This window comes from Bos javanicus, chromosome 10, assembly GCF_032452875.1.
Source record: "Bos javanicus breed banteng chromosome 10, ARS-OSU_banteng_1.0, whole genome shotgun sequence".
In the NCBI taxonomy this organism is placed as follows: domain Eukaryota; kingdom Metazoa; phylum Chordata; class Mammalia; order Artiodactyla; family Bovidae; genus Bos; species Bos javanicus.
In genome coordinates, this window is record NC_083877.1 from 13,853,410 (window position 1) to 14,141,767 (window position 288,358).

General features: G+C 45.5%; 3 protein-coding genes across 8 annotated transcripts in view; 2 read left to right on the forward strand and 1 right to left on the reverse strand.

The window, feature by feature from the left end:
• Positions 1 to 36,546: 36,546 nt before the first annotated feature.
• Positions 36,547 to 163,461, forward strand: SMAD3 (SMAD family member 3). Of its 2 annotated transcripts, none has more exons than XM_061430162.1 (9): positions 36,547 to 37,306; positions 137,094 to 137,287; positions 137,475 to 137,606; positions 138,879 to 138,953; positions 142,270 to 142,320; positions 151,533 to 151,745; positions 153,957 to 154,094; positions 156,502 to 156,646; positions 159,076 to 163,461. In XM_061430162.1, exons 1-9 carry the CDS (start codon positions 37,101 to 37,103, stop codon positions 159,197 to 159,199), a joined length of 1,278 nt encoding a protein of 425 aa, XP_061286146.1. In that variant the 5' UTR covers positions 36,547 to 37,100; the 3' UTR covers positions 159,200 to 163,461. The 2 variants fall into 2 exon arrangements, with proteins under 2 accessions (XP_061286146.1, XP_061286147.1); XM_061430163.1 differs by lacking the exon at positions 36,547 to 37,306 and adding an exon at positions 37,323 to 44,186.
• A 6,557-nt stretch (positions 163,462 to 170,018) lies between these two features.
• On the reverse strand, positions 170,019 to 244,119 carry AAGAB (alpha and gamma adaptin binding protein). Of its 5 annotated transcripts, none has more exons than XM_061430166.1 (11): positions 243,991 to 244,119; positions 223,652 to 223,842; positions 223,425 to 223,521; positions 223,014 to 223,103; positions 207,562 to 207,645; positions 195,972 to 195,992; positions 178,903 to 178,985; positions 178,000 to 178,093; positions 172,861 to 172,965; positions 172,352 to 172,474; positions 170,019 to 171,754 (listed from the first exon to the last, which is right to left on the reverse strand). In XM_061430166.1, exons 1-11 carry the CDS (start codon positions 244,061 to 244,063, stop codon positions 171,711 to 171,713), a joined length of 1,005 nt encoding a protein of 334 aa, XP_061286150.1. In that variant the 5' UTR covers positions 244,064 to 244,119; the 3' UTR covers positions 170,019 to 171,710. The 5 variants fall into 5 exon arrangements, with proteins under 5 accessions (XP_061286150.1, XP_061286149.1, XP_061286152.1 ...); XM_061430165.1 differs by having other exon boundaries at positions 178,000 to 178,096; positions 243,991 to 244,118; XM_061430168.1 differs by having other exon boundaries at positions 172,352 to 172,401; positions 178,000 to 178,096; positions 243,991 to 244,117.
• A 65-nt stretch (positions 244,120 to 244,184) lies between these two features.
• IQCH (IQ motif containing H) overlaps positions 244,185 to 288,358 on the forward strand; it is a 229,497-nt gene continuing 185,323 nt past the window's right edge. The window contains 5 exon segments of the mRNA XM_061430164.1: positions 244,185 to 244,380; positions 252,236 to 252,358; positions 253,743 to 253,834; positions 266,608 to 266,725; positions 281,489 to 281,605. Of these exon segments, the coding sequence (XP_061286148.1) occupies positions 244,330 to 244,380; positions 252,236 to 252,358; positions 253,743 to 253,834; positions 266,608 to 266,725; positions 281,489 to 281,605 (501 nt within the window). The 5' untranslated portion in view covers positions 244,185 to 244,329.

A 288,358-nucleotide genomic window follows, 5' to 3' on the forward strand; every position in this document is an offset into this window, starting at 1 on the left:
CCACAAATCTGTTCTCTATAATTGTTTTTGTTTCGTAAATATGTTCATCCATGTATTTTAGATTCCACGTATAAGTGGTATCACATGGCATTGTCTTTCTCTTTCTGACTTACTTTGCTTAGTATGATAATCTCTAGGTCCATCCATGTTTCTGCAAATGGCATTATTTCATTCTTTTTTACGACTGAGTAATGTTGCATTGTATATATAGATATATATGTAGCACATCACCTTTATCTATTCGTCTGTTGATAGACATCTAGGTTGCTTCCATGTCTTAACTATTGTAAATAGTGCTTTTATGAACAGAGAGGGGCATGTATCTTTTTGAATTACAATTTTGTCTGGGTATAGGCCCAGAAGAGAGATTGCTGGATCATCAGTTCAGTTCAGCTCAGTCGTGTCCAACTCTTTGTGACCCCATAAATCACAGCACGCCAGGCCTCCCTGTCCATCACCAACTCCCGGAGTTCACTCAAACTCATGTCCATCGAGTTGGTGATGCCATCCAGCCATCTCATCCTCTGTCGTCCCCTTCTCCTCCTGCCCCCAATCCCTTCCAGCATCAGGGTCTTTTCCAATGAGTCAACTCTTCGCATGAGGTGGCCAAAGTATTGGAGTTTCAGCTTTAGCATCAGTCCTTCCAATGATCATATGGCAACTCTATTTTTAGTTTTTTTGAGGAACGGTTAATTGTTTTCCGTAGTGGCTGCACTAATATACACCCCACCATCACTATAAGAGGTCTCCCATCTGGAATGACTTTCTAACTTCTTTCTCAGCCACACATACTCTTTCTCCAGGACTAGAGCAATGTTCACCTTCTATTTAAAGCTCTCCCCATCTCCCCCGACACTGCCTGCAGAAAAGATGGCTCCCTCCTCTCCACTTCCTCATTGTAGGGACCTCTGTGTGTCCCTCATGTCATTCTGTGGCAGTGGTCAAGCGAACAGGCTCTAGAGCCTTCATATCCTATATTTGACACTGCTAGCTGTGTAATCTAGGGCAAGTCACTTAACCTATCCGTGCCTTGCTTTCCTCACCTTTAAAAATAGACATTAGTCCCATTTCACAGATGAGAAAATCAAAGCTTATAAAGGTTAACAAGTTTACCCAGGATCTCAAAGCTCATAAGTGGTAGAGTGCATTTAAAGCCCTAGAGTACATACACTGAGTCTGCTTCCCTAAATAATAACACTGCCATTTATTGATCACATATTATGTGGCAGGCTCTATGCTAGGCACTTGATATAATAACCTGCTGAATCCTTACAACTAGTCTCATGAGAAAGGTTGCTATTATCCCACTTTACAGATGCAGAAACCAAGGCCCAGAAAGGTGGTGTCATTTGCCCGAATCCCTCAGCAAGTCAGGATTTAGTGACTATAAATAATGCCTTCTTTTTTACCACATTATGCAAAGATGATCGATTTCTAAAGTATACAACTCAGGACTAAGATGAGGGGGTGCAAATTTTACTCAGGCTTCAAGAGTTCAAAAAAGGGGGTTCAGTGAGGACTTAAGAATGTGCAGAAGCCTTCACAGAAGAGGGGGATGGTGCTGAGCCATAAAGGCTGGTAGTGGAGGGCCTGTCCTACCTTGGGTCCATAGTGAGGCTGTGGTCCTTATAACTAGTCAGCTCCCAGTTAAGACTGGTGAAGTGAAAATGGGGTCTGGGCCTGGGTCTCCTACCTGGGAGAGGAGGCTGAAGGCCAGTGCCCCACTGGAGATGGCCAGTAGTAAAGATGAGCTCCATTCAGGAGACACCAAATTAGAGTGAGGGGGGCCCTAGGGTCTGGAACCAGGGGTACACCTAGCAGGCATCTGACCAGGTGGCCAGGTGTGGGGACAGGGGGACCATGGGAAGATCCCATATGAGACTCTCAAGGGGCCTCCCTCTTGACATCACAAGGCTTCTTTCCTGAAAGTCACAGCCCCCACCCCTGGCATGCCCCTCTGCCAGCCTTTATGACTGAGCTCTCCAACAGCAGGGGATAAAAAGAGGCATTCCAGAGCTGAGAGGTGAGCAAGTGTGCAATAGAGAGAGACTGAAAGATGCAGACAGAGGGGACAATTTAGGCAGAGTCCAGAACACGCATGGGGAGAGGCACTTTGGAAGCAGCTGTTTGTTTACAATGGAGGCCTCCTGGGAAGTCAGTGTTATCTCTTCTGAAAGCCAGTCCTCCAGGCCCTGCTTGTCAAAGCTTTGCTGGTTTTGTTCAGGTTGTAGGCTGGAAAGAGATGTGGCCGCCCTTCTGAGGATGCTTGGTAACTCAAATCCCTGCAGAACAAAGCCTGGCCTGTTCACATGCTGTCCCCTCTGTCTTTTCTAGGGGCCACTCATTGGGCCCCACATTCTGCTAGCTCTACAGCTGGCCCTGTGTGTTTTTTTTCCAAAAGGAAGAGGGTTGACCATGAATACCAGCAAGTACTTTTACAACTTTTTGAGCATAACTCTGTTCTAAGGCTGGCTTCAGCTCCTTCTGACAGCAATTTCATGAACGAGATATGATTATTAACACATTTTAAAGAATCTTGGGTCACACAGCTAATAACTGGCCAAGCTGGGATTTGAACCCAGGCCCACTTGACTCCAAATCTGTTGCTCCAGAGTCCTCCCTGGGGGTTGTGTGGGGTATAAGGTGAGGTATCGTCTTTACTGGCTTCATCCCCAAATACACGCAGTTGTGATTTACCCCATCATTCCCTTTGTACTTTTAAACAATATTTATTTATTCATTTATTGGCTGTGTCATGTCTTAGTCGTGGCACGGGGCCTCTCTAGTTGCGACACGCACACTCAGCAGTTGAGACGCTCAGGCTTATTTGCCCTGCTGCATGTGGGATCTTAGTTCCCTGACCAGGAATGAAACCCACATCCCCTGCATTGGAAGGCAAATTCTTAACCACTGGACCCCCGGGGAAGTTCTTGTACTTTTTAAAATTGAAGCATAGTTAATTTACAAGGCTACAGTGTTAGTTTCAGGTGTAAAGCAACTCAGTTTTATATATATTTATATGTGTGTGTGCATATGTTATATATTCTTTTTCAGATTATTTTTCATTATAGGTTATTATCATGATTATAGTTCCCTGTGCTATTCAGGAGGTCCTTATTGTTAACCTATTTTATACTTTTGTCTTTTAAGCAACAAACTTGACCAAATCTAGAGACATGGAGAAGCCAAAAAATAGATGAATTCAATAGCATGTGTTGACAGGGTGTTATGGGGACTCTGAGAAGGTACCTGATCCAGATTGAGGGGAGGATTTTAGAGCTGTCTGAAAGGATGGAACGTCTAAGATGAAACGAAGGGTGAGTAATAGTTAACCAAGCAGAGAAAGGGGAAATGGATTTAGGCAGAGATAAGAGTTTGTTCAGGACAGCGGTCTGGTCGAAGAGGAGAGTTTGGGAGCCTTGGCATAGATGAGGTTTGAGGCCAGGAAACTGGCGAGATGACCTAGGGAGTGAGTGATATCACTTTACCCATCCTCTGAAGAGGGGCGACGAGTAAATCTTTCTCATAAGGTTGTTGTGGGGGTAGAATGGATGACACAGGGTGGGAAACATCTGATCAGTGTCCAGTTCCAGTGGGAGCATGTCAGGCAGGGAAACAGTAAGCCTCCAGCAGAAGCAAGGGGGCCAACCAGACAGGAGCTGGAGTCAAATGAACACGAGGCAGGCAGGGTCTGGGTTTTGTCTCGACGGGGCTGGGATGTCTAGGCTTCCTTCTAGCTGGGTGCTGGGTGCATGGAGGAGTCATCGGTCAGACAGCCTGGATTAAAGGATCAGGGTCCAGAGGGCTCCTGGGAATCTGATCTCTGCAGAGACGGCAACCCATTCTCCCAGGGGTGGGGGTTAAGGGCCCACCATTAATAATCTGCATGTAGTTTACCTTTTCCAAGGTCTCTGCTGCTGCCCAGAGTGACCCTCCCTCCCTGAGCCTTCCTGTACCAATCTGTAATAGCTAAGTATCAAGCCCCAGGCACCTCAAGCTGTCAGGCTACGCATCTCACATTCATCATCCCTTTTCATCCCCACAATACAAGAAAGATTCTCCTGTTAGCCCACTTAAGAGAATAGGGGTAAAGTGCCACACTCACACCCTAGGTCACCCCATCCAGCCCATGGCTTTATATATCATCTATATTGCGAACTTCCAAATTTCTCTCATCAATCAGATCTGTCTTCTGAAATCCAGGCTCATACATTCAACTGTCTTCTGAGAAGTCTCGCAAAATACGTCTAAGAGTGAAACTCTTGATGTTCACTGCCCCAACCTGTGTCAGGGGTTGGGTGACAGTCTTTTGGGAAGACAGGGAAGGGGAAACTGTGAAGGGATGTTTCACTTCCCTCGGGACCTCAGAATGAAGGACCCCCAGTGAGGAAGAAAGGTAAAGTGAGGCCGGGGTCTCCCAACCTTTGAGGGAATCTGGGGCAGAGAAACATAATGGAGGGACTGTGCAAAGAGGGAGAACCAGAGAAATCAAGGAGTTAAAACAAAATAGGGCAAGAAAAGACAGCCCAGCTCTGCAGATGTTTTCCGTGGAGGAAGTGCACGCTCAATGCGCCACTGGGCACAACCATCTACTCTCCAACAGGCATGCGCAGCTGGGCCCACTGCCCAGGGGCACCTGCACCCATGTTCACTTGTGCGACCCTGGTGCTTGTGACCCTGCCTGACTGGCTGCAGAGCACCCCACCTCCCTGCAGATTCCATGACTCTGGGGTCTCTGCAGCACCAGCACTGGCATCACAGATGGCCATGCTCCACGCGACAAAAAGCTATCTGCTGGCCAGGACCCTGGGGACCTCTGACTTGTTGGGGGAAGAGGGTGCCTCTCTCCATCCTCCAGACTCCAAAGGGCAGAGGGTCTGCTTGCTTCTCCCCTGGGTGAAGTACATGTGTGCAGAGCTGGGGGAGAGCGGCAGCCTGGACGGAGGCTGGGCCACCGGTCCACTGTCTCTCACTTGCTGTGTGACCTCAGACAGGTTACCCACCATCTCAGATGTTACTGTTGTTCAGTCGCTAAGTTATGTCCAGCTCTCTGTGACCCCATGGACTACAGCATTCCAGGCTTCCGTGTCCTTCACCATTTCTCCCTGAGTTTGCTCAAACTCATGTCCACTGAGTGGATGATGCCATCCAACCATCTTATTCTCTGTCGCCCCTTCTCCTCCTGCCCTCAGTCTTTCCCAGCATCAGGGTCTTTTCCAATGAATCAGCTCTTCCCATCAGTTGGCCTAAGTACTGGAGCTTTAGTGTCAGTCCCTCCAATGAATATTCAGGGTTGATTTCCTTTAGGATTGACTGCTTTGATCTCCTTGCTGTCCAAGGGACTCAGAGTGCGCAGTGTTAGATAAAACGACCCCTGCCAGTTCCCCCAGGACAGGGCTTGTATCTTCTTTATTGGTTCCCATGGTCCCTGAACTGAGAGCAGGAGAGTACATTCAGTTTAAGAGCGCTCGTCTCTACTGTAATGTGTTCCTGTTGGGGTATGTGTGTGTGTGTTATTTGAACCAGATGTTCTCATTCCATGTGCAAAGTTATAAATGGCCCCCATTGTCCTGCAGCTGGGGGCACAGAGCAGAGATTTTACACGCAGGCCAAATGTGTCTTAAGGTTCTGTTGAACTCCAAGCTCGAGGGACCAAACCGCGACCCTCTCGGCCAAAGTCAAGCTCCCTCCAAGTTCTATTTCCCAAAAACCTCCCTGTACCTTTGAGGACCAATGATGTCCCTGAATTATGGATCTGTCCCAACAGCCTTCATGAGAACAGCTGAGCCTCAACGTCAGAGCCGGAGGGAGTGAAGAGAAGGTGCGGGAGTCAGAGTGGACCTGAGTGTGGTCCGGTTCTAAAGGCGGGGTCTGCGTGGTGACAGGGGCGGGGGGGCAGTGGGAGGGGAATAGGTTTTCAGAGCTTTGGATGGAAGCCATCTGAAAAACAGTGCACTTCACAGCTTTGCCTGCATCTGATGCTTGTCAGTGCCTCTCCAGTGCTGGGCATTGTCCAGTATAAGGGGTACTGTTAAGCTCACTGCTACGGACACAAGAGGGGCTCAGCTCAGTTGGAACCTCCCGAGAAGCCTAAGGAAAACCTCCCAGATTTGTCTGAAAGTAAAGTTCAGAGAAGTTAAACAGCTTGCCCAAGGGCACACAGCTGGTTGGAGAGTCTGCCCAACAGGGATTAAAACCCTCTGTTTTCAGTGCCTGGGCTTTTCCCATAGTACTCTGGAGGGTTCAGCTAGGGCTCTAACTTGCCAGGGCGCTTGGAGCCCACCACCTAACCTCTCTCTGGAGGTGGCTTATTTTCTCATCTGGACAGAAGCATGATGGAGCTACCTGCCTTGCATACCCCCCAGGGAGGTGCAGAGGACCGAGAAGCAAGGGGAGTGCTCACAGCATCACAAGGTGTGAACACGAATGGGGGGCAGGGAGGGGCTCCTGTCAGTGCTGAGACTGAGGAGGGTTGGGGAGCCCTGTCTGAGGGGAGATTCTGGAAGGCCTGGCTGTCCACTTAACTTCCCTTCCAACTCCCTCAGGCCACAGTCTCCCCAGACCCCCTTCCTTCAGATCTGATCACACTTGACACCTGGTTTGCATCAAGAGGGAGCCTCTTGTGGAGAACTCACCTCTCCCGGTGACATAGGGCTTTACAGCTTACCAAGGATTTCCCCGCACTTTTTATCTTGATCTCGCCATACCTCCCTGAGGTGAGTGGGAAAGGCTTTACTATCCCAACTTTCAGCTGCATGGATAGAGACCCTGCAGACCGCAACCCTTTTTAGAGGCAGATAATGAGGCCCAGAGAGGAGAAGCCACTTACCCAGGGCCACACAGCTTATGAACCGCAGAGCAGGACAAGAAATAAACTCTTTCAGCTCATGGGTGGCGTTCTTCTTCCTAATACCCAGGATGTCCAGAACCCCCCGGACCTGCCCTAGAAGTTGCCTCTAAAAACAAACTCCTGCACAGTGTTTCCCCCAACATCTGTCTTTCTCTCGTGAAGGTCGGGGCAAGATGAGGCAAGAAACAAGATTGTGCCATGATTCTGACCCTGCTTCTCCTGAGGGTGACAGGAGGGGAGGAGGCTGCTGGAGGGAACCGTGAGGGATGTGGCCGCAGCTGACCTTCAGTTCCCATGATGCCCTGCGGCCCCGTGGTCGGGGGCGTGGCTACCCCGTGTTCTTCTCCTTTTTCATCTCCTTCTCTAGCCCTGGCCTGTGGTTATTGATGACCGCACCACTCCTCCGTGGCTGCGAGAACCCTCTTCAGCAAGAATCCACTTAATTACAATCGCAGGGCAGAAAAAGTGACTCAGACATAAAAAAAAAAAAAAAAAACAAAACCTAGCAGCCAGAAAGAAGGGTAAAACAAATTGAGTTTTATCAATAGATCCCTCCATTACCCAGAAAATTTCATTACCCTGTACCTCCCACTCCTTGAGCTTTCTGCTAAAGAGCATATTGGCTGAAGCATACATTTCTGAAGTCTGGCCTGAGAGGAGTAGAAGGGGAAAACCCCAAATAATTAGAAATGCAAGAGACCTCTTTCAGAGAAATGCAAGAGGTCTTACTGAAGTTTAACTTCCCCAGGATAGATTTGGGAAGGATGCGGGGGTGGGGGGCGGAGGACGGGAAGGGGAGGAATTAAGTAACAGGCTGAGGTCCATTCTGAAGCAAAAATTCTGTGGATGAGCCATATAAATAAATGTTAAGTGTCTAAGAGTTTATCAAGAAAAACACAGCAGAATTTTAACCAGTAACTCAAATGGGTGCTGCTTTAATTCCACAGTTATGTGCCAGGTGGGTCTTGGGTCCTAGCAGGGAGAGGATGTCCTTACTGTCTAACCCAGTTGAGAAATTCCTCTTCCACTTTGTAATTTGAAATCTTAATAATTCACCTCTTCCTTCCTCTCTGCTTCCCATCCCCCAAGTTAGCCATATGTGTGAATGGCTTTCATAACCAACTCATCGTGTCAATGCTGTATGAGGGATGTGAGCTAAGAGTCCTTTGGAGTAAGTAGGCAACCATCTTCAGCCCAATCTTCCTCCTCAACATGACCACTGACATGACTCCCTGTTGCCTTTAAGAAAAAGCTAATAGGGACCCAAGTTATCTCTCCATCTTTATCTCTATTAACTTCACATCTTACCATCAGCCCCAGCCAAACTACCTTGGCATTAGCCTTGACTACTTTCCCACCTATTTGTTCAAATTCTCCCCTAAACTTATAGGGGCTGGGCAAAAAGATAAACAGTCTCAACGAAATCCTGTTTCTTCCCCTGAACATAGTGATATGTTCCTGCTGGGCCTGCAACACGATTCTCTGGGGTACTTTTTTTTTTTTTTTTTTGCTGTGCTGGGTCTTAGTTTCAGCTTGCGGAATCTTCAATCTTTGTTTTGGCATGTGGGATCCAGTTTCCTGACCAGGGATGGAACCTGGACCCCCTGCATTGGGAGCACAGAGTCTTAGCTACTGGACTACCAGGAAAGTCCCTCTGGGGTACTTTTTTGATGATATATAATTATAAGTATAGTTAATCTAATCTATTAATATCATCTGTATGTATCATTTCTTCAACCATACAGTAAAAATACTGAATTTTCTGTGTAAACGAATGAATGAATTTGCAATTAGCCCTTCACACACATTGCATGGCAAGGCGGGAACAGAATGATTTGCTCAAGGCATCTGCAGTATAATGTTCCATACACAGAAAAGGAAACTGTCATAAGAATCTATTAGTAGCCTAGAGGTTAGCTCATTTAACTGAGCAACTCCATTAGGGGTTGTTAGCACATCAAAGCAGTGTTTATTGAACCTGGAAAAGTGTCAAATTGTGCTCTGGTTCCGCAAACCTCTCTCAAGGTAGGTGATAACATCTGCTTTATTTTCAGGAGAAAAATAGTTTCCTTTCCCTGAACACACAATATCTTTGTTCCTTCTGTTGACTAAGATGTCAAGCTGCCTTGAGTTATTTAAAGAGACAGAAAACATCTTTGTTCTTCAGTGATATTCCCTGTGGATTCCTTTCACTGATGATAAACAGCTTCACTATTATAAGATGTCTCTGCTTGCTTTTAAAAGGACACCACTCTATCCACCTCCACTCCATTTTTCTGGTTGCTGTCTTTATGTGGAGTTGCTCTGGTCGCTTTAAAGTCATTTCTCTGGATATCACACTTCTTTAATGTTGATATAAACGACCCCAAGCTTCCTGTCCTCTACCTCCTCCTACTTTTTTAGGGCTAATAACTCCATTTTGCAAACATGCCATTTAAGCCCCAGCAGTTGGAACCCAGGAATACAGCTCCTTCGCTGAAACAGATAAATGGGGTGGCTGCCCTGGTTGCCATGGAGACAAAAGCCCACTTCCTAGGATAATGAGGGCCATATCTGGGAGCCTCAGACCCTTGCCCCTTCCCCCTTACTGAGGCCTCTTGCTTTCTGTTCAAATAGAAATGGAGAAAGAATAGCTTCTACTTCTGACTTTGTGGGGGTGGCTCTCAGAGGTAAGCAGAGAGGGGGAAGAGCTAACATAAGACATGTCTAGCCTAGTGGGTAGGGCCCTAGGCTGGGGGCCTGCAGGCCCAGGCTTAAATGCCGACTCAACCAGCTGTTTGGTGACCATAAACAAGTCCCCTTCTCTTTTCCGAGCCTCAGTTTCTCCAGCTATAAACTGAGGGAGGTTCATTACCTGTCTTGACTTGGTTTGCCCCAGAAGCTGAACTTGGGTCAAAGATTCAAATGTAAGTAGTTCCTGGAAACTCAGACCGAGGGGTGTGGAAATGAGACCGAGGGAAGGGAGCCAATACACGGTGTGCTGTTGAGCCGGCCATCACCATGGCAACTGGGCCTCCATCCAGTTGGGCAGTTCTGGGAGACAGAATTGGAGCAGACCACAGAGTTCTCCTGCCCCAGCTGGGGATTAACCCACCATATCTGCATCTCTCTTTATAGAGGGCTGTTTCCAGAAGCGTTTGTTCATGGCCACCTCGGACTTTGCCCCACACTGGCCCACCATGCTTGCACATACTGGAAGGAAGCAGCCTTGAGTGTCAGGGATAGTGCCTGCAAAGGCAGAGGTAAGACACTGATAACATCTCTGTAATAATTGACCTGCAACTCTTCCCTCAGCCCTGAAAAGCTGTAGGCATACACATGGGCAAAGCAGGGGAATTTAAGGCCTTGGTGTGCTGTGCAGAGTGCAAGGACTGCATCTTTTGCACTCAGTGACACCCCTCCCCCATGATTCTAGGACCTCTGGACGGTTCTCAGAAGCTGAGACCAGAGTTCATCTCTAACTGGTCAGAAAGGTGAGCTCATCCCCTGGCCAGAGGAGGAGGTGATGGTCTTGCAGTCTCCATCCCACCTTCTTCCTAACCCCTATCCCCACCCCAGTCTCCAGAGCTTTTCATGGTCTTCTAAAATACTTTATCTTCCAACACAAACCCTCAAGTGCCGTCAGGCTTTCTCCTCCTCTGCCTCTACACGGGCCATTCCTACAGATGCCCTGAGAGTACCTTTCCCTGAATTGAATTTGAGGCCCAACCCAAACTTCACCTCATCCAGGAAGTGCTTGACCATCCCAGGGCTGGAAAGCTCCCTCTTCTTTGAAAATCCGTTGTCTCTGACATCATCTAATCTGATCACACAGGACTCTGGCATTTCACAGTGACACATCTCACCATCTTCGAAAGAACATTCTTCTTTCCACCATTTAGCTGTCTATCTGCCAGTACCTGGCTCGTGTTTGAGAGACAGGAAATAATTGAAATAAAGAGTGAGTCAATCAGTTCAGTTCAGCAAGTATTGACTGGGAATTTCAGTATACAGATGCTGTCAAAGGTGCGATGTTGTTGTTCGTTTGCTCAGCGTGTCCAACTCTTTGTGGCCCCATGGACTGCAGCACTCCAGGCTTCCCTGTCCTTCACCATCTCCTGGAGTTTGCTTGAACTCATGTCCACTGAGTCAGTGATGCCATCCAACCCTCTCATCCTCTGTTGGCTCTTCTCCTCCTGCTCTCAATCTTTCCCAGCATCACGGTCTTTTCCAATGAGTTGGCTCTTCCCAGCAGATGGCCAAAGTATTGGAGTTTCAGCTTCAGCATCAGTCCTCCCAATAAATACTCAGGGTTGATTTCATTTAGGATTGACTGATTTGATCTCTTTTGAAGTCCAAGGGACCCTGAAGAATCTTCTCCAGCACCACAGTTCGAAAGCGTCAGTTCTTCAGTGCTCAGCCTTGTTTGTGGTCCAACTCGCACATCTGTACATGACTACTGGAAAAACCATAGTTTTGACTATATGGACCTTTGTTGGCAAACTGATGTCTCTGCTTTTTAATCTGCTGTCTACATTGTCATAGCTTTCCTTCCAAGGGGAAAGTATCTTTTAATTTCATGGATGCAGTCACCATCATGCAGCAGTGGGGTGACTCAAAAAAGATGTCATGTGACTGTGCAAGATAATAGTCAGAATGTGCAAGGATGGCCCTTGGAGATCACCAAGTCCAATCCTCTCCCTTCACAGATAGGGAATCATAGAAGGAAGTTGACTTGCCTCAAGTCACATAGCTGATGAGTAGTTTTACATATGTTTATTCACCACAGGGGGTCCTAGATTTTCTTTTTATCATTTGTGTGAGTTCAGACAATCTTACTTTTCTTTGCCTTTTCCCCCCTACTTTGAAGAAAAATGGAATTTAACGGCTTCTCTTTCTGAAGAGAAGGGGCAAAGAATAAAAATATCAGTTATATAATAATCATTTGCCTTAGTCATGCAGCCCTGCCAGAGTGCTGTTGGAACAGAAAGATGATTAAGTTAAACACGGCATATTTATACCCCTGCGGTCACCCTAATTGGCTTTGCCACAGTAATTGATTTGACAGGTTATTTTTACTGAGAACGAGCTGGGTTCCTCTGCTGGCTAGCAGATTTGCTGTTGTTCTCAAAGTCCAGGGTGGCAAGGGTCCAGATGCCCAGATGTGCAGATGTGGGCTGCTTTCCCCTTGAGGATGGGTAGGGGGATTCCCCAGCTAAACCTTGGGGGAATTGAACTCCCAGTGTACAAGTGTGAGAGTTTTTAGGGGGTTTCCCGGGAAAGAAATGGGTAGAGAAGCTCAGTGTGATGCTTCAAGGCATCAAATGGAGGGATCTAGGAAAAATGGAAAGTGACATGCGTCTATGTTAAAGACTCCATCGTGAGGGCAGAGGAGCAGGGGACCACTTTTTGCCTCTGGAGCTTTCTGTACTTTTTGTCTGTTTCAAACAGCCACCCCTTCCCACCTCTGCAAATGGCTGCACAGAGTACAGAGAAGCAGCATTCCCCGGTAGACTGCAGCACCAGCCACCTACACAGCCTTCTCTATTTTTGCACACAGCTCAGGGCCTCCCCCTGTGGGCTGGCAAATGCTCAGAAACCCATGGGAGGTCTCCAGGGTGAGAGGGGACCCTTGAAGGAGCTGGCACCTGCCATGAAGTAGGGCCATTTCAGTCACCAAGTGACCTTGGATATTATCTCACCTTTGAATTTCAGAGTCCTAGCCATCCATCCACACAGCGTAACCATAGTCTGCCCCATCCCCTCACTAGTCTGTGATGTGAGTAATCACAAGTGATAATTACTGAGCATATAAAAACGTCCCGAGCTCTGGACTCACACTTCCATACACCATCACATGTTGTCTGCTTAGCGCGATGCGGAAGGTGCTATTATTACTGTTCTTCCTTAGAGGCACAGAAATCGAGGTTCAGAAAAGTAACACTTTCATGGGCACACACCCATAAAGTGGTAGAACTCAGGCAGGCTGACCCCAGCCTTGTCTTTTAACACCATACTACTACATTCCATATTCTACACCAGCAAAAAATAATTTGAATTTACAGTGGCTGAGGGCCAAAGTCACGCAAGAAGGTTACCATATCCAGACTAGCATAATGCTATGGCAAGAACAAGTGAAAAATGTATCTCCGCCGCTTGCTAGTTTTCTAATTCCTGGGGCATCTGTCCTCCTCTTCTGTGAAATGGGAATGACAATATCCACACCAGGCGGCTGTTCTCAGGAGTGTAGGATGGCTCACAGAAGGGACCTGGCACCGGGCTTCATATACAGTAAGCGCTCAATACATGGCAGCTCCTTTCCTCCCTTCTCCTTAATCCGAAAGCTGAGCCAAGAGAAGCCCCCTCTACCCCAACTCTCCTGGAATGCGGGCATTTCCTCTGTGCATTTGCCTTTGAACCATGGCACGGTATGGGACACTAGAGCAGGGAGTGACGGGTGGCAGTGGCTCCCCAAGCCCACCCAGCAGCCTGCAGGGATCTGAGCCGCATCTGAGCCTGGCATCCACACAGCATCCCGGCAGGCCAGGGAGGAGGCCCGTGCTGGAGCAGGCTGAGGAAGTGAGGTCACAGCCTCTGACAGCAATTCGGAAGTTGGGAGAGGACTGCCAGGCCCTACCAGTCGAGGGGCCTTCACAGAGCAGTATATTGGTTCGGCTGGAATTTCAGGCAGGAATGTTTAGCAGACAGTGGTGGGGCAAGTGTACATTCCAGAGGCTGAGGTTAACACTTTGCTGAGGAGTTTCCCTGCTGTCAGCCTCCAGCCTCGAGCAGGGCCTTCCTGGGAGTGGGAGGGGGAGGCACCTCTTGGATTGGAACAGGGCCAAGGGGGCCTGGGAGGCAGTTTCTCCCAGGTCCAGGGGAAACCGGAGGTGCACTTCATGTGCCGGGCACTTTATACACATGTGGCTGCTTTATGGTTCCAGCTGGATTCAATATGCAAACAGAAGTCAACTTCATTTTTTTTCCCCCTGTCCTTTTTAGACTATTCTCTTTCTTTCCATCCCTAAATAAAACCTTAGGTCTTATAGCTTTTTCTGGGCCTTTTTAGTCTCCAAGAGAGTTTCGTTTCAGTAAATTGAAAATCTGGTCTGGTATAATGTCAAAACTCCAAGCTCCAGTTCCTCAAAAAACTGAAAATAAAAGTACCATATGATCCAGCAATGCAACTGCTGAGTACGTATCCAAAGAAAATGAAAGCACCAACTTGAAAAGATATATGCACCCTACCATTCATCATAGCATCATTTACAGTAGCCAAGGTATGACAGCAACCTAATTATCCATCAAAGGTCAGTGGATAAAGATGTGGTACATATATACGATGGAATACTGCTGCTGCTGCTAAATCGCTCAGTCATGCCCGACTCTGTGTGACCCCATAGACAGCAGCCCAGCAGGCTCCCCGTCCCTGGGATTCTCCAGGCAAGAACACTGGAGTGGGTTGCCATTTCCTTCTCCAAAGCATGAAAGTGAAAAGTGAAAGTGAAGTCTCTCAGTCGTGTCTGACTCTCAGCGACCCCATGGACTGCAGCCTACCAGGCTCCTCTGTCCATGGGATTTTCCAGGCAAGAGTACTGGAGTGGGGTGCCATTGCCTTCTCCCATAAAAAGAATGAAATTCTTCCATTTGCAACAATGTGGATGGATCATAAGAAAAGTATTATGCTTAGTGAATTAAGTCAGACAGTGAAAGACAAATACTCTATTATCACTTGTATGTGGAATCTAAAAAAAAATAATAAATGAATGCATATAACGAAACAGAAACAGAGTCACAGATACAGACAACAAGCTGGTCATTTTCAGTGGGGAGAGGGAAGGTGGGAGGGACAAGATGGGGTAGTGGATTAAGAGGTGGAAACTAGCATGTATAAGATAAATAACCTACAAGGATATATTGTACAACACAGGGAATGTAGCCAATATTTTAAAATAACTGTAAATGGAGTATAGCTCTTAAAAATTGTGAATGACTATGTTATACACTTGAAACATATTTATGTTAACTATGTATTAATTTTAAAAAGATGTAGTGTATATATGTAGAATGGAATATTACTCAGCCATGAGAAAGAAGGAAATCCTCCTATCACCCTGGGGGTGCTGGCAGAACGTTCTACAATCTCTTAGCTTGTCCCAGACACATGGCCCAGCCCTTGCTTTATGATGTGAGGGTTCTTGGTACCTATTGTGTTATGTCAGGCCTCTGGGATGATGACTGAGAAAGACAGCAAGTGCCCCATTGTAGCGCTTGTTAGGAGAGTTTCCTGGTATGAAGATTATGATGGAAGCGTGCCTGTTTCTTGAGTACTCTGGGCCAGCACAGTACTAAGCAGCATTATTTCATAGTGATTCCCATCTGGGGCTTCCCAGGTGGTTCCGTGGTAAATAATCCTCCTGCCAATGCAGGAGATGCAAGTTCAATCCCTGGGTTGGGAAGATCCCCTGGAGAAGGAAGTGGCAACACACTCTAGTGTTCTTGCCTGAAAAATCCCATGAAGAGAGGAGCCTGGTGGGCTATAGTCCAGAGGGTTTAATCCATGAATCACCTGCATTAAGGGCACACGTCTTTTTTAAATGTATTTTTATTGAAGTGTAGTTGAATTTTTAAATGTATTTTTATTGAAGTGTAGTTGAATTACCATGTTGTGCCAATTTCTGCTGTACAGCAAAGTGACTCAGTTATGCATTTATATACATATACATTCTTTTTTCATGTTCGTTTCCATTCTGGCTTATCACAGGATACTGAATATAGCTACCTGTGGTATACAGTAGGACCTTGTTGTTTATCCATTCTATACATACCAGTTTGCATCTGCTAATCTCAGGCTCCCAATTCAACCCTCTTCCACCCTATGCACCTTGGCAGCCACCCTTCTGTTCTTTATGTCCATGATTCTCTTTCTGTTTCATAGATAGGTTCATCTGTGTCATGTTTTAGATTCTACATATAAGTGATACCATATAGTATTTGTCTTTCTCTTTCTGACTTACTTCACTTAGCATGATAATCTCTAGTTGTATCCATGTTGCTGCAAATAATATTATTTCATTCTTTCTTATGGCTGAGTAATATTTAATTGTATATATATATACACCATATTTTCTTTATCTGTTCATTGGTTGATGGGCCTATGGGTTGTTTCCATGTCCTGGCTATTGTGAACAGTGCTATAAGTATAAGAGGGCATATATATTTTTGAACCATGGTTTTGTCTGGATGTATGCCCAGGGGTAGTGTTGCTGGATCATATGGTAACTCTAGTTTTCTGAGGAACCTACATACTGTTTTCCATAGTGACTATACCAACTTACATTCCCACCAACAGTGTAAGAGGGATCCCTTTTCTGCACACTCTCTCCAATATTTGTTACTTGTAGACTTTGTAACAATGGAGTTTCTGACCAGCATGAGTTGGTACCTCATTGTAGTTTTGATTTGCATGCCTCTAATAATTGGCAATGCTAAGCATCTTTTCATGTAAGTGCACATGTCTTAAATGTACAACTTGATGCATTTTAAAAGTGAACATGCCTGGGTCATCATCACTGGGATAGAGGAACTCGAGAAATCTCCTCAAACCATGTCATAGCCAGCCTCTGCCCAGAGTACCACTAGTTTGAACTCTATCACATAAATTCGTTTTGCTTCTTTTTGATCTTCATATGAATGACATGCAATATATCCTGTCTCATACCTGATTTGCTTCACCTGTATGATTCACCTGTAAGATTGTTGTGTATAGCAGGACTTCTTTCTTTTACTATTGTGTAGTATTTCATTGTGTGGCTCCACCATAATTTATCCATTCTACTAATGATGGACATTTGGGCTCTTGAGAATACTGTGAATATATAACATTCTTGTACATGACTTTTGATGGACTTCATCATTCATTTCTGCTTGGTATATGATCAGGGATAGGATTTCTGGAGGATGTTTATCTTCATTCAGTACTAAATAGCGTCAAACAGTTTGGTTACACCAGTTTACATTCCCACCAGCAATGCACGGGTGTTCTGGTTGATTCACATTCTTGATAATACGTGGTGTCATCAGTCTTTAAAATTATATTCATCCTGATGAGTGTGTAGAGGTATGGCATTCTATTTTAATTTGCATTTTCCTAAAAATGAATGTTGAACATCTTTTTATATGTCTAGTGGCCTTTAGATAGCCTCTTTTCTAAAGAACCTATTTTTTCAAGTTAGAATTTGTAATAATTGAATTGTCTTTTATAGATTTGTAGCAGCTTATTATGAATTTTGAATTTGGTCCTTAGATATATGTATCGCAAATATTTTTTCCTACTCTCTGTGTTGCTTTTAAATTGCTTTTTAATTGTGTTGCTTTTTCGTTTCTTGTCTCTTCACGCAGTTCTCAATTTTAACGCAGTCCAAATTGTCAATTTGTTTATAGTTAGTCCTTTTTGTGTCCTAAGAAGTCTTTGCCTACTGCCAGGTCCTGAAGATATTCTCCTAGATTTTCCAATAGAAGCCTTATTATTTCTCATGCACATCTTCACACTGCAATTTCTTGTATATATATCAAAGCAAATATGATATTCTTTTGTATATTTTTCAATTCAGTTCAGTTCAGTTCAGTCGCTCAGTTGTGTCTGACTCTTTGCGACCCCATGAATCGCAGCACGCCAGGCCTCCCTGTCCATCACCAACTCCTGGAGTTCACTCAAACTCACGTCCATTGAGTTGGTGATGCTATCCAACCATCTCATCCTCTGTCGTCCCCTTCTCCTCCTGCCCTCAATCCCTCCCAGCATCAGAGTCTAGTTAGTTTTATATAAATAATATATAATAACATATTATAACATAGTAATATAATAACCCTGGTGGCTCAGTGGTAAAGAATCCGCCTGCCAATGCAAGAGACACAGATTCGATCCCTGGATTGGAAAGATCCCTTGGAGAAGGAAATGGCAACACACTCTAGTATTCTTGCCTGGGAAATCCCATAGACAGAGGAGCCTAGCAGGCTACAGTCCACGAGGTCGCAAAAGAGTTGGACATGACTTGGTGACTAAACAATAACAGCAAATACGATAACATTCTACAATTTCCTCTTTGCACTGAATAGTACATTTAGGAGATTAATCTTCGTTGCTATGTGTAGCTTTCACTCATTGCCTTTCACTGGAGCAAACTTAATTACACTGTATACATATAACGCCATCTGTTTACCCTTTCTTCTACTTACGGATGTTCGGTTCCCTCCAGCATTCATCACCACAAGTCATGCTCCTGTGAACCCACATGCAGGTGCCTCCTTGCGTGAGAGTGTCTGTAGGGTGCTTGCCTCCCCGATGAAACTGTGGTTTTAGAGCTATGGAGACTCAGCGCTCAGGACTGCTGAGGAACAGGACTGAGGAGACAGATGGGTGAGTGGACGCAGGGGCTGCAGGGTGGGGCCAGGTAGTCCCGGCTCTGGGCCCCTACCTGTTTCAGCCAGAACAGATTTGCTTTCATGCGTTAGGATTTGCAGTTCTGTTAACACTTTTTGTTTGAAAAATGGATTCTGCTTTAAAAAACAAAAACAGCATGAAAACTGAGTGAAAGTATCGTTCACAAAGCGTTACAGGCGCCACTGGGCTGTGTGAACCGCGAGGCGGTAGTGGGTCCCCCCTCCAGCCCAAGCCAGTCTGCCCCTCTGCTGCCTTGCTCTGCACTGTCCATAGACTTCTCATGCAGCCCCCCTTTTCTTCTCTGCAGCTAGACTCTGTGTCTGTATCTTCCGTGTCCAGTGCAGTAAGCGTTTGGTGATGGATCGACTCGTGGATAAACTTTTGAATAACTTACCACCATGGTCATCTCATACTAGTACATTTTACAGTACACAAACGAAACACTTTTATTTTCTTATTTTTTAAAAAATTGTTATTTGGGGAACTTTCCTGGTGGTCTAGTGGTTAAGACTTCACCTTCCAGTACACGAGGTGTGGGTTCAATCCCTGGCTATGGAGCTAAAATCCCACATGCCTCATGGCCAAAAAACTGAAACAATATTATAACAAATTCAATAAGGACTATTAAAAAAAAAAGAAATGTGTTTAAAAAAATTAAACATTCTTATTTTATGTTGGAGTATAGTTGATTTACGATGTTGTGTGTTTCAAGTACATAGCAAAGTGATTCAGTTACATATACACGTATATCCATTCTTTTTCAGATTCTTTGTTCATATAGGACAAAAATATCTGTCTTTCCCTTCAAATCAACCTGGAGCTTTCAGGATTACCAGCTTCACAGAGATGAATACTGAGGCTCAGGGAGGTGAAGAAACTTGAGGTCACATGACTGGGAGGTGGCAGATTTGAAACTTGGACCCAGGCCTTTGAATCCTGGCATTGGGCCCGTTCCACGAGTGTGTGTGGCCTGAAAACACAGCCTTAATCCAGACATCAGTTAATAAGTAACCTGTGCGTTACCCTCCGCAGTTTCCGAGGACTCTCCACAGCCCTTCTGTAAGTGGATGCACCCCACCTTTTTTCAAAGACAGGGAGACTAGTGGTAAGAGGGTGGAAGTATCTCACCCAAGGCCGAACACTGTGGAGCAACTAAGCTGTGTTCACCGCCCAGCTCTGCTTCCCCGACCCGCTCTGCTCCTTCCCTCACCTTCACTCCTGGTGCAGGGCCCGGAGGCATCTGGGGACAGGCCGGCTTCTCGGCAGCCCTCCAAGTCCAGCCTCCTGCAGCCTAAAGGCCTCACCCTCCCTGGCAGGCCCAGGAAACGGGTTGGCTCTGAGCGGCTGAGCAGCCCCTCCCGTGAGGCCTGGAGTTGTTTTTCTTATCTAAATAAACTCTGCACAAACATGGCCGCATTACTCATGAGTAAGTTATTTGCAATAGCGTGTTCCACAGATGGGGAAATTAGTTCACACTGGAACCACGTCTTAACCTGGTAAATGAATGGGCAAGAGGAAGGAGTTTTAGACCTAGGTCGCAGCAGCAGCAGCGGAATTCAAAACCTACTCTTTTGAGCATGCCCCCTCCATCTCAAGCCTGGGGAACACTTCTGCACCTGGTCCTACACCCTGTGGGCCCCATGAAGGATGGGCAGCACTAATCTGTGCCCAGGGCAGAGGGCCAGTGACCTCCAAGGACCCAGGACCCTGTCTCCCATTGTGTCCACATTTTCCTGCCAGCTTCTTTTTTTCAAGTATTTCTTTAAAAACATATTTTATTATTCTTATTGTTATTTTATTCATTTTTTTTTTTTTGGCTGTGCCATGCAGCATGTGGGATCTTTGTTCCCCCACCAGGAATCGAACCCATGCCCCCTGTATTGGAAGCACAGAATCTTAACCACTGGACTGCCAGGGAAGTCCCACCAGCTTCTTAAGGGAAGAGGGTAGGAAAGCTTTGCTTTATCCTCAGGCCTTTTGTGAAATTGAACTGAAATCAGTTCAATTCAGTCACTCAGTCATGTCCAACTCTTCGAGACCCCATGGACTGCAGCAGGCCAGGCCTCCCTGTCCATCACCAACTCCTGGAGCCAGCTCAAACTCATGTTCATCGAGTCAGTGATGCCATCCAACCATCTCATCCTATGTTGTCCCCTTTTCCTCTTGCCTTCAATCTTTCCCAGCATCAGGGTCTTTTCCAGTGAGTCAGTTCTTCTTATCAGGTGGCCAAAGTTTTGGAGTTTCAGCTTCAGCATCAGTCCTTCCAATGAATATTCAGGACTGATTTCCTTTACCATTGACTGGTTTGATCTCCTTGCAGTCCAAGGGAGACTCTCAAGAATCTTCTCCAACACCACAGTTCAAAAGCATCAATTCTTTGGTGCTCAGCTTTCTTTATAGTCCAACTTTCACATCCATACATGACTACTGGAAAAATCATAGCTTTAACTAGATAGACCTTTGTTGGCAAAGTAATATCTCTGCTTTTTAATATGCTGTCTAGGTTGGTCATAGGTTTTCCTCCAAGAAGCAAGCAGTCACCATCTGAAGTGATTTTGGAGCCCAAGAAAATACAGTATGTCACTTTTTCCATTGTTTCCCTATCTATTTGCCATGAAGTAGTGGGACCAGATTCCATGATCTTTGTTTTTTGAATGTTGACTTTTAAGCCAACTTTTTCACTCTCCTCTTTCAACATCATCAAGAGGCTCTTTAGTTCCTCTTCACTTTCTGCCATAAGGGTGGTGTCATCTGCATATCTGAGGTTATTGATGTTTCTCCCGACAATCTTGATTCTAGCTTGTGCTTCATCCAGCTCAGCATTTCTCATGATGTACTCTGCATAAAAGTTAAATAAGCAGAGTGACAATATACAGCCTTGATGTACTCCTTTCCCAATTTGGAACCAGTCCGCTGTTCCGTGTCCAGTTCTAACTGTTACTTCTTGACCTGCACACAGATTTCTCAGGAGGCAGGTAAGGTGGCCTGGTAGTCCCATCTCTTTAAGAATTTTCCACTGTTTGTTGTGCTCCACACAGTCAAAGGTTCTGGCATAGTCAATAAAGCAGAAGTAGATGTTTTTCTGGAACTCTCTTGCTTTTTCTATGATCCAATGGATGTTGGCAATTGGATCTCCAGTTTCTCTGCCTTTTCTAAATCCAGTTTGAACATCTGGAGGTTCACGTACTGTTGAAGCCTTGCTTGGAGAATTTTGAGCATTACTTTGTTAGTATGTGAGATGTGTGTAATTGTGTGGTAGATGAACATTCTTTGGCATTGCCTTTCTTTGGGATTGAAATGAAAACTGACCTTTTCCAGTCCTGTGGCCACTGCTGAGTTTTCCAAATTTGTTGACATATTAAGTGCAGCACTTTCACAGCATCATCTTTTAGGATTTGAAATAGCTCAACTGGAACTCCATCACCTCCACTAGATTTGTTTGTAGTGATGCTTACTAAGGCCCACTTGACTTTGCACTCCAGGATGTCTGTCTCTAGGTGAGTGATCATGGTTATCTGGGTCAGGAAGATCTTTTTTGCATAGTTCTGATTATTCGTGCCACCTCTTCTTAATATCTTCTGCTTCTGTTAGGTCCATACCATTTCTGTCCTTTATTGTGTCCATCTTTGCATGAAATGTTCCCTTGGTGTCTCTAATTTTATTGGAGAGATCTCTAGTCTTTCCCATTTTATTGTTTCCTCTATTTCTTTGCATTGATCACTGAGGAAGACTTTCTTATCTCTCCTTTTTATTCTTTGGAACTCTGCATTCAAATATATATCTTTGACATAAAAGGTATATCTTTCCTTATCTCCTTTGCCTTTAGCTTATCTTCTTTTCTCAGCTATTTGTAAGGCCTCCTCAGACAACCATTTTGCATTATTGCATTTCTTTTTCTTGGGGATGGTCTTGATCAGCACCTCCTGTACAATGTTGCAATCCTCCGTCCATAGTTCTTCAGGCACATTGTCTATCAAATCTAATCCCTTGAATATTTGTTGCGTCCACTGTAAAATCGTAAGGGGTTTGATTTAGGTCATACCTGAATGGTCTAGTGGTTTTCCCTACTTTCTTCAATTTAAATCTGATTTTTGCTGTGAGAAATTCGTGATCTGAGCCACAACATCTGGTTTAACTAAACTCCTTCAGCTTCTGGAGCTGGTTCTTTCACAGGAAGACCCTGGGATCAGGGGAGGGAGGGGCTCAGGAGCTGTTATGTAAATGAGGATACAGTGCCTGGCAAATCACCTTTGTTGTTACGACTGTCCCAGGTACTCAAGTGCGGGAAAGAGAGAAGATGCTGAAAGTTGGCTTATGTTGGCCCACCACCAAGTGTGTGCTGTGTGTGTGCTAAGTCGGTTCAGTCGTGTCTGACTGTTTGCCACCCTATGGACTGTAGCCTGCCAGGCTTCCCTGCCCATGGGATTCTCCGGGCAAGAATACTGGAGTGGGTTGCCACGCCTTCCTCCAGGGGATCTTCCTGACCCAGGGATTGAACCTGCGTCTCTTATATCTCTTGCATTGGCAGGCAGGTTCTTTACTACTAGTGCCACCTGGGAAGGCCTTCACATCTACTCTGTCAGGTGAGTTCATTACCTCATTTTGTAGTGAGGGCCTGAATCTCAGAGGAGCTCTGTGATGTGCTCAAGGTAGATGGGGAGTGGATCATAAACCTTGGACAGTGGGGTTTGCATTTGCAGAGGAGCCTTGGACATAAGGTCTTAATAGAATTCCTGGAGATGCTGGGAAAGGAACCTTAGTCCTTGACTCCTAGTTCAAGAAATCCTGGTTTCAGCAGAATGTTTCTCAGGTGCTGCTTCTAGTCCCAGACTGGAGTATATTGGTCCCACGGAACATGGGAACTACATTTGACTTCTCTCCAGGACTCTGGACTGTGGTACCCGGGCTGTGTGGTCACAGGAACCCCTTTGTCCTCTTTACCAGCTTCAGAATGATGGGCCCTAGGTTGGAGAGGCTGTGGCTATTGCATGGTGCGGTCCTTGTCCTGGGGGCCTTTTCTCATCGCCTTGCATGAGGACAGGGCTGGGACGAGACCCTGAGACACCCTGAGAGATTCAGTCTCCACATACCACATTCCGGCAAAAATAGTCTAAACTTGATAATGTGCCTCCCATCCATGTGTGCTGAACTCAAGTAGCTTTTTCTAGAGATTCTGCTTTTAAAATCCTGCGTGAATGCAAGAAAGTTGAATTTTTCTCCTTGGCTGCAAGAGGGGCAGGAGGGGGAGGGTGCTTTGCAGTGGCCTTAAGCCCCTTCTTGCTCTGCCTCCTGGGTTCCCCTATCTGCCAAGAGGGTCTTACACATAGTGGGTGCTCAACCCCCATATTCTGAATTGAATGATGTATGCTCACTTCCCAAAGAGAACTAAGTCTAAGCTGTACTGTGTGAGGTGTGGGCAGAGAGTCTGTGCCAGCCTAGCTGGGGCATACACGTGCACACACACACCTACACACACATGCACGGGGAGGAGGCATAGGAGGACAATGTGTGTGGTCTCATCCACCCTCCTTAGCTCCAGCTTAAAGGGACAGCAAAATTAAAACATGTTGTTCCCTCTCCTAATTAATATCTGAGTCCAAGGGTCTTCTTTGGAGGTCCAATGGTTAAGACTTTGCCTTCCAGTGCAGTGGGTAAGGGTTCAATCCCTAGTCAGAGAACTAAGATCCCATATGCCTTGCCACCAAAAATCCAAAACATAAATCAGAAGCAATATTGTAACAAGTTCAATAAAGACTTCAAAAAAAAGTATCCAAGTCTGGGATCCCCACACTTACCCAGGTGCTAACTGAGCCCTGATGCTGACTGTCTTTTACGGACAAGTTTCTCACAGAAGGATCAACTGCTAGCCCTGAACTGAATGGCTAGAACGCTGGGCCTGGAACCCACAGCTTCACAGAAGACGCAGTTCCATAAAGGGGTTTTAGAGTTTCCTGATGCAGCCCCAGGCAGATGCATGATATGGGTATGCTTTCCTACTTAAAACCAGCTCTGCTTAAAAAATAACATTGGAGGCAAAAATACACTTAATGAAGGTGTGACACACCGCAAAACCACGGCCAGTGGGGTTTGAGTTTGAGAGGGAGTGTATAATTGTGTGTGTTTTAGACATTAAGGTAATGTGGCCTCACTTGGAAAAATCTGAGGGGAGTAGAGAGCGACCTGTAGAAATATGAGTCCATGCTGGTTGGGAGTTTACCTCCACCCTTGCTAGCTAAACTGTAGGATAGTTAGTGTTTGTGTACGCTCATTATTTTCCTTCATTCCATCAAATATTTATGGGAAGACTGCTTTGTGTCAGGCAGTATCCTAGACACTTGGTGACATACCTGTTAATTAGACAGATGAGTTCTGATCTGTGTATTCAAGTCAGTGGGAACAGCACTTGTCTTTTCTGGCTCTTGAATTAACCTACCTGCTACCCAAGGGCAGGAGGCCAGGCTCTTCTGGAGGCATTTTTTCCACCCATCATCCTAAACAAAGGTGCCTACGATGGAAGCTGAGGCATGGGGCCCAGCAGGCTGACGAATGCACGCCCTTTCCATCTTTCACCCGCTCTCCTTGGCTTCTCTCCTGGGCCTCCTGGGCGGCCTTGGCAGGAAGGGGCCCCGAGAGTTTAGTTGTTGATTGAAGCTGACAAGGAGTCGAGGTGTTTTCCTCCCACAGTCATTTGCATCGAGTTAGGGGATTCCCAGAGACCAGAGGATGCGTCTTTATCAGTGAATTAGAAGGTCAGAGCTAGAAGAGGCACAGAGGCAAACAGGCTCCAACTGGAGGAACGGCAGCTCCGTGGCAGAGTTTAAAGAAGGATCCCAAGGCAGAAAAGAACTCAGAAAGCCATTCTGCCATGACATCTGCCATGCGTGCAAACAAGGGTGTTTGAGTCTTGTATTTAAACCCAAGGCCACTCCAATCCCTTCCTTTAACAGACGAGGAAACTGAGACTGGGGATGTAAATAATAATACAATACAATACAAGCTAGAGCAGTTCCATTGATAGAACCAAACTCTCCACCATTCCCAACCCCAGCACTCCAGTCAGTCATTTCTTCTGCCACTTAACCAGGTTTCAAGCCCTTCATAGAGAATTCCTCCGCAAGTCACAACCATTCTTTTCATCTATGGGTGGGGCTGGTCCGGATCAGAAGTTGACGATGATAATGCATGCTGCTCCTATGTTCCTTTTGGCCCCTGACATTTCCTAGTAATTGTTCGGGGACAGTAAAATACAGTGCAATGGAAGATGAATCCATACCAGGAACTACAGGATTGTGGGCCAGGTTGCCTGGATTTTAGCAATTAGCACCTCAAGCCAATCTTCACGTAAATCCTCCCATGCATTCCCTACAGATTGGCTTTCTGACATCCCCTGACCCAGTGGCCAAACGAGCATGGGGCTGAGAGTCTGCAGTTTAAGTCAGGATTCTACATTTTAGTTATGAGACCATGGGCACATCATTTAATCTTTCTGGGCCTCAATTGCCTGACTATTCATTCAATTCATCACCAAACTTTTATTGAGTACTTTCAGTGGGCTCAAGCACAGGTGTTGGGGTGAGAAAAATATGACAAGGTCTTTGATCTTCAAGGCGTTTAAAATCTACTATAATGAATTAATTATTAAGATGGGTGCAAAAGTAATTGTTGAAATCTGCTGCTTGATATTGGGATACTTTCTTAAATAAGTGTGATTATGTTATACATCCTTTTAATGCACATTTCTTTCATTTTTTTTTTTGCTAATGACTTATTATTTGCTGTTTATATTTATTTTAGACTAGGTAAATGATATTAGACAAAAAGCAAATTCTAGCAATTTTCTTATTTGAGTTCAAAATGTTTTGTAAAGCAGCAGAGACAACTCACAACATCAACAACGCATTTGGCTCAGGAACTGCTAATGGATGTACAGTGCAGTGGTGGTTCGAGAAGTTTTGCAAAGGAGACAAGAGTCTTGAAGATGAGGAGCACAGTGGCTGGCCATCAGAAGGTGACAACATCGACCATTCTCTGGTTGTTCAGCATTTGAAGCAAATTCAGTTCAGTTCAGTCGCTCAGTCGTGTCCGACCCTTTGCGGCCCCATGGACTGCAGCACGCCAGGCCTCCCTGTCCAAATTAGAAAGGTGAAAAAGCTTGATGAGTGGGTGCCTCACGAGCTGACCACAAATCAAAAAAAAAAAAAAAAATCGTCATTCTTAAGTGTCATCTTCTCTTATTCTACACAACAACAACAAACCATTTCTTGATGGATCGTGATGTGAGGCAAAAAGTGGATTTTATATGACAACTGGCAATGACCAGCTTAGTAGCTGGACCAAGAAGAAGCTCCAAAGTACTTTCCAAAGCCAAACTTGCACTGAAAAAAAGGTGATGGTCACTGTATGGTGGTCTGCTGCCTGTCTGATCCACTACAGCTTTCTGAATGCCAGTGAAACCATTACTTCTGAGACGTATGCTCAGCAAATCTATGAGATGTACCAAACACTGCAGTGCCTGAAGCCAGCACTGGTCAACAAAAATGGCCCAATTCTTCTCCACAACGATGTCCAATGGCATGTCACACAACCAACGCTTCAAAGTTGAATGAAATGGACTCTGAAGCTTTGCCTCATCCACCATATTCACCTGACCTCTTGCCAACCGACTACCACTTCTTCAAGTATCTCGGTAACTTTCTGCAGGGAAAACGCTTCCGCAACCAGGAGGCAGAAAATGCTCTCCAAGAGTTCACTGAATTCCGAAGCAGGGATTTTTATACAGGAATAAATCAACTTATTTCTCATTGGCGAAAATGTGTTGCTTGTAATGGTTTCTGTTTTGATTCATAAAGATGTGTCTGACCCATAATGACTTAAAATTCACGGTCCAAAACCACAATAACTTTTCCACAATATTTTAACAATAACCTTTAATAAATAAACAGATAAATGCATGAATAAGCCCTAAGTATGAGCATAGAGGTCTGAACAGGATAGAGGAGGAAAGGCTTCATGAAGTGGGTGCTGCTCCAACCTAGACTTGGATGGAAGGAGTGTTCAGCTAGTTGAAGGGGTGGGATGTGGAGATGGGAGGGATGGAGAGGACACCAAAGTCAAGAAGGAGTGGTGTAAGCAAAGACACTGTGGTGGAAAGGCCCAGGGATGTTTGTGATGTGCCTGGAGAAAGGATGTGATGTGGGTGAAGCAAGCGAGTTGAGGCTGCAGACAGACTGGCCCCATCACTCAGCGCCTTCACTCCATATGAAACACTATGGATTCTGTTCTCTAGAAGCGTGCTGTCCAACAGGGGAGCCACACATGGCTACTGAGCACTTGAAATGTGACCAGTCTAAACTGAGATGCAAGCATAAAGCACACAACAGATTTCAAAGACTGCACACAAAAAAAGAACATAGAGATAATTTTTATAGTGTTTACATGTTAAAATGATATACTGGATATGCTGGGTTGCGTGCATGCTACGTCACTTCAGTCACGTTAAACTCTTTGCCACCCCATGGACTACAGCCCACCGGGGCTCCTCTGTCCATGGGATTTCCCAAGCAAGAATACTAGAGTGGATTGTCATTTCCTCCTCCAGGGGATCTTCCTGACCCGGAGATTGAACCCCCATCTTCTGTGTCTCCCGCATTTCAGGCAGATTCTTTACCACCGAGCCCTATGTTGGGTTACATCAAATATATTAACTTCACCTGTTTCTTTTTCCTTTTTAAAAAATAACATAGCCTCAATAACATTTAAAATTACATAGGTCACTCGCATATAATTCTACTGGACAGCACTGCTGTAGACAATTGAAAGCATTCTTTATAAATTACTGAAAGCATTTTTTTACAAAGCAGGGAAATGTAGATGCAATTTACACTTCTGCAATGCTCACTCTGGCTGCAAGTAGAGAAGGAAGACAATTAGAAAATTATTGTAATAATTGGTGGTGGGCAGTGATAGGGGCCTGAATTAGGATGGAGGCTGGGTGATGGGAAGCAGATCCTATAGGGTCTGGTGGCAGATTGGATATAGGGGTGAAAGAGGGGAGGAGTTCCTGGGTGATTGGAGACAATGGTGATGCCCCTGAGGATGGAGGGCTGAGAAGCAGGTTCACGGAGGAAGCTGACGAGCTCAGTTCTGAACATGAACTTGAGATGACTGTGGGCCTCTAATTCCAGGTGACAGTTTGAGACTTGAGCTCAGGAGAGGGGTTGGGTTGGATATTTAGATTTTGGGGCCAGTTTTTAAAGATCAGGCAAGACTCAAGCAGAATAAGATCACCCAGGATTGTTGTTTTTGTTTAGTTGCTAAGTCATGTCCCTCTCTTTGAGACCCCATGGACTGCAGGACACCACTCCTGTCCTCCACTACTTCCCAGAGTTTGCTCAAACTCATGTCCATTGAGTGAGTGATGCTATCTACCATCTCATCCCTTCCTGTCCCCTTCTTCTTTTGCCTTCAGTCTTTCCCAGAATCAGGGTCTTTTCCAACATCAGGGTTACACAGGGAGAGAAGTCAAAGGAAAGAAGCAAGTGCCTGGCCCCGGGGAACACCAGCACCTATGGGAGGGCAGGGGGAAAAGATTGAAAAGCGTTTCCTCGTATTGCCTGCCAATAACACCGCCCTGTGATTCCTCTGCCCTGTACTCGGAGATCTTTCAGTAGAGACCCTTTTTCACTTTTTGATTTCAGAAGAAAACAAAAAATGTCACAGCAAAAGCTGAAGCTCTCTTGAGTGGAGCTATTGATGACTAAGTCAGATGACAAGAAAAATTGTGCCCCAGATTCAGTCTCACTTTATAAAGCTGTTAGGATGAGGATAAGCTGGTACAGTAGCTTTTCAGGGTGCCATTTGGTAATGACTCCATAAGTAGCCATTCTCCTTCTAGGGACCTACTGTAAGAAAATAATCAGAGAGACACACAAATGCATATGTACAAAAGTGTTTACAGCATCACTTTTATAATGCTGAATAAAACTGGGAGCTACTTAAATGTCCACTTGGGGAAAACTGGCTTCATACATTATGATAGACCCATGTGACAGGCTGCTCCACATGCATTCAAAATAGTGGAGTAATAGAAAAAGATGTTCATGATATATTGAGTGACAAATCAGGGGGTTGCTGTGTGATTATCTCTAGTCTGTGGTCATTGTTTGTCCTCATCATGGTTAAGAACAAGGACTGTCCAGCAGGTATCGTGGCTTGTCCGACCAAGGCCAGTTTCTGAATGTCACCTCATCATGTCTCAGTGTCCTCTTCTGGAAAGAGGAGGGTAATGACACCAGCCACAGGCAGCTGCAGAAACTAAATGAGTTAATCTCATTCATGTGAAGCACTGAGAGCAAGGCCTAGCATTCGTGAGACGTCAGTATGTGTTAGCCTTTATTATTACTTTTAAAGACGTCTTTATTGAGCTGTAATTCACTTATACCATTCACCCACTTAGAAATGAATGAGCCAGTGGGGTTTAATATATTCAAAGAGCTGTGCAACCATCACAATAGTCAACTTTAGAATATTTTCATTCCCCCAGAAAGAAACTCTGGACCCCTTGGAAGGCACTCCCACCCCACCCTCTACCAGGCCCCCAGCAACCTGTGATCTACCTCTGCCACTGTAGATTGGCCTATTCTGGGCAGTTCAGAGAAATGGAATCCTAGAGTATGTGGGCTTTAAAACAGCAACAGCAGCCTAACTCATGTCTTGAAGCTGGTGTCCCTCCCTCTGGTCAGACTGAATTGCTTGGGAGAGGGACAGCTTTTCCCGTTTTATTCCTTCAAGGTCTGAGTCAACCACAGGAGGTTTGTTTCCAGATGCTGGGGTGTATCTAAGGGACAGAATATTCTAGATATATGTGTGTTGTTTTGAGAAATGAGGACTCTGTTTCTCTTTTAACATGGCCCATGTTTGACTACACAAAAGCACTAACAGACCACCCTACCACTGCCCCAAGCATCAGTCACACTCTTAGACCGGAGCAGACAGTCCAAACCACCCCTGCCTCATTCCCTCCAGGGTCCACATTCCCTGCCCTGGATAAACCCAACTGTGCTTTCACCCTGCACATTGCTGTCTTTCTTTAAAATCTTTGTTTAAATTGAGGTGTAACTTTGATATAGTATCTTCCATTCACTTATAGTGTAAAAATAGCTTGCCAATATATTAAAAAGTAATTTAAGGGCATACAGTCTCACTGCTCTTCTAGAACTGTATTTTTATTTCAGCACACCACTCCTTGCTGGTTGTTCATATGCACCTGTGCTTTTAAAAATAAATGCAATTATATGAGCCAACCATTGCTGCTTTAGGGCCACATTGTAAACTGAACTCTGGACTGAGGGAAATCCTGGGCCTGAGCCAAGGCCACATTTGTGACTCTTATTATCCCAGAAAATAGGAAAGAGAAAACATAGTGACCTCTGCAAATATACACTCATACACGGTACAAAGACAAAGACACAGAAACACATGAACCCAGGGGGAAAAGTCACACCACACATATCCATTTCACTTAAACATATGGGGCTGGGCCCTGTGAAATAATGTGATCTGAACAAGACAGATCTCAGAGGCATGGGTGGACAGAGACATTCAGCACACACACACCTGAATCTCAACAACACCTGTGTAAACACAGAGTGATCAACACACCAGCACGTACACAGGTGGTATAATCAGGTACACACACACACACACACACACACACAACTGTACACCTACCAGGATCCTCTCCTGGCCCCTGACTCCCAGGCCTACCATTTCTGGACACTGGGAAGGAGCTTCTTCAGGAAAAGAGCTCTGTGAACCCTGCCCTGGGCTCCAGCCGCCTGCCCACAGGCCCATCCTGTCCTCCTTCGAAGCCCTGGCCCTGTGCCTCAGTCCGTACCCAGCGGCGGGTAGCAATGCCTACCCCCGAGTCCAGTCCCCCACCCCAAATCTCCTCCTGTCAGACCTGGCCTCTCACCTTATCTTCCTTGGACCCAACACCCAAATCCTACACTCCACTTCCCTACACCCAGCTCCTTCTGTTCCAGCTCCCTTCTCCCAGGGACTGTCTGTAATCAACCCTAGGAACCTTACTCTGGGGGCTCTGGAGACAGAGGGTCCATGCTGGGCTGGCAGTCAGGGGTCAGCCATCCAGTTTGGACAATAGCAACTTAAATTCTTCAGTCTGTGGTCCGTCCTCAGCAACAACAGGAACCATTTTTGGGGACTGAGAATTTCAAACAAGATGCTATCCTAGAAGTCTCTGCCCAGAGCCTGGCCTAGAGCAGACCTGCAAAGGGTATTGGTCCCCGCACCCTCAGCTGTCAGGTGGGGGCAATGTCTGAGCTGCGGGTTCCTAGGGGTGGCCCTGGGGCAGGCATTTTAAATAATTTTGACTGGGTTCTCCAATTATGAGAAAGCACCATCATTGGTTGGAAGGTGCTGGGAAGCAAAGGCTCTGTCCTGGTTTATTTTGTGGTGGTTTAGATGTTTTGTCTTTTTACTGATTGACTGACTGGATGTGCCATGCAAGATCTTAGCTCCCTGACCAGGGAATTGGCGCCCTCTGCACTGTGGAGTCTTAACCACTGGACCATCAGGGAAGTCCCAAAGACTGACTTTTGAGCGAACTAGAGAATAATCAGGCTACTGACTACCCTGTGCTGAGTACATTGTACTATTGCAGCTTACGTGCAGAGAGTGAGGTTAACAGATTCCTCGGCACCACGCAGTACTTCATCGTTACAGACCCATGGATGTATTTATTTTCCCCCTCTAGTCTCCACTCCAATTCCTATACGCTTACCCTCAAACACCTATTCTATTGTGTTCAATGTGTATTTTTTCTATTTTTTAATTATGATAAAATATAGGTAACAAAATGTATCATTTTAACCATTTTGAAGTATACAGTTGTGACATGGTTGTACAATCATCATTACCATCCATCTCCAAAATTTTTTCATCTCCCATCTCAAATGCTGTACCCATTAATTCCCTTCCTCCCCCTAGGCCCTGGCAACCACCATTCTACTTTCTGTCTCAAAGAATTTGACAGTTCTACATACTTAGTGTAAATGGAATCATATGGTGTTTGTCCTTTTGTGACTGGCTTATTTCACCTAGCACAGGGTCTTCAAGGTCCATGCTCACTGTAGCATGTGACAGGGGTTCTTTCGTTTTTAAGGCTGAATAATATTCTATTGTACGTATAGACCATATTTTGTTAATGCATTCATCCATCAATAGACACTAAAGTTACATCCACCTCTTGACTATCACATAATGCTGCTATGGACATGGCTGTACAAATATCTGTGGAATCTCTGCTTTCACTTCTTTTGGGGTATACACTCAGAAGTGAAATCGCTGGATGAATTGGTAATTCCATGTTTACTTTTGTGAGGAACCACCATACCGTTTTCCACAACACTGCCCAAGGGTCCTAATTTCTCCATATCCTCACCTGCACTTACTATTTTCTCCTTTTTAAGAGTAGCCATCCTAAAGGGTGTGAAGTGATTCAGTATGTATCTTTTTGTTTATATGACTTCTTTCAAAATATATAGTTGTTTTGTGCCAATGTAACTTTTTACACAAGTAACACAGCATTATTTCTTTTATTTTCTGTGTTGCTATCTTCACCTTGAACTGTTTTTAAGATACAGCCATTTTTTCTCCTGTACACAGAACTCATTGCTTCTAATTTGTGCATAGTACTCTACACTGAGCACCAACTATATCCAAGTGTATTGAAAATGTTCTGAGTGCTTGTAGAAAGCTCTCTGCATGTGTTGTTTGTTTCCTTACAGCAATCTTAAGAGGTAGATTATTATTATTCCCATTCTATAAGGAAACTGATGCACAGAGTTAAGGGACTCGCCTGAAGTCACACAGCTGGAAAGAGGAGACTAGACATTTTAACTCAGGTCCATTTGGTACCACAAAGAGAACTCACATGTGTTAAGTGCTAAAGAAAGAGGGCTAGCTGCACACAGAGGCTCCCTCTCAGGTGAGGGCATTCTGCAGAAAGTTCTAGTCCTCACTAGATCCTGACTCATCTCCAGGTTGTGAATCACCTGCCTTCACCAGATGTCACTTTATGTCTGTGTAAAATGAACACAGGAACAATTTTCTTGCTCTTTCAAGATTTACCCCTTACTGATTAAATGCCCTTTAGCTAACAGAAAAATCATCAGAATTGAAGGCAGGTGTTTGCTTCTTTCCAGTGTTTCACCCGGGAGCCATGCCAAACATGTGAAAATCTTTTGGCGAATCTGCTTGTGAGGCTCCTCCCCCATAGGACTAACTATTCCCAGAAAAACAGAGGCGCTGCCTCCGGCCCCATCCCACCTCTCTTGAACTTCGTGCTTAACCCGATGAAAAATTAACTGGGCTGATGTTTCCTTTCCAAGGACAGCCTCTGCAGAAGCTGGCCTGGCCGGGCCCCAGGAGCACAGGCACTAGAGCAGAGTTCCTCTCCACCCAGAGCCGCCCACCCACTCACCTGCCAAAGTCAGGGAGTACAAGGGGTTCTCGGGCACCCAGAGGAATCTGCTCCTTAGCCCTCCTCACTGTTTTATGAAACTGGACTGATTTCTGTAACTCTTCTAGTGGAGAAACTGAGGCCAGAGGAGAAACGCCCAGACAAGGCACTTGCTGGCCTCACACGTGGAGCCAGCCCTGTTTTCTGCATGCAGCAGCTGTCCCACCGAGACCAGCAAAGGAAATGCAGGACAGCAAGCTTCAGCCACACTGACTGCTGACTAGTCACTGCCTCCTTTCAGGACAACGAGAAGGCTGACCGGGGGGGCCCTTCACACGTCATGATTCAGAGGCTCGGGGACATGCCAGGCCCTTCCACTACCTGCAAAACTCAGATCTCTCTTAGGCTCCTCACCTTCATAGTGTACATTACACTTCACCACACATGGCTTCTGCACTGAAGGATAAGAACTGTGTGCTTCATTCTTACAGCTGAGAGAATAGATGCTTGGTGGGGTGAAGGGCTAAGTAGGGAGAGCCAAGACTAAAAGCCAGGTCAGTCATTGATGAAGCTTGAGGTCTTTTTGCCGGATGCCTCTCAACAGTGGGACCTGCCTGATGCAATGTTCAGGTTAATATGAATGGTTTACACAAGGGCCCGTTTCTCACAGGCACACACCTCCTACCCCTTGGTGCTTCTTTAGGTTGTGAGGCTAGGGCACTTAGTCTTTCATTTCAGCATTTTCAGAAATGAGTAGGACGGCACACAGAGGTGCTCTGTAGATGTGCATGTCTAACTGAACCCTGCTCCCCACTTTGCACCCTTCTCCATGGCACTAACAGCGGCCCGAAGGTGTGGCTCTATTCCTTTAGAGTATTGATGGTTGGCGAAGCTTTTCACGTCGGACTCCCACAACCACCCTAACAGACTGAGAGGAAAGCTATCTCTAGCCCATTTTCCAGGTGAGCAAACATTTCTTCTAGTATCACAATAGTGCACCTGTGTAAAGAACTTTGGTTTTGCAGAGCTCCATCTGTGATGTCACCTTCTACCTCTGCAACTCTAGAAGGCAGCTAGCTGGGTGCAGTGTGGGCTGAGGCCTCAGAAATCACTGGTTTGTATCCTAACTCTGCAGCTAGAGCTCTCCAGTATTATAATCTCTGGGCCTCAGGTACTTCAGCTGTAAATGGGAGATCAGGGACATCTAGTTCAAGAGTCACTGTGAAGATGAAATCAGAGGGCAGCACTTTCTTCATTCTACCTGGAATGAAGAAAGCCATCAATAAAAGTCTATTGCCTTCCTCCCTTCTCTTTTTCCATGAGAGCCAGAGGAAGGGAATGAAACCAGATTATAGTGGCTGCTGGTTAGTTCCGAGCACCGGCCAGGAGTGGGGAGCAGGTCATTAAGCCCCATTTGGGGTTCAGGGGACTCTCCTTTAAGGTCCAAGCAGGCAGGGAATTAGGAGGGGAGCCCTGGGCTCAGCCCCAGCAGCTGACAGGCTTGCCAGAGCTCTTTCTCTTCTCCCAGGCAGGGACCCCGGCAGCTTCTGGGCTGACTTGTGGATTAGGCCACACCTCACAGGGCTCTGTAACTCCCCACCCGCTAGAGGGTTTGCGGATCACTTCTTTCTCACCAAGGGAGTTTCCTGCTGTTAAAAACAAACAAAGGCTAAGAGGTCTGGTAGGGGAGGGGCTGCAGGAGAAAGGCCCTGGGGGCCTGGGGTAACTGCTGACTACCGCAGAGTGAGCGGTCTGTGGGTAGACGCCCCTGAATTGTGTTGGCGGAGAGAAAAGCCCCAGAGCACCCCCGATATCCTGGTGTTCCTTTGCTTCCCACCGAAGCTAATGTGGAATATATAAGGTCCCCAAAGACTGCCCTTTTGCTCCACTTCTTGCGAGTTCACAGCTTTGAAAACAAAACTCTCTCTCCTATTTACTGGCTGTTGAATTTCGGATACTTTGTTTCCCATAGGATTCCAGCATCCTGTAATGAAACTTTTCCTCTACAGATAAGTTCTAAGGCTCCCCCATTCATTTCTTCCTGAGCTTAACGAATGACTCTGAGGCCCATTTTCTGCGGGGCACTTGATTCCCAAAGGCCCAAGGGACCCCTGACTCCAGCTATTATCCGGGGAGTCACTGGGGTCCCCAAATCGGCACTTCTGGGAGCCTCTCCCTAATCCCTAATCCCTGGGGCTCTAAACTGGAACGGTCACACTGGTGCGAGAATAAAAACAGCCCCCCGAGTCCCCGGCGCCGCCACGGCCCCTGACTGGGATCCGCGCGCCAGCGTCCTGGTGCGCGCCCCGACTTCCTGGGCCTCAACCTTCCGCGAATCCTCCCTCGAGCCGGGGTCCTCCCAGGAGCGCACCGCCTGCCTGTGGCCAGCCCGCTCTCGTCCGTTCGTGCGAGTCTAACCCTCGGGCCCGCCACTCCAGCTGAGTTTCCTGAGTGTGGGTTCCGAGAGCGGACGCCACGACCCGAGCCCGGCCCTCCCGCCAGGGGCCCTTCTCGCCGCTCCGTTCCCACGACTTCCTCCCGGCGTCCGCTGGACTTCAGGTCGGGGCCGCGCCGGGTCCTGCGCGCTCCAGCCCTGGCGGCCGCTGTCCCAGGTCGCCCACGTGGGAGTGCTCCGCGTCGGGCGGGGGGAAGGCCAGGAGCCCTCCCGGAGGCGGAGTGGGGGGGCGCGGGCAAGGCGCCCGCAGGAGGAGGCGGCAGGGCGCGGGGGAGGAGGCGGGGAGCCCCAGCGGCAAGGGGGCGGTGACAGCGCTTGGAAAGGAGGCTGCACGCGGATTTGCATGAAACACAGACTGGGAGCGGGCGGGAGTAGGAGCGCGGCGCACGCCCCGGGCCGGCCCAGCTAGCGAGCGAGCTGGGAAGGAGGAGGGCAGCGGGGAGGCGAGGCTGCCGAGGCGGAGGGATCTGCGCATCAAAGCGAGCGAGGCGAGCAAAGTTTGGCTGGGGGTTGGACTTTCCTTCCTGGAGGCGGCACCCAAACAGCCACCCCGTGCGGAAACCCAAACTTTCTTCTGCCACTCCGGTCCCCGCGGCCGCCGCCTCCGCCCCGCGTCCCTGGCCTTCCCGATCCCGCTTCGCTACTGCCTGCCCGCCGCCCCGCCGTCCTTCTCCCCGCCGTGGGAGACGCCCGGGGCGCAGGGCCGCGCGCCGAGCCCCGCCGGCTGCAGCGCCGCGGCCGGGCCCGGAGAACCAGCAAGTTCGCCGAGAGTTGAAGCGAAGTTTGGGCGGCCGCGGCCGGCCCGGGCTGAGCTCCTCGCTGCGCCCCCGGCGTCCCGCCGCGCCCAGCCCCGCCGGGGGCGCTCCTCGCAGCTCGCGCGCCCTCCCCAACCATGTCGTCCATCCTGCCTTTCACTCCCCCGATCGTGAAGCGCCTGCTGGGCTGGAAAAAGGGCGAGCAGAACGGGCAGGAGGAGAAGTGGTGCGAGAAGGCAGTCAAGAGTTTGGTCAAGAAGCTCAAGAAGACGGGGCAGCTGGACGAGCTGGAGAAAGCCATCACCACGCAGAACGTCAACACCAAGTGCATCACCATCCCCAGGTGGGGGCTGGAGGGACCTTGGGGCGCGCCCGCCCAGCCCCATAGCGTGGCGGGGCCGGCCTGGTGGGATTGGAGCAGGAGGGATTGTGTGCGTGTGTGTGTATATACGAGGGGTGGGAACGCAGGCAGGAAGCGGGTGAGGGGGACCCCAAACAAAACCTTTTCTAGAATTGCAAAGATTCAGAGCCTGGGACTTCCACGCGGCACTCGCTCTCCCAGACCCCGCATTGGCTTTTCACCTCCGGGAAAGGGGGTGCTGCAGGATGGCCCCCCCCACACCCCGGGGAGCTGCGGGATAGAACTTGAGGCCCGCTTTGTTCGGCTCCGCGGGCCCGAGCCCCTCCTCCGCCGCCGCCTCCCGCCCCCGCGGCCCGCGCTCGGAGAGGTGGTGGTGTCTCTCCCTTTCTTTTCTTCATTCCTGTCCCCCCACTTCTTTCCTTCTCGACAGGAATGCAGTCCGTACAGCTGGGGCTGTGGGTGAGGAGCGGGAGCCTCGTGATTGACAGATTCCTTCTTCGTTCTCTCTTTGCCTTCGGGATTAGCATTTTTATCGAGTATTTTTAGATTCGGTTGTGCCAGTCTCCCGCCCCCTCCGCACACACGCACTTTAGTTGCAGTGCAGTGCTCTGACTTTCAAATGAGAGAGATAAGTGGCGGAGAGTGGGGTCTTCTCCCCCGCCTCCCCCGACTGTTTTTTGCCCTTCTTTCAGTCTGAGATTGCGGGTGGGTGCCGAAAGGAGGGGGGTTTGGAGCCGAGGAGATAACAAAACGCACCCCAAAGTGGGCCTCGCATCGGCCCTCGCATTCCTACGGAGCCCTCCTTCCCAAAGCGCTTTGCCATCTGTCTGGACCTCCTTTATCCTCCACTTCGCGCTAGCTAGGTCTGGCAGGAGCTCACAGATGGCTGATAGAAGGGGTCAGTGACTTCTCTCCACTCCCCACGGCCTTCTCTTAGCTTAGCTGCGCCTGGCTGGAAATTGGGATGTGTTGAGGGGGGAGGTATCCTAGCTTTCTGTGTCTCCCTCTTAGCCTCCTTTGAACGTCTTAATTGTGTACTGAGTTTGTGTGTGTGAGTAGGGGTCCCTGGCTGTGGAGGAATGAGCAGAGGGTCCCCGGGGCCAGAGCTCCACATAAATTGTCCCTCTTGATGCCGGGCCAGAAGTGGACCCCGTCCTTGGCCACCTGCTCAGGGCAGCTGTACGCCGGCCGCCAGCCGTGTCAGGCAGGCACAAAGCAACATCTGTCCACGGAAACCCAGAGCCGGCCTCCTCTGGAAATAAATGCCACATATGGTGGGAGTGCTGACTTGAAAAATAATAATTTTTTTTTTCAAAACTGGGTGGATCCAGTCAATAAAGCGGGAAGGAAGGTGGTGTGCTGTCTGGGAAGTGTGTTCTGGTGTATGATGGGGAGCCAGAATTGACTTCAGAGGAGGTGGTGTGATGTGATGGTCAGGGAGTCCTAGGTCCTGGTCTCAGCCCCGGTTCTTCCTTCTTTATTACTTTAGGTGAGGGGTAGGGAGTAGGGTAAATGAATGTCATACTTCTCCCTCCTGGGGAGAACCTACCTTCTTACCTGCCTGAGGGTGCTGAGGACAAGTGCTTTTTTATGTTTTGAGACAGAAAAAAAAAATCAGTATCCAGTATAAAACGAACAGCTGCATGAATTGTTTCACAGTTTACAAAGGACTTTGGTATGCTTTTAGGAGATCAAGAAAAAGAAACTGCTGGAAAATAGATAAGGCAATTAATTAGGCCTAAGACTGATCCTATTTTCAAAGTTGAGAAAACTCTGGAGGAGAGAGGTGAAAAGGCTTGGCATAGCAAAGCATGCCATTCTGACCAAATGTGCCCTTTCTGCTTACCATGGCTCCTCTTCACTTTGAAGGGTCTGAATACATTCTTTGCTGATGGCTACAGGGGTGGGCCCTGGGACCTTTGGTAGTAAGGTTGCCAGCATTCTTTGGGCTGGTGACAGCCTGGAGGAGAGGCCTGGCTCCCCCTTGCCTTAGTAGGAGTTTGCCCTCTGGGAAAGCATAGCTGTGGCCTGCCTTTTCCTCTTCCAGTGTTTTCCGCAGCCTGGGGCATATGGACACTTTGGATGTTCCTGAGAGTTCAAGTTAACTCAGCCTTCCCATGGCTCTGTGAGGACTGAGCCATCTTCTACCTGTCTGGCAAGGACCTAATGCTGAGGCACATTTTTTTCCATCTTTTTCAGTTAGGGAAACCCCGTTACTCGGGTGGATCCAGACAAAGTGGATTTCCATCCTTGGATTTTGTGCCCACGCCTCTGGGTCACCTTGTCTCCCTTGGCAACAGCGGCTGCTGTTTTGCTCGTGGGCAGAAAACTAAAGGCCATGTCTTGGGGAGGTGGCTAGCTGGCCTCACACGGGTGCTAGCGGTGTGTCTCTGAGTCCCATAGGTTGTGGGGTTGCTTGTCAAATTGTCTGCTCTCTCCTCACAGCTTTTTATAATGAGGTCTTTGGGAAACTGACAAAGGGAAATGTTTCACCTAGCTATCCCACTGTGGGTGTGCGGTGGGACCCTGGGTGCTTAAAAGTACCCTACAAGATCTGGACTTCACAGTGTAAGCAACCCTTTGTCTAAGGAGATTTTCTCCAGCTTGTTTTGGCTAATACAAGGTCATGAGCCGCAGCAGCACTGTTTAGCAGTTAGAGCTGTGTATTGGAGCCCACCAGACTGCATGCGTTCTTCTGTTACTCCGGCTCTAACTTATCTCAGTGATCAAGAGAGCTGGAGTGATACAGGCTTACTGGTTTCAAGAATGTCAAAGAGACTGGTGCCAAAGCAGTGGTAAGAGCCTGATTTAGATACACCAGTAGAGGGGCTATCAGGATTCTCTGAGGTCTGGCAGGATGGTCAGAACTTTGATGAGTTGTGTAATAGCATCCTCCCTGTCATCTACTATCCTTCTTGAGTACCTGAGTCCAGCTGCAGGTATCTTCCTGGCCAGTTTATAAGAATAGAGTGATAGCATTTGCCAACGAGAGGCAGAGAAGGTGTGTGTATGTTCTATCAGGGAGAAGGAGCCAGGCACACTTAAAAATGACTTTTCTGATGGACACAGATAATTTGTATTTCTACCAGTGGGACCCATGCTGTGGCCCACTTGTTGAGGGCTGGACCAAGCTTAAGACCTTATTTGTTTGGAAGGAAATTCAGGCTTTCTTGTGTTAGAGCACCAAGTCCAGAGGAAAGTGGCGGACTCGAACCAAACATAAGGTCTGACACATACCTTTCTGTGCATCTGTTCATTTGGTGTGGCCTCGTCCTGCTATCTGCCTGGACTTTGCCAGGCTGGTCTCACTGTAACATTTCTTTCTCAGGCTTCTGGGGACAGACCAGGGGTGCAAGAGTGGTAGCTTTAACACCCTCTCCATTTCAGCATCTCCTGTCCTCTTTGCTCTCAGTTGCAGCTCAGAGCACCATTCTTGTGTGGCCCATTGGAACCCAACTCACTTGCAAGCACCCATCCTCTCCTTTCTCTTGTTAAGCTCGATTAGAGGAGTTCTGCACCAAGGCAGGAAAGAGAAGGAGTCTGCAGGACACTGGGTAGTGGACGTGGGGCTGGCTTAGAGCTATGGCTGAATGTTAGGAGCCAAGGAGCCACTTGACCTTCAAACTTAGGAGCCATTTGGAACCTTCGAACTTGCTCCTTGCACCCAGGAGTTGAATGATTGGGCTCAGTATGTGTTGAAGACCGTCCCTTGCTCACAGTTCCTAATCAAATGTTACAGGATGGGATTTTGTGGATTCATAGGTATTGGCCCCTCCCATGTCTGAGTCAGTATTCGGGGAAGTGGGGGAGGATGTGGAGATAAACTTGAGATGGTCCCTGCCTATGACAAGCTTACACTTGAGTAAGGAAAACATCAACAGGACATTATTTGTGTCTATTTCTTTCTTATTCCCAGCCATCAGGAGGAATATGAGCTCTAGTATGGAGTGATATTTTTGGGGGGCGAGGGGGATTATGATATGTTTTTTAAATATTTAGAGGTCACTATGTTAGATAACAAAGTAAGCATGGCCATCTGTTTTCCCCAGAAAAAAAGCACAGAATTCAGGTCCTAAATCTTGTTGTTTTAATACCTGGATGGATTTAGCAGTTCACTTGATGTCTCAGAGCCTTCTTGTTGGCACCTGTAAAATCGGGATGAGGTAAAGCCTGTGGAAGTGTTTTGTAAACCAGAAAGTTTGACAGATGTGTTTTATATTTAGATGTCTCTGTGTATCATCCATTCATTACTAAATTATTCAGTCATTTATGAAATACCTACTATGATGAGCAGGGCAGGGCACCTGTTCTCAAGGGCCCCCCTGTCTAGAGTGGGAGACAGACTTGCCCAAAATATAGGCCATGAGCTGCAGCCAAAGGATGTACAAAATGCCCAGGGATGTGCGGGACAGACCATTACTTCTCTGGGAAGAGGTGGGGAGAGGAGGGAGGGGTCAATGCAAGGTGGAAAACCAAGAGGACAGGAGTTATAATCCAGAGGAGGAGGTTTCTGGACCGTAGTACAGTCATGGGAACTTTTGGGTTCTGGTGTTAGTTGCCTACAGGACTGAGAATGTCTTTATCTTCCTCTTGTTCCTAAATGGAGTGCTGCTATGAATATGTACCCTCCTAGTCTGCACCAGAAGACCAGTGACTTGGGTTCAGTATTTTATGCCACTGTAAAGTGTTCTCCCTTTGAAATAAAAAAGGAGTTAGTATGGCAAACCTGAAATTCAAGTTTCCTTGGTGGAAACGGTGACTTAGGATGTATTAGCTCAGAATATAACAGACCGCGGCGATAAGAAGTGGGCAACTTGGAGGTGATGGTGGATGCTCAGAATTTTTGAGTTTTGGTGTACCGTAACTTTTCATTTCTCTGGTTAACACTTGCCAAAAAATAAATCTTTTAAACCTGAATTTCTACAGAGACATAAGAGCCTTTAATAATGTATTTTTAAAAGTCTTTGCAAGGATATAAAGGTTTAAATGACAATTCTAATAATAGAAAAAGCCAATGAATACAGTAGTCGGTTCCTTCTGATGAGAAATGGAAGCAGCTGATGGTATAGAGAGACTGGCTTGAGCTTATCACATCAGGAATCCAATTAAAATGAGTTTTTGAAAAATAAATATTGGTTCAATAATGTAAATTTGTAATTGCTATGTTATTCTAATGGAAATAAAATTAACACGATTTAATGGACTGAGCGACCATTAATTTTCACTTGTTAACTTATGGGGAGATTTCTAAATGCCATTGTTTGCACAATGCAGCCGTGTCTCTGTACGAGCTCCTTTAGGAAATAAATAGGACCAAGAAGTGCCTGCTTTATTTATTGAAGTATAGTTGATCTACAGTGTTGTGTTAGTTTCAAGTGTACAGCAAAGTGATTCAGTCTTATATGTGTCTATCCTTCTTCAGACTCCTTTCCCTTACAGTTTATTACAAAATATTGCATACAGTTCCATGTGCAAGACAGTAGGTCCTGGTTGCTTATCTGTTTTATATATTGTAATGTGTATCTGTTAATCCCAGATTCCTCATGTATCCCTCCCTCCCCTTCCCCCTTTGGTAGGCACAGGTTTGTTGTCTAGGTCTGTGGGTCTATTTTTGTTTTCTGTGTAAGTTCATTTGTATCGTGCTTTTAGACCACATGCATTAGTGATATCATATGATATTTATCTTTCTCTGGCTTACTTCAGTTAGTCCGGTAACCTCTAGGTCTATCAACGTTGCAAGCGGTGCTTGCTTTAAGACTTGAAGTCTGACTTTATTCCCTCATCTATTTTCCCACCTTATTTACCCCTCCCCCAGCCTCTGGTAAGCGCAGTTAAGTTCTTGAAAGTGGAATGCCGCTTTTTCAATCAACAAAGCTCATGAATAGTTCTAATTAACTTTTGTCCTTGTCTCCTTTGATGTATTGACCTATTTAAAAAAAAAAGAATTCGCCCTGCCCCCTTCCCAGATCCACATCTGGTTTTACAGTCTGCCCAGAAAGGCTGCTGATGCAGGGCCTGGGAGGTTTAGCAGCCTTTTGCAGACACGAATGTCCCCTGCAGTGGTGGATGGGACTAGTTCTTCCCCAGGAGGGCCGGGCATCATCTATTGACCATTGACAGGTTCCTGGGCCACGGAGCCTTCAATCTTCAGGTGCCGTGGTTTCTGGAAACAGTTGGAAGTTGCCATAGTAAACCTACCTTGCAGAAGTTTGGTTTCTAATTTTACCGAATTCCAGATTTTAAAACAAAGATCCAAGAGCACTTGTCCAGTTCATGCGTGCTGCCTTAGCGCACCTAACAGGTGCCAAAACCTGTTTCCGGTAGCAGGAACACACCAATGCACGAGGCAGATGCCGTATCCTGCCCTGTTGTAGCCTCGGGTCCACTGGCTGCTGAACACTGGTCCTTTGGAATTGTAAGAATCATGCGTGTGTTCACTCTGCTTAACTTGTAAATACTGTTTTCTTAATGCCAGAGAACCAAATTCCCCAAGCCCTGCAGTTTATTGAGTCCTGATGAGAGAGAGAGAGAGAGTGTAACGTTACTCTTTGTTTTGACTTAATTAACAGTTTTAGAAATAACAAATCTAGAGCACAAGTCACACTATCCGTTGTGATTATCTGAGGCCTCTGCTGTAAACAGCAGCCTGCCACCGTGGCACACTGCTGCAGGGTGTTTTGACAGAGAGACTCGGCTTAAAATGAAAACACAGTAGAAGCCTATTAATTAAGAAGTTTGTCTAATTCTGGACTAGGCTGAAGTTTGTTTAGCAGGCCTTTTCTCCCCATAAATGCTGTCAAGAAAAATTAGTCATGAACAAACTTTTGGGAGTCATTTTGGAGGCAGGAGTCAACAGACCTGGGTAAGTTCTAGATTTTAACTCTGTTTCTAATTAGCTGTGTGACCTGGGCCAAGTCACTGACCGTCTCTGGTCCTCAGATGTTCACAACTGGGAAATGGGCTACCTGAGCTGTATCAGAGATTCTAACTCTAAAGTGGTTTCTATGCAAGCATCTTAGAAGCATCCCTTTGCATGCATCCGCTTGATCACTAAACCACACATCTTTCTTAATTATTAATGTCCTAAGTCCCTGTTAGTCTCGTGCCAATGAATTTCCCTAGTTGAAAGTAAGAAAACTATAATTCAGCTTTTAATTTTAGTTGTTTCCCCCTCTCTGTCCTCCCTGCCTCTCCTTTGCCCTGTGAGTCTAAATCAGTGAAATTTAACTACAAAGGAATATAAAAATAACTGAATACAAGGATAACACCATGAAGGCTGAATGTTTTGAGATGCAGTGAGCAGTTTTTCTTTTGTTGCTATTTTTGGCTATCCTCAGAGCAGGAAGTTTACTTAAACTAATGACCACAATTGCCTAAAAATGGTTAAATGTGAGAGGTAGGCATTATAGAGGATACCTGTGGAAAATGTTTGCTCATATGTCAGAGTTTACCCAGGAAGCTTTCTTTATTTATTTTCAAGCATCTATATAAAGAAAGGCTATACTTGATTGCGTAAGCATGCGCCTCTTGTTGCGGGGTGGGCATGGAGGTTACAAGTTGAAACCCCAGCTAAGAAATGAAAAGTGAGTTTCCCCCGAAATAATAGTACTTTTTCTGTATCACACCGGCTCTCCGTGCTTACATCTGGCAGGTTTTTCTCCTGACAGCTTTGTTGGGAGTTTAGGACTGGGGTATTGTTTAAGAAACCTTGGGTCAAGGTTTGCCTTTGAATTCTATGGCATTATCAGTCTTTTGGCTTTCCCCACTCAGGCTCGCATCACAGACCGCCAGGCCTAGTTGTAGCTCTGGGGTGTCACCTTTTTTTTCTTTTTCTTTGAGACTGGGCTTTTGAAAATAGTAATGCTTTTTGGGTGTGTGTTTTTTAAAGGTCTGTTTTTACGGCTGTCACAGCTCAAAAATGCCAAAAGGCATTTTTTCCTTAAAAAATCACCTCTGGGCTAAGCCCAAATGTGGAGTAATGGATCCAGAAAGGACTTTTTGAATAGTTACAAGTGGCTGAAAGCAGGCCCTGGTGATGGAAGCTGGGTTTTTCCTTTTGTTTCAAATGTTCCCCATTGTAAATTCTCTCACACCCTCGTTGAATTCAGGCTCAAGGTGAGTCTTGTTTCTCTGTGTGCCTGGAAGGGCAGGGTGAGTGACCTTATTTTGTCCCCCCTTAAGATGTTATGTGTACCCTTTTATCTCTACCCAAAGATTCTTAAAATGTTGCCTGGGGAGCAGGGGTTCAGGGCGTGAGTAGGCTGGAAGACCACAGTCATCAAGCATGAACAAAGGGCTCTGGAGTCTGACAAACCTGGGTTTGAGTTGGCCAGTTACTGACCATGTGGCAGCCTTGGGGACATCTGCTTCCATTGATGAAGCTCCACTTTCCTCATCTGTGTAATGGGCATGGGCCTGCCTGCCTCCTGTAAATCAACACAGGATATAAGAGAGAGCATGCACTTGGCTGGTATTTGTGGCTCACAGCACATAGTAGGTGCTTTCTAAACATTCACTTTTCCCCTTTCAAGGACGGAGGTGGGGTTGACTGATGGTGTTGGTAGATTCCAGTAAGGGATCCTGGCCCCTCCACTCGTTCTCGGGGCTCACTGTTTGGAGACCCCCTGTGGATGCAGTAAAAGAATCTGCCTCCAGCTCATATTCACCAAGAGGCCACAGTCTCACTGATTGCTGATGCAGGGCTTGGCAGGCTATTCAAAGAGAAACAATTCGTATTCTTAGGTGGTTCTCCCCTCCCCACTCCTGTCCTCCATCATCATTTTTAAAACTGTTTGGCTGACTAAAAATAATAGTATTGAAAACAAACTTTGATGAATCAGTGCTCCTGGCGTGGGGGGTGGGTGTAAGATCCTGAAGAAGAAATGCCGTGACTCACGGGCCTGTCACCGATAGCCTGCCCATCCATGTGTGGAAGTGTCTGTTGTTTACTCTTCCTGGTGTGTTTTTGAGGCCTGGCTGGAAGGCAGTTCTGGCTCCAGGCACCCCCTCACCAGTTGCTTGGTTGTCAGGTGAGAATGTTCAGTCCCGGAAGCTCATGGCTCCAAAATGACCCAGACATGGACGGTGGTACCTTTGGCTGCCCTCTAGGTGTGTCAGGGGGCTCACACTTAGTGCACCATCCTTTGCACATCCTTCTGGATGTGGTCCTTTCCACGGGGTAGAGCTGTGGGCCCAGGGATGGCCCGTGTAGAGCCTGCACTTTCTTGTTTCAGATGGTATACTGGGTCTCGACCCTTCCGTTCCCAGCCCCCGTGATCTTGAGCCTGCTTCCAGGTCCCAGGTGGGCTCTTCCCCAGGTCCATCTGCCTAAGGAAGGGAGACTGTGTTGACCCTGGGCTGATGACGTGGGTCATGCTGGGAGATGGAGAAATTGGATGAAATTCAGCCTTGGGGTGTCTGCACGAGTGTACAGGAAGCCCCTCTAAGTGGGGGGTGATGACAGGAATGGGCTGGGATTCAGGGTCAGTTCTCCTGGAATTCTCTCACCAGTTCCACTGTGAAACCCAAGGGGTCAGAGAACTCTACATTCAAACCTGGGCTCCCAGGTTGTCTTAAGGTCCTTGTCAATATGATAGAACATATTCTGTTTGTCAGTCTGTTACCTTGATTCTCTCTTTTATATATGACATATTATATGTGCAACTGCATAGTTCCTCCCGCTCTCAGACCGTTTGATGGTGGAGGCAGTCCTGTTTTTCTGGCCATCCTCTCAGTGGGCTTCCCTGGTGGCTCAAATGGTAAAGAACCTGCGTGCAGTGTGGGAGACCCGGATTCAATCTCTGGGTTGGGAAGATTCCCTGGAGAAAGGAATGGCAAGCCACTCCAGTATTCTTGCCATTCCAGAATCCCATGAACAGAGGAACCTGGTGGGCTATAGTCCATGGCTTTGCAAAGAATCAGACATGACGGAACAACTAATACTTTTTCTCTGTTATAGAGCCACAACTGAGGCCCCACTCAGGTGGCACCATTATATGGAAGATTGTGGGTGTTTCTATAGGCAGGATTGATTTCCCTCACCTTGAACTCAGATCACAGTGAATGAAGTGCAGGTCAGGGATGGGTGGTGCGTATGGCAGCTGCCTATCCGAAAGGCAGAGTGAAGAGCCCAACCCCCGCTAGAGCAGTTGGTTGGTGGCTTCATTTATTGGGCATTGACTTTGTGCTGGGCCTCAGGAGAGAGAGAGATGCGGAGATAAAGCCCTGTCTCTGAACTGTGCAGAGGCTAAAAGGGACAGTGACTGCAGCTACGGTGGGCTCGTGGGAAAGACACTTCCAGGTTGAATAAAGCAGTGTTGGGGATCCCAGAGAAAGAGCAGCTTGTTTCTGAGGGACTCAGAAGGCTTCACAGAAGAGATGATGCTCCAGCGAGACTTTGAAGGGTGGATAGGAGTGTGGGAGTGAAGGGAAGGCTGAGTGCAGCACTGGCCAGACAGAGCGTGGAAGGGCCTGGCGTCTGGGGTGGGGAGGCCAGAACGTGGAAGAGGGCGTGGCCAGAGAGGAGTCTGAGAAGGAGGTTGCCAAGGGTTTCATTCGGCCAAGCTTAGTGTTTGGACCTTGCTCCGTAAAGCACCCTACGGGAGTGGCAGGGCTGGAGCCACCGTTCTATTCGCGTTTCCTCGCCTCCCCCAGCCCGTGGCTGGTAAGAGCAAGTTTTCTGCCTGAGTTATCCAGGTCAGAGTCATAATCCCTTACACCACCATGTGGACAGCTTTAGGCTATGTCTGGACCAGGGTGAAAATAGTGTTTTGTTCGCCGGCAGGAGAGAAGACGGGTTGTACAGCCAGGAGGGCTCTGGGAGCCCAAGTGTTCAGGTAATTAGCCAGTGAGTCATGCCAGCCTCTTGACATGGATTCCTTGGGAAATTAAGCAGAGTGTCGCTGGGCTCCATGCAGAGGCCTGTTCTCCCCAAGCAACGGCCCCGACGTCAGATCCCAGCCTCTCTTTGGGTTTCCCTGTGCCTGGCATGGTGTCTTTGTGTGGAATGTCTCTGGTCAGTGTTTTAAATTTCTTCATTGACGATCGTCTAGGTCGGGCTTTCCAGTTCCAGACCACACTGCAATCAGTAAAAATGCCTAAGTTCTCTACTTCAGACTCATCAGATGCTCTCATGTATTAAAAACAGATTACATTCCTTAGTAAGAGAGTGAAATGGGGTAAGTTCATATATTTCATCACAAGGGCAAGCAGAAATCTTGGTAACCATGCATACAATTTACCTCATCTGTTCAGGGTCAGCTTTTTTGTTGTTGCTGTTAATTGAAGTTTATAGGTTTTTAGAAGTTAAAAGTTTTGTGTCCATGGACAGGTTCTTAGTTCATGGACCATTTTTGAGAACCCTGATAGAGACCTGTTGCTGAAATGGCAGCCTGCTGCGATGGAGCTCTCTGGGCTTGCATTCAGGAGACCCAGGTTCAAATCCCTGCCTTCCCCCTTCCTGCTTTGGTGACTCTAGACCAGTCACCTGATTTTTTTTGAGCCTCCCTTTCCTCATCAGTAAAATGAGAAACACGATGCCTCCTTTGATAGGATGGTGGTTGTTTATGTAGATGAGCTATGTATTAATGAATGGCGCTAGTGGTAAAGAACTCGCCTGCCAGTGCAGGAGACATAAGAGACCTGGGTTTGATCCCTGGGTCGGGAAAATCCCCTGGAGAAGGACATGGCAACCCACTCCAGTATTCTTGCCAGGAGAATCCTGTGGGTGGAGGAGCCTGGCGGGCTGTAGTCCATGGGGTCATAAAGAGTCGGATACAACCGAAGCAACTTAGCATAGCATAGCATACGTATTGAAAGATCTTTGCAGACTATAAAGTATTATGCAGTGTTACTCATTCTTTCTTTCTTTTTTAAAAAAATATTGATTGACTGATTGATTTGGCTGCACCAGGTCTTAGTTGTGGCATGCGAACTCTTACTTGTGGCGTGTCAGATCTAGCTCCCTGACCAGGGATCAAACCCAGGCCGCCTGCATCGGGAGCATGGAGTCTTAGCCACTGGACCATCAGGAAAGTCCCCACTCATTCTTTCTTTATGAAGCGCAGGTCTATAGTATTGTTAAAAACCCTTCCTCACAGAGATGGAGTTAAGGCTTCCAAGGTCACACGTACATTTTCACAGAGACCTTAGAGAAAAACCTTAATGATACACAGAATTCAACAGGAGTATGATCTTAGGGTGTGCGTACCATTAGTGGGGGATTGGGGGGGAGGAGGGGCATGGGTCTGGTTCCAGAAGCTTAGGTGAGTTGGTGCTTATGGTCTTGTCTGAGGATTTGGGTCAGTCGTGCTGAAATGTGGCGGATCACCTGAGCTGTCTCACTGGGAGTGATTCTGGTACATGCAGCGTGGACTGGGTGCTGACTATGTGCCAGACACCAAGGTGGGCCATTCATCAGTTGGTTGATCTTCTTTACCCATCTTCTGGGAAGGATGAGTTCCCAATGTTTATAGAAGAGGAGGCTCAGGCTTTGAGGAGTCAGCAGCAGCCTAGCAATCTGAGTTCAGGCCTCTCATTCCCAGCTGTCTGCCCCAGGGCTCCCCAAAAAGGGGCTACTGTTCTCCTTTTTATAAGAAAACCCATGAAATTGCTTAGCAAAGTTGCTGTAGGTCTCATGATAAGAGATGGAGCTGGATTTGCCTCTGAAGCTCTGTCCCTTTTAGAATCTAGGGTGACCAAAGAATTCGTTAAATTCTAAGGACACTTCTAAGAGTGAAAAGGGGGCAGTGCTGTTATCAGTGATGGCCAGAAACTGATGTCAACCTGGACTATCTAGGCAAACCTGGAGAGGTAGTGCCACCCTCTAAGCCACCCTGCCTCTGTGCCAGTGATCACGATACCTGGCCAGAGTAACTGGGAGGGTCCATCAATCGCTTTCTCTGCCACTGCTAAAGTGTCAGGCAGGGACTGTCTAGATCGTTTACTACTGTTCTGAGTGAGGTGACTTGTCTAAGATCATTCAGTAAGTTGGCAATGTAACATAATTTAAAACTGGATGAGACCTTAGAGATAATCTACAATAGTCAAATTAACACTAGCGCTTACTTAGCTGCAGTGGGAGCTGGGGAACCTTTGGCTTCACTGATGGCCACTCTGAAGGGAAGGACAAGAAGCAGGAGGTGGAGATGGGGGTGTGTCCGGGGGATGTTGGGGTGGCAGTGAGGGGGTGGTAGGGTGTTCACTTGGCTCTAGAACATATGCATCCTCATCAAGACATGTCCCTTTGGAAAGCAGGAGATGCCCCCAGGTCCAGTGCAGCTGAGATGGGATTTCATGTCCAGGAGTGAAGTCTTCTGTGAGCTGACTTCTCCTGCTTCCTGCTCCATTTTCATTAAGGTTTCCAAGATACTACTGGCTGGGAGCTGTGGGGGTTTAGTGGATCAGTCTTCTGCTGAAGAGTTTTGGAAGGCTTTGGGGAAGGAATTAAAAATAAGAGCAAGCATACCTTTTCTTTCTCTTTGATGGTGGTAAATGCATGGAATGTACCAGGGTGCGTGGCCCTAAGTAACCCTGTCTGCCAGTGGAATCTCATGGAGAACATGGGAAGACTTTGCATCTTTCACTCCTGCCTCGTGTTCACAGGCTTCGTTTCTGTGATCATCCAAGCCTCATTCTTCCTCTCTTGCCCCAGATAATCTGTTGGAAGCCTAGAGAGGGGGCTTGAGTTCTCTATTCCCTCCAACCAGACTGTTTTGCTGTGGGCAAGGCCCTGTCTGATGAGCTCCAAGGAGAGCAGCTGGAGTGTTGAAGAGGACCAGTTACAGGCTGAGAGAAGCCAAGTGTAAATTCAAACCGAACTTAGCACTTGCTTGGAGAACTTCAGCTGATACTGTGCCCCTCTAGTCAACACCCTTTGTGGCTGCACTGTTTCTTATAAATAGAACAACATGCATTTCCCTTTTTTTTCTTTTTTACCCCACAGACACAAGCAGGCATGTGTGTGGGTGAGGATGGGCCGGGAATATTAATTATTTATGTTCCAGTTCATTGGAGAGTCAGCGTGGGAACTAGGCCCTGGGCTTCATGGAGATGACTAGGCCATCGTGTGGGTAAGACTGGAATCCGCTTTTGTGTTTCCTGAATTCAAGCTGTCCTCACCATCACCACCCTCTCCTCAGCCGAGGCCCCCGCTTTCTCATGCCTGGATTCTGCAGTAAGCCAGCCAGCTCCTTTGCTCTCCGATCCACTCCATATTGTGATCAGGGGCCAGACTCACTGTCTGAGGATGCTTGGGCTGCAAGTAACCTGAAACTCAGCTAACAGCTTCACCACTTAGAGGAGGGGGCTTATTACCGCCTCTAAGACGTCTGGAGGCAGGGTGGTGTCAGGCACCTGCAGGACTTGGGAGCCTTCCGTCTTTCTGCTCTGCCATCTCCAGCTTTCATGATCCACTGACGATCACAGCTGTTCCAGGTGTTCCCCTCTTTACACGGTTGCATCCAACAGCAGGAAAGGCTGCTTCTCCTTGGGGGTCTCTTTATCCAGGAAGGAAACCTTTCCCAGAACCCCTCTTGGATCTCACTGGCCAGTATTGTGTTCCATGCAGCCAGTGGCAGAAATTAGACTGTAACAAGTCCCTCAAAGTCAAAGACCCAGGCTGTTTCCTTGGCTCACTGTGGTACTCAGTACCTGCTCTTGTTGTTCAGTAACTCAGTTGTGTCTGACTTTTTGACCCCACGGGCCGCAGCATGCCAGGCTTCCCTGTCCATCACCAACTCCTGGAGCTTGCTCAAACTCACGCCTATTGAGTTGGTGATGCCATCAAACCATCTCATCCTCTGTTGCCCCGTTATCCTCCTGCCCTCAATCTTTCCCAGCATCAGGGTCTTTTCCGATGAGTTGGCTCTTCGCCTCAGGTGGAAAAAGTGTTGGAGCTTCAGTATCAGTCCTTCCAATGAATATTCAGGGTTGATTTCCTTACTGAATTCTATGAACAGTAATACCTGCTGGGCATTTGGTAAAAGTCAATTAATACTTGATTGGTGTTTTCCTTCTTCTCTGAGACTCCTGAACACTTGGCTTGTTGATGTCTTGAACGATGTCTTGCTGAGTTTAGAGGTCCCATTGGTAACCCAATCAGAGGGCTAGATTTTGCCCTCATGGAGCTTACAGTCGAGATGGAGAGACCATTATCTGTGTTCAGAACATCCACCTGTGTGGGTTGTAGCAGTCTGCTGTGGGACAGCTTAGGAATGGGTGTGAAATTGGGGTTCAGGGGAGCAAATAGAAGTGAGACTCACTGAGGGGACCAGCAGAGCCTCTGAACACTGTATCTGAGGACTATATACTTTCTGACTTAAGTCAGGTCTTTCAAGCAGTTCAGATTTCTATCTCCGCCCCTTTACCAGTCGTGTTTTCCTGTTGACGAAATGAAGATTAAAAATTTGCCCTTGAGTATGGAGTGGGGGTGGGGTACAGAGTTAAGAGCCTCCTGCCCCCAGGGGAAATTTTCTAAAGGTTCTTGTGGTATTCTAGCTTCAAAACCCTGTGAAATTTAATTGCATGTTTAGCGTCTTTGTGCGTCTAACTGGCTTTGAAGTTGCTGGAAACTTTCTCTGAAAGCATGTAGACGAAGAAATAAGAATTCTATAAATGTTCAGTGGTTAAAAACAAAGTACTGGCCGATTTGTAGAATCTGAGGGTCCTCTTCTGATGGAACATTCAGCAGACACAGCATACCCAGGAGGAGTTCTGTCACAGTCAGCTAACAACTGGCTTCAGGTCTGCAAAGCCTTTTTCATTCCAATTCAGAGAAAACAGAGTCTGTCCCAAGGCCTCAAAGTTTATTTTCCTGTTGATCTAGGAGCCGGGACCCCCGCCCAGGAACATCTTAAAGCTAATTAAAGATACTTGTTTGAGGTTTTGCCTCTTTTTCTTGCTTGATTGAAAGAGTTGCAGTTTTGACTTTTCTTTTTCTTTTTAAAGGAGAATCTACCCCCACTACTCCTCCAGGAGGTGGGGGTGGGGGGATTGCATGGTTCAGCACATGCATGACATGTTGCCCTCCTGCCTGCTTTGCGAGAACCTGCCCCCCCACCCCCCACCCCAGAGTGGCATTTTTGAGCACAGGGCAGGCACCAAGGCAGCTACTCTCCTTAAAAATTCTTGAGTCTTTAGGAGTAGTGGCCAGGGAAGCCTGGCCGTGAAAGCCAACAAAGTGGTTCCAGGGTGAGGCTGGCTCTGTTTGACCAGCTGGAGCTCTGAAGTTAATGGTCCAAGGTCCCCACTCAGAAGGAGGGTCAGCATGTGGGGAGATGGAGGCCCTGACAGCCATTCCAGGGGGCCCCCTGACCCTTTGTTTAACCACGACTGTGGACCAGTGGTCTCAGATGTTTACCATCGCCTGTTTATAAGAGGGAAGTGTGGTCATATTTCTATCTCTTTTGTGGGCTACACGGTTGCCTTACTGAGGCTCATGTGGGAAGTGGTTACCGTTCAGAGGAGGGTGAAATAACAGTGCTCACAAAGGGACTTTGATCCCAGAATCTTTTTGAATGTCACCTTTTGGCCACTCTGTTTTTTTATTTTTTGCCTATCAGCCTTAACTTTGTTTATGAGAAAATCAAACCACAGGCTGGACCTCGTTCTACCCTGCTGGGTATCACAGTTCAGAATTGCAGTACTTGTCCTCTGCCTGGGTTTCACTGAGGAGCTGACTTCCAGATCTGTAGTTCTGCACAGCTAGAGACCCTCAGCTTCAGCTGTTCACTGGACGTCTGTATCTGAACATCCCAGAAATGCCTGGAATTGAACGATGACTATTGCTGTCTATACTCCTTCCACGACCTCCACAGGTCTTCACCGTCATCATTGCTGAAGCTCCAGGGTCAATGAAGGGCTGAATGAGCCTGAGAACAGACACACATGCAGTCTCGTCATCCTGTTTCTCCAGTGAGGTTGAGGGCCCTCGGCCACTCTTTGATGCAACTTGGCTTTCTGACTTCAGGAAAGTTCACTTGGCTTCTCTGAGTATTGGTCTTTGCATCTAGAAAATGACAAGTCCAAGAGAGAATCTCAAAGGTCCATATCACTTCTAATATTTCATGACACTTCTTTGCCCTCTCTCCCTTGACTTCTTGCTTTTCACTTAATTGCTGCCAGGTCTTAATTTTGGCATGTAGGATCTAGCTCCCTGACCGGGGATGGAACCTGGGCCCCCTGCATTGAGAGCGTGGAGTCTTAGTCACTGGACCACCAGGGAAGTCCCCTCACTCTTTTCTTGATGCACATATTTTCTGGGGGGATAAATCTAATTTTTTGTCCAATGCTTTACCTTCAGAGGTGGCCCGCTCCTTACATTAATTGTTACAATGGTGACTTAACACGTCAGATAGTTACTGAGTATCTTCAGCTGGTGGCGGTGCTGTCAGACACTGTGGTCCAGGGGCTGTAACTGGTCTGTAGATTTGGATAGTTGCATATACTCCTGCTGCCTGGAGCTGCCAGGCTTGTGTTGAAACAAGGCTCACCTGATGAAGATCTGTTCCCTATGCTAGGGGAAGGCAGCTTGTAGGCAGAGAGGAATTCTCATTTCACCCAAAGCACAGGCTTCCTGTGCTTCTAGCCACCGGCTGCATGCGTTGCAGGCGTGGTGCCGTAAAAATACAGGAAGGAAGGGAAACGTGTTCACAGGTTGGTTAGAGATTTTGAAACTAACAATCAACTCTCTCTTATCCACAAGAAACCAGAATCCACTGCTGCTTTTCAGGCTCTCAGACCCGCAGCTCAACAGAGCGCTCTTTCAAAACTTGGGTAGACTCTTTTTTCTAAAGGTTTTTTTCACAAACTCCAGCCAGCCAGCAAATATATTCTTTGAGGATTATGATTTGACCGGCATGCTCAGGAATCTTTAAAGAGAAGAACCATCTTTGCTCTCAGCTGTTTTAAGGCCAGCGAAGAGACAGAGCCTCCCAGAGATGCAGTGATGAGGGGCTGGCCGCTAAAAGCACACAAGAAGTAAACAGTGGCCATTCCTGTGACCTCGCTTTTGTTGGGGGTCTGTTACCCCAGGACCTCCTGGTTGGTGTCCCGGAGAGAGAACTAGAGGTGGAAGACCCGGGTTCTAGGCCTGTCCCATTGTGAACCAGCTTCATGACCTTGGGTGAGTCACTTTGCTACCTGGGCCCCTGGTTTCCTCCTTGACAAACCAAAGGCATTGGCTTAGCAGGATTTTTAAAGTTTCTGTACCTTAAACGTTCTAATTCTGAAGTTTGCATTCAAAGAAATGACCAACTCTGTTACTCATTTGGGGAGTTTCAAGATCACTGTACCATCGCTCCGCGCGCTGGAGATGGGGGCCTTGCCGTTGAAGACAGGATGAAAAGAGTTTTGAGGTGCAGGAGTAAGCTGTGGCAGCTGGGACTCCTGCTTCCTCATGATTCACATTTGGTGCTTAGGCTCAACATGGAAGATTCTCAACCTTGGTGGCTTATAAAAATTCCAATACCTAGACCACGCCTCAAACCAATTCAGAATTTCTACAGGTGGGCCCTGGGAATCAGGACTTTTAAAGTTCTCTGGTGTGTAGCCAGGATTGAGAATCAACAGTCCTAGATTTTTTTTTTAACATTTATTTTTTGGCTACACTGGATCTTCTTGTGGAGTGCGAGCTCAGTAGTCCAGGCATGCGGGCTTAGTTGCCTGTGGCATGTGGGATCTAGTTCCCTGACCAGGGATCAAACCCACATACCCTGCATTGGAAGGCAGATTCCTAACCACTGAACCACCAGGGAAACCCCAGCTCTAGATCTTAAGTAAAGCTGTGGTTCAGTGTTTCGGGCATCTCTTCTCGGGGAAAAGTGATAGTGGTTGGTTTAAAAAGAAAAAGCACATGTACACAGAAAAAAGTTCTAGAAGCATGTTGATTGGGTAATCACAGCTGCCGATGGTGGATAGTTGCCCTGAGGTTTGGAGCCTCAGTTTTCTCCTATCTCTGGGTCAGTGGTTTCTCAAACATCTCTGAAGGAGTGGAACCATCTGTAGTTGGTTATTTCTGCTTGGGAAACTCAGAGTACTAAGGTGGGGCGAGGGGCGGTGGCAAGAGCAGAGGCGGAGCAGGAATGGATTAAACAGACCATTACACGCACCCACACTTCTATGGTGAAACCAAGTGAGAGGCCTCAGCCAGTGCTGGCATACCTTAGTGTTACCTTGGCAGTGCCCTGGTGGGTGCTGGGGGCCGTGAAAGTGTGTCCCGTGGTGGTCCCTGTGCCCTGGTGGGTGTTCTTTCCCCTCAGCTGCAGCATCTAAACACTCCTGTTTATGCCCAGTCATTCATAGTTCCTTGCGGGCACTCCATCTCTACTGCCGAAGGAATCTGAGGGGCTGTCCAGGTCAGACTTTAATGGGAAAGCACAGCTCAGTTCTAATTTTCAGGCAGAGAAGAGGGCATTTTGTGATGGTGGTGGGATTGCAAAGGTGATGACTTATTGGGTGTGAAATGAGCTTCAGGAGGGAGGAGACCTGGTCAGTACTGATGAACCCCGAAGGGTCTTGCAAATAGGGGAGTGGGGTTCAAGAGCTTTTTCAGTGACAGGGTTTGAGTTGTGGGTGTAGACACAGATGCCAGATGGAGGTTACTGTTTCTCAGGCAAGAATCCATCAGTCACTTAAATTTATGGAGCAGGGTGCTCAGAGAAATGGCAAATATGGCCACTGCCCTCAGACAGCTTACCGTCTGACTTGGGATTTGATTGCACAAGTATGGGATAGTATTGGGTGGGCCAAAATGTTCATTGAGGTGTTTCCATAGTATCTTACAGGGGAACTTGAAGGAACATTTGGGCAACCCAATCAGAAGGCCTTCTGTGTTTCAGGAGCGTGGTGAGGACGCAGGGGCCCAGAGGGGGGGCAGTGGAGGTGCGGGTGGGGCAGATCAGGTCCAGTCAAGGATGTGAGCTAACGAAAAGGAAACTCCTGGGCCTGTCTCCCTGCTTCTAACATGTTGATTGTCTTTGGGGAGCAGCCCCGAGGGGCACCCCCATGCTGGTAAGAAGGACTGTGTACTCTTGCCCCCCTCAAAATTCTCTGCTTTCAGGAGTCAATTTTCCTCTAGCTTTTTCCTTCTCCTGCAAGAGAGAGGTGGTCTTTGCCAGCCCCCTGCTTTGATGATTACCATCTGCCCACCTTGATTTCCTGCCTAGTTTCAGCTGGAACTCCTTTCCTTTCTATCCCAGAAATACCATGTAAGATGAGTGTTCTTGGTTCCAGTAGCCACCTGGCACCCTCTCAGCGGTGGCTGTGGTTCAGGTATGGATGGGAATGATTATCTGTGCATCAGCAAACTCAAGTTTGTCCTGCGAGTGAGTTGTGTGATCATTGGTAAATACAGGACTGGCTTTGTTAGGCCCTGACTGGGGCCAAGGCTATTATTTCTCTGTGGGTAATTATTTCAGGCTTCACGGTTATGAACTGAGCATAATCGAGGGCAGATAAGAAAGCCATATATAGAGCAAAGTACATATTTCTTAAGGTGGGCGGCAGAGGCTTTATATATATGTGTGTGTGTTGGTGTATGTGTGTTTAAAAAAAGACCTATATTTTTTTTTCTGGGCAGTAGAACTTAAGTTTCCAGTAAACATCTCCTCCCTTTTTTACTTTACCTTTTAATTTGGTGTTTATGGTCTCTGTGCTTTGAAATTGTTTTGCTATGATGCCAGCTCTGCTGGGAGAGGGGGTTGGGGCGGAGCAAGCCAGGCCCTTGGGAAGCCATGGTTTCTATCAAAGTTCTTAGAGTTCCTCTGGCCCAGCTGATCGACAGCTCAGCAGTGATTCCTGGAGCTCATCTAGAAGAGTAAAAACAGAGACCTGGAGCTCGAGGTGGGAGCGGCTATGCGTTTATTCGTTTCTCTCCCTTTATCGCAGGAGGCTTCATGCAGTGTCATTCTGGTCCGGGGTCTGTTTTCTCTGTTGCCCCTTTGCCTGTGTGGATGTTCTGCTCGGGTAGTCAGAGGCGTCCAGTGCCCCAGTGGTGCTCAGTTGCCTCAGTCCGGTCTGACTCTTACCACCCTGTGGACTGTAACCCACCAGGCTCGTCTGTCCATGTGATTCCCCAGTCTAGAATAACGGAATGGGCTGCTATTTCCTTCTTCAGTGGATCTTCCTGACCTAGGGGTCGAACCTGGGTCTCCTGCATTGCAGGCAGATTCTTCACCACTGAGCCATCAGGGAAGCCCCAGCCTAGAACTAATTCTCTGAGACTATGGCTTGGAGGCGGGCCACACATGAGGGTTAGCTCTTGCTAAGTGGGAGCTGCCTCACCCGGTAGGCTTGGTGGATCTCATGTTCTTTGATTTACCTGTCAGCTGGGGTTAGGGCAGTGGGGTGGGCAGGGGCTGGGGAAGCCCACCAGGGAAACCCCGGGATGGAGGCCAGGTGGAATGCATCGATGAGTGTGAGTGAGCATCCGTGAAGGAGCGGAGGGGGCAGAGCTGGGGAGAAACCCACAAGAGCAGCAGAGCTATGGGGCTGCGTGGTGGGAGTAGGCTCGAAGGAAACACACGCGGTATTTTGCTGCTTTTTCACACGTTGTAGTTGGGCACAGCTTTAGGAAGGCTGTTTCAGAACCCACCCCACCTCCACAAACCAGGGAGCAGCTGTTCTGGGGGGGGGTGGTGGAGGGGACTGGCACCCACTGCGGCTCACACCTGGGGTCTATCAGCACCCAGAAGCACATGGTATGGACCAGGTTGCTCAAACCTCTGTTGGGCATCCTTGTGTAACAGAGAGCACTCAGTGAACTGAGAAGGGCAAGCCCTTCCCCAGGGACCCTCAGCACTCGGCCCCACAGAGCTCCCGGGAAACCCCAGGAAACTCTGTGACCCACAGCACGGTCCTGAGCGTGAACAAGCCAACAACTTTCTCTTGCAAGGTAGGTGTTTTTGTTTTTGTTTTCCTTGGGGAAATGGCTGCTTTTGTTTTGTTTTTGTGTTTCTAAAGACACCAGATTAGAAGCCCCTGAAAGATAAGAGAAACACCCCCAAAACCCATACCCTCTTCCTTCCTGGTCAGCTCTGCCTGCCCAGCCATGCTTGCTCCCCGGCTGTTTTTTCAATGCGCTATCCTTTTTCCCGCTTTTTCCTTTCTGTGAGCTCCTTGGTGATTCTGAAGAGCAAGAAAGGCAGCCAAGCGTCCTCTAGCCGTTACCTTCATCTCCCCGTTCCTGCGGGGAGGACGGGGAGTTTGCACTTTCTCACTGTCTTCCTTCACAGCAGCCCTGGGACGGGGGGTGGCAGAGACGTGGTCTCACCCGTCTTCTAGGTGACAGGGACCATCTGAGTGTTCATGTGGCCCTTTCTCCTCTGCTTTGACAGGGTCGTTCTCTTGCTGCACCACGTGGCCTCAAACGTCAGTGCACAGGTGTGTGTGCTCACGAGGTTTCTCAGTGCATCCTGCCAACGACAATGGACTCTTTTTCCAGCTGCTGTCACTGGGAAGGGGAGACACCACCACCAGGACATTAAAAAAAAAAAAAAACTATTTATTTATGGATGTGCTGGGTCTTCATTGCTGCACACAGGCTTTCACTAGTTGCGGCAAGCAGGAGCTACTCTCTAGTTTCAGTACGTGGGCTTCTCATTGCAGCGGCTTCTCTTGTTGCGGAGCATAAGCCCTAGGGTGTGCAGGCTTCAGCAGTTGTGGTGCATGGGCTTGGTTCCCCCACAGCCTGTGGGATTTGCCCAGATGAGGGATGGAAGTGGCACCCTCCACTTTGCAAGGCAGACTCCTCACCACTGGACCACCAGGGAAGCCCCACATGGCCTTTGATGTACTGTATTTTACAGTTTACACAGAGCTCTCATAGACCTGATCTCATTTTATCTCTGTGTCACATACCTGATTTTATTTCATCTTTGTGACAATCTGTGGAAGTTGATGCTGGTCCAGATGAACAAACGGAGGCCTGGAGATGCTGAGTGACTTGGCTTAGGGCCCCGCATCTGGTCATCAGGCCAGTGGGAAGCGGGTAGCAGCAGTGGATGGGGAAGTGAGAATCCCGCGGGGGCGGTGGGTGGTGAAACCAGCAGTTGGAGGCATTGGGTTTTGCTGTTCTTGCCTCTGAAGCCGCACAGGGTCGTGATTCCTGCCCTGCCCTGTGTGGAAGCCTGGACCCACGTGTGAGGAGGAGTCACACTCAGACCGAGGAAGGGCCACCCCGAGGGAGTGGGGACAGGCTGCTTGGGTCAGACTGAGAGAGGCTGACTCTGCAGGGTATGTGCAGGAAGGCAGCACTTGAGAGTGGGGCACCTCTCCTGGGGTGGTAGGAAGGCCCGGAGTCTGGAGCCTGGCAGGTTTGCTGACAGTCCCAACTTAGGCTCTTAGGATAGTCACTTTAGCACTTTGACCCGAACTTGGGGGGTACTCTGTCTGTCCTTCAGAAGCATGGGCCATCGACTGGGTCTACACAGGAGTGACTCCCCTGGTGAATTGACTTGATAGGTATCTAGTCCAGCCCCTTTCACAGATGGAAACTGAGGCTCTGAGAGGCACGGGGACTTGCCCCAGCTCACAGTGGATGAGGGGCAAAGCTGGAGATGGTGCCGAGTCTCTTGATCCTGTGTGGGTGTTTTGTTTGCTTGTGCTTTGCCTGAACTTGGGGTAGATTTTCTTGTTAGTTTACACCCTGGCCAAACAGCCCTGTCCCTGAGGAGTTACTTGCCTTATGACGTAGAGTCAGCCAGCTCCCAGGGATGAAGGTGAGAGGTCTCTGATGTCCGTTTCTTGGGACGAGGTTTCTTGGGACGAGGAGAATGGATAGGAGGATAGGGCAGGGCAGTAAAGACTTTCTGATGCTTGCTCCACGTGAGCTGTTGTAAGCTTAGTCCTGGTTTTCCAAGTATTCTTGATGGTAAGCATGGTTCTGACGCTGAGATGTTCCACTCAGAGTTTTCAAGAGTACATGTACATTTCTCGTAAAGCCCTTGATGCTTCTCTCTGTTGCGTTCCCCACCCCACCCCACCCCCATTTCCCTAGGGCTTTAAATCATCTTTGGCTTGGGGTTGAAAGTAACCCATTATAGCGGTGAGCCTCGTGGTCCATCCTGTGCAGTGCTGTCAGGCTAAAATATTATAAACAGACCACCAAACTGTGTTTGGTCCAAGGCCAAGAACCTCCCTCCCCACTTGAGCATTTGATTGTCTGCCGCAGTGTTCAGCCTTGAGTTCAATGCAGGAATCCAGCATAATTTCTTATATTGTTACCATCTGGTTTTGTGGAGCCTTGCTTTTGATTTTAATTGTGCTCTTTGGGAGAGAAAAGCCCTACAAATGCTGGGAAAATAAGATACCCGCCCCCCACCCCGTTCCCCAGGCGCACACACATTGCTGCCCTTGTGTTTGGTGGATGTGGCTTGAACAGAATCCTTTTGCGTTTTAGAACATCTTCTTTCATTACTCCTGCCCTCCCAGCAGTCTCTGGACCCTGGTCTCCTCTAAAGGGATTTCTCGAATGGGTCCCGGGTTTCTGACCTGAGGTGGGAGCTGCCTCCATGGTAATGAGGGTTGAAGGTGGTTTGGGCAGTTGTCCAGTGTGACCCGCTCTGCCCCGGAGACCAGCTTTGTGATGATATGTTACGTGACCTCTTTAACAAGTGAGTCACTCACCCCCAGATAACCACCGGTACTTTCAGGGGGAACTGCTAGTATCATTGTGGCTGTGGCCATGGTTTCTCTAAGAGAAGGTGTTTTTAGAAATGAAGGTAAAGGGTTTGTTCTCCTTAGATTGTTGTCATGGACTCCTGGCTCCCCAACCTTTTCCTTATGAAGGAAAGAGTTGTTTCTCTTTTTCTTTCTTTCTTTTCCTTGTTTTCTCTTAAACCATGTGCTTAGGACCAGTTTTTAAATATTAGTCATTGATAATAAATAGCTGACAGTCTTCTCACATTTTTGGAAGACAAGCTTCACCTTGTTACCTCTTTTCATTTTTCCCTACTACCTTCCAGAGTTGTCCGTCGGCATAAGCGTTTTTATGTAGCTGTAATCAGAGTATATTAGTCATCTAACCAGGAAAGCAGGAACACCATCAAGTACCTACCTCAAAGGGAATTTAATATGGGCCTTCATTATGCAGGTGATAAAGAAGCCAAGAAGCCAAACATGGGAAGGGCAGGCGACCTAGAGCTCAGTGGCAGGAAAGCTGCTTCTAGGCTGGAGGGACAAAGGGAAGAGGTGTTCTGTCCAGAGCCCAAGGTCAAGGGTCACTGGTGGGCCACCTATCTAGAACAGATGCAGCTGCTTCTAGAAATGCCCACCCAAGGCAGAAACGGGGAGAGGGGAGGAACACCCCGGCTGCTCCCTGCCTCCCACCCTCCACCCTCCCATGAGTTGTGTTGTTGTCCAAACTCCCCAGTTGCCCCCTGTTGTTAGGGATCAGCCCTGGGGATACAGAGCAGAGGACTGGAGGATGAGAAACGGATCAGAGGACACACAGCATCTGGACCAGCCTAGGGAGCCAGCCTCCTGTCCTAATTTGATGTTGTCTTAAGCATTTCCCCATGGTCTTCATAATTATACATTATCTCAAGTGGATATGCCAGAGTTAACCATTCCTCAGCTGTTCGGAGAGAGCTTAAATGCATGATAAATCAGCAGTTCTCAAAGTGTGGTCACCAGCCAGCAAGTCTCCACATCTTGTTGGGGATGAAGAGTATCAGGCTTTGCCAAGCAAGACCTCCCAACTCAGAACCCCTGGGGTGTGGCCCAGAAGTCTGTGTTTCCTCTGAAAGATGCTGACACACGTTAAAACTGGAGAGCCACTGTTACAGGTGATGCTGCACCCCATTAAAGGTGGGGACAGGATACCGAGGGTACTGTTGGTCCAGGGTCTTTATCCAGAGCTGTGTGGTGTGACAGAAAAGGCCCCAGAGTCCAGGGCTGTTCACCTCTAGGGTCAAGCCTTCTCTTGCCCTTAAGCGCCTGGGTGATTCATTTCTCATTTGTTCAACAGCTAAAAATATGAAATCTTATCATTGGCGGTGTTCTGAGGATTCAAGAACGGGCATGATGTTTCCTATATGTTGGGTCTTCTAGAGCTTTAGGGAGGGAAATGTGGCAATAGCAGCCGGCATCTGGGCCATAGGAAGTTGGCCCTGGCCCTAGTACCTGAGGGTTGTGGTCCGAAAGTCAGTGATGAGCACTGGGAGGCTGAAAGGGAGCTTTAAGGCAGGAGGAATCTTGGACTGAGAGTTCCGTATCTATAGTCAAGATCCCTTCCCTGCCCTTTTTATTAGAGGTGCTGCTCTGACCCTGTGACCACTGTTTTGTCCCTCTTTTTTTGTTCACCACTTGGTGTCATGGAAAGGACCCTCAGGACCCCGGCTTCCTGAGCTGGCTGTGTCTTCTTGGGCATGTCACTTAACCTTTCTGAGCCGCGCTTTTCTTGTCTGTAAAGCCTCTGTGCTCGCTGACCATGGTGCAGATCAGGTGGGGTGACAGATGTGGAATCTGGCTTGAACCTTAGTGGGTCCCTTGAGTATGCAGCTTTAGGGTTCACATCTCCACTGGGCCCTTCGTCCGCCTTGCTATCTCCATAAGCCTCATACTCTGTTCCCAACGCAGGAGGGGCTTCCTTCAGCGAAGGCAGGCAATCTGGGTGGATCCTCATTCTAACCATGACCTGTAGGAAGGTACCAGGCCAGGGTCTTCCACACATTTTAGTCTTTCGGTCCTCCCAGCAGCCCTACCAAGGACCAAGACTTCCAAGAAGTAGCTGAGGCCCAGATAGCTTAAGAGGAAGGATGTAAACAAAGCCGGTCCTGAGGGCACAGACGGAGGCCCACTTGGCCCCAGAGCCATCTGCAGCATTGCTGTTGCTAAGAAGGGAAAGAGGAACTGGGTAAGGGCTCCTGCTGGCTTCTGATGATGTTTCACGCCCACAAGTGTCGTGGGTGCAGTTGAGGAGCCAATCAGGGCCGGTGGGGAGGCTGGCTGCCCAACAGAAACCCGGGCAGCCAGGTTCCCACCTCACCGCTCCTGGCAGCACCTGTGAGAGGCCTCTTGGGCCAGTGGGAGGACCAGCCGCCGTCCTTCTGCACACCCAGACGCCTTCCTCACTTGACGGCTGAAGAAGCTGGGGCTCCGAGCAGTCGAATGGGTTGTCTGAGGGTGGGTATCTGAGCCCCGTTCGCATCCTTTCTGGTCCAGGGCTCTTGGCATGATTCCAGGGTGTTCCTCAGATCCAGGCATAGCCACCACTTGGCAGTCTTCCACATCCTTTTCCAGCTGTTCTGTGGGGGGTCCACAGGTGGTCAGTGGGTCTGTGTGAGATGACCAGCGTGGGGTGATCTGTATGTGACAGGTCCAGCGAATCAGCCTAAGGCTGGGGCAGGTCAGAAGACGCGTCCTCCTCCAACCAGCAAACATTATCCTCTTGTTTGGGTTGTAGCTAGAAGTGACATCAGGTTGGGATGTGAAGGCTCTAAGAGGGGAGCACCCACTGCTTCCGTTCATCCCACACTTGGGGGTCAGCCGGGGCTGTCTTCCCACCTGGTGATTCCCCCCGGGCAGGGCTGAGGGCATCTGCCTAGCCTCCTCCTAAGATAGACTCAGCACTAAACAATCTTACTCTTCCAGCTCTGCTCAGAATCGCTGCCCTGAGGACAAGGCTGTGCCAGGGCAGGGTGTGATAACACGGAACCGGGCCTGCTCGGGCAGGTCCTGAGGATGCTAAATAACTGTGCTGGAGGCAGGACCTGAACTTTTAACGCAATAGATGCACATCATTTCTAATATAGCCCAGATGGTCTGAGGATCGTAATTACCTCAGGTCTGCTTCACAGGCATTTAGGGAAGCAGGTGGGCTGCACTCATCTAGGTAAGGATGCTGCCCAATACCTTTATAACAGGTGTCTCAGCGAAGCCTTTTCAGTAACTCTTTATTTAAATCTCTTTAAAAAGAGTTTATTTAAAACTCTTTAAATAAATCCTTTATTTAAAGTTGCAGGTTGCAACTGACTTGATGTTCTAGAACCTTTGGAGTCGGTCACTCTGTTTTTCTTTCTTTTTCTGGACTTCAGTGCACTTGAGTTTTTACCCACCTCTGCTACCAGTCTCTAGGAGGACATCAGGGCTGCCTAGAGGGGTGTCTGGAAAATGCTTCCACTTGTCTACTCTTCACACCCTACTCACAGAAAACTTCATTTCTGATGCTTCTGATCACTGTATGTATGTGTGTGTGTGTGTTGGGGTGCGGTATGGTGATCTCCCCACACCCAGCTGGATAGTAACAGTTTCAGGCAATTCTGACCCTCTCTACCTGCAGGTAGCGTCAGATCCCACAGATAAGAGCTCAGTCTCACCCTCCCCCACCTCAGACAACAGTTACAAGTCCAGGTTGACACCTGTGCTTCTCACCTACCAGCTGTTAATCAGAGCTTTCCCCCACACCCTCCTAGGGTTCAGTTAATTTGCTGGAGCGGCTCACAGGAAAACATCTTTTGGTTTATTGTAAGAGGGTATAACTCGAGAACAAGCGCATGGAAGAGATGCACAGGGCAAGTATGTGGGAAGGCGCTCGGAGCATCCGTGCTCTGGATGCACAGCTCTCTGCTCATTTCCATGTGTTTACCAACCTGCAAGCTTTCTGAACCCAGTCCTTGTGGGTTTTTATGGAGGTTTCATTATGAAGACTTGATTGATTAAATTATTGACCATTGGTGATTGGGGTTGGGGGCAGAGTTGAGGGGCTGAGGCTGAAAGTTCCTACCTTCTAATCATAAGGTTGGTTTCCCTGGCAACAAGCCCCTCATTCATAGAGGCTTTCCATAAACTCAGGTGTTGTAGAAAGGAGCTTGTTATGAATAACTGGAAGATACCTGTTTCATCTTTATTGTTCTGAAGCTATTCCAAGAACTGGGAAGCCCATGATAGTCCTGAGTTTGAACCAGAGCTTGTTTGAGATACAGAAAGTGATGTCATTCTAAGAAACATCAACCACCAAAGAATCTCATCATATACTTTCTTATTCATGTGACTTCTCTGTGCTAGCCAATCACTTACCCTGAAAATGATGACATACAAGGAAAGATCAGGCAGCCCACAGTGCCTTTTCCCTCTTCATCAGTAAGCAGCCAGGGGTAATGTTGGTAGAATGTGCACGTATCAAGAAGTGAAGTGAAAACAGCTGAGTTAGTTTATGCAGTGGTGCTGTTGCTCTGGTTAGTCATACGATGTGTGGTGGGTATTATGTATGCTTAGTGGCAAAGAGTCTGCCTGCCAATGCAGGAGACGCAAGAGATGTGGATTGGATCCCTGGGTTGGGAAGATCTCCTGGAGGAGGAAATGGCGACCCACTCAGTGTTCTTGCCTGGAAAATTCCATGGACAGGAGCCTGGTGGGCTATAGTTAGGTCATAGGGGTTGCGAAGAGTCAGGCACGAATGAGCATACAGCACCAAGCTACGAAATACAAACAGTGTGATTTTGATGATTTCACATACTAGTTAAGTGTTCTTTTGTTTGTATTCAAAACTTGGCATTGCACAATGTAAACATGAATGGCAAAATTCATGCCAATAATTTAAAATTGTAATTTTTCTTGACTTAGGATGGTATTAAATAGCAAAAACAAGCCAAAACCCATTATCACAAGTCCAGAGAGAGACACTGGAAGAAAGGGGGAATATTTTACATTTAATACCATTTCTTCCTGCTTTCTGCTCTGAGGTCTCTACATTTTCATTTTGCTTAGAGTCCCACAAATTATGTGGCTGACGCTGGATGACTCCTGGGGCTGGGGGCCTCAGACTGATCTTATACACACAGGTCCTTTGCTAGATTCACTCTGTTCCAGGTTGTAGAACCAAGAAACAACTTATGGATAAGTGAACATTGGCACTTGCGCTAAAGATTCCAGGCTGTTCCAGGTGATGGTGGGTCTGTCGTCGATGGACCTCACAGCTGAGAATTCTCAGAGGCTACAAAGATACCCTTGTTGGAGGTGTTTTGGGAGCGTGCTGTGCATTCACTCTTGTGAATTATTAAGCATCCCAATGCAGGGGCTTGAGCCAGCAATGGCTAAGAGAGAGGCCCCAGTTAGGATTCCACCTCTGGCTTGGTCTCCTAGGGCAAGTTGTTTCTTCCTGTGTCAGTCTCCTCATTGGACAATCCTTAGTCTCTCAGTTACAATGTAGTTGTGAAGAGTGTGAGCTACCTGGAGGCGGAATTCTTGGGTCAAATCGCATCTTCATGTCATAACTAGCTGCAGGACCTTGGGCAGGTTGTTCAAGCCTCCTGGCTTGTTACGATTTCCCCATCTGTAAAATGGTATGAAATGAACTCAGGGAAAGGAACTAACATCAGGACTGGTACATTGTGTTGAATAAATGATAGCAGTGGTCATGATGGTGAAAAATAATCAATCCTTCGAGGTTCTAGGACCAAAGGAGTAGCATTTGGGACCCCAGTCTTCAAGGTCTACCTGGAGAGGGTCTGGGAGGAGGAGTGCCTGGGAAGCCTGACTCCTAAGTAGCTCTGCAGACTGTTTTAGAAGTTTATCAGAATGAGAGAAACATTGTCGTGCTTGGAGTTGGAAGATCTGGGTCCTTGTCCTTCCACCCTCTGTCATCCTGAGTCACTTGACTTCTGACAGTCCTTTCCCCACCAAGCCTCCCTTCATTTATCTGTGAAATGGGTCTGCCTGCCTTCCATGGCGTTTGAGATGACATGGGTAGAAATCTTCCTTTAGCTTAGACTCGGGGTGCTGTGTGAACTCCCTGGTGAGTTCTCAGTCTTGGTTGAAACGTTGCTCACTAGTATCGGGAGATGAGTATCAGCTACTTTGCGTGGGCAAAGTCCTTGATCTCTGAGATCAGAGATGGACGATGAACTGTCCCAGGAGCAGATTAAAAAAGAAGGAAGGAGGGAGGGAAAAGAAAGCAAACCAGCAGAATTTGGAATTGTCCCCTGAACCACAATGGCAGGTTTCAGGGACTCGAGAAGGGGTGCAGCCCAGCTTTGTTGGCGAGAAACGTCAGATGCTGGGACGAGAAAGGCCTCTCTTACTGGAGCAGGGTTTCTCACCAGCCCCTGCCTATTAAGCTCCGGTAGCTTTGTCACTCCCGGCTAACAGCTTGGCAGCACAGAGGCGAACCACAGAGTACATTTGAGGCCCAGATCTGCTCATTTCGAGGGTGGGGCCGCATTTTTCTCCTGCCACAGCGAGCTAATTAAAGAAAACAAGCTATGGGAGTTGGGAGAGGACTGGCCACAGAGCACTTGGGGAGAGTTGCTTGGGTTGTGGAGGCCTCTACAGCCCCTGGAAGACAGGTGAAGCAGGCATCCAGGCCCCTGCGTGTCCCTAAGGGAGCTCTGAGGACCCACTGGGAGGCTGGATGTGGACAGTAGGGGGGCTTGTGTGGGATGGGAGAGTGACCTTGGTCTGTGAGGTTACCAGCTGGGAGAAGGTCAAGCTACCCATGAAGGTGGGACAGGGTTCTGAAATGCTTCCAAGTGTGCACTTGTGCCCCAAAACTTGTGCCCAGAACAACTTAGTTCTAGGACTATTAGGCAGTCATTGTGCTTCATTCCATCCCATCTCACTTCCCTAGCAGCCATTAATCTCTTTTCTCTTAATTAATTAATTTATTTTTGGCTGCACTGGGTCTTCATTGCTTTGTACAGGCCTTCTCTAGTTGTGGCGAGCGGGGTCTACGCTACTGTTTGTCTTGGGATCTTTTTTTGCAGAGCATGGGCTCTAGGCATGCAGGCTTTGGTAGTTGCAGCCTACGAGCCCTAGAATGTGGGCTGAGTAGTTGTGGTGCATGGGCTGAGTTGCCCTGCAGCACGTGGAATCTTCCCGGACCAGGGATCAAACCCATTTCCTCAGCTGACAGGCAGATTCTTAGCCACTGCACCGCCCAGGAAGTCCCAGTCTGCTTTCTCTCTCTGTGAATTGCCCTCTTCTGGACAGTTCCTGTGAATGGAATCATGCAACACGTGGCTGGGTCTGTGAGTAACAGTAATTCACATCTCTGTGGCACTTTTGATTCTGGTACCAGCACTAGGGGAAGTGGGGGCGACTTCTATATTCCTGAAGTGAAGTGACAGTCCAGGAGGTGGCTGTTCAAAGTCGCAGGGCTGGGAAGTAGGGTGAGGGCTCAGGGCTTCTGTCTCCAGACGCAGCACACTGATTACGAGGAGGGAAAGGCAAACATCAGTCCCACTGACTTGGAACAAACCCTGTCCTCCAGGATGAGAGCCGACTCCTAATAGCCACACGCTGTTTTATGGAGAAGGTCTATTGCCGAAACAGTGATGGTGTCAATTGAATTATGTTTCAAGCATACCAGGGAAACCGTTTCAAGGAATCCTGTTGTGAGTCATTTTGAAAAATGAAGAATTACACTACGTCCCCAGCAATGTTTTATTTTGGTACATTCAAGGAGCAAGACGGCTTAGAAGAGGCCCCCACTGTTTTGCAAGGTTGTGTTGTTGGCGCCTAAGGATGGTTTACTCCTCAGTTGCTCAGAGGAGTGGTTCACATGTCCTGGAGAGCTGGGGGAAGTTGCAGCACGTGGGTGCAACGTTTTGCTTCGCTTATTCAAAGAAGCTGGGGCCTGGGTGGTGCCTCGGGAGGCATCCAGGTCAGAGATTCTCAAGCGAGCCCTGCTGTGAGAAACTTGAGCCTTCAGGAAGACTGAAGATAATGAAGCTTCTGTTAACTGAGCACTTAGTATGTGCCCGGGACCTTATCTAGATCATCTTATTTAATTATTACTGCTAATACTGCTGAAGTTCATGAATAGTTTCCTTGCCCATTAATTCAAAACATATTCCTTTATACAGTGGAATATTTTTTCAACCAAGCAATGAAGTACATACTGCACCAGGGGTGAACCTTGAAAACAGTATACTGAGGGCAAGAAGCCAGACACAAAGGCCATGTGTTGATGATTCCATAGACATGAACTGCCCAGAATAGGTCAGTTCCTAGGGACTGAAAGTAGATTTAATGGTTGCCAGGGGGTTGAGATGGGGTGGAATGGGGTATAATGACTGTCTAAAGGGTACAGGCTTTCCTTTCAGTTCAGTCCAGTCGCTCAGTCGTGTCTGACTCTTTGCGACCCCATGAATCGCAGCACGCCAGGCCTCCCTGTCCATCACCAACTCCTGGAGTTCACTCAGACTCACGTCCATCAAGTTGGTGATGCCATCCAGCCATCTCATCCTCTGTCGTCCCCTTCTCCTCCTGCCCCCAATTCCTCCCAGGACCAGAGTCTTTTCCAATGAATCAACTCTTCGCATGAGGTGGCCAAAGTACTGGAGTTTCAGCTTTAGCATCATTCCTTCCAAAGAAATCCCAGGGCTGATCTCCTTCAGAATGGACTGGTTGGATCTCCTTGCAGTCCAGGGGACTCTCAAGAGTCTTCTCCAACACCACAGTTCAAAAGCATCAATTCTTTGGCGCTCAGTCTTCTTCACAGTCCAACTCTCACATCCATACATGACCACTGGAAAAACCATAGCCTTGACTAGACGGACCTTTGTTGGCAAAGTAATGTATCTGCTTTTGAATATGCTACCTAGGTTGGTCATAACTTTCCTTCCAAGGAGTAAACGTCTTTTAATTTCATGGCTTTCCTTTAGGGGTGATCAAAATGTTCTAGAACTAAATAAAAGTGGTGGTTGCACAACATTCTGTATGAATTAAATGCCATTGGATTGTGCGCCTTAAAATGGTTAAAGTGGCAACTTTTTGGGTTATGTGCATTTTATCACAGTGTATATTTTGTGTTTCTTTTACAATCAATCCTTACTGGAGTAGAGCTGCTTTCCAGTGTTGTGCTCGTTTGCACTGTTGCTGTCGTCAGTTGCTCAGTCATGTCCACCTCTCTGTGACCCCATGGACTCAGCACGCCAGGCCTCCCTGTCCTTCACTATCCCCTGGAGCTTGCTCAAACTCATGTCCATTGAGTCAGTGATGCCATCCAGCCATCTCATCCTCTGCTGCCTTCTCCTTTTGCCCTCAATCTTTCCCAGCATAAGTCAGGGTCTTTTCCTATGAGTCAGCTCTTCACGTCAGATGGCCAAAGTATTGGACACTGTACAGCAAAGTAAATCAGCTGTATGTCTCTGTCCTCTTTTTTGGATTTCTTTCCATTTAGTTCACCACAGAGCACAGAATAAGGTTCCGTGTGCTATAGAGTAGCTTCTCATTAGTTATCCATGTTATGTATAGTGTCAACGGTGTATATATGTCAGTACTAATCTCCAAATTTATCCCACCCCACCCTTCCCCCTTTGTGTCCATACATTTGTTCTCTCTATGTCTCTGTTTTTGTTTTGCAAATAAGATCATCTATACCATTTTTCTAGATTCCACATATATATGCTAATATATGATATTTATTTTTCTCTTTCTGACTTACTTCAGTCTGCATTACAATCTCTGGTTCTATCCACATCTCTACAAATGACCCAGTTTGGTTCCTTTTTACCACTGAGTAATATTCCATTGCATATACACACCACATCTTCTTTGTCCATTCCTCTGTTGATGGGCATTTGGGTTGCTTCCATGTCCTGGCCATTGTGAATACTGCTGCAATGAACATTGGGGTGCAGGTGTCATTTTGAATTATGATTTTCTCTGGGTATATGTCCAGTAGATCACAATATGTATTTTAATAAATATATTTTCCTTACGGTGGCCCTGTCACTAACTTGGGTTCAGGTATGCTGTGTTGAGTGAGAGAGAAAGGGAGGAGTCATTGGTGTGTGCATTGCGACTGAAGCAGACTTGAGGCTTTCTGAACCAGGCTTCACCTTTAGGAGAAAAAAGAGACCCAGAGAGGGATAGTAAGTCGCCGAAGGGCTCAGAGCTGGGGTATGGATTCTGGCCTTCTCACTTTCTGTTAGGAAAATCGCAATGGAAATGTGCTTTTTTTTTTTAAAGCTTCTTTGTGTCACTGGATAAATGCCCAGCTACAGAGGTTCGCCTCTGCTCCACTTGCTGTTTTGCACGTGCCTCAGGTAATACCTGGGAAAACTGTGTCTCACGCTGGTGGAGCAGCCCCTGGACTGACTCAGCTGTCAGGAGAGCCTCAGACCTGGGTCGTCTAGAACAATTCCAGTTGTGCTGCTCAGTGCTGGCGCTGAGCAAAAGGAACCAATAAAGTGTGAACACAAGACGTTTGCTGTTTGATAGGAGACTTACCGCGTGACATTGCTTCTTCTTTTCTTTTCTTTTTGACTGTGAACATCTGACACTACAGGAAATAAGAAACTTTCCAGTACCTAATTTGTGCTCACTCTACTTTCAAACCCTCTTGGCTGCAGCACAGGGTAAATGAAACTGTAGCTTATAGTAATATTTACGTATGGGAGTCAATGAGCTGTTTAAATGCTTGGATGTCAGAACAGATTTCAAATTTAGCAAGCCCCCTAGCTCTCCCACCCTCTGGTTATGCAGTAGACAGGCCTGCCTACTCTCGTAGGTCAGGCTCTAGCCTCCTGTCCTGGTTGGTGGCAAGACAGTGATGAAGGTGATGCCATTTAAAAGAGACTGAGCTTTAATGAAATTAAATATATATTTGATCCTTGGGAGAAGGTGAATCAGGTTCCAGAATCTTGACAGTTAGACTGTTAGGAAGATCATGGACAAGGAATGACGGGACCCGAGTTTTATTAGTCACGTGACCTTAGCAAAATGGTCTAACGTTTCTAAGTTGGGGCTTCCTCCTCTTGGAACGTGAATAATATCCTAGCTTCTTCCATGTCCTGGGGTTGCTGTGAGCATCTGAGTGAGGTGATGGATGTGAAAGTGCTTCTTTAGCTGTCGAGGTGCTTACTGAAGCGCTTTATGAAGCCAGCGGGTAGAAAGACCGAAGGAATAAAGCACCAATGCAGACTGGTTTGTGTTGGGAGCTGAGGAGTAGAATTGGCTTTCACTTTCAGGGAAGCAGCACTTGGCATGCACGGTTATTTATTTCTGCCATCAGATCAGCAGGGCTCTTGAGGCCCCTGCTCTGTCAAAGGCAGTGTGAGGAAAACCCAGTTCCTGCCCTCCAGGAGTCCACAGTTTAATTGTGTTTTCATGGGTCACCTGGAAGGCGAGCACTTGAGAAGGGAGTGCAGGTGACCCAATGCAGCCCCCAGGCTCCCCCCCCCCCACCACCGCCCCAGCTGTGCTATTCAAGTCAAAGTCCTGGGGCGGGAAATGCGTGTGTGTTTGTGTGTGTGTAAGATGAGTCAGATTTGCCCACTGTTTTTTCCCTTTTGAAACTCGTTATGCTCACACACACACAGCAGTCATCCACTTGCTCAGAAATGTGCGAAAACCACATAAAATGTGCAAAATGTGGCTCTATTGAAAGTTTGCCCACCACCCACCTTCTCTGGAGCCAGGATGGATTTGTAAAGGTTCAGCTCTTTCCTCATATGCAGGAACTTTGTGTCTGCCCCAGCTGCCAGCTCCAGGCCCGCCCAGGCTGACTGCGGGTGGGATATGGACGGGGTCAAGGCCGCGGGCAGATCTATTAGACAGGTGAGTTCTGACCCTGTTGGTGGTCCTGGTTGGTCTGTAGCAGGAGGTGACCTAGGACTGGGCTGGCCAGATGCCCTGCATTTCTGTAGACAGGGTACTTGGGGCCTGTTGCTTGATATTTAAAGTCCTCCAGGGACCGCCGTTTCATGGGTTGACCTTGTGTCTGTCTCTCTGCCCCCACCAAGATGAGTCTCCTCGTAGCATGCCCCTGACCAGCCTGCTGTCTGCACACCCAGTTTACGTTCCCCTCTGTTGCATTTCCCTTGACTGTCCCAGTTTGCTGTGACCATCTCTTCTTTAAATGGTCTCCTGACTCACTCCTTGTACATAATCATTATTTTCGAATGTATGAGCTGGGCCCTTCTTTGGGGTAGGTGCCCTCTCTGTGTGTCCTTCATCCTCCCAAACGTGGTTGCCACCTTCCTTTGCGCAGGTGCCGTTGTCTTGGGCTCATGTTTTATACTTTGCCCACTTCCTGCCGCCCTGTGAAAGAGGAGTGGACATGCCTGGACACTTCTCCCTGTTCGACGGGGCTTTGGTCCAAGCACACAGCCTCCATGGGATTCATTTTATTATTTTTAAAATGTTATTTATTTTTATTTATTTGGTTGGGCCAGGTCTTAGTTTAGCACGTGGGATCTTTAGTTGTGGCACATGGGATCTAGTTCCCTGACTAGGGATCGAACCCATGCCCCGTGCATTGGGAGTGCAGAGTCTTAGCCCCTGGACTACCAGGGAAGTCCTGTGACTTCCTTTATACCACACACACACACACACACACACACACACACACACACAACCACACACACAACCACACACACACACACACACACACACTGTGGTTAGTGAGAGCCACCTGCCTACACTGAAGGTGACCATGGTCATCAGGAGAGAGCAAGGGATGGGAGAGTTTTTCAAAACTGTAGAGCACTATACAGACAGAAGCTGTTAATGGCCTGTGGATGGGCTCTTAGCTGCTGTGACCTGACAAGCAAGGGCCCCAAGAGAGAGCTGGTATATGCCACTTCCCCGGAGTCTAGGAATACAGAGTTTCACTCACCCTCCCTGGGCTCCATGTTTCTCAGCTCCATGACTCTTTCCAGCCCTGACCCTGCTGGTCATGGCACTGTGTCAGGGAGGGGCAGCAGGTGCCAACTCCCCACTCATGTTTGGTGGGAACTTGGCTGAGATAATCAGGAGGGTTCCCTCCAACCATTAGCGCTTGTGCGTTGGCGATGTCCGCTCTGATGTCACCTTGAGGGCCCACCCTGAACCTCTTTCTTTGTTCTCTTGGGCTTCCCTGGTGGCTCAGATGGTAAAGAATCTGCCCACAATGCGGGACACCTGGGTTCGATTCCTGGGTTGGGAAGATCCCCTGGAGAAGGGAACAGCTCTCCACTCCAGTATTCTTGCCTGGAGAATTCCATGGCCAGAGGAGCCTGGTGGGCTATAGTCTATGGGGTTGCAGAGTCGGACATGCCATAAGCACTCGCTTTAATTGTTAGGAGAGGCCCTTTGCAGTATTTAAGGTGGCTGAATTATTTCACCCTTTCTAGTCGTGTTGACATTTAAAGATGGTGGGGGGTGATGGTACAGAAGGAGTGACAAGAACCCTGGAGGAGAGGAAGAGGCTAGCTGCTGAGAACGTGTGTGTAACGGGTCCAGACTTGCAGAAGTGCCTGCTTCAGCTGGTTTTGTGGGGGTGGCATTGAAAAGCAGGAAGATAGATAAGATCAGATTTCAGGATTTTCACCCTCCCCCAACTTTTGATGGCTGTGAGCTTTTCCAGGGCAGGGACTGAGTATTTTTCAACTTTTCTTTCCCATGTGCCTGGCACAATACTTGGTGTTTCAGCATATTCAGTGAATAGTTTGAATGAATGACTTTCCACGTCTCATCTTCACAGCAGTGTCAGTGAATATATAAAGCCATGGTTGTTAGCAGATCTGATGGGTTCAGAAATACTAAGCGATTATTATACTACACGTCTGATTATAAAAGAAGATGGAGCTTCTAGGAAGAAAGAATTGCCCTCTGACGCTGTCCTCCTTGTCCCCGTCCTGCATTTTGTGGTCACCCTTCAGTATTCTGGAATTCAGGAACATCTAGAAAGGAGTAAAGGCTCTGTTTTCCTCAGTTCCTAGAGGGGACTGAAATGTGTCTTGCACATGCAGTGATAAAAAATCCATAGCAGTTGTGAGCAGTGCCCTTTTCGCAGTTGATTTCCCCTCTGTTCTGGCAGGTGCTGCAGGCAGATAACCTTGGCAGGGGACTTGGCAGAACGGCATAGTTTACACCGGATTGCTGTATCCGTGCTATCTTGTTAGTACCTTTCCTCGATGGTCATTGTCACATGAGAAAGTACTTCCTCTGTGGGCTTCCCTTCACGGAGACCTGTGGGCGTAGATAAATTTGTAAACTGCATTGCATGAGTGAGGCCATTTCTGTTAAGAGCTGGGGTCTTGCTGAAAGTCTTCTCGGAGAATAGCCTGCTGTTCCCAGGAACCTTTCAATGGGCTCCTAAGGCCCAGCTCTTGCCCCACTTTTGGCACAGACACCTGCTTCTTGTTTGAAGGTCTTGTTGGAGAGGACAGGGTGCGTGGGGTCCCACGTGCAGACTTTGAGAGTTAGATCCTCCGGGATGTCCCAGTGGATGCCTTTCCTGATCTGCTTCCTGTTTTCTCCCAGAGGGGTCTCTATCACTGGCCGCAGTTCGCTCCCACCCACCTGCGCCCTGCTGCCTCGATCCTATGGCTGGGACCCCAAAGAGTGAGCCCTGGGCCCAGAGTTGTCGTCTCAGTTCTGCTCTGTGACCTTGGGCAAGTGATTAGATTTCTCTGACTCTCGGTTTGGTCCTCTGAAGATGAAAAGTTTGGTCAGGATGCCCTCCAAAGTCCCTACCCTCCCTGTTCTTCCCCTGGGGAGGGAGGTGCTGCTTGTGTCTTGAGGTTGGAGGGGCAGGTTGGGCAAAGCCGTGGTTCATGTCCGTGAGCACAGCGGAGACTCTGGACCTTGACCTGCAGGCAGCAAGTCCAGGATGCCGAGACGCTGCTGAGGTGCGGGGTGAGCAGAGCCTCTCCGGGAAGCGAGTGGTATTATTCAGCCCTGTGGAATGCCGAGGCATGGCTGGGCTCGGGCAGGGCTGCCGAGAGCCTGGTGGTGGTAACTGTGGGCAGAATTTCATGGCCTTGGAGAATGGCTACTGTATATACCAGTGATAAATATTAGTCACCCTGGCAGCTGAAGGAGTTTCCTGCGCAGCGTTTTTGACACTTCCAGAAAAGGGAAGCCTTCCTCTCTGACAGGGCATGGGAGGGAGGAACGGACATGCGTCTCTGGGCTCAGGTGCCAAGAAACTCCCTGATTCTGATGCTCTGGCTGGGGATGCCATGGGATTTTCCACCCATGGTGAGCCGCCTCTGCCTGAAGCTGCATAGGGCTTGTGAACATCCCTTGAGATCTCTCCTGGGCCTCTCGGGGCCTTGCTTGAGCACACTCCAAATCCGAGCCTTGCTTTGCCCTCCTTCGCTGCACCCTCTCTGCCATCTGCTTAGCCTCCTTTCTCATGAAAGGAGTTGCCTGAACCAGACCCCAAGAGGAGTCATCCTTATGCTCCCCCCGCCACTCCCCTCCCCAGTAAATCACCAAGGCCTACCAGTCCTGCCTTTAAAATGTCAACATCTGTCTGATCTCCCATCTCGACTGTGGCTTCCTCATCCGAATCAGGGTCTCTCTGGCCTAGCCTTCCTCCCAGCTGGTCCCTCTGCCTACATCCACCTCTCCCCAGGGCCATTCTCCACGCAGCCAGAGTGAACTCTAAAAAACGTGCATCCTGTCACCTGGTACTTCTGCTGAAAATCACTCAGGGGCTTCCTGTGGCCTTGAGGGTGAGGGTGCGAATCCCTAATGAGGCTGTGGAGTCTGGCCGAAGCCTGCCTGTCCAACCACTATTTCCAGTTGGGCTTGCATCCCCACTCTGGCCTTCTTAAATTTCCTTCCTTAGGGCCTTTGTAAGGGCTGTGCCTTCTGCATGGAGTACTCTTCCCCACCATTTTCAGCTGGCAAATGTGAATCAGGTCTCAGCTTATCTATCCTCTCCTAAGAGAGCCCTCCACCTCCACCCCACCCCCCATTTCCTTATACCTCCTGCCACGCTGTTCCATGGCATGTGGTTCTTGTCACTCAGAGACCGTCCCTCGGTTTGTAGCTTTAATTCTGTGTGCTTATTTGTTTACTGTCTGTCTTCCCCTCAAGGGCAGGGGCCAACTCTTTTATTCTCCACTATGCCCAGGGCCCAGGACCAAAGAGCCCTGTAAATATTTGCAGAGCCCAGTAAATATATGCATGGTAGGTGGAGGACATGTCTGCTTGTGCTTCCATTGCCTCAGCACCCTGATTCTCTTGGCATCTGTCCCCTACTCTCTGGTCCCCACTGAGTGGCCTGTGAGCACTGGGCTTTCCCTGGCTTTGCTCCTCTGGCATCAAAACTTATCAGTCCCACGTCTCAGTCTTTTGCAAGGTGACACTTCATCTGATTACCTAATTCACACTAAGGTGTTAATGGCGCTAATGACATAGTGTTTATTACCCCAGGGGATGCAAAATGATGGTATCAAAACATATCATTCCCTGGTGGTTTAAAAAGCTCCTGGGAGTCCAAGTAGAGGCTCTGACAAGGCCCCATGTGTGCATCTGGCTTCTGTCTGCTTCTGCAGGTCCCCACACCTCAGTCATCTCACTTCCTTCCTCCCAGGTACCTGGCACAGTACCTGTCAGGGGCAGGTCCTGCAGAAATATTTACTACGTGAATTTAACAGAAGTTGATTTTCATGACTCACACTTTAACCAAGGCTTTTGGTGTCATTAGTCAGTCTTTAGGCCCTGGATGCCAGAGGAATGACAAATGGTGGGAATTTCAAGCACAATGACCATGACTGTGCCAGACCAGGAAAGAGGCAGCTTTATCTGAGTAGAAAGCAGGTGGCCTTTCAAAGCCCTTAAATCCACATCTCTCCTCCTGCCACACCAGCCACGTCACTTTAGCCGCGTGTCCTTCTCCCCAGAATGAGGTTTATCTACTCTTGGCTTCCCAAGGTGCCAGAGGAGGTGGAAGTCGTGTGATCATATCCACCTGCTCATCTGATGCCGTTTGTGATCATCTGCAGGTTGAGGCCAATGAGGCAACCAAGGGCTAGAAATCATCCCTGATGTGAGAGAATTTCTCCCGTGGCCCTTCCTGCCCCTCTGAGCCCCGCCAAGGTCATGTTGGTTTGTGTAGCCCAGTCACTGACCATCTGGCTGCCGTGGTTACTGCAAGACAGGCCTCCTTCCCTCCGCTCCAGCCCCGCCCCATGGGCGCCTTTTCCACGTGTCATGTGGATGTAGCCTGTGAAAACAGGAAGGGAGGAGCCATTGGGTTTTGTTGTAAGAAAATCCTCCTTTTTGATTTGTTTCAGGGCTGGGTGCAAAGAGAGTGGAAACTGTTGTTTAAAATGAGTGAGTGATTAGTTTTGGGAAGGGAGGAGGATCTGGCCTGAGGCTTCTTCGACACTGACTCCTGGGTGGATGAAGCTTCTCCCTTACCTGGATGATGAAGCTCTGCACAGCACTCTCCCTGTAGCCTCCTCTCCCACACCCTTGGGTCTGCTCTCCTGCTCCCCCAGGGTAGTCTTTCTATGGGACAAGTCTTGCCCTGGCACTCCCTGCTTAGAAGCCATCCTAGCACCCAGAGTCTTAGGATGCTTCAGCTTGTCCCTCGGGGTCTGCATGGCACCTCCTATGTCTCCTCACTCAGCCTTGCCTTTGGTGGCTCTGGTAAGGAGCTTTCCCACTTGGCAGCTGAAATCACTCTGAGGTTCCATATTTGCCACAAATGCCAGAGATTCACATGGACACTCAGGTGACGCATATCAAGTACAACCGCGATCCTGGGAGAGACCTGTGAAGATAATTCGAATTCCCGGTGATCACTCTTTGCCCATCAAGGCTGAGAATTCTCTGCGATCCTGGGAGAGACCTTTGAAGATCATTGGAATTCCCAGTGATCACTCTTTGCCCATCAAGGCTGAGAATTCTCACTCTGACTTGAGTACTGCATGCCTGCCCCACCCTTCCCCAGGCTATTTCTTGCCTCTTTGCCTCGCCTCATGCCCATGGAATGTCCCAAACCTATTCAGCTAGCTTCCTTCACAATGTAATTCCATCTTGGTCTCCTCCAGGAAGCAGCCTACTGGCGTCCCCTCCTCCTAGCCATTGCTAAGTGTCCTCCGCCTGCCCTCTCACCCCCTCTACCGCCACAGCTGCCGAGCACACCTAAATCTTAGTAGAAAATCATGTTTCTAGGTTTTTATTTTATTTTTAGCCTAAACAGTGAGCCCCCTGAGGGCAAAGGCTCTGTGGGGCTGGTCTCTGGGTCGCCGAGGCTGGCGGGGTGCTGGCATTCGGGTCATTCTGCACATCACTGCTCAGGACTGCAGGGCAGTCTTGCCTTGTGTGAGCTCTGTTCCCTGGACTGCACTGGTTCTAAACTGAGCTTTTGGCCCTTGCTTATGCCTTGTGGCTTATGACTTAATATATTGAAACAGATCGTTGTGCTTTTTTTCATTTGAGAAGAAGGAAAAACTGAAAATCTAGAGGTTTCAATGATCTGGAGGTTGAGATAAAAATTATGAAGATCATAGAAGGTATTACTTCTTATGACTATTACATAAAGTCGGACTTGTATGATTGTAGGGTATCCTTTTTGGTAGGTTCCAGCATCTTTTTGGTGATGGTTTTTTCAGCAGTTAGTTTTGATTTGGATGTTTTCGTCAGAGGAGGTGAGCTTGCGCTAAAGGTCCCAAACTTATTTTCCATGGATCGATCTTTGTCTCATGGACAACCTTTGGGTTCTTCTCGAAGGCAGGGGGATCAGTTCAAATTCACCCTCGAGTCCTCTCAGCCTAACACCATGCCAGGTGGAGAGTAGTCACTTAATAAAGCTTGTCAAATGAAGGCATGGGGTGAATCTGCACATTGGGTTTTTTTTGATGCTTGGTGATTAGAAAATTTTCATGGCTTGCTGGTTTGTAAGACATGATTTCCACTGTAAATTCTTTGTGTGGGGGAATGTTTTTTATGCAGAGTGCTTGCCTGGACTGAAAAATGCTTTATGGTAGCAGTTGTGAAAAATTGAGTCCTTTTGCTCTGATGGAAGCTGGGTGACCCTGTGCAAGTTGCTGGAACCCTCTGGGACTCGTGACCCTCATCTGTAAAATGGGTGGGAGGGGGCAGTGGGCCACGTGGCTTCCAAGAGCTTCCTGCTGCCCTGCTCATGTCATCCTCCCATCCTCCTCTTTGGCACGTGGACACAGACCGTGTCCCCAAGGGTTCGTGCACAGAGCTGGAATTCTCCCTGGCCTCTTTGACTGCTTTCCAGCGGATGGAATGCCTCCTTTCTCAGTAGCGGAGGGAAATGTTATGTGGGGTTAGGAAAGCAAGCCAAGAGCCCTCGAATAATTAAAACACACACGCATACAAAGAGGAGCGGGAGGGGGAGAAACACGCCTCATGGACAGGGGATGAGTAAAACCCAATGGACTGAGAAAGCCCCAGTGCTGAACTTCACATGACCCTGCTTGCTGCCTGCTGTTGGGACACCCGCGTGCCCCCTGCGCACGGCTGGCCTTTGATGTCAGTGGCCCCACAGGAAGCAGCGCTGCCATCAGCCTGGCAGAGCATGTGAAGCCTGCCCCCCTACCCCAACCCCCACAGCCCAGTTGCCACCACCCGTGTCTCTAGAAAACAAGCAGCTGTGGCTCCCAGGTTGGTCGGACTGAGATACCCACCCTGTGCTCGCAAAACCAAAACCTCAACCCACTAGTGATGTCCAAGTAAGAAAGAGAAGACCAGGAAGGATTTCTGCTTTTTAGTCCTTCTCTGCTGAGACCAGATTTCCTGTAGGAATGATGTTACCCTATGCTTCCTGAACTCTCCCAGTTTACCCATTTATGACTGAACTTGATCATTGCTTGGGTGTATATCTATCAGACCTTGGGGGAATAAGAATAAATAAAGGATTGTCTCTGCCCTTGGACTTAGATTCAGTTAGGGGAGGAGACTTGTAAACATGCAGAGGTCTGTGGGGCCCTAATCAGGTTATATGCAATGTGTATGCAATGGGACATCAAGAGAGTTACCTCCTCTGCTGGAGGAGGGAGGGTCAGCAATGCCCGGCTAGGTGTCCCAGGACCCCAGCCCACTGCAGGCTGTGTCAGAGGGTTTGGCTTAAGTGGACAGTGGGTTTGGCCAAACACAATTGCATGTATATATAAACAGTGGTGGAAAACTAAGAGTCCCTTGGGCTGATGGCTTCCTGGGTGACAGTGTTTCCCTTCTGGTATGGTCGTGAAGCTTCAGGGATCTTTCCCCGCTCTTGCAGGAGGGAAAAGGACCACATTTGTTGTTACACATACAGCCCCCCTGCTGACGTGCATTGAGAGTCTGTGGACTAGACCTGTGAGCTCTGTCTGCCCTTGAGCAGCTGCCTTCTAGAGGGGAGGTACACTACAGTTGTGTAGCCTCATTCAATAATTACATAATAGTTAACTCTATAGGAGCCACCTTTTTGTGAAGTACACTTTTTATTTTGGAATAATTGTAGACTTACAGAAAAATTGCAGAGATAACATGGGAGTCCCCATGTACCTGGCACCCAGATTTTCCTGATGTTGACAGCTTACGTTGTCACAGTACTTCTGTCAAAATTAAGAAACCAGCATCAGTGAGTTACTGTTAATACAACTCCTGACTTTATTTAACCAACCTTAAAAAAGAACTTTTAAAAAGTTTTATTAGCATATAATTCATATATCATGAAATTTACTCTTTTAAGATATACAATTCATTGGTTTTAGTGGATTAACACTTCTGTAACCATTGTGTATATGTGTGTGCGCTCAATCACGTCCGACTCTGCGACCCCATGGACTATAGCCCACCAGGCTCCTCTGTCCATGGGATTTGTACAGGCAAGGATATTGGAGCGGGTTGCCAGTTCCTACTCCAGGGGATCTTCCTGATCAGGGATTGAACCCATGTTTCTTGCATCTCTTGCATTGGCAGGCAGATTCTTTACCACTGCGCCACCTGGGATGCCCTCTATAACCATTACTGCTGTCCAATTTCAGAATATATTTATTACCCCTAAGAGAAACTTCATACCCATCTGCAGCTACTGCTCATCTACCCTCCACCCCCTTGCTCTGGAAACCTGATTTACTTTCTATCTCTATGGATTTGCCTGTTTGGGGCATTGCATACAATGGAGTCATACAGTATTGGTCTTTTCGTGACTGGCGTCTTTCACTGAGCATAGTGTTGGCAAGGCTCATGTCGTGGCATGTATCAGTCCTTCATTCCTTTTTATGGTCAAATAATATTAGATGATATGGCTGTATCCACATTTTGTTTGTCCATTTGTCAGTTGATAAACATTTGGGTTGTTTCTCCTTTTTGGCTATTACGAATATTACTGCTGTACAAGTTTTTGTATGGTTGTGTTTTGATTTCTCTTGGGTATATCTCTAGGTGTAGAATTACTGGGTCATTTATCACTTTACCTTTAACTCTTTGAGGAACTGGCTTCTATTCCAAAGTGGGGGTATATTACAAATCCCACCAGCAGCGTTCGAGGGTTCCAGTTTCTCCCAACACTTGTCGTTGTCTGTTTTATTTTCGATATTCTACTGGGTGTGCAGTGGTATCACCCTGTGGTTTTGGTTTGCATTTCTCTGATGACTAACGACACTGAGCGTCATTTCATATGCTCATTGGCCATTTGTCTGTCTGCTTTAGAGAAATATCTGTTCAGATCCTTTGCCCACTTTTTAATTTAGGTCGTCTTTCTCTTGTTGAGCTTTAAGGGTTCTTCGTGTATTCTGGATACAAATTCCCCTTTCAGATAGATGGTTAGCAAATGTTTTCTCCCATTCCTTGAATTGTCTCACTTTCCTGATGGTGTCCTTTGAAACAAAAAGGTTCTAATTTTGATGACACTAAATGTATTTATTCTTTTGTTGCTCTTGCTTATTATCTCACCCTAAGGTCACAAAGATTTACTCCCTTGTTGTCTTCTAAGAGCTCTGTAATTTTAGCTTATATATTTAGATCTTTGATTTATTTTAATTTAATTTTTGTTTATGATATGAGATAGGTGTCCAAATTCCTTCTTTTGTATATGGATACACAGTTGTTCAAGCACTATTTGAAAAGACTATTATTTCCCTCCTGGCTGGTCTTGGCATCTTTATCAAAAATCAGTGATTAAGAATACATATATATACCTATGGCTGATTCATGTTGTATGGCAGAAATCATCACACTATTGTAAAGTAATTTTCCTCCAATTACAAGTAAAATTAAATTTAAAAAATCAGTGATCATAAATGTAAAGGTTTATTTTTGGACTCTCAGTTCTATTCCATTGGTCTATGTGTTCATCCTCATGCCAGCCTTGATTGCTGCAGCTTTGTAATACTAATCAAGTTTAAAAAAACGTTTTTAATCATTTACCTTGTTCCAAAAAAGAATTTGAGGTAAGTCTCAAGTACAGTGAACAAAAAAGGATTGAGATAGGGAAATCAGGGGAAGAGGAGAAAAGGATTGGAAAATAAGATGAGATCAAAGGTAATGTTAGTACACAGTATTGTGTATTATAAAGGTTTGTGGGATTGTTAGATGTAGCTTGCAAATTTGGCTCTGAGCCTCCTATCAGCTGAAGGTAAAATGGAAATGTGACCTCTGAACAGAGTAACATATGTGCCATGGGATTTAAAGAAAAAAATTTTTTTCCTCCCCTAAGGGAGGAATCCAGTATTTTCAGGGGCTTCAACGTGAGAGACTTTCCCCTGTGGGTCCTAGGGCCAGAGATTCTTGAGCATATAATTGTTTCAGTTGTGTTCTGTCTCTTTGGACTGATAACATTATTTTTTAATAATCCATCTTTTTTTTTTTTTTCTGACTGCACGAGGCAGCCTGTCGGATCTTAGTTCCCTGACCAGGGTTCGAACCCAAGGCCCCTGCAGTGGAAGTGTGGTGTCCTAACCGCTGGACGACCAGGGAATTCCCCTGATAGCTTCTTGAAGGCAGGAACTGTGTCTTCCCTCACATCCCCCCATCATGCCTAGGAAGGGACATGGGGGGGTACTTTAAAAAAATGTTGATTGAATGCTTTCTAAAATTCTGAGTGTGTATTCCGTGCTTCAGTGACACTTCTGCAATCAGGTTAGGATTTTGAGGCTCATTTGGAGGTAGAGAAGTGAAGTGCTTGCTCGCCCTTCTGGCTGTGTTTTAGGAGTTATTTACTGCCATTAGCTCCTTGAGAGCTGGCCAGGTAGTGATGCGTGCTGGGTGGCTTTGCTCTGAGACACGGCAGTGACCCAGAAGGGAGGCAGCATTGCCTCACCCACCTTGAAACCCACCCACCTTCCCACCTCCTGCGTGCTGGACCATCCTTTCTGTTCACCCTGACATGCCTTCCTGCTTCCCTGCCTAATGGAAAAATCCAGCATGTGTGAGGGAGGTCCTGGCCCAAACTGGACAGCTTCTCCTAGAATTGGGGCCACCACCACCTGTGGTTGTGCTTGGCACAGGCCTGGTCACTCTACAAAGAGGCCCACCCAGACAGGCTCCCTCACGGGGCAAAGAAGCAAACTGCCTTTAACTGACTACATGTGTCATGTTGGGTGGCCTGCTCCATCTCATCCCTAATAAAGGGCTTTACTATTTGTTGGTAACATTCTTTTTTTTAAAAAAGAGAGATTTGAACACCAGCCTCTAGGGGAGGTTACTGTTTCACCGTTTACAGATGGGGAAATGGAGGCTCGGCGTGTGTAAGCTACTTGTTCTAAGTCACACAGCTAGTAACGTGTCAAGAGATGACTCCAGCCCAGGGAATCCTGGCTTTGATTTCACCTGTCCTTCCTTTTCTACTTGCTGGCCCCCATTCTTGATCTAATTTAGGGAGTGTAAGAGGCCAGCACTCTTTCTGCTTTGGGTATCTTTGAACAGGTAAGAGTAGTTTCCTTTAAAGTTACATTTGCCTCCATGGGGTTGGGTGTCAAAAAGCAGCCCCCCAGGGATCACCCTCTGCACCTCTGGGCCCTTGGCCAGCAGTGGCCTTGTAATAATGTAAGAATGTAGACATCTGATTACTGCCTGGGACTTACAGAGACTGTTTCGCTCCTGCTGTCTTGTCTGAGCCTGACCACAGCGAGGGAGACAGGGTGGGCACTGTCTCCCCCACTGTGCGTGTGCGGATGCTGAGTTGCCTGGGGTCACCAGGTGGTCATGGGCAGAGGTGGGCTGAGAAACCCGTGTCTGACTCCTGACCCAGTACTCTCAAATGTGTGTCGGGTCGAACCAGCAAGCTGAGAATTTATGTTGCTCTGGGGGCTGTGGGTACCTCCAGGAGTGCCTTGGCACTTTACTCACATGATGAGATGAAAGAAAGTCTCTTCTCTCCAGAAGTAAAGTCTCACTTACACTCGTGGATTTCTCTGTATCCTTCCAGCCCCTCACGATATTCTCAGAAGAGAGCAAGCAGAGTGGAATCAGGTTGCAGACAGAATGTGGCCTTGCTCCAGAATCTGTTAGGATGGGAACATGATGCTGGCCAACAACCACCAAAACAAGTTGTTTTGGCCCACCTGGGAGGTCATTTGGCTCCCGTGTCCATCTCCTTAGGTCTCCAAACCTCCTGTGTGCTGAGACCTGTGCCAGTCACCAGCAAATCCAACAGGAAAACTCTGTGACCCTTTGGGGGCATTTACCCTTTGGGGGCATTTTTGTCCTAGTCTTTACCAAGCCTCTGACCCCAGGTGACAGACATGTGTCCTCTGAGTCACAATTTTCTCATCAGTGTAGTGGGGATGAAGATGTCTGGCAGTCTGTGTTCAGGAGTGATGTTGAGGCTGAGATAAGGTTTAATGACATGGACTCACTCGTTCATTCATTCAGCATATCTTATTGATCGCTTCCCCTCAGCCAGGCTCTGAATTCTGTGGTGAACAAAGAGAGTCCTTGCCTTGAGACAAGGCACCTGCAGTCTGGGGAACCCACCAATCACAGATGTCACATTGTAGACCTTGGGGGCCATGAATGAGGACAGGGAGAGGGCCTGAGCACTGTAGGCAAGGAGACCTGATTCTGTTTGTGGAAGGAGTGGTGGTCAGGGAAGGCTTCCTGGAGGAAGTGACATTTGATCTGAAGTGTAAACGGTGAGTAAGGGTCACCACGGGAAGAGGTGATTTATGAGCAGCCTGGACAGAGGGAAGAGCAAGTGCAGAAGCCTTGAGGAAGGAGGAACGTTTAACAACAGAGAGAAGTTTGCCTGGAGGGCTGTGGACGTGGATCTCTAGCATCTCCTATTTGATTTCCTTCAGGGGGTCTTTTTGGAGCAGCTACTAGGGGCTAAGTTCATCACAGGTGCTGGCGCCATCAGGGCATGATAGTTGATGTAAGGGCCTGGAAGGCACTTCCGGGACATCCTGCCCTAGGATACCGATTCATCCCTTGCCATGCGAGGGGAAATCTTACCCACAGAGTACCAGGTGACCAGGCCAGGGACATATGCTTTGAGTATCAGACCCATCCTGGCATGGTGGGGATAAACATAGCGCCCATCTCATGGGGTTGTGTGGCTACTGCTGTGATCATAAGTGGGTCATGCAAGTGCGGGGCTGCGGGAGCATGCAGGAAAAGGGGGCTGCTGTGATGAAGATGGTGGTTATTCCTAGCAGTCCTGTGAGTAGTCTTGAAAGTAGGTGCCATAGGAAATCAGAAGTGAAGAAGTCACTGGTGCTGGGAGTGCTCTTCAGAGCCCGAGGGAGCGGGAAGGCCCGAGAGGAGGGAGTTCTAGGTAGGCGCTCACAAGCCGAGACAGGAGAGCTGAGGAGCAAGAAATGAGGAAGACCTCTGGTGTTATCCATTCGACATGGAGGAAATGGACACGTGTTCAGTGAGCTGAGCAGATGGCTTCTCACCCATGGGGAAGTGACCCAGGCAGCTAGCTTTTTACTTCATGGTTGGAGAAGCATCTTATGACTAGATATGATGGCATGTCCAATTTTGAAGGCAAAGGTCAGGAGGTAAGAAAGCAGATAAATGCAATGTTTATCTCAAAAAAACTTGTAAACTGCTCGGAAATCCCCATGCTCACTTCCTCCAGGAAGCCGTTCTGGGCTCCCCCACCCAGTCCTCCTGGGCCCTCCACCTCCTCAACCCCCAGATACACCCTGTGTGAAAGTGTCTTTGCCTCTCCACGTGGAAGGTTGGCTTCTTGAGGTCTAGGGCCATGACTGGTCTGTCTTATAGAGCCATTGGGGTGACTCATAATCCTTTTCGGATGCATAAGGTTTCTGGAGGCCTCACAGGCTGAAAACACTGATTAGGAGACCAATTAGGGTCTTTTGATCTAAAATCCAGACTCTTTCTTGCCACCCAGCCTCACTCAGGTGGTGACCCTGGGTTCTGGCAGAAGGAGCTAATGGGCAGGGTTTTTTTTTTTTTTGGTCAGACCTGAAAGTCAGGAAAGAGCCCCTGGCAGACCCAGCAGGGCCCTCAGATCTTGACAGCTCGGCTCCTTCATTTCACAGAGGAGGAAGCCATGTGCCCCAAAGCAGAAGTGGTAGTGGGGCTACCCTCAGGGTCAGGCCGTGGTTCCCTGAGCCCCAGCCCCGTGCAGACCTCACTGCACAGAGTGGCTGTCCCCTTCTGATCATTAGGAAGTCACCAGGTCCCCAAATGGGTTAGAGCAGGTGGTGCGGGGCGTGAGACTCTGGTGGGTGTGGGGATGTTTCCCTTTCTTCTGGGAAGCCCTCCAAGCTCATGTGAAAGAGATGGGTTTATTTAGCACAGATTTTCAAGCCTTCTTTTTTTTTTTTTTTTTCAGTTGTGATTGCTTCATTTCTTTATTGTTGTTCATTCACTAAGTCATGTCTGACTCTTTGTGACCCCATGGACTGCAGCACACCAGGCTTCCCTGTCCTTCACCATCTCCTAGAGTTTGCTCAAACTCATGTCCATTGAGTCGGTGATGCCATCCAACCATCTCACCCTCTGTCACCCACTTCTCCTCCTGCTCTCAATCTTTCCCAGCATCAGGGTCTTTTCCAGTGAGTCAGCTCTTTGCATCATGTGGCCAAAATTTTGGACCTTAAGCGTTAGCATCAGTTCTTCCAATGAATATTCTGGGTTGATTTCTTTTAGGATTGATTGGTTTGATCTCCTTGCTGTCCATGGGACTCTCAAGAGTCTTCTCCAGCACCACAGTTTGAAAGTATCATTTCTTCAGCACTCAGCCTTCTTTATGGTCCAACTCGCACATCTGTACCTGACCACTGGAAAAACCATAGCTTTGACCAGACGGACCTTTGTTGACCAAGTAATGTCTCTGCTTTTTAATACTCTGTCTAGGTTTGTCATAGCTTTCCTTCCAAGGAGCAAGAGTCCTTTAATTTTGTGGCAGCAGGCACCATCCGCAGTGATTTTGGAGCCCAAGAAAATAAAATCTGTCACTGTTTCCACTTTTTCTCCATGTGTTTCCCGTGAAGTGATGGGACCAGATGCCATAATCTTCGTTTTTGGAATGTTGAGTTTTAGACCAGTTTTTTCACTCTCCCCTGTCAGCTTCATCAAGAGGCTCTTTATTTCCTCTTTGCCTTCTGCCATTAAAGTGGTATCATCTGCATATCAGAGGTTGTTGATATTTTTCCCTACAGTCTTGATTTCAGCTTGTGAGTTGAAGCCTGGCATTTCACATTTTAATAATGATCATTTTAAACATTTATCCTTATTTGTTTATTTGGCTCTCCTGTGTCTTAGTTGTGGCACTCAAGATCTTTGATCTTCACCGTGGCATGCGAACTCTTAGTTGCAGCATGCAGAATCTAGTTCCTGGACCAGGGATTGAACCCAGGCCCTCCTGCATTGGGAGCGTGGAGTCTCAGCCACTGGACCACCAGGGAGGTTCCTCAAACCTTCTTTAGAGACTCTTGTTTGCTTTAAAATGCCTGGAGACATGATCATGTAATGATGTTTTAGTGATAGCACAGAAGGCATATAATGCCAAGCACAACCCAGAGATCATTTATTGCAAGAACTCCTTATTAAGAGTCTGAAATGCATTATTTCACATGCTTGTGGTGGGTGCTGACCATGCGCCTGGCACAGTGCAGGGTGCCCGCTACCCCCCAGCAAGGGGAGAGGGACACATAACATACCACCCCACATAGGGATTGCAGTGGGGACCCAGGGAGGGGCTGTCCAGCCTGGCTGAGAGGACCAGGGGCGAGAATGAAAAATATAGATGGAGCTTCCCTCTTTAGAGCGCGTTCCTTAACAGAATTAGAATAAAGCGAATCTCAGATGTTTTCTGTAAATAAATGGCAGTTTTGAGTGAGGGAAGGCTGGGGCCAGTGAACTTTGGTCCAAAGATATCTTACTTTTAGACTACATTAGAATTAGGACCTGCAGTCGATGGGATCACTAAGAGTCAGACACGACTGAGCGTCTTCACTTTCACTTTTCACTTTCTTGCATTGGAGAAGGAAATGGCAACCCGCTCCAGTGTTCGTGCCTGGAGAATCCCAGGGACAGGGGAGCCTCGTGGGCTTTTGTCTATGGGGTCACACAGAGTCGGACATGACTGAAGCGACTTAGCAGCAGCAGTAGCAGCAGCAGCAGAGTTAGGAAGGGGGAGTCAATTTGTCACAAAGAACCCACCCCTTGCCGCAAAGAAAAAAAGACATCTGCTTAGACAGTGCCCTTCTCTAGAAGATTTTTCATCCAACCTAGGATGTAAAAGAGCAGTTTCAAACAGCCAGGTAAGACTATGTGCTCTCTCCCTGTGATGTGGGGGTACTGAGTGCAGAATACCTCATGGGATAAAAATGCTAGTTTCCTAAGCTGTCTTTTAAGATACCACCCCACATGCCACCTGCTCAGTGGTGCCTTCCTCAGGAGCCCTGACCCGCTGAGGTCTGCCCTTTCTCTGAGATGCACAGCATTTCTTCACTGGGTACCCCTTGAACCCAGGGCCATGCATCTCCCATCACACCACGCACAGAGGGGGCCTGGGCTGACGAGCAGTGAGCACCAGTGACTGTTGATGGAGCTCCTGTCATGGGCCCCATAAAGCAGGCAGCTGGGTGGATGCGTGTGGAGTTGGGGCGAGGGCTGAGCTGAGATGCGTGTTTGTGAGGCATTATGGTATGGATGAAGCCAGGTTGGGGAGGGTGCGAGGGTGGGTCGAGAAGGAGGCCAGCACCTGAGGGACAGCTACCTTCAGGGCACAGGGAGAGCGAGGCAAAGCAAGACACTGGGGACGTGGGAGGTGCGAGTGGTGAGGCCCTGCAGCGAGAGGAAGGGAGCAGCGCAGTTGGATGCAGCGGCGGAGCCAGGATGCGAAGGGGTGCAAAGCTCGTGTTTTGGAGTTTGTGACTCAGTGGTCACTAGTGGCCTTGGTCAGGGCAGTCGTGGTGGTAGCTGGGGGCCAGGCCCACACAGTAAGTCCTAGAGTGAATAGAGGTGAGGAAGGGGAAACAGAGGGCATGGGTCACGGCTGCTACCACTCACCAGTGCTGGCAGGACAGCCACCAGGTGGGAGCTGGGTGGGGACCTGGAGTGCCCCACGGAAGGGGAGAGCCTTGAGTACGTTCCCGTGGTTAGGAGGTACACAGAAGGCAGTCCAAGCTGTGCTCAGACTTGCCAAAAGCAGCCTTAAAGCTCAAACCAGCGCGCACTTAAGGGAGTGGAGCAAATGGATTGTTTTGTAAGAAGTTTGTAGTCCAAAGGCAAAATGGCCCAAGGTTACTTCTGAAAATAAAAAGTCAAGGCAAGTTGGACTTTTCTAGTTATTTCAAAGGGTCAAGACTTTGGATTAGTGAGCCTTTTGTGTCTGTCGCACCAGGAATTTGTTGTTGTTGCTGCTGTTGCTTCTTTTTGTCAGTACCAGCTACGTGCCCTCAAGTACACAGGGTACTTTATGGGGGAAAGAAAAATGTATCGAATAGACCTTGCCCTGAGGGAGGCATGAGATAGAGCCCCTGGCAGCCCAGATGGACCTGTGGTGACTTGGAGCTGGCCAGGGGTTGTCAAGGATACAGTCTTTTTTTTTTTTTTCCCTGCTGTGCTGGGTTTTTTTGTTGCATGTGGGATTTTCTAGTTGGCAGCGAGTGGGGGCTATTCTCTAACTTTAGTGCTCGGGCTTCTGAGCTTCTCCTTGCAGTGGCTTTGCTCGTTAGGGAGCGTGGACTCTAGGGCACACCAACTCAGCAGTTGTGGCACACAGGCTTAGTTGCCCCGTGGCATGTGGGGTCTTAGTTCCCAGACCAGGGATAGAGTCCACATCCCCTGCATTGGCAGGTGGACCCTCAACTGCTGGGCCACCAGGAAAGTTGTGGGATATCAGTTCTAGAGGTATTCCATGCTACCTCTTTGGATACAAGAGTGACTCCCTGTATGTATCCAACTCACCTTGACCGTATCAGGCACGGCCTGTGTCCTGGTGACATAAGTGTCTGAAGGGGAGGCCTGTTGGAACGTCCACATTTCGGATAATTGACATCCTGGGGCGAGACTAGGACCTGCCGCAGGGTGTGTGGGAGGGGGCCGGAGGTGGGATGGGGCCTGGATCGTGCAGGCCAAGGAAGGTGCAGAGGCTTTCTTAGGCTTGGTGGCAGCTTTGGGACTTGAACGCCAACCTGCCCTTAGGGAAACTGCATTTTGCTGTAGTTAGACAGCCTTGAACTCCCACCCAATGGGCTGGGCCTCCTGTCTCACCCGCTTTCAGATGGCATCTGTCATGTAGTGAATAACGTTGGAGGACTCAAGTGGCCGCGTCTGTGCAGAGGCTGCGCGGCTTCCTGCAGCCCGGCCCCCTGGGTCCTGGCTGCGGGGTGGGAGGGCAGCTGGCCGGCCGGCCCCACTGAGTCACACTCTGGCGTGGGGCCCGGCGGGGATTTCCACGCGGCCCGTGTTGTCTTCTCCTGTTTCCTGTCGGGCTCTGACGCAGGCTGCCTGCCAGTGGGTGCGGGGGTACTCCCGCCCGCACCGTGACCCTGCCCCCCGCCTTCCCCTCGCCTTCCCCGGGCCCTGTGGGCGGCTCTCCCTCCCTCCCTCCCTCCCTGGGGCCCGTGGCCCCAGCAGGGTGTGCCCGGGGCTGGGTGGGCAGCTCCCTCGAGGGCCCCAGGGAGGCTGCACATGGGCTGGGGGCAGCTGCCCATCAGGATGGAAGGTTTTGCTGAGAGAGCTTGCTCATGGGGCAGTTTGTACTGGGCGTTGAGGGTTATAAAAACCCAGCTTGGCCTAAAACGCCCTCTCTATCTGCTGACAAGAACATTGGTGAAGAAAACAAAACGTTCAAGCCAGGCATTTACACACTTAAAGGAATGGTTCCAATAGTGTATCTGATTTTTCTTTTGGGGTTTTTCTAAACTATCCATGTGTCTCTCTGTCTAGATGTCAGCTTCTGGTGCCTCCATTTCTTGATGTAAGAATATTCTGCTTAAAAAAAATCTCCACTGATGGGACCTCTATATATTCATGCATTTTTCCTCCTGAACCTACTGCTTCCTGTGTACTGTGCTAGGCAGTTTACAGACGTTATCTGATTTCATTCTTATTGCTACAAAGGCTATGTTATATAATAGGGTGACCACCACCCACGGGTTGCTATTTAAATATCTGGTGCACTTGTACGAAGTTGCTTCAGTGTCCGACTCTTTGGAACCCTATAGATGGTAGCCCACCAGGCTCCTCTGTCTTTGGGATTCTCTAGGGATACTGGAGGTGGGTTGCCGTGCCCTCCTCCAGGAAATCTTCCCGACCCAGGGACCAAACCCAGGTCTCATTTGCCTCCTGCATTTGCAAAATATCAGGTAATTAAAATTTAGAATCCAGTTCCTCAGTCACAGTGGCCACATTTCTGAGCCTCAGTAGCCACGGGTGGCTAGTGGCTACCACATTGAACAGCCCAGAGCAAGACTTTTTCATCCTTACAGAAAATTCTAGGCCTAATCTGGGGTCTGATTTATAGATGAGAAAACGGAGTCTCATTCAAGGTTAAGTTGACTTGTTCACTTGTAGTCAGAGCTGGAGTTTTAATCCAAATCTGCCTATCCCAGGAGCTCTGCACTTTTTTTTATTTTTCTTTAAAAGTGTGTTTATGGTTAATATTTCAGTGCAGTCACATGGCAGTCCTTTGTTGAATGAACACATGAGACATTTCCATTTTACAAACCAGGAAACTGAATGTTATTTTTTTCCTTTTTAGGAAAGAGAAACTGACCTGCAGCTTCAGGGACTCTTCAGGTAGCCCTGAAGGGGTGCTGTGAGGGTCTGTCCTTCCCTGAACACCATCCAGCTTCTACTGGTTTTCTCCCCAGAGTTTGGGAGTGAGCAAGTTAGGTCTGCTTTCCTCGCAGGAATCCTTAGGTCTATTTCCTATGTGAGGATTTATGGCTGTTGGTGACCTCTTGGGAATTTTTGCTTTTTGTTAGCTCTGAAAGAAGTCTCGGGAAATATAGACTCATTTCATAGCCCCAGATCCTAAGGTCCAAAGAAGTGAGGGCCGTTCGTGGGTTATGCAGCCAGCTGGGAGTTGAGTGGAACTGATTCTCAAGCCAGGATTTATCAGATAATCTTAAAGTAATCACTTCATGGGCAAGAACTGTTTTTTCATGAAGAGGAACACACTGCAGTGACTTTCCTGAGGTCTGAGATACACAGCATGGTGAGGTAGAGAATAACAGGGCTTTTGAGATGCACAGACCAGGGTTCAAATCCTGGCCATGCCACTCAGAAGTTATGGGGCTTTAGGCAAGGACTTCAACTTTCCTTGTTTGTTTGTTTTTAGGTGTTTTTTGCTTTTAAATCAATTTTGTTGAAGTATAGTTGATTTGCAGTGTTCTGTTAATTTCTGCTGTACAGCAAAGTGATTCTGTTGTGCATATATCTGTTTTTCATATTCTTTTCCATTATGATTGATCACAGGATATTGAATATATTTCCCTGTGCTATACAGTAGGATGTTGCTGTTTATCCATTCTATGTATACTAGTTTGCATCTGCTGATCTCAAACTCCCAGTCCGTCCCTCCACCACCCCCCCTCAGCAGCCACACATCTGTTCTCTGTCTGTGAGTCCGTTTCTGTCTCATAGATAGGTTCATTTGCATCATATTTTAGATTCCACATAGAACGACTTGAACTTCCTGAGCCTCTGTTTCTTCATCTGTAAATTTGGGATAAAATAGCTCGCCAGAATTGTTTTAAAAAATGAAGTTGACAAGATGTAATGCCAATCCGTGACATATTACAACTGCTCATTAAATGGTAGCCATTAATAGCATGATGATGTCATCACCTCCTTCTAGCATTTAAATTTTATAGCTTCGTGGCCAGCACATAAGGTGCTCAGATACATGCCACAGAGTTGGGGCATGGGATAGACTTATTCTGAAACAGTCTTTTAGTTACATTTTCAAATAAGATACTCAATGTTTTTTTGCAACCCTTGGACTTCTGTTTAGGTCACAGACCTCTAAATTGAAAGTGATAAGTCCAACTTCTCACCTGAAAAGGTTTAGTATCAATATCCCAGGGAGCCCAGAAAGTCTAGAAACGAGGGGAAATAGCATACCCTGTTTTCTAACTTTTTGGATACCTTATGGAATAAGACTGAAACCAATCACTGGAAAATAGGTTGTAGTCAATTTTATTTGTTCCTGGGAAAGAAGCATTGCCAGCGGCTGTCCTGGGGTGGTGAGGTGACCTGGCTGACCGGCCACCTCTGCACGTCACCACGCTTGTTGATCTGTCTAGTGAGGATTCCCTTCATGGTCTGGGCCTGAGTGGCTAAGGGATCCTTAGTCTTAAAAATGTCTTGTCTTCAGAGAAAACAGAGTTGTTGAGAAAGAAGAGTGGATAGATACTCTAGAAATATTTTCACAGGGAATTGGAAAAAGAAAGGTTTCTGGTTATCCTTGGTTAATGAGAATATTTGTGAATCAGAATGTCCCATACACAGTATCACAGTTGATCAGGGCCTCACCTGTGCCCATGTCTGACTGGAAATTAACCCATGGCTAAAGGGGAAGTTTTCGCTTTTGATTTCCGCTTTCAAAGATACGCTTGCAGGTGTGACCTAGGAGCACCTTGAAAAAATGCACAGCTCTGTGCCCAGTGGAGGTGTGTCTGGAGGGCCTGGGAGCAAAGATGTGCCAGCCGGGGAAGAGCTGGTGGACAGAAGATGGCCCTGACCTTGGTCATTTACCTGGGAGCTGGGCCTGGCCTGACCCATTCAGAAACTTCATGTTGTCAGCCTGAAGTCAAGACTGCGGGCTCCCACTAACTAGTAAGAAGCTAAGGCACAAATCAAACCACTAGTTTATTTGTTGAAAAGTGGAACCACTATGAGGTTCTAAGCAGGGCGTTCTCTCCTTGTGGGCACCCCACCCAGGAAGCCAAATGGTCAAGGCATGGGTGGATCAGGATAAGGGAAAGAGGGAGTCATGGGAAGCAGATTGGTTGAATGGCCTAGGGCCCTGGGGGCCGGGTGCATCTCTGTGTGCTGGGCAGGCCCCTCCCTGCTGGATGGTGCTTGCCTGGGCAGCCCTTGCAGCTGCTTTTGCCCACCACCCACTGTTCTTCTTTAGGGATTAAGAGCCACTCCAGTCTGTGTACAGAGAGCCCCTTCAAGGTGACGCTGCCAGGATTCACGATGTCTCCTAGTGGGATTAGCCTGCAGGGCATTTGTTTTTCCACTTCCCAGTCCTAATGAATGTATGAACCCCTGACCTCTCTGTTCCTGCCCTAGCCAGCAATCAGTCCTGTGACCTGGCCTCAGGCCCACTCTACCAGCCCACTGTGTTAAGTGAGTAGGGACAGGATGATAAGAATTAACCACCTTTTCTAACTTTTTCTACTTCCTCGGGTCTTCTTACTTGAATAACTCAACAGAGACATCTGTGATGGCTTGTGTCCAGAGTGCGTGGTATTTATTTTTGATTTGAAATATGAAAAGCATTTTTTAAAGACAACTGACTCTCTGAGTCATGCCCAGGGGAGCAAACGGCCTGAAATGTGAGCCGGTGCTTGCTGGAGGGGGATAACAGGAGAGCCTGCTGCTGACTTGACTGGCGCTGGGGTTAGGTCATTGCTCGGATGAAGTGCACTGACCATAAGAGCAACATGTGGGCTAGAGCCGCTGGCGGCGGGATAATTTATTGCAGCCGCTTACCTAACCAGGAACCCCACACACTGGGTTCCCACAGGATGGGGCCACTGCATGGAAACCCACACATGGGCCCCTGTTGAGCAACTGCGCTTGTGTCAGAATGATTATATGTGGCAGGGTGGGTTATGTGCAGGGGCATCTGTCACTGAGCAGTGTGCGTTGGACAGGCAGCCCCGGGTTTCCCGGGCTTGTGTGGTTTTCTTTTTTTCATTTTGGTGGGTCCACTCTCACCAGCAGTGTGGTTGTTGCTGTTAATATTATTTTATTTCTTGGCCATGCTTCACAGCATGTAGGATTTTATTTCCCTGACCAAGGATTGAACCGTCCCCTGCGTTGGGAGTGTGAAGTCTTAAGCCATTGGACCACCAGGGAATCCCCAACAGCGTGGTTTAAAAATGTGTGTAACTCCCACTTGTCCAGCTCTGTATCTTCACAGTCTTCTTTGCGTCTCAGCATACCCTGAGAGGGAGGTCAGGTCTGCTGTTTTTATGCTTATTTTTTAAAAAAATATTGTGTGTTGGGACTATAGTTGATTTACCATGATGAATTAGTTTCTGCTGTATAGCAAAGTCATTCAGTTATAGCAGTACATATATAAATTTTTCACATTGTTTTCCATTATTGTTTGGGGTTCGTAGGTGCAATCCATTGTATCTAGAATGCGTAAGCAACAAGGCTCTACTGTATAGCACAGTGAACTGGATTCAATATCTGGTGATAAACCGTCATGGGAAAGAATGATGCTCACTTTATGGATGACGGATTGAGGGGGGAGTTGTAACCCGTCATGGAGAGTGGGACACGGCCAGAGCACTGTGCCCAGGCCCCAGGCTGCTGGGAATCTGGGGCCTCCAGGCTCCTGGCCAGCTCCTAAAGATGTGGATTTGCTGGTCGCTTCCTAGACTTGTAGTGAAAGCCCTGGGGTGTGCTCTGGGAATTTGTACTGAAACATGCTTCCTGGTGATTCTTACGAATCTTTGCTCTAACGTGGTCCAGTGGCTCAGCCCACTTAACCTCGCACCTCCTCAGACAATGAGCCTCTGTCACTACTGCTGCTGCTGCTGCTAAGTCGCTTCAGTCATATCCGACTCTGTGCGACCCCATAGACGGCACCCACCAGGCTTCCCCGTCCCTGGGATTCTCCAGGCAAGAACACTGGAGTGGGTTGCCATTTCCTTCTCCAGTGTGTGAAAGTGAAGAGTCAAAGTGAAGTCGCTCAGTCGTATCCGACTCTTCGTGACCCCACGGACTGCAGCCTACCAGGCTCCTCCGTCCATGGGATTTTCCAGGCAAGAGTACTGGAGTGGCTTGCCATTGCCTTCTCCGCTATCACTACTGAACTCATCTTAATTTTGTGTTCTGTGTTTGCGCCAGTCTCCTCTCATGGTACGCCAGCTCCCGGGGACCAGGCTCCTTCCCTGTTTGTCCTGGACAGTGCCTGGCACACAGTAGGTTCTCAGTAAGTATTTGACAGTTTTTCTCAGCTGCAGGGCTGGCGTGGGAGAGCTCAGGCGATGGTCTGACCAGACGGGTTCAGGTTTGCCTTCCGTGGGAATCGTGTGGCCTTGCCGAGCCTTGGCATCCTCATCCTTGGAATGAGGGGCCATCAGCCTCCCCTCCAGCTCCCTCCCCACACAGGCCCACACACTCAGGATGGCCCTGTGGGAGGTGGGCATTCAACAGAGGGCAGCTTGCCCTGTGGCTCCCGTGTGTCTTGGCGTGAGCAGTGGGGTCATTGTGGCGGTCACTTTTTCCGCTGCCATCGAATGCTGTCCGTTGAGCTCGCAGACAGACAAGGTGTAGGGCTGGACTCTGTGCCATTGGCTAAACACTGGCCGCCTCAGGCCTCACATCAAGACCAGACACCAGCATAAACCCAGGTGTCCCCAGCTGAGGGTGCTCCCCAGAGCCAGGTTCGTGAATGGGTGAGTAAATATTTGCCCTGTCTGAGGTCGGATATGAACTGTCTCCCAGGCGTTGTTTTTTCTCTGTCTCCTCCCTCTCTGCCTGCTACCCCTTCCCCCTTTAAAAAAAAGGAAACCCAGAGGTTGAAAGGCTAAGTGTCAGGTTTGACACAGCCAACTATTGGCATGTCCTCCAGGCCTGTCTGAGCCCTGCTCCTCCTGCAGGCACATCCTCCTCCATGAAGCCCTCCCAAACTGCCAGGCCCACCGTCATCTTTCCCTGCCACCTGCAAACCAGTTCTGCCCTTGAGCTCGGATGGTTTAGACAAGGAGCGGCCTGTTGGCTCATCCTCCGTCTGCTTCCTCCCCTTTGCCAACAGTACTTGCTTGCTGGGTATTTCTTGCATTGTCCTTCATTTTTCAGGTTCTTTGTACCCTGTTGAGTGAGTTCATTCAGACAGGACTGTAGCTTCTGCACCTTTAAAGCTGTTCCTTTGCCTTGTTTCTGCCTCCATCTCCTCACATACACATCTAACAAACCACGCTTATGATCAGCCTGGGCCTTCCCCCTGATCCCTGATGCCAAAGAAACATCATATGTAGGGCTGAGGTGGACAGCCAGAGCCCAGAGGACAGGTGACCTGGGAGTGGCAGGGAGGTGATTTTTTTTTTTTTTTAAGTCTTTGTTGAATTCGTTACGATTTAAAATTTTTTATTAATTTATTTTATTTTTGACTGTGCTGGGTCCTCAGTGCTGCTCGGGCCTCTGTCTAATTGCAGCAAGTGGGGGTCCTCTCTAGTCGTGGTGTGTGGACTTGTTGCAGAGCACAGGCTCAAGGGCATGAGGGCTTCAATGGTTGTGGCACGTGGGCTCAGTAGTTATGGCTCCCAAGCTCTAGAGCACAGGTGCAGTAGCTATGGTGCCTGACTCCAGTTTCTCTGAGGAATGTGGAATCCTCCCGGACCAGGGATCGAACCTGGGTCTCCTATGTTGGCAGATGTACTCTCCACCACTGAGTGAGCGCCCAGGGAAGCCCTGAATTTGTTACAGCATCGCTTCTGTTTTTGTTTTTTGGCCAGGCGGCATGTGGAAGTTTAGTTCTGTGACCAAGGATCAAACCTACACCCCCTGCCTTTGAAGGTGAAGTCTTAACCACCGGACCACCAGGGAAGTCCCGGGGAGGCGATTTTTAATGGGGTTGAGTTTATGAAACTTGGGGCTGTTCAGCCTTGCTAATGAGTTCCTCTGAAAAAGCAAAACAACCTCATCAGGCCCTATACTGCTTACCAGTTCCTTGTTCCCAGGCTCCCACCTGCACCCTGGCCAGGAAGTTCAGAGGCAATAAGCTAGAATCTACCTTCCCTATCACTCACCCCTTTTACAAGGTGATTCATTCTGAGCTAACCCAGCCCAGGCCAAATGCAGGTAGGGTAGTACGTGGACTCACTCGGTGGTGTGTCATTTCTGCCTTGCTGGGAAATCCTTAGGTGGTGGGGATGGGAGGCAGAGCATGGGGGTGGAAGGCAGAGCACTGTGAGGCTGGAGCTTTTCCAGGATGTGTGTGGTGGAGAGGGATGCCACTGGAACAAGGAGTGGGGCCTGCATGGCCTGGGGTCCCAGCTGTTGTCCCTGACCATCTAGTAGCCCTGGGCAGAGCGCTCAATGTTTTTGAGCTTCGGTTTTGTTGTCTGTGAAATGTGGCTCCTGTAAGGATTAAATGAGCTGGGTATATTTTTACCCACCGACATGGTTCCTGGTGCAGTGACTGATCTTGTCTGAAATCTTAAGACTTTATTCATCAGGTCCCTAAGAGCATTTCGGTACGCACCTTGAACACTACAGTGTTAAGTGCTCTGGGGAAAAGAAAGCACTAACAGGGGTCCAGAAGAAATTGGAGGCTATGTAGGGGGAGACTAGTGCCCACAGCACTAACTCCCGATTGCTTAGAACCCTGGGGCAGTGCTCTGACAGCAGTAGAGTACACGTCACAGATGGGGTTTGAAATCTATTAGCCATGTTAAGACATGAAAGGAGAAAAGGTGAAATTCAGTTAAATAATATATTTTATTTAATACAGAGTATCCAGAAGCATTAACATTTCAGCATGTACTCAATATAAACATTTTTAATGAGACATTTTACATCCTTTAAAAAGATCATACTGAATGTTTGAAGTTAGCTTGTTCTCTCCACTCACAGTACCTGTCACTCCTGGCTGGCCACATGGCTAGTGTATATAGGTATGTATGGCTGGTGGTTGCCATATTGGACAGCACAGCTCAAGGATTTGTTTGGTCAACTAATAGAATCTGCACTTAGAAAAAGGAATATTTACTTTATTTAATTATGGTCTTTGTTGTGGCACACGGATTCTTTGGTTACAGCATGCAGGATTTAGTTCCCTGACCAGGAATTGAACCTGGGCCCCCTGCATTGGGAGTGTGGAGTCTTAGCCACTGGACCCCCAGGGAAGTCCCAGTATCTGCATGTTGGAGGGGGAGATTTGTACTCACAGGGCCTGTGACTCACTGTGACAGCCAGTGAAGAGCAGAGTGGAGCTAGCGCTCGGGTCTCCTCTCCACTGGAAGCAGGAGACACTTGAATTCGGTGAGTGTCTGCTGTGTCCCGGCGCTGTCCTAGACGCTCAGCCCTTGTTCTGTTGAACTTTCAGTGGTAGATGGATAGCATGTGTATTTTTACACAGGAAGTAGCAGAGGCCCAGAGAGGCCAAGCAACTTACTCAAGGCTTCTCAGTCAGAGCTGGAGTTGGAATTTGGACCAGGGCTTGCTGATTCCAGAGCCATCCATTCACCTGTCTGTTTCCCTCTGTATAGAGAAAGAAAATCTGCACACAGCATAGCAGTCAGGCCAAGTGCTCAAAGAAACTACAGGGCACAAGAGGGGCGCCGTGGCTGGCCTGTTCAACGAGGGCTTCGGGACATAGGTTCAGAAGGCCTGGGGCTGCTTTGTTAGGTGATGTGTGTGTAAAACACATTCCTTCTAATCCCAGGTTCTTAAACCAGTGGGGGATGGGGCTGGTGATAGTGGAGGCTGGGGGTGGGGAGCCCATGATGGGCAGTCACTGTAGAGGCCAGCACGCCGGGCCCTGCTCCCGCTGCCACCTGGGAATGTCGGGCACTTCAAGAGGCTCTGAGCAGCTGAGACTTTCTGCTTGGAGAAACCCCAAGAATTTGGGGAGGCTGGGATTGGGCAAGTTCTTGAATGCATGTGTGCCTTCTTGCCCTCACTCACTCAGCAAATATTTATTGAGTACGTGCTCTGAGCTGGAATTACTATGTGTTACCTTTTCCCTGGAAGATCCAGCCCATCAGCCTGTTTAGACCCCATGGCGATCCTCTGAAGTACTGAGTTATCCCATTTCACAGTGCGATGAGCTGAGGCTCCAAGAGGAGAGATCTCGTGCGGGATGGCTACTGAATGGAGGACACAGGCCCTCAGAACTGAGGGGTTTGGGTTTTGTGTGTTTGACTTTCTGTCTGCCTGTCTGTCTAGCCAGCAGGCAGTCGTTGAGCTCCTATATGCTGGGCATTGAGCTGTGTTTCCAGATTTCTTGGGTCTGGTGTGCAGTGTCTTGTTTTCTATCTGAGAGCAATCACGAAGCTACCAGATGTTGAGTAGTGGCCGACGTCTGCTGTGTGCCAGGCGTGGTCACCATCAACCTCAGGGATTCCTCCCAGTGCTGATGGGAAGAGAAGGCCACTGAGACGCAGAGACACGGCACTTTCTGAGGTCCTACACCTCGGGAGGAGCTGGGATTTCAATCCCGGCTGGTCTCTCTAGAGCCCCGATTCAGCCCCTACACCACACTACCTCTCTGTTACCAGGGTCCAGGACTGATCCCAAAGTGAAGCCCAGCTTCCCCTGTTCCTTCTTGTGCCACCTTGTCTGGTCTTCTGTTTTCCCAGCTGTAAAGTTGGGACAGGAACAGCCAGTCCATCCTCTGCAGAAGGAGATGCTGCTGCTTTCAGAGTCTGCCTGGCTAAGAAAGCTGTATTACACGAGAGGTGCAGTGTGTGAGAGCCCCACCAGATCAGGCCTTTGTCCCTCCTGTCTGCCCTCTTCCCTCCTGATGACTGGCAACTTCAGAGTGTGGTCCTCCTGGAGCACCACCGAGCTGCAGGGAGCCTGGTCCACACTGCTGGCCGTCTGAGAGGTTCCATACTTTAGAGATGTGGAAGACCGGAAGGTGTTGAGCCAACTGTTCACTTTGTAGGGAGGGGCTGGAGGAGCCAAGTCCTAGAGACACCAGCCTTTAGACTTTACATCAGAGACACTTGAGCATGGGTCTCCTTCCCTGTCTGAGCAGCACGTTCCCGGGCTGGGAGCCCCAGCTTAGCCTCACAGTACCTCTCGGCAAGTGAATCCTGAGGATTAAACCACTTGATATGTGAATGTGTCTCTCCCCACTGCCCCTGCCAGGGGGCTTGGAGAGGAACCACCTCACCATCTACCCTTTCCTGAGATAGACAGTCAAGGAACATTTACACCGCATGGCATGGTGTTTAGCCCCCAGGAATCTGCATGCCCCTCCACAGGCAACGCAGAGGGGATCAGCGCTGGAGCAGGAGGGATGCAGGGGAAAGAAGCCAGGGCAGAGCCCAGCTCAGGTCCCTGCACCTGCATTTACCTGCTGTGTAAACTTGGGGCAAAGCCCCAGTGACTATATGGAGGTTGGTGGTTACACCAAGAGGCCTGAGTGGTGGCCCTTGCAGAAGGTCTGTGTGAATCAGGTAACAGTATAGAGTAACCCGGAAGCATGTGCCTTCAATGTCATACAGGCTTTTTAAAAATCCTTAACCAGCTGCTGACCCCCTCCAGTCATACTCTGCTGCTGCTAAGTCACTTCAGTCGTGTCCGACTCTGTGCGACCCCATAGACAGCAGCCCACCAGGCTCCTCTGTCCCTGGGATTCTCCAGGTAAGAACACTGGAGTGGGTTGCCATTTCCTTCTCCAATGCATGCATGCATGCTAAATCGCTTCAGTCGTGTCTGACTCTGTGCAAACCCATAGATGGCAGCCCACCAGGCTCCTCCGTCCCTAGGATTCTTCAGGCAAGAATACTTGTGGGTTGCCATTTCCTTTTCCAAAATCATTACTCTAAGACAGCCCTTTTATTTTCTCTCCTTCCAATGAAGTCCACCTTGATTTGGGCAAAAGTCAGCCTCCCTGTAACTTTCACTGCACCTGAGAAAAGCCCATCAGTGAGTCTTCTGGCCTGGGGGAGCGGGGAGGGGGCCTTCTGCTGTGTCCTCTGGGACTTCTCTCTGCAGAGCATCATCAGCTTCCTCATCTGTTCCTTCTCTGACCTATGTTTTAAACTTCCTCACCCTCTGGTCCCTCCCATTTAAATGCTGTGCAGCTTGTTGATGGCCCAGTCCAGTGTCACACCCAGGACAAGACTTAACAGCCCTGCCCAAGTAGCCGAGATCATAGCCACCCTGCCCTAAGGTCTTTGCCTCCCTCCAGGCAGGCCCTGTGACAGTCTGACTTCATGGAAGGGTGAATGAAGTGGCCTTTGCTGAGCTGCTGGTGGGATCAGGGACAGCCCTCCCAGACCTCTTATCTTCTTGCAGGAGAAATCCCATGTCACATTCAGCCCATCTGAACGCTTCCAGGCTTATAGCTGCCATCTTCCACACTCCAGCTTGTTTGCCCCAGATGCCAATATTATGTTGCTGTTAGTTTTTTTTTTTTTTTTTCCCATGAAAACTTAATTGGAATTTTAATGTACTTTTGGAGGGGTGGGCTGCATTTCCATTTGCCTCTAAAAACAATGAGAAGGAAAACAAAGTGGAATCTTACAGCCAGAAATTATGAAGCCAAATCTGAAATTAATTTACAAAGTCATTAGTATTTTCCATTTGTGAACCCCATACCAAATGGGAGTGCAGTTCCTTGTGATTAAGTACAAATTAGAAAATTAGAAGAGAGTTAGAAGGACTTTCAGGGACAAACATACAAAACTAGCCGAAGCAGATGGGTGTGTGTGTTGGTGGGGGAGTGGTGTTGGGAGGGATGGGTGTGACAACCAGGACTTGCTCTGGTTTTCACTCAAGTCTGAGTTTGGGAGAGCAAAACATATTCCCCAGAAGAGAGCCCTTTCCAACAACTTTAAAACTGGCAGGGATCATTGGGATGATCTGTTCTAACCTTCTATTTTCTGAATGAGGCGACTGAGAGACTCAGGGATGGTGAGAGACTTGCTTGAGGTCACACAGCCGGGAACGCCAGCGCTGAGACCAGAGCCTGGACGCCAGTACTCTGCCTCTGCCTCCTGGGAGCATGTGCTTCAGCCTCCTGTGCACCTGGTCTGGGCTCTCATCTAATGCGGCACCTTGTTAGAGTAGAGGGAAGGGAACCCTCCGTCCAGGGCCACCCTGTTCGTGCACTTGGGTCAGATTGCTGCTGCATACTGCATGCCATGCTGCTTCAAGGGAGAACACAGTGGTTTCTCTCTCCCTTGAAGGAGCCTGGTTAGTCCCCCGAGCTCACCCCAGGCCAAGCTCCGGCCCTACATGTTAGAATCTGCTGATCTGGGAGTGAAGTCAGCCTGTGGTTAATTAGCAGGGAATGTGTTTCAGGGTTTCGAAGTTTGTAGCAGGACCTCTTCCTGCGCCTCCCTAAGCTTGGATGAACTGGGGCTTTTTTTTCGGCTGTGCCTGTTCTTAGTTATGGCATATGGGATCTTCTGCCTTCATTGTGACACGTGGGACCTTTATACTTCTTTAGTTGCAGCATTCAGACTCTTTATTTGTAGCACGTAGGATCTTGTTTCCCAACCAAGGGTCGAACCCGGGCCCCCTGCATCTGGAGCATGGAGTCTTAGCTGCTGGAGCACCAGGGAAGTTCCTGAACTGGGGCTTTGAGATGTCCCTGAGTCACCAGAGACTTTGTGAATGCTGTCCCCCTGACCTGTTTGAAGTGAAGCCCTGTGATGTCATCTCCCCTGGCCCCACTCCCTCACATGTGTGTGTTACTTACACATGCAGACCCCGAATTGACAGAGCGGCTCTAAGAAAAGCCACTTGTGAGAGTTCCCCTGTCTCTTCGTTGTTTTCCTTACTAACTGGATGTCTTAGAGGGTGGAAGGGACCCTTCCTTCAAGGTGCCCAGCTCTTTCCTGGGTGGGCGCTCAACCCCGCCCCAGCCTCTTGGGCTTCCTCTCCTCCCCTGACACCTGTAGGGTACTGTGGGGGCTGTGAGAACACAAAAGGCACGACTCCTGCTGTCAAAGAATCTCAAATCTAGGTGCCGGGAGAAACTGTATTTACCCGGAGTTGTTAAGGACCATTGTGTCGATGATAAATATTTGCCTGTGATCTTGCCAGGTCCCATTCTAAGAGCTGTAGGTGTGTTCTTGCACCCAGCCCTCAGAGCGATCATGTGAGATGGAGCCACGATTCTTTATTTTACAGAGGAGGACCCTGAGGTTTAAAGAGGTGATGGTAGATGAGCCTTCCAAGCCATCTGCCCTTCAGAACCTCCCAGTGTCGCCCTGGGGAAGATGTGTCCCCAGAAGATGGCGCTGTCCTAGGAGCGTGAGTGTGGGGAGATCCCGGGGATGGAGCTGGCACCGTTGTGGAGCTGCAGAGACAAGACAGCAGGGAAGGGCTGTGTTTGGGAAAGGTTCCTTGTCCCATGGCTTGGTGATCTGGGCTCTGACCCTGTGAGGGTGACACGTAGGTTGGTAGGGGAGAGAGGGGGACTCCACAGAGAATAACCCCAACTGAGGGTAAGAAAGATGGGGCACTTGAATATCTCTTACCCCTGAGCCCGGCCTGCCTTTCTCCGCTCTCCTTGCTGAATGCCTGACCTTGGACCAGTGATTGGCCCCTCGGAAGTTCAGTTTCCTCCTCTTGAAAGGAAGGGGGTCACAATAGCCTTCTTTGTTGTTAAACTTTAGATGATCTGATACCCCAGACTTCTTGCAAAGTACCAGACACCAAGTAGGCCATCTCTCAATAATAGTTTTCATTTTCCCTTACACTCATTTGTTTAAAAAAGAAAACAAAAATTTTTTTCTCCTATGATAACAAAAATTTCAGAAGGCAGAGACAAGTTAATATGTTGTGTATATACTCTCAGGCCAAGAATTTGCAAAGTATTTACATACCAGAGGACTTTGATTTTTTCAGCTGGCTCTGTGCTGATTCAGACACCCTCTCCAAGTGGCCAGAGGTGACTCTTTGCCTTGGTCTATTGTTGTTGGGGTTTTGTGAGTGTGTTTTCATGATACAAAAATTGGAAACATACAAGCTACAGGTATACTATATCTTGCTTATGAACCTTCCACTGGATATAACGAGTGTTGATATTTTTCCATGTTTACTTCAGATACCTGTAATGTCTTATTTCTTTATTAAAAAACAAAAACAAAACCCTAAAGCTACTCTGCTAAAGGCTTCCTGTTAGCCCACCCCCCTCCTATTCTTCTCCCTTCTCCTTCTCACAGGTGTTTACTCCTGAATTTGGTGTGTGTCCTTCCCAGCCAGGACTTTGTAGTGTTTTGTTTGTAAAGCCGAGTAACTCTGTTGGAATGTGTTTGAACCACCAAAAGATCAGCATTTGGAAGAAGAAGACTGAATACCTAAGGCGAGGGAAACAGCTTCAGGGAGAGAGCAAGTCTGCCCGCCCCCGAATCGTTATTTATATTAAATTCCAAAATTACAAATCCTTTGCCTTGGATTTAAAACTTGACCCTGCCTCCATGCTTAATTGCAAATAAATTCGAACTTGTGCCATCTGGAGCTCCCAGGGTCATCTGGACCTTTCATGTGAGTAAATACATTCTGGAGTCTATTATTAGAGTAGGTTTTTTTGACTTTTTTCTTTAATGCTTCCTCTCACCAACCACCACCCCCTCATCACAACTGTAATGTATACTTATTGTAGAGAATTCAGAATATACAGAGAAGGAAAGATGAAAATTGCCCATTGCTCTGCTCATTTGACCACCCCCCACCCATAGAATTGTGTCCTTCTCTGTCTTTTACCCACCCCTACAAGGGTAGAAAATTGGAAGTCGCTGGGTCCCCCAAGTAGGGCCAGCACCATGGACTCAGGGTTTCCTAGTGAGTAATGGTCCATCCTCCACTTACAATAGGGTCTGTGTCCCAAGGTGAGAGAAGCAGTCACCTGCCCTAGGTCAGGTCAGTGACCTGATTGGGAATGGAAAGCCATCTCCTGGTGGCTGAAGATGTGTTTCTATCATATCTCTCTTTATGCTGAAGTCTGATCCTTCATGGATCCTGGCCCTGATCCAGGCATGATGACAAAGCATCCAGCAAAGGGGAGAGGCCCCTCTTTCTCTTCAGGGAAATGGGGAGGTAGCCACAGACAATGGCTGGACCTTTGACCACCTTTCCTGAAAACGTCTTGGACGTTTTTCATTTTAGCACTTTAAACTGGACATGAGTCGTTTTAATACCTCGGCCGTTTTCTGTGTGTTATAAACCATTCTTGACTTCTTCCTTGTTTGTGTTTTTAAACAAATTACTTTGATTAGCATCTGCTGCTCTTTGTGCAATTTATAACAAAACTTGCCTCAGTTTTTGTTTGCTTGCTTCCCTTTGTTTGGTACTGATTTTAGCTTCTGCCATTTTGGAATTTTCTTTCGTGCCATTATTGCCACCAAGTCCAGTTTTCCTTTGCATATCTGAATTATTAGATTTTTTGTCCATCAGTTTTTATCAATGACTTTCATTGCCTATAGTTTTCACTGCTTCCAGTTTTATTTTGTGCTGAACTTTTTACTCTGGAGCCTATTTTTTCCCCTGGGTTGATTTTTGCAGTTTTTCAATGTTGCCAATTTACTTTTTTTTTTAGCAAATTAACGTGTTTGTGATGATAGCCATTAGCATTGATTATGTTGTTCAGTTGCTAAGTCATGTCCAACTCTTTGCAACCCCATGGACTGCAGCCCACTAGGCTTCTCTGTCCTTCATATCTCCCAGAGTTTGTCCAAACTCGTGTCCATTGAGTCGGTGATGCCATCCAACCATCTTATCTTCTGTCACCCCTTCTCCTTCTGCCTTCAGTCTTTCCCAGCTTCAGAATCTTTTCCAGTGAGTCAGCTCTTTGGGATTGATTATTTCTGTCTAATTTTTCATGGTCATTTGGTCAGAGTGCCTGTGGGAATTGGAGTGATGGGTCCAAAAGTCTTCTTTCTTGAAGAGTTTGAAACAAGCTTACAAACTATGACTCTCGCTCTTGGTTTCTCCTTTCTGGATATCACTAAAGCTTTCCTCTTGGCAGTAGAGAACATGAAAGCTATTAGGGATATAGGAGAACTAGGAAGGGCTGTGTTGTGTTTCTCACCACATTCCTCACCTTCTGCTCTGTGACCTCCCAAGTTCACCAGCGCCTATTGCCTGCTCGGATGGGGCGGCTCCAGGCTGGTATGCTGGGAAGCACAGTAGATGGGGGTCAGGCGCCCCACCCCGGGACAAGTCCCCTCTACGTCTCCTCTGTGGGCTGGTCTCCCTGTCCGTCCACAGGGTTGCTTGCCGGAAGGCTGTTAGAAGTCTTCCAGCTTTATCCTTCTCTGGGTGGGGTTGTAGATGCTCCAACTGTCAGGAAGCCACAGTTCCTGCAGGAAACCCCCTGCGTGACAGAAACAGCAGCATTGCTCATGACCCTCGGCTGGGTTCCAGTCCCTGAGCCCTGGCTCCGCCACATGACATCAGGGCTGAGCTGCCATTGTGGCGGAGCTTGCGGGGAGCCTGCTGGCGAGGGTGGCTATTCGTTCTTTCCAGCCATGGCTGCTCTGAGTTGCTCCCTGGGACAGTGGCAGGCAGGGGAGCCGAACTCCTCAGTGAGAGTAAACATCTCCCTCCCCTCAAAGGAAAAGCCCCTGCTCCGCCTCTCTGGGCAGCTGGAATGCTGCTCTGTGGGTCTGGGTATTTCTCTTCCTCCATCCAGCCCTCCTTTGATTTCCTGCCGTCTCCTTCAATTAGGTCTGTGACTGTTTTCAGATGGCCATTTGTATATACAAGTCATGTCAGGCATCATCATTTGTGTTTGATTAGATCAATAAAAGCAGCCCTGGCGAAAGGCCAGCGGAGAATTTATAAATACCCTTCAACTCTTCCCCGCCCTACAAGATGTTACAACTCCATCCCGTTAACCCTCCCAACCCAGGCTGCTGGCTAACTTGATCAGGGAAAACAAAATACCATTTCTTCAGATGCGTTTTCTCTTTGTCCTCTTTGTAGAATTTGATCAGTGTTTAAGCAACTAGCTGATTCCCTGCCCACATCAAAGCCAAGGCCCTTCCCTGTGTCTGTTTACAAAATTTTAGAGACTGAAATCCTGGGAACCCATTTCCACGTAGATTGTGCATTCTGTTAGCTCTCTGTTGCTCAATGAAATGGGCTTGGGTATCTCCGAGGCAAGTGACCTAAGAAAACTTAAAAACAGATTTTGGTGGCCATGATTCCTCTGTAATGCGCCCACTTTGGAAAAGAAGAGGGTGAGGGACTTAAGTTCACATGGACCTTAAGGATTTTCAGAACCCGATTTTCTTCTGGAAAAAAGTAAGCCTCAGATGCCTTGTGAGATCCAGTTACGTCAGGTTTTCGGATAAAATGTCAAGACAGCAGTGCTTGATTTCCGGCCTTGCCTTTCGCCTTTGCGCACTGTCTGCTCTTGCCAGAATTTGTATTAGGGAGAGGGAGCCGTCCTGCTACCCTCCTCCCTCAGGGAAATCATTCCCTCCCTGGCCTTTAACCCTTTAAAGATTGGAAAGGGAATACTTTGATTTCAGGGTTAAATGCAAAGCTTCCCTCTCCACCGAGGCTGGATTGGAGGGGTATTAGGAAATACTTAAGAATGTTGCAGCCTGGGGCCTGGGGCTGGCTGGGTGTTGCTGTTCAGTATGAAAAGAGGCTCACCTGCTTGCCTTCCTGTCGCTGTGTCTTCGCAAAGCATCCCGTCTGAAGCAAGGTACCTCCCTTGGCTATACTAAAGGCCCCCCAAATGTTGGATAACTAGATTTTTTTTTTAAACCCTGACCCAACCTCACTCAGTTAAAGGTTCAGTAAGTCTGTCTTTTCGTCAGCTTGGGTGGAAGCCAGGCTCCTGGCCCCGACAAGTCAACGTGTTTGATCCAAGAGGGTAGAAGATTCTAGAAGAGACAATAAATACAAATTGATGACCGTTGATGACTTGTCTCCCCATCAAGGCTGCCGTTTTCTCTTCTTCCCTAGTCTCCACTGAAAATGAGGTAGCCTTAGTTCTCCCTGTGATTTCGAGCAAGAGAAATGGTACCCAGAGGTGGGGTTGTTATTAAACTCCCTTCTCTGTTCTCTTTTCTCTCTGTCTCTGCCTGCCCCAAGTGTAGTCCAGGCCACACCTCCCCAGCCTTCCCTGGCATTCAGTGTTGCAGATCCTCCAAGGTTGGCCACTGCCACAGCTTCGACAAAGCCACCACGAGGCTCTGCAGGCTGTTGGAAGGCCTTCTTTGTGGAGTGAACCCCTCTAGAAGTCTGACATCTTCAGGATGGGAACCTGTAGAGAGATCAAGGGACTCTCCTTCTCAGGCTTTGGGTATTGAGTTCTTGGGTTGATCCAGGTAGGTCTAGAGCTGGCAGAGGCTCCGGGTAGCCATACAATTTGCTACTCAAACTGGGACTCTGCGAGTGAAAGGAGATGCATTTACTAATGACACGAGGGCAGTGTGAATTGAACTGTCCCAAGCGAACGTTGTGTGGTTGGTCTACAAATGTCCCTTGGCCCTTCAGGTTCCATTTTGTTTTATAAGAAGCAGTGCTTCCCCCATTGGAAGAACAGGCAAGAGTTGCAGGCTCAGATGCTCCCGGGGACAGGCAGAAGGTGGGAGGCTGGGGCCTGGTGTCAAGACAGAGTGGAACTTGAGGATTCATTTCCCATCTAAAGGGGCATCGGTGACATGGCATCAGCCAGGGGTTGCCAGATCTTCTGATTTTTTTTTTCCGAGAGGCCAAAAATCTAGATTTACATATGAAATCTCCCAGCTTTTAAAAGTTGGCAACTAACTTAAAAATTTAAAAATCTCTGTGTAGGCCAAGCACAACATCTGTGGGCTGCTGCCTGTTTTCAACCTCCGGCCCAGACCAATTAATTGGTGGCTTTCTTCTGTGTCTCTGGATTCCGGCAGCGGGAAGTTTCTCAGGAAGTTGCCCAAATTGACCACGAATGAAGTGGGGAAGAGGAGAGAGGCGCTTGCCTTGACTTCAATGGAGCATTCATTTGCACAATAAATATTTATTGAGCACCTGTTATGTTCAAAGCGCTTTCTCTGTTATGCTGTGTTTTGGGTTTAATGTTTTGAGACAGCTGTCCTACTCATGCTGATAAGTTCTTTATATCGTGCACTGTTATGCGTCCCTGCCTCTCCCCTGGGATTATAACCAGGATGGATGCAATGGGGGAAATTCAAGAAGGGATGTGGATGGAGAACCTGGGGCCCAGCTCTCAGGCCCTGGACAGTTCATTGGATGTCAGCTTAATGCAAAAGTCCCTAGGAGATGGTCTTCATCTGAGGAAAGACCTGGGCGTGACAACCTGGAGCAGAGAGCGCCCAGCCAAGGACACTTGTTCTGCAAGGTCCCTGAATTTTGTTCTAAGAGCAGGAGGCAGAAATCACAGAGGAACAGGCTGCATTCAGCCCTGTGTTGGGCAGAACTTTCGAATGTAGTGCTGTATCTGAGGCTGTTGGGTTAGAGGAGAACTGGGCATGAACAACAGACTGGTCCCAAGTCGGAAAAGGAGTATGTCAAGGTTGTATATTGTCATCTAGCTTATTTAACTTATATGCAGAGTACATCATGAGAAATGCCAGGCTGGATGAAGCACAAGCTGAAATCAAGATTGCCAGAAAAAATATCAATAACCTCAGATATGCAGATGACACCACCCTTATGGCAGAAAGCAAAGAAGAATTAAAGAGCCTCTTGATGAAAGTGAAGAGGGGAGTGAAAAAGTTGGCTTAAAGCTAACATTCAGAAAACTAAGATCATGGCATCTGGTCCCATCACTTCATGGCAAATAGATGGGGAAATAATGAAAACACTGAGAGACTTTAATTTGGGGGCTCCAGAATCACTGCAGATGGTGACTGCAGCCATGAAATTAAAAGATGATTGCTTCTTGGAAGAAAAGCTGTGACCAACCTAGACAACACATTGAAAAGCAGAGACATTACTTTGCCAACAAAGTAATAAAAGTCTAGTCAAGGCTATGGTTTTTCCAGTAGTCATGTATGGACATGAGAGTTGGACTAGAAAGCTGAGTGCCAAAGACTGATGCTTTTGAACTGTGGTGTTGGAGAAGACCCTTGAGAGTCCCTTGGACTGCAAGGAGATCCAACCAGTCCATCCTAAAGGAAATCAGTCCTGAATATTCATTGGAAGGACTGATGCTGAAGCTGAAACTCCAATACTTTGGCCACCTGATGAGAAGAACTGACTCATTTGAAAAGACCCTGATGCTGGGAAAGATTGAAGGCGGGAGAAGAAGGGGACAACAGAGGATGAGATGGTTGAATGGCATCACCGACTCGATGGACATGAGTTTGGGTGAGCTCTGGGAGTTGATGATGGACAGGGAAGCCTGGTGTGCTGCAGTCCATGGTGTCTCAAAGAGTCGGACACGACTGAGCGAGTGAACTGAACTGGGTTAGAGGACCCCTAAGTTTGTCTTTGATTATCCAGAAAATCTAATACCTTGCGGCTGCCTCCTGCTTACCCACCAGATTCCTGGACCTTAAACTCTTTGTTTTTTTAATTTTTATTGGAGTGTAGTTGCTTTACCGTCTTGCGTTAGTTTCTGCTCTACAGCAGAGTGAGTCAGCTCTATGTGTACATATAGCCCCACTTTTTTGGATTTCGTCTCCATTCAGGTCACCACAGAGCGCTGAGTTGAGTTCCCTGAGCGCAGGAGACTCACTAGTTATCCACTTTATACATAGTTTTAATAGTGCACGTATGTCAATCCCAAGCTCCCACTTCAACCCCTCCATCTCCTTTCCCTGCTTGGTGTCCATACGTTTCGTTCTCTACATCTGTGTCTCTATTTCTGTTTTGCAAATAAGATCATCGAGAGCATTTTCTAGGTCTCATACATATATCCGTGAATATGTGATATTTGTTTTTCCCCTTGAGTTAACTTCACTCTGTTTGACAGTCTCTACTTAATGCTTTTTTTCTGGTTTGTGATTCATATTTCTGATGGGCTTCCAGCAGGTACTAGCTTATTTATACTCTGGCAGCTGAACAAGGGGCCAGGTGCCCCAGAAAAGCCAGTTCAACTGTGTTGAAAACAGATGCGGTTCACCTGGGGCTGAGGGGAGGCGCTGGTGGGGGCAAGCTCTGGGAGGGTCAGTTCTTGATGCTGTGAAATGTTGCTCACATATTCTGGTCTCCTGCACCATGAGTTTTAAGTTGGGGATGATACTACCTGCCTCCAGGATGGTTTGAGGCAACTAAGATCCAGAGAGCTTAAGTAACTTGCTCGCGGACACACACCTGGGCTAGGAGGAACCCAGTCCCGGACCCGACGGTTGACTTTCACTGTTCTCTTATCCATGATGCTAAACTATTTCATTTTTAATTTCCTTTGTGTGTGTGTGTTCATTCTTCTTTGTATCTCCCCCCGCCCAAACCCCCCCATTGTTTCAGGACTATCAGCATTCAAATGTTTAAGAACTGGCCTTTTTCCCTGTGCACTTGGCCAGAAGTAGGAATTCATCACCGTCTGTGAACATTTGCAGAGCCTCCATGGTTTGTGTGGAGTTATACTAGAAATACTCAATCCCAGGGCTGGGCTGGCAATGAACTCAGTCTTTCTGCAGAACTTTTGGGGACGTATCACCACCAGGTTGGAAGGACTGTCCTTGGGGCATGGCGACCTCTGTCTCTCACTTCGTTAATGTGCCCCTCCCTTCTTGCCCCCAGCGTCAGTCTTAAGTGTGCCGAGTGCTCTTGCCTCTTGGCATGTCCTAGATGTGTTAGTCGCTCAGGCATGTCCAACGCTTTGAGACCCCATGGACTGTAGCCAGCCAGGTTTCTCTGTCCATGGAATTCTCCAGGCAAGAATACTGGAATGGGTTGGCATTCCCTTCTCTAGGGTAATCTTACCAACCCAAGGATCGAACCCGGGTCTCCTACATTGCAGGCAGATTCTTTATTGCCTGAGCCATGAGTGTCCTAGATAAGAGGTTTCCAAGTGATGTGCCCTGATATACAGCCTTCCCATCCCCAAATCTTAGGCTTCTTGAGGGGAACAGTGTTTATATCTGGTTTGTTTGGGAATAGGAGGTTAATATAGGGGAGTCTGGAGGCCTGAGTGATTGTAGAGGCTGCCGATGTCTTAAGACATTGGCAAACCACCGTGCTAAATTATGGTGAAGCTATAGTGACCTCAACATTTAAAGATTTAAAAAAAAAAAGCTGGCAGAATAGTCTTGTGATGCTTGAAAGGACCCCTGCACTTCACCATCTCGGCCCACCACGTTGAACATGAACATAGGGATGTGAGGCCGTGTGCAAGAGAGAGCTCGCTCGGAGCACAGCACACCCGGAAGTTTGCTCCTGGGTTTAAACATCCCCCCACCATCATTTCCCTGGCATGTCCCTTTGCTCCGTGGATCATTCCTGGCCAGGCCACACCCTGCACGCACCCCAGTCCCCACACTACTGAGGCAGGGGCTGGAGTCTCTGTGTACAATTTGTTCTCCAGTGCCAACTTGAAGTTCTGAGACCCGCTCTGTGATGCTCTGAGGCTTTTCATTGATCAACAGTTGTTACGAGCAGTGTCTCAAGTCATGGATCTGCGCAGTTTTATGAGAATGACTAGATAGTTAGACGTTCATGTACCAGAGAGGCTGTAACTACTTTTTCAGCAAACTCATTAGTGTGTGTACATGTCACGCCTTTTTAGAACGTCATAATGGAGTCGTTATGCTTTCCTGTGTCAACACTGGCTTTCTTCAGCGTGTCATGGAGTAAACAGAAAGATAGCTCTGACACTGTTGGAGCAATAGATGAGATATAATTGACATACAGTAAATGACACTTATTGAAAGTGTGCAGTTTGATGAGTTTGACATATGTACACGCATGAGACTATTGGCATGATCAAGATAATGAACATGCCCTTCGCAAGATCCCTTCTGCCATTTGTACCTCTGCCTTCCTGTTTGCCTGCTGCCCCTCGGTCTCCAGGCAGCCACTGGTCTGCTTTCTGTCACTGTTCATTAGTTTAAACTGCCTAAAATTTTACACTAATGAAATTGTACAGGGTGTACTCCTTTTATTTGGTGGGGGGGATACTTTCATTCGCATAGCATAATTATTTTCAGATTCTTCCATGTTTTTGCATGTTGCAGTCGTGAATTCCTTTTTATAACTGGGTAATGTTTCACTGTATGGATATAAACAGGAGTTTTGCTCTTTGTGTTTAAAAGCAAAGAATTTTAGCTGAGGCTGTCAAAAGTACATGATCCGTATAAAATATTATGTCCGAGGGGAATATGTACACGTGGGTTTTCTCTCATTTACTTTTTGTTTTAAACGTTTCTTATGGAGGAGTAGTTTTTTTTTTCCTTTTGAAAATGCCCTTTGAAAGAGCAGATATTGGTGTAGAATGCATTTGGCCCTCAATTTTCACTTAATTAAATCAGTAATTATGTAGTGTTTCCTACTGGGACTTGGGAGCACAAAAGGACTTCACATCACAGCCATCAGTGGATTTGCTCATGAGGTTCTGACATCCTACCTGGGGTAGAACTGCGGTGCTTTTAGACACAGGATGGCACCAGCTTGCCTTCTATAATCTTCTCAGTGGCCGATGCTGAATGTTGCAGCAGCTACGCCTTCCCTGCCTGCGATTCTTCCGTGACCAGGCATGGGGACAGACTCTGCAGTTTCCGCTGCAGCTTCCGCAGCTCTGTGATTCCTGCTCAGAGCATTCGTGCGGAGCGCAGGCAGGAAGTTAACCTTGTGGATTCCCTCATCCTTGCAAAGCCACACACAGAAGGCCAGCTTTGGAGTTGACCATGGGAGTTGAGTTCCTGGCACTTGGGCAGTCCCCAGCGGGAGCTAGAACTGAATGGTATTGCTGGGGTGTTGGAATTGTGTTCCTTTTTGCATTGTTCAGAGAAATTTGCCTGGAGGAAGTCTTCTCTGTGTGAGAAAAAGAACAAAACAGTGAGCTGCTGATTAATAGTTAGTCACATTGTCGGAGAAGGGACCTTGGGCATATCTGGTCCAACCTGCCCGTTTTACAGATGAGAACTAAGGTTTGGGGAACGGGAATAACTCACAAATAGTCACTAAAGCAGGACTGGGACTTGAAGAACCCAGGCAACTGCTTCAGACCTTCACTTTCATGATCTCTGAGGATGGGAGTGTCAAGAAAAACTTGGCAAACTTGAGTGGACTTAGGAAGGAGGAAATTGTTCATCTCCTTAGTCTCTGCTCAAAGCTGCTGGTATCATGTAAAACACCACCAGCACAGACAACAACATAAATTGTCCTCAGATGAAGTTTCTGTCATGTTCTAACATTTAAACTGGCCCTGGGAGATGAGACACCTTCCCTAAGGTCACCCAGGTGGCAGAGAGAGGAGCCAGAGCTGGAATCTGGTTCCTGGTCCCTGGTCTCACCTGTTCCCACCGTGTCTCCTTCACGGCAGGTGAGTATGCCGGGCAACAGCCTGATGCAATGGAAAGACCCCAGGCCGTTGTGTTTGGAGTTCAGAGCTTGACTCTGCTCTCCTGCTCTCTGTGTGACCTTGTGGAAGAATCTTAACCTTTCTGAACTTCATGGTGGTCTTTTACAAAACAGGGCCCTGTCCAGCAGGATAAAAGTATATAAGCATAAAGTGCTTAACAAAGAACTTGCTTTAGGAAACAACTGATTGATGTTACCTCTGGAATGAAGGTGAGGCAGGTATGGGAAAAGCTAGTTGTGAAAAGAGAGCCTGGAAAGCAAAAATTAGGTCCGATTTGCACCAACTGTGGGGCGCCCATGGCCCTGCTCCTGCACACTGACTTCAGGGGTGCATGGTTTGGTCCTTTAGTCCTTGATCCTTTGAAAAGCTGAGCAAACTGAGGTGCTCACTAAGTGCCTGGCACATAGTAGGCCCTCAGTAACTACAGACTGGGGCTGCTGGAGTGTCTCCCTGTCTCTCCCGGTAGAGGTGGTCGTCAGTGGAGGTGAGCGATGGTTCTGGAGGTGGCTTGGCGTGGCATCTGGGCTGAGTGGGAATCAGTACAGACTGGGCGGGGGGAGGGGGCGGGGATAGGGGACAGTGTGTGTCTCACTTAGATGCCACTTCAAGTCATGCCCTGCCATTGTCCCATGGAAAATCTCCATATAAATAATCGATGCTATGAGCAGGGGAAAGAGGAGACAAAGCCATTCCCTTTACTGGGGAGACCAGGATCTGACTGTTGAAGGGCCGTGGGGACAGAATTGGGTCCTTTTGTGGAGAAGTGGCTCTTCTTCTGCATCTCCACCCGCTTCCACCTGGTGCCCGAGCAGAGAACATCCGAGATACTTCTCAAAGCAGCCGAGATGAGTCAGGAACTTGAGCTTGCCTGTTGCCGGAAGGCAGGCAGAGCCAGGGGGCACCCTATTGTGGGGCAAGAAGAGAGCATCCGGGAAACTTTCCCCACCGTCTGCCAGGCCTCCCCGAGTGGCCCCAGCCTCCCCTCCCGCCACCCTGCCCCTTCCAAGGAGCCTGCTTGAGAATTCAGTGATTCACTTCCCGTCTTCCACCCTTGTTTAACGTTCCCTCCATTGTTACCAAACGGTCCAGGCCCCGGTGGCAGGGGGTGTCTGCGCTCTGGCGGCAGAGGGAGGGGAGGGCAGAGCTGTTTACAGAGCCGGGAGATGGGCCCGGCCTCCTTGGAACATGGGCCGGGAGGGCGCTGGGGCCGACAGCTGGCTGTGCGGAGGGTGGGAAGCGCCAGAAGGCGGTCCTCCTGCCCAGACACCCTCTGGTCTTCCTGCCCGGAGGGGAGCCCTGCCGTTTGTTGTGGGCTTAGCTTTTTTGTTCCCTGACAGCTGAGTTTTCCATTTCGGGCCACAGATAGTTTTAGGATCATGGATTTCTGGAGTAGAAAAAAAAAAACAAGAACGGAAGGGGCCCTGGGGTGATGCTCTCTCTGCCGGGGCCTCGGTCTCCTCCTAAGTGGAGAGAAAGAGGGAGAGGAAGTGCAGTGGTTCATTTTAGAGCCCCCACCCCCACCCCCAGCTCTGAAGTCCTCTGATTCCTGAACCTGGAACAAACCATACGAGGTCATCTGTATTCATTCCTGTGTCTTGGGCAAATCCCACCGAAGCTAGCCACGAATGTGACCATGTCTGTGAGCCATAGCACCCGTTTCCTGACCTCTGACCTTTGAGGTCAGCAATTCTGCAGACTGTTACCTTTCTGGGTTTCTTTTTAAACGTTTATTTTTATTTATTTGGCTGCACCGGGTCTTGGTTGCACCATGTAGAATCTAGTTCCCTGACCAGGGATCAAACCTGGGCCCCCTGTACTGGGAGGGCAGAGTCCTAGTCACTAGACCATCAGAGAAGCCCCATCTTTCTAGTTTGAAGCCAACTTCTCTCTCAGGAACTTATTTGATACCAGTTTATCCTTTACTATTGCCTCACAGCTGTGACTGCCACAGCCTTGCTGATACTGCTGTTAGGTTTGGGCTTTGGGGGTTTGTTTTCTTCTAACCTGCAGAAAGAGTAGAAGTCCTGAGGTTTTCTCTTTTCCCCTTGCTGTGTGTTGTTTCATTTCTGAGAAGGTAGTCCCTCTTGATCATGTATTTGCTCTGCTGCTGTTGATGATTCAGATTTGTTTCTTCCAAGGCCCTACGTGCATAAAGGCAGTCAGGGAGCTGGCAGATGTAAACACAACCATTCTAAAGATCCTTTTCACGGCAAATTAGTGTGTTTCTCAGGTAGGTGAACTGTCAGTGCTGGATAGCAAGCAGACAGGAGAGACTGGCAGAACCCATCATTTTTTTTAAGGATTTTTTTTTTAATGTGGCTATTTTTAAAGTCTTTATTGAATTTGTTACAATATTGCTTTTGTTATTTATGTTCTAGTTCTTTTTTAAAGAGGGGAGTATGAGGCATATGGGATCTTAGTTCCCTGACCAGGAATCGAACCAACACCCTCTGCATTATAAGGCGAAGTCTTAACCACTGGACCACCAAGGAAGTCCCTGAACCCATTGTTGTATAGGTGGGATGCGCCATACCTAGAGGCCCCTCACCTGAGCAGCACAGCCAGCGCGGGAGCGCAGACACTCTAGTCCACTCCCTGGCGTAGACCCACATTTGTTGTGCATATGTCTTCTCTGCCAGTAACTTCAACACTGATAAAATCTCCACTCAACAAATATTTGTTGAGTAAATTCATCGAAAAACCTTCTAGCCCGTGTCTGCCTACAACCTTAGCCACATATGACTTTGTCTCTCTCTGGTATGATGAGTGAAGTAGGCAGGACTTCCTCACTCAGAAGCCTTTCAGCTCCCTGCACCCCATCGCTGGCTGCTTTAGCAGAATGAACTGGCACCTGTGGCTGTCATTCCCCCGCTGTTTTTAATGGCACCTCTCGATACCAGCTGATTGCTTCGAGAACATTCCTGGCATTGGGTTTCTGGCAGTAACGTGCATCTGTGGGTCCCTTTACTACAAGGCTTCGTGTCTTGATTGGGTTCCTAAGGCTGGGATGCAGCCTAAGGTTTGTATTTGTCGCCTCCATCTTCTGATTGTTGCTGCCCAGAGGAGTAATTCCCTTGCCCTGACCTACTTGTGAACAAATGCAACATACAAGCCCCATGCTCCATTCAGGGGATGGGGGCAGTTATTTTAAGCTGGGTCTCCTTGTCCTTAAGGAGCTCCTGTCTTTGCTGGGAGGGGAAGCCAGGTACACATGGAAGTTACTCTATCATCCCAGGTGATGGTGATGGTGAGTTTGGTGAGTGTTGGACAGTAAGGTCTGTAAGTCTTTGAAGAGGGGAGGACAGAGAGAGATCTTTCTGCGGGAAGAGCCACAGAATGGGGGTAATCTTTAAGCTGGAGGCATAATTGGGCCGAAGGGAGCCTCTGGACCCCTAGACCATGTCAGCATACCACCAAGGACTGAAGATCTGTGGCTGTGGATATAAGAGCCCCACACTCAGGCACTATGGCTGCAACATGTTACCTCAACAACTTGAGCCAGCGAAGCACCGTGAATTTCCATACCTGTAATGCAGGCCTCTCGGAGAAGGCAGTGGCCTTCTCAGTTCTCCACTCCAGTACTCTTGCCTAGAAAATCCCATGGACGGAGGAACCCGGTAGGCTGCAATCCATGGGGTCGCAAAGAGTCAGACACGACTGCGCGACTTCACTTTCACTTTTCACTTTCATGCATTGGAGAAGGAAATGGCAACCCACTCCAGTGTTCTTGCTTGGAGAATCCCAGGGTTGGGGGAGCCTGGTGGGCTGCCATCTATGGGGTCGCACAGAGTCGGACACGACTGAAGTGACTTAGCAGCAGCAACAGCAACACAGGCCTCTAAATACCTGTGTGCTGTTTGGGAAGTGGGCGTCTGATGAGGCGGTGGGTGGGCAGGTACTCTGGGTACTTGGCTGGGACTGGGTGCATTGGGTGTGGAAGAGAGTTGTGAGGGTGCTGGACCCGAGGGGAGAGAGCTTCACCTGGAAGCCTTTCTGTGCTCCCAAGTGGAGCTGCCGGGGGGTCGGTGGGGGCAGTGGTTGGTGATGCAGCTTTTAGCCTAGAGCTGTTTAGTCCTTGAGGCCAGCAGGTGATTGCCACCCTGACATTTTAAGTTCTGAAGTCCTCCCTTCTTGTTTACTGGGAATTCCCATCTTCCTGCCCATAGGGGTTCTTTGCTGTCTTAGGTGCAATTGCCCCCAATGAACCAGAACCTTTTGTTGAGAGACAATAGGAAGTCTGTCCCCTTAGTCTGAAAGGAATGCTAATTGGCTGCTTAAATTGTCCTCAGGATAGTGATGCCCAGAATATACAGGACACCCATTCTTTGTTACCAGTTAGATGGAAACTGCTTATGTAAGCTTGTAAAGCTTTGGACCAGAGAGGCAGAGTGTCTGTGGAATGTTAGAGACTGGTGTCCTGCAAACGCTGTCTTTTCTGCTTACACAGGTAGCTGTTTAACTTCATGGGCCTTAAACTCACTTTTTCTAGAAATGTGGTCATTTCCCACCCCTCCCTTGCTTCCAGCTCCCCTACAGTGGCTGCCCTGAAAGGTTTGAGGATTCTTACTTAAGGCTTTGGGGCCTATTTACTTTTTTAAAGTTAATTTTTATTGGAGTATGGTTGCTTTACAATGTCGTGTTAGTTTCTGTGCAAAGTGAATCAGTTATACATATAGCCCCTGTTTTTTAGATTTCCTTCCCATTTGTGGGCCTCTCTTAAAAATAAGGGAAAGAGTGGTAAATGTGATTAAGACTGAAATGTGAGAATGTTCCTTTCCCAACCCGTATTGTATGGTATTTCACCAGAAATGGTTGTAAACTTGGAGCTTGAGTGAACATTTTCTAGAAGCCCTACTCCTCAGTTCAAATGTCACAGAAAGTTGCCAGGTTTACCCTGCATGCTCTATAGTGCTTATGACATTGTTTTATCTCCCTGGCCAGTGACTCATAATGAAGGAAGTCAAAACTGAGCAATTAACAGAAAAACTCCTCATTTGTCCTCTTCACCTCTCCCCCCCCCAACTCCCCTAGTCACGAACACAGCCTGACATTTTCTATATGTCTTTGGAAACTTTGATTTGTTTTAATAGGACAAGGCAGTGAGCGATCATCATCATTGCCTGGTTCCACTCCTTGAGGCCCAACTGTCTGTGAGAATCTTCTCCAAAAAAGGAAAAAAAAAAAAAAAAGACAAAGAAAATCCCATCCCCAAACGTGCAGTCTGCCCACAGGAAGTGATTCATGGGGCTCAGTTCTTGCAAACCTGGTGGGGCAGGAGGTGGAAGGCTGGGAACTGGGTCTGGGAAAAGACAGCCCCAGAGAGGCTACTCAGACCTTAATGGTTTCTGCTGGAAGAAAGTGAAAAAACAGAATGACTAAGAGTCCTGTAATAAGAGTTGTTTGTTTAGCGAAGTGAGCTAATATTGAAGTTCACTGGCAGATAAGACAAGAGAAATAGCAGTTGTCAGGGGAGGTGACTCTTTGGAGCCCTGCCTTTTTATTTTGTAAGAGATCAAAGACATTTCTCAGTCTTCAGGCATTTATTAGTGGAAGGCTGATCTGCAGTTCAAGCCCTGGTTTTCTCTTCTTCAGAAAAAAGGGTCTAAGCCTAGATAATGATCTAACAGTCTCCAAAAGCTGCTCCCCACGCCCCCCTATCCCCCACCAGCCTCTTTTTTTTTTTTTTTTAACTTTTCCCTCCAAAGTTAGACTGTGGAGCCTGGTGAATCTCTTCCCCAGCTGCTCCCGGAGTGCCATGTAGAGAGAGAAGGAACCCTTTTGTCTTCTTGTGTGAGTCTGTCCTCTGGGCTTCAGGCTGCCATTTTCTCTTTTCTCCCATACTGAAAATACAAATGAATCCATTTCTCCAGAGCAGTTTGGAAGCAGGGACCCTTGAAGTGTGGGCTGTTTGAATAGCCATGCTGCATGTAGGGCCAGGGCCACAGGAGGCCAGAGTCCCCCAGTCGAATGAGAAGTATCTAAACACACCTGAACTCAGAGTTCCATTTCAAACTCCCTGTGTTTTACGAAGTGAGCTTTCGGGGTGGGGGTTGTAATAAAAGCTGGGCTGAAGCGTACTTTTTGCCTTAAGCCCATCAGAACAGGGCCAAGGGCTATGAGTATCCTGAGCATTCTGTGAGTGATCTCTTTAAAAATAAACAAATACATGATCTTCAGGCTTAATTCCATTCTTAGTGAATATTAACTGGCAGAGCAAAACGGCGATCCAGAAAGTTCCGTGAAGCGTGGCATCAATTCTTTCCCCCTTATTTCAGTAACCAGAGACCAACCCAGACTTCTGTCACATCTTCCCTTTCCAGTGTGAAACCTCTGTGATCCTGTGGAAAAAAAAGTAATCCCCGTCAAGTTGGTTCTTGGAGGAAAAAAAAAGTTCCTGAACACCAAAGCTGTGAAATAGATTCCACATGAAACACTCCTTTTCCTCCTCGTCTTCCTTCTCCCCCTCTCCCTCCAAGACATAACTACTTTCTTTGCATGGGTGAGGGGGACGGGAGGGTACCATGACCATGGATGGTCTCACCAGTCCCATGGAGAACCTCTGGTTCAAAAAGAATGATCACAGGCATGGGGAGCTGGGTTTGGGCTGTGATCCTAGCTTACAAAGTCGGGCACCACTTCTTGCCCATCTGGGCAACTTTGAGCGAGTCACTCAATGTCATGTGAATCTTTCACCTGTAAAATGGGATTGAGGGGACCCACCCCACAGAATCCCTGTACCCAGGGAGATGATGAGTGAGAAGTGCCAGGCTGACACCTGCTCTGAGGTGGAGATTGCTTCTGTTTCCCCAACCTGTGCCTGTGCCCAGAGTATTTCCATAGCCCACAGATTCTCAAGGAACCTAGGGGAGTGACTTTGCCCCCTAGGGGACCTTTAGTGATACCTGGAGATGATTTTGGTTATTGCAGCTGGGAGGTGAGGTGCTACTGGCATCTACTGGGTACAGGCCAGGGATGCTGCTAAATGTCCTGCCACACACAGGCCAGCTGTGGCTCCTCTCCACCCCAATGTAGAGTGATCTGTCCCCAGTCTCGGGAAAGCTGAGGTTGAGCAGCTGGGGTGAGGAGGGGACTGGGCTCCCCTCACAGCCCGATGTTGAAAGATTCTTGTTGTACGTGTGCTTTACAGATGATTGTAATTAAGTGAACTTTCTCCAGATCAGCCTCCTCCTTCTGAAGAAAGTGCACACCCTGAGTGCATCCCGGGGCCCTTGGGAGGAGTGAGGCCCTCACGTCCAGATAATGTGTTTCCTGTGGGATCCACCCCCCGCAGTGGGCAGGACGAGGTGTTCCTTGGCTTCTTCCTTCCAGGGTTTGCCCAGGGGGTCCTCCCACCTCTGGGGCTCACACTCGGGCCCCATCTGCTTGGAGCACTTGTCACAGATCTGAGCCAGCAACTCTGGAAAGCTCTCAGCGGGGAGGGGAGACATCAGTCCAGTGGGGAAGGAGTGAGAGCTGGTTTCTGGTCCAGAGCACAGCACAGGGGGCTTCAGCCTGGCATGGGATGGGTTGTTCCCCAGTGTGGCAGCCTAAAGCATCAGCTATTACCCATTGGCAAGTTCAGATGGGAATTGGGTTGTTCTTGGTGAAGTGGTTCAGTGACTGGTATCAGGGCTTGTGAAATTCTGTTTTCAGCTCTTCACAGGCCAATCTAAACTGGAACATTAAAAAAAAAAAACGTGCTTAGTGTACTTAACAAAACTTGCTGAGGACATTTATGAAACGGGCTGGAGCATGTGGTCGCTGTGGTGGGGTTACAGGGAAACCTCAGTTATCCGGAACTTGGGGACCACCCCCCAATCCCCTGTGCCAGATTCTTCTTTTGTGGCACCAGATGATAAGAAGGAGCCAATACTGGAAATGTTACTTTTTATTTAAACTCTAACAACCAAAGTAAACTTTGAAAAGATTTGGGGAATAATAGATTCAATGTACTGGAGAAGGCACTGGCGACCCACTCCAGTACTCTTTGCCTGGAGAATCCCATGGATGGAGGAGCCTGGTAGGCTGCAGTCCATGGGGTCGCGAAGAGTCAGACACGATGAGCGACTTCCCTTTCACTTTTCACTTTCATGCATTGGAGAAGGAAATGGCAACCCACTCCAGTGTTCTTGCCTGGAGAATCCCAGGGATGGGGGAGCCTGCTGGGCTGCCGTCTATGGGGTCTCACAGAGTTGGACACGACTGACGTGCCTTAGCAGCAGCAGCACATTCAATATACAGCTAAATTTCTTTTTGTTTGTAACAGGTTCTTTTAATGTAACTTTCAGAAGGTTGCACTGATGGGACAGAAATTATAGCATACGTCCTTCACCTAGATCAAGTGCTCAGACCCAGTTTTTAAAAAAATATTTGTCATCCTGAAGATTGAGAACTCCAGGCAACTTAAAATGCAATACAATAAAGAAAACTTATTAATATGTTTTGTCGCACTCAGCTTACTGAGGGCGAATGTGGGCTCACGTCTTTCAGACTTCAGCAGCGAGTTCTGGCTGCTGTGAAATGACAGCTGGGCGACCACCTTCTTGCTCTGCGCTCACTTGCTGGGTGAACTTGAAGGGCTTAATCTATGAATCTGTTTCCTCAACCACAGAAGGAAGGAATTGGGCAGGATGCTCTCAAGGTCCTCAAGTCCCAATCTGCAGTTCTGCAGAGTGGGTTTTCAGGTAGACAGTTAGCCGGGGCTTAGCTGACCAGGAATGCTTTGTTCTTTAAATGCTGGACGTCTGTGATTTGTCACCTGGAGCCCCTTGACTCGACGTGTGACCCCTGTGTGGCATTTCTGCCTGGAACAGAGGATGCTTTGGTTTTGTCTGTGGGGTGTGTGTGTGTGTGTGTGTGTGTGTGTGTTTGTGGCTGTACTGTATCTTTGCTGCTGCTCATGGGCTTTCTCTAGTTGCGGTGAGCGAGGGCTTCTCATTGCAGTGCCTTATTGCAGAGCGTGATCTCTAGGCACTTGGGCTTCGTAGTCGTGGTGCTCAAGCATAGTTGCTCCTGGTAGGTGGGATCTTCCTGCACGAGGGATCGGATCTGTGTTCCTTGCATTGGCAGGCAGAGTCTTAACCTCTGGAGCACCAGGCAAGTCCTGGATTTGGCTGTGTTGACTAAAGGGAGAGGATCCTGGGTGAACCCCTAAATCCACTGGCCCTCTCAGCAGGGCTATTTGCAGGGCTTTCATATTTGCTGGGGAGAAGGAAATGGCAACCCACTCCAGTATTCTCGCCTGGAGAATCCCAGGGACGGGGGAGCCTGGTGGGCTGCCGTCTATGGGGTCGCACAGAATCTGACACGACTGAAGCGACTTAGCAGCAGCAGCAGCAAGAAGTCAGTTTCCCTGGTAAGGAGGCAGCATGGGACAGCATGGGAAAAAGCACTGTCTAGCCCACCCTCCATTTCTCCACCCGGGCCTGGCTCTGAGGTCTGGCCCTGCTCCTGTACAAGTTACATGACCTTGGTCAAGCCCCTTTAGTTCTCTAAACTCGGGGAAGGCAGGATGCCCTGGGGTTGAGCCGTCTTTGTATTCTCACATAGTAGCAGTGTGCCCGGGCTTCCTCCGTGGCTCCGCTGGCAAGGAACCTGCCTGCCAATGCAGGAGATGCAAAAGATGCGGGTTAGATCCCTGAGTTGGGAAAAATACCCTGGAAAAGGAAATGGCAACTCAGTCTAGTATGCTTGCCTGGAAAATCCCATGGACAGAGGAGCCTGGTGGGCTACAGTCCATGGGGCCAGAAAGACCTGGGCATGACCGAGTGCACACGCATGCCTATGCAGCAATGTGCCCCGCGTATAGTCCATGCTGTGACTGGGTCCTGGTGTGTTTCTGGAGCTCTGTGCTCTGCTCCTGATCTCCCAGCCCCGTGTCCAAGTCTGCCGGTTTCATGTCGGCCCCCAGATGGCTGTGGGTCACAAATCTCTGGTCACAGGGATATGTGGGCCCCGGGCCTGCCTCTCTGCCCGAATGCACTGGTGGGCTCTGCTTCACCATCAGCTCTGGACTTTGGCATGTCCGTGTCCTTGGCTGTGGCTCCCACCATCATTTTGGGACACTTTATGGGCCCCACTTGGAGCCAATGGGAGGAAACCTAATTTCCTGCCACAGGAAATGGTTCAGCTGGTGAAGAATATATTTAAGGAATAAAACCTCTGTCAGAGGAGCTTGAGAGCGTTGCTGGAGAAACTCTTAAGGGTCTCTCATCAGGAAGCTGCTGGATGTGGGACAGGACCTCAGCCCAGAGGCGGACTGTGCTCTTAGCCCCAGCAGCTGGTCTTGGGCCATGCTGAGAAAGGACTGGGTCAGGGAGAGGGGCAGGTCGGAAATAGACCCTTTTCTGCAGTGGAGCGTGTTTATGGTAACATCAGCTCAGAATTAAGACTTATTTATTGGATTTGCTTAAAATGGGCCCGGCGCCCCGTAAGGCTGGGAGGGTGTGTACCAGACACATGGACTAAATTAGATCCAGCAGCTGAAACTCCCAGTTCACTATTAATCCTTTGGTAAGCATTACTGGGTGTTTTGAGTGGGACAGAGGGAGAGAAGGAACACTACCAGGGCTAGCTCTGCGCAGCCTTGAGCCCAAAGGAGTAGTCGGTGATGCATAGAAGGACATGAATGAGATGCCCTCCTCGTCGTGAGGTTGCAAATTGTACAGCCCAGAAGCAGGGGCATGAACTAGATGACTTCTTCTTCTTCTTTTGAATATTTTATTATTTATGTATTTGGCTGCATGGCTCTTATCTGTGGCACCTGGGATTTTCATTCCAGTATGTGGGCTTCTCTCTAGTTGAGGCACATGGGCTCGGCAGTTGTGGCACACTGGCTTACTTGCCCCATGGCATGTGGGGTCTTAGTTCCCCGACCAAGGATTGAACCCACGTCCCCTGCACTGGATGGCAGATTCTTAACCACTGGACCACCAGGGAAGTCCCAGGTGACTTCTTGAGGATACTGCCAAGCCAGACCGGTGGTCATGTACTCAGGAGCTGGAGAGAGTGGTGATGTCTCCCCACCATCAGGCCTGGCCTGGCAGCCAGGAGACCTGCTCTGTAGCTATAACCTGGGTGCAGACAGCTGTGTGGTCCTAGGAGGGGGGCGCCTTTCCTCTCGATGGAGTGAGGCGGGACCATTACAAGACTTGCCTTATGACCCAACTGCATCTCGGTGAGGCTGCTCTGAGATAAGGAGCACGAGAGTCTTGTGAAGACTAGAAGCACCAGGCTACCCAAGGCCTCGCTGTGGCTCCAGGGCTGTGGACCCAGATGGCCCGGGCAGGGGCGGGGCCTGCTGTCTTGAGCTCCTCCTGGGGACCTTTCTCTTCCGGGCGCTGTCATAGTGATGGGGGTAGTAATAGTGATGCTACAAAAACGATAGTGGGTTGATGCCATATATTGTGTCCTAACTATTCACCAAAAGCTTTCCCTGGAATGTCATTTAGTCCTCCCAACAATCCAGCAAAGGGACTTATTTAAGATGACAGATAATTAAGACCAAGACATTAAGCAATCTGATCAAGTTTACACAGCTATTGACCAGAGAGTCCATATTTGAATCCAGGTTTATCCAAGTACCAAGCCCCAAAGTCCTTTTTTTTAAAAAAATGGTGGTATATTTGACATACAACAAACTGCATGTTTTTCCACTGTACAGTTTGGTCATTTGTGACCTGTGTATATACCTGCAGAACCACCACCAGGGATAAAACCACCATATGACCCAGCAATCCCACTCCTAGGCATATACGCTGAGGAAACCAAAATTGAAAAAGACACATGTATCCCATTGTTCACTGCAGCACTATTTACAAATAGCTAGAACATGGAAGCAACCTAGACGTCCATCGACAGATGAATGGATAAAGAAGTTGTGGTACCTATACACAATGGATATTACTCAGCCATAAAACGGAGCGCATTTGAGTCCATTCTGATGAGGTGCATGAACCTAGAACCTATTATGCAGAGTGAAGTGAGTCAGAAAGAGAAAGATAAATATTGTATGCTAACACACATATACAGAATCTAGAAAAATGGTAGTGAAGAATTTATTTACAGGGCAGCAAAGGAGAAACAGACATAGAGAATAGACTTATGGACATGGGGAGAGGGGAGGAGAGGGTGAGATGTATGGAAAGAGTATCATGGAAACTTACATTACCGTATGTAAAATAGATAGCCAACGGGAATTTGCTGTATGGCTCTGGAAACTCAAACAGGGGCTCTGTATCAACCTGGAGGGGTGGGCTGGGGAGGGAGATGGGACGGAAGTTCAAAATGGAGGGGATATATGTATACCTATGGCTGATTCAGGTTGAAGTTTGACAAAAAACAATAAATTTCTGTAAAGCAATTATCCTTCAATTAAAAAAAAAAAAAACCACCACAAGGAGTCAAGGTACCAACATCACCTTTATTCCTTGATAAGCTCCCTATCCCATCCGCCTCCAACCGCCATCCTGAGGCATCCGCGGATCTGCTTGCTGTCATGCAAACGTAAGGTTGCATTGTCCGTTGACTTTATATGATGTTATACAAACAGAATCACAGCTGGCTTCTTTTGCTGAGAATGATTGTTTTTCTCTTCATCCACGTGATTTGTATCAGTGGTTCATCCTTTTTTGTTGCTAGACTTTGTATGGCTGTTTCAGTGTGTTTGTTCATTCACTTGTTGAGAAGCATTGGGTCATCTGCAGTTTGGGGCTTGGATGAGTACAGCTGGGATGAACATTCGTGCACACGTTTGTGTGGACAGATGCCTTCGTTGCTCTCGGGTAAGACTTCGGAGCGGACCTAGTGGATCATATGGTGGGTTTATATTTTGAACTTTTGTAAAATTTCTAAACTGTTTTTCAAAGTAGTTGTACCATTTTACATTCCCACCAGCAATATAAGTTGTAGTTGCTCTACATCCCTGCCAGGACATGGCAGTCTTCTCAGTAGCAGCTGTTTTAATAATGATGGAGTGGCATCTCATTGTTTTAGTTTGCACTTCTCTAACGACTAGTGATGTCAAGCATCTTTTCATCCTCCTTTTTTCACCACATTTATATATTTTTGTGTAGTGTCTGTTCAAGTCACTTACCTGTTTTGTTTTTTAATAGTTGGGTTGTTTGTTTTCTTATTAGTTTTCAGAGTTCTTTATGTATTCTGGAAATAGGTCTTTTATCAAATATGTTGGTGGTTTAGTTACTAAGTTGTGTCTGACTCTTGCAACCTCATGGACTGTAGCCCACCAGGTTCCTCTGTCCATGGGATTTCCCAGGCAAGAATACTGGAATGTGTTGCCATTTCCTTCTCCAGGGGATCTTCCTAACCCAGGAATTGAACTGGGGTCTCCCGCATTGCAAGCAGATTCTTCACCGACTGAGCTACAAAGGAAGCCCCATCAAATATATTCTTTGCAAATATTTTCTCCTAATTTGTGGATTGTCTTTTTTATTCTCTTAACAGAGTCTTTTCAAAGACCAGAGGCTTAGGCTTTGATGATGTCCAATTCATCAACTTTAAAAAAACTTGGAATATGTTTCTGATGTAGTATCTTTGCCTGTCCCAAGGTCACAAAGATGCTGTCCTCTGTTTTCTTCTAGAAGTTGTATAGTTTAAAGCTTTATATTATGACCCACCTTAGTTAATTTCAGTGTAAGGTACACGTGTAGATTGCATCTTATTTTCCTCGCATATGGCCGTCCAGTTGTTCTGGCACCGTTTGTTGAAAATGGTCCCTTATTTCTCTACTGAGTTATCTTTGGACCTTTTTCAGAAACCAGTGGGTCGTATCTACGTGGCTGTTTCTGGACTCTGAGTGTCCACTGATCTGCACCTGGTATTGTACCTTCCTTGGTTTAAAAAAAATTATACTCTTAAAATAATTCATGTATGTAGTTTAAAAACTCAAGAAGTCCATGAAGAACTCAGTCTCTCTTGATTTTTTCCTTCATATTCTTATTTTTTATTTCCAGGAATGGTTTTCAATAGTTTGCAAATGTTCCTGTTTTAGGATTCCAGTGACTTGTCTCCCTGAGAGTAGTTTTTGTTTTGTTTCATTTTGTTTGGAAGTTTTTTCCTGCTCCCTACATTGTCTCAGACTTCTTTTTTCTTCCCTACTATGTCTGTCTCTGTGGGGATTCCGGATGTGCGTCTCTATTAGAGAGTGTGGCAGTGAAAAGCTGAGTGCCTGCTTGGCCTATGGCAATGGGAGGGGCCTGTTGGCAAATGGGCTTCCCTGTAGGGCAGGCCTGCAGGAACTGGGTCTTTTTGTTGGGTGATCCCCAGATGTCAGTGTTGCAGGTCTTTTCTCCTGGGCTGAGCTGTTTAATTCCTCTGCAGGTGGGAGTGGGGGCATGGGCCTGACTGTTAGTGTCCTGGTGCCTGGTGAACAAGGGAGCCTTCATGAAATCCTGTTTCTAACCCTTGTCTGACTTCACCCCCAGCTATGCCCTGTGACCCCATCCAGAGCCCTGCTCTCCGGATCATTTTCCACAGAGAGCAGACCTGTCTCTGGCAGGCCTGGGGAGGTCCTGTTTGTGGGGAGGCTGACAGGGAAGGAGCTGGGACCTGCCGGCCTCTTCTGCAGACTTCAGCCCCATCTTCCTATTCTCAGCCGAGTCTTGACACGTGAGTGGTGCCTCCAACTCCTGAGTCTTCCCAGGTTTTGAGGCCCAATGGGAATCACTTCTGTTGGCTTCCTCTGATGATGCTTGGTCTCAGCTCACATCACTCTGCTAAGTCTGTTCCCATTTGGCCAGCTGCTTTCCAGTTTTGTCCGATCTGCTCTTCTACTCATTGTCTTGGGCAGGACAGGGAGAAATGCATCCGTCTGGTTTGTTGTATTTGACCAAAGACTTTCCTTGTCTCTCCCACCCCTGCCCCTCCCCTCCCCTTCCTCCTCTCCCCTCCTTTCTCTTCCCTCCCCTCCCCTTCCTCCATGCATCTCCTTCCCACCATCTACCACTTGCCTCCTCTCTCTCCTCCTCCTCCCTCCCATCCTCTGTCCTTTGTCCCCTCTCCCTCCCCTGCCTCGCCTTCCCAGTCTCATACCCCCTTCCGTTGATCACTACCCCCTTCTCCTTGCTTCTTCCTTTATGTTTTGAGCTTTGTCTGTTGTAATACTGCAGGTAGACAGCCAGGATCTTTAGGCCCTGAGAAAAAACAACCCGTGTAACCCAGAAGGGGTTGGATGAGGAGTCAGGACACCAAGGCCTCTGCCTGCCAGTGTGATGTGCCTTCTGCCCTCCTTGCCTCTCCTTCTCCACCATCAACTCCCCAGACCCATAAGGGCTGAATCCCCACGTAGCATGCTCAGGCCTTGCGCGTCCACGGCCTCCCATTTCTGCCCACTCTGCGCCCGTCTCTCCCTTGCAGGCCCCTGACCCTGGGTCACTCTGGGTCTCTGGTTTGGCTGTTAGGGGTCCGGGGGTTAGGCCGTTAGGGCGGCGTGTGGGCACCCCTCTGCACCAGGAGTGCCCAGACTTTCCTGTCCGCCTTTCCTGCTGAGGCCCAGGCCCCGTGCACGGCTGATGGGAACGTGGCCTTCTGCTCACTCTCTCAGGCTGTCTGGCCCGTGGAAAGGGGGACCCTTCTCTCCTGTTGTCCACCATCACCCTCTTCCTGCCCTGTATTACTATTTTTTTTTTTTTTACATCTATGACTCTTATTTCTGTTTTGTAAATAGGTTTTTTTGTATCATTTTTTAAGATTCCATGTATAAGTGGTATCATATAATATTTGTCTTTCTTTGTCTGACTTACTTCATTCAATATGACAATCTCTGGGTCCGTCCATGTCACTGTAAATGGCATTATTTTGTTCTTTTTTTATGGCTGAGTAATATTCTGTTGTATATATACACCATATCTTCTTTATCCAGTCCTCCTCCATCAATGGACATTTTGGTTGCTTCCATGTCCCGGCAATTGTAAATAGTGCTGCATTTAGGAAAAAAAACGCCTTCCATCAACTGGGTAGGGAAGGGGGACTCCCTGCACAGTCACTCCTTCCTGCTAGGCTGAGCATCTCGCCAAGGACTCTCCATGTGGAGGCCACTCCAGGCGTTCAGTTATCTCTCTTCGGGGGATTTTGGCAAACACTGAAGAGGGAGTGTGGCCACGTCCCTCTCTGTGGGCACACAGTGGCTTTTCAAGACAATAGGAACAGCTACATCCTTCTCTATCCCCAATAGTCACCTCCCACTCCCCGCTTTTCTCCCCCTCAGCCCACCTCACTTATCCAGGGCTGACTTCGGAGACGGTCCGCTGTGGTGTGGAAGAATAATGCTCATTGCTTGGTACTTCACTAAGGACTTTTTGTTTTTTTTAATAATTTTATTTATTTATTTTTGGCTCTGCTAGGTCTTCGTTGCTGGATGTGGGCTTTTGCTGGTTATGGTGAGCAGGGGCTTTGCATTCCAGTGGTTTCTCTTGTTGCAGAGTATGGGCTCTAGGGTGTGTAGGCTTCAGTTGTTGGGGTGGATAGGCTCAGCAGCTGTGGTTCCCAGGCTCTAGAGCACAGGGTCAACAGTTGTGGTGCACAGACTTAGTTTCTCTGGCATGTGGGATCTTCCCAGATCAACCTGTGTCTCCTGCATTGGCAGGCAGATTCTTTACCATTGAGCCACCAGCGAAGCCCCCAGAAAGCACTTTTGAGTGGATACTGAAAATTGCATGAGGTCAAGTGCAGCAGTGGAGGCAGAATGTTCCCATTTTACAGATGAGGTAACTGAGGGGCCCAGAGACCTCAAGACTTGCCCAGGGTCTCACAAGCAGAAGAGTAGAACCTCATTTTGACCCCGGGTCTCATGACTCCACATCTGGCCGTCTGCCTTCCGTGTCTCAGGGGCGAGTCCCAGGCTGTCTTCTCTCGTTCTGCCTGCTAATTACTGTTTTGGGGCTGTTGGGGTTCCTTGGTGTGGGGCCCCACAGCAGGGAGGTAATTACACCCTTGGAGTTGCCCTTAGTCAGCAGCTCCCGGCAGCCCCTGTGCCATAGCCTGGATCTGACCTCTGTCCATCCTTCACCCTACCCAGGCCAGTGACTCAGAGAGTTTGCCTGGATTCCTGTTTCTGTCTCTTTGGTTGGTACTTCTGGTGGCATCTGGCAGGCCTCTCCCTCACAGTGTCCATAAATTCCATTTATTCAGGAAAGCAGGTACCCTCAGTCAAATGGGGGCAGGGAGAGAGAGCTTTAAATGCCTCTCCACCAGCCCTGCCCAGCCATCAGAAACGTCCTGTCCGCTGACCAGTGGAGTCCAAGGATGAGCCTTCTTGTAGGAAGGGCAGTACTGCCTTTGGGGGCCTCTCTCTATATATAAGAGCACCCATCACATCCACTCTTTTTTTGTGGTGGGAGGCATGCAACTCGGCTTGTGGGATCTTAGTTCCCCAACCAGGTGTCGAACCTAGGCTCTCAGCAGTGAAAGTAGGGAGTCGTCTAACCACTGGACCACCAGAGAATTCCCCATCTCATCCACTCTTGACTCTTCCACCACCGCTGCCTCCAGTGCGCTTGTCCCCACAGCCAGAATTTCATACACACACGCACACACACACATCTCAGAGGGTTCCTGTGGCTCTTAGGAAGAAGGCAGAACCAGAATCTGAGACCCTGCAGAGGCACCCCTCCCTGCTGCCCCAGCCTCCGTCCTCTCTGGCCACTCTGGCCTCCATTCTGGTCTCCCTCCACATTGTGCTTTCCACCTTCTCGGAACTTTAGCACGTGCTCATCTCTCTACCCGAAATGTCCTCCTCTCTTTGCTTACTTGCCTTTTAGACTTTCTGGTCAACCACTGTCCCCTCAGAGATGCCCCGTCTCGCCCTTCCGTGAAGCATCATCCCCAGGGTCGTATGCGCTCGCAGCTCCCTGCTCTTCGCTTATCATTGTCACTGACCTGATTAGTAGATTAACGTCCGCCTTGCCCATGGAAGCTCTGTGGAAGCCGGGACCGCTTTGTGGGCTCTTTTCCTCTTTCCCTCACCACGGTATCCCTAATGCCACACAAAGTAGGAGCTCATGAAACGCTTGTTAGATAAAGCATTCCTTTTTTTCCCTTCTTCTTCTTTGTAATTTGGCTGCTCCAAGTCTTAGTTATGGCAGGACCTTTAGTTGATGGTGTGTGGGATCTAGTTCCCCAACCAGGGATTGAACTCGGGCCCCCTGCATTGTGAGCATGGAATCTTAGCCCCTGAACCACCAGGGAAATCCCTTGATAAAGAATTCTTTGTGTATGGACTCTCCTAACCCGTCTAATCCTGGTTGTCCCCGAAGTCTCGCATCTTTTCAGAAGCCGCCTGTCTCCCACCTGACTCTTGGCCGATGGTGCTCATGCCACTCGAGCTCCCCAGTCGTCACGGCCTATGGCATTGCTCCAACTTTCCTTTGGGCCGATGACCTGGAGATTTTAGAGGAAGATTCTGATGTAATGGGTTGGAGTAGGCTTTCTGGTTTTGCCTTTTAGAAGAGCTCCTGTGGACACACGCCACTGGTCCATCAAGGACCACATTTTACTCTGGGGAGGGGGTGTGATGGGCACTAGGTCAACTGCTCACAGGCCAAGTCACCACAGAAAACAAGGCTTGCAAAGGGACAGGACACTGCCGTGGGTGGTGGGTTGAGCCGAGCTGGGCTGGGGACCGAGGAGAACCAGGCCTGGAGTGCGGTCGCAGCTCTGCACACACACGACCATGTAGGCCTGAGCTCTGAGCTAGGCGAGCGCCGTGGACCGGGCGCCTGGGCCACCGGCCAGAAAGGGGCTCCTGAGAGGCCTGCTGTGTAGGCCCTGACCAGTTACAGTTCCCTTTCATGTCCCTCCCTCGCTCCCCACCTCATCACAGACCCCAGCTGAAACAGGGATTTTCCCCCTTGTTTTCTTGTGTTTGAGGAAGGAACTGGGTGAGGATAGAGAGCCGCTGGAGACGGGCTGCGCGCCGTCATCCTCCTTGCGGCATCACTGCATCCTCACGTCGGCTCCTGAAGAGCTCCCGTCTTCTAGCTCAGCCCTGGCCCCTCTGCCCACCTCCGCCTGGCCTGGCCTTTGCAGAGCACAGTTCAGTGCCGTCCCTTCAAGGTCGGGGAGGGTAGTCATCCCGCGGCCTGGTGGCTCCGGGGTCTGCTCTGCCAGCCCAGGAGCCCTTGGCCTGCCGGGTGGGCCTCTGTTCTTCTCCTGGACCCCTCCCAGCACGCCTAGAGCTTCTCTGATCTGCAAGCCCTCTGCCTGCGAGCCGGACAAGCGCTGGCTGTGGGGGGAGCTTTCTGAGTCTCCGCCAGGCTCCCAGGAGCTCGGCGGGCTGGCCTTGGGGAGGAGGCAGGCCGGATCCCCCTCACTGTCCGTTTCTGCTCCTCCTGTCCGTCCTGGCAGGTCCCTGGATGGCCGGCTGCAGGTGTCCCACCGGAAGGGGCTCCCCCACGTCATCTACTGCCGCCTGTGGCGGTGGCCCGACCTGCACAGCCACCACGAGCTGCGGGCCATGGAGCTGTGTGAGTTCGCCTTCAACATGAAGAAGGACGAGGTCTGCGTGAATCCCTACCACTATCAGAGGGTAGAGACCCCAGGTATGGCCTCCTCTGTGGGGTCTGCAGGTGTCTACTGGGCATCCTTCTCCTCCGCATCTTCCTCTCCCCGTCCCCTGCCTTCCTCTCTTCTTCCTGAGGGTGGGCCTCTGGTGCATCTGGGGGTGCCGGGGCTTCAGTCCAGCCTGGCATCCACCCTGACCCTCCTTCCTCTGTCTCCTCCGCACAGTTCTACCTCCTGTGTTGGTGCCCCGCCACACAGAGATCCCGGCCGAGTTCCCCCCGCTGGATGACTACAGCCATTCCATCCCCGAAAACACTAACTTCCCTGCCGGCATCGAGCCCCAGAGCAATATTCCAGGTAGGCACCCATAAGCAGTGAGGCCAGCCCCGGAGGCGGGCGCGGGACGGCCCTGTCACCCCATCTCCGCACACCCGCTGGCCCGAGGCCCCTGACTCAGACCCGCGTCCCTGTGGGGAGAGGATCCGTGGCCTTGGCTCCCCGCTCACTAATGATGCTTTTCTTGGCATGGAGGAGCGGCGGCGTGACCCTTCCGCCCGGCCTCGGTGCAGTCATTTATTTTGGAAGCGGAAATAGCGAGGCTGTGTTTCTCTCACCACCCTCCGGGCCCTGGGGCTGGAGTTCAGGCAGGATCCCCCAAGGTCTGGGGGCTGCGGAGGCAGTGGGCCGAGCCGGGGCCAAGGGCCGGGCAGCGTGTGGAGAAGGGCCCTGTAAGTAAGCCCTGGGAGGGTTCCAGCCTGGGTGGGAGGTTTTACTCTAAAGGGAGAAGTGGGCTGTGCTGTCAGAGTGTAAATGTTTTTAGAAGCCCATCATTTACATGCAAATAATGTGTGAATCACCAGAACTCCAGGAGTCCAGGAAAACTGCTTGGCAGTGCTTGGCCAGACCCTGCACTAGGGTAGCTGGGGCAGAGATGGGCCGCGTTCCTTTCGGAGCCATCTACTTTGGACTAGCCTTTGGTCCCAAATGAGCTCACTGTGCTGAGGTTGACCGCAGGCTGTGTGCGTGGGTCAGAGCATTAAGGGAGGACCTGCTTTACAGCCCCGGCCTTTCATGTCACAGGTGGCTCTGGTCCCTAGGGGGTGGGTTGCCTACTCTCTTTGTTCAGCAAAGCAGAGAAGTCAGTCAGGGCCTGAGCTCAATGAGAGGAATGCATGGCAGTCTGCTCTCATGCAGTTTGCATCCCGCTTGAGATGTCCCCTCAAGAGCCGGCAGATCATGGTACGGGTGTGGGTGGTGGAGCCAGAGGGTGGTTTGAGGCAGTTGCCCTCAGAGATAGGTGAGTTCACTGCCAGGTGGCGGGGGTGGGGGAGGGCAGGGCAGGGAGCGGGGCTTAAACCTGGTCTTCAGGGATTGGGAGAAGTTTAGGCCCACAGAGGCTGTAGGAATAGGCACTTCAGACTGGGAGTCAGACAGTGTGAACGAAGTTCAGAGCGATTCAGGTGGGAACACGGGAGGATGAGTGTGCCAGGACAGTGAGAGCCAGGGGTCCGAAGCCCAGCCTTCAGCTCCCGCCCCCGGCGTAGTGGCCTGAAGCTATGAGTTTGCAAAGGGTGGCTTAAGAGCCAAACCGGAGGCCATGTAATGAACCACCTTCCTTCCAATTCCCAGAAACCCCACCCCCAGGCTACCTGAGTGAAGATGGAGAGACCAGTGACCACCAGATGAACCACAGCATGGATGCAGGTCAGAGTTTTGTGGAGTCTCTGCTCCTCGTCCTGAGTGCCTGCCCTTTCCCATCCTTCCCTCTGTCCCTCCATCTCGCTCTCTGTATTCCCTTCTCCCCACTTTCTCCATCCTTCCCTCTGTTCCTCCATCTCACTCTCTGTATTCCCTTCTCCCCACTTTCTCTCTCCATCCTTCTCTCTGTCCCTCCATCCAGTATTTACTGAGCAATCACTATGGGCCCAGAACTGGGATAGAGGAGGAGCCTGAGTGGCTCATGGTGTGTGGGGGAGACCAGCAAGACAGCCCGCAGTTACCATGCTGTCTCTTGTATGCCCTGATGGAAGATGCTATGTGGCACGGAACAGGGCCGTGCCACCCAGCCTGGGACAAAGTGCTGGGGGACTGAGCAGCAGCTTGCGGTGTAGGCTTTTCCTGCATTGAGTATTGGAAGTATATAGGGTTTGGCCAGGCTGCCAGGACAGGCAGAGCAGCATGCCAGGCAGAGTCATGAGGGGCCGTGGGGAGGAGAGCTGGTGAGTTCTGGGGTGGGTGAGAGCTCCGTGTGGCTAGAGCATCCTCCTCCAGAGACAGGAGGGCCAGTCATTCAAAGCTTCAGGTGTAGCCAGAGGCTGACGTGGAGCCCCTGCAGGCTGAAAGCAGATGAGATGCTGCTGGCAGTGTGATGGAGGGTGGGCTTCATCACCTGAAACAGCTCAGGAGCGCTGGAACAGAGGCAAGATCTTTGCAAGGCCCTGAAGCATCTATTTTTGTGTGATGCCCAAATGTGATCTATGTGTTCCTGCCATGAGGGGCCCAGCCCAGTCATCTCCAGGCACATCTCCAGATGTTCCCACCTCATTTGTTCTGGGACCAAATTGGCCTCAGACCAGCGGCTTCTTGAATTGAACCCCAGCTGCCACATCACACGTGCATGGCGTTGCATGTGGTTGGGTGAGGAGGAGGGAGCCAAGCAGATGTTCCCTTCCAATGATGGGAGGCATGCCTTGGGTACGCAGAGCCGTCCGATGTGGTCGGGCCACCTGCCCTGCACATAGCCCAGAAGAGAGTGCGGTTCCCGAAAGAAGGATGCAGGGGACGTGCATGTTTATTGTAAATGTGGTCACTTGATATATAGCCTGGGCATCGTGCCACATACCTCCACATACCACTGATGAGTGGATGATGGTGTGAACCCAGTCAGAATGCATCGGAGACCTGTATTTGATGCCAAGTGCCTGCTGTAAGCCCACATCTTTAAATGCTGGCATGGGAAACTAGCCCCCTGAGCAGCATCTTTGCAGATGCTGTGTTTCTTCTTCTCCTGCCTGCTTCCCTCCTCGCTACTCTTCAGGTTTATGGAAGGATTACAGGCAAACCTTTGATATACTGTGGTTTTACATCCAGATAACCACCATAAAGCAAGTTACACAAATTTTTTGTTCCCTAGTACGTGTAAAAGTTACGTTTATACTGTCCTGGTCTGTTAAGTGTGCAATAGCATTATGTCCAAAAAAGTAGTGTACACACCTTAATTAAAAAATACTTGGTAGCTCAACAATGTTAACCATGATTTGAACCTTCAATGAGTCAAAATCTTTTTTGCAGTAGTAACTATCAAAGATCACAGATTGCCATCAAAAATATAATAATTACAAAATTAGAAACATTGTGAGAATTTTCAGAAGGGGACAAAAGACATGAAATCATTGAATGCTGTTGGAAAAATGGTGCCCGTGTGTTGGCTGGATGCAGCACTGCATCTGCAAAGCACAGTAACACAAAGTCTGCCTGTGCAAACAGACCAAAGGAGAAGAAGGTCTTACATGGGACAAGCCCACCTTTTCACCCTCTCAACTCTTGTGTCTCCCCTTCCTTTCTCTGTCCTCCCTTCCTCATCTCCTCCCGTCGTGTACCTGTAGGACCCTGTTGTGGACATAAATGTTTATTGAATATGAGCCCTGGGCTTTGTGGAGCCCAGCCAGCCCGTGACGGGTGGCTGGGTGGGGTCTCCCATTTACTCTCTGCTCTTCACTCAGACCAGTCCAGTTGCTCATGGGCTTGACTTCCCTGACAGCAGACAGGAGGAGCATCTCAGCTGGGGCCCAAGGCTCTCCCTGTCCAGCCCCATGTCTCCCCAGATATATGCGCATGTCTGTTCAGACCAGAGAGAAGGTCCCACTTCCTGGGTCTCCATGATTTGGACCAGCCTGAAATAGGAGACCAACACTTACTAACCACCTCCTGTGTACAAGCCATGGTGTAGGCATATTTGTGTGCACCGTTCTGCTTCATTTCTACACATCACACAGTAGATGGTATCATTGCCATTTTATACCTGAGGGGAAAAAAATCAAGGCTCAAAGTGTTTGAACCACTTTGCCAAAGACCCATGGCTACGTGGTGCTATGTCCAGATACCATGGAAGATTTGAAAGCTCTGCTTTTTCTGTGACTTTTCCACATCCCCCAGAAGATTGGGTGTGAGGGGTGAAACCCATGGTTCCCCCTTGGTCCTCAAGGAGGTCACAGCTGAGTTGAGGGGCAGGAGCAGACCCCCGCTCACAGCTCAAGGCAGCCTAAGCTGAAGGCCCAGTGGTGAGGATTGGAGATTTCAGGGAGTGGAGCCAGGCGCAAAGGACTATCAGGAAACAAGCAACTCTCTGGAGCTGGAGCCCCATGGGTGCAGGGACAATGGAGGGACCAGCCCAGTGTTGCTTTTTGGAAAAGCGATAGCTTGGTTTTCTGAAGGCTGATGTTGTGTGGGTCTGCACACACCCACCCACCTACCAGGAGAATGAGTAAAGATAATAGAGTAGGAAGAATTGGGTAGTTAGGACTTTTCCCCGTGTGTAGCATCATGTTTTGCATAAAACGTCAGTCTGGTGGCTGAGCTGTGGGGTGTCTGAGGCAGCTGGGTGCGTTTCCTGAAACCTGGGAATGCCTGCATTGGTATTTGCAGACCCTGAGCTCTGAGAGCAGAGAGGGGTCTGGGCGGCTGGGGAGAGGGTCTTCCTGCTCCTTTTGTCCCTCAGTTAACAGGGCGTGTCAGTGTGGGGTCTGTGCGCGCAGGCTGGGACCGCAGCAACCGCATGCTGTGGGCTTGCTTAGATGCATCAGACCCTCGAGTTGTGGAAAAGACTCCAAGGTCATCCGCTCATCTATTGGTTGCACAGATAAAGAAGCTGGGACCCAGGGAAGGGAGGTGCGGCCCTCTCCTGGGCCGTGGAGGCTCAGCCGGGGGTTTTCTCCCCGCCCCGCTGTGATGTACACGTTGTCATCTGGCTCCCAGGCCAGCAGGCTTTTCTGACGTCTCACAGCAGTGTCTTACCTCGCAGGTTCTCCAAACCTCTCCCCGAATCCGATGTCCCCAACACACAATAACTTGGGTAAGTAGCTCCTTGTCTGTATGATTTGAACCCCCTTTAGCTGTAGCCCTGGCTGGTGCTCAGTGTCGGGAGGAGGCCCTGAAGGTGAAGCTCCGCCCCCGGCCCCCACCATCCACCCAGCACAACCCATCAGGTTTCTGCTTGCATAGCTTCTGGGGTCACCCACAGGATGGGAAACCTGAGAACAGCGGTGGCAGGAAAGGCAGCCGTGGGCCAGGTTTGTATTTCCCCGGGGAGGCGGTTAGACACGAGTGAATGAAAATCCCCTGAATCTTGTGCTGTAGAAACATGAGGGTCTGTGGTCGGTGAGCATCCGTGTGTGGTTTGATGCAAAGCCATGGGCAGTGCTGCAGACTACAACCCCCAGCTGGCGGGGACTTGTTTCAGATACACTTGCTTGGATTTCATCTGAGCACCTCATCTGACAGTGATGTCATTTTTAATTAAAAGGGTACCATATAAGGAATTAAAAAACAAAATGCACAGTTACCCATAATCCCTCTACCCTAACGCACATGTGTTTCCTTTATCTTGGTCCTCTGATGTTTTTGGATCAAGCACATATATTTGTGCTTTGCCTTTGAGAGAATACTTCATATTCACTTTTTCCTTCTATCTTGTTATTTTGTAAACACATTTCCATGCTTAGATGTCTCATTGATCATCTTGCATCATCTCATGATGTTTTGGAGTGGCTGGGCCATCATTTCCACAACCTTCCCTCAGATGTTTGCTTTCTGGGTCGTTTTTGTGAGATTTGCTTTTCTAATCCAGGAGCATCTTTTGGCTTCAGTGTGGGGCCTGCCAGAGGGCTCAAAACAAATGAAATATTTGTTCAGTTCTCATCTAGGGGAATTTTTTTCCTGAGTTGGTCTGGTAGCTTTAGAAAAATGTGAGTTTGGTTTTGTTCTGGCCTGTATTGCTGGGACTTGACTTGGGGCTCAGGGAAAGGAGGCGCTAATATCCAAACTTGGTGAATCAGAGTGGATTGGCCTGGCTTCTGTTCCCAGTTGTTCCCAGTCCTTGACTGATAGCATCAGATGAAGAGTCATCATTTGGAATGTGGGAGCTGCTTGAAAACCCTTTAATACGGCTGACAAGTGGGCACTGTGAAATGTGACTGGGGGATCTGTTTTAGCATCTTTGTAAAATAATACCACGGTGTATGTTCCCAATGTGAAAGGACTGATGGAGTTATTCAACATAAACGCTGAAGGCTGGAAGCTCATGTTAACTTGAAGGCCATGACTGTGAGCTTCACTCTGGGCTTTCTGCTTTGGAGGATGACCCCTCTGACCCCACCACGGCAGCCCTTTCAGTCCACAGACATGAGCTGGTGCTTGACCCGGCAACCCCACTGCCTGACTTTGTGGTTCGGACTGCAAGTTGTCCTGGGTGGGTGCTCGCTCTGCGTTCCCCTCGAGATTGTGTAGACCAGGATGACAGCATGTCCTTGAACTTGGCCCCAAGGCAGAGTGCCCAACTGGCACGATCCTCCCGGCCTGCGGCCCTGTCCCTCGGCCTCTTGTCTAAGGGTCAGGACTTCTGAGGCCATCTCTTCCAAATGAAGGAACAGCCTCCAAGCCCGGTGGACAGAGAGGGGTGCCCCTCTGCTGGGAAGATGTGAATGGGGGCACGAGTCAGCTGACGAGTCATGAAGGACTCATGGTGAGACTCGGGTGCGGACAGGCCTGGCTTCCTTTCTGCTTGATGAGCCCTCGAACCCCAGCCTTCGCCCACTCAAAACCATCGATAGGACCCTACAGTCTCATCGCCTTAGCATCACGGCTGGATGGAGATAAGAGGATGGTGATGATAATGGCTGGCATTTCTTGAGAACTCGCTGTTTACTGAGTGTTGTTCAGAGCACTTCCTGCGTGCTAGCTGAATCTTCGTGACAGCTGAATAAGGTGGTAGTGCTACAGTTTTCATTTTGTGGAACAGGAAGCCAAGGGACAGACTGGTTAATGTACTTGTCCCATCCACACAGCTGGGAAGTGCGGACCTCAGGCCTCGGGGATCCAGGCTGCAGGGATCCATGCAGCGGGACCCTGCCATGCTCGGCCACTTGGACCAGCTCTCCCCTTTCTCACTCAGTAGAACTCGGCTCAGGGAGGGAACTGAGGGTCTGGTGTCCCATGTCGTCCCTGGCGGGGACCCCTGCCTGCTTGCCTGTCTCTTCCTCACTCAGCCATTTGCTGGCACTTCCTGCTTGGTCTCTGTATACCAGCCCAGGTAGGGGAATTCAAAGAGGAGCCCCAGACCCTGACATCAAAGTGTTGTCCGCCTTGTTGGGATAAATAAGGAGGACTGTAAATAACTTTTTATATAAAACAAGAGGTAGGTGCAGGTGAAATACCCTGAGGGCTTACAGGAGGGAATGGTGGCATTCCAGTGGGGACATCATGCTGGGTGGTCAGTGTCTTCTCCGTATTTACTCACTCATTCACTGAGTTCCTAGTATGTACCCATGCTGGGGGTCCAGAGCTGAAGACCCTCAAACGTTCACTGTCTGGTGGAGTGGCTGGAGGTGTCTGTCACCGGTGATGTGCTGTGCCCAGCACACACAGGACAGGGGAACTGCATGTGCCAGGCAGGGTGCAGAGACCTCAGAGTTGTGGTGGCCCGTGTGAGCTGGGCCTTGAGGGACAGGCAGAATCGGAGGGCAAGGCACTGCCGGTGCAAGGGCGGGCGAGCTCTGCGGATGGCTGGCCATGTGGTGGGTTGGCTTGTGGGAGGCACAGTGGAGACGAGGCTGAGGGGGCTGGCAGGGCTGAGAAAAGAGTGCAGAAGGCCACACTTCCGTAGCCCCGTCTTGCCTACAGGATAAGGCAAGATGGTGGGTTTTGAGTTTTGGGCGCTTATCTGATGGTGGCTTCATAATGATTAATCTGGGCACTATGTGGAATTTAAATCTTAGGAGAAATTGCTGGAGCTACCACCCCTGCCCCACCCCTCCCAAAAAACCCACTTAGGAAGCTGTAGCACTGGAGGAGGCTGAGATGAACGCTTTAGAGAAAGGAAGCAGAACGGGAGAAGGCATCTGCAAGCACCATGGGCCTAAATCAGCAGCATTTATTGACCAGCTTTAACTGGGAAGACCGGGAGGCTTCCGTGTCACTGCGGCCGGACCCCAGGAGATGAGGGACAGGGTTTGGCATGGAGGGTGACAGGGAGGCGCCTCTACTCACCTGAGTCCAGGAAGCAGCGGGACAGTCAGGAGAGAGGCCATGGCTGGAGGTGCAGCTTCAGAGCCATTAGCATGTGTGATAGCCTTGCCCATCATGGGGTCAGAGACATGATTTTGTCATCAGATGAGTTTGGAAAGCCTGTCCTGTGCTCGCTCCTGGGGTCCCCCAGGGCACTCGCAGCGTACAGCCTCTGAGAGTCCTGCAGAAAGAAGGCCTGGCTGGTCCAGCGTTTCTCCCAGGGATCCGACCACTGTTGGAACACCTCTTTCTTAGGATCCCGTGGACCATTCTATAGTCCTCACTTGGGAAACACTGACAAAGTTTTGGCTGAAGTCCTGGGAGTGGATGGAGAGGGAGACCTAAGGATGGACTCACGAGATGTGCCTCGGGAAGAGGCTTGGGGATCAGGTGGAGGATGGGGCCCAACAGTCAGAGGGGAGAGAGGTGCTGAGGGCAGGGGGTGGGCAGGTTCTGTGGAGATGCCAAGTGAGGTGTAAGGAGAGAGCTCCTCGAGGGTTCAAGGGCATCCTTTGGAGAGCAGGTGTGGGCAGGAGAGGGGACTCCAGTCCTCGGCAGTGGGCTGCAGGCAGATAAAAGCGGGGGTGGGGCAGCACACAGCCCCCACCCCTGCATTCCTCTTTCACGGCCGCATGTCCCAAACCGCAGCATGCCGACGGGCACACGGCGGGTTCTCCCCGGAGACATCTGGGCATCTCAGGACACCTATTAGTTCTCATAAAGAAGTTACTATACAAACAGAAAGCAGGCATAGGACATCTGGCTACTATCTTCATTTCTTTCCTGCTCCAGGCAAAAGCTTGAGCTTCTGGCCACAGTGAAGCCACTTGGGGTGCCTCATGGGGGAGCCCCAGGAGTGACTGAGAGCCAGCTCAGCCTCTGGCCAGCGGCAGGCTCTGGGGAGATCCCAGGGCTTTGTTGTGCAGGGAAGGGATGTGAGCAGGTGAGGTTCCTGTTATTACACATTGTGTTGGATGAGTCACCTGGAATTTCCTAAGGATTTAGGTCAAGGATTGGAGCAAATGCAGGGGTTGGGGGGAGGTGGAGAGAGATAACGAGCCAGATCCTGCCTGTGAGGAAGTTGTTCTTTGCTTTAGAGTGAGACATCTCTGGAGAGGCTTTGACTGGGGGAAGTGAGGTACCAGGGAGTGTCCAGGGGCAGGAACTGAGCTGGAGTTGAAGGAGGTGATGGTTTCCCAGAGGGCCCTGGACTGAGGCTGCCTTCTCCTCCTGCTGGGAGAAGGGGGCCCTGGTGGCCAAGGTCGCAGGAAGACCCCTGACCCCTCAAGAGAGGGCAGGGGACCCCCTACAACCCAAACCCGATCCCAGGTATCTTTTCCAAGGCCACGTTGAGCTCTCGTCTTCCATAAGCTCGGGACACCACAGGCGAACGTCTTCATGGCAGGAAGTCAACTGCTGGCTGGACCGTCAGACTCCTGGGCGTCCGTCCAGCTCTGAGACTTTCCGTTGTTCTTGGTCTCAGTAGACTGGTCCTAGGTTGATAGAGCAGGGGTCCTTTCTGGGTAAAAGTGGGCTTGTTGCCTAATCCTTCGCAAGATCAGTTGGAATTGGTGCCTAGCTGCTGGGATGACTGTCCTGGGCTGGCAGGGACCTGACCTTTAGGTAGGCAGGTGGCTCAGACACCAGGGATGAGAGAATGTTTTCACAGCCACCTGAGCTGGGCCGTGAAGGTCGTGTCCCAGCAGATGAGGGGGGCGAGCAGTGCAGGCAGTGGGAAGGCAGATGGGGCCTAGGTGTGGAGTCTTCTTCCACAGGGCCCAGATGGAGGTGGGTGCTGGCACTCTGACCTTAGCTCTGCCGCATCAGCGCGCCCGCTCTTCACCCGCTCCCTGCGCTCGACGTATAGCGGAAAGCTAATTGCCCCGCTCGGGCCTCCCCCCTTTCCTTTCCCGGATTTGGATCTCTTGCACGTGTTTTTAATAGGCATCCCTTAATCCAAGTGTTGCCTTCTGGGTTTTATTCTGTTTTCTTTCCCTTAAACAAAACAGAAAGTCCATGCCAGCTTGGAATTGGGCTCAGAACCAGAGCCAGCCAGTGCGTTAGGCTGGCAGGGGGCCAGTGGAGAATTAAGTGCCCCCTGCCCCTCGAGGAATCTGGCCCTCACCGCAGCAGTGGGGGCTGGGGGCCGAGAGCGGCTGGAGCGGGAGGTTCCTGCGTCTGCAACACCTCTGCCACAGGAAGAGGGATTAGCACAAACTCAGCAGTCTGACTGGGAGCAGAGCCGTGTGGAGGGAAGGCCTTGGGCGTGTGCCGTCAGCTGCCACACCAGGTGTGTGGAGTCCTTGGTCTGGGGAAGCGAAACCGCTTTCTCTGGGGCAGGTCACCCTGCCCTGTCCTCCCGGAGGAGCCTGTGAGCCATATGTGTTCAGAGTTTTTTCCCCCAGAAGCAGCCTTATATAAAATTGCTTCTGCATTTATTGGGACCCTCTTGAATCCAGGGTGGCTTGGCTGACTGTATTGACTATTGTGGGGGAGAAGTGGCCTCACTGAAGAGTTATTTTAAGATTTAGTGCCAGGACAAGCTTTATTTTCCCTATAGAACTGGTAAGAATTTTCTTTTTGCCAACCAGAGCCAGGTCGCATGTCATGCCCCCTTTTTGCCTTGTCTGCTAGGAAGCTCAGAGCCAAGCTGAGTGCTGTTTAAGTAGCTATCTAATTTGATGGTTAGCCTGTTTATAGTCTCTCTTTCCCAGGGTCCTGACTTGGTCTTGTTCCGAACCATGGTGTGGATAAGTCCTTTACTAGGAAAAGAAATGAGGGCGGACATGCAGTTTGAAAATAAAGCACCATTCAAGGCAGAGCCCTGGAGGGGGGCGTACTTGGGCGTGCAGCTCCCCTGGCGTAAGTGCCTGCAGGAAGCCCTGAGCGACGATGGGAGGGGAGAGGGGAAAGGCCGGGCCGACTGGCAGCTGTTTGCAGACCACAGTAAGTGCACGGCTGGGGTGCTGCTTCTGAACGTGGGTCAGCTCGTCCAGACAGCCCTCTCTGAAATGGCAGCCTTCAGACTTGGCCTTGGCCTGACGGCTCCACTCCCCAAACTACCATCTGCTTAATTATGTGTCAGGCTCCTGCATCCTGTGTTTTCCACAGCACTGTTTGGTGCACGTCTGCGAGTTGCAGGGATGTTTAGATAAGGGCTCAGATCTGCTTGGGAGAGCCTCTGGCGAGGACTCCAAGTCTCTCTCTGATTCTGAGACACCTCAAAGCCTACACATCACCAGAATGGCGTTCTGGCCCCGTGTTACCCAGCAGGTGGCCTGCTGACTTCCCTTCTTTTGACAAGTGGACTGGGTCAGTGTTCCTGGGATCCTGGCTCACTGCCTTCTGCCTGGACTAAGCCCAGGACTTGGACTTGGCTTTATCATTTGAGGACGAGGACGCTATTCTGTACTTGGCTAGGGAGGCCAAGGCTGCCTCTTCAGGGTGACCCATGACCTTCAGAGTCTGCTCTCGGTGGCTTCCAGTACACGGCAATCACTGTTCAGACTGGGCCACTGCGGCCAGAGAGGGACGTCATGTCCCTGAGGTTGCACAGCAAAGTCAGCAGAGCCTGCCTCTGGGAAGTGGGGCCTGCCGTGCTTCCCCAGTACCTTCTGGATCTGACACGCTGCCGGGCCACTTTGAAGGCTTGGAGTGCACTTGGATTTCTTAGGTGGTGGTGGTTGTTTTTCTTAAGATTTCCAAAGCAACATAGCTCACATTTTAGTGAGCACATTGTTTAGAATATAACTTATCTCACTGGAATGTCAAACATCGAGCAACGCCAGAGCCAGATGTGGCTGACATGGCTCAGTCCAGCCTCCAGGGTACTGGCCGCGGGCTGTGGTCGCTCCTGCCCCCATCAAACCCCCTTCGCCATTAAGTAGCCTGGACACCCTGCCTTCCCTCCTCTTCCCTTGCTCCACCCTGGCAGGAGAAGGAGGAGCAAGGACACTTTGCCCCCTTTGGTTGGAGGTCAGGCCAAGAATAGGATGTTCTCAAGTTTGAACAACCAAAATTATTCTAATTGCTATAGACACCATTTATTGAGTGTCTGATGCGTGCCCTGCTCTCCACTTGAATTCTCTCAGTCCATGCAAAAACAGCGCCGGGTGAGAAAGGAGGTTCTCCACTCGGGTGGCCCCAGGGAGATGTGGACACTGAAACTCCAAGCTAAACTGCTTTGCTCAGCAGCACACAGCTGCTCTGTGTCTGGCCTGAAGCTTGGGCTCCATGACCTGGTCAAACATTCAGGGCAGTGACTGTCGTCTGGGGGCTATTTTGCCCCCTGGAAGACCTCTCTCAATGTCTGAAGGCCCTTCTGGCTGTCACAGCTGGGAGGGCGAGACGGATGTGGTCTGCCGGCATCTAGAGGCCAAGGGTGCCGCACATATCCTGGAGCCCACAGAACCGTCTCTCCCCAAACAGAATGACCCGGCCCCGAATCTCGATAGTGCTGAGGTGGAGAAACGTGGTCAGATGTCCTGACCCTCCGGCCGACTCTTCCTGGGTGTGGCAAGGGCAGGGTTGTCACCGGTCTTCAGCTCCTCCTGTGTGTGCTGACCTTCTTTTTACCCTTAGATGGGATCATGGACATTGACCCTGGAAGGAGGTCAGGGCCCCGTTGCCCAGCAGGGAGACCTGGCCCCACCTTCTGGGTTTTTCTCACACTGTCAGCGGCCTGGGGAGCTGAGCAGAGGTTCTCGTGGGCTCTCGTGGGCTCTGGGAAGTTGCCTGGCGGGCAGTGAGCAGGGGTCTCGGGCCAGGGCTGAGACTTGGTCTCACCAGCTCCCCAGAGATGCACCCTGAATGACCGTCTGTGTATATGTATATATGTATTAATAAGAGCCAGGGTGATGCTCCATGCTCTGCGATGGAGCATTGAGAGCAGCAAACTCCCTGATTGTCCAGCACACGGGATTCAAGGGGGCAGAGTGCAGGATGTGGTCCCGGGAGCAGTGCCTGGCTGGAAGGGGTGACTGGGGTGCGGAGGGGGCGGCAGGGGGTCATGTAAGCGGGCAGGCAGTGGTGCAAACGAGGAATGATGAGGGCCTGGCCCCTGGCCAGGAAGTAGGACCCTGAGATGAGCTATGATGGAGAGACGGGCGGGAGGAGGGCTCCTGGGCAGGTGTGGAGCCTGGAATGGCTGTAGGTGGCACGAGTCACGGGAAAGGCGATGTGGGGCCACGAGAGGGGAAACCTCTGTTTCCAGGGTGCCTTCCTCTTCTGAGAACCAACCCCTCACAGGATGGCAGTTTGCTCTAAGGTGCCCTTGACTGAGACACAGGCTGGCAACTGGGATAAATTCCGAGTTTCTCTTAGGTGAACGTGTGTGTCTCAGCCGCCCCAGTGGATGGCCTCTGGACACATGTGGAGGACAGTTTCCGGGGTCAGTGGCAGGGACCCAGCTCACGCCACAGACGGCAGCCGGTGCCTGTGTGGTCGCAACCGCTGAGCCCGGGTGACACCCGGGGTCGCACCAGCCTCGTCATCTGGCTGTTTCACAGGCCTGGACACTGCCGTGAGATGGGCTAGGAGTTGGTACATGATCAGGCAGAACCAGCAGCTGCAGGCCCTTTTGGGGGGCAGAGATCAGCCCCCCAAAAGGTTACTATGGGGACCTTGAAAGAAAGGCCGGTGCGGGACCAGACTGCACTGGCCGCTCCTGGCCTGTGTGGTGCATCTGCCCAGGTGTCTGTTGGTCCCAGGGCCTTTCAGATTTGGTCTGGCACCTCCTTGAAGATGGCTCTGACCTAAGGCCAGGCGGGGCAGGGCCTTTATGAGCTCAAACTAAACAGTGCCAGGGCCGGCAGAATGCGTCTCCGAAAACCTAAGGGTTCTGCCCCACTGGATCCTGTGAGTTTTACACAGGAAAAGGGTGGGGAGATCATAATGCCCTCTGAGAGGCGAGGAAACAGTCTTCCAGGGCATCCAGGGGACCCCATCCAGGAGCCCAGTGCCTGGGGGGACTCCCTGACCCAGCAGCCTGGCCTGTCTCCTCAGACCTGCAGCCCGTCACCTACTGTGAGCCGGCCTTCTGGTGCTCCATCTCCTACTACGAGCTCAACCAGCGCGTCGGGGAGACATTCCACGCCTCCCAGCCGTCCATGACGGTGGATGGCTTCACCGACCCCTCCAACTCGGAGCGCTTCTGCCTGGGGCTGCTCTCCAACGTCAACCGGAACGCGGCTGTGGAGCTGACACGGAGGCATATCGGTAAGGGGCGGCCACGCTACCCTCCCCCCGACACCCCAGCCCACCCCAGCCCCCGCGGGGACCCACCTGCCACCGCTGTGCCGCGCCTCCCTCACCTGCCCCTCAGGCCTTGTCACCTTGCTTAGGGTAAGACAGGTATAATCCAGGTCGCCTGTTCATCCCTCCTCGGGCAGAGACCATCTCTGAAAATTTGAAAGCAGTAGAGGAAGACCCTTGGATTTCTTGAGAAAGGCAACTGTGCCATTCTCTTAATAAAAATACCCTTAAAGTACAGAGCGCAGACAGGTAGATAGTCTGTCTTGGAGGACTGAGCTTTCATTTGTTCATTTCATATATAATTGTCCTAGGAACTTAGAAAAGGCGAAAAGATGATAGGTACTGCCCACTCCAGGATTCTTGGGCTTCCCTTGTGGCTCAGCTGGTAAAGAATCTGCCTGCAATGCGGGAGACCTGGGTTTGATCCCTGGGTTGGGAAGATCTCCTGGAGAAGGGAAAGGCTACCCACTCCAGTATTCTGGCCTAGAGAATTCCATGGACTGTATAGTCCATGGGGTCACAAAGAGTCGGACACGACTGAGCACTTTTCACTTTCTTTCACTTTCATTGCCTGCGGCCAGGACAGCACGGCTGCTAACACTGTCTCCTGAGCCCCAGCCTGTGGCAAAATATCACTTAGTATAGGGAAGGTGAAGCCTTGATGTGTGTCCCTCAGTTTGTTCATAAAATTGTCATGCTGAGGATGTTCACAACTTTGCGATCCAGTCACCTAGAAGGGTCGTAGAGATGGAGTAGAGAGGGTGGGTATTCTCAGACATTGTTCAGTTCATCCACGGTGGCCGAGGGGCTCTAGAGCAAACTCAAGAGCTGAGTGGGGAAGCAGGCGTCCGGGCCCATGTGAACCAGAGCACCTCTGCTCTTGCTCGTATCGTGGGCCTTCACAGAAGATCTCATGTAGAGAGAGGGTTTTCCAGTTAAAAGTTGGGAAGCCATGGGCCTGCACCAGTGGGATCATTTTCCAGGGAATAACCTGATGCCCAGTGAGGGGCAGAGGGTACACAGCAGTTGTGTGACACAGTGGGTGACATAGAGCCCCCCGCCCCAAGCCCGTACCCTTCCCAGACAGCCTCCCACTTGTTTTAGAAAGACCCGCAGTGGTATACACAGAGGTTTGTTTACTCACTCCATACTTCTGTATATCTAAAAATAGTATTTTAAAAGTTACCCAAACAAACATTTTTGTTCTTTGGATCTTGTCCTCCCACCTCCACCTCTGCCTCCTGCTCTTGACTGATGTAATACTGGGGCCCCCCCGGGTCTGCCGGCACCCTGGAGTCTTCGAGATGCCAAGTCCTGTAGCACTGAGCCAGGCGGAGCAGGGGAGTGGGGGCAGGGGACAGCTGTGGGACGAGGTGGCAGGCCTGTAGCCGATCACCTGCTTTCCATCCCGCTCCACGTCGCGCCTGTGAAATCTGGCTCCATTTCCCGGCCCTCAGGGCCTCTCCCCTCCTGGAGTGGGAACAGAGGCCTTCCAGGCAGAAGAGTACATCCCCTGGCCGAGCAGAGACTCATTGTTGGAGGGTTTATGTAACCGCTTGAATTGCAGGGCCAGTTTAAAAATAATTTCTGTCCATCTGGAGTAGATTTAAGAGATGAAGGAAAATGAAATGATGTAGACCTATGGAATGGTTTAGAAAAACGCATCGAGAGGAGAAAGGTACATGGGGTGGCGTTAATCAAGCCACGCCTGCAGTGAAGGGCTCCTGGGGTGTCTGCTGCCTGAGGAGCTCTGCAGGTTGACTATGAGTTTCTGAATGTTGGAAGGGGAAGGGACCTAATAGTAGCAGCAACAACTGCTGCTCACCGGGCACCCATGAGGTAGGTATTATCATTATCCCCATCTTGCAGATGAAGAAACTGAGGCTGAGTAACTTGGCTGAGGCCTGTGGCAGATCACTGGTGGAGGCTACCATTAAGACTTACCCTGTGCTCTTTCCTCTCATTGTCTGCCTCCCTGGTTTAGCAGCCCAGCATCAGCCATCACCTCCTGGTGGGATTAGGCCTGGACTCTGGGTCCCCTTTGCCTGGTGATGCTGCTAGAGACCAGTCACCTGGAATGTTGACTGCAGCTCTGCCTCCTGTGGTCGCTGCGGCGGGTGCCGGGACCACTGTGGGGGCCAGAGAGCCGGTCCAGGCTAACCTGAATCTCTCTAGGGCGGGGTGTGCGGCTGTACTACATTGGAGGGGAGGTCTTCGCAGAATGCCTCAGTGACAGCGCCATCTTTGTGCAGTCTCCCAACTGTAACCAGCGCTATGGCTGGCACCCAGCCACCGTCTGCAAGATTCCACCAGGTACCACCATCTACACACCCTTCCCTGTGGGCCTCTCCTCTGCGGCGCATGCCCGGGAGGCGGGAAAGCCTTCTTCTTCCTTTTCTCCTCATTGGTGTTTGCACTGACAATCTGGAGATGCTTCACTTGCGTTTTCTCTGTGCCTTGCTGTCTCACTGTGACCTCCTGGAACCTCCGCAGAACAGACGCAGCATCTGACAGGTCTGCCTTTGATCTGTGGGTACCTGTTTCCTGCCTGTGTGCACAGATGCTGAGGTAGTATGCTTGTTTGCTTCCTTCTTCCCTTCCTCCTCCCTTCCTACAGCCATGCTGGAAGCTGCAGGGGGATGGGAGGGTACAGGAAGCCCTACTGCTGCCCTCTCAGAGTGTACCCATCAGCTGAGTGTACAAGGCAAAGACCCAAATGTGCTTAACACAAGAGAGGGTGGTGCTAAGCACAGAGCAGGCAGCACAGGTCACATGCTCTTGGAACCAAGGGGGAAAAGCATTTAACTGTTAGGATGGTTCAGAGGCGGCTTCATGGAGGATAAGGCATTTGGGCTTGCAAGGAGCCATGGGCCCGCACCTGTGTGGAAGGAGTAGCCACAGGGTGATGGGGGCAGGGACGAGGGCATTCCAAGGCAGAGGGGATGATATGGGCAAAGGCCTAGAGGTGAAGGAGGGCAAGGCACGTGTGGGCTGCACTCTGGCTGTGGTGGAGGCTGTTTAAGACAGTCAGGGACGTGTTTAGAAAATATGATGGGACCGGGCCATGGAAGGACACAAGATCACGTTTACTCAAGGGGACAGTTGAGGGTTTTCTGAGTAGGACTATGTATTCCAGGGCGTGGAGGACTCACCTGGCTCACCTCAGAGGGTGGTGTGGACAGGGCCAGCCCTAGGTAGAAAACCAGGCAAGAGACTGATCTTACCTAGAACCTTGCATAGAAAGCAGAGGCAGAAAGCCCCTGAGGCCCCCTCTCCCAGGACATGCAGCCGCAGGGCGTGGACTGCGCCTGGCGGGTGGAATGTGTGGCTCAGGCCATTGCCTTCGGCACGAGTGTGGTATGTCTCCCTGCCTGCCAAGAGGCAGATGATGGTGGTGTGGCGGGTCATGGGCAAGGTCAGTTGAAGAATGCAGTTTGAGATGCTAGCGGTGCTCTGTGTTCCCAGAAGGTCGTGCGGTTGCGTTTACAGAGCACGTGTCTATCTTGGGGCTCACTTGGTCCTCTCCAGTTACTCTAGCTTTCCAGGCAAGGAGGCATGTTGAAATAAGCTCAGAGAGGTTAAGTCACCTGCACAGGACGCACAGCTAGTAAGTGGCCGAGCCAGGATGAGCCTCGGGCTGTGTGCTCCTCTGCTGCTCGCTGGGCAGGGGGCTGGAGGCCACTGTGGGCCGTGCTCCACCTCCTGTCCCCTTAGAGAAGACGAGGAGAGGAAGCCCAGCTGCACTTTTGGCTTCCTGCCCACCCCTTGGCCCTCCCAGCCTCTCTGGTTCGGGCAGAGCTGGCTGTGGTGCTGGCTGTCAGTTCTTGGAATGTCGGCGCTGGGGGCTCTTGAGGCCAGCCTCTCCTTTCACAAGGGAGATATGGGCTTAGAAGAGAAAGGAACCAGCCCAGAGTCGCACAGCCAGCCGAGGGGCCCAGTCAGTGCTGGCCCGCTAGCGAGCGTCACCTCAGCTCACCTTTGGGGCATTTCCGGCATGTGCTTTTGTCTTTTTCTTTTTCTTGTTGACACATTCCTGGCACTTGGGCTGTAGGACTTCAAACAGGAGATTTATTGTGCGTTTCACGTGTGCCTGTCTCTGGTTGTACTGCTGGAAGAGTTAGGCACACACCTTCACTTTCCTGTGAATGTCACCCTAACCCAGCTTTGTGCCCAGATCTCTCGCTACCCCCGGTCCCAGTGGAGGTGGATTCATCGGAGAACCCTGGGTGGAAGGTGCCCAGGACCCTCTGCTGAACTTCCTGTTGGCATGGCAGGCTGGGCAGCCTCTCAGCTGCCCTGTCCGGCGCCCCCTCCGTCGAAGGGCACGGCCTTCTGTTCCCCAGGCCCCACACCAAGGGTACCTCCGGGTCACAGCCCTGTCTCTCTGTTCCCTGGAGTTCCGCCTGGCCCCTTCACCCAGGGCAGAGCCCCCCACCTGACTGTCTCCCTCAGCCTTCCCCCTGCTCTGGGAACTAGAACTTATGGACCAGGGTTGAGCACCCTCTACAGCTGTGTCGGCTGCACCTCCCTATTGAAGTGGCGGTGGCTTCAGGGTGGAGACCACATGGGCTGCCCCCAGCAGGCGGCTGAGCGTGGAGTCTGTGGCTAATGCGGAAATGCTGGTCTGGGGGGTGACCTTGGGGGTGGCTTTAACCAGGAGGGGCGCTCAGGCCAAGTACCGTCTTCGTCCCCGTGAGCTCTGCGTCTGTCCTGTTGGCAGGATGCAACCTGAAGATCTTCAACAACCAGGAGTTTGCCGCCCTCTTGGCTCAGTCTGTCAACCAGGGCTTCGAGGCCGTGTACCAGCTGACCCGCATGTGCACCATTCGCATGAGCTTTGTCAAAGGCTGGGGAGCCGAGTACAGGTGGGTGCTGGGGTGCCTGTCCTAGGGGCGCAGGGGCCACAGGTGACTCAGAACAGCTGAGCAGGGGCTCCTCAGAGATGAGCTAGGCTGGCCCTCTCCCCGAAGAGCAGAAGGACCGGGGATCAGCATGGGGCCGAGTCCCATTAGACGAGGAAGAGCGAGCAGTGCTTGCCCATCGTTTCAGTGTCTCAGGCACGGGCAGCATCTCATCGTCACAACCCTGGGTGGGGATGTTGGTATCATCCCTGTTGTACAGATGAGGGAACGAAGGCCCAGGGAGGGAACTGACTTGCCTGAAGTCACATCACTGGTGGAAACGCTGAGCCTGCTACTGCACCCTCTTTGCATCTTCCTCGTTTCTTCTGGGCAGATGATTTTAGGACGACCCTCTCCAAGGAGTTAAGTCTCCCCCTCAGGGTTCCTTCCCTCCTCTGTGGCTCCTTCTCTGACCTGGTAATCCTGAGGATCTAGGGTTTTAAAACTGAGAAAGCAGGGAAGAGAGGAGGAGATGCCAGCAGTCAAAGGAACAATATTCACTTGCTCAGAAATGATTTTCTTTCAGAATTTCACGTACTGGTTTAAACGCAGCACTGGTCAGGGGACGTCCCTGGTCCGCTCTGTCGAAGCTCTCAGACCACTCGGGTGTGGGCCTAAGCTGCCTGTTCCTTTTCTTTCCACACCTGCACAGGAGCTTCCTCGAAAGGCGGGTCTGTGCACCCAGCCCCCACTCCACGGCAGAGGCAGGGGCGCCCACACGTCAGCCCGAGCCAGTACCTCGCAAGTTACTCCCCCCTTCTCTTCATTTTCCCAGATGTTTGGAATCCATTTTGTTTTGCAGTCATTCTGCACCCGGGCCAAACCCATTTCAGTATTGGCTCTGGGCCACCATTTATAATGAAATCCAGATGAGCGTGACTTATGGAAAGTCAGATTCTCATTAGAGGATTTCGGTCCGTAAAATCCTCGTCTGTCATTTACCGTATTTTAGCTGCTGTTCCCCGTGTCTGCCCCACAGTGCTGGGGAACACAGCCGTTGGTCTGTGGGGTCTCTCTCAAATCTGGGAGGTGTGACCAATTGGGCAGTCCGAGTGGTCAGCCTTCAGGCTGATAACAGCCTGAGATCAGCCTAGGCCCACGGGCCCAGCCCGAGGGACATTGTAGCTCACCTCTTAGCCTTGGCTGGAATCATTTAGGCAACAAGAAAGGTTAGAAAACTAGTCTTGTTTTTTGTTGGGGAAGGGAAATATTTAAAGATGGACCCAGTGGGAAGGAGCCAGAGGGAGGTCTGTCCCTCCTAACACTCAGACTGGCGTTTTGAGGGTCGCACGCAGGCACCCAGGTCAGGCAGGCACCCCGGGGCCGAGTCTGCGAGCCCGTTTCTAACCTTCCGCTCAGACGATGCGCGGGCCAGGCGAGGAGGGTGGTGCCCTGGGGTTGGCGGCTCTCAACCTGGCGCGGCACGCAGCTGCCCAGCTTCAAGTGCTGGGGGAAGAGGCCCTTTGTTGGCCGGAGCCTTTCCCTGGGGCCACTGTGTCACCGCACAGGACACGCTGCCAGCACACCCCGGCCTGTGCAGCCCACCACGTCACTGCTGCCTGGCAGCACTGTGGAGCAGCCTGACCGGCGGCGCGGCCCCTTCCCAGAACAGTCTCGCCCTCCTCTGCCTCCTGGGCCAAGGAGAGGAAGGTTTCATCCCTTCCTGTGAGGTGGCCCAGAGCCGGGCCTGGGGCCCGGGCCTCTCACCTCCAGCTGGCACCCGCACCTCCGGCCTCAGCAGATAGCCTTTTGCTCAGCGGAGGCCTTTGGGAGCTCGCCTGCGAGCTGCGTCATCAACCAGCCCGAATTTAGACAGAGGGCTTTGGGGAAAAGAAACGTGTGGTGTGCCTTAGTTTTTTTCCAGTAATTGTTCCATGGCTCGCTCTGCTCGTAAGATTTTCCAAAATAAGGCCATAGATGGGAATTATATCAGCACATTGGGGACCAACGGCATGCGGACTCTGTCGGCGCTTTGTAAAAAAACACCCCTCAACCAGACAGACGCCCGTCACCGTGGCCTGCCAGGACTGGAGGCGGGGGGACTGTGGGTGCCCACTTAGGACGGGGGGCTGGGAAGACCTTTGCTCTGGCTGGAGGTTCTCCATCAGGCGCCCGTCACGGCAACCGGTGGGCCTCTGGGGCACCCTGGAATTTGCCTTACATGTTTCTCTCTAAGGGGGCCACCTCCTTTCCCTTCCTGCTTGGAGGAGTTTGGCAGGCAGTTTCAGCAAGTTGGTGGCACCTTCTCCAGGACTGGGTCTGGCAGGGCAGGCTGTAGCTCTGGCTCTGGGAAGAAGACTGACACCAGATCAGGAGAAGCCACTCTGATGCATCTGTGTGCTACTGGATCTTCTAAATGGCCCCCACCCACCCTTTTCTCAAATGTCTTGCAGGAGACAAACTGTGACCAGCACCCCCTGCTGGATTGAGCTGCACCTGAATGGACCTTTGCAGTGGCTTGACAAGGTCCTCACCCAGATGGGCTCCCCTAGCATCCGCTGCTCCAGCGTGTCTTAGGGACACTGCGAGTGAAGGGGGAGGGTAGGGAGGGTGGATCTGGGGAAGAGGGCCATGTAGGAGGTGGAGAAATCAGAACTCAACTCACTGGTGTCAAAAGAAGAAATTTTTCTCCCTCAACTAAAGTGGCATCAGCCTGTTTTCCAAAACACGAAAGCAAACCCAGAGGTGAATTTCTGTGAACAGCTGTCTGCTGAACACGGTGGCCCTTCGGCCCCAGTATGAAGGGTAAGAAATGGCTTCTGCTCTGGTGGCGTGAGCAAACAGGTAGTGTTTCACCGCCTGCCCCTCCCCTGGTCCCCTTCTTTCTTAAAGACAGCAAACTGAGATGTCAGTGCCCAACAGGAACTGGCCCCCTGGTTAGGACTGGAGTGTGGACTTTGCCTTGGGTGCTCTGGGCAGGGAGAAGCTTGCAGGGGTCTGAGCACACCATGGGCCCAGCCCTCCCCTTCCGCTGAATATTCCCAAACCCCAGCAGGAGCAGACCATGTACCTGGGCGCTGGATTGACTTGCGGCGGGGAAGGGGCTCGTCTGTCTCCACCTCTCTGAGCCTACTGATTGTGTCTAGAATCGAGCACATAGGGACCGGTGGCAAGGGGTGGAAAGACACCTCTTCTTTAAAAATGATCTTAAATTTGCCCTCATTTTCAGCAGTTGGCAGGATCTGTTGAGGCTCAGCACATACCCAACATACAGTTTGTATCATCATGTTAATCTCAAGAGAGATCCGAATCACGGGAAGTGTTCCCAGGAGGTAGCTGTCCATGAGGTGTGCAAGGGTGTCCGGTCACCTGTAAGAGCTCGCTCCGCTTTCTCATGCATTTGGCTGTATTGGTTGGTATAGTCAGTTGCGTTAATTAAATGAACTGTATCATATGGTCTTTTAAACATTTGATTTTTTAAAAAAACAAACACCCCGGGTGACACACTGACTGGGAAACCAGAGTGGGACCCAGCAACTTCTCTCCCAAAGTGAAGCTTTTTCCAGGTTTTGTTAAGAAGACACCTGCCAGTACTTTTGGAAGCTGAAACTGACAAAAGCAAATTCACCAAGAGGGAAAGATCTCAGGCCGACAAAGAAATAAAAGGGCTATTAAAAAAAATTATTTTTACACCTTTGAAAACTGCAGAATTGGTGCCAAGAGGTCTGTCATCTTTCCCCTGAGGGATGAGATTATCTAGCTCACGGCAGAGGACCGGCAGTGACAACTCTAGCAGTTAGAATGTGTAGTAAGTATCGCTCCCGGTGGCAATTAGTGAGGAAACTACTATAGATTATTTCAACTGGAAAAAAAAGAGCCCCCTTATACTGACCTTTTGCAGAATGCAGCAGATGGAATTGTCACTTGCAATTGGTACTTTATTCTTTGCTGCTGTTTTTTGTATGAAATGAGTTATCCCATATTTTTTGCATGGTTTTCTACCAGGAAAAATAAAGGGATTTCCTATGGAAGTCCTGTATTATTCCAGGTGAAGGGAAGAAAGTTGTGTACTTTTGGCAGGTATAAACCTCAAATGTGATGACATTTGTGATGCTGTGTGGAGACACTGGGTGCTTCCTGGTGCCTTGCTCGCAGGACCCTAGGCCTCAGAAGCTCCAGCCCCGAAGTCCAGGTAGGAGGGCTGCTCACCATGCCTCCAGAGGACACAGCAGCAGGCAGGAGTGCCTTGCCAGACGTGGACTAGTCTTCACACAGGGCTGTTGTCAGAGTCCAGAGACACCACACAGCCCCTCACTCCACCTGAGGCCAGATGCTGTGGCTCTGAAGTTTCTGCCTGGTGTGAAATGATCGTGGACTGCTTTTTACAGATACAAGAAATCATGTGAACCTCCTGGATGTGTGTTTCTGCCCCCCGTCAGGCCTGAGACTGGTGGTATGGCTTCTAACTTCAGTTTGGCCTAGGCTGGAGCCGTCGTGGTGCCCCTACTAAAAGCCACGGGGAGCAGTCTCCAGGGGCCCGTCATCTCCTGAGAGCACTCCCTACGGCACACAGCTGTCCTCCAGGTACTTGGGAGCTGGCTTCAGGTACAGCCCAATTTGGGTGATCTGGTTGGTCATGTCTGGTTGCATCTAGATGGCGTCTTAGAACCCACAATGCTGAAAGCTAAAGAATCTTTGTAGGAGGCATGGATTTGTTGTGTTTTTTCCCTAAAGCTACTTACTTGGCCTTTTTTCTTTATAACTAGACTGCTGAAGGAAGATGGGTGAGGAAAAAGTGGGTAAGACCACGTTCAGCACCCTTCAAAAGAAAATTTGGTTGTACCTAGAGGTTAGGATCTGGTTTCATTCCCATCAGAGAGGCTGCGTAAGTGGCTTTGAGGCATGTGTGATATTAGTGTCCTACAAGTCATAAAAAGTAGTTTTAAAACCCTATTGCATAAAGGCATTTATACATTGAAAGACAGGACAGGTGAAGGGGCAGGAGGAGGGCGGTTCTCGGGGTGATGGCAGCTGCTGGAGGGTGCTTTTGGTGTCACTGCCCAGGCTGCAGGACATGCCTGCTCCCCGGCCCCGGGCTCCCCGCCAGGCCGCCCTCACCTTGCGGCTTGCGGCGATGCTGACCCGGGTGTGGCTACAGCGCAGGGGCCCTAGGTCCTGGCCTTGGCACCTCCCCTGGGAGCCAGCTTCTGTTCCCTTTCCTCTCCTCCCACACCCTCCCCACTCCTAACTTTATTTAGTACTGGGAGCCTTCCAGCGCAAGTAGGTAGCCGCCCTGGCAGTTCGGGTTACAGGCCTGTGCTGGCACGTCATCTCCACTGGCCACCTTCCTGGCAGGCTGCAGACCTGACATTTTGAGACAAACCCAGAGTCAGGAGCGGGGACTTTGACTCTTAGGAGGAACAGACAGCAGGGCAAGGCTGCTGGCAGACTCTTCCATTGTCCTTATGTTGTCTGTGAGGTTTTTTTTTTAATCGTCCGTGGTGATTATTTTTTTAAATCATTGTTAACGTATTGGAATGAGCTGTAGCACATATCTTGTGCTTCAGTTTGTTTTTCTCCATCTCCCTCTGGCTTCCTGGAGTTTGGACATATTCCAGGGCTAAATGCTTTTACTCAAACCGCAGAAAAAAGTTTTCTTGAAGTTATGTGTGCATGTCATGCATGCATGCGAGTCATTTGGGGAGAAAGCAGAGATCTGATTTCATTTGCAGCCCCAAGCTGCCATTTCTGAGGCTCTGAGGACCTCTGCAGGGCCAGAGCTCCCATTAGGCCACTCTCTGTAGTCTGTAAGAGAAGGGAGGGACAGGAATTGGCATGTGCTCCTAGGACTGTTTATCAAGGGGGTTACCAGTAGCGAGAGGGCGCATGTTTGGTTCTGAACCCTGTATCTCACTGTGACTTCAAGTGGCAGAGTTGGGAGTTTTCTCCCTAATCTACATCTTTGCTAGAAGAAAACCTCAACATAGTCACTCTGGTGTGGTATAGATGTTCCCTTCTAGAACCTTCCTTCAAGTAACAGTCTTTGAGGAGTATCAGCCACTTCTCAAGTGGGTAGGAAAGCAGAAAAATGTATGGATCAAAACTGAAGAGGCCTCTCTGATGGGAGAGTGGGGAGATGACTTGCTATACAAGCAACCTTTCAGAAACACGGCTATCACAAAGAAAAACTCATGTATTGTGTAAACTGGATTGAGAAATTCTCTCAAGTGATCCTGTAATTTTTTTTTATGCTGAAGTAATGTACACTCGAGCATTCTGGTGTTTTTATATTTATGTAATAATTTCTTAAAACCAAGACAGATAACTATTTAATTTTGGAAGAAAGTTGGAAACGGCTCTCCTCCCGAGGACAGTGGCTTGGCCCCCAGAGCCACCAACCCAGGCTGGCTCCCTGTGTGGCAGCATGTGAACACAGGCAGCTAGCTCAGGCCAACGCAGGCCCGTCCACAGGGGCCTCTGAACCCAGCCCCTCTCCCTTCCCAGGGGCGAGAACTGTACAGAGGGCTGGAGCCACCTGCCCCCAAGAAGCCTTCATTCACCTTCAGTGCTGCTGTTGCAACTAGGCTGTCCTGGGCGGGACTCCTGCTTGGGTGGGGAAGAGAACGGAGGATGCTGATTACCTTCCCTTCTCAGCCAGCCTGACCTTTTAATACCCTTTGTAAAAAGCATGTATGTATTTATAGTGTTTTAGATTTTTCTAACTTTTGTATCTTAAGAGCTGAGCACCTGTTTAAGCATTTACCCCTGTTGTTAAATGTGTCCTCTCTCCTCTCTTCCTCCTGTAAGTGCCCTTCTAATAAAACTTCATTGAAAAGCAACTGGGCTGGAAGTGCACATTCATTCTTGCTGCCGTGTCTGGCTGCAGAGTTTAAAGGGCCTGGGGCCTTCAGAGAAGAGAGTCGCTGAGCCCAGGTGTGCCAGGTCCCATTCTGCCACTGCCCGCATTCACTCACTGAGCACAACGTGCAGGGAGAGCAGGGGCTTCCAGCTCCGGCACACCTCCCAGCGGTGCTGCCTCCAGGCTGTCAGTCTGTGCTCACGTCCACTGTATCGGAAAGCCTCCGGCCAGTGACTGCAGGTCACCAGATTAGTCTCCCCACAGGCGTAGAGGTAAGTTTCAGACTCCTAAAGAAGTTGGTTTCTGCATCTTTCCAGCTCTGATGGACTTAGCTCCTGTGGAAATTCATTTTAAATTTCAAACCCCCAAGGAGAAAGAGACGTGAAAATCTCTCCTCTGGCTGAGTCGTACATTGACCTGAGATGATGTGGATTAAGAAAAAGGATGATTAGAATGAGTAAACCATTTGGGGAAGGCAGAAGGGAGCTGGAATCATTCTCCAGCTGGGTCACTTCCTTCTAAGGACATCACCAGAGTCCAAGTACTTGCTGTCCCAGGAGGGAGGCGGGCTCGGGCTTCACAGGAACCGCACCTGTGAGCCTGTAGGTTTGCCCTCCATGAATGACATCACATTCCTACCTTCATCGTTATCTGGCCAGTTCCAGCCTCCTGCCCGTAAACAACTTTCCTCAAGGTTTTATCTAGTCGATTTCTCAGCAAATGACTCTTGGATCCATTCCTCTAACCAGCCTGTCCCTGAGCTCCACAACTTTAACTCCAGCCGTCTGTTAAACATGAGCCAGACAACACCCCAACTGAATCATCTTCCACCTTGCCCAAGCAAACTCCCTTTCCTGACTCCCAGTGTTTATTGGAGCCTCACCTCCAGGCCTCCTCCCCAGACCCGAGTCCCGAGCGTTTCTTTTCCTTGCTCCCCACGTACCTCTGCAGCCACCCCTGTGGACCAAACCTCCCTTTTGGAAAGGCCCTGAGTGTTCGGGTTCCCCTGAACCCTCTTGCACAAGCTCTTCTCAGGCCTGCACCTCCCCGCTCCATGGCGGTGCACCCAGACCACGGTAGGTACCCTGGAGACTCCCTCACAGAGCTTGCCTACCCATGTGATTGCAAGCCACATATACATTCAAGACTCCCAGATCAGTACTTCTAGCCCAGACATCAAACCCGAGCTTCAGACACATCCAACAGCCTGGTACACGGAGGTGCCACTGGTACCTCAGGGTCTTAGTTGCTCAGTCATATCCGACTCTTTGAGGCCCCATGGACTGTAGCCTGCCAGGCTCCTCTGTCCATGGAATTCTCAAGGCAAGACTACTGCAGTGAGTTGCCATTCTCTTCTCCATGGGATCTTTCTGACCCAGGGATTGAACTCATGACTTGTGCATTGCAGGCAGATTCTTTACTGTCTGAGCCACCAGATCAGATCAGTCGCTCAGTCGTGTCCAACTCTTTGCAACCCCATGAATCCCAGCACGCCAGGCCTCCCTGTCTATCACCAACTCCCGGAGTTCACTCACACTCACATCCATCGAATCAGTGATGCCATCCAGCCATCTCATCCTCTGTTGTCCCCTTCTCCTCCTGCACCCAATCCCTCCCAGCATCAGAGTCTTTTCCAATGAGTCAACTCTTCGCATGAGGTGGCCAAAGTACTGGAGTTTCAGCTTTAGCATCATTCCTTCCAAAGAAATCCCAGGGCTGATCTCCTTCAGAATGGACTGGTTGGATCTCCTTGCAGTCCAAGGGACTCTCAAGAGTCTTCTCCAACACCACAGTTCAAAAGCATCAATTCTTCAGCACTCAGCCTTCTTCACAGTCCAACTCTCACATCCATACATGACCACAGGAAAAACCATAGCCTTGACTAGATGAATCTTTGTTGGCAAAGTAATGTCTCTGCTTTTGAATATGCTATCTAGGTTGGTCATAACTTTTCTTCCAAGGAGTAAGCGTCTTTTAATTTCATGGCTGCAGTCACCATCTGTAGTGATTTTGGAGCCCAGAAAAATAAAGTCTGACACTGTTTCCACTGTTTCCCCATCTATTTCCCATGAAGTGGTGGGACCGGATGCCATGATCTTCGTTTTCTGAATGTTGAGCTTTAAGCCAACTTTTTCACTCTCCTCTTTCACTTTCATCAAGAGGCTTTTGAGTTCCTCTTCACTTTCTGCCATAAGGGTGGTGTCATCTACATATCTGAGGTTATTGGTATTTCTCCCAGCAATCTTGATTCCAGTTTGTGTTTCTTCCAGTCCAGCGTTTCTCATGATGTACTCTGCATATAAGTTAAATAAACAGGGTGACAATATACAGCCTTGACGGACTCCTTTTCCTAAAATTCAATACCTCCGAACTCAGTTTAAAAGAACAGAATTTATCCTTGCCCTCACTGAACCATCACCCTCTCCTGCCTTCAACCCTCTTTCGTCACAGCCCTCTACCCAGCCCACAGCCATGAAGTCCCAGTCGCCCACCACTCCCTTGTGCCCCATGTCTGACCAGTCCTGGCCCTCCACTCACAGTCCTAGCCCCAGGCTCTCCAGCACCTGGACAATTGCCTGGCTTCCTAACCACTCCCCCAGCCTCCAGCCTGCGTTCCTGTAACTGCATCATCCACAGTGACCCAGGCACCTCCCTGACCTCAGACGGCCCCACAGTCCACAGCACAAAATTCTAAGGCCTTCGACATGAACCTCATGACCCTTGGCAGCTGGGCCCCATCCAGCTTGCCACCTCGCCCCTGCAACCCAGCACCCTGGTGACACCGTTCCTCACTTATCACACCAGGATCCGTGACCACTCGAAATGGCAACACCTCCTCCCCAGTCTACACCCTGCTCCCCACCCCACCTGACACAGCAGCAGTTCACCTGGCTAACCTCCCCTAATGCTCCGAGACTCACTTCAGAAAGGAAGCCTTTTGTGAATCTGCCTATCACCGTGGAGTCAACTTGCATTAACTGTCTACCCATCTAAGCCGAGTTCCTTAAAAGTAGGGTCTACATCTTATTCTCGTATCCTCAGGTTCTTTTGGCAATCACATATTTTTGCTGAACTATGAACTGGTGCCCATATTATAGTAGACTCTACCTTAGCAGTACCTTTTCCATCCATTTTCACATTATCCCATATGTGCGTGTGTGCTAAGTCGTTTCAGCTGTACCCCATGCAGACTGTAACCAGCCGGGCTCCTCTGTCCATGGGTCTCCAGGCAAGAATACTGGAGTGAGTTGCCATTCTCTTCTGTAGGGCATCTTCCTGACCCAGGGATCAAAGCCTTGACTCTCGTATCTCCTAAACTGGCAGGTGGGTTCTTTACCACTAGCCCCAGCTGAGAAGTCCTACTGTCCCATACAAGTCCTTATATATGGCTGAAGGAATGCCACCCAAAGTTCTGATTACCTTTCATCAGTTATTCCAGTACTCTAATCTGCCACCCTTTAGTCCAGGGATGGCAAATACAGGGCAAAATCACCACCACTTGCTATTTTTCCATCCATGCAGAGCACTCATCACAGTGTGGAGTCCATTCTCAGTTTCAGAATCTTCAACACAGCTCTCTAGGAAGACTGCTAAGCAACTGGTGTTGGCTAGTACTGCTGCCAGATGTTCCTGGAATTACAGTTACCTGTCTTTTCTGCCCTAAGCCCGTCGGCTCCCTGATGATCTCCCAAGCAGGCACAGAGTGGTACTCCGAGGTTCTCAACATCACTTCATCCTCATCTACCATGACTTCTCTAGCTGTACGACAGGGGTTTCCCCAACATCACCCCTTGCTCATCTCTATACCTTTATTCATGCTGTAGCTCCACTGAGAATTCTGCAACCTCACCCATATATCTACCCCGATTCTTAGCCCAATAGCTCAATTCAAGCTTCCTCAGAGTCAACGGGTCTCAAAGTGCAGCCCCTGGCCAGCAGCATCAGTATCATCTGGGATGTTAGAAATCCCCATTCCCAGGTCCCACCCCAGACCTACTGAATCAGAAATCCTGGAGTGGGGCCCTCTAGGTGATTCTGACGTGGGCTCAAGATAGACCCGCTGCTCCAAGGTGTACATTATGCCCTTCCCACTCCAACTGGGTGCACTCCTTCCCACAGCAGTCAAGGCTGGGTACAGCACACTTCACGTCCTGCCCAGCGTTCGGCCTTCTGTGGCCTCAATTTGCTCGCCCCTGTCTCTCTCCTGAGTCAGACGATGAGCTGTTAGAGAGGACAGCCCGGCCAGAGCAGTCTTGGCACCGAGAAGGGTCCCAGGCAGGGCTGGCTGCACTGAGGCCTCCTTTCAGCTCTCACCAGGATAAAGGAACAGGTTGCAGTTGCTCGTCCTTAACATCAGGTCTGAGGCCTTCTAAAGCCATTAATGACTTCTTGAGACTTTCCTGGAGCAACAGGATTGATGCAGACCATATCTTTGGGCTTTAGAAGAAGAGACTCATCTCTCCTAAATTATGCTGCTCTTTCCACAAAGCTCCTACCTCAGGCCTCATTCAGCCCATACTTTGTACCATCAAAGCCACCTGGTCAATGACAGAAAAGGGAGAGGCAAGGGGAGGCCACATGCTTCACAGGAGAGAACCCGGGAGGCTTTCTGTGGCCCGGGTATTCTTCCCAGATTTGCAGCTGTGAGGCTCAACTATTTAAGCCTATGAACACACACACATATGAAAAAGGAGCTTAGAGGAAAAAGAAATTTTTTTCTTCCCAAACCTGTTTTCCAAAGATGCAGTTAGTTATAACCATTAAGTCCTGTTTTTGAATCAATACTTTTCCAACAGGAAACACAGTAGAACAGCACGTATTTAAGAACCGGACCAGGGCTCATCAGTGTTCCAACAAAAAGATCACACTGTTGCTGTTACCTCTTCAATTCTTCATTCTGCAAATCAGAGACACCTCAGAATCAAGAAAGACACTTCCTACACTAGAAGAACTGTAACACACACTTAACCCTGAACAAAGACACCCAGATTAAGAGCAAGACTGGTGATGTTAATCACAGGCATAAAATATAACGTAGAATATTTCTAAGACCCCTTCTGCAAGAGCTCACATTCTAAAGGTGCAAGGATAAATCACTAATCTAAACCCCAAGTGGAATCTAAATCAAAACTAGAACTTTGTCTTGCACGGTCAGCATGATGCTTTCAGGAACACAAATTATGGGCAAGTTAATTGTTAGGGTGTTGTTTTTAAACCAATCCTGCACTAAGGGATGCAGGATTACACCTGACCTGATTTTTCACACTTTCTCTGCCTACAGTCCTCTATAAGATGGGTATTTGATGATAGAAGGCTGTAGCTAAATTGTCTCGTCTGTTTTAAAAGGTTTTTTTTTTTTTTTTGGTGGCGGGGCGGGGAGGGTGGTGAAGGGCGACTCTTAACTCATCCAGCATTCCCTGGCACTGTCTCCATCAATCAGAACGTTCAATGAATCAAACTTCTGACCACACTGGACAGATGTTGGCTAAATTTAGCTTTGCATCAGCAAACACTCCAGCTCAGAATAGCTCAGGGAGCTCTCATCTTACCCTTAGACAGTGATTCTTCTAAGACTGTTTTTCCATGGCAGGCCAAGGCAGGGCAAGGGGCACTCCACGTGCTCTCTTAATGTCCATTGTTAAGAGACTGGCCCAAGGTTGAGAGAATCTGATGGGCCACAGCAAAACCATTTATCCCCAGCTCTCCATGGCGGGAACACGAAGTTAGTTGTAGATCACATTTCCTGTGTCACAAGCAGTTTGCAGCAATGGCCTGACATGCTCTATGGTCCTTGAACCACATCCCGTATTACTCAGCCATCTAAGTCTAGCTTCCCTGAATCTCTTGCTTCTCTGAACTAGATGTGGCCAAGTTCTATAAAAAGACAGCAAGCAGACGTGGTTCTGTCAATCTTCTCAAATTCTGGCAGGATAACATATTTTAAAATTATAAAAATATCTATGTCTTCATCACTCTAAAATTATTACATAATATACGATTTTCTCAGGAAAAAAAAAGTTTATTTTTGTCTCTCCCAACACTCATGGACCTTAAAACTTTGCAATCATAGCCATCAAAATATCAAATGAAAATCCAAACCAAACTTAAGGGCCCAGTTTGTGCCAGACGCTGGGTTACACAAATAGAAAAATGTTTAAGGGGGAAAAAAGTCAAGGCTCTTGTTTTAAATCCCAGATGGACAGTCCATAATAACTTGCAGTGGCATGTACATAGGTCACTTCGGATAGTCTGAAATTTCTATTGCACTATTGGCTCATGATCACACTTCTTAAAAGGGCCTTTAGTAGTTACTACTGTATACTTTAATCTCACATGTCACCCAGGAGGGGCCAATACCTAGATAGCTGAGACCCTGAAAGCATGGTATTATACACATGAAGGGTAGATTTAAAACAGTGAGTTCGACGAACAGATTATTGCTGTTTATGCCTAATCCAATGAAGGAAGGCTCCCCCCCACCGTGCCCACATCCTCTACTAAAAAACAACAAAATCATAAAAATATACATAAGCAGGCTTTATAAATAAACCACATTTTAATACCTGGCTTTGTTTAATCCACAAGATCAAGTTCACAGCTTTTTATAGTCTGTTTTTCCAAACCACGTGACCTAATGTGTTCTCTGAAACCTTTCATATTTTAAGAAAAACTTGTTTCGCCTTTCATTTTGCAATCCCAGAACTGACTTTCCTTACGTTCCCCATCAATGGCCAATGCAGTCACCTCAAAGAAACAGTGGTGGAATGGTGGTAAACTACAGTCTCAAAGACCCTCAGAATAGTTAAAGAAAAAGAAAAAAGTTATCAAGGAAGACAGCTTCCAGTGTTCCCTGGAATGGCTCTCCCTGAACATCCACTCACTGAAACCTTCCATCCTGTGGCCGCTCTGGCCAGGACCCTGGAGCACTCCGTTCCTTCTGCCATCTGTAGCAGGTTCTGCAGGGCTGAAAAGGTGTTGCACAGGCAGGTCTGAAATTCGTTTCTACTGGTGACCTATGGGGTTCACACTCACACCAGGCCAGCAGCAGTTCTTAGCCCATGTGCCCTGAGCCAGCTGAGAGCCATGGCAGACTGAAGGCTCATGACATGCATTACGCAGTCCCTAAACGAACAGAAATAAGGATTTCATTTGCTATATTTCCCACTCTTCTGGGAACTTTCCCCCTTAGAGGTCAGTTTCCCTGGAGCCTAACTCCTCAGCTCTGGAAGTAACACAGGTACTGAGGGACTCATTGCTTAACATTTCGCGTGCTTTCTCACCAAGTCCCACTTAAGTGTCACTAGTTTGGCAGTGATCTCTGAGTTCAGAGAGAGAAGAGGAAGCTCCCCTTGTTCTGAGGGTATCAACTGTGACAACACATCTCTGCCATCTCAAGTGGCAAACTCTAAGAAAGAACAGTTTCTACGTGGTAATACTAATGCAAAAATCTCAGGCTAGGACCATACTGATTCAATGGCTTATACAGGGAATTCCTTCTCTTACCCATGCCCCACCCCCACCCCCATGCCTGCCCACAACTTGGTAGAGAAGGGTTTATTTTTATCCCCACCAGAGTAGAAAACCTTTGCATCATTTATTATAGTCTAAAAATTCACACTGGTTTCTCAATACTTTCTACCAGGAGGTCAGATACTGTATTTCAAATGAAATACTCAGATGCTTTTTTTTTAGCTAGAGACTAACCCGAAGGCCAGTGGCTGACCTATAATCTGTGCTGCAGCACAGATTAAATCTGCAGTTTCTTCCTTTCCTCCCACCAAAAGCATCAAACCTTGAGCAGCAAGCTCCTTGAAAGAGAAAACCAGAAAACTCTTGATCTTCAGTGATCAACATGAACACAGGGAATGCTCCTCAAAAGACTGACCAGGAAAGCTTGGTGGTGGTTTTTCTTCTTTAACTTGGGCAAGTCACACAGGCCTTTGAGGCTCACCCCACTCCCGTTCCTACAACAAAAAATGTTATTTGAAAACTTCTCACTCCCTTACAATATACTGAGGGAGAAGAGATTTCTGCTTTACCCTCTACTAAAAACTAAAATTAACGGGACCCTATAAATAAGTCAGGCAGCCAACATGATGCTGGTAAGCTCAGCAAAAGATGATGGGGTTGAGGAGAGAAGAATCTCAGGGAGAGAGCGCTAGGGTCCTAGTTAGGCAAGTCCTAGCATGAATAGTTTAGTGCTCTTCATCAGATGAAAGGCCTTCAATCTCATCTCTGTCTCCCCCAATTGCCATCCAGAAGGCTTTGGCCACCTGTGGAAAGAAGCAAGCAACAGAGTTTAGGCAACACCTAATCTTCAGCTCGTTTCAGGTCACATACAGAACTGATTAAGACTTAAAATTCTATACCTTGCCCTTCAGTGCTCTGACAACATCTATCAAAACCCCTGAACACCCTGATCCAGGACTTCTACTCCTAGACTATAAACTGAGGATATTATCAGAACTGTATACATAGGTGACGTATAAGGATATGAACAACTTCACTACAGAAAAAAAAGGGCGCATGACTGAAATGTCCAATGGGGAAGTGGATAAGTAAGTTATGACACAGTCATACAATGGAATACATAAACCATATACATTTCTTGCCAACCCAAACAAAATAACTAAGAGTTTTCCAGCCTAACAGCTAGGAAGGCAAACATTCTGAGCCTCAATGTTCCACATCACTCAACATACATTGGAAAACCCTGGCTTGATGGCAGCAACTACATATTCAAATAATTGTAAGTGAATATCCAACAGAAAGTTCACAGTAAGACACTTTAGAAGTAAACAAGTGTGACATGTAATTCTTACAGCACTGGACCTGCAGTAGGTAAGCAAATACCTGACTAATTTTCTCACCTTTTCTGCATGCATCTTTCTTTGCTCGTGAGGAAGCGTCGCAGCCTTGTCTAGGGGGAAAATATATCTTAAGAAATTCATCTAATCGCACAGGAGAATCTGGAGCGCATAGATGTTCTAACACTAGAAGATGGGAGATGGGTTGCAAAAACACATGTTTATGGTGGAGTCATTACAGCTGTTAGATAGTTTAAGTCTTCCAAATCTTCCAGATGGGAATGATGTGAGTAAATTGCTAGGGATCTTACTGATTCCATGTTAATGAGACAGACTGAAAGAAACAGACAGGCAAGAGAAGAAGGGAAAGGAAAAAGAAAAAGAATGAAAAAAGGGGAGAATTTTCCTAAAGAAATTTTTACTAACAGAGGATGGCACAGTCCCACAGTATCTACATTTCTCAGATGAGCCCAAAGCATGGAATGCTATTAGCAGTTACAAAGTAAAATCCTACTAGATAAAACAGAGGGGCATCACTATGGAAACCTGTAAGACCCAATGGATCCAATTACCTTTCATTTCTTTTAACTTTGAAAACAGTCTTTCAAAATTCTCCAAATCTCCTCCGCCTGTAGTGAGACTGGCAAGTTCTTGAATGTCCAGGTCTAACATGGGATCTGCAATGAGGATTTGCACACAGTATTTAAGTATGCGCTAAATACACAGAATCCTAAAGCAATCAATCTGGCTTGGATGCAAGTTACCACTGAACGAGGGCCCAGCATGGACCAGCTGTACAGCTCCTGGTGCTGTATCCTGCTTGGCTGCTAGGGGGCCCTCACAAATGAACAGGGACTCATTTTATCCTTGAAATAACTGCAATGAGGCAAAGAATTCTGTTTCTACCTTTCTTAAGAAAACTAGAGTACAAAGAGAAGTGATCTTACTCTGGGTCACTGCTAGTAAGTGTGACCTTCGCTTCAGATTTATGCATGTATGTATGCTCAGTCCTGACTCTTTGCGATCCTATGGACTGCAGCCTGCCAGGCTCCTCTGTCCATGGGATTTTCCAGGCAAGAGTACTGGAGTGGGTTGCCATTTTCTCTTCCAGGGGATCTTCCCAACCTAAGGATCAAACCCGCATCTCGGCAGCTCCTGCACTGGCAGGCAGATTCTTTACCAGTGAGCCACCTGGGAAGCCAGGACTCACTTACGTGTTTCCAATTTCTAAAGCCCACACCCTGTACTAAGATATGCAGATTCAATAAATGCTTGAAATTTATACCATACTTTACTGGACAACAACTATTTTCACATCTGTTACTGACAACCATATAAGGTGGTTAGGACAGATACCACTGTCCACAATTTACACATGAATCAACCTGGGTTTAAAAATGAACTCTTCTACAATTAGAGCTATTCAAAGGCAGAGCCAATCTAAATTCCTATTTTCTTACCACAAATCCTTTACTATTTCTGCTTCAGCATGTGGTTTCTTTATCAAACTTTGTTTTTAGTCAGAATTTTCACTCAGCCTCCACTCCAGGCTGGCCACTTGTAGGATGTCTTCCCTGACCATCCCAACTCACACGTCTCCTTCCTTAAGATTCATTCCACAATTGGTGTTCACAGAGCTGTCTTGGCACTGACACACACTACTCTGTATTCTCACATCTGTCCACCACTTCTGTAATATATACCAAGGTAAGAGAGAAAGACAGCTTTGTCTCCACTGCTGAGTGCTTTAACTGACACAATTCCATTTCATTTTTCCAACAGCATTGTGAGAAAGATTTCTTACCCTTACCTTATAGAAGGGGAAACTAAGGCCCTATGGAAACTAAGGAAAGCTAAATAACTTACTCAAAGGTCATTTCACTACTAGTGGCAGAGTCATGATTCAAACCCAGTTGTCCAGGACTCCAAGTCCATGACTTTACCCATTACATTACAAGGCCTGTCTCTGCATTTTTTAGACTATAACCTTCTTGAAGACAAGGATGATAACATAATTCTTTGCATCTACTACAATGCTATACAGATTATTTGATGTTAAAAATATTTTGGTTAATAAATTTGTTTTCGTTCAATGGGTATGTCATGGTGGCAGTTGCTATACAGGGCTAGGGACAAAAAATTTGTCATTTATCTGTATATATGTTAATTGAACTATGGATATGGTAAAATCACTTCATGCTCAAATATAGGTTTGGAAGAGGAGCTTAGATGGAACATTGAGGAATGGAGATATTTAAAGGCTGGGTAAAGGAGAGTACTCTTCCAAAGGAAGAGAAGGAATCATCAGAGAGGTAGGAAAAAGACCAGGAGATGTGTTGGTTGAGTGAAGAGAAGCTAATGCTTCAGAAAGGGATTGATTTATAACACCAAATGCTGCCAAGAGGTCAAGATGGGACAGGAGGACATCAATTAGATTGAGTGGCACAGAAGTTGTTGGTGAGCTATTTTAGAGGAAAATGGGAACAAGAGCTAGATGAGAATGAGTTGAGGAATGGAAATAAGTAAAGAGAGGAGGAAGATGTGGGGTAGGGAAAGTGTTTTACTTTCGCCAGTTTGGTTTTTCCTTTTTTAACGAAATCTGAAATAGTTTTACTCTTACAAAAAAAGTTGCAAAAATAGTATAGAGCATTCCAATATGCCGTTTCCCCACCTTCCCTTAGTGGTAACATCTTACGTAACTAAGGTACAAGTATAAACATCAAGAAGTTAATAATGGAACCGTGCTATTATTAACTACATTCTTCATTCAACCTTTATCAGTTTTTCCACTAATATCTTTTTTCTGTTTCAGGATTCAATTCAGGATTCTACACAAAACTAAGCTGTCAAATCTGCTTAGTCTTCTCCCATTTGTGACAGTTCCTAAGTCTTTGTCTTTCATGATTTTGACACTTCTGAAGAGTACTGGCCAGTTATTTTGTGTAATGCCCCTTAATTTGGGTTTGTCTGATGTTTTCCCACGACTGAGGTTATGGACCTTTGGCGGGAATACATACCACAGGCGTGAGTACCCTTTCAGTGCATCATATTGAGAGGAAATATCAACATGCCATTACTGGTGACGTAACCTTCATCCCTTAAAGGGGTACTGACCAGGTTTTTCCAGGATAAAGTTACTATTCTCCCTTTGTAATAAGTAATTTGGAAAAGATATTTTTTGACTATGGAAATGTTGTGTTTCTTCTCAAATGTTCATCTACTAATTTCACCATCAGTGGATCTTGCCTGCAACGGCTATTACTGCAGAGTGTGGCTAAGGGTGGTTTTCTATTTCCCTCATAATGTCTACATTTATCGACTGGAATTCCTCTAGGAGGAGGAGCAGCCCTTTCTTTTCCAGGTATGTATTTATTCAATTATTTATTTAAATTAGTATGGATTCATGGGTATACATTTTATTTTATAGATTACAACCTAATACTAATGTTAATTTACGTTACTTGTCAAAATCTTCCAGCGTTAGCCATTGGAAATGCTTTCAAGTTGGTTCCTGTGACCTTTCAACATGCCCTCATACTTTTTTGAGCACTTCCTTACTTTCTGGCTTCCCACATAGCTCAGTTGGTAAAGAATCCACCTGCAATGCAGGAGATCCTGGTTTGATTCCTGGGTTGGGAAGATCTGCTAGAGAAGGGATAGGCTAATCACTCCAGAATTCTAGGGCTTCCCTGTGGCTCAGCTGGTAAAGAATCTGCCTGAAATGGGGGAAACCTGGGTTCGATCCTTGGGTTGGGAAGATCCCCTGGAGAAAAGAAAGGCTACCTACTCCAGTATTCTGGCCTGGAAAATTCCATGGACTGTATAGTCCATGGGGATGTGAAGAGTGGGACACGACTGAGCGACTTTCACTTTCACTTTACTATCTGGCCCCACGAGATGCTTCAGGTTCATCCTTCAGTTTTCCTGCCCCAGCCCTGAATCACACACTTCTCCAAGTAGCCCTGGTATCTTTTCTTGGAGAATGGTATTTAGAAACCAAGATCTAAGTGTTAAGTGTCTCCACCACTATACACATGCATATCTGAGTGTGTGCTGTCACTTCAGGTGTGTCTGACACTTTGTGACGCTATGGACTGCAGTCAGCTGGGCTCCTCTGTCCTTGGGATTTCCCAGGCAAGAATACTGGAGTGGGCTGCCGTTCCCTTCTCCAGGGGATCTTCCTGACCCAGGGACAGAACTCAGATGTCGTATGTCTCCTGCATTGGCAAGAAAGTTCTTCCCCACTACTGCCAGCTGGGAAGCCCACACAGGCACACACATCTATACTTATCTCTCCACTGCTCAAACTATATTTTAACAAACTAAGAGTTCATACTGATACCTTCAATTCTAGTTCAGTACCAAAGGATTCAACCCAGCCTTCACCTTTCCTTAACTTCTGACAGTGAGAAACCTAGCTCTCTTTCTCTAGGCTATATTTTCTTATTCTTTCAACCATAATATATGTAAAATATATTTACTTTCAGAATTTCAAAATCCAGATCCCTGTAAGAATCACATTTATTAAGCAGAGTGTAGGATTTCTGTTCAGTTCTTTTTATTTCTGGCTCACGGCATCCAGTCAGGACACCATTTCCCCAAGTTCTGTAGGTTCGTTCTTATCCTCCCATCTTCTTCAGTGTGGTCACTGGTTTGCTCTCATGGCAGAGACTTCAGTAGGTTTCAAAGCCAATGTGAAGGGTTCAACTGAGAGGACAAGATTGAATAAACTGGAGAGAAATGAAGTTATACACAATTTTTTCTTCTTAATATGTTTCTATAACCAATTAGTTGAGTTTTCTTTATGGATTATTTTACAAACAGAAAAAAAAAATTTTTAAGACTTATTATTGCACATGGGCCCTCCGTGGCATTAAAAGTAGTAGTGATGTGAGTAGTTTCCCAACAAAAGAACATTTATAGTTATTGTCAACTAAGCGCCATGGCCTTCTAGCTTTTTGGACAGCAAACTGCATTTCAGTTTCAGCTCCAAGACTTTCTTGTTCGATGCCTGGACAAGTTATTAAACTGCTCTGGGCTGCACCTTCATCTTTGTAAAACAACTTCTCTGCCAAACTTCATTACCAAATGAGAATGTGGACATAAAAGAACTTTAAAAGGATATGAGAGGGCTTATAAAACTATATTCTTTTTGTTAACAATTCTGACTACTGTAAAATACCATGAAAAAATGGTGGAATATGGAGATATAAAGCTGTTTCACCACCTGGTTCTACCTACTTTGACTAAGATAATCTTAATCAAGATCCTGCTGAGAGGACCAGTGGTGCCCACAGATTTGTACTGTGATCTATTTGCTCTCCCTGCTTTTTCTGCAGCCGCCCACAAGGCTCACATTCATTTGGGGGTCACTACTGATGTCCTTGGACTTCCCTGTGGCTCAGTGGTAAAGGATCCACTGCAGGGACAAAGGTTCGATCCCTAGGTGCAGAAGATCCCCTGGAGAAGGAAAGGGCAACCCACTCCAATACTCTTACCTGGGAAATCCCATGGGCAAAGGAGCCTGGCAGGTTACAGTCCATTGGGTCACAAAAGAGTCGGACACGACTTAGCAACTAAACAATAACCATGATCAATGTCCTTCCCTCATTCTCGTTTAAAGGCAATTTGCCTTTGGATGATTTATGCCCCAATGCATGGGCTTTGGCAAGTTCCACAGAGCTGCCACTTGGCAGCCACACAGCACTTACCCACAATGCTATCGACCTGCACGTCTGCTGTGTTAGAAGCAGCCCCTCGATGATCCAAGAGGGATTCGGTCCTCTCTGCTGCTGGCACACAGGGCTGCTGTGGAGAAACACAGACGGGTCACAATCTAATAGGAGGCTGCTTCCAAACTAACTCCAAAACAGCTCACAGTTCCACTCACTGCTCAGCTTTAGAGAAGCAGTAACAGGAGCTAGACATGAGGAGGGATGGAAGAAGGATCAAGGTCACATTATTTAAAAAAAGGCCAGAGATTTACTAACTTGGGGCTGTTTTTCCTCAGGGATAGAAAAGTGTTATGATTTTGCCTTTGACTATTAAAAACATATTGTTTGTTTTGTTTCAAATCATGTTTTACTCAAAACCTGAAAATGTATACAATCCTATCACAAAACAGCTCAGAGATGGAAGGAGGTCCTGGGCAGACAACGTGGCACTATATAATGTGCTCACTATTCCAGCATGCCGACCAAGGCAGACACGGACCAAAGTCCTTGAGGACAGAGGGCTGAAGTCAGCCTGTTAAACCCATTAAGGACAAGGACCTTCCTCAGACTGTAGAGCACACAGGAAGTACTGAAAAGAACCATTAATTTTATTTTATATTTGAAGATCTGGGGGGAAACTTCAGCCTCAAGGAAATTCTAGCATGTTTTTAAAAGCACTCTAGCAAAAACACACGGAACAGCCCAAATTGTAAACATCTTGAGAGGGCTTACTGCTTTAATACCAATCTAGCCTGCTCTTAACAGGCAGCAGGCTCCTTGTATCTATTCCTGATATTCTCTACCACTTCTTAAGTGGAAAGGAAAAAACGATGAATGGTGTAGAGATTCATAGAGTAGAAAGAAAAGCCAAAGGAGAGAAAGATCCAGGAAAATCTTTACCTCTGAGTGGCAGCTCTCTGCTGATCCAATGCTATGGTTTGCTCCAGTCAATGAGCTGAGAAGGTTAAGGCCTTGGTTCCTCTCTGAAGAGAAAAAGTACAGTCAGTGAAATGTTTTATTTACATTTAAAGCTGTTAAAATGACTGTGATGATGATATAATAGCTACTTCCTCGTTATAAAAGTTTTACCTATAAAAAATTAATTACAAAACCCTCTAAATTCTGAATAACTTTGAAATCAAGGTATATTAGTCCAGATCAAATATATGGCTGCTGCTGCATTGCTTTAGTCGTGTCTGACTCTGTGTGACCCCATAGACGGCAGCCCACCAGGCTTCCCGTCCCTGGGACAAATATATGGCAGGTCCATTATAACAAAGGCTGCTCAGTAGTTCTGTTTACAAAGATTAACAGCACTGATGTTTTAATAGCTACTGTTCCAAATAGGAAAAGGAGTACATCAAGGCTGTATATTGTCACCCTGCTTATTTAACTTCTATGCAGAGTACATGATGAGAAACGCTGGGCTGGAAGAAGCACAAGCTGGAATCAAGATTGCCGGGAGAAATATCAATAACCTCAGATATGCAGATGACACCACCCTTATGGGCAGAAAGTGAAGAGGAACTAAAAAGCCTCTTGATGAAAGTGAAAGAGGAGAGTGAAAAAGTTGGCTTAAAGCTCAACATTAAGAAAACGAAGATCATGGCATCTGGTCCCATCACTTCATGGGAAATAGATGGGGAAACAGTGGAAACACTGTCAGACTATATTTTTTTGGGCTCCAAAATCACTACAGATGGTGACTGCAGCCATGAAATTAAAAGACGCTTACTCCTTGGAAGAAAAGTTATGACCAATCTAGATAGCATATTCATAAGTAGAGACATTACTTTGCCAACAAAGGTCCTTCTAGTCAAGGCTATGGTTTTTCCAGTGGTCATGTATGGATGTGAGAGTTGGACTGTGAAGAAAGCTGAGTGCCGAAGAATTGATGCTTTTGAACTGTGGTGTTGCAGAAGACTCTTGAGAGTCCCTTGGACTGCAAGGAGATCCAACCAGTCCATTCTAAAGGAGATCAGTCCTGAGTGTTCTTTGGAAGGAATGATGCTAAAGCTGAAACTTCAGTACTTTGGCCACCTCATGAGAAGAGTTGACTTCTTGGAAAAGACTCTGATGCTGGGAGGTATTGGGTGCAGGAGGAAAAGGGGACGACAGAGGATGAGACGGCTGGATGGCATCACCGACTCAATGGACGTGAGTTTGAGTGAACTCTGGGAGATGGTGATGGACAGGGAGGCCTGGTGTGCTGCAATTCATGGGGTCGCAAAGAGTAGGACACGACTGAATGACTGAACTGAACTGATGAACTAATATTTCAGTGTCTAAACAATTAAAAAACATTAAAAAGAATCAATGTCAAGGAATCATTACCAGACGAAAATGAACATTCATGCTTTCTTGAAATTAAGCTCTGTTTAATTCAGTTAAGGTTCCCAATACTTTCAGTATTTGTATTTATTAAGTAGCGTTAGTCACTCAGTGGTGTCTGACTCTTTGCGACCCCATGGACTGTAGCCCACTAGGCTCCTCTGTCCACGGAATTCTTCAGGAAAGAAGACTGGAGAGGATAGCCATTCTCTTCTCCAGAGGATCTTCCCGACCCAGAGATCAAACCAGCATCATCTCCTGCATTGGCAGGCATGTTCTTTATCACTGAGCCATCAGGGAAGCCCAGGAATATCCTTAGGATCAGGAAAACTGGAGGGAAAGCCAAACAACAATAAAAAGCCCCCCAAACAAAAAACCACTGCCTGAGAGCAGAATGTGAAACCCATAATTTAAGAGGCTAGCAGCACAGAAGTCACAGAACTGCTCTCTCAAAAAGATAATTTCCTCCTACTTCACTTTTCCTCTCCCTGTGGCTTCCCTGGCTCCATTCTCATCTCTCTTCAAACAACCTACAAACTTCCAAGGTCTTCTTCCCTACTGGGTGAAACTGTCATAAGTCACACAGAGTGCCACAGAAAGATAAGCACTTGCAGTCTACTCATCCCCCTTTTCACTTGGGGAGGTCTGCCTTGGAAACTGGGATGAAGCCCAACTGGGGCACATGGAGTCTAGACCTGCAGCTTTTTCCAGGCTGAACTCTTACCACGTGGGCAGTCACCTACTTACTGCAGGCAGTTATCTACCCGAGTCAGCACCCATGCTTTAAGGCTACAAAGGCACTAGGCGGTACCAAGTGTCTGCTGCTGCCCTGCCGCCTTCCCTGCTCCACAACCAAAGGTGCACATGTACTCCTGGAGCCCCCCTCACCCCTCAGCCAAACTGCCCACTCAGTGAGGAATTCTCCAGGCCCAATGCTTGGGTATGCCCCATCCAAGGACCAGACACTAAGGTTTCATCAAGGCAGGCCATGGAGGCTCAGAGGCTGAGAAAAGCAGATCCGTGTGATGTCCCACACTGATGGTTTCACAGAGCCTGGAGGTGTTTGTTCAAACATCAACATAATTCTTTTTTGTGGCCAATGTGCTATAGACTCTAAAGCAGTTGAAAGTAGTTATGTACTACTCAGGGATTTTACATGTCATGAGGATACATGAGAGTTCTAAAAAAATACTTCAGGCTCTTTGCACAAAAAGCATTATCTGAGTAACAGAGTACTGATGTAAGCGAGCCGTCACTTCCATTACTGGAAATCACTTGGACTCTGGGTAATTCTCAAATCAGTACACAATTCTCTCCATATTCCAATTCCACGGCTTATGTTTTTCCTTTGTTGGGCATTACCTAAACTTGGCAGGCCAAACTGCAACCCATGAAGAATAAAGCAATACAATGTCAGTTTAGACATGCTATTTAGACCCAAACGGTCTATTTAAAATCCCTCATTCTTTACAGTGGCTGCCTCCAAGGAAGGGATCTGGGATGGACAGGAGAGCAAGGGAGTTGGCCTCATCACTGCATACTATAAACCTCTGTGTACCTTTTAACGTTTGTTCCATATTCATGTGTTTGCCTATTTAAAGATAAAACTTTTTTTTTCTATTTTTTAAATTATTATTATTATTTTTTACTTTACAATAGTGTATTGGTTTTGCCATACATCAACATGCATCCGCCACGGGTGTACACGTGTTCCCCATCTGAACCCCCCTCCCACCTCCCTCCCCGTACCATCCCTCTGGGTCATCCCAGTGCACCAGCCCCAAGCTTCCTGTATCGAACCTGGACTGGCGATTCATTTCTTATATGATATTATACATGTTTTAATGCCATTCTCCCAAATCATCCCCCCGTTCTCTCTCCCACAGAGTCCAAAAGACTGTTCTATACATCTGTGTCTCTTTTGCTGTCTCGTATACAGGGCTGTCGTTACCATCTTTCTAAATCCCATATATATGCGTTAGTATACTGTATTGGTGTTTTTCTTTCTGGATTACTTCTCTCTGTATAATAGGCTCCAGTTTCATCCACCTCATTAGAACTGATTCAACTATATTCTTTTTAATGGTTGAGTAATATTCCATTGTGTATATGTACCACAGCTTTCTTATCCATTCATCTGCTGATGGACATCTAGGTTGCTTCCATGTCCTGGCTATTATAAACAGTGCTGCGATGAACATTGGGGTACACGTGTCTCTTTCCCTTCTGGTTTCCTCAGTGTGTATGCCCAGCAGTGGGATTGCTGGGTTGTATGGCAGTTCTATTTCCAGTTTTTTAAGGAATCTCCATACTGTTCTCCATAGTGGCTGTACTAGTTTGCATTCCCACCAACAGTGTAAGAGGGTTCCCCTTTCTCCACACCCTCTCCAGCATTTATTGCTTGTAGACTTTTGGATCGCAGCCATTCTGACTGGCGTGAAATGGTACCTCATTGTGGTTTTGATTTGCATTTCTCTGATAATGAGTGATGTTGAGCATCTTTTCATGTATTTGTTAGCCATCTGTATGTCTTCTTTGGAGAAATGTCTATTTAGTTCTTTGGCCCATTTTTTGATTGGGTCGTTTATTTTTCTGGAGTTGAGCTGTAGGAGTTGCTTGTATATTTTTGAGATTAGTTGTTTGTCAGTTGCTTCATTTGCTACTATTTTCTCCCATTCTGAAGGCTGTCTTTTCACCTTGCTTATAGTTTCTTTTGTTGTGCAGAAGCTTTTAATTTTAATTAGATCCCATTTGTTTATTTTTGCTTTTATTTCCAATATTCTGGGAGGTGGGTCATAGAGGATCCTGCTGTGATGTATGTTGGAGAGTGTTTTGCCTATGTTCTCCTCTAAGAACTTAATAGTTTCTGGTCTTATGTTTAGATCTTTAATCCATTTTGAGTTTATTTTTGTGTATGGTGTTAGAAAGTGTTCTAGTTTCATTCTTTTATAAGTGGTTGACCAGTTTTCCCAGCACCACTTGTTAAAGAGATTGTCTTTTCTCCATTGTATATTCTTGCCTCCTTTGTCAAAGATAAGGTGTCCATAGGTGCGTGGATTTATCTCTGGGCTTTCTATTTTGTTCCATTAATCCATATTTCTGTCTTTGTGCCAGTACCATACTGTCTTGATGACTGTGGCTTTGTAGTAGAGCCTGAAGTCAGGCAGGTTGATTCCTCCAGTTCCATTCTTCTTTCTCAAGATTGCTTTGGCTATTCGAGGTTTTTTGTATTTCCATACAAATTGTGAAATTACTTGTTCTAGCTCTGAAAAATACTGTTGGTAGCTTGATAGGGATTGCACTGAATCTATAGATTGCTTTGGGTAGTATACTCATTTTCACTATATTGATTCTTCTGATCCATGAACATGGTATATTTCTCCAACTATTAGCGTCCTCTTTGATTTCTTTCATCAGTGTTTTATAGTTTTCTATATACAGGTCTTTAGTTTCTTTAGGTAGATATATTCCTAAGTATTTTATTCTTTTCGTTGCAATGGTGAACGGAATTGTTTCCTTAATTTCTCTTTCTATTTTCTCATTATTAGTGTATAGGAGTGCAAGGGATTTCTGTGTGTTGATTTTATATTCTGCAACTTTACTATATTCATTGATTAGCTCTAGTAATTTTCTGGTGGAGTCTTTAGGGTTTTCTATGTAGAGGATCATGTCATCTGCAAACAGTGAGAGTTTTACTTCTTCTTTTCCAATTTGGATTCCTTTTATTTCTTTTTCTCCTCTGACTGCTGTGACCAAAACTTCCACAACTATGTTGAATAGTAGTGGTGAGAGTGGGCACCCTTGTGTTGTTCCTGACTTTAGAGGAAATGCTTTCAATTTTTCACCATTGAGGATAATGTTTGCTGTGGGTTTGTCATATATAGCTTTTATTATGTTGAGCTATGTTCCTTCTATTCCTGCTTTCTGGAGAGTTTTTATCATAAATGGATGTTGAATTTTATCATAAAGATAAAACTTTTAATGATTAAATGCTATGTGTGTTTAACCACCATCACAACAAAAAAACCCTGATTGTCTCATTCTAATAATGAATAAAATTATGAAAAGAGTCCAAATAGGTGGGAAGAAGACAGGACTAGTGGTCAAATAGGCCTGACCTACCAGTGTGACCTTGGACAAGTCAATCATTCTGTGTCTCAATTTTCTGATCTGTTTTTTTTTTTTTTTTTTTTTAAAGCATTGCTAGAATGGTTGTTATGGCCCTTTCTGCTCTAGAGGTTTGTGATTTTAAGAAGTAAAGTGGCATTCTTCAGCTTCTCTTGACAGTCAACTCTGAATTAAGTATTTTAAGTTACTTCATAGAAAAATAAGAACAAAAAATTCCAAAATCCTTTCAAGATCTATAGATGGTTATGAATTTATAATCAGGTTTCAGGCTAATGAAAGCTGGAGGAACTTTGGCTCAGTATTTTCTTAAAAACAATGGAGAATTTGGCCAACTAACATGAGTTCACTATGTTCCACTGCTTATATTTTAAGGAAGTTAGAAAAATTTTCACAATTAGAAAAGCACATTAATGTTGCTCAAAAAACCTGGATGTTTTAAACACCCATGGTTTTAAAGAAACTTTCCATTTTCCCCGAGTTCAATGTTTAGGAAAACTCTACCCATGTGCACCCACTGTAAAACTACTGTTCTAACAGGTAAGAATCACCTAAATCTTGTCTTGTTTGCCAGATTTTTCTCTCCAGGATTCAGGGCATGGAAATGTCATCCCTGTTAAGAATTTATTCTTTTAGCTGATAGCTGTTGAAACTGACTTTAGCATCTCTGGTTTTACTGACACCACAAAATACCAGACTAAGAAGGAATAAATTTGTCTACTCAATGGATTCTTCTGGAACTTCAGAGCTACAGAAAGGGGAAGTTGTTAAGTGATGTAAATTAAATTCTTATAGAAGGAATAGTAAGTATACTAAACTCTGGTCTAAAAACACGAATTCAGTACTGATCATCTGCATAGAATTCCTCAAGGAAATGTCAGAAACAAAGCCACAGCATCTAGAATAAAGATGAGAAATGGAAAATTCAAGCCTTGTGGAAATATATGAAATTATTTGGATATCTCTTTATAAAGCTAAAGGAACACTGTTATTTATCTTCTTCTACAAATTTTTAAAATTTTTTTTAAATTTATTTATCTTTAATTGAAGGATAACTGCTTTACAGTATTGCGTTGGTTTCTGTCAAATATCAACATGAATCAAAGTTTTCTCTTTTTTTTTTTAAACAGAGTAAACTATAATTCATAGAGATTAGGTAACTTCTTCAAAGTCACACAACTAGAACCTGAACGTGAAATTCAGAACTCTTTGATTCTAATTAATCCCAATTCTAGGGCTTCCCTGGTGGCTCAGGGGAAGGCACAGTTCGATCCTTGATCCATGAAGATCCATATAAAGGGGAAGACTAAGCCCCTGCACCACAACTACTGAGCCTGTGCTCTGGAGCCCGGGGGGCTGCAACTACGGAGCCCATGTACCCCAACTAGTGAAAGCCTGTATGCCCTACACCCATTGCTCCACAACAAGAGAAGCCACCGCAATGAGAAGCCCATGCGCTGCAGCTAGAGAGTAGCCCCTGCTCGCTGCAACTAAAGAAAGCCCACACAGCAATGAAGATCCAGCACAGCCAAACATAAATTAATAAAACATTTTTAAAAATCTCCACCCTAATTAATTTCCATTAAGCCCAAAGGTATCATATAAAGAGCAAAGAGACATTAAATGCTTAACATACAAATACTGAATATGACAATACAAACATTGAATACGATGACACAAACTTGGATCAAGTGCAAAAAGATATCCTTTTATTCACATATAGTTCTCTTTTGTCTGTAATCCTTTATTATATCCCTGGTTTAGGCTGATTTCAACTGAAATAAGATGAACAGCTGAGAACTGAATAATTAATTATACACCGCTTCAGTGCCTCTCACTAACATATCCTAGCCCAGCCCCCGTAACTCCTGGAGACACTGGTCACATAAAACCCGTGGCAAACAGGTGGTTAGCCCCAGGGGCCCTTCACTGTGCCTTCAAGGATATGTAGACAAGGGTTTCTCAAACTCACCACTTCTGACATTTGAGCATGTACGGGGGCGTCCTGTACATCCCCACCTATACTACCAAATACCTATCGCACTACCAGATGTCCCCAGGGTGGGGGCAAAACTACCTTGAATTAAGAACCACTGATATAAATCTAATTAGGACAGGAAATTTGGGCCTAAAATGCTCAGGTTTTAAGTCATTTCTTGTAAGGATTTTTCAATGGAAAAGTAATAAAAGCACTTTGGCGTCAATCTTTATATCCTGTCAGCATCACAAACCACCTCTCCCTGCTCTGGGAAACTTCTCTAAATGGTTTCTGCTCCTCAGTCCCATCTGCCTTGTTGTCCTTACTGTAATAGCATAAACACCTACCTTGAGTCTACCTGCTGTTCTAAACTATATTAGAAACTCCATGCAGACAGAGACAGGAGTTCAGGGTTCTTCCACCTTGCATAGCCCAAAGCACAGTGCTAAGCCTACAGGGGGGATGTGGAGAAACCCGCTGACAGCCTGACATGCTGTTAGACAGAGGCTGCAAGTATGACAGAAGGTTTTACTTCAGATTTATGTGTATTGCTCACAATATTTGAATTTCCATGACTGCACCCCCAAAATGTCTTAGATGATATGTTATATATTTTCTGTGTGCATATTTTAGCTTTTCTTCCTTTATTGTTTTGGCTGCATCACGTGGCATGTGGGATCTTAGTTCCTTGCCCAGGGATCAAACCTGCACCTCCTGCACTGGAAGCACAGTCTTAACCACTGGACCACCAGGGAAATCCCCAGCTTTTATTTCTTTAAAGCACCAATTATCTGGCATCATCTCGTTATACAAAGTTCAAGTTTTCCTGTGTTTTAAGTCTTCTTTACATCCCCTTTCTCTCCCCACAAAGTATTTTTTTTTCTACCTGTGTGATAAGATGATCAAATTTACCATAACCACAACTAAGATATCTCAATTTATACAGAGACGAGGTGTGTTTTTTAATAATTTTTTTAAACATACCATATTATTTGCATAAAAACTGTTATGCAAATACAGTACTTCATCCAAAATGATTTCCCTAGTATTAGGAAAGTAAGCGTATACTTTTATCTCACATTCCACTTCTGCTTTAAAAAATGGAAATGACATGTTCTTAAAATCACAAAAGAATCAGAATTGACTTATTCTCTTTTTCTAAACTACTGCTTAAAAAGGGTAAAATTATAAAGTATATTATTAAAGACAGCACATCTTCAGAAAAATAGGCTTAAGCACTAAATCTGGTTCCATCACCAGCTCCGAATTCAGAAAAGTCGATCTCTGACACTTGTGACACATGCTCACAAGTGAAGAACTGTCTCTGCCAAAACTTGAACATGTAATAAATGTGACCAGAAAATAACCACACTATATTTTTTTGCCTTTTTTCCTGATTGAAAATATGTTCTTTGTAGAAAATTTGTAAAATAGAGAAAAGCATAGGAAGAAAACTAAATAACCAAAGATGCCAGTTAACTTCAGCATATGCCCTCCTGTTCTTTTCTTCCTGTTTATGTATACACACAAATTCTTAATCAACCAAATTAAATATCAGAATGAGTACTGTTTTTTCCAAGGTTGTAAAGGAAAGCTTTAAACTAATTCCAAAAGTGGTTCTACCGTGAGTCCCTTCTCCAGAGCCTAAAGCACACTCTTGAAATTCCTCAACGGAAGGTTTAGAATCAAGTAGAAACAAAAAAATATTCAAAACCAAGTGTGGGGATGAATGAGAGCAAATGAAACAAACAAAAAGACGACTTTTCTTACGTGGCTCATAACCAGCTCTAAAAATAATTCCGAAGAATGACTATAAAAATGTTTTGCAAGGGGGCCACAGAAGGAGGCCTGCAGTGCCTTCACGGTGACTCATCCGAAGAGATTTCCCATCATTTATTTGCCTATGGACAATTTTGGGGGTGATTTTTTAAAAACAAAATCTCATTATTTTACTCATACATTTACTGCCTTCTATCTTCTCTAATTTGTCACAATTCTTCCTTCCCCTTTTGCTCTTACAACACAATCTTCTCCACCAAATTATGCATTCTACCTAAAAATCAATGTATTAATATAACACATTTTATTTTTGACCACAATATTCACAGTGACAGTACTGACAGATTATTCAAATCATTTTTTTTTTCAGTCCCACAATATTAGGTGCTGGAATAAAAAAAGAGGAACAACTCATCCTGTCTCAAGGAACTCAGTTTCATAGAATATTACGTCGATATAATTCTACTCTATCCTAGAGGTTAGGAAAGTGGAGTCCATGATGCCATTTTCCCAAAACCAACCAGGCAGAGACAGATCCCATTAGAATCCTCTTCATTAACCATTCTTCCATTCACTACTTTGATGTTATTTTGTTTTCTGTAACATTAAATTCAATTTTTTATTTAATCATCATTTTTTTCAACTTCTAGAAAAAAATTATATTAAAGGTACTAGCCGTCTGCTTTCTCAGGAGAGTAACCCAGGAATCGGGTAGCCAGAGAGACCTTATCTTTTGGTACTCCGTTATTGATACTGCTCTACATCAGCTGCAAAGGATGCCTTAAAAATGGACTGGGATTTCTGCCATGGTATCTTGTTACCAAGTACATTCTGGAGAACATACATTAATAGATGACCAATCTTTTCATTTATAATGGGAAAACACAGAAAACCATACGAAAGAATTGTTTCTAACATTAAAATTCCACTTAATCTTTACCTACTTGTATCACTGGATAGTCAATATTATAATAAACTGAAGGTAAATTTTCAGAGCTTCTGAAATCCAATCTCCACAATTACTGCTTACCACTGGGAGAGCACTGTTACAACCCTGTAGTATTTATTTAGTCTAATCCCTCCTTCACTGATTAGGAACAGTAAAAGATCACAGAATTTCCCCTCCTAGCCTATCCCTCAGTGGTAGTATTTGTAAAAAATAAAAACAAACAAACAAAAACCCACTGAACACCCAAGAGCCAACTAAATCCTCTGTGGTACCAGTGGTCAGGTGACAAAGCCTGCGACTGCGGGGCAGGGGTTGGGGGTAACATTAACCTGACACTCGAACCAAGGACACTACACACAACGTGCATTCCTATGCAAAACAACAAGAGACAGCTTCACCTGAAGCAAAACACAGCTCATCAGGCCTCTACTGCTGCTGCTGCTAAGTCGCTTCAGTCGTGTCTGACTCTGTGCGACCCCATGGACTGCAGCCCACCAGGCTCCCCCGTCCCTGGGATTCTCCAGGCAAGAACACTGGAGTGGGTTGCCATTTCCTTCTCCTTTGCGTGAAAGTGAAAAGTGAAAGTGAAGTCACTCAGTCGTGTCCGACTCTTAGCGACCCCGTGGACTGCAGCCCACCAGGCTCCTCCGTCCATGGGATTTTCCAGGCAAGAGTACTAGAGTGGGGTGCCACTGCCTTCTCCGTAGGCCTCTACTAGCCATCTTCTTTTCCTGGATTTTAAAACCAAGTCTTAAGAGTAAATAATCTGCCTGTGATGCAGGAGACCCAGGTTCAATCCTTGGGTCAGGAAGATCCTCTGGAGAAGGAAATGGCAACCACTTCAGTATTCTTGCCTGGAGAATTCTATGGACAGAGGAGCCTGGTGGGCTATAGTCCATGGGGTTGCAGAGTCGGACATGACTGAGTGACTAACACTTCACGTTGCAAGACGCCTTGATCATCCAAAGATAACAAAGGTGTCTGTCACTAGGTCTCCTTGTACACCAGGCAAATGGAAAGTGAAGACAGCTACACCGGAGACCAAAAAGGGAGGTGGGAGTGAGGGGAATCAACTTTAAAAACCTGTCACATTTGGCATAAAGCACTGGCCCTCATCAGTTTCTCTTTCATAACAAGAGGACATTATCCAATTATAAAAAACCCCAAATGCTAAGTCTCCATAGCCACAAGCTGGCTCTCACAGGAGCTGAGGGTAACTCAAGTAGGCAGCCGAGATTTTATTGACATGCCTTTTCTTAAATCAATTTTCAGGTAGAGTAAATGGACGGGAAGACAGTACAGGGAAGATTATACAAGGTGAGCAAATTAATGTAGATACAGACATCTAAAAAACCCTACTGAGGTGTACAGGCATTTCTATCCATTTCATTTGCACACCATTTGAAGGCTTTAATGCATACAGTGGAAACTCTGACCTCTCTACAGTGAACACAGCGACATCTGGGAATTTCCTCCAAGGACAGCATATTAAAAAGCAGAAACATTATTTTGTCAACAAAGGTCTGTCTAGTCAAAGCTATGGTTTTTCCAGTAGTCATGTATGGGTTTGAGAGTTGGAATATAAAGAAAGCTGAGCACCGAAGAATTGATTGTTTTGAACCGTGGTGTTGTAGAAGACTCTTGAGAGTCCCTTGGACTGCAAGGAGATCCCATCTGCCAATCCTAAAGGAGATCAGTCCTGAATATTTGTTGGAAGGACTGATGCTAAAACTACAATACTTTGGCCACCTGATGCAAAGAACTGACTCATTGGAAAAGACCCCGATGCTGGGCAAGATAGAAGGTGGGAAGAAAAGGGGACAACAGAGGATGAGATGGTTGGATGGCATCACTGACTCAATGGACATGAGTTTGAGTAAACTCTGGGAGTTGGTGATGGACAGGGAGGCCTGGCATGCTGCAGTCCATGGGGTCACAAAGAGTCGGGCACGACTGAGTGACTGAACTGAACTAAGAGCTTAGTATGTACCACCTGACCCTTCAGCTCACTGTTTCTCAGCTGTTTTCATCATGGCCCCTGAAGGAAAAACTTGTTTACTTCTCTACTTATAACCAACACTTCTGACATCAGATGTGTGGTTTTTTCCCCACACCAAGCAATTCTCCAGTTCTTGGAGGACACCAACTACATATCCTACAATTTAATGCAATTCTGACACTACTCTCCATAGACAGTGTAGAACTTCCTGCTCCAAGGGCTCGGTTCCTCATCAACCCCTCCTCAGCTTTGATAATTTGCTAGAATGCCTCACAGAACTCAGGAAAACAGTTTACCTACTAGATCACCAATTCATTATAAAAGAATATAGCTCAGGAACACCCAGATGGAAGAGATGCATAGAGCAAGGTATCCAGGCATGCCACCCTCCCAGCACCTCAATGTGTTAACCAATATGGAAACTCCAAATTGCATTGCTTACAATTTGACTGGAAGTAAATGACTGATTAAATCATTGACCATTGGTGATTAACAACCTCTAGCTGTCCTCCCCAACTCAGAGGTTGGGGGTGGGGTCAAAAGTTCCAACCATCTAATCATGTGGCTGGTTCCCCTGATAACCAGTCTCCCATTCTCAGGGGCTTTCCAAAAGTCATTCTATTAACATAAACTCCAGTGTGGTTTAAAGGGGTCTGTTATTGAATTCACAGAAGATACTATTTTCACCTTGACTGCTCTGGAGTTATTTCAGGAGCCAGGACAAAACCCAAATATTAATTTATTGTATTATTTGGAGCTCTGTGCCAGGAACTGGGTACAAAGACACGCCCCCTCAGGGCCTTTCTAGACATTTGTTTCCTAATTATGATATACCCTTCTCACTGAACTATTAATATCACAGATGCACTATATCTATGCTTATACATTATATGCATATCTGTGTTTTATATATAAAAAATAAATTATATATACTACCCCATGTAAAACAGATAGCCAGTGGGAATTTGTCATATGACTCAGGAAACTCAAACTGGGGCTCTGTAACAATGTGGCGGGGGGTCGGGGATGGAGGGGCGGGAGTGAGGTTCAAGAGAGAGGGGACATATGTATCCCTATGGCTGATTCATGTTGATGTACGGCAGAAGTCAACACAATCGACCAGTTGCAAAGCAATTATCCTTCAATTTAAAATGAATAAAAATTTCTTTAAAAGTATGAAGCTTTCACTTATGAAACAAGACATTGGTAGGGCCGAGAATATGAAACCAGGTTATTATAAATTAGCCCAGAAATTTTACCTCTATATCAAGAAGATTTATAAATCTCTCTCTAGAATAACAATTTGTCTACAACTCATGCGAAGAGTTGACTCATTGGAAAAGACCCTGATGCTGGGAGGGATTGGGGACAGGAGGAGAAGGGGACGACAGAGGATGAGATGGCTGGATGGCATCACCGACTCAATGGACACGAGTCTGAGTGAACTCCGGGAGTTGGTGATGGACAGGGAGGCCTGGCGGCTGCAATTCATGGGGTTGCAAAGAGTCCGACACGACTGAGCGACTGAACTGAACTGAACTGCAGTACTATAATTTAACCTGTTTCCTTTTACAATGTGAAATTAAGTAACAAATTACAATAAGAGAGCACCTATTATGTACAAATAAACCTTAACTCAAACTAAAGAGAATAATCCATGGTGACTCTGAAGTGAAATAATTTTAAAATTATTATTTAAAAATTTAAAATAAACTATCTTTCATTAGGCATAACAAGACAGTTATTACAGTAACTATCCAGAAGCCTTACCAGTGTTTTGGATTAAGTGCAGAACAATGGGATAAAGTTAGTATCAACACCACATCAGACAACCTTTTTAAAAGGATTTATTTAAAATGCAGTCACTAAAAAAGGTCCAAAAACTCAGGTATGATCATTACTTCCTGCCTGTCTCATTAAAAATCTTACTCATGGCAGCAGAACGCCTCGGCCTGAGAGAGTTCTGTGGGAATGATCTCATCTGACTCTGCCAATAATTTCCCACGCAGCCTGGGTAAATTATTTAACTCCTCTGTGTTCATTTCTCTCACCAGCCAATACTGTGATCCACACACTGTGATCCCCTGGGGAAGGGAGTGGAAACCCACTCCAGTACTCTTGCTGGAGAATTCCCAACCTAGTCGGACATGACTGAGCAAGTAACACACACACAGAGACACACACACACACACAGTAATGGAAAAACACACAACGCTCCTGGGTCAGGAGACCTGCCCTCTTGTCGCACCTTAGCTACTGATTCACTGTGGGGATGTGGGCAAGTCACCTCTCTTCCCTAGGGCCTCGTTTTTCCGCATCTATGAAAGGAACACATCACGCCAGAGGCATGCATAGCGATTCTATGTTCTAAATGCTTCCCCTGGCTAATTCATATACACTAGCATACCAAACAAAACGATGTCCCTTATTAAATTTTATAAAGTTCAACAATATGCAATCTGTACAGCCAGTACAAGACTTGATAGAAAAAAATACTGCATAGAAAAATATTGGGAAGTAAATGATTGTTCTCCAAAGGAAAAAGTCTTAAAAGTTTAGGCCAAGTGCCTTCCTAACCTGAATCAGGCACAACTGTCATTCAAAAGAATTCACTGCAGTCCTTTTAGAATCATTTCTCTTTTCTGCCTGGATCATCTCTTAGTGGAATATACTCCACAAATTACCTCCTAGGCTTTGGGAAATCAAGTCCGTATGTACCCTAGGCATACCCTACACTACATATTCCAATTAAATCCCTTCTCAGTTTTGGTTTTTCCAAACTCATTACTTTAGACAATCTCCATTCTTCCCATCCCCTTGATCATTTCAACAGCTCTGAGCTAAATCATTTCCACTGGAACTTTCTTCACCTCCGAGGAGGACAAGGAAGAAGACTGATCAAAATGAAAGCCAGTAAATAGGGAGATGTGGAGAAAATACATTAGAGAGAAAATTTTCACCACTGTTCTCAGCTCTATGTCACAAAGTAAAATATCCTTTCCCCAAACTACCAGACTAAGATATTATATCTTCTGAGAATTAACAGGCCTGTTCTCTGACTTTTCTATGCAATTTACTGCTTCTAGGAATACTGCTTCATAAAATACTGAAGTAACTATTATTAGAAGCATTCAACCAAAAATGGTGGATAATCATCGGACAGGGATGCTATAGAAACCATACCTGTACTGGATAGAACAGACTAGCTCAAACGTTCCTATCAGTTTTCTATCTAAATGCATTCGAGAGATATGTCACCTATCAATCAACTGGGTAACATGGGCTTACTAGTTAAAATGATTATCGACGGGAGCCAGGCAAACACCTGGAGAAGATGTGTGTCATATCCAGTATACATTCCCCCACTCCCACTGCATTAAATTACTTCTAAAACTGCCTCTGAATATAAAACCTTACCAATACTCTCACAGTCTATATTTGAAGGCTAAGCATCTGATACTTTGCTATCATCATCCAACATATTATCCAACCATTCCCCTTATTTCATCACAATTTTAATTACTGGCTCACTGTCCTTTTCTCCAATACATACTGATAGTCCTTCTAAGAACTTGACTCTTGGTTCATTAACGTTTCGTTTTACAGATGTTGTCCTTGACCTATTTCAGTCAAAGAGTCCCATGGTCATAGCCTAAGATCTTATTATTATCAATTACAACCCCTCTGTCATCTCAATTTCATGCATCTCATTTGCTGGTCACTGCTTATTTTCCCAGCTTATTATCCCCACTCCCTTATAGTAGCCCAAGCCAATTATCCTTCAGCTTCACTGGGACCTCAAAACTATCACCTTTTCCCTGATCCTCTCTGCCCTGATTTTCTCTCTCCCTTTCTTACCCAGCTTAAATTCCATGATCAATCATTATACTCATTCTCTTATGAAGTGAAGTAAAGTGAAGTCGCTCAGTAGTGTCCGACTCTTTGCGACCCCATGGACTGGGGCCTACCAGGCTCCTCCATCCATGGGATGTTCTAGGCAAGAGTACTGGAGTGGGTTGCCATTTCCTTCTCCAGGGGATCTTCCCAACTCAGGAATCGAACCCTGGTCTCCTGCATTGCAGGCAGACGCTTTAACCTCTGAGCTACCAGGGAAGCCCTTTCTTCTCTCTTACCATGATTATCCTTGCTTGGTAAAAGCTAAACGGCTGATTCCATGGCTGTACCCGTGTACCTGAAGGCAGCCAGGGAAAAGACCCACCCCTCGCCTCCACCCCCACAGGCACACACACACATTCATGCCGCCTGTGCCTGTCTTCACTTTAAACGTATCACACCAAATTTCAAGCGGGCCCCTTCGTGCTGTCTGGCAGTCATTTATTTTTAGCATCATATCTGACATCCCTAGGATCATCTACTCTCTCATTCTCCTAGATAACTTTCACATTTTCTTCTCTCTCCTCAAATCCTAATGCAACCTCCTTCTGTCCTCAGATGATAACCTGGCTTCTTACTTCACTGAGAAAACAGAGGCCATCAGAAGAAATTTCCACAGATCTCCTTGCCACATCTCCCCACCCAGCAACATCTGTGCCCACATACTCCATTCTGCCTCTGCACAGATCTACTTTCCCCTCCCATCCACGGCCAACCTCTTCACTCCCCAACTAGAGCCCGCCCTCTCTCACCTACTCAAGGACAGCCTTCTAGCACCCCTCCCTTCTCCTCCTCCTCCAACAGTTTTCTCACTTTTACAAGCTCATTCCCTTCAGCCTATGAACATGCTGCTCTTGATCTCATTCTCAAGAAAAATAATAAAAGAAAACCACACCCTTCTCACTAGCACCCACCTATTTCTTTGTTCCTTTTTCCTGCAAAAAAAAAAAAAAATTTTCAAGAGCGGTTTTCAGTCACCATTTCCAATTCCTCTCCTCCCTATCTCTCCTAAGACTACTTCACCAAAACTGTTCTCAAGGCCACTGATGATCTCCACATTGCTAAATCTGAAGTCCAGTTCTCATCTTCCTTGACCCGTGAACAGCCTCTGGCGCGGCTGACCACCCCCTCCACCTTGACAGCCCTCCACTGTGCTTCCAGGCCCCTGTCACTCTCTCTGTGTCCCTGGCTGGTTCTTTCTCTTCTCCCCATCCTCCTCCTGTTGGAATGTCCCTGTGCTGAGTCCTTGGTCCTCTTTATTTACTACACTTACTCACCTGGCGATCTCATGTAGGCTCAAGGTTTTAAATGCTATGCATGTGCCTCTCCATGCATCTAGCCAACTGGCTACTTGATATCTCCACTTGGAAGTCTAGCATCCATTTCAAAAGTTAACACGTCCAAAAGGAAACCACTGATATGCCCCTTGCCCCTCAAAGTCGGCTTCACCTGCAGCTTCCTTACTGCTGCTAATGGCATCCTCTTCCTCTGACTGCTCAGGCCTGCATCCTGGGGTCCTCCTTGACTGTCCTCTCTCGCTCATCCCTCACATCCAAACCATCAGGAAATCAAGCTGGCACGACCACAAAACAGATCCGGAATTTGACCTTTCCTCACTCCTTCCATTGCTACAACTCTGGTCTGTGTCACCGCTCTCTCTCACCTGGAATACTGCAATCACCTCCTATGAGATCACCTTGGCTCCTCCTCCCCTCCACCGTCTCTTCACAAAGCAGCCCGAGTGCTCTTTTCAGACCTCACGTCAGATCATGTTACTCTTCTACTCAGCAAAAGACCTGCCAAAGTCCCTGGCTGCCTCTAAGCAAATACAAAAGTTACTATCATGGCCTGTGAGACCCTTCATTATCCCCTGACTGTGCTCCCTCCTCAGCCACAGTGCAGTCCTCGATAGTCTTCAAACACATCAGGCATGGATTCTCTTCAGGGCCTCTACTGTAGCTATCCACTCTGCCTGCTAAGCTATTCTCCCAGATACCACATGGCAAATACCTCATCTCCATCCTCAGATCTCAAGCTCTGAAGATCAACCTTAAGACCTACACCTATTTAATACTGCAATCTACCCAACTATCTCAACATCCTTAACCCTGCTGTATTTTTCTTTCATTATCACTTATCATCTTCTAGTATATTGTACAACTTACTAATTAGGTGTATTGTCTACTGGCTAATGTGTCCCACTAGAACAAAAACTCCACAAGGACAGAAACTTGTGTCTGTTTTGTTCACTGATGCATCCCAACCACAGAGATCAATGCCTGGCACATAGTAACCACTTGATAAATATTATTTGGACTTGCCTGGTGGTGCAGTGGATAAGAATCTGCCTGCCAATAACGGGGACATGGGTTTGATCTCTGGTCCAGGAAGATTCCACATGCCGGGAGCAACTAAACCCATGTACCATGATACTGAGCCCGCGGTCTCGAGTCCATGAGCAGCTACTACTGAAGCCCACATGCCTAGAGACTGTGCTCTACGACAAGAGAAGCCGCTACAATGAGAAGCTTGTGCAGCACAATGAAGCGTAGCCCTTACCGGCCACAACTAGAGAAAGTCTGCGCAAAGCAATAAAGACCCAGCCCAGCCAGAAAAAAAAAAAAAAAGTATTTTTCTGAATGAATGAACAGACACTTGAAACTGGGTCTTAAAATTATGAAGCAGTGAGAAATCTGAGGTTGACAGAAGACAAACTCGTATGATCTAGCCACACCTAAGGTCTCAACGGTGCCCCAGACAGGTAGCTACTTATAAAGGCTGTGTTATTTCTCCCTGGTCTCAAGAAGATCTTGTCACATTAGAAACAGGTACCAAGGACGTACAGAGGCCAGGGCCCACTGTGCTCACCTTTGCCTCTAGGTGACTCTACCCTGGGCAGAGTCCTGTCTCTGTCCTCCGGCTTTGTAAGTCAGAGGAGTGACCTGTGAGTACTGCACAACTCATGAATGGGAGAAAGCAAATCAGTCAAGGGGCTAATAGCTTTCAAAGTGCCGAGTTTACTCCTGTGGATTAAGCACAGACTCTTACAAGTTAGAATTAGAGGACTATCATCTATGTCAGTGGTTCTCAACAAAATTGCCTATCTGAATTCCTGAGGCACTTAAAAAACACTGTAGCCACCCCTCCCTTCTAAGATAAATGGTCTGGGTGAGACCCAGACAGCACAGGTCGTAAAAGCTTCCCAGGTGATCTCACTGTACAGCCAGAGCCATGGATGGAGACCAACCTCCTTTTCCAGATTAAAAATAAAGCCTAGACAGAATGAGAGCTACATAAGGTCACACAGCTACATAGAAATGTTCAGACAGGACACTGTCACCAGACTCTTTGGAAAAATTTCATTAAAATATAGTAATTTATAAGGCTATACGTTACAGCAGTTACATGCATGAGACTTCAAAATTATAAAGATCTAAGTTCAAATCAGAGGCTTTGCTATTTCACAGCTAATATTAGTGGTTCTCAAACTTTACTGCATGTTATAATTACCTGGGGATAATTACCTGGAGAAGATGTTTTAAATCTCTATGCATAGGCCACAACAGTTAATGCAGAATCTCCAAGAATGAGATTCAGGCATCAGTACTTTTTAAAGTTCCCCAAGTGATTCCAGTGTGCACACAAGTTTGAGAACTGATGACATATGACCTTGGGGAAATTACTTGACCTCTTTAAGCCTAACTCTTTTGAATACTGTGATTAAATAAGGTAATGTATGTATATCAGCAGCTCATTAGTACGGTTACCATCACACTGCCTTCTCCGACCAACATCCTTCTAACAGTACCATCATCATTATCAGTACTATTTCCTTCCTGACTTGCTTCCTTGTTTCCTTTCTCCTTCCAGCCTTCCCTTTCCTCCTTCTTACTGAGGTATCGCTTACATATACATAACATTCAACTTCTTTAAAGTATGGAATTTGATGGGTTTTAGTGTGTTTACAAAGTTGTGTACCCACCATCATTATATAATTCTAAAACACTTTCATCACTCCAAAAAAGAAATCTCACGCCCCAAACCACCCCTCCCTGCCCCTGGGAGCCACTAACCTACTTTCTATCTCTATGAATTTAACTATTCTGAACACTTCACTTAAGTGGAACTGTTAAAATATGTGGCCTTTGTGTCTGGCTTTTTTCATTTAGCATGATGTTTTTGAGGTTCATCCACGTTGTAGCATGCATCCATGCTTCATTTCTTTTTATGGTTGAATAATATTCTATCATATGGATGTTGTTTTCAGCAGTTATTTCCAATTCAGCATTTGTTTCCACTTTTTTTTGCAATTATGAATATTGCTGCTAGAAACATCTGTGTACAAGTTTTTTTGTGGACATATGTTTTCAATTCTCTTGGGTAAAATACCTATGAGTGGAACTGCTGGGTCATATGGCTTACTTTTCTGAGAAACTACTACTGTTTCAAAGTGGCTACAGCCCATTTTACAGTCTCCTCATCAGTGTGTAAGGGTTCTAATCCCTTCACACCCTCACTAACGCTTCTTAGTGTCTCCTTAGATCACAGCTAACCTGGTGGGAATGAAGCTGCATCTCATGTGGTTGTGACTGCCCTGATGATTAATAATGGTAAGCATCTTTTCATGTGCTTACTGGCCATTTGTGTACCTTCTTTGGAAAAATGTCTATTCAACTCCTTCACCATTTTAAAAATTGCACTGTCTTTTCATTATTCAGCTATGAGATTTCTTTATACATTCTAAGTACTACATTCCATGCAAAGATGGGCATAATAAAGACAGAAATGCCATGGACCTAACAGAAGCAGAAGATATTAAGAAGAAGTGGCAAGAATACACAGAAGAACTGTACAAAAAAGGTCTTAGTGACCCAGAAAACCACGATGGTGTGGTCACTCACCTAGAGCTAGACATCTTGCAGTGTGAAGTCAAGTGGGTCTTAGGAAGCATTACTATGAACAAAGCTAGTGGAGGTGATCAAATCCCAGCTATTTCAAATCCTAAAAGATGATGTTGTTAAACTGCTGCATTCAATAGGAAAACTGGATTTGGAAAACTTAGCAGTGGCTACAAGACTGGAAAAGGTCAGTTTTCATTCTGATTCCAAAGAAGGGAAATGCCAAAGAATGTTCAAACAATGGCACAGTTCCACTTATTTCACCATGCAAGCAAGGTAGTGCTCAAAATCCTTCATGACAGGCTTCAACAATACATGAACCAAGAACCTTCAGATGTACAAGGTGGATTTAGAAAAGGCAGAGGAACCAGAGGTCAAATTGCTAACATCTGTTGGACCATAGAAAAAACAAGGGAATTCCAGAAAAACATCTGCTTCATTGGCTACACTGAAGCCTTTGACTGTGTGAATCACAACAAATTGTGGAAAATTTTTGGAGATTCTGCATTAACTGTTGTGGGGTGAGGCCTAGGCATAGAGATTTAAAACATCTTCTCCAGGTGATTATCCCCAGCTAATTATAATATGCAGCAAAGTTTGAGAACTACTAACATTAGCTGTTTGGAGAAGGCAATGGCACCCCACTCCAGTACTTTTGCCTAGAAAATCCCATGGACAGAGGAGCCTGGTAGGCTGCAGTCCATGGGGTCGCTAGAGTCGGACACGACTGAGCGACTTCACTTTCACTTTTCCCTTTCATGCATTGGAGAAGGACATGGCAACCCACTCCAGTGTTCTTGCCTGGAGAATCCCAGGGACGGGGGAGCCTGGTGGGCTGCCGTCTGTGGGGTCGTACAGAGTTGGACACGACTGAAGCGACTTAGCAGCAGCAGCAGCAGGAGCAGCAGCAGCAGCAGCATTAGTTGTTAAAGAGATTAGAACACCAGACTACCTTACCTGCCTCCTGAGAAACCTGTATGCAGGTCAAGAAGCAAAAGTCAGAACCAGACATGGAACAATGGACTGGTTCAAAATTGGGAAAGGAGTATGTCAAGGCTGTATACTGTCACCTGTTTATTTAACTTATATGCAGAGTACATTACGCAAAATGCCGGGTTGGATGAATCATAAGCTGGAATCAAGACTGCTGGTAGAAATATCAATAACCTCGAGATATGCAGATGACACAACCCCAATGGCAGAAAGCGAAGGGGAACTAAAGAGCCTCTTGATGAAGGTGAAGGAGGGTAAAAAAGCTGGCTTAAAACTCAACATTCAAAAAACTAAGATCATGGCATCTGGTCCCATCACTTCATGGCAAATAGATGAGGTAAAAATGGAAACTGTAACAGAATCTTGGGCTCCAAAATCACGGCAGATGGTGACAGCAGCCATGAAATTAAAGGTGCTTGCTCCTTGGAAGAAAACCTATGACAAACCTAGACAACATATTAAAAGCAAAGACATTATTTTGCCAACAAAGGTCCATATAGTCAAAGCTATGGTCTTTCCAGAAATCATGTAGAGATGTGAGAGCTGAACCATAAAGATGGCTGAGCACCAAAGAATTGATGCTTTTAAACTATGGTGCTGGAGAAGACTCTTGAGAGTCCCTTGGACAGGAAGGAGATTAAACCAGTCAATCCTAAAGGAAATTAACCGTAAATATTCACTGGAAGAACTGATACTGAAGCTCCAAATCTTTGGTCACCTGATGCAAAGAGCCAACTCACTGGAAAAGACACTGATGTTGGGAAAGATGGAGGGCAGGAGGAGAACGGGGCAACAGTGGATGAGATAAGTTAGGTGGCATCATCGACTTAACAGACATGAGTTTGATCAAACTCCAGGAGATAGTGAAGGGCAGGGAAGCCTGGTGTGCTACAGTCCATGGAGTCACAGAGTCAGACATGACTGACTGACTGAACAACTAGATCCTTATCAGATAAATGTATGGTTTACAGATACTTTCCACCATTCAGAGGACACTTTCCTAAGTGTACTTTGAATTACAAAAGTTTTTTAATTTTGATGAAGTTCAATTTATCTTTTCTTTGGTTGTTTCTCATTAATGTGTGTGTGTGTTTCCAGCTGCACAATATATCCCTCTTTTTTTTTTTCAGTAGTTCAAGTATAGTTGATTTCCCTGATAGCTCAGTTGGTAAAGAATCTGCCTGCAATGCAGGAGACCCCGGTTTGATTCCTGGGCTGGGAAGATCTGCTGCAGAAGGGACAGGCTACCCACTCCAGTATTCTTGGGCTTCCCTTGTGGCTCAGCTGGTAAAGAATCTGCCTGCAATGTGGGAGACCTGGGTCCGATCCCTGGGTTGGGAAGATCCCCTGGAGAAGGGAAAGGCTACCCACTTCAGTCTTCTGGCCTGGAGAATTCCATGGACTATACACTCCATGGGTCACGAACAGCTGGACATGACTGAGCAACTTTCACTTCACATAACTGATATACAATACTGTGTTAGTTTCAAGTGTACAGCAAAGTGATTCAGTTTCACATATATATATATATATATTCAGATTATTTTCCATTATAGACTATTATAATATAGTGAATGTAGCTCCCTTTGCTATACAGTAAATCCTTATTGTTTTATGTGGTTTGTATCTGTTAATCTCATACTTCTAAGTTATCATTAACTTTACTTTTTCTATTTACCCTATTGTACAGACCAGATGTCAGTTTCTTGCTTCAACTGCCAAGCCCTGTGGCAGACAGTGTTGCTTTGGGGAATTCTGAAGGGAAGAGTCTCAAGACAAGTGGTCCTGGGAGCTGTTAGGGCCTTACCTGAAAATTTCTCAACCCATGCCAGCTGTCTATGAGCCCCAAGGTTCCAGGCTGGTAGGCCAAAACTTTTTACCAAGTCCAAGCTCATAATGCTCATGGCATGACAGATTAATAAATCAAGAGACAAGTTGTTGAGGCAAGGAATAACAACCTTATTTGCAAAACCAGCAGGCCACAAAGATGGTGAAACTAGAGTCCCAAGGAACCATCTTCTATATTATTAACTTTTAAGGAAAAGACTAGGGGCAAAAACTTACGAGGCTACCTACTATAGCAGGGTAAGTTGTTCAGACTTGCAATAAGCAAAGAATTGAGCTTGCCGTTCATTTCAATCAGGAAGTCCCATTGAGGAAAACACATTCACTTTATTTTGGTGGAAGGCAGGAAGACAGTTATTCATGTCTAAGTTTTTAATTAAGTGGATTTTCAGATTGAGTGTTTGACTTTTGAATGCCTAGTGGCCAATAAACTGCAAAGAAATGAAACCCTAGTCAGATCTGTATGTTTTCAGGGATATTTGCCGTAACAGCTAAATTTTCACAGTCCTTATTAGAATTGGAAACGTTTTTCCCAAGCTGAGCACATTTAAAATGCATTTTTAAAAGGTTTTCAAACTGATACTTTACTGACTCGAAATTAAAGACCAATATGACATAACCTCAATGATCCATTATTGCTTGACAAATAAATAGATAATACATATTTCAAAATAATTAACTGAGATTATATACCTGGCAAGGTAATAATCCCAAAGAATCAACTGTGATTCCAGTAATTTTTCCAATGAAAACAACAACATAAAAACTAGTCATCAGTGTCCTGAGAGTGAGAAGTGGCACCACTCCACCTCTCCCTGTGTTACACTCAGTGTGGTATATACTATATTACACATTGTCCATTTCTGCCACAAGAGTCCACTTCTGATTTGTTCACAGTTTCTTTCCTCCCTCCCTCTGTACAAATGTTGAAAATTTTAAATGCATTTTTCATTAACTGCCATAATGATATGATACCCCCATAACCTGCTCATGTGGTGATTTAAGTAGCTTTTTCTTATATTAAAGAATCTTAGGTTCTTGGAATAACTCAACTAGGTCATGTTATATTCTTTTTATGTATTTCGGGCCAGGGTTGCTAGTATTTTGGTTAAAATCATGGCATCTATGTTCATAGAGGAGATGGCCTCTAATGATTTTCTTTACTGGTACTATTTTTAGGGATTTGGATCATTTTAACCTGGCCTTAGAATGAATTAGGTATGCTACCTCTCCTACTGTTCTCTAAAATCCTGTATAAAAGATGTATAGAACAGTCTTTTGGACTCTGTGGGAGAAGGCAAGGGTGGGATGATCTGAGAGAATAACATTGAAACATGTATATTATCATATGTGAAACAGATCGCCAGCCCAGGTTCAATGCATGAGACAGGGCGCTCAGGGCTGGTGCTCTGGGATGACCCAGAGGGATGGGATGGGGAGGGAGGTGGGAGGGGGGTTCAGGAATGGGGAACACATGTATACCTGTGGCTGATTCATGTCAATGTATGGCAAAAACCACTACAATACTGTAAAGTAATTAGCCTCCAATTAAAATAAATAAATTTTAAATACATAAATAAATAAAACCCTGTGTAAAAAACCTTGGTTGAATTTCCAGCAGAAAGACACAAAAAAAGAACACCTCCAATACCTTTCTTTATTTTGTCAACTAACTTCCTGATGTAAAATTTTGGGGGGTTTAAAAGCTTTGAGTAGCGATGGCTGCACAACAATCTGAACGTATTCAATGCCTCTGAACTGTATACTTAAAAATGGTTCACATGGTAACTCTCATGCTATGTACATTTAACCACAATTGTTTAAAAGAAAGAGAAAAAAAAAAGGAGAGAAAGAGGAAAAGGGGGAAATGAAAGAGAAAAAAGAAGTAGAAAAGATGGACACCTGCAAATAAACAAAGCAGCCTGAGCACCTGCTGGCAGGATTCAAGAACAGCCTGCTGGGAGGCAGGCTCGGTTTACTCAGCCCACCAGCAAAGCAAGGACCTGCAGAGAGCACGGGAGGTAGGGCAACCCTGAACAGGAACATGACCCCCACCACACACTCACACAGAGTTCTGTCTCTAATCTAAGATGTGGGTTACACAAGGACGTCCTCCACGCCTCCTAAAACGTGGGCTGCCTCTAAATGTCACTGTATTTCCATACCTCGGGCTCCTTCGAGAAGGAAGAGAGTTAAGTCTCCTTCACACCATGTAGGTCAAGATCCTCTTAAAAATGGAATTAAGCTAACAGCAATATTTGAGATTTGGTTAACAGCAAACCAATATATCACTTACTGCAGAGAAAAAAAATAAAGAAATGATGCTTCAAGGCAAAGACTGTGAGAAATCCAGTGTGCCTCTTGGCTTTGCAGTTTTCTTAAGAGTATTGTTTAATGTCTGAAAAGCATATTTTGTTTTCCAGAAAATACCTTTGACCATAATTCCAAAGTAATAAAGTGTGTTCAGTCCAGCTTCTAAATTTATAGCTATAAATGTGAATTATAAGACGTGCATGCGTGCTAAGTTACTTCAGTCATGTCTGACTCTTTGCAACCCCATGGACTGTAGCCTGCCAGGCTCCTCTATCCGTGGGATTCACCAGGCAAGAATACTGGAATGGGTTGCCATGACCTTCTCCAGGGGATCTTCCTGATCCAGGGATTGAACCTGTGTCTCTTGAGTCTCCTGGTTGGTAGCTGGGTTCTTTACCACTAGCACCACCTGGGAAGCCTGCAGGACTTATTTAATGTGTAAACTTGGGGACAGATTTTTCAAAAAGTGATTGAAACCGAACAAGCTCTCCTGAAAATATTTCTCATGAATATAAAAAGCACCACCGAATGTAACTATATTCCACACTGATCCAGTTTATGTACTGTACCTTAAGTGTATTTTCATAGTGATGACAGTCTATAGCAATGGTTCACCATGATAAATTTTCAAGAAGGATTTGCTGAATGAATGAATGAGAACCAAGCCTTGACTGGAGTCTGTTTTGGTAACAGGGAGATGACAACATAGGCTGAAATCTATTTTTTTAAGAACTATCATGGCCTTAACTTGATTGCTTCTGCAACAGAATAAAGTCTAATATCTTTGGAATTCAACATAATAGACCCATTAGATTTTCCGCCAGAAAAAAATTAAGTGAAACGGAGGAAGGAGAAGGAAAGGGGAGGAAGGAATACCTTTCTATGCCAGAAGCAAATTCTCTCATGATGTATGGCTTAAATTAGATCTCAGGCAAGCTCAAAAGCCCCCTCCTCACTTTACTCTCAAGTGTCAAAAGAAAACTGAGATGAAATATCTCTGTTTTTATAAAACCGATTTTCCTTTATTTCAGGGAATATGGGATAAGGTCACTTAAACATGATTTTTCTCATTCTTTTCTGCAGTGTTTCACATAGCATAACATACTTGTTGGGGCAGCCAAGAGCTACAAAAAAGAAAAACACTACACGGGCAGTGATTCCTACAGAAATATGTTATAGGTTGAACTACACCCCGCTACAAATTATATGGTGAAGTTCTAACCTCTCATACCTCCGATTGTTACCTTATTTGCAAATATAATTAGTAAAGATGAAATCATGTTGGGGTAGGGTGGGCTCTTAATTCATTATGACTATTATCCTTATATAAAGAAGACAGGGACAGAGACCAGCAAACAGGGAGAATACATGTGAAGACTGGAATTACACCACCAGAAGCCAGAAGAGACAGCGGGCCAGATACCTCCCTGGCACCTTCAAAGGGAACACAGCCCTGCTGACACCTTGATTTTGGACCTCTGGCATCTAGAACTGTGAGACAATAAATATCTGTTGTTCTAAGACTCCAGCTGGTTGTACTTTGTTACTGCAGCCTCGAGCAAACTAATACAGACAATAAGAGGCTAGTGTACCAAACTAGCCTGTTGGCTTCAAATTGCACTTCAGATTCAGCTTCTAGCCCTGTGGCTACTGAGCTGCGGCCATGGGGGCCTGGTCTCCTGACTTCAGGCTCTACCTCTACCTGCTTCAGCTGCCAAACCCACCACAACATCAACCTTTCAAAGGTGCCAACTTCTTTGCACCACTTGTTAAGTAGTCTCATAATGACTCATCACTTCCTATAGGAAAAAGCTCAGATTCTCCTGCCTCAAATACAGGCCTCTCTCCCCTAAGCTAGGTCCAACTGGTAGGCAAGAGTTTCTGAGAAACCCTAAAAGATACAACCATTATTCTTGAAGACATGCTCCCTCCACTGTTTGCCACTCTCGCTTCACCAACCCAAATCTTGACCATCCCGTGAAGACAACTGTTAAGACCTGCTTTCGTCTTGAAACTCTCTATACTCAGGCCCACAATAAATAAAGGCCACACCTCTGGCCCCTCTGCCTCTGCTGCTTGTATCAGGCATTCTGTACTCATCAAAGACTGCCTTGCACAGTTACCTAGCATTTTAAAAGTACACACTTTGATTCCTCTGCTGGACTATGAGCTCTCTAAGGACAGAATTCATGCTTTACAACTTTGGGGCTATTTCTCAAAGCCAAAGACAAGGCCAAGCATATTAAACGTAAGTTCCAAATTCTTGTTAACGACTAAACATATACTTTAAATTCTTAGAAATGTTTATTTTGGCCTTCCCTTCAACTGGGGACTTTAAAATGGAACAAATATACAGATTTCATGTAATCCTAATGCTTCCACATATATCTGAATAATTTAAAACTTAGAACAGGAGGAAAAAAGTCCTTAGGAGGTTTAGTCCCAAGTTACTTACCATTCTTCATCACTACATTGGACCAGACGTTGGCATTCAAGGCTTGAACAATTCGCTTTACTCCTGTAGATTCTGGAAAGTCATCTAATCAGGGAGGGCAAAAAAAATATATATATATACATATATATACACACACTTAAACATACTCACACACACTTACACATACTCACACACACATAAATATTCATATATATTCATCCCTCAGTATTCATGGAGGACTGGCTCCAGGACTCTCTCCCCACCATGGATACCAAAATCTGCAGATGCTCAAGTTCCTTATATAAAATGGCTTAGTGTTTACATATAATCTACCTACTGATCGATCCCTGGGTCCAGAAGAACCCCTGGAGAAGGGCATGGCAACCAACTCCAATATTCCTGTCTGGAAAATCCCATGGACAGAGGAGCCTGGCAGGCTGCAGTCCATAGGGCTGCAGAGAGTTGGACATGACTGAAGTGACCTAGCACATAATCTACCTGCATTATCATCCCATATATCTTTTTTCCTCCCATATACTTTAAATCATCCCTTGACTACTTATAATACCTAATACTACGTAAACTTTTTGGAACCCTCTGGATTTTTTTTCCTGAACATTTTTAACATGTTGTTGGTTGAATCCACGGATGCAAAACCCTTAGATACAGAGGGCTGACTATATGTGCATATCTAGGACTGTGGGCCACAGTCCACACTTCAAAATAACTGACAATTATCTTGCCTATTTAGTTGTTATTTCACTCTATAACTTATGTAAAAAGGAAAAAAAAAAACTAAGAAAATACAAAGCTTAGAGCTCCTGATAAGACTATTCTAGAAACTGGACAGTGAACAAGATGGGAAAGGAGAAGGATGTGGAGCTCACCTCCTTCAACAAATACGTCAAAAATACGTCTACATGTGGAACAATTCTCACAGAACACCTACTGAACACCAGCAGAAGAACTCAAGACTTCTGAAAGAGGAAGAAAATTTCCACATAACCAGGTAGGACAAAACAAAAGGAAAAAAGAAAGAGAAAGGAATCAGGACAGGACCTGCAACCCTGGAAGGGAGCCATGAAAGAGCAAAGGCTCCAATATCCTGGGAAGTCCCCGCACCAGCAGAGAGACCAGCCAGGACAGAGTGGGAGCTCTGGAGACTCAAAGGAGAGTGCAGCAACTGGCTGGAGAAGGCAAAACAGAGACCTACACAGACAGTAGGTGTGGCTGCCCTGCCCTGCCCAGTCTGAGACATGTGTCTGCCAGTGCAGGTGGGGGCTGGGTGCTGCACCTCAGGCTTTGGAGGTCAAACTCAGGGGCAGTGCTGGGGTTGGCTGTGCAGAGACGGCCTGAAGGGCTGGACTATGGTACATCCACAACCAAAGGTGCACGAGGAAGAAGCCTGGACCTGCCACAGAGGCAAGGTGCCACTGTAGGGGCCACGCAAGGGGAAAGACAGGGCTGCTTTAAGAGCCTCCTTCCCCACACACACGGTCTCAGACTTCAGGACACTGCCTATGCAAGCTCTGGGGGCGAAGAGAGATCCAAGAAATGGTGCCAATCACTGCCCCTGCTTTTGTGGAACCTACGAGTGCACAGAAGCTGCCGCCTTGGGCCCTGGGAGTGGGTATCAGCCAATGCCGCCATCGGCCTGGGAGAACACATGAGTTACAGCATCTGTGCACCCCCTATCAAGGGGATAACAGCTGGCACACGCTGAGGAGAGGAGGAAGGCATCCACATAAAAGCAGCCCTTGCACCGAAAACATTAAACCTACAACAAGCTACACAGAGACACTCCCACAAATAAACAGTCTTCCAAGACCACAGTATATAAGTTTCTCCTAAACTCAGAGTAAGAGAAATATATGTAAAATGAAGATGCAGAGGAGCCAATACCACTTAAAAGACCAAGAGAATTCCCCTAAATGAACAATTAAACAGACCTCTCCAGTGTAATAGACTCCAAGTTCAAAAAAGAGGTAATGAAGATACCAGAGGAATTAAGAAAGGCTATCGACAGAAATGCATATTACTATAAAACAAACAAATAACTAGAAACTATGAGGAGGCAAGAAAATTAGAAAATTCATTTGCCAAGACTAAAACTAAGATAAAGGCAATGACTAGCAAAATGAAAAAGTGATCTGGAAAATAGAATAATGAAAATCACCCTTCAGAACACAGTAGCTGCTGCTGCAGCTAAGGCACGTCAGTCGTGTTTGACTCTGTGCAACCCCACAGACGGCAGCCCACCAGGCTCCCGTCCCTGGGATTCTCAAGGCAAGAACACTGGAGTCGGTTGCCATTTCCTTCTCCAATGCATCAAAGTGAAAAGTGAAAGTGAAGTCGCTCAGTCGTGTCTGACTCTTCACAACCCCATGGACTGAAGCCCACCAGACTCCTCCGTCCATGGGATTTCCCAGGCAAGAGTACTGGAGTGGGTTGCCATTGCCTTCTCCAAGAACACAGTAGACAGAAAGCCAAATGAAAAAAAAAAAGTGAAAATAATATAAAATACCTATGGGATAACATGGGCTTCCCTGGTGGCTCAGCGGTAAATTCTCCTGCAATGCAGGAGACACTGAAAACATGGGTTCAATCCCTGGGTTGGGAAAATTCCCTGAAGAAGGGCACTGCAACCCCCTCCAGTACTCCTGCAGGGAAATCCCATGGACAGAGGTGCCTGGCAGGCTATGGTTCATTGGGTTGCAAAGAGCTAGACACAACTAAAGCAACTGAGCACGCATGCATGGGATAACATAAAGGGTGCCCTTCTATGATGACAGGGACTTCAGAAGGAGGAGAGAAAAGGGGATTGAAAATGTGTTTGAAGAAATTATGGCTGAAAACTTTCCAAACCTAAAGAAGGAAACAGATATCCAGATACAGAAAGCACAGGAGTTCCTGAACAAGATGAACCCAAACAAACCAACATGAAGACATATTATAATCAAAATGGCAAAAGCTAAAGACAAAGAGAAGATCCCAAATGCACTAAAAGAAAAACAAGAGTTAATTATAAGGGAACACCCATAAGGCTATAAGCTGATTTCTCTACAGAAATAATGCAGACTAGAAGTGAGTGGATAAACATATTTAAAGTCTTAAAAGGGAAAAATCTGCAACCTAGAATGCTCTACCCAGCAAGAATAACATTTAGAAGAGAAGGAGAGATAAAGAATTTCTCAAATAAGGAAAAACTAAAAGAAAAGAGCAATACTAGACCTATTCTAAAAGAAATATTAAGGTCTTCTCTTATTATAAAAGAATCAAGAAGATATAGGAAAGAGAAAATCACAATTGTAAAGCAAATCATTTAAATAAGCCAATATACAGACCAAAAAGAAAAAAAAAAGGCTTTAAATCTTTTTATGAAAGCAATGATAAACATAAGGAATGGCAAAAGGATGAACATGAAGAGGTAACTGAGGACATCAAAATGATAAAATGCAGGGGAGGAGAGTAGGAAAACACAGATTCTTTCATTTGAGCCTATATGACTACCAGTCTAAAAGCAAGCAGATACAGGAAGGGGTTAACATACTTGAAAAACAGGGTAACCACAAATCAAAAACATACAACAGATTCACAAAAACCAAAGAGAAAACACAAGCATAAAATAAAGGGAAATCATCAAACCACAAAATGAAAAACAAAGAGACAAAGAAGAAACACAGCATCAACTGGAAAACAAGGTTTAAAGTGACATTAAATACATATTTACCAATAATTTCCTCAAATGTAAACAGACTGTTCCAATCAAAGGACACGGGGTGGTGGACTGGATTAAAAAAACAAGAGACTATGCTACCGACAAGGCACCCTTGTAGGCACCGCAAGGCACTTTGCACTTTAGGACAAAGAACACACAGATCGGAAGCGAGGGGACGGAAAAAGACATATCATGCAAATGAAGATCACAGGAAAGCAAGAGTTGGCAATACTCATGTCAGACAAAATAGATTTTAAAGCAAAAGGCATAAAGAAAAATAAAGGAGGACACTATATGCACCAATACAGGAACACCCCAATACGTAAAACAAATCATGACAGACACAGAGTGAGAAAGTGATGGGAACACTAGGCTGGCCAAAAAGTTCCTTCGGTTTTTAAGTTAAAATAACAGACCCATTTTTCATTTTCACCAAGAACTTTACTGAACAATGTATTCGCTATTTTGTTCTACTATCTTCTGCCATTTTTCAGGCACCCTCATAATCCCACCTCCCCAAAACTGTGTATCTTTCTGAGCAAAGAACTCTTCCAGGTGTCTTTTACAATCATCCAGGGAATTGACATTTTTTCCATTAAGAGAATTTTATAAAGACTGAAACAAATGGACATCCGAAGGTGCAATATCTGGTGAATATGACGATGAATCAGAACTTTCCAGTCAAGCTGTAACACTTTTTGCCTAGTCATCAAAGAAACATGTGGTCTTGAGTTATCCTGACGGAAGATTATGCATTTTCTGTTGCCTAATTCTAGACACTTTTCGTCTAGTGCTGCTTTCACCTGGTCTACGTGGGAGCGGTACTTACTGCAATTAATCGAGCTCCAAAAGGAGCTCCTAGTAGAGGACTCACTTCCAACCCACATGTACACAACATCACCTTCCTTGGATGAAGACCAGCCTTTGGTGTGGTCGGTGGTGGTTCCACGACCTCTTGCTCTCTGTTCTCTTCCATTCCACATTATTGTACAGTATCTACCTTTCATTGCTTGTCACAAATTGTTTTTAAAATGGAACGTTTTCATTACGTTTAAGCAGAGTCACATGTGAAAATATGATTGACGTTTTTTTCACTTATGTGGAACCCAAACATGAAAACCATAAGAGAATACTATGAACAATTTATGCCAACAAATTTAACAACGGAGAAGAAATGAACAAGTTTCCAGAAAAATACTTCCCATTAAAACTGAATCAAGAAGAAGATAATTTGAAAAGATGGACCACTGGTAGTGAAAGAGAATCTGTAGTTGAAAAAACAAAAAATTCCCTACAAACAAGTCTAGGTCCAGATGGCTTCACAGGCGAATTCTACCAAACATACAAAGAACTTTTCTCGATCCTTCTCAAACTCTTCCAAAAGACTGAAGAGAAGGGAATACTACCAAAGACATACTATGAAGCCACCATCACCCTGATACCAAACTAAACAAAGACATCACCAAAAAAGAAAATTACGGGCCAGTATCTTTGATGATATTATGAAGTACAAAATGAAGCAGGGCAAAGGCTAATACACAGTTTTCCCAAGAGAATGCACTGGTCATAGCAAACACCCTCTTCCAAAAACACAACAGACAACTCTACAAATGGACATCACCAGATAGTCAATAGCGAAATGAGATTGATTATAATCTTTGCAGCCTAAGATGGAGAAGCTCTATACAGTCAGCAAAAACAAGATCAGGAGCTGACTGTGGCTTAGATAATCAGCAACTTATTGCAAAATTCAGGCTTAAAATGAAGACAGTAGGGAAAACCATTAGGCCATTCAGGTATGACCTAAATCAAATTCCTTATGATTATGCAGTGGAGGTGACGAATAGATTCAAGGGATTAGATCTGGCAGACAGAATGCCTGAAGATCTATGGACAGAGTTTTGAAACATTGTACAGGAGGAAGTGATCAAACCATTTCCAAGGAAAAGAAATGCAAAAAGGCAAAATGGTTGTCTGAGGAGGCCTTACAAATAGCTGAGAAAAGAAGAGAAGTGAAAGGAAAAGGAGAAAGGGAACAATATACCCAACTGAATGCAGAGTTCCAGAGAATAGCTAGGAGAGATAAGAAAGCCTTCTTAAGTGAATAATGCAAAGAAATAGAGGAAAACAACAGAATGGAAAAGACGAGAGCTCTTCAAAAAACCAGGGTTATCGAGGGAACATTTTATGCAAAGATGAGCATAATAAAGGACAAAAATGGTTTAACAGAAATGGAAAGACTTAACAGAAGACTTAAAGACTTAACAGAAGACTTAACTTAAAGACTTAACAGAAACGGAAGAGATTAAGAAGAGGTGGCAAAAATACACAGAAGAACTATACAAAAAAGATCTTAATAACTTAGATAACCACGATGATGTGTTCATTTACCCAGAGTCAGACATCCTGGAGTGTGAAGTCAAGTGGGCCTTAGGAAGCATTACTACAAACAAAGCTAGCGGAGGTTACAGAATTCTAACTGAGCTATTTCAAATTCTAAAAGATGATGCTGATAAAGTGCTGCACTCAATATGCCAGCAAATTTGGAAAACTCAGCAATGGCCACAGGACTGGAAAAGGTCAGTTTTCATTCCAATTCAAAAGAAGGACAATGCCAAAGAATGTTGAAACTATTGCACAATTGCACTCATTTCACATGCTGGCAAGAATGCTCAAAATCCTTCAAGCTAGGCTTCAGCAGTACGTGAACCAAGATCTTCCATATGTACAAGCTAGATTTAGAAAAGGCAGAGGAAACAGAACAAATTGCCAACATTTGCTGGATCATAGAAAAAGCAAGGGAATTACGGAAAAACATCTACTTTTGCTTCACTGACTATGCTAAAGTTTTTGACTGTGTAGATCATGACAAACTGGAAAACTTAGATGGGAATACCAGACCACCCTACCTGCCTCCTGAGAAACCTGTATGCAGGTCAAGAAGCAAGAGTTAGAGCCAGACATGGAACAATGGACTAGATCAAAATTGGGAAAGAAGTACGTCAAGGCTGCATATTGTCACCTTGATTATTTAACTTATATGCAGAGTATATCATGCAAAATGCCAGGCTGGATGAGTCCAAGCTGGAATCTAGATTGCCAGGAACAATATCAACAACCTCAGATATGCAGATGATACCATTCTAATGGGAGAAGTGAAGAGGAACTAAGGAGCCTCGTGATGAGGGTGAAAGAGAAGAGTGAAAAAGATAGCTTAAAACTCAACATTCAAAAAACTAAGATTATGGCACCTGGTCCCATCATGGCAAATAGAAGGGGCAAAAGTGGAAACAGTGACAGATTTTACTAACTCTGATTCCAAAATCACTGTGGATGGTGACTGTAGCCATGAAATGAAAAGACAGTTGGTTGCTCCTTGGAAGAAAAGCTATGACAAACCTAGACAGTGTATTAGAAAGTAGAGACATCACTTTGCTGAGAAAGGTCCACATAGTCAAAGGTATGGTTTTTTCAGTAATCACATACAGATGTGAGAGCTGGACCATAAAGAAGGCGGAGAGCTTAAGGACTGATGGTTTTGACCTGTGGTGCTGGAAAAGACTCTTGAGATTCCCAAGGACAGCAAAGAGATCAAACTAGTCAATCAATCCTAAAGGAAATTAACCCTGAATTCTCACTGGAAGGACTGATACTGAAGCTCTAATACTTTGGCCACCTGATGTGAAGAGACTACTTATTGGAAAAGACTCTGATGCTGGGAAAGATTGAGGGCAAGAGGAGAAGTGGGCAACAGAGGATGAGATGGTTGGATGGCATTACCGACTCAATGGACATGAGTTTAAGTAAACTCTGGGAGATACTGAAGGACAGGGAAGCCTGGCAGGCTGCAGTGTATGGGGTCACAAATAGTCAAACACAACTTAGCAACTGAACAACAATAATCTTTGATGAACACAGACGTCAAAATTTTCAAAAAATATTAGCAAACTGAATCCAACATCACTTCCTGGCAAATAGATGGGGAAACAGTGGAAACAGTGGCAGACTTTATTTTTCTCAGCTCCAAAATCACTGCAGATGGTGATTGCAGCCATGAAATTAAAAAACGCTTACTCCTTGAAAGGAAAGTTATGATCAACCTAGACAGCATATTAAAAAGCAGAGACATTACTTTGCCAACAAAGGTCCATCTAGTCAAGGCTATGGTTTTTCCAGTAGTCATGTATGGATGTGAGAGTTGGACTATAAAGGAAGCTGAGTGCAGAAGAATTGATGCTTTTGAACTGTGGCGTTGGAGAAGACTCTCGAGAGTCCCGCAGAATGCAGGGAGATCCAACCAGTCCATCCTAAAGGAGGTCAGTCCTGGGTGTTCACTGCAAGGACTGATGTTGAAGCTGAAACTCCAATACTTTGCCACCTGACGCAAAGAGTTGACTCATTGGAAAAGACCCTGATGCTGGGAAAGATTGAGGGCAGGAGGAGAAGGGGACAACAGAGGATGAGATGGTTGGATGGCATCACTGACTCAATGGACATGGGTTTGGGTAGACTCCGGGAGTTGATGATGGACAGGGAGGCCTGGCGTGCTGCGGTTCATGGGGTCACAAAGAGTCAGACACAACTGAGCGACTGAACTGAACTGAACTGAATCCAACAACACATAAAAAAGATCATATACCATGACCAAGTAGGATTCATCCTAAGTTCACAAGGATGGTTCAACATATGCATATCAGTCAATGTGCTATACCATCTCAACAAACAATAAAAACCATATGATCACCTCAAAAGATGCACAAAAACCACCTAACCAAATACAACATCCATTCATGATAAAAAGTCTTACCAAAGTGAGTATAAAAGGAACATATCTCAATATTATAAAAGTTATTTATGACAACCCACAGTCAATATAATACTCAACGGTGAAAGGCTGATCTGGAACAAGGAGGCCCACTATCATCATTTCTATTCAACACAGTATTGAAAGTCCTGGCCACAGCAACCAGACAAGAAATAAAAGGTATCAAATTACAAAGGAAGAGGTAAAAATGTCATTATTTGTAGATGACATGATATCATATCAGAAAATCCTAAAGACTCCACACAAAAATGACTATAACTGATAAATTCAGCAACTTAGCAAGATACAAGATTAACATACAGAAATCAGTTGCATTTATTTACACTAACAATGAAAGACGAGCAAGGGAATGTAAACAAACAATCCCATTTAAAATCACATCCAAAAAATTACTTAGGAATAAATCTCACCAAGGAGGTAAAAAATGTACTTATATGCTAGAAACTACAAAATATTAATAAAGGAAATTAAAGAGGCAACCTAAATATCCATAGACAGAAGAATGGATAAAGAAGATGTGGCCTGCATACACAATGGAGTATTACTCTGCCACCCAAAGGAATGCAATAATGCCATTTGAAGCAACATGATGGACCCACGCTGATTTGTATTGTATTTTAGATTCCACATATAAGTGATATCATATGATATTTGTCTTTCTTTTTATGACTTACTTTGCTTAGCATGTTGTATTATTTGAAGTCTGGGAGGGTTATGTGTGATACACACACTTTTTAAATGTTCTTTAATGATGATTCAAAGAAATGGAAAGATATTCCATGCTCTTGGATTGGAAGATTTAATATTGCTAAAATAGCCATACTAAATTGGGAGACTGGGACTGATGTATAAGCACTGCCATGTGTAAAAGAGATAGCTAGTGTGAGTTCAGCTCAGTGTTCTGTGATGATCTAGATGGAATGGGGAAAGGTGGGGGTGGAAGAGAGGTCCAAGAGGAAGAAGACATATGTACACAGAGCTGATTCACTGCATTGTACAGCGGAAATTAACACAACATTATAGAGCAACCATACCCCAAAATAAAGGCCATACTACCCAAAGCAATCTACAAATTTAATGCCATTCCTATTAAATTACCCATGGCATTTTTCACACAACCAGAATAATCCTAAAATTTATATGAAACCATAGAAGACCAGGATTGCCGAAGCAACCCTGAAGGAAAAGAACAAAGCAGGAGGCATAATGTATCTACAAAACAAAAACACAGAGAACAGACCTGTGGTTGCCAAGGGGGTGGGAGGAGGGCTGCAGTGGGAGGCTGGGGTCAGTAGAAGCAAACCACTGCATACAGAATGGAAAAACATCAAGGCCCTACTGAAGAGCACAGGGAACTAAATTCAATATCCTGAGATATTTTCCACAATTTAGAAGAATATAAAACAGCATGTATTGGCACAGAAACAGAAATACAGATCAGTGGAATAGAATAGAGAGACCAGAAATAAACCCACACACCTATGTCAATTAACAGTCAACAAAAGAGGCAAGAATATACAATGGGGAAAGACAGTCTCTTCAGCAAGTGGTGCTGGGAAAGTTGGACAGCCACATGTAAAACAATAAAGCTAAAATAAACCCTCTCACCATACACAAGAATAAATTCAAAATGGCTTAAAGATCTAAATATAAGACAAGACCCCGTAAAACTCCTAGAAGAGACCACAGGCAAAACATTCTCTGAGATAAATCATTTTATGTCATAAATCTCTGACATAAAACCAATGTTTTCTTAGGTCAGTCTCCCAAGGCAATAGAAATAAAAGCAAAAATAAACAAATGGGACCTAATTAAACTTGTAAGCTTTTCCAAAGCAAAGGAAACAAAACAAAAAGACAATCTACAGGATGGGAGAAAATATTTGCATACGATGTAACTGACAAGGGCTTCATCTCCAAAATACATATACAGTTCATACAACTCAACAGCAACAAAAAAACAAAAACCCAATCAAAAAATGGGCAGAAGGCCTAAACAGACTTTTCTCCAAAGAAAACATACATATAGCTAACAGGCACATAAAAGATGCTCAATGTCATTAATTATTAGAGAAATGCAAATCAAAACTACAATGAAGTAGTACCTCACACAAATCAGAATGGCCATCATTAAAAAGTCTTCAAATAGCAATTACTGCTATTAGAGGGTGTGGAGAGAAGGGAACCCTCCTAAACTGTTGCTGGGAATGCAAATTGGTACAGCCACTGTGAAAAACAGAATGAAGGTTCCTCCAAAAACTAAAAATAGACTCATCTTATGATCCATCAATCCCACTCCTGGGCATATACTCAGACAAAACTATAATTCAAAAAGATACATGTAAATGTATGTTCACAGCAGCACTATATTCAACAGCAAAGAATGGAAACAAACTGAATGTCCATGGAGAGATGAATGGATAAAGAAGATGTGGTCTGTACACACAATGGAATATTACTCAGCCACCAAAAGGAAGGAAAGAATGCCATTTACAGCAACATGGATGGACCCAAAGATTATCATACTAAGCAAAGTAAGTCAGAAAGAAAAAGACAAATACCACAGACAAATATCACTTTTATGTGGAATCTTAAAGATGACACAAGTCAAAATACCTACATAACAAAAACAGTCTTGTGGTTGCCAAGGGGGTGGGGGTGGGGGAAGAGATGGAGTAGGAGGTTGGGGTTAGTAGAAGCAAACCATTACATATAGAATGAATAAACCACAAAGTCCTACTGTATAGCACAGGGAACTATATTCAATATCCTGGGCTATTTTCCACCATGATGGAAAATATTCTTTTATATATATATCTTTTTTATAGTTTTATATATATATATATATACACACATACATATATACATGTATGTATATATAATATACATACACACACAAACAGAACTTTCCTGGTAGCTCAGCTGGTAAAGAATCTGCCTGCAATGCAAGAGACCCTGGGTTCAATTCGTGGGTTGGGAAGTTCCCCTGGAGAAGGGATAGGTTACCCACTCCAGTATTCTTGGGCTTCCCTGGTGGCTCAGACAGTAAAGAATCCACCTGCAATCTGGGAGACCTGGGTTCGATCCCTGGGTTGGATAGATCCCCTCGAGGAGAGCATGGCAAACCACTCCAGTATTCCTGTCTGGAGAATCCCTATGGACAGAGGAGCTGGCAGGCTACAGTCCATGAGGTTGCAGAGGGTCAGATACAACTGAGCAACTAAGCACAGCACATACATATACACACACAACTGAATCACTCTGTTTACAGCATAAATTAATACAATATTGTAAACCAACTACGAAAAGTGTAGTTGCTCAGTTGTGTCTGACTCTTTGTTACCCCATGGACTGTAGCCCCTGTCCATGGGATTTTCCAGGCAAGAATACTGGAGTGGGTTGCCATTCCCTTCTTCAGGGGATCTTCCCAACTCAGGGCTCAAACCTGGGTCTTCTGCATTGCAGGTAGATTCCTTACTGTCTGAGCCACGACTTTAATTAAAAATATATTCTAGAAACTAAATTAAATAAACACACAGTACAAAGGATTATCTAGTAAAGTCAACCTCATTACCTCACCAATGGAATCCACTCATACTCCTCGGAAAATGTTAGTTTCCATCAATTACACAATCCTGGGATTGTACTAGCAATACCAAACTTGGCATTTCATAAACAATGAGTTTCCCAAGGGCAGGAAAGGTCCTCTTGGTATGCTATAAAATCCAGTAAATGCCCCAACTTTTCCTCATTGGGAACCATACAGCGATAATTACTATTTATAATAGATATCTAGATAACAATTTCTTGATGGGAAATAGACAGCTTAAGAGTGAGAAGTGAAATTACTATAACCGTAAGAGATAAGCAAGGGGTCATTTAAAAAAAGAAAGAATAAACCACAAACACTGACAACTTAATTAGTTCAGTATCAGTACTATCTTGCTTCCGGAATTTGACACTAAAAGTAACAGGGCAGTAATCCTAGTTTGCATTCCAATAATAAGACAGTATTCTTAGCTACAATGTTGATATAAGTATACACAAAGGAAATGAAAATCCTTCAGCTGAGTCTTACAATACTCAAGTGGAAAATAGCAGCAGAATCTAAAAGTTTTCATGTGGTTTAAAAAGTTTTTTAGAGTGTACAGAGCACAGTCCGTACAGAACCTGTCTCTAGTGGCCTGGCCCAGTCCTGGGTGGTTTAACGGGAACAGCACAGAATTAGAAGTCATAAGATCTGAATGTGAAGCCAGGCTCTGTAACTTATTAGCTATTTGATTAAGGGCAAATCACTCATGCTATTCTCAAAGAAAAGTAGAGATGACATCACCCTGTGTACCTTTCCCGTGGAAAAGATGCACTGGAACTGATGATTCACTGGTGTGACCTTTCCCTCTAAAATGGAAACTCCTTGAAGGCAGGAGTCATGTCTTACTGAATTCATTATTCTCACTACTTAAACTAACATAGCGCCTGAAAGACAAGAGGCTTTTAGTAAATGATGAAATAATGAATCGTTTAAATACCATCCTACCAACCTAACAGAAATATAGGAAGGATTAAATCGGAAATACTCAACAAAGACAAGTTTATCTTCATCAGTGTTTAAATGAAGAAATAAAAGCTATGTTTATCTTAACTTTCAGTGATTCAAATCTTGAAAGAATAACTAATACTTCAGATGATATATAACCAGGAGCCAAAAATATGATCATAAATAAAGAATTAGAATCGATAAGATTAATTTAATACAAACAAAGATAAAGTCTCATATTGATGTTTGAATAATACATGCCAATCAACGAGAGGGTATATGAGGGAAATGATGAGGGTATATAGGATGAGGATACATGGGAAAAAACAACGAAGGTATATGGCAACAATACACGCCAATAAACAATGAGAGTATATAGAATAATACATGCCAATAAATGATGAGGGTATATGCAAACAATTGGCATTGAAACATTCTAGGAAGGTTTTAGTTAATTTACCTAAAGATAATATGTTGAAATCTACTTTTAAGCTCAGTTAGGGAATTCCCTGGCACTCCAGTGGTTAGGACTCCATATTCTCACTGCCATAGGCCAGGGTTCGATCCCTGGTCAGGGAACTAAGATCCTGCAAGCCACGCGGCACACCATTAAAAGAAAGAAAAAAAGTGTCTTATATACAAGACACAAAATCATAATAAAGGAACAAAATTGAATAATTAAAAAAAAAGATTATGCTGAATACAAGAACATTATTCACTATGGTTAATTTATGTTGATGTATAGCAGAAACCAGGCTTCCCTGGTGGCTTAGATGGTAAAGAATCCACCTGCAATGCGGGAGACCTGGGTTCAGTCCCTGGTTTGGAAAGATCTCCTGGAGGAGGGCATGGCAAACCACTCCAGTATTCTTGCCTGGGGAATCCCCATGGACAGGGGAGCCTGGCAGGCTACAGTCCATGGGGTCGCACAGAGCTGGATACGACTAAGCGACTACACACGCACGCACACACAGCAGAAACCAACACAATACTGTAAAGCAATTATCCTCCAATTAATGAATAGATGTTTTTTAAAAAAGGAACATTATCCAGACAAGGGGTAAGGGAGCAGCATAGCAAGATAAAGGAGCAGAGATTCCAAAATGAAAACAGATAAAGAAAATGACTCAAATGTTGATTCTCAAGGACAATCGGAAAAAGAGCACATTCTTGTGCCAGAAGTAAGCAATCACACACATGCTAGCGTGCAAAACAGGGCACAAGTTTCAAGAATTCTAGAAAAACATGGAAGAGAAATTGTACTTAATAATTTTGAATATTCTAAAAAATGTACAGGGAGAAAAATCAGCTTTTTTTATTTCATTTTTGTCCTCTTTTTCTCTGGTGGGGCTTTAAAGGTAACAACATTTTTTGGAAAAAATTCTAAGTCAGAATATAGAAAAATGTTTCTTAATTTATTTAAAAAAAAAAATAGGTTTCAAATAATGATTACTTTTAGCCTCTCTATGCACTTTAATTCAAGTTGGCTGCCCTACTTAGAATGTCTTTTGCAACAACCAGCATCTTCCCACCAGTCCTCTGGCTCTAAATCCAGTACCTTCCCTATTTCTTTCCCATGGAGCAGCTTACAAGTACGAGTTCACAGTGCCAATGCATTCTTTGAACTTCTGAAGGGAAATAACCTCTTTGATCTCTGAAACACCATAGCACCATGATTTATATTTTTTATAATACTTAGGAAGTTCCATGTATTCAGTAATTTGTATACAAGTTTCATCTCTTGTACCAGATTATAAGGTTTTGGAGGCCAAACTGTCTTATCTTGATAGACTCCACAGTAGCTAACACAGTTGTACTTGGAAGGAAAAATATGAGAAGAAGAATGGGGGAAGGGGAAAAAAGAGGGGAAAGAAATAGAAGGTCCAAAATATAGTAGAAGGAAGCTAAGTACAGAGTTACCCACCCAGGGGCGGGGGGACATTCTGCGTCTGTTTGTGGTTTCAAATGTCCAAAAGACACACAAATAGTACTGACAGGCCCCCTACGGTCCCTAGGAATTCAGCCTCAGGTTACTAGAAATGCAAAATAAGAAACATAAACTTTATAACTATTTATGAATTAGGCCAAACCCTCCTTTTTTGGCAGCAAAGAAAGGATAAGAGACTGGGGAAATGACTAAGATTTAAGGTAGAAATCTCTATCCATAAGAAAAACAAACATGTCAAAAGTCCTCAAGTGGGTGGTTAAAACCAAATAAATGGATTATTCGATTAATAGTCAGACTGCATCAATGGATTCTGCATAAATCTTTTCAAAAAGCTAGGGACAAATTATGTGTTTTGAGTATCACTTTGATTCTTCTTCCTTGAATTAAAATAATCTCTCATCTCTTAATCCAAAATCTGTGTTTTCTCCAGACATAAAAATACTTACCATCTTCCTCAGGCAACTCTTCTGGACTAAGTTCTACCAATTCAAAGCCATGTTTGATACACCACTCTTGAGCTTTCTGTCGGTTTACACCTAAAATAACATGCAAAAGATTCTTCATAAGCAAAAGAAAATAAAATAAAACACGAATATTGCTGCAACACTCTCCACAAAGTGTTAATCTTTAATGTCAATGTTATTCTAAAGGCATCCAAAATAAATCAATAAAAAGAAGATGATTTTTCAAACCCCAAGTGTCCATTCTTAAAAAATTAAATACTGCAAGAGAAAAAGCTGAAGATATTTTTGTAAGGTAGTAAAATCATACAAGACATACAGCTCTGAGCTAAGGAAACCAATGTCTTGTTTACCAAGGAATGGCAAACACACGTGCCACCTGCTGCTGGGCCTTACCATTCTCGGATACTCTATCGCAGACCAAGATCATCACCTCAGGTAACCACGACTCTGCCAGAGGAAGCCAGGAGGAAACACTATCAAGACCAGATTTCTAGAGGGATAAAAAATATACAAACAAAAACAGAAAAAGAGACATTAAGAGAACTCACAGAAAATGCAAAGGGGAAAGAAAAAGCACAAAATAATTTTTTATTCAAGGTCCAAGGAGAATAAAATCTTACTTGTGTGCTGTCAAAGTAAACCACAAATGCTTGGACAGACTCTGCAATCTCTGCGGTGACTAGAAATTTGTTTGGCACCACGCACAGATTGATATCTGCTGAGTAGTATTTATTATCGATGGTCCAGGGATAAAACCTCACAGCATCATTGGCAGTCACTTCCACAACAACGTCTTCTGTTCCAAGAATATCTAAATAAATGACACAACATTACCATGGAAAGTGCAAAATCAATATACACTGGTCAAACTGCTCAGTAAAATACCATATTAAAAAGGCATTTACTTCCGCTGCTTCTCTTTACGCAAGGATTTCGAAGTTTTCAAAGGGGATCCCATACGCTATTTTCTTCTTGGATAATTTGACTGTAATAATGACATAATTTAATTCAATTAATTGGCATTTTTCTTTAAGAATATAAAAACTAGGGAATTCCCTGAAGGTCCACTGGTTAGGACCCTATGCTTCCAATGCAGGGGGGACGGGTTCAATCCCTGGTCAGGGAGTTAAGATACTACATGCCACCTGGCACAGCCAAAAAGAGAATATGAAAACTACTGAGACTAGATTAGACAATACTAGAGCACAAAACAGTCATCTAACAAAACAACCACGAAAGAGCGTGTGGAAGAGAAAATCTAACAGTTACATTTATTTTATTGCTTACATACTTCATGGCAGCTGAAAGACTAAGAAAAGTCAAGAATGTTTAACTATTCTGTACTTACTGCAAGCTAAAAGGCAGATGGCAGCAAGGCTAACCATTAACAAAATGGAAGGGCTACACACAGTCCCTACGCCAAACGCTGACGCATTAATTCAACTAATAGAAGAATGGATATCGATAAATGACCCCTTTCCATTTATATTCAGCCTTGTTAGATTCTTTGAAAGCCAATTCAAATTCTTGTTGACAAAGACACTTTGGGCAAATTTAATATAAAAGAGCCAAGAAAATTAAGTGCTTTAGGAGAGAACCAAATCTCTCAGAAATCCATTTATAGTAAGGGTATAACTTTTAAAATTCTTAGAGTAAAAGCCAAGTCAATGATGAACAAATACAGTTGTGGTCATGGGACCAACAGAGCATTCTGCGTCTATAAAGTCATATTTAGAACTGGAAGAGACATCAGAAATTGTTCTAACCCAAACTCCCATCTCTCACACCCAAATCCACAATCTTTATTCTACACATATGTAGAAAATGAACTTAGAGATCTAAAATGACATGCCACTAACTGGGTGATTATAAGAATATACAGCAAAATGGCCACAAACTCCTTTTTAATACATACTAAGATGAACATATATACGGGCCTCCAGGTGGCTCAGTGGTAAAGAATCTGCATGAAACGCAGGAGATGGAGCTTTGATCCCTGGGTCAGGAAAATCCCCTGGAGAAAGAAATGACAACCCACTCTAGTATTCGTGCCTGGAAAATTTCAAGGACAGAGGAGCCTGGCAGGCTATATAGTCCATGGAGTTGCAAAAAGAGTCGGATATGACTTAATGACTAAAACAACAACAAGATGAAGATATAAAATATTCCTCAAGGAAAAGAACAAAGCAGGAGGCATAACTCTCCTAGACTTCAAACAATATTAAAAAGCTACAGTAACCAAAATGGCAAGGTACTGGCATAGAAATAGGCATATGGATCAATGGAATAGAATAAAGAGCCCAGAAATAAATCCACACAACTACAGTTAATTAATCTTTGACAGAAGGCAAGAATGTACAATGGAGAAAAGACAGTCTCTTCAGCAAGTGGCACTAGGAAAGCTGGACAGTCTCATGTAAATCAATGAAGTTAAAACACACCCAACACCATTCACAAAAATAAACTCAATGACTTACAGGTGCAAATTTAAGACACCATAAAACTCATAGAAGAGAACACAAGCAAAACACTCTCTGACATAAATCATAACAATGTTTTCTTAGATCAGTCTCGGTTCAGTTCAGTTGCTCAGTCGTGTCCGACTCTTTGTGACCCCATGGACTGCAGCACGCCAGGTCTCCCTGTCCATCACCTCCCGGAGTTTACCCAAACTCATGTCCACTGAGTCAGTGATGCCATCCAACCATCTCATCCTCTGTCCTCCCCTTCTCCTTCCGCCTTCAATCTTTCCCAGCATCAAGGTCTTTTCCAATGAGTCAGCTCTGTGAATCAGGTGGCCAAAGTATTGGAGTTTCAGCTTCAACATCAGTCCTATCAATGAACATTCAGGACTGATTCCCTTTAGGATAGACTAATTGGATCTCCTTGCAGTCCAAGGAATTCTCAAGAGTCCTCTCCAACACACAGTTTAAAAACATCAATTCTTCGGCACTCAGCTTTCTTTATAGTCCAACTCTCACATCCATACATGACTACTGGAAAAATCATAGCCTTGACAAGATGGACCTTTGTTGGCAAAGTAATGTCTCTGCTTTTTAATATGCTGTCTAGGTTGGTCATAACTTTCTTCCAAGGAGTAAACGTCTTTTAATTTCATGGCTGCAGTCACCATCTGCAGTGATTATGGAGCCCCAAAACACAAAGTCTGCCACTGTTTCCATTGTTTCTCCATCTATTTGCCATGAAGTGATGGGACTGGATGCTACAATCATAGTTTTCTGAATGTTGAGCTTTAAGCCAACTTTTTCACTCTCTTCTTCATTTTCATCAGGAGGCTCTTTAGTCCTCTTCGCTTTCTGCCATAAGGGTGATGTCATCTGCATATTTGAGGTTACTGATATTTCTCCCAGCAATCTCAATTCCAGCTTGTGCTTCATCCAGCCCAGCGTTTCTCATGATGTACTCTGCATAGAAGTTAAATAAGGGCGACAATATACAGCCTTGACGTACTCCTTTTCCTATTTGGACCCAGTCTGTTGTTCCATGTCCAGTTCTAACTGTTGCTTCCTGACCTGGATACAGGTTTCTCAAGAGGCAGGTCAGGTGGTCTGGTATTCCCATGTCTTTCAGAATTTCCCACAGTTTATTGTGATCCACACAGTCAAAGGCTTTGGCATAGTCAATAAAGCAGAAATAGATGTTTTTCTGGAACTCTCTTGCTTTTTCCATGATCCAGCGGATGTTGGCAATTTGGTCTCTGGCTCCTCTGCCTTTTCTAAAACCAGCTTGAACATATAGAAGTTCATGGTTCACGTATTGCTGAAGCCTAGCTTGGAGACTTTTGAGCATTACTTTACTAGTATGTGAGATGAGTGCAAATGTGTGGTAGTTTGAGCATTCTTTGGCATTGCCTTTCTTTGGGATTGGAATGAAAACTGACCTTTTCCAGTCCTGTGGCCACTGCTGAGTTTTCCAAATTTGCTGACATATTGAGTGCAGCACTTTCACAGCATCATCTTTTAGGATTTGAAATAGCTCAGCTGGAATTCCATCATCTCCACTAGCTTTGTTCGTAGCGATGCTTTCTAAGGCCCACTTGACTTCACATTCCAGGATGTCTGGCTCTAGGTCAGTGACCACACCATTGTGATTAACTGGGTTATGAAGATCTTTTTTGTATACTTCTTCTGTGTATTCTTGCCACCTCTTCTTAATATCTTCTGCTTCTGTTAGGTCCATAGCATTTTTGTCCTTTATTGAGCCCATCTTTGCATGAAATGTTGCCTTGGTAGCTCTAATTTTCTTGAAGAGATCTCTAGTCTTTCCCATTCTATTGTTTTCCTTTATTTCTTTGCACTGATCACTGAAGAAGGCTTTCTTATCTCTCCTTACTATTCTTTGGAACTTTGCATTCAAATGGGTATATCTTTCCTTTTCTCCTTTGCTTTTTGCTTCTCTTCTTTTCACAGCTATCTGTAAGGCCTCCTCAGACAGCCATTTTGCTTTTTTTGCATTTCTTAGACCAGTCTACCAAGGCAATAGAAATAAAAGCAAAAATAAACAAATAGGACCTAATCAAACTTACAAGCTTTTGTACAGCAACGGAAACCATAAATAAACCAAAAGACAGCCTATGGACTTAGAGAAAGTATTTGCAAATTACGCAACTGACAAGGTCTTGATTTCCAAAATATAAAAACAGTTCATATAAATCAACAACAAAAAAACAACCCAATCAAAAAATGGGCACAGGACCTAAAGAGATATTTCTCCAAATAAGACACACAGATTGCAAACACATAAAATGACACTCAACATCATTAATCATTAAGAAAAATGCAAATCAAAACTACAATGACCACCATTAAAAAGGCTATGTATTATAAATGCTAGAGAGGGTATGAAGAAAAAGGAACCCTCCTACACTGTTGGGAGGAATGTAAGTTGGTGCAGCTACTATGGAAAACAGTATGGAGTTCCTCAGAAAAATAAAAATAGAATTACCATATGATTCAGCAGTCCCACTCTTAGATATCTACCCAGACAAAACTATAATTGAAAAGATACATGCACCCCTATGCTCATAGCTGCACTATTCACGACAACCAAGACATGGAAACAATCTAAATGTCCATCAACAGATGAATGGATAAAGAAGATGTGGTGCATAATTCAACGGAATTCTATCATTTAAAAAAAATGAAATGATGCCATTTTCAGTAATACAGATGAACTAGAAATTATCATATAGAAAGTAATTCATGAAATTTGACCAATACCATATGATACCACTCATATGTAGATTCTAAAATATGACACAAATGGGGGGGTGGGAAAGAGAGGGACTGGGAGTTTAGGATTAGCAGATGCAAACTATTATATATAAGGTGGATAAACAAGGTTCTACTCATAGTACAAGGAACTATATTCCATATTCTCTGATAAACCATAATGGAAAAGATTATTATATATGTATAACTGAATGACGCTGCTGTACAGCAGAAACTAACATCATAAATCATCTATACTTCAACAAAATAAATTAAAAAAATATTCCTCAAACTGACAATTAGCAGGACACAAGAAACTAGAAGTTAAATTTAAAATTCCAGACCTAGGATTATATATTTGGGACACTGCCATAGTTTCTGCTCAACAAAAATATGTAGAAATTAGTTCCCAAACTGCTAGAAATAACATATAATATATAAAGCATGTATGTGTGAACATGCTTTCTTTCATTAGTAAACTTCATCATGTGGTTAAGAACTGGCCTGCTGAAGATAAAACTTTTTAATTATAAAAAATTAAATTTCAAATAAATTTAGGAATTTACCTTTGCCATAAGGCACATTTTGAAACTAACTTTCTAAAATTTTTCACCAAAACTAGAATTGTTATTCTCATATTAACAGAAGGTCTGTGCCACTATTTGAAAATCAGAGTTTACCTTGTGTCTTTAAGAAATCAGTAGTTCTTTCTGCTTAATTTCTATCTCAAGTTATAATCTTTTATTAATTATCAATAATGCCATAGTAGTCCCGTAACGGACATTACGACGAGCACAATTAAGAAATAAGCAGCAGGAAGAACACATAAGTTACTAAAATCAAAGATTCTGCTTTCATATAAATGTCTTGCAGAAAAAAAAAACACAGAGCTCTTAGATCAAAGTCAATGTTGCATCCAAAACTAACATTTCAAACTTCAAGCAGGTGGTATAGCAATATGCCAATAAAAGCACATATGGAAGAACACAAACTGAACCAAGGGGTGTAGCAAAAAAAGTATAAACTGATTTTTTTTTAAGGGTAGGACAAGCCACCATATGGAATCAGTCTTCATTCATGGATACTTTTTTAAAATAATGAATTGACTTGTTTTTTTTTAAACTGGGGAAGCTAAAGGAGTACAGTGATGAACTTACTGTTGTTGAGGGGAAGGAGAAGGAGCCGGGGACCAGTATTCCTACCAGCACCACAGCCAGTTCTTGATATTTCCTAGACTGGCTGTAGTGTCAGACACTGGGATACAATGTGGATTACATTTTTTTTCAAATCAGTGTCTTAGACGAACATGAAACAATTAAATCAATGAGGATGTCATATACTTCACAAACTGTAATACAGAATATCTGGATCCATTTAAGGATGGTTCATTTTGTTAATAAATGAACACAAGAGGACAAACTGTATTCCTCAGAGCTCCTAAAATCATGCTGTCACTGATTTTCAAACAAGAAGGCATTTACTGAACACGTAGAAAGAAGTCATTTCTTTCTCTTTTCTCTACATTGGAGAAGGCAATGGCACCCCACTCCAGTACTCTTGCCTGGAAAATCCCATGGACGGAGAAGCCTGGTGGGCTGCAGTCCATGGGGTTGCAAAGAGTCGGACACGACTGAGCAACTTCACTTTCACTTTTCACTTTCACGCATTGGAGAAGGAAATGGCAACCCACTCCACTCCAGTGTTCTCGCCTGGAGAATCCCAGGGATGGTGGAGCCTGGTGGGCTGCCGTCTGTGGGGTTGCACAGAGTTGGACACGACTGAAGCGACTTAGCAGCAGCAGCACCAGTAAGTTGGAAAAATGAGTTTCACCTTTCAAAGATTTAGGAGCTGAGTGGGTTTTTTGTTTTGTTTTCATTCTTTGTGCTGCCTAAAACAACTTGATGGCTCAATTTACTTATCAGATTTTTTTTCAACATTTTATGTCTAATCATATACTTTCAGCAAGGCTGCATATGGGCTTTATTATCACATCTGTGCCATATTAGAACTAGAGACAGAAAAGTGAAGATTGGCTCATTCTAGTTCTTATCATCAATATCATAATGCAGAGTTTAATTTAAAAAATGTAAATGTCTACACTAAGTATAGCTTTTCTCCTTCATCTTTTATATTTGGTTTCAAGTGTTTAACGAGTTTATTCTTTTCCAAATTAAAGCAAAAACTACTCAAATGCACTAAGTTTATGGAGATGGTCAGTATAATTCACTCATTTCCAGATAAGAAAACTGACAACCAAAAAAAAAAAAAAAGGCCACCTGCCTAATAGGAGCAGAGCCTAAAACAGAATCCAGGTCACCAGCATCTCCCCTACTCCACTGTGGTCATTACACACCACAATATTTAGCATCTGAGCCAAGTCACATTCAGGTGTCTAACAGTCACAAGCTAAAATCAACTGTGGGCCTAAGTATCCTCTGCCTTTTCATGAAAACCAAGAACAATAGCCAGAATGAGGATACCCAAAGACATGAGAGGTACAACTAACCCATCAGAAAACTGTCTACGGGTCTGAGTATTTATATGTCAAAAATGAGTCATAGTGATCTTGTGGGAGTTTTTTCCCAGACAGACTTCCTAGAAAAACCTGCCATGGTCTCTCTTCTTCGCCCTACGTGCATGCTGGGTTGCTTCAGTCGTGTCTGACTCTGTGTGACCCCATGGACTGTAGCCCCCCAGGCTCCTCCGTCCAAGGGACTCTCCAGGCAAGAACGCTAGATTGAGTTACCATGCCCTCATCCAGGGGATCATCCCAACCTAGGGATCAAACCCGTGTCTCTTAACACCTCCTGCATTGTCAGGAGGCTTCTTTACCACTCGCACCACCTGGGAAGCCCTGCACTCAACTGGATTTCGATGGAGTCAAAATGATGCACACACGCAATCATGAGCAGCTTTTCCCTCCTCCTGGAGGGTGGTGGCCTGTCTCATTCACTCTGCCGGCAGCCACCTGGTGGAGCTGTAATACATCATTTTTCAAGAGACAAATACTAGGTGATTAATTGCTGGGTCTGTTACTATAAATGGCTTCACAGCTTAAAAGAGTTAATTCGTAATGCTTTTAGATGAGAAGTTAAATGTCAAATCGGTTCCAGTAGCAGGTATAAACCTTTCCCCCAGCTTTAAGCACAGTATAAATCTCCCTCCCTGGTTGAGAAACTTAAGCAGCCATCATTTCTCCAGAAGCTCCTACTTATTTCTCACTTTGGGGGGAATTTATTTCCCCTACAGTCCCTCCCACACAGGAAGTCAGTGAAGAGATTCAAGAGTTGAAGAGAACTGTAAGCCAAAGAAGTTTTAGGCCAGCAACTCAAAGACTCCTTCTTCTTGCCCCTCTTTGTACTACTTTCCATCTTTTCTGACCTTCCTTCCCTCAGAAAAGAGTATAAATTTGAAAAGGAATCATGAAAGAAAGGAGGCAAGTAGCTTTCTGTGGTTTAGAATCAATAAGAGGTTAATATTCTCTTTATTGTGAACTAAGAAGCAGACTGAAGATCCAAGGCAAATTTCTCAACAGCACAAATATCCAATTTCATACATACATATATATAAATATAACCTTTACCTTACTCCTTTTCTTCTATCTACTCCAGCCAAAAGAGACCAAATCGGTGCACTCAAGCAACTGATACTCTTTTAGATTATTCCTATCTCCTTCAGTCAGACAATTAAAGATACTTTTAATACCAGTAGAATAAACGGACACTTAATTAATCATGATATTCTTTGCGAAGAGTTGTCCAGTAGTTAAATCATATTTTCTACGCCTTGAGGGAAGTGACAGCTGTCATCTCAAGCCAAGATGATCCTTCTAGAAAGCAGTACTCTTCTGAGAATACAGTTAGTTTTATTCTTTCTCACAGACCTGAAACTGCCTTTGCAGCCGAGGACTGTAACCTCCACCCCCAACACCAGTGTCTTTCATGGCACACACTACTCTGGGAACCCACAGTTGCTTCCCTTTCCTTTTGAGATGACAGTACCACTGACCTGAAAAGGCCAGGAAAAGGAGACGGCACAGACCCAGGGTCAGAGGGACCTGTACCTGAACGCCAGCCCTGGGTGAGAACGACAGATTAACCTCTCTGTGAGTCAGGGCCTCACCTGCAATGGGAGACAAACACACTCCTCAAAGGGCACCTTGAAGATTAAATAAAATGATGCACGAGAAGCTCAGGCGGCACTGGGCACAGAGCAGGCCCTCAGTCAAGTCCACGTCCCCCTCCTCAGCTCAGCTCCCGCACGTGTGAGAGCACTCCTGACTCCAAGAGGACAAGTTACACCGCACTGAGCAGAGCGGGTGCGAGACATTCAATTAGGAAATAACCACCGCCCTTAAGCCGCCGGCCCTCCTTCCCCAAAGTCAGCCTTCTTGAATTTTTCTTTTCCATTGTTACTGTGCAGACTGAGACAGAAGAGAAAGCAATTAGGAAAATTATAGGAGGCAGTGGAGTCTGACATCAGCTGAAGGGGAAAGCAACCATTACGAAAGAAAAGAATTGAGCAAAATGTGATTCGGGAAAATATATGACAGCCAGGGTTTTCCTTAACCAGCGAGAAGGAAAGCCAGAAATCTTTAAAAATCATAATGGCTCCATGCTGTTGCATGCAGTGACCATTTCATAACCACAATTTCATGAGAACGTTGTATAAGGTGGGTGCTGCTCTGTCAAAAACTCTGTAGCTGTTATTAACTACCAGATTATTCCCTATTCACTAGAAGTAGCTCATACTGCTGCAGTGGAAAGGGCCTTTGGAGCCTGTGTGCCATTTAAAGGTTAAAACTGCAAGGTTAGGGCTGGGACTTTACAGAGACAAATGTCGGGAAATTCTTATCTGTGATTCTCTGAGTAATCATCCTGCAGCCTCCCGGTGCACATAAATGCAACATCTGTCTGCGTGTAGATGACAGCTCCATCAGTGGAGCAGTATTAAGTGACTGAGAAGAGGAACTGGACTGAGTTAAAGCAATATATGCCTGCTTTAACAAGAGCACAGCAATTCTGGTTTGCTCCCAACACTTAATTACCTCTTCCTCACACACTCCTCTCTGGTCCCTCTCTAAAGTCCCATTTCCATATGCTTTGGGGCTTTCTGTATCACAGCGGAAGTTTTAAAAGTTGAAGCAGAGGAAATCCAACTCAGTCCTCCTCCTTTTCCTCAAGTTCACTTTCTTCCAATAACCATTTGGAAATGGTTACATCTTCAGGTTAAAATAACTGGGACAAAAAAAAAAAAAACAAACTGGGACAGTTAGCGAGTTTGGGATGGACATGTCCACACTGCTATATTTAAAATGGATAACCAACAAGGAAATATTCTATAGCACAGGGAACTCTGCCCAAAGTTATGCTGCAGCCTGGATGGGACAGCAGCTCGGGGGAGAATGGCTGCATATGCATGGCTGAGACCCTTTGCTGTCCAACTGAAACCACCACAACATCGTTTATCAGCTACACCCCAATACAAAATTTAAAAGTTCCAAAAAAAATAACTAGGGGTGGGGGTGTCTCTGCTTGCCCAGGAAAGAGCAATATGCACAAAAGAACGTAAAGAAGCTGGCAGGGAGGGGAGAGAGATTATGGAGAAGTGCCTTAGGAGGACCAAGGAAAAACCACCAGCCTCTAAGTTTCATGGGCTTCTTGCAAAGACCACTTAATCAATCCCAGTGGCACAGCTGACATACAATTCCTACTTATATGTGGGGAGAGGAGGGGACCTCTTTGAATTCCATTACTATTCTCATAGTTTGAGATACATATCTAAGCAGTGATTCTTTATTGGGAGATGATCTTGTCTCCCAGGGGACGTGCCAACATCTGGAGGCATTTTTGGTTGTCACAACCAGGGAGATGCTACTGGCACCTAGTGGGCTGAGGCCAGGAAGACAATGCCCAGGACAGCCCCACACAACAGAACTACTCGGTCCAAAGCGTCAACAATGCTAATGTGCAGAAACCCTAATTTAAAGCAAAAGAACTTGTGGCACTGACTTAGCTGTATTCATGAAACAAAATAGAAGTTGTGGAACGCACAGCTGGTTTTATTCTTTCTTACAGAACTGAAGCTAGCCTTTTACAGCCAGGCACAATAACCTCCCACCACAGACACAAATGCCATCCATTTGCGTCTGATCAAAACCTATCTTAAAAGTATTGTTTAATTCTTTTACCTGTAAAAATTATCTGGCAATTAATCTTAGATGTTTTGAAAATAATTTATAAATGGTGGTTTTCTGAAGAACACATAAGCCTGAACAGGGCAATTATGAGATGAAAATAATTTTTATACTCAAATGGTAATTTTCATAAACAAATCAGCATCAAGTAATAAAACTTCACACCAAAAATACTGATGTCAGCTCAAGTTGACAATAGAAGCTGCAGCAGATGTTAACTTATTCTGAAAGAAGGTAAACACATTTGAGATGAACCTCCCCAAACAGAATAAATTCAATGAAGAACATCTATTCTGTAGTCCCGGTATGCATGTACTGAAAATAAGCCTGGTCCAATGAAAAACATTACAAAGGCAACAGACCCAACATCCCAGTCCCCAAAAGGTTCTGCAGAACAGGTTAAAATCCTAACTGGACAACACACAAAGGACCACAGAGAAAGAAAACTACGACATCAGTAAACTGGACTTCCTCAAAACTTAAAAGTGCTGCATTTCAAGATACCATCAGGAAAACCAATGATAAGCCACAGAATGGGAGAAGATATTCACAAATTACACACATGATAAGGAATATGTATCTAGGATACATAAAACACTTACAAACTCACTAATAAGAAGATAAAGGCTTTTTTAATGGGAAAAAAGCAAGATATGGAAACAACTCAAGTGCCCATCAACAGACAACCGGCTTACAAAGGTGTAGTATACATATATAATGGAATATTACTCAGCCATAAAAAAGAATGAAACCTTGCCATTTGCAGCAACATGGACGGGCCTAGAGAATATTATACTCAGTGAAACCAGAGGAAGACAAATATTATACAATATAACTTATATGTGGACTCATAAAAATAATAACGAACCTATACCAAAACAGAAAGAGACTCATAGACATAGAAAACAAAGGTGGTTACCAAAGCAGGGAGAGGGGAGAGAAATCAGGAGTACAGGATTAACAGATACAAACTACTACACATAAAACAGATAAGCAACAAGATAGCACAGGCAATTATAGTCAATATCTTATAATAACCTATAATGGAAAATTATCTGAAATATATATATATATAACTGAATCACTTTGCTGTTGTTTAACACAACACTGTATTGTAATCCAACTATACTTCAATTTTTTTTAATGAGCAAAAGATCTGAATAAACTTTTGACCAAAGATATATGAATGGACTATATACATATGAAAAGATTCTCAACGTCCTTAGTTACTAAAAAATGCAAATTAAAACCACAATGAGACACTACCTCACTCCCACTAGAATGAAATTGAAAATACAGTTGAAAATACTAATTGAAAATACAAACAAACACAACTGTTGTCAAAAATGTGGAGAAATTGAAACTCTCATTTTCCCCAGTGGCTCAGAGGTAAAGAATCCGCCTGTTATGCAGGAGATGCGGGTTGATCCCTAGGCCAGGAAGATTCCTGCAAAAGGAAATGGCAACCCACTCCAGTCATCTTGCCTGGGAAATCCCAGAGACTTGAGAAACCCGGCAACTGCAATCCCTGGGGTCGCGGGAGAGTCGACCACGACTGAGAGATTAAACAACAGCACACACTGCTGATGGGAAAGGCAGAATGATACCGTTGCTCCGGAAAAGCCCAGCAGTTTCATAAAAGAATACAAGATTCTCAGAAAGTCCACAATGGCATTCATATTATTATTATTCATAGCGTTTGTTCATAATAGCCAAAAAGTGGAAGCAACCAAATGTCTATCAACTGATGAACAGGTAAACAAAAGTGACCTAGCCATACAATGGAATGCCAAGTACATGCTACAACAGGGATGAATCTCAAAAACATCAAAGTTTTTTGACTTCTTCTAAGTCAAAGAAGCCAGGCACAAAAGACCACATAGTGTGTGAGTCCTTTATATAAAATGTCCAGAAAAGGCAACTGTGTAGTGGTGGGAGGTATATTAGTGGCTGCCCAGGGCTGGGGCTGGGAGTGAGGAATGACTGCCAACAGCTCGGTTTTCTTCCAGGATGACAGGAATGGCCTACACTTAAAAACAGGTGGATTTTATGGCATTTAAATCACACCCCAATAAAGGGGCTTGGAAAAAAATCATGGAAACTGGGAGATGGCGCTCTCACTTTATGGATAAGGTAGGTGACTGAGGCACAGGATTTAGACACTGAGAACAGTGACGGCACGTGCAAAGAAAGTATCTGTGGGGTGAAAGATTAACTTGCTTAAAGTCAGGTAGCTAGGAAGTGGGTAGAACTCAGTGCTCAATTCACAAATGTCTTCCCCACAAAAGTCCTAAAAACTCCAGCAGAATTCAGATAGAATGGTAATTATCTTATGTCAGCATAACAGTGCTGTTTATTACCAAATGATCCTGCTCATTTTTCTGCTCTGAGCATACTGATTTTGATCCAGGTACGATACTACTTTACCCCTGTGTAGAACCAGCTTTCAGGTCTACGTACAAAATTAAACCCTAAATAGGTCATTTGTTACTGAACCTGAAACATCACAAAGGCTCTTTAAGAGTTTCACAACTATCCTCTCTGTCTGAATACACCTTAGTCTGCTTCCTGGATAAGTAATTATCAGGGAAGTGTTTGTGCACTGGCTCCAACATAAATACAATGTCATGTCCAGGATTCTCATTCTTGCCAGACATATTTAAAACAATTTTCATACTTATAGCTTAAAAAAAATGGTTTCATATCAGATTTCATTATTTACTGAGTGTCACTATTTGCTAAAAAATTATTCAGGGCAAAAGGCAGCAAGTTGTTTAAACCAAATGACCACTGCATATCTTCTGGACCTTTTGCTACACAAAACTAAGCCACTGAGTGGCCCAGAAAGAAAGGTCTGAGTTTTGGCACACTCGGTTTTCCAGGATGATGCGGTACTCTCAGTATCATGAACGGTTTTGTGCACCATGGTCTGATGTGCAACACTTCCCCATTGCTGTTCTCCTCCTGCTCCCCAACCTCTGTTGCTGGGAAGATAAACATCTTATAATCATTTAACTCATTGACAATGGCTAAAGGATTAGTCGAACACTTCATACAAATTCTCTAATCAATGGATGAAAAAAACAAATTGGGCACCAATAGAGGCATTTTCATTTATTATTTAACTTACCATAGCTCATCTACTAAGGCTCCAATTATCACAAAAGGTATAAACTTATTTTGAACGATAAAAGTTCTCAATGTAGTAGTAAAATCTTCTGTAATTTTTACTGTCTCTCAATTGACTGTGAAGACATCAGCTCTGGTCACCAGGAAGTTCATATTTCATACACACAAAAGATGGAATTGAATCTTGGCTCCCCAACTTTTATGACCTAAACAAACTTAGAAAATCACAATCTCTTTGAGCTTTAATTTTACATACACTTATACACACACACCGGAGAAGGCTATGGCACCCCACTCCAGTACTCTTGCCTAGAAAATCCCATGGACGGAGGAGCCTAGTGGGCTGCAGTCCATGGGGTCGCGAAGAGTCGGGCACGACTGAGTGACTTCACTTTCGCTTTTCACTTTCCTACATTGGAGAAGGAAATGGCAACCCACTCCAGTGTTCTCGCCTGGAGAATCCCAGGGACGGGGGAGCTTGGTGGGGTGCCGTCTATGGGGTCACGCAGAGTCGGACATGACTGAAGCGACTTAGCAGCAGCAGCAGCATACACACACAAAGACACACAGAAAGATAATATGAATGTGTTTTAAGTCCCTTTGAGGTCTGGAGAGGATGTGAACTTGTATTTAAGGTTGATGACTTAATATTCCTCATTTAATAAAGATAAAAATCTTGAGCCTTCTTTTAATGTTATTTGAAAATTAAATATATTAAGTATTATAGTTGAAAACAAATCAAAGTTCTTCCACTACCATTTGAAATCATCCTCATGGTAAATCTTCCTGGCCCAATCTTTCTTCCTTTGAGGAAAATACAGACTTGGAAATACACAATCCAATCAAAGGCAGAGTTCTCCTACCATAACAAAATAAGCAACTTTGTTTAAGTAAAAATTATTACTTATTCCCAGAGTAAACTAAAAGGCTCCATTCAGAATACCTCAAGCTGCTACAGAAAATCCCAAATTAGAAGTCACAAGTTCCTACGCTATTCTGTTGCTAGATAACGTTGGTTAGGTTGTATAATAGCCCCTACCCCGAATTAGGAATGTTCTCTTTAGCAAATTACTTTAAGATCTTTTGTAAACTGTAGGAGTCTGACCTAGAACAAACTCCCAGTTTCACAGAATGAGTGCTTCCCAATGCAGCAGTGGACAGCCTGATGGCCAGCTTTGCCTGTATAATTCTCCAAAGTCTAGTTTATCCATCTTATAATTGAGCTACCTGGTTCCACAGCTGCAGAAACCTGAGGATCAGCAGATTGTTTCTATGGGTAAAAATGCATCTGAATTCCAAATACAAAATGTCAGATTCTTTACTACAAGTGAAGTGTCTACTGCAACTTGAAAATGGGGCTTGATTTTTCAGTTTTCAAAAGATAAACACGAAGAAAAAGTAGTATATAAACTTTGATGTTTTTGAACTGTGGTGCTGGAGAAGACTCTTCAGAGTCCCTTGGACTGCAAGGAGATCCAACCAGTCCATTCTAAAGGAGATCAGTCCTGAATATTCACTGGAAGGACTGAGGCTGAAGCTGAAACTCCAATACTTTGGACACCTGATGCAAAGAACTGACTTACTGGAAAAGACCCTGATGCTGGGAAAGGTTGAAGGCAGGAGGAGAAAGGGACAACAGAGGATGAGATGGTTGGATGGCATCACCGACTCAATAGACATGAGTTCAAGCAAGCTCCGGCAGTTGGTGATGGACAGGGAAGCCTGGCGTGCTGCAGTCCATGGGGTCACAAAGAGTTGACGATGACTGAGTGACTGAATTGAATTATATAATCTAACATAAAAATAACCAATACTTAGAATTTCACATTTAGAAGGGATGCTGTTAGACATGATCTGGAACAACCCTTTAATTTTAATGTTAATTTTATGTATCAGAACAGACTAATATATACAATGTGTATACTATGGGTTTCCTCAATTGAGGGGAAAAAAATCCAGACACTCTTAAAGACTATTAGGCATGCACATACTCTATTTAAAATACAGATGCTTTGGGCAATGATTTTTTTTTTTTTCTTCACTCAGAATTAAGACTTCAACCATTCTAAATGGAAATGCCAGCATATTTTAAAACCTTCTTTTAGAGTTAATCTTCTCTCTTCAATGCCACCACCTTAAATTTAAATAGTTCTGATTGCTGAGGAATTTGAACATATTTCATTTGCACAGCCCATGCACACAAATCCCGAAAGAGAACATATCCTCCACACTTGGTACTTCAGCAATCTAGGCAACTCACCAAGTGCTTCTGAGCCACGGTTTCTTCATTTGTAAAATTCAAATTTTCTGACTTTGTTAATTCACGGGGATACAAGAACCAAAGTGAATTATGTGAAAACATGTTTGGGAAGAGTACTGATATACATAAAAATGCTTGATTTTAAGATTTCCAAATTCCCACATTTCACAGGAAGAAAAAAATTTTGCTCCAAATGTTTAGGTGTAGAACCTAAATGGCTTACAGTTGCTAAATATGCATTACATATATTAAAACCAAATGGGATTTTTCTATCAAAAGTTTCTTCTAGGAAAGTAGAATAAGATGTTAAGACTTCGGTATCTACTAACACATTTTAATATTTGCACAGGTGGAGCACGCACTTTGACCACATCCTTCCTGAAGACAGGAATAGTCTCTTAGCCATCATTTTAGTTACAGTAACTGGATTCCCTGGTGGTTCAGTGGTAAAGAATCTACCTGCCAGTGTAGGAGACACCGGTTGGACCCCTAGATCGGAAAGATTCCCTGGATAAGGAAATGGCAACCCACCCCAGTATTCTTCCTTGAGAAATGCCACGGACAGAGGAGCCTGGCGGGCTACAGTCCATGGGGTCGCAAAAAGGTCGGACACGGTTTAGTGACTAAACAACAAACTGGCACAAAGACTAGCTCTGTTCTTAGTATCAGGATACACTTTTCCAGAATAAAAGTAAAATGTTCGTATAAACATATGTGAGGTCTGGCCTGGGGTACAGACACTTGCTCTCATACCACATATAGCCTTGTACAAGCATCAGGAACCTTCATTCCCCTTTAAAAATCTAAAAGGGTAACGCCCCTTTTATCTGCTGTCAGATACCTACCCAGAAAAATGCACATAAGGCCCCTGAGTGACAAAATGAAAAAAGCTTCTCACAAAGTCCATAATTTACCCATAGTGGCGGCATACTGATTTTTATTTCATGACTACTTATAATAAACTTGGTTATTTCTTGGTTATTTGGTTAAGAAATATTTCCCATCGTTGGTTAAAAGCAATGAAATAGATCAAATGTTGAAGGAAAGAAACCGGAGAAACCCTAAATGTTCTTCTCCTAATGCATGGAAGGAAACCAAATAGTCCCAAAAAGGTAAATTAAGATTCAGTCCAAAACCATACTATGGCTTAATGTCACTGAACACTTAACAAAACTCAGTCTTCATCTTTTATGCCAAACTTAGATTCAAACTGTGATGACTCCATCTTTAATTATGATAAAACAGAATCAAAACTCAGCAAATACTACATTCTAATGTTAGCCAAATCATTAACCTGGGTAAATTCTCTTTTATGGTTCACTTTTCCTTACTCAACTAATCTCTTCATTAATTGTTCTTATTTTTCACTATAAAACATTAATGGAACCACAAAGGAAAGGTTATCTAATTTTAACCAACATAGAAGCCATCCAAGAAACATTTTATATACAGAAATAAAGTGGATTGTTTTACAGGATTTATTTCATTTCCAACGATGCTAATATATTTTCAAGTACAGTATTACCATTCACCAACTACAGGTAACTAGCTCCTTCAAGAAATGACTGTGTCGGCAAATTCTTGAACTGTTAGGGGAAACGCCGACTGAAGCTGCCTGCCCTGGGCAGGCGAGATAGCGCCACTTGCACGCTTATCTTAGGACAGCAGGTCCTGATAAGGAATGCATAACTAACAAAATATCTCCAACTGGACGAATTGAGGAAAGGTCAAAAGGAGAGAGCAGACTCCAGTCCATATGTCCTACCAACCACCCAGAATCCTCCTCGCTGGAAGCCATCTTCACTCAGCCATGCACTCGCCACCGGGAAGGACACTGAGTCAGAAAGACTGGCCAGAGACAACCTGGAAACTAACTCCATTACCATGAAACCCAAGACTATGAGCCACGTGGCAAAGCAGCTCTGCTGGGTCCCCGGACCCTGCTGCTCTCTGCCCAGGTGCCCCTTCCCAATGAAGTCTGTTGATCTGTCAGCGTGTGTGTCTCCTCTGACAATTCATTTTTCTGAGTGTTAGACAAGAGTCCACTCTCGGGCCCTGGAAGGGGGCCCCTTCCTGCAACAAAAGCATGTGATAGCCACAAGAAAACCTAATACTTTCAAGACTGACTTTGAAAGGACTTTTATATATCAGTAATGGAAATCAAAATGCATATAATTCTTTTGGGAAGTTAAATACACCAAGAAGCTTAAGAATTCTGAGCAAATTCTAATATGTTCTCTAGATGTAATATATAATGAAAATTAACTTACAATGTAATGGTAAATTTTTACAAATGAAAAATATGAAATATTATATGAAAATAAAAGTATATTTATATAAATATATTTATAAAAATCATATGCCTTAAATGTTATAAATACATAACTTCATACATTTATATAAATATATTTAATATTTCAGATACAATATTTGAATTTTTATATGTAAAATAAAAATATAACATGCTATATATAAAATGTTAAAACTATTATAAAATATCAGGATAAAAATTGTATATATATTGGAAATGCAATTACCAATTTTTTAAAGTCTGCATTGGGGGGAAAAAAACTGGAAGTAAATGCACAGGAATGTTAACACAGTATTTGCGTTTGGGTGATGAGACCCTGGCTGACATTTCCTTTTCTCCATTATGCTAAATCTTATTTAATGGACTATGCACTACTTTTACAATAAAACAATTTTTAAAAAGAAAGGAAATAAATGAGAAGGAGCACTGCTGAGAGGTAAGGAAATGGGATAATTAAAGCAGCTGGTTACCATTTAGTGTATAATTAAACTTTTTAGTCTGGCAAGGAACATTCTAGGTGATCACAAATGATAACTAAGTTATATAGTATTTGTGCTGGAGAGACACCCTGCCTAATTCTGTCATTTGACCAGTACAAGGAAAAGTTACGTTTATATAATGCTTTATAGTTTACCAAATGCTTTCAAAATGTCACATCATCTATCCTTCAAAGAATCCCGTGAGGTAGATTCATATGTCCCATTTCAGGGCTTCCCAAGTGGCGCTAGTGGTAAAGAACCTGTCTGCCAATGCAGGAGACATAAGAGAGGCGGGTTCGATCCTTGGGTCGGGAAGATCCCCTAGATCTTCGCAACTCACTTCAGTATTCTTGCCTGGAGAATCCCATGGACAGAAGAGCCTGGCGAGCATCAGTCCATGGGGCCGTAAAGAGTGGGACACGACTGAAGCGACTTAGCACGCCCCACTTTCAGGATCAGGAAACCGAGGGCTAGAGAGATAATGTACTCTATTAATAGTATTTACCATTTACCAACTGATCACTCAAAGTGTTAAGCACAACAGTCATGTGAAAATTATCACCACTTTACAGATCAGAAAACTGAAAAGCATAGGTTACAGCTGAGAATCATCATTCTGACTCGAAGCCACAATTTGAAACGGAGTCCTGAGTTATAATCAACTTTGGGAGTCTCAGTGGAGGAGTCGAGGCCCAAACCCTATGCTCTCTCTACTCCACTGGTCCCCTCTCCTCGCCTACGATTCTTTGAAGAGTGACTTAAGTTGACAACCACTATGAGGGTCTAGAGGGAAAAATACTAGGTCCAGTAATAATCAAAAACGAATGCTTGCTGGCGGAGGGCCTCGTCTCAGGAGGAAGGCAAGGCAGTGAATAACTCAGAGTGGAGGGGGCAAGTTTAACAAGTCTTAACATATGCACATGGGGCGGGGGGTGCAGAGGAACCACTCTACCTCAAGAGCAGGAATGACAACATAAATCACGAATCCTGCACCTGACGCTCGCGTTCCTAGGTTCAATTCCCAGAGAGCCTTTTCTGTTCCCCTCAATGGCTGCCCGCCGACAGTAGGGTTGAGGTCCTACTTAACAGAAAACGCTGGAACAAACCCCATGGTGGGCCAAGCAGAGACAGAGAAGCAACGAGTATTGTAGCTAACAGGGGACACCTGGGGGACTAGGCACCATGACCACATCTGAGGAGCACCCGAGGGGCCTCGGGCCACCACCGAGGGGAGGAAGAGTCCAGGGCTCGCGGCGAGGACTGAGGACCCGAGAGAGGCCGCGGTGCTGGGACTGCCGCCTGCCGAGGCTCGTACTGGGGCTTGGAGGTCGGCCCAGGAGCCTCGTTACTCACGTTGCACTAGCCGGTCTGCGGAGAAGGTGGAGGAGCAGCTGGTAACGAGCGCGCAAGGGACGCCCGCAGCCATCACTGCGCCCGCGGACAGGTTCCTTCCCGGAGCCACTTCCGCCTTGGACGATACCACAGCCGCCGGTGCGCGGGGGAGACGCGCGAGAAAGGCGCGTTCTCAGAGGCACGGCCGGCCCTGCCTCCTCCTTTGCCCCCTCTTCCGCTCCTGGCGTGGACCAGGCTGGGCTTCGCGTGGCGTTGCCATGGGGACGAGCTCCCTCCGCGGCAAGTACACGACTCTGGAGACCGCGCCTTCCTGAGGAGGGACCCCGCCCGGCCGTAGGCATGGCCCAGGAGAAGGAAAACCAAGACCCCGTCGGATCTATCTTAATCCAGGTGGGAAATGGGCCTCTCCTAACCCTGTCCAGCTAGAACACTTTGAGCGAGCGAGGCCCAGCAGAGCCCATCCACTCACGCTTACCCACTTAAAGCGCTGCTTCTCAGATTGCCTCCAACACCACGGTTTAAAGAACTCCCAAGTGTGCCAACCTAGACCTCTCTCGCCAGCCTCACACACCTCTTGAGCCTGACGATGGAGGTTGCGCGGCCGAAGCACGACCAATCTGCCTCTGGTAAAACTCCAGGACGATACACCCCATTGGGACCTTTACTTTGGAAAAATCCATGTTCCACTGAGGCACCATTTTTAAATGTTATATTCTGAAAAGTTTAATCCTATGATGTAAGGAAATGGAGGAGATACAAATCAGACACGTATCTGGGCGAAAGTTGAAATAGATGAACTGCTTTTGATCTCCTACATTGCAGGTGGATTCTTTACCAGCTGAGCTACAAGGGAAGTAGCTACTTTTCTTCAGTTCAGTTCAGTCGCTCAGTCGCGTCGGACTCTGCGACCCCGCCAGGCCTCCCTTTCCATCACCAACTCCCGGAGTTCACCCAAACTCATGTGCATTGAGTCGGTGATGCCATCCAGCCATCTCATCCTTTGTCGTCCCCTTCTCCTCCTGCCCCCAATCCCTCCCAGCATCAGAGTCTTTTCCAATGAGTCAACTCTTCGCATGAGGTGGCCAAAATACTGGAGTTTCAGCTTTAGCATTATTCCTTCCAAAGAACACCCAGGACTGATCTCCTTCAGAATGGACTGGTTGGATCTCCTTGCAGTCCAAGGGACTCCCAAGAGTCTTCTCCAAGTTCAAAAGCATCAATTCTTTGGCGCTCAGCTTTCTTTATAGTTCAACTCTAGCATCCATACATGACTACTGGAAAAACCATAGCCTTGACCAGACGAACCTTTGTTGGCAAAGTAATGTCTCTGCTTTTGAATATGCTATCTAGGTTGGTCATAACTTTGCTTCCAAGGAGTAAGCGTCTTTTCATTTCATGGCTGCAATCACCATCTGCAGTGATTTTGGAGCCCCCCAAAATAAAGTCTGACACTGTTTCCACTGTTTCCCCATCTATTTCCCATGAAGTGATGGGAGTACCCCAATTTTTTTCACTCTAAAAGTCCCTTGCATATAATGGAGTTCTGGGGATGTAATGCACACCATAGTGATTACAGTAATAATACTGTATATTTGAAAGTGGCTGAGTAAATCTTACAAGTTCTCATCACAAGAAAAAAGTTGTATTATAACTATATATGGTGATGTATGTTAACTAGCCTTACTGTGGCAATCATTTAGCAATATGTACAAATATTGACTGATGTTGTCTATGTGAAACTAATATAATGTTTATGTCAATTATATACCAATAAAAATAATAAAAATTCCTTACTTGGAAACAAGATAAAAGCTTGCTAATCAAGTTAAACTTTGAATGTGGAAAGGTGATGAAAAGCACAGGAAAGTAACTCTCTAATCTGAGGGGGGGACATCAGGAAAGTTTTGATTTCTCAGTTCAACTCAGTTTGTGACTGTTACACTCAGATTTTTCCAGAATGTTAAAAGCACTACTTTCCGCCCCCCCCCCACATTTATATGTGATGGTTTTGAAACATTTTTGACATATCATCACCTTCAACTCATATTTAGCTCTACTTGACTAAAAGTTTGAAGTAATTTCCCTAAGGACTATCAGAACTCTACTCAGATCTGCACTTGGTCTAATTTTTCTTCCTGCCATGATTTGGTCCTTCCCTCTGGGAGACTTCTTTAAACCCCTAAACTCACCAATTTTATAGACTTCCTCAATATGAATCATACCCAGATCTTCTTACCTTACCTTTTCTTATCCTTGCTTTCACCAGCACCCTAGAATGAGTTTGGCCAGACTGCCAAGTGTGAGGGAAGAGTCTCCACAAGACTGCCCTCACTTAGACACCAGGCACAAGTTCAGGGGTCCCTAGAACTATCCTTAATTCAGACCAGCTGTCTACACTTTTGGAAGCCCCAACCATGTCACATTGGCTAATTTGTTAGAGCACTCACAAAACTCAGAAAAGCACTGTGTTTATAATTACAGTGTTTTTATTGCAAAAGAATAGAAATTAAAATCAACCAAGGGAAGAGAGGCTCAGGGCAGAGAGTCCAGAAGGGGTTCAAATGGAGCTTCCAGCCATTTTCTCCCAGTGGAGTCATAGCATTACCTCCTTTCAGTCATGATATATGACAACATATACAGATTATTGCCAACTAGGGAAGCTTTCCCAAGACTTTAATGTCCAGAGGTTTATTGGAGCTCAATCACAATGCCCATTTGGCTGACTTTAGTCTTCAGCCCTTCCCAGACAGCAGACCAATGATTTCAGTCTAATTCCTCTAGAGATTAGAACTGATACAGCATAGCTCAAAGTCCCCATCATAAACCCCATTCCCATCAAACAGGATGCTCTGGGGGCCTAGTGATCATGTCCCAGGGTCTAATGGCAGAGGCCAGATCTCTCTTTGGGAAGAACTAGGAATAATCATATCTATGTTGATCAACACCCCTACTTGCTTGAAAGGGTTACTTTGTACACACTTAAGTGGAGGGCTATGTAGAGAAAGAGAGGCCACCCCTTAATCTAATTATTGAGTCTGATCCATATATACAGTGTAAAATTCTCCCTGATACAATGTAGAATATGTATAATGAGGGAAAAAATTAATATTATATGTAGTCATGAATGGATGTGAATGATGGACTATAAAGAAAGCTGAGCACTGAAGATTTGATGCTTTTGAACTGTGATGTTGGAGAAGACTCTTGAGAGTCCCTTGGACTGCAAGGAGATCCAACCAGTCCATCCTAAAGAAAATCAGTCCTGAATATTCCCCAGAAGGACTGATACTGAAGCTGAAACTCTAAAACTTTGGCCACCTGATGTGAAGAACTGACTCACTAGAAAAGACCCTGATGCTGAGAAAGGTTGAAGGCGGGAGGAGAGGGGACGACAGAGGATGAGATGGTTGGATGGGATCACTGACTCGATGGAATGAGTTTGAATAAACTCCAGGAGTTGGTGATGGACAAGGAGGGCTGGTGTGCTGCATCCATGGGGTTGCAAAGAGTTGGACACGACTGAGTGACTGAACTGCACCGACTGAATTCTTTTTCAACCTCTTCTATCTGGTTTGCCAGGAGTGTATACCATACAACAATAAAATGAGAATGATTCATTTAAACTCTTATCTTTAGCTCTTATCTCAAAGTGTGATCCTAGGACTAGCAAAGAAATGGAATTATAAGATTGCTTTTGACAAAACTGAGTCTTTTTTTTTTCTGCTTTATTTTTTTAATTTAAATTTATTTATTTTATTTATTTTATTTTTAAACTTTACATAATTGTCTTAGTTTTGCCAAATATCAAAATGAATCCGCCACAGGTATACATGTTTTCCCCATCCTGAACCCTCCTCCCTCCTCCCTCCCCATACCATCCCTCTGGGTCGTCCCAGTGCACTAGCCCCAAGCATCCAGTATCGTGCATCCAACCTGGACTGGCAACTCGTTTCTTACATGATATTTTACATGTTTCAATGTCATTCTCCCAAATCTTCCCACCCCCTCCCTCTCCCACAGAGTCCATAAGACTGTTCTATACATCACTGTCTCTTTTGCTGTCTCGTACACCGGGTTATTGTTACCATCTTTCTAAATTCCATATATATGCGTTAGTATACTGTATTTATGTTTTTCCTTCTGGCTTACTTCACTCTGTATAATAGGCTCCAGTTTCATCCACCTCATTAGAACTGATTCAAATGTATTCTTTTTAATGGCTGAGTAATACTCCATTGTGTATATGTACCACAGCTTTCTTATCCATTCATCTGCTGGTGGACATCTAGGTTGCTTCCATGTCCTGACTATTATAAACAGTGCTGCGATGAACATTGGGGTACACGTGTCTCTTTCCCTTCTGGTTTCCTCAGTGTGTATGCCCAGCAGTGGGATTGCTGGATCATAAGGCAGTTCTATTTCCAGTTTTTTAAGGAATCTCCACACTGTTCTCCATAGTGGCTGTACTAGTTTGCATTCCCACCAACAGGGTAAGAGGGTTCCCTTTTCTCCACACCCTCTCCAGCATTTATTATTTGTAGACTTTTGGATCACAGCCATTCTGACTGGTGTGAAATGGTACCTCATAGTGGTTTTGATTTGCATTTCTCTGACAATGAGTGATGTTGAGCATCTTTTCATGTGTTTGTTAGCCATCTGTATGTCTTCTTTGGAGAAATGTCTATTTAGTTCTTTGGCCCATTTTTTGATTGGGTCGTTTATTTTTCTGGAGTTGAGCTGTAGGAGTTGCTTGTATATTTTTGAGATTAGTTGTTTGTCAGTTGCTTCATTTGCTATTATTTTCTCCCATTCTGAAGGCTGTCTTTTCACCTTGCTAATAGTTTCCTTTGATGTGCAGAAGCTTTTAAGGTTAATTAGGTCCCATTAGTTTGTTTTTGATTTTATTTCCAATATTCTGGGAGGTGGGTCATGGAGGATCCTGCTGTGATGTATGTCAGAGAGTGTTTTGCCTATGTTCTCCTCTAGGAGTTTTATAGTTTCTGGTCTTACGTTTAGATCTTTAATCCATTTTGAGTTTATTTTTGTGTATGGTGTTAGAAAGTGGTCTAGTTTCATTCTTTTACAAGTGGTTGACCAGATTTCCCAGCACCACTTGTTAAAGAGATTGTCTTTAATCCATTGTATATTCTTGCCTCCTTTGTCAAAGATAAGGTGTCCATATGTGCGTGGATTTATCTCTGGGCTTTCTATTTTATTCCATTGATCAATATTTCTGTCTTTGTGCCAGTACCATACTGTCTTGATAACTGTGGCTTTGTAGTAGAGCCTGAAGTCAGGTAGGTTGATTCCTCCAGTTCAATTCTTCTTTCTCAAGATCGCTTTGGCTATTCGAGGTTTTTTTGTATTTCCATACAAATTGTGAAATTATTTGTTCTAGCTCTGTGAAGAATACTGTTGGTAGCTTGATAGGGATTGCATTGAATCTATAAATTGCTTTGGGTAGTATACTCATTTTCACTATATTGATTCTTCCAATCCATGAACATGGTGTTGCATGGCTCTTAAATTCTAGGAAATTCCCTGGTGGTCCAGTGGTTAAGACTCCTCATGCAAAGAGCCCAGGTTCAATCCCTGGTTGGGGAACTAAGATCCAACAAGCCACATGATATGGCAAAAGTCTAAAAAATAATTTAAATTGTAGAGCAATTTTTGTGTGCATTAAATCTTTTGAGAGCTTCTTATTAAGTAGCCCTGTCCCCAAACTGTCGAAATCTTTCTCCAAGTGGGAAATGTATGGAACACAATGTATTTGATAATCACAAAAATGATGGGTGACACATAAAATTTCAGTATGGGAGAGTGAATCTATTTGAAGAAAGAACAAAGATTTAGAACCTAATCTTTTTCTACCCAGGTCTGGTGAAACATTTCCTATAGTAGTTGTCTCTGTTGCGGCTATACAAACAGCTGTGCAGTTACTAAGAGGGAAGAAGACAATACCTGGCTAGGAAAGTAAAAAGCTCTTCAGAAAGATTAAGGGAGTAATTCAAGTCAATGAATATTAACTAAGTGCCAGTTACATACAAAGTGTTTCACTAGGTTTTACCAATTAGGAGAAAAGAATTAACATTGGCTCAGTGTCCTCCTCTGTGGCTGGCCCTGGACAAAGCACTTTACATCTTTTTAACTCATTTTATTCTTGCCACTATGTTGAAAGATGCTATTTATCCCCATTTTACAGATAAGAACACTAAGGCTCTAAAAAAAAAAGTAAATTTGCCTATCTCAGTTTAGTAAAGAAGGAAATAGAATTCTAGTTCATAGCTGTCTGATTCCAAAGCCTATATTAGATCATTTACACATGTATTGTCTCATTTTCATTACATAAGAAGAGTAATTCTCTTTTTCCCCCTTGGTGAGGACACTAGAGGAAATGTGGGTGGTGTGCATGGACATTGTGTGACTAGTAATAGAACAAGGAATCATGTTCATCTGCCTTTTACCAAGTTATTACTATTAGACTGTTACATATTATCTCCCAACTCTATGAAGACATAATGGTTCCTACAAAACAGAAGAAGTAGCCAGATTTTCAGTTCCCTGATAAATAGTCCAGTGTTGTTTTCACTCCCTCCAGCAGTTGACAGGTATAATTATACAAGGATACATGAAGCTACAGATACTAGAGCCACAAGAAGGAAATTCAGTGCATTCAAAAGTTGAGCCAGGGGCTTCCCTGGTGGGCCAGTGGTTAAGGATACTCCTGCCAATGAAGGGAACACGGGTTCAATCCCTGCTCTTGGAAGATCCCAAATGCCTTGTGGCAGCTAAGCCTGTGAGCTACAACTACGGAGCCAGCTCTCTAGAGCCACAACTGTTGAAGCCCGTGTGCCTAAAGCCTGTTCTCTGCAACAGGTCACCACAATGAGAAGTCCATGCACCACAGCTAGAGAAAAATGAAGACCCAGTGCAACCATAAATAAATAAATCTTAAAAAAGAAAAAGTGAAACCACAAAATTATGGGCCTGGAAGTGGGCTTGCCCTTGAACTGCCTTTTTGTACTTTCCAAATGTCTTTAGACAATAGACTGTAAATAGCTTGCAGCAGTAATTTGGACAAAAAAATAGAAAAAAATATTAATACATCTTCATCCTTAGTGCCTATCAGCAAACAGTAGGTGTGTTCAAATTTCAATCTGTGAGCCCTGGAGGCTCAATATAATAATTTGTGCAGGGTACAAATGACCTGATCTGTCTGCCAGATTGTGCTGCTCATCAGTGAAAAGATGCAAATCTTTTGATCTTTCAAATACTTGGCTCCTTGGGAATGTTTGAGAGTAACTGATAACATAGGCTGGATCAATGTATAGGTCCAGTTATACCAACAGAGAAAAAGGTAACTGTTTCAAAGTGCCTTTAGCCACCCAATCTGCAGATTGTTATTGGTGTGACTATTGCTGAAACAGGTGTTGGGTTCATAAATTTGCATAGCAAAATGTTTCTCTTGTGGCAGCAGCCCATGCCATAATTGGTGCCATCTGTATTTGTTTCTGGAAGTTTGGTTTCTAATATGAAGGCAGAGAATCTTGTGCTGTCTAATTTCATAATGCTCACGTTACTCTGAGGGTGCTTGACTTTGGAGAAATATTCATCATTTCTAAGGAAAATATGAACTGAAGGAAAATGTTCAAGTAATGACATGTTGCTTTTTCATGGATTGTTTTCATTTCTGAGTACATAAAACAAAATTAAGGCCACCCCTACAGAACTGCTTCTTCAGCGCACTAAGTGGGGAAGATCTAGCTAGAATGGAAAACCAACAGACCCTGTCAACATATTTAGAATTCTCTTTTGACAGGCACTGTTTTCACTAGAACCTTTCTTTTCTGAAAGTTTTCTTTTTTCTTTTTAACCTCTCAATCAATTAGTAGAAATCAGAGTTTGGAATGAACTTTTTCTTATATCTGACTCACCTTCTTTTCCACCAGAGAAAGCAGAAGGTATTTGGGTTGCAATTTTATCTTGGATCCGTTTCTAATGGGGGAAGGACAAATAGAAAATTGTATAAAATCTTAATTTTTCAAAATCTGAAAGACAGTAACTGGAGCCATAATGTGCTTCTAATAAAGCATATCCTAGAACTATAAGGACAGTCTTTTCAATGAACACCACCTTTAAATCAACTTTATTGTCTTTAGCAATTCAAGCAGATTGCAAACCTTTAAGCTAAGTAACTCTTTTAGGTGTAATATTTATGTATTCTTTTACATTTTTCTCTCTCTAGGTCCATGAAGATCTTTATGAATTAAGGGAGAAATTAACAAAATTCCCGCTTGAGGAAAAAGGCGGGGCTCTAGACATTCAGAATCTTGAAACAGCCATCAAAAGGACTGAAATGGGGTTAAAAGTAAGTAGAGCTTTAGATATTAAATAAAATCCTGGAAGGAGACAAAGATTCCTCCAGAAGAACTGTGCTTCTCACAGGCTCTGTGTAATTCTGGAACAGAGGGGGCTTTGGTTGGTCATCAGCTTTCCCATCCTGTTCCTTTTTTAAGAATGGTGATTATTAGCTGATTGATTGATTTACATCCTGTCACAGGCCACAAAGAATGTGAGACATGGATAATATATGATTATGCAGTAATTTATGACCCCTAAAATGTGGTTTGATAAAAAGAATTTATAATTTTAAAAATAACTACTCTTAGTCCAACAGTATGCCTGACAGAAAAGGATTCATACCAATACATTGTAGAGAGTTTCTATCAGAATCACTGGGATTCTAAAAAATAGAGTTTACTCTTCCTTAATAGCTTAAGTGTTTTAATATTAAGTAATTTTTAAATATTATAACCTAGTACATAACACTGGAAATAGAACTCAAGTAGATAGGAGGACTTTCCTGTGGTGGTCCAGTGGCTAAGACCCCAAGCTTCTAATGCCGGCGGGGGCCTGGGTTTGATTTCTGGTCAGGGTTCGAGATCCCACATGCTGTAACTAAGAGTTCACATGCCCCAGCTAAAGATCCCACGTGTTGCAATGAAGACCTGGCACAGCCAAATAAATAAATAAATATTTTTTAAAAAGTAAATAGGAACTTCATTATTATAGATGGACCTAATGGCACAGGAGAATCCAATCTTCAGACTAGGATAACACTCATATACAAAACCAGGATCTATTAGCACGTGGCTCCAATAAAGACCACCTCCATTGTCTAGACCTCTATCAGCATCTCTACTCTTGCTTCCAGCCTTCACTGTTGCATCCTACTGGCCTCCTAGCTCAGCTCCTGAGGCTGAGAGATGGGGTAATATGTTGTTGCCTCATTGGGTTAGCATGCTGTTGTCCTATATAACGTGATGGTGAGAGGGCTGGACCCAGCTGGAGTCTTTGGGTTTGGCCATTTAAAATAATCTGTTACTTAAAGGCCAAACTCTTTCCTCAGATGCTTGGTTGAAGTCCTGGTAAGAGAAAGACATTACTCTGTGTCCATTGTACCTAGCAAGTTCCCCCGACCAAGTAGCAAACTGACTACTGTGCAGTTTCATTTGTGAAAAATGCTGCAGGTCACTTCAGCTTTGAGTCTCAACTGTTTATGATGCTTTTTGGGATAAAGTAATTTGGCCTTGAGATGCCTAATGATACCTTAGGCTTGTAATAAACACATAGCATGTTATGTCTTTTGGCTTAATTACATCAGTCAGAGGGTTAACCTAATGTAATGGAGAAAATTAGGTGAGGATTTCCAGTCCACTCTAATGGCCTAAACTTTAACTTTTCTGTAACAGATACACATCGAGAAGTATTTAAACGTTGTACACCAACATGTGTTAACAACTCCTATTGATTATAACTTATACTCTTCTCATGCTTCCAAATGGTAAGTAAAATAACCATTTTAGGGTCTAAAATAAGTACAAAACCAACAAACAACTTTTCTCACTCAGTGAGATGACTGTAAAGATAAATTTTCCTTTGCTTTATATGCATTCTAACTTCCATACAAGTTTTGCATATGAAGTTAATGGCAGAATTTAGACTTTAATAAAGTTATTCTTTGTTATTTTCATTGCATTTTAATGCTTGCCATCATGACAGTTATTTCAGGGTCCTAGTTTTGGTGTTACATCTTTTGTATTTTTAGTAAAGCATATCCCAAATTCAACAGCTTCGCTGGTTGTTCAATGGGAAAGAATCTGCCTGTCAATGCAGGAGATGCATATTCAATCACTGGGTCAGGAAGATCCCTTGCAGAAGGAAATGGCAACCCACACCAGTATTCTTGCCTGGGAAATCCCATGGACAGAGGAGCCTGGTGGGCTACAGTCTATTGGGTCACAAAAGAATCGGACACAACTTAGTAACTAGACAATAACAACAACGTGCCAAATTCAATTCCTATAGGAAATATTTTAAAGCAAATCCATTTTTATGCTATTTAGATCATCTGGAGCTTTCTTTATAGTTCTTAGCCCGTCATATGTGCTTTACTGTAAAGATGATTTTGGTATCCAGGGTAAACAAAACAAAAGTAATAAACTTGCTTGAAATGGTGACTCAGATGGTAAAGAATCTGTCTGCAATGTAGGAGACCCAGGTTCAGTCCCTGAGTCAGGAAGATCTCCTGGAGAAGGGAATGGCTACCCACTCTAGTACTCTTGCCTGGGGAATTCCATGGACAGAGGAGCCTGGGGGGCTACAGTCCATCGGGTCACAAAGAGTCAGACACGACTGAGCAACTAACATATACATTAATAATACAGCCTAAGAGATGATTTATTAAAATTAGTATTGAGTTAAAGGGAAATGACCTTTTCACACACAACTATGTATAAAATAGATAACTAATAAGGAACTACTGTATGGCACAGGGAACTCAATACCCTGTAATGATTTATATAGTAAAAGAATCTAAAAAAGAGTAGAATATGTATCAGCATTAGTATCAGTTCAGTTGCTCAGTCGTGTCCGACTCTTTGCAACGCCATAAACCATAGAACACCAGGCCTCCCTGACCATCACCAACTCCTGGAGTTCACCCAAACTCATGTCCATTGAGTCGGTGATGCCATCCAACTATCTCATCCTCTGTCGTCCCCTTCTCCTTCTGCCTTCAATGCTTCCCATCATCAAGGTCTTTTCCAATAAGTCACCTCTTCGCATCAGGTGGGCAAAGTATTGGCGTTTCAGCTTCAACATCACTTCCTCCAATGAACACCCAGAACTGATCTCCTTTAGTCTGGTTGGATCAGACTTGCAGTCCAAGGGACTCTCAAGAGTTTTCTCCAACACCACAGTTCAAAAGCATCAATTCTTCGGTGCTCAGCTTTCTTTATAGTCCAACTGTCACATCCATACATGACTACTGGAAAAACCATGGACTTGACTAGATGGACCTTTGTTGGCAAAGTAATGCGTCTGCTTTTTAATATGCTGGCTAGGTTGTTCATAACTTTTTTTCCAAGGAGTAAGCGTCTTTTAATTTCATGGCTGCAATCACCATCTGCATTGATTTTGGAGCCCCCAAAAATAAAGTCTGACACTGTTTCCACTGTTTCTCCATCTATTTGCCGTGAAATGATGGGACCAGATGCCATGATCTTAGTTTTCCTAATCTTGAGCTTTAAGCCAACTTTTTCACTCTCCTTTTTCACTTTAATCAAAAGGCTCTTTAGTTCTTCTTCACTTTCTGCCATAAGGGTGGTGTCATCTGCATATCTGAGATTATTGATATTTCTCCCGGCAGTCTTGATTCCAGCTTGTGCTTCTTCCAGGCCAGTATTTCTCATGATGTACTCTGCATATATAAACAAACAGGGTGACAATATACGGCCTTGACGTACTCCTTTTCCTGTTTTGAACCAGTCTTGTTCCATGTCCAGTTCTAACCATTGCTTCCTGAACTGCATACAGGTTTCTCAAGAGGCAAGTCAGGTGGCCTGGTATTCCCGTCTCTTTCAGAATTTTCCACAGTTTATTGTGATCCATGCAGTCAAAGGCTTTGGCATAGTCAATAAAGCAGAAATAGATGTTATTCTGGAACTCTCTTGCTTTTTGGATGATCCAACAGATATTGGCAATTTGATCTCTGGTTCCTTTGCCTTTTCTAAAACCAGCTTGAACATCTGGAAGTTCACAGTTCATGTATTGCTGAAGCCTGACTTGGAGACTTTTGATCATTATTTTACTAGCATGTGAGATGAGTGCAATTGTGCAGTAGTTTGAGCATTCTTTGGCATTGCTTTTCTTTGGGATTAAAATGAAAACTGACCTTTTCCAGTCCTGTGGCCACTGCTGAGTTTTCCAAATTTGCTGGCATATTGAGTGCAGCACTTTCACAGCATCATCTTTCAGGATTTGAAATAGCTCAATTGGAATTCCATCACCTCTACTAGCTTTGTTTGTAGTGATGCTTCCTAAGGCCCACTTGACTTCACATTGCAGGATGTCTGACTCTAGATGAGTGTATATACTCTAGGTGAGTATATATGTATAACTGATTGTAAGCCAACCATAGTAAAAAAAAAATTAAAAAATAAAAAGAGAAATAACCTTTTCTTAGTTTGGACCTTCTTCAGTCTAGGCATTCTGAATTGAAGTGAACGTAGATCAGGGTTTTGTATGAAGCTTAAAACCCTGTAGTCCTTTTTGCATCATAAATATATATCAAGGGTAAATGAATCACATCAAACAGAGAGGTCAAGTTTCAGGGAGAAACCCAGAGATACAACCAGGTCCCAGCTCTTGTAGTGGGGAACAGAGCCTCAGGTGTTCAGTGTACCCGTTTCCCTTTCCCCTCCATGAAGGTAGTGCCACAGGCAGCCATCATCCCTTGGCAGAGGCAACCCTTCACTAGTCTGTCTAGTTTGAAGTCATTTATATCTTAGGGTTTTGTTTGTTTGTTTTGGCCATACCATGCAACTTGTGGGATGTTAGTTGCCCCACCAGATATCAAACCCATGCCCTTGGCAATGAAAGCATGAAATCTTAACTACTGGACCAGCAGGGAATTGCCCTATCTTAGATTTTTTAATTTGAGAATAAAAATATGATTTTCAAATAGGTTTATATAAATCATTGTTTGAAACAAGGAATCTGTAGGGAAAATAACAAAAGGGATTCTTGAAGAAGAAAATACTGGAGGTTATTTTACTACCTCATATTGACTCAGTTCTAAATGAAAACAACAGGGACTTCCCTCATGTCCAGCAGTTAAGACTCCACACTCCCAGTGCAGGGGGCCTGGGTTTGATCCCAAGTCAGGGAACCAGACCCTACATGCAACGACTAAGACCCAGCACAGCCAAATAAACAAATATTAAAAATAATAATAAGTCAAGAGAGCCGCACGAGGCCAAGCGGGAGGACTGTTTAGATGGCAGCCAGGGGATGTGTGGTAGGCGGGGAGTGTCCATCCAAGAGGTGGAGTGGACACACAGCGATAAAAAAGCTCCAGGTGGAGAAGGCAGGGGAAGTAGGACAGAGACGAGCTGTGTGTCACCAGCCCTCAAGAAAGTTCTCCTGTCCTGTCTCCAGTTCCTCTTTGTCTTCTCCTCTTGACAGAGCACAGAGTTTCTGAGCTGCAGTTTTGCACGCTATGATAGCTGAAGAGAACAGACTAGGTAGCAGAGAACCAAATACAAAGATTCTGGCAGAGCACTTTGCTTGCACAGTTCTCCATGGCCACGGAGTGCCCTTGCCCCTGTTAGGGTCTGGAAGAATGGAGAAAAATGTGAACTGGGGCGTGGAGCTGGAACCCAGAAAGGGTCTTTGCATCCTTCCTTTCCTGTTCAATAAAGTAATACAACCACTGGCTGTCTTATCAGGAAGATGGGAGCCTGGCAAGTTCGTAGGAGCCCTACAAGCCTGGGGGAGCATCTCAGTCATTGCTGTGGATTTGGGAGGCTAAAGTGGCCTCAAATTTGAAAATGAAGTGAGCCATGGTCAAAAACTGGAGAGAGTCCAAACTGGGTCTTAAAAGTAAGCAGGTCCAAGGCAGTCCCTGGGAGTGGAAGATGTGACCTTTTATATATAGGATGGATAAACAAGGTCCTACTGTATAGCACAAAGTGCTAAAGTCAATATGATAAACCATAATGGAAAATAATATTTTAAAAAAGAATGCATATATATGTATAACTGAATCGCTTTGCTGTATAGCAGTAATTAACACACATAATCCAACTATCCTTCAATTTTTAAAACTTAAAAAGAACAATGAGGCCCAGATTAGAGTCCAGTCAACTGTCTGCAAGTGTCCTCTCCTACACCATAGGTATATAAAAGCCAAGAAGTCTAATTTTCAGAGGATGGTTTTCCTTTTTCGCCAGTATTGCTCAAGGAAAAAATCTGGTGGTTTTTTTGTCTAGTAGAGACAAAACCCAGTAGGTACACGACATGATGACAATGGATTCCAGCAAATGGAAGATTCTCCCAGCAGTCATTCAGAAAACAATGATAAGGATATTGTCAAAAGTGGTACATTTTCTCCAAAGAGCTCAAAGTGCTTTTGTATTGTTTTCAAAATAGGCTTCATTATTATTCCCACTTTGGCAATGATTCTTCTTCTGTGTCAAAGTGAGGTTCTTCCTCTTATCATTGCTGGCTTGCACAGATTTTATTGCATGAGATATCTGCTCACACTGTTCTTAACGACCACCCTTTGCTTATTGACACTAGGAGGGTGACTACCATCTGTACCAACACCATCAGAACTGCACAGAAATCTTCATTTTATATTCGGTTACACTAGTGTTTGAGGGGGGGAAAAAAGAACAAAGCAAATAAATAATAGTGAGAAACAATGAGAAGGAAAGAAGAGGTTTCTGTTAAATGATAAGCATAGATTAGAAGGTATATTCTCACTCAGTTATTGGACCCCCTTAGAGCCATCCTCTTCTGCGTTGTTACAAGGCAGTACACAAATCCCACTTATTCAGAATATGACTACATCCTAGTGACAAAGGGAGACAAAGCACAGGGGACAAGCTGTTTCCACTTGGTCATCTAGGTGAAGGGTATTTGCATGCTCACTATCCTTTCAAATTCTTTGTGGCTTTGAAGTTTTTTGAAACAAAAAATAAAAATTTTTAAGAAGCATCATAAAATAACAAATAGGAAAAACAGTTCCAACATATGTGATACAAAAATTACTAACACTGTTAAATACAAAGTGCTTTCTTGCCATAATCATAATAAAAACCTCGGCACAGACAAAGCGACATCAGTGGACTACTCACAGAGCTGGAAATGCAAATGACCAGTAAGCATGTGAAAAATGTTTAATAGCACTGTTGAACCATAGGAATACAAATTGAACTATATAATGGGTTGGCTAAAAAGTTCATTTAGGGTCATCTATAACACACCACCCTTATGGCAGAAAGTGAAGAGGAACTCAAAAGCCTCTTGATGAAAGTGAAAGAGGAGAGTGAAAAAGTTGGCTTAAAGCTCAACATTCAGAAAACGAAGATCATGGCATCTGGTCCCACCACTTCATGGGAAATAGATGGAGAAACAGTGGAAACACTGTCAGACTTTATTTTTCGGGGCTCCAAAATCACTACAGATGGTGATTACAGCCATGAAATTAAAAGACGCTTACTCCTTGCAAGGAAAGTTATGACCAACCTAGGTAGCATATTCAAAAGCAGAGACATTACTTTGCCAACAAAGGTTCGTCTAGTCAAGGCTATGGTTTTTCCTGTGGTCATGTATGGATGTGAGAGTTGGACTGTGAAGAAAGCTGAGCGCTGAAGAATTGATGCTTTTGAACTGTGGTGTTGGAGAAGACTCTTGAGAGTCCCTTGGACTGCAAGGAGATCCAATCAGTCCATTCTGAAGGAGATCAGCCCTGGGATTTCTTTGGAAGGAATGATGCTAAAGCTGAAACTCCAGTACTTTGGGCACCTCATACGAGAGTTGACTCATTGGAAAAGACTCTGATGCTGGGAGGGATTGGGGGCAGGAGGAGAAGGGGACGATAGAGGATGAGATGGCTGGATGGCATCACTGACTCGATGGACATGAGTATCAGTGAACTCCGGGAGTTGATGATGGACAGGGAGGCCTGGCGTGTTGCGATTCATGGGGTCGCAAAGAGTCGGACACGACTGAGCGACTGATCTGATAACAGCTTACATAAAAACCTGAATAAACTTTTTGGCCAAACCAATATTACTATTTTGCCTAACAAATTAGCAATTCAGTTCAGTTCAGTCACTCAGTCGTGTCCAACTCTTTGTGACCCCATGGACTGCAGCATGTCAGGCTTTCCTGTCCATCACCAACTCTTGGAGACTACTTAAACTCACTTCCATCGCATCAGTGATGCCATCCAACCATCTCGTTCTCCATTGTCCCCTTCTCCTGCCTTCAGTCTCTCCCAGCCTCAGGGTCTTTTCCAGTGAGTCAGGTCTTTGCATCAGGTGGCCAAAGTATTGGAGTTTCAGCTTCAGCATCAGTCCTTCCAATGAATATTCAGGACTCATTTCCTTTAGGATGGACTGGTTGGATCTCCTTGCAGTCCAAGGAATTCTCAAAAGTCTTCTCCAACACCACAGTTCAAAAGCACCAATTCTTCAGCGATCATCTTTCTTTATAGTCCAATTCTCATATCCATACATGACTACTGGAAAAACCATGGCTTTGGCTAGATGGACCTTTGTTGCCAAAGTAATGTCTCTGCTTTTTAATACGCTGTCTAGGTTGGTCATAACTTTTCTTCCAAGGAGCAAGCGTCTTTTAATTTCATGGCTGCAATCACCATCTGAGTGATTTTGGAGGCCTAGGTGCTGGGGACCAGCCCTGGCTGATCCAGGGTATTCGAAGCGGGGACGGCGTCGGTGACCTATTTATTTAAATATTTTATCAAAGATATAAAGAGTAATAGGATGAGGATAGCTCAGTAGGAAAATTCAGTGGAGAAAAGAGGCTGAGTAGCTTGGTTTATGCGGGAGACCAATAAAACTTCAAGACAAGAAGTTTGCACCACTTACGTAGGCCGCAGGCGTCCTTCCGTTCTCCCGAAGGAGAGGAGACACTGAGGCCTCCCCGGTCGGATCTTAGAAGCCCAGGCATAATTAGCAAGCATGGCGGGTTCCACGCTCCAGATGGAGACTCAGCCAGAATTTGGGAGAGAGAGTGACATGGGGAGACCAAGTTTTGGTGAACAAGGCCTGCACTTTATTTTCCAAAGTAGTTTTTATACCTTAAGTTGTGCATAGAGGATAATGGGGGAAGGGGTGGAGTCATGCAAGGACAGCAGTTCCTGGTCCTAATTGAAGCCAGGCTTTCAAACTTAGCATATGCAAAAGTTCAGGTGAACTACATCATCTTCTGGCCAGGAGGCCTGTTAACATTTTAAGGAACTTATTTTTCTCTAAAGGTGATTATTCCAAAGTCAGGCACCAGCCTCCAAAAAAGCATTGGACAAAGCTGCATTCCTATAGGGCAAAGGTGAGGTGGGCTCAGTCAAGAAAAGAATTAACTCAAGGGTCCAAGGTTACAAACATTGAGCTACTACTTACATTTCTACACACCCATTATATCAATCAATACACTGCCAAGGACACAGTAGGTAAGGGGTATGGAGACTTAGCAGCAAACATTGGCTCAATAAGTGAAAAACCCTTCACCAATACAATTTCTAATCAATCTTTTAACTACTCAGAAGAATCTGTGTTTAGACAGTTTAGAACATCTCCTCCCTCTCACAGTTGGGAGGCTCTGAACAATCACATGTGGCCGAAAAAACCTACTCAGGCAGGCTAGAGGATTTCCAAAGGAGTTTGTAGGTTGAAACACTGTCACACCCAGGAATTATTAACTGGAGCTGTAAGCTAACTCTTTTTTCAGAGAGAGGTAGTGGGGGACAGCCCCCCGTAAAGTCAGAGGTGTAGGTGAAAGCACAAAGCAGAAAGTAGGCAGACTCTGGTTTTGGGGGTAGATACTCAAGAATTTCCAGGGGGACTCCTGAGGCTCGATCCCGCCTTTGCATATGCCGAGCCTCCTTCCTCATGACCTGTGTCATGGGTGGAGCTCCTCACGCTGGCTCCCGGCAGTGATAGAATTCTAGTTGAGCTATTCCAGATCCTGAAAGATGATGCCGTGGAAAGTGCTGCACTCAATATGCAATATGCACTCAATATGCAATATGCCGGCTCCCGGCACCTAGGAAAGAATGTCTGTCACTGTTTCCATTGTTTCCCCATCTATTTACCATGAAGTAATTGGACTGGATCTTTGTTTTTGAATGTTGAGTTTTAAGCCAGCTTTTTCACTCTCCTCTTTCACTTTCATCAAGAGGCTCTTTAGTTCCTCTTTGGTTTCTGCCATAAGAGTGGTGCCGTCGGCCCATCTCAGGTTGTGGATATTTCTCCCAGCAATCTTGATTCCAGCTTGTGCTTCATCCAGTCTGGCACTTCACATGATGTACTCTGCATATAAATTAAATAAGCAAGGTGACAATATACAGCCTTGAAGTACACTCTTTTCCCAATTTGGAGCCAGTATGTTTTTCCATGTCCAGTTATAAGAGTTGCTTCTTGACCTGCATACAGATTTCTCATGAGGCAGGTAAAGTGGTCTGGTATTCCCATCTCTTGAAGAATTTTCCACAGTTTGTTGTGATCCACACAGTCAAAGGCTTTGGCATAGTCAATAAAGCAGAAGTAGATGTTTTTCTGGAATTCTCTTGCTTTTTGTATGAGCCAATGGATGTTGGCAATTTGATCTCTAGTTCCTCTGCCTTTTCTAAATTCAGTTTGAACATCTGGAAGTTCTCAGTTCATGTCCTGTTGAAGCCTCACTTGGAGAATTTTGAGCATTACTTTGCTAGCATGTGAGATGAGTGCAACTGTGCAGTAGTTTGAGCATTCTTTGGCATTGCCTTTCTTTGGGATTGGAATGAAAACTGACCTTTTCCAGTCCTGTGGCCACTGCAGAGTGTTCCAAATTTGCTGGCATATTGAACGCAGCACTTTCACAGCATCTTCTTTTAGGATTTGAAATAGCTCAGCTGGAATTCCTTCACCTCGACTAGCTTTGTTCATAGTGATGCTTACCAAAGACCCACTTGACTTTACACCCCAGGATGTCTGGCTCTAGATGAGCCATCATGGTTATCTGGGTCATTAAGATCTTTTTTGTATATTTCTTCTGTGTATTCTTGCCACCTCTTCTTTATATTTTCTGCTTGTTAAGTCCATACAATTTCTGTCCTTTATTGTGCCCATCTTTGCACAAAATGTTCTCATGGTATTTCTAATTTTCTTGAAGAGATCTCTAGTCTTTCCCATTCTACTGTTTTCCCATTCTATTTCTTTGCATTGATCACTGAGGAAGGCTTTCTTATCTCTCCTTGCTATTCTTTGGAACTCCGCATTCGGATGGATTTATCTTTCCTTTTCTCCTTTGCCTTTAGCTTCTCTTCTTTCCTCAGCTATTTCTAAGGCCTCCTCAGACAGTCATTTTGCTTTTTTGCATTTCTTTTTCTTGGGGATGGCTTTAACCCCTACCTCCTGTACAATGTTATAAAACTCCATCCATAGTTCTTCAGGCACTCTTTCTGTTAGATTGAATGTCTTGAATCTATTTGTCACTTCCACTGTAAGGGATTTTATTTAGGTCATACCTGAATGGTCTAGTGGTTTTCCCTACTTTTTTCAATTTAGTCTGAGCCGCGGTCAGTTCCCCATCTTGTTTTGCTGACTGTATAGAGCTTCTCCATCTTTGGCTGCAAAGAATATAATCAGTCTGATTTCAGTGTTGATCATCTGGTGATGTCCATGTGTAGAGTTGTGTCTTGTGTTGTTGGAAGAGGGTGTTTGCTATGACCAGTGCGTTCTCTTGGCAAAACTCTGTTAGCCTTTGCCCTGCTTCATTTTGTACTCCAAGGCCAAATTTGCCTGTTATTCCAGGTATCTCTTGACTTCCTACTTTTGCATTCCAATCCCCTATAATGAAAAGGACATCATTTTGGGGTGTTAGTTATAGAAGGTCTTGTAGGTCTTCATAGAACCATTCCACCTCAGCTTCTTCAGCATTAGTGTTTGGGGCATAGACTTGGATTACTGTGATATTGAATGGTTTGCCTTGGGAACGAACAGAGATCATTCTGTTGTTTTTCAGATTGCATCCAAGTACTGCATTTTGGTCTCTTTTGTTGATTCTGAGGGCTACTCCATTTCTTCTAAGGGATTCTTATCCACAGTAGTAGATATAATGGTCATCTGAGTTAAATTCACCCATTCCAGTCCATTTTAGTTCACTGATCCCTAAAATGTCACTGTTCACTCTTGCTATATCTCCTGTTTGACCACTTCCAATTTACCTTGATTCATGGACTTAACATTCTAGGTTCCTATGCAGTATTGTTCTTTATAGCATTACACTGTACTTCCATCATGTCACATCCACAACTGGGTGTTGTTTTTGCTTTGACTCAGCCTCTTCATTCTTTCTGGAGCTATTTCTCCACTGATCTCCTGTAGCATATTGGGCACCTACTGACCTGGGGAGTTCCCCTTTCAGTATCCTATCTTTTTGCCTTTTCATACTGTTCATGGGGTTCTCAAGGCAAGAATACTGAAGTGGTTTGCCATTCCCTTCTCCAGTGGACCACATTCTGTCAGCCCTCTCCATCATGACCCGCCCGTCTTGGGTGGCCCCACATGGCATGGCTCATAGTTTCATTGAGTTAGACAGGGCTGTGGTCCATTAGTTTGTGATCTAATTTGTTACAGAAAACTAACAAATTAGCAAAACATATAAAGCCACCCTAGTACTCAGTGCTACTGAGGGGGTAGAAAAAATGGGCAGGTTTTTCTATAAGATATTAAGAATTTTCCAAAATTAATGACAGATGAAAAACCACACAGAGAATACCAGGCAGGTAAGTAGGCGTTTAGTGTAAGTAGGCATTTTTCTGGCCAGGAGTTACGCCGTCTGCTATAACTGTAGGTATCTGAGGTTTCATTTCACCAATTATCTTTGTTTTTAGCCTCTCTACTGTGTTTGTGTTTCCCTAGAATCTCTTTCCTATGTAGAATCTGAGCCTTGCAGTTCTTGATCTGTAATCTTGTGTCTGCAGAAGTGGATGTAGTGTGTGTTGGGGGGAAGCATTCAATAATCCTGTGATTAGGTCTCAATCTTTTGGAAGGTCTGTGCCCCTGGACTCTTCACAAATTTTTCTCAGCGTTTTTCCCCTCTTTGGTGAGATAGGAAGACCAAAGGGGGCTGGAGTTGGCTAATTGCCCTCCTTCAGATCAGATAAGGCTCTGGTAAAATAGTTCTCCGTGAGACACAGCCTTCATTGCAGAGAACAGAACAAAGAACAGAGCTTGGAGTGTTTTGAAATGGCCTCTCTTCCTGCTCTTTGCCCTGCTAGAAGCAGGAAGGGGTTTTTCCTCTGATGTTCACAGAGAAAATAAGGTGGGGCTCCTAGAAGTAAAACTCATGAAATTGTAGGCTGTGCTAAGACTTGGCCCCTCAGAGATTTTAACTTTCAAGTGAATCTATTCTGAACCTCCAACACTTTGTTGATTAAAATTTAAGTGTTCTTCCAGTACTGGCTCTAGCAGCAGGTTTCTGCTCTTGGGTTTTATCCACTGCTTTTTCCAGTTTTGAAGGCAGCAGCTTTCCCTGCAGTTTCCTCAGTTCTTTGATGTATCTAAGAAGAGTTGCTTTTCTGTTTCTTCAGCTGTTTCTTATTGTGAGGGTTGGCGTGATAACTTCCAAGCTCTTTCCATGTTGAAATGAAACCAGAAGTCTATAAATTGCTTTTTAGTGATAATTTTACAGAAGTGGACAATAGAATCAATTGACCTGAATTATGTTAACTATTTTAAAGAACTGGAACCTGCTTTAAATTAAGACCTATGTTACATGCATATGCACATTCTTATAACTTTATTTTTTTTGCGCATTGCTATCCCATGGAACTCCTGACTGCTTAACAAGGAAGACCTTTAACACTTTTATCCTCAGTGCTAAGTGGCTTCAGGCATGTCCAACCATTGCGACCCTGTAGACTGTAGCCCGCCGGGCTGCTCTGTCCATGGGACTCTCCAGGCAAGAATACTGGAGTGGGTTGCCATTTCTTTCTCCAGGGGATCTTTTCAATGCAGGGATCAAACCTGTGACTCAGGTCTCCTGCATTGGCAGGCGGGTTCTTTACTGCTAGCGCCACCTGGGAAGCCAGTTGTAATTGCAAAGACATTGATCCTTAAGTCTTTGCAATTACATAGAACACTAGAAGTTTAAAGATATGAGGATGAACTGCTTAGGAATAGCATTTTTAATATATTTAACATTGGCTATCTTGTGACTTAATTTAATAAAATACGGCATTTTTTTTAACCAATAAATGTTTTATAGTACAGTAATTCTGTCAATTGTAAGTCATATAAACTCAGCCAGAGATATAGCTTTTTATCCATGCTATAATGGCCCTTATCAGACTTGGAAGTTCTTATGCTTAATAAACAACTGCAGTTTTATCGTGGTAACAATACTAAAGTTGGTCAAATTTGTTGTAATTACCAATAGAATATTTCCTATAAAATGTAATTTAACTAGGAAGCATTATTTTAAATTACAATTTTGAAGCTTTAAGGATAGCAAATTTGATTTTAATATTTTTTTTAAACTTAGGTTGTTCCCAGCTGTACTTGATCAGAAAACATTTATTTTCCCTCTGGAATCTGAGGGGAAACTTTGGCGACCCCAGAAGGAGCACAGTTCATTTCCACATGCCTTTCCAAGAATAAAGGTAGGACAAGAGAAATCCGTAGAGACAGAAAGTGGATTGGTGGTTCCCAGAGGCTGGAAGGAGGAGGCAGGGAGAGTGGGGAATGACTTGTAATGGTTGTCAGGTGTCTTTGGGGATGATGAAGTGTCCTGGAATTAAACAGTGGTGATGGCTGCACAATTCTGGGAATCTACTAGACGTTGAATTGTATACCTTGAAAGGGTGAATTTAAGGTTTATGAATTATATCTCCATAAAGCTGTTGGAAGCCTTTTTTTCCCCCCCAAGAGTGAAGGTAGGAAATTGTATTCCAAATGGAAAAACATGCCATTGTTGTTTCAGATATGTTCATGGCATAGTCAATTTCTATGACAAAAGATCTTTCTTTGTAGTTAAGTTTCCAGGTGGCAAGGAATAGAGCCCAAGAGGTTTCTGACTTCGGGGTGTGCTCACAGTTGAACTCCTGTTCCCTCCCCGACTCCCCCAGAGTGATAACAACTCACTTCTTCCGGGTACCAGGGGTTATTTTCAGTGCTTTGGGGATGCTAAATTGTTTAATCTTCAGAATAATCCTAGAAGGAGATATTATTATTATCTTCATCTTATTGATGAAGAAACCAAGATTCAGAAATGTTAACTATTGGATGGGCAAAGAGAACACAGCTGGTATCAGAGCAAGGATCACGAATCCAGAAATGTAGGAATCCAGACTGTGCTCGTAACCACTGTGACACCCCTTTTAAAACAATAGCTTTATTGAGATTTAATTTATACCCCATAAAATTCTCCCTTTTAAAAGTGACTTTTAGTATATTCACAGAGTTGGGCAGCCATCATTTGGCACCCTTTTTACAATGGCTTGTATCAGTTCCAGGTACTCTGTCCATAAACATCTTTGCTGTGGACATCTTTGCTGCAACTATTTTCACCTCAAGCATTTTTGCTGCATAACTCATTGGCCATAAGGCAGTTTTGCTATTAAAAAAAAATAAAAGAGGGACATTAACAAAGACATAAAGAAGTATGAGAAGTGAATGACAAAATTTAAATGACTTTTTTTGCAAAATACAGAATACTTGAATTAATATGTGTAGATCATGGCAATACTTTGCAAATGACTGATTTTATTTTGTGGGTTATACCTTAGCACTTGTCTTTCGAGTCTTTCGTTCATAGTATTTTTATATATATTTTGTTTGTTGACTCGGCTCCTTGTATGGATGGCATCACACTTTTTCATTTTTACTAATATTTTTTCCCTTCATTAAGAGGCATGTGTGCGTGCTCAGTCTCTCAGTTGTATCTGACTCTTTGGACCCCATGGACTGTAGGCCACCAGACATCTCTGTCCGTGGAATTTTACAGGCAAGCATACTGGAGTGGGTTGCCATTTCCTCCTCCATGTGACAAATATGCCAAGGTATACCACGGTGTACCAGTTTTCACAGTGCAACACAAAACTCAGGTGCAAACACACCCGAGTATTTGGAAACCACCACCTGCAATCTTTCCCAGCATCAGGGTCTTATCTAATGAGTCAGCTGTTCCCATCAGGTGGCCAGAGTATTGGAGGTTCAGCTTCAGCATCAATCCTTCCAATGAGTATTCCAGTGAATATAGGAGTAGAGATAGGAACAGAGAAATCCATCGAGACAGAAAGTAGATTAGTGGTTGCCAGAGGCTGGAAGGAGGAAGAGGTAAGAGTGGGGAATTTCTGTTGTTCATAAGCCTCCAGTCTATGGCATTCAGATACAACAGCCTGAACTAATACACTATAATTAACATCCTGATACTCTTGTATGACTTCCACTTTGCACTCTCAAAGCAGCTCACTCCTATCTTTGTAATTGGACTTGTCACATTGGGTTTCTTCAGTTACCATCTGTGGAGTGCTGACTATGTGCCAAGGACTATTAGAGGCACATTGGGAGGAACAATTCAGACCAGGTCCCCATTCTTGGGCGATGGAGATACACCATCAGTAAGAAAATACCAGGTAATAATAAAGACTCTCATGGGGAAAAAAAAAAAAAAGTGCTATCATAAATGGAACTTAAACTTCTCATCTTTGTTACTATTAAGTCTCTGCTTTCATTAAATTTTTATTTTGCCAGGAGTCTCAGGGGAGCCAGAATGGTTCATAAACACAAAATTGGAGATCTCTAGGTTATAAAGACAATGAAGTAAAATTTATGAAATTAGGACTATTTTAGAACACACAGTTGCTGTTACTAATATTTTTCCAGGAAAAAAAGAAAAAAAACTATGGCCAGAAATTTATTTTCCCCAAAGAGTTTTGAATCCTGGCAAATGATTATAAAGATAAGGGATCTTATATGCCCCGTGTTCTTTTAAACACTGCAAGCAGGGGTGAGCTTCATTTAGAAAGAGGCACGGACTGCTTCCCACCCTGACTTTACCTCCAGGGCCTGGATCCCTATTGTTGTTTTATATCTAATATCAGTGACATCTGCTTAAAAATGCATAACTGCTGACACAAAGATAGCCCTAATTTTGCATTGTAAAGTCAATGACAAACAGTGCTGTTTTGCCAGCTGTTCTGTAAGCCTACTGCACCAACTTAAAACCTTGTATTATTGAGTAGTTGTGAAATCCAACTGGGATATCACCACCTTTAATTGCCCACTGCCAACCTTTTAAACTAGGTAAACCCCAGTTGCTACTTTAAGCTCTTTCTCCAAAGTGAAGAAATTGTTTTTGGAATTCCATTTCACACGAAAAAACTAAAATGACAAATCACTTGGAGTTTCTCAGTTGTAATTAAGAATCACAATAAAGAATTATCACTCTTCTGTAACATTTAAAAAGCCATATTCTGGTGCCTTTTCTTTAAGTATATCTTAGCTTCAAATCAAGTGAGCCCAACCCTTCTTTTAGGCACTTTGAGCACACGTATACTCATGGCAGTCAAGGAAAGGGTTTGAAATAGCAAACACAAAAGGAGGAGGAAGGAAGAGAAGGAGAAAAACTTTATAGGCCAAAAGAGTATTTGATTTTCTTGTTGTGTCTGGTGAGCTGTCTGAAGGCAAATTTCAAAACAGACGTTCCTAAGCTGTTTAACCGGCTAGCTCTCCTTTGGTATTCACTCAATCCTTTGTTCTGTGAGTGGGCCAGGCTGCATGTTAGGTTGTTAGGTTAGAGCCTCTCGCGGGGAAGTTCTCTTTTCAGCAGTGGCGGTTAGGCGTGTATTCTGTGGATTTTTAATTTTTTTTCCCAGTTATGTTGCCTTCTGTGATTCCAAAACTCCCCACAGACCCACCTGTGAGAGGGTTTCCTACTGTGTAAATATTCATTGGAAGGACTGATGCTGAAGCTGAAACTCCAATATTTTGGCCACCTGATGTGAAGAACCGACTCATTGGAAAAGACCCTGATGCTGGGAAAGATTGAGGGCAGGAGGAGAATGGGATGACAGAGGATGAGATGATTGGATGGCATCACCGACGCGATGAATATGAGTTTGAGTAGGCTCTGGGAGTTGGTGATGGACAGGGAAGCCTGGCGTGCTGCAGTCCACGGGGTCACAAAGAGTCGGACACGACTGAGCAACTGAACTGAACTGAATTGAAATTGTTTAAATCCAAGGAACTACTTAGAAGCATGATACAAATCGTATGTTTACAGAGCAGGGAAAATAAATGGATCTCATTGCTTGAGAGTTATTCTCCAAATGAATTCCATAAAATGGATACTCTATCAAAAGAATGTAAAAATATAGATTGTGATCTATTTCGATACAGCAATATATAAGATCTATGTATAAGATGGGAAGGATCTTTAATTTTGTGAATATGGATCTCATTGAGAATGATTTTCAAAATTTGATCAAAACTAAGGTTTTGAGGATTTTTGTCATTATGAGGAATAATGTGATGAGAGATCAAGAAAGGATTGCTTTACAGATTTTCACTATGGGTTATATCTCACTTAATATTGGGTGGGAAAATTTTGCTAATGAAATACCAGGTGGATTTTATAGAATAAAGTGGGGAAAAGTGAATGCCTACAAGAAACCAACAAGCGTTATGAACTCTGCCTTCTCATTAGAATATAAACTCCATGAGAGCATAAACCTTTAAAAACTACTTTTCCCTTTCTGTGACTTCTTAAGACCTTCTTAGTATGAAACTATTCAAGTAAACCAAAAATAGTATATTAATAACTATTTTTCTTTCACCTGGATTTAATAAGTGTTAACCTTTACCAGTTTCACTTCACCTATTTTTTATTGAAATGTTTTAAACTATAGATCTAATGACATTTCATCCCTTAATGCTTTTACATACATCTTTAAAAATGAATACATTCCTCCTTACCACAACACCATTATCCCATTTAACAAAATTAACAATAATTTCTGAATATAATAGATATCCAGTTTATATTCAGATTTCCCCAGTTATCCTCCAAATGACTTTTACTGTTCTTTATACAAACTTGGACCTGTTAAGGTTTATATATTGTTTATTTCTTTTTTTAAATACATTCTTTTTAAAAATATTCTTTTTCCATTATGGTTTATCAAGGGTATTGAATATAGTTCCCTGTGCTATACATTAGGGCTTTGTTGTTTATCCATTCTAAATATAATAGTTTTTATCTACCAGCACCAGACTCCCAGTCCATCCCTCTCCTGCCCCCCACCCCTTTGGCAACCAAAAGTCTGTTCTCTATGAGTCTATTTCTGTTTTGTTATTTTATTTCTTAAGTCTTTGTTAATCTAAAGCAGAGAGACTCTGTTTAGTTCATTGCTGTAACCAGTTACTAGACAGTGCCCAGCCTGGAATAGGCTCTCAATAGATGGCAACACGATGGTTAGAAGTATGGGTTTACATCCCATACTAGCTCTCCACCACTGAATATCTGTACCTCAGCAAGTCACTTAACCACTCCATGCCTCAGTTCCTCATCTGCAAAATGGGCTCTGTGATACTCTGTTGTAAGGATAAATGAAGTAACATATGTACATTTTATAACAGTGGCCCATACCTGGTGAGTGCTATGTAAGTGTTCATTCTTCTGGTCAACAAATAATCAGAAGAATAAACACTTACATAGCATTCACTAGAAATGGGGCACTGTTTCAGGCATCAACTGAACTTCTCTATTCTCAGGGGGCTTACATTCTAGTTAGGGTAAGGTAGTCTGGAAAATCCCATGGATGGAGGAGCCTGGTAGGCTGCAGTCCATGGAGTCGCAGAGTCGAACATGACTGAGCGACTTCACTTTCACTTTTCACTTTCATGCATTGGAGAAGGAAATGGCAACCCACTCCAGTGTTCTTGCCTGGAGAATCCCAGGGACAGGGGAGCCTGATGGGCTGCCGTCTGTGGGGTCGCACAGAGTTAGACACGACTGAAGCGACTTAGCAGCAGCAGTAGCAGCAGTCATTAGAAAAATAGAAAACCGTTTGAAAAGTAAACATATAATATGTTAGTTGGTGAGAGAATAGTTAGGGTAGGAACATAGGGAGTGTTGGGATGGTCTCAGTTGTAAGGTGACTCTTGAGCAGAAATCTGATGGATGTGAGGGAGCAAGGCATTGTGCAAATACCTGGAGGAAGAGTATCCCAGGCAGAGAAGACAGAACCGCTAAAGACCCTGAATTAGGAGTGTGAACAGCAAGGAAGATGGAGAGGAATGTACGAGGAGGAGAGAAGTAGGGACAGGGGTAGAGGTCAGATCTCACAGACCATTGTGAGGACTGCAGAGATCACGAGTTAGATGGGAGGCTTTTCACCAGGGGACCGATTGGGTATGATTTACAATTGACAAGAGTCCCTCTGACTGTCTTGTGGAGACTGTGATGTAGAAGGACAAGGGCGGAGGCAGGGAGACCATGCAGGAGCCTGTGTTAGCCATGGTGATGAAGTCATATCTCATCCTCACGACATTTCTGAAGGAAGGGCTTACTGTTATCCCCATTTGACAGATGAGCGTACCAAGGATGAGAGATGATAGAAATTTAAAACTAAGAAACAGGAGAACTAGCATTCAGACTCAGCTCTGTGTAACCTCAGAGTGCTGGCTTTTCCTCACTAGTGTTAAAAGTACAAAACCCTGACCTCCATCCCTGTGTTTGCCACAGGAAAATTTACAACTTGAAACTTGGGGAAAATAAAGAAAGCAGCTGAATAAATTGTTGATTTTTTTTCCTTTAACAAAAGGTCCTAACCACCCCCAGAATTATCCTCAGATATGTCCCTCTACACTCTCCCAAAAAGGGACCTCCCTGGTGGTTGAGTGGCTAAGACTCCACACTCCCAATGAAGGGGGTTTGATCACTGGTCAGAAAACTAGATCGCACATGCTGCAGCTAGACCAGTGCAGTCAAATAAATATTTAGAAATGAATAAATAAAATTTCCCAAAGGAACTTCTCAATGTAATGCTCCTGGTAAAAGTGACCTTTTTACTTTCTGATTTGTTGCACTGACACCAATATGGCAGTGGTGAAGCCACATTAGAATTATTCATAATACATTATTATACTCAACAATAATGCTGGTTTTCTGTAATTAGTTACCATCCAGGTGGTTTACATATATAAAGAGGTTTATACTTTACAGTGTACATAGTTGTGGCTAATGGGACAGGTAATTAAACATGGTATTTGGAGTTATTTCTATTAAAAATGGGCAAAAGTAGGCCCTCAGGCCTGTATATTCTAACAACACTATGCCACAGGAAAATTAACAACTTGAAACTTGGGGAAAATAAAGAAAGAAGCTGAATAAATTGTTCATTTTTTTTTTTTTTTACAAAAGATTTCTATGAGAAGATTCAAGTAGATACATATTTATGACTCATAGCATCTTTTCCAGAATCATAAGCTATTTATTACAACTGAAAAGCATACTCAAAATTTATTATTAATATATGGTATCCCATGGTTCAATGACATTTCAAAGATGGCATCCCAAATATCTCTTGCCTCTCTCCCTGGCTTACCAGGGGATGCTAACTTCTGGGCATGTAGGGGGACCTCATTCCCTGGCCACCAACTCACGAGAGTTGCTTGTAGCAAAGATAGGGAGGTTGTGGAATTAGCAACTGGCCCCTGTGCCGTAAGAGTTGGACAGGATGCACCTTTGGCCCACACGACTGCTATAAGCTGATGACTCGTCACCATGGCATCTTGTAAGAATAACAGAAACATAGTAACACCAAAAGATGCCTTTCCTCACGGGCGTGCTATTTCATTTCTTCACATGTTTTGATGTTAATGGTACTATGTGTTAGGTGCTAGAATGCAGATTTTACTGCTGTCGGTGTTCACAGCCCGTAGTCAGGCATTCTACAGACAGAGTGGCAAGTGTGGTATTAGAGGTTTGACAAAAGTACTCTGGCTAGGGGGATATGCTGAATGCCTGGGCTTGTACCCAGTAAGTACATCATCTCTAAAATCTGTTTCAAGCACAGCAATCTCTGACCTCCATGTCCTGGCCTTCCAGTTCATATAATATGTTCTTCCAACAGTTTTTCATTACCCTGAGGACATTCAATCCACTGACCCCTCATTATTTCACTATGTATCACTTTTGTACTTGATTTCTTAGCTAGATTAGATTGATGGCTGTGGCAGAAATTGTTAATTCCCTATCCAATATTCATCCGACATCTGCATTACTATAAACTGTGATTTTGTTCAGGATGGCATCATGCCAAGAGGAATAAGTGTCCTCATTTCTGAGCCTTCTTTGCAGTTAAGTTTGACCACGTGTCCCAGTTCTGTCCAGTGGGTACTGAGTGGCCGTCTCCTGAATTTGGTTCTAGGGGATGTTTTGCTTTCCTGGTGAGAGGGTATAGTAACAACTGGCGTGTCCCTTCTCCCCTTCCTCTCTTTCTCTCCCCTGAGCACAGCCATGACATCTGGAGTTTCAGCAAGCATCTTGCAACCATGAGGTGACAAGCACAGGAACAAAAGGCAACACTCTGAAGATGGTTAGGACATAGAGGAGGAAAGGGACTGGGCCCCAGAGGTTTTCCTGAGCTGCGGATTTTTAGCTAAATATATGACTGCCCAATATAAAGATCCCGTTTTTCAGTGTCCCTTGCTGTTGGACATAACCATATGATCAAGTATTGGCTAATGAAATGTTGTTATTGTTTAATCACTAAGTCGTGTCTGACTTTTTTATGACCCTGTGGACTGTAGCCTGCCAGTTTCCTCTGTCCATGGGATTTTCCAAGCAAGAATACTGAAGAGGTTGCCATTTCCTTATCCAGTGAAATATTAGGTGGTGAGTATTTTGGGAAATTTTCTGGAAACCTCCTTAAATGATATCCGACTTTTGCTCTTCAATCCTTTTCTTCTCCTTTCTCTATTCTGCTGCCTGGAATGGAGCTGTGTTCGCTGGGACTCTTGCAGCCATCTTAGGCCAGGAGGAGGAGGCCCATACATTAGGGATAGCAGAATACTAAATTGAAAGGGGCCTGGTCCTTGGCAACTTCCTGGACTTCCAGACCAACCCTGAACAGCCTATCTCTGGACTTCATATACATGAGGACAATAAATTTGGTCTTATTGAAGTAATATTCTTCCAATTTTCAGTCACATAGACAAACATCCCTATTCCCATTACCATTATCCTTTTATAATCATATTTAATTTCTCTATCTCTAGATTTATGTTTTATGTTTTCTACCTTGTCAGAGTGGAAGAAATGTCCCTTCTCTGGTTAAAGCCAGCCTCGTATTTAGCTTAGCTCTTCCAGTTAGTCCCCTCTCATTAATCATTGATTTCTGACTTCTCCATCATCCCCAGATCTTTGTGTGACTATCCCATTCAGGCCTCAGTGTACTTGTCACCTCCTCAGAGAGGCTCTCCTTGACCACCATGTTTAAGGCAGCCTCCCATTCTCCTAGGGTATTTTATTTAGAGCACTTATAGAAATGTAAAATTAAGTCTATATCTGTTTACATGGTTATTAACTGATTCCTCTCATTCCTTCAAGAATGTAAGATCCATGTGGACAAAAACTTGTTTTTATTGACCAACACCTCAGTGAGGCTTTCCATAAATGTTGGAATGAATGAATGAATTCTGTGGGGAGTAGAGAAGGAGAGATGGAGGTTAGGCGAGATCTCCCAGAGGAAGTTGCACCTGTTCCAAGTTTCAGTGTTAGTAACAGCGTGCCCAGAGAACAGCTGAAGGTCAGGGGGAAAAGAGGACATTCCCAGAAAATGGAAGAGCCTGCTCACCTGGAGAGGTGGAGAGAACATTTTATATGTGGAGGCTGGCTGGTCACTGAGCAGTCATGAGGAAGTGGCAGAATACAGGGCTGGAAAGTAGGAAGGGTCCCTCTAAAGGAAACCACTAGAGGTGAGATACATGTTTCAGTTAGTAACCAGAGGTTCAGTCATACTGGAGGTCATGCAGACTCAAGGAGACCCATCTTAGGGCTCATTATAGAGGTCCATGTAATAATCATTGAGGGCACAGATCGGAGCAGTGCCTGTGGATATTCGAGAGGAAGTAAAGGATCTGACAGATAGGAAGCTGAATCAAGAGTGTATCAATCAACATTTCTTTGTGATGTGGCAGCATGTTATGATGGAAAGAGGTTTTTGAAGACAGAGACATAAGCAAAATCCCGTCTCTTCACTTTGGGGTAGTATCACTTAGCCATTTATCCTCACTGGTAAAGAGGATAATTTCATATACTCCCACTTGCCATTTTAAGGACTAAAGTACATCATTTGGATTATGACAACCCCCAACATATTATGGTGCCTGGCACAAAATGGGAGCTGAATAAATGTTAGCCCTCTCCCCTAACCTTCCTCTTGTTCTACAATTCAACTCCTACCAGAATCAAAAAACAGGATGGGCACATCTGAATGGAATTCAAATCTTAAGGCTTTGTGAACTTGAGGCACCTGGGCTTTTAGAAGCAGCTTGGGGTTAAGTGATGCTGTGATTGTTGGTCCCCTACCTAGCAGGGGTATAAGAGGGGATGTCATAAAGCACAGACGTATTATCACACCTAACACTTAATATTACATTTGCCTGTAATACAGGAGACACAAAAGACTCGGGTTTAGTCCCTGGATTGGGAGGATCCCCTGGAGAAGGAAACGGCAACCCACTTCAGTATTCTTGCCTGAAAAACCCCAAGGACAGAGGAGCCTGGCAGGCTACAGTCCAAAAGGTCACAAAGAGTCGGACATGACTGAGTGAGCACAATACTATATAATTCTCAGTCCACGTTCAGTCTTCCCCAGTTGTCTTAGAACTATTTTTCTATTGTTTGTTTGAATCAGGATGTAAAAAATGTCTGCACATTGCAGTTGTTTTTTTTTGTTGTTGTTTTATTCATTTTGAAAAACTAAAGCATAGTTGTACAGTATAAGTTACAGGTGTTACAATAAAATGATTCTCAATTTTTAAGGTTCTAGTTATTATAGAATATTGACTATATTCCCTATGTTGTACAATATCATATGTTGCATTTGTATCTCATTTTATCTGTAACAGTTTGCTTCATGAAAAAAGTCACCATTGTAGGTCAACTATACTTCAGTTTTTAAAGGTCACTTATTTAAGAAATCAGGTCATTTCTCAAATAGGTTCACTACCCGCTTAGTGTGGATTTGTCTGAATCTCATGTCTTACAATCTCATGGTGTCATTTTACATGTGCCCCTGTCTCTAGTATTTCTTGTAAACTAGCAGTCCTATCTGGGCTTCCCTGGTGGCTCAGGTGATAAAGAGTCCACCTGCAATGTGGGAGACCTGGGTTCGATCCCTGGGTTGGGAAGATCCCCTGGAGGAGGGCATAGCAACCCGCTCCAGTATTCTTGCCTGGAGAATCCCCATGGACAGAGCAGCCTGGAGGGCTACAATCCATGGGGTCACAAGGAGTCGGACACAGCTGAGCACAGCACAGCAGCAGTTCTATCCAGAAGCTTGATTGGATGCAGGTAACGTCTTTTTGGTGGCAATACTTCACAGGTGGTACTGTGCACTTGCTTTTACTGTTTATCAGGAGGCAGTTTCTTTTTTCTTTTAGTGATGTTAAGATTGAGCTGTGAGTCTGTGTATTACCAGCTTGATCTAGTCTTATATAAAGTTCCCCACAACCTTTCACCCAATGATATTAGCAAAAACTGATATGTATCTAATTATTTCATTAGGGATTGCAAAGTGATGATTTTATAATTCTGTCACTCCTTCTGCATTTATTAGCTTCTCTGAAGAACTTTCCCTTAGCAACTCTTTGGTGAACCTGAAAAGCAGATTTTTCAGGAAAAGCAGAATAAATACACGATTCTTTCTTTTATCTATCTTGTAGATTAATTGATCTATTTTATCAATTAGGTTTTGGGGAAGGGGGAAATATTAAGAACTATGGATTTTTATATATTTGAGGTGTTTCAGTGCATAAAGTATTACTTGTAGGATACTGAATAGTACTTTATCATTTGTGAGATGCTGAACACACATCAGTCACTTAAACTTCACAAACAACCCCCTGAAGGTAAAGTATTATTAATACTACCCAGTTTCACAAATGAAAAAATCTAGATCATATAGCTTGAAGTAGGATTTGGTGTCTACTGTTCTTTCAATTAAATATGATATTGGTTGAAAGAATCAGACAATTAAAGGTGACTGGATTCTTTTTCTTTTGAGATTAAATAGCAGATACCTTTAACCAGCGGGACTAACCAGTGTACATTTAGAAGGCATTACTTTTGGCAAACACTGTTGAGAATAATGTTATGCTGATAATACTGTAACTTAGTAAATAGCTTGTCTCAACTTTGTTTGTGAAGCATTTCCATTTTGATTACTCTGTGTGGGATCTACTGCTCAGATGCATGTCATTTTATGGTCTGCTCATGTCTGGGGAGCTGGTATTATGTGCTGCCTAGTGTTTTTAATTCAGAACTTCTTTTGAAAGGAACCTTAGCCTCTCATGTTCAAGCCCTAGTTTTAATAGCATAAGCTATTTCCTTCTTATATCGCTTTGTGGGCATAGTAATAAAATAAATACCACAAAATCACTGATGAGATGAAAATTGAGCTCCCTGCTTCTGTGCAGCCATGTAGGTAAAACAGTAATTGGCTCTGATAATAACTTTTGTTCTTACAAACCAAAGTCTAAATGAGAGTCACATTTGATATATCTGCTTGTAATTACTATCAAAAGGAGGGAATACAAAGTTTAGATTGTTTAGTGACTCAAGATAGATTAAATAAATTGCTGTCTTTTCTTGAACAATTTAAGAAAATTTTCTTAAATTATTTCCGATATTTATCTTACTGTTGGCAAAAAATGATCATCTTCCAGAACATTGTTTTTATGCTTAATGGAATGATTAATTTTGTTTTTTAAAATCTATAATTGTTTTCCTTGAAAAGCCTTTTTACTGGGTCTGATAATTTATTCTCATAAATATTTTCCTATACCTCTCTGTAGATTGTAAGATAAATTTAGGTTATGCATGTATATGGCAGTGATTTTCAGTGAGACCATTTGACATTTTTATATCATTTAAATGTAGACTCTTAATATTTTTTAAAAGGGGAATTAAATCATATGTGCTACATATAATTTTGATATATCCATCCTTTGGTGTCAAAAGGGTAAATAATAGAATATTAATATTTAAAGGATCTTTTTATTGCTTTAGAAACTAATAAAGAATTGCTATTACAACCTGGCATTTCTGTTGAATTTCTGCTTACATTTAGATTTCTTTCCAGAAATATCTGTGTCCAGTGCCATAGAAATGTAAAAATGGAAGGGAACAACTAGATTTTAATGCCAGTTTTAATACTGATTCTAAATTTGATCATTTTGTTTCTACACCAGTCCTATAGCCATGCAAAGTTGATGGAGCATAATAAAACTAAGAAAATGGCTATAGTTCACTGAGCCAATGATCCCAGAATTAAGAAGTTCTAACAAAGCTTAGACATGATAGATGAAGCTATTACCATCAATTTTATCCAGAATACACATTTTAAAAACACCCTAATTACAGAAACCACATCCAGTCAATATAATACATATTAGCAATTTCCCCATCCTTGGTAGGATGGAAATTATTCTGAAAGTTTAATTAAGAAGGAAAAAATTATGTTCAGGTATTAATTTCAATAAAAGAGGCGCTCAGCTTTCATGCAAAAACCCCAGAGTTGTGCTGTACATGTGGGTTACCCACACAAGGAAAGCCATTTGTAATTAGGCACTACATTATTTCTGTCACCACACGGACTTTAGAGAGAAAAGCTGTGCCTTATTTGTAACCTGTGTTCCTGCATGAGTTAAAGTGCACAATTGAGTGCAGTTACTTGGAGATTTTGTCTAAAAACTATGTTTTAAAAAATAAAAGGAAGGTTTTGAGGCTGTATTAAGAAATAACTTATCTAGACAGCATGCATTCCAAAGGTGTTTTTGTAGCCTTCCCCTTCACATTGACCTCAGGCACAGGCCATGTATGAATGCTTAGGATCAAAGAAATTACTGCAGCATGAGCTAATCTGTCTGGTTCCTATAACCATTTTAACAATTGCATCAGATCACCCTCAGAACTAGCACTATATTGAAAAGAAATCAGTGTTTTTAATTGCTCACAACACCTTTTAAAAAAAGTCACAAAGGCCACACATTGTATGATTTCATTTATAGGAAATATCCAGAATGGGCACATCCAAGAGAAAGAAAGCTGATTAGCAGTTGCCAGGCTCTGGGAGGAGGAGGGGATGAGCAGGGATTGTTAATGAGCGTGAGGTTTCTTATTGGGGTAATGAAAATGTTCTGGGATTAAGGTAGGGGTGATGGTGGTACAACATTGTGAATATGCTAAAGTTCACTAAATTTAAAACTCCCAAAAGACCTCAGAAACTCTCAGTACTACCATACTCCGTAAGTGTCAGCTTCCCTTTGAGCATCAATGCATAGAATGCTACCTTTTAGCACAGAATGCAAAACACGGGAGGGAGGTGTTGGGGGTTGATAATTCGATGGGAGACTGTCAAGTCTAGTGCCACATTTTGCAAATAAAGAAACTGACTTCCACAGAAGGAAAGTGACTTACCCAAGGTCACGCGCAGACAGTCCAGGGTAGAGCAAGACTGGATCGCAGGTCTCCAGGCACCTGTCTGGTGCCCCTGCTCACCACCTCTATGCTGCCTACCCTGGTAGTCTAACTCAGCAGTAACTCACTTGAATTATTTTAAATGAGGAACACATGGTTCAAATGAGATGCGTGGGTTTTATTTTTTTCTAATGAAAGCATACATTTCCCCTAGAAAATAGCAAAATCTCTATGAAGGAGGAGATACATTTGTTGTGGTAAATTTACCAAGTCCTAACTGAGATTTACCTGTAAATGTCCCTTGAGAAAAGTGGCCACATTAACAGACCAAGGGAGCCCTCTACCTGCATAGTTGTAGTATAGATTTCATTGGGAAAATTCTTGACCTGGAAAGCTAAAACTAAATCGAGACCAGGTGTTCTACCCTTTGTCCACCTTGGTTGGCTTCTAGCAGTATTTTGGAGAAAATGAATGGTGGATTTTTATGAGTAACAGGGATTCAGAGAGGAAAATCTGCAGAAAATTCCTTTTCTGTGAATAAAAGACAAAATTAGTTACCTAAATAAAAGACCTAAAGATATATATATTTTTTTTCCAGTGAGAATTACATTAAAATAATTATTCTCAAAGAACTTTATACTCCTTTGAGGATATAAAATGTTAACAAGCAGTTTTGTTCATCCAGCATGAAACTTTCATTGTTTCTTTGTTTCAGGGAAAGACAGGGTTGAATATAAAAATCATGCAGGATCCTGAAAGCATCCACCACAGAGCTGCTGTAAATGCGACCTATGGAATCAGTTTGCCATACATTAACCAGAGAAAAGCAAGTGTAAGTAATGAGTGGTTTTAATGAGCTCTTATTTTTTAGAATTAAAATTCATTCATTGGTGCTATAAGATATAAGGTAGATTTTAAGAATTGAATCCTTTTGTCCTTAGAATTTTTTGGAGATGAAATGGAGTGGCATTCATTCTGTTTGTAATTAGAAATGATGAAGAAAGTGTAAACTTCTTTTTAAAAGATCTATGTATAGATCATTCAAATTTTTCTATTTTATCTGATATCCCTAAATAAACTAGTACCATAATTTTAACTAATATCAAAATTTAACAAGAGGAAGTAATTTAACAACAAAAAGAATACAGAGCTGTTAAATATTTTCTTTTGTGTACAGGCTTCTCCTAGAAAAAGAAAAAAAAAACAACAACAGCAAGGCATGAGCTTCAATTATATATGCTCATATAATAGGCAAAAATTTAAGAATATTTATTCTAAATCTGAAGAAAGTAGGGGTTGATCCTTTATGTTAACAAAATGATGAGAAGGAAAAATAATAACAAGGAGACTGTCATTAAGGAATCTCAGAGTCTGTTCCTATTTTTGCCGTTGACTTGCTGCTGAGTGTCCCAAAGCAGGGATTGTACTCTTTCTGTGTTTCAGGGTTTTCTTAGAAGAACCAAGAGTAGGGCTTGATTTTAATTAGAAAAATTATTTTATTTGAGATCATTTCTAATATTGAAAATAATTACCAAAGTGATATCTATAATTTTTAAATACATTTTTTTTAACCTTTGGCTTTTCTCCAAAGCTCTTAAATGTATCCTTCAGTGAAATCAAAACTAAAAACAAGATTAATTTTAGAATTAAATTGCAAAGCCATTTCCAACCAGCGTAATAGTCTCTTAATCTTTCAAATTTCCTACGTAGACATTTTCAACTGCCTACTTCATTCATGTAACCCTGAAATATATTTTTAGTTTCTTTATATGTGCTTTATGTTATTCTAACAGGGTTGGTTTAAGAGCATTTTATCATAGAAATCCTTTTATAGCCTAAGAAATACCTAGAAAGTTAGATATTTTTATTCCTGCTGAAACTTTATTTAAAATGTCACTGTGAATAATGTGAAAGGGTTTTTATCTGCTTCCCGTGAGCCCAAAGCCCTTGAAATAAAAACATTATTTCTCTGGCTGTACAGACAGAAGCAGATTTTGCTTTTGCTGTTGTTGGTTTTCCCCATCAGTCTAGAATTAATATTGGCTTAGCTGGTGGAGCGCTGAGGCTTTGTAGCCCAAGGCAATTGCAGCATGTCATGCAAACTTTTTCTGATGAGTATTGAAGTTTAAAAAGGCATACCTCAACATTTACAGGGGATTAAGCTTTGCTTTAATGAATCTGAACAAAAATTCTGACATAAACAGGGAATTCAAAACTATGTCCAAAACTTCCCAAGTAGGATATGTGCCTTGGATAGTGTACGCTTGTCCTTAGAACACAGAGGACTTGGGAGAGCACTTGGCCTTGTAAGATACAAGGATACAGTCAATGAGTGTACATTACCTAATGTACTCATTGTATGCTCATTGATTGTATTTAAGATCCTTTTTTCCCCCTGTAAAACTTGACTCCATAAAAATCTACACCAGATCACTTTAAAATGTAGGTACGTTATGTCCCTCTTGCTCAAACTATTGGCATTTCAATCAAAATAGTTGACCCTATCATTTTACGTTGATATATGTATAGACGATGGTACTAAGTGAAAAACATATTCTCATTTTAGATTTGTAAAACAAGCATTGTGCAAAAGGTCCTATGAAAGAAATATTCCAGTGTTGGCTTTAAACAATCGTGTGGAATACTTGGGAATAAATACAGTTGTGATTTACCACTTATGAAAATGTTTTTGAAAGCACGTACCCAAACTGAAGCAATGTGTCTAGCATTATGATGTATAGTTAATTAGAAAAACAGCATCAGAGCTAATTGCTTTTTATAACCACTCTAAACACTCAAAGGGGATTATTATTTGGCTGCTGAGGGCCATGTGTTTCCTTACTTCTTATGAAACTTGAACAGCTTGTCAAAAGCCTATAAGTAATCTTAGATACTTTTGACAGAGCAAATTGGAATTTGTTGCTAATTTACATTACCAGTTCCCAAAAACTGGTGTTTTCTCCATTTTATGAAGAGGTATATACTTTCTGATAATCATAGGCTGATGAAAAGATTTTAGTGCATTTAAAACACATACACTCTACATACACATATACCCACCCCCACAAAACTGCCTTCAGAATTATATATCCTGTAACTCTCTTGTGTAAAAGCAATTCACAAAAAAAGCATTAAAAGTAAAAGTCACTGATTTTTTTCAATATATTAAATTTGCCAAATTAAAACAAAAACCCTCTAACACATTCTTGAGTAGAGCCGTACAGGTTTGCATAGATAAGAAGAAATCTGTGATTCTGTTCATACTTACTCACTGACATTTAGTTCCAGTTAGACTTTATAATGCAACGCATTAAAAGATAGACTTTATAATGCAACACACTAAAAGATCTACAGAAAATTTGACTTTGATTTATTTTTTTTTTAAAATAAGGGTTTCTTAAAAGGCTTGAAACATGTATCTGTTACCATGAATTTTAAAAGAACGATTATGAATGCATAACAAAATAGCCAAACAAAACATTGCTTTGAATTGCTGCACAAATAACTCTGATTATAACTGTTATGACCTAGAAAAGAATCATAAAAACATTTTTCTTTTTGGCAACGTATGAGTTGCTGTAGAATTATACCGGTTCTTTGGTCCCACTTTCCAAATAAATAAATATATAATGCAATGTAAACTTAGAATCTTTTATTTATTCATGAGGTTGGATTTAATACTATTATGATTTCTAGATTTTATGAGTCATATGTTATGCCGTGTTTTGCACTAACTTAGTTGGGTAGCAACCATACTTCACAAATCATAGTTTCATTCTTTACTGTTTCACTTAGGGTGTGTGTAGTAATCTCTCACTGAAAGCGCATTCATTTCTGAAGTGATAAAGTAATGGAAAGTGAGGCAATTGTGTTAATGTCAAATGATTAGAAGAAGCACCAGAAGTAAGGTGGGGGTAAGTAGGAGGGGTGGGGGCAGAAAGAAGGACTATTTCACAACATGATTGTGTTTTAAGCCCATGCATATGGCCACAATTACAGTCTCAACATAATTTGGCAACGGTAGCAGAATTAGATTTAAACAAATTGATGTTACACTGCAGTAATTCAGAATGAGCTTGTTGCATTTATAAACCATAACAAGAAGCAGAGTGAATTAATAAACCCTTCTTGTCACTAAAAATAAAAAAGGGAATAATTGCTGAGATGGAGTTAACTTAACAGATGACTATAGTCAGCATCCTTTCAGCCTAGATATGGGAAAGTGAAGGTCACCCCCATCTCAGATGACAAAGAGGGAACATTTTGTTGGTAAACAAATTAATCTTTTGAAAGGTCGCCATTTGTTTTAAGTTTTTATCCAGTTCTTGTCATCTGGAATCAGAGATTGACTGTCATTTCACTAGGCAGGGGTGCAGTTGAAGCAGACAAAGCTGCTTCTGTACATATCAGCATTCCTTGACAAAACCCGGTGCCTGATTGTGATGCTATGGGCTGCTGGTTTACAGCTGTCTCCGGACAAGAATGGAGGCCCACCCCTGAATTCCAATAAGATGGGCCTGCATATTCCGCCTGCTGTAAGCTGGCCCTCTGCCCACAAGTAAAATGTATTGTAGTTCAAGCCAGCAATTATCTCTTTTACTTCCTTCTGTGCTGCTTCTGTTCCTTTTTTCCAAAAACAGATGTGGATATTCACTCAAGTTCTGCATCTCTATTCTTTCCCACACCTGCCAGGGCAGAATTTTGACAGAGGGAGCCAGCAGACAACAATCAGACGGGATTTCTGTGATAACAGTTTCAAAAGAGAATGTTGAATTTTCAGGAAATGTGGAGTCAGCATCTTGTCCCCCTCCCTTTCCCCAGGAGCATTTGGTAAATTAAATTAGTTGAACAAAAGGAAATAGCTTTAAAGACATTTAGAAATGCCACATCCTACTTATGACACACAGTCATTACCCAAGAGCTGCAATGGCATGTTCAACACCCCCATTCCTGTCACTAAAGAGAGGTTCCTCTTCAGGTTGTCTTGAGAGAGTTTCCAAGAAAACAATGACTTTTCATGTTCTTCTTGACTCCAAGCCTACTCCACCAGCATGGTGGTGGTAGAGTGGTGTATTGGCTTTGGAGGCTGAGGTGATTGAGAACGTTAGTTCTGCTTTGGTTTGGAGTGCCGACAAACCTGGAGAAAGTGATGTGGCAAAGGCCACTGGCTCACATCTGGTTCTCTCACAAAAGCCCATCTGGAAGTGGGGAGAGGTAACTGGAGGTCATGTCCTCATCAGGTAACGCACATTCTCTAAGTCCTTGTGAACGCTGTTATTTCTTGAATTTCTGGGCTGAGATCCTGCATGCGTTCCCAAACCAACCCCACACCAAACTCCAGCCACTGTTTAGCTGGGAGCATCACATTTCTGGGTTAGACTGCCTGCTGTGGACTCTTATTAATAGAAGGAGAACCTCACAGAAATGGCCTCCATTTCCTTATGGGTAAAATGTCCATGATAAAAGAATCTCATAGGATTCTCTTGAGTTTTTTGGGCTTTTTTGGCTGTGTTGGGCCTTAGCTGTGACATGCACGGGCTTTCCTTGTGGCCTTCGGACTCCAGAGAGCACAGGCTCAGCAGTTGTGGCACAGGCTCTCCAGCTGCAGCACACAGGCTTAGCTGCCCCACAGCAAGTGGGATCTTAGTTCCCTGACCAGGGATCGAACCTGTGTCCCCTGCATCAGAAGGCAGATTCTTAACTACTGGACTACCAAGGAAGTCCCAGGATTGTATTAAGATTTAAATGAAATAATTCAAAGCACTTAGCAAAGGTCCTGGTACAAATAAGTGCTCTGAAAGTTTCAGTTATGACTGTTGGCGATATCACATATTATCTTATGCCATGTTTTATACAGTTATTTAAAGCTTACATTACTGTAGGGGGTCAAGGGGGAGAACCAAAGTATCACTGAGGTTCCTTCCAGAGATTCTATTTAACATTTCACATGATGATGCCTTCTTTCCCATACTGCTATGGAGACAGTTGTCTGGTCCCTTTGTCTGTTTTTCACATCCTCCACTGCACCAAGCAGTGTTTTGCACATAATAGGAGAGGATTAATTGGTCTCATCCAGCCAGTCCTCACACTGAAGCTGTGTTACTTCTTGCCAAATCTGGAAGTGAAGTAATGGTTTTGCTGACTCTTAGTAGGCACAGGGCATCCTCCCACTTAGCCATCTGATGAAGTTTATCTGGTGAAACCCTCTTGTTCCTGGATTCTTGTAACAGCCTGGCCACTGACTAACTGTTTCTAAGAGCCAGTCACTCTAGTTCAGTTATTCTTATTTTCCTAGTTTATAAAATGGGGATGCTAGAATGGAGGCAGTCAGGTGGGAGGAAGGGCTTGGAGTTGAATGGATCAGAGTTGGGTCCTATTTGCCATTTTCCAGTTGTGTAACCCTAGGTAAGCAAATTGACATCTCTGATCCTCTGTTTCCTTCTTTGTAAAATCAGAATAATGGTGTTTACTAGGCTCAGGTGTTATGGGGATAATATAGATAATATATTATCGATAAGTATATTATAATTATCGATAATATATTAACATTGCTGGAACATAATAGGTGCTTAATAAGGTTCCTGTCTTTCCGGAAAATTTATGAATATTAAAAACCTCATACTTCTCTCTTTTTCACACCCTTGCATCCTAAAAAGGATCTGATTTGGTTCTTTTCACGCTCCATTATAAGTGAGTAATAGGGTTTAATGCCCTGGTTTTCAAACTGTTGCAGAGAGCTCCAGTGAGCTTCAGGGAGCCTGCAAGCATTTAATTCATACTTCATTCATATTTCATTCAATTCATGTTTCATTATAATTCATATTTATAAATAGCTCAAAATATTTAAGCTATTTTGAAGCATAATAAAGAACAAAAATACATATGTAAGTTAAACACCAAATTTTAATGCATTCGATACCATCAATGGGTTAGTTTGTGCTATTTGGTTAACTCCATGAGCACATGGGCATAGATGTGTGCATGTCGAGGTATGTGCGTGCGCACATTTGAATTTCTTTTAAGGGTGTTTTTTAAATTCGATATGGTTTATCTGTGTACCAGTCATATTTTGAAGTGCACATCCACTCATGTACACTCCTATAATAATCATACGAGATAAATAAGTGAAGATTAAATGAGCTAATACTTGTCAAGTTCTTAAAGCAGCTCCTAGCCCCAGGTAAGCATTCTATTAACATTAACTGGCATTAGTATTACATACAACACTTGTGTGCTCCCATCCGTTAAAAGCCAGGCAAGCTCTCTGGTGCACGTTTGGCACAGAATAATAGTGAACTGTACAATTACAATAATGCATATTGCATCCTGATGATATAGTATCATAAATTGTTTCATTGCTCATTTTAAGTTTGGGTTGGGCCTTACTTGATTCAGAACGTGCTATACAATCTGAATTGGACGTTGCAGGATCGCAGTGTTACTTTGTTTACATCTGCAGATAAAAAGTCAGCAGTAAAACATCGTCTTGGAATTTTGGACTCAGGTGCCAAACAAGATTAGATTGTTTTGAAACTGAATGAATATCTGAAAAAGAAAGGTGCTGAGATATCTGAAAATAAATTTA

Excerpts from the sequence above, each read along its gene's own strand:
- SMAD3 (XM_061430162.1), top strand. The coding sequence starts at position 37,101 with ATGTCGTCCATCCTGCCTTTCACTCCCCCGATCGTGAAGCGCCTGCTG. Across the intron at positions 137,288-137,474 it reads TCAGAGGGTAGAGACCCCAG|TTCTACCTCCTGTGTTGGTG; the intron begins GTATGGCCTCCT and ends TCCTCCGCACAG. Across the intron at positions 154,095-156,501 it reads CGTCTGCAAGATTCCACCAG|GATGCAACCTGAAGATCTTC; the intron begins GTACCACCATCT and ends TCCTGTTGGCAG.
- AAGAB (XM_061430165.1), bottom strand. The coding sequence starts at position 244,063 with ATGGCTGCGGGCGTCCCTTGCGCGCTCGTTACCAGCTGCTCCTCCACC. Across the intron at positions 223,843-243,990 it reads CGCAGACCGGCTAGTGCAAC|ATATTCTTGGAACAGAAGAC; the intron begins GTGAGTAACGAG and ends TCATTTATTTAG. Across the intron at positions 223,104-223,424 it reads CGATAGAGTATCCGAGAATG|GTGTAAACCGACAGAAAGCT; the intron begins GTAAGGCCCAGC and ends ATGTTATTTTAG.